The sequence below is a fragment of the Chrysemys picta genome, chromosome 1 (genome assembly GCF_011386835.1).
Source record: "Chrysemys picta bellii isolate R12L10 chromosome 1, ASM1138683v2, whole genome shotgun sequence".
In the NCBI taxonomy this organism is placed as follows: Eukaryota; Metazoa; Chordata; order Testudines; family Emydidae; genus Chrysemys; species Chrysemys picta.
Genome location: NC_088791.1, coordinates 86,915,588 through 87,145,467, shown reverse-complemented (window position 1 = coordinate 87,145,467; position 229,880 = coordinate 86,915,588). Strand labels below are relative to the sequence as shown.

Sequence of the window (229,880 nt, the reverse complement as noted above, 5' to 3'; positions counted from 1 at the left end):
GTTTCCCCTCCTGTCCTACGTCTGTCTCGTCTATTTAGACGGTAAGCTTTTTGGAGCAGGAACTCCCTCTCTCTCTCTCTCTTTGTACAATGACTAGCACAATGGGAACCTGATCTCCATTAAAGCCTCTAGGTGCCAAATAATGACTAAAGACCCATAATCTGAGGCAAGTCATGGAATGCCTCAAAAGCTGCTCTCGTAATTGGTGGAGAAGATGCCTCTTGGAAGACAGAGTCTCACTCAGTTGTTAAAAGGCCAGTCAGCAATTTGAGATGAGCTTTTTTAACCTTCATATTCATATAAGGTATTTGCTTCCTTTGCCATCAATTAGACATCTTTTACCTAAAAAAAATAAAGCCTCGGGAAGAAGAGATTGTTGGCTGAAAGGCTTTTTTGTTGCAGAACTAACTGCTTCACTCTTCCTGGTTATAGTCTCCTTCTGCCCTTTAAATAATTCTTTTCCTGCTTCTAGGGCAATGACAGGAAACCCCAGACTCAGAATAGCATGCAATTAATCAGCCACCAGCAAACATGCAATACAGGAGGGGCCTAGTAGTCAGCCAGCCCCCAGCACATTCCAAATACTTATGCTGTAGGGGATGCAGCAAATCAGCCCCAGAATTGACAAACTACAGGTAGAACCACACAGTAAATGAACATCCACCATAGCTAAAATTCATGGCATAAATCCATGCAGGTCCTTCCAAATTTCAACATTTTCCTGCAGACATTTTTCAAGAATATTTGTAAAACCACAAAATTTGTCACTGGGATTCAGGATCAGGTTTAATACTGAAATTACTTCTAACTCATTTTATAAAATTGATTAGCTTTCAGGATGGTGGGATCCCCTTAAAAATATTGGGCATGAGAATAATAATGAAACACCGCATTGCTGTATACATACTTTGTACCTTGTTTGTAAAGGGAAATCATGCTTCACCAATCTATTAGAATTCTTTGAGAGTGTCAACAAACATATGGACAAGGGTGATCCAGCTGACATAGTGTACTTGGACTTTCAGAAAACCATTAACAAGGTGCCTCATCAAAGGCTCTTAAGCAAAGTAAGCTGTCATGGGATAAAAGGGAAGGTTCTCTCATGGATCAGTAACTGGTTAAAAGATAGGAAACAAAGAGTAGGAATAAATGGTCAATTTTCACAGTGGAGAGAGGTAAATAGCATTTTCCCCAAAGATCTGTGCTGGGACCAGTGCTGTTCACCATATTTATAATGGATCTGAAAAGGGGGTAAACAGTGAGGGGGCAAAATGTGCAGATATACAAAAGTATTTAAGATAGTTAAGTCCAAAGCTGACTGCAATGGGATCTCACAAAACTGGGTGACTGGGCAACATGATTGCATTTATCAACATTGAATTTCAACTGACAAGTAATGCTGTGACATTTCCCAGGGTACAATCTAGACTGATGGACAGCTGTGTTCCCTCAATTTACCAACCTAGGGTGCCTCTCACACTGCTTCGCTGTGAGAGCAACCACTCCTGGTCTGCTCTCACACAGCCTCCAGCATGTAAATAACTCCTAGCTATATTGTATGAGTGCTATGGCCAGCCACTGATGAATTATACTGCAGAGCCACACCAGCAAATTCCCAGGCCCAGACTTCCCCCAGAAATGTGCATCTTGTACTGCCCAGTACTCTCCTGGACAACACAAGCTCATATAAAGTCTGTCATTTCATTAATATGCACAAATCTTCATATCACAAATGGAGTTTTCCAAACACGTCAACCCAACCACATTGGTTTATCTAAACCAATAAAAAGTTTATTAACTACAAAAAGATAGATTTTAAGTGATTACAAGTAATGAGGCATAAAAGTCAGAATTGGTTACAAAGAAATAAAAAGTATAATCCAACTAACAACTAATTTAACAAGCTAAGCAAATTCAAAGCAAAGTTTCTCTCACCACATGGTCTAGTAGTCTTACTGGCTGGAATCCTCTCAGCCAGGATCTTCCTCCAATCTAATGATGCTTCCTTTGTCCTTCACGTGTTGTTGACACAGTGAGTAGAGATGATGTTCCTCATTTTGATCCTTTTCCTCTTCTTTGAGAATCATCTCCAGCTGGGGTTCAGGAGACAAAGTCTGGGGAGATGGGAACTTCCAGCTGCTTTTTTACCAAGATGTAAACAATCACTCACACCCTTTTTCCTGCCAAAGAATGGCCGCTTAATCAGGTGATAGTCCATTGGATTTTGTTGACACCTGGCTGAGGCATCAGTTTGTCTTTTGTCTTTGAGAAAACAGCTTTTCTAAACTTTGGATATGTCTCAGTAATGTCATACAGTAAAATCTTATCACTTTACATACAATGTTGCCACACATTTTATCAGGATAACAAATATTGGCAAATTATTTGTTTTCAAATGATACCTCAAAAGTAGGGCCTACCAAATTCACAGCCATGGAAAATGTGTCACGGACCATGAAATCTGGTCTTTTGTGTGCTTTTACCCTATACTATACAGATTTCACAGGGGAGACCAGCATTTCTCAAATTGAGGGTCCTGACCCAAAAGGGAGTTGCAGGGGGTCACAAGGTTATTTTTTAGGGGGGTAGCAGTATTGCCATCCTTACTTCTGTGCTGCCTTCAGAACTGGGTGGCCAGAGAGCGACAGCTGTTGGCAGGGCGCCCAGATCTGAAGGCAGTGCCCCGCCAGCAGCAGCACAGAAGTAAGGGTGGCAATACCACACCATGCTACCTTTACTTATGGACTGCTGCCTTCAGTGCTGGGTGGCCAAAGAGTGGTGGCTGCTGACTGAGGGCCAGCTCTGCAGGCAGCAGTGCAGAAGTAAGGGTTTCAATACCATACTGTCCTATCCTTACTTCTGCGCTGCTGCTGGCGACGGCTCTGCCTTCAGAGGTGGGCACCTGGCCAACAGCTACCGCTTTCCAGATGCCCAGCTCTGAAGGCAGCGCTGCCGCCAGCAGCAGCACAGAAGCAAGGGTAGCAGTACTGCAACCTCCCCTACAATAACCCTGTGACCACTCCCACAACTCATTTTTTGGTCAAGACCCTTACAATTACAACACCATGAAATTTCAGATTTAAAGAGCTGAAATCATGAAATTTACAATTTTTAAAATCCTATGACAGTGAAATTGCCCAAAATGGACTGTGAATTTGGTAGGGCCCTACTCACAAGACATACTTTGTGCAAAATCCATGATAGTTTTATTAAAAGGGTGAGTATAGGGATACAGACTGTAACAAATGCACATTAGAAAACATAATCCCAACTATACATACAAAATGATGGGGTCTAAATTAGCTGTTACCACTTAGGAAAGAGATTTTGGAGTCATCATGCATAGCTCTCTGAAAACATCTGCCCAACGTGCGATGGCAGTCAAAAAAGTAAACAGAATGTTAGAAACCATTAGGAAAGGAATAGATAAGACAAAAAATCATAATGCCGCTATATAAAGCCATAGTACGCTCACATCTTGACTACAGTACGCAGTTCTGGCTGCCCCATCTCAAAGATATACTAGAATTGGAAAAAGTACAGAGAAGGGCAACAAAATTGATAAGGGGCATGGAACAGCTTCAATTTGAGGAGACATTAAAAAGACAGACTGTTCAGCTTAGAAAAGAGATGACTAAGGGTGGGATAGGATAGAGGTCTATAAAATCATGAATAGTGCAGAGAAAATGAATAAGGAAGTGTTATTTACCCATTCACATAAGACAAGAACCAAGGGTCCCCCAATAAAATTAATAGGCAGCAGGTTTAAAACAACCAGAAGGAAGTACTACTTCACACAATGCATAGTCAACTTTTGGAATTCATCGTCAGGGGATGTTGTGAAGGCGAAAAGTATAACTGGGTTCAAAAAAGAATTAGATAAGTTTGGGAAGATAGGTTCATCAATGGCTATTAGCCAAGACAGTCAGGGTTGTAACCCCATGCTCTGGGTGTCCCTAGCCTCTGACTTACAGAAGCTAGGAGTGGATGACAGGGGATGAATCACTCTATAATTGCCCTGTTCTGTTCATTCCTTCTGAAGCATTTGGCATTGGTGACTATGGGAAGACAGAATACTGGGCTAGATGGACCATTGGTCTGACCCACTATGGCCATTCTTATGCAATACTTACCTAGAGGCTGGCTACTTTGCTATCGTATTTGTTGGGGGTGGGGGGGAGAGAGTGTGTTCATTGAAAGGCCTGGAAAATTCTTCACACTGAGGGCACTAATTTAAAAAAAAAATCCAATCAAATTCAGACCACAGGTGAAATCCTGGCCCCATCGATCTCAATGGGAGTTTTTCCATTAACTTCAGTGGAGCTATGTGTAGGTAGGTGCAATTCCATTGACATCCTTTGTTATTTTCACTTTCTATGTTTGTCTGCTGTAGTTTATATTATCTTGAAGGCAGGTACTTTTTTTTCCTCTGTAAAATATACCAAGTTCTAGCATTTTATAAATACTTAATTGTAATATCAAACCAAGCGCTGACGCCGACTCACAATGAGACTGTGAAAAAGTTACTTTAACTTTTCTGTGCCTCTGTTTCTCCATCAGTAAAATGGAGATAATACTAATCCACTTCAGAGGGTGTGATGAGTCTTTTTAATATATTGGGACAAAGTTCCTCCTCTATCTTGGTGGGTCCTGCGCTTATTGGCAGATTTTCTTGCCTCAGAGATTCACTGTGTGGGTTGGGGAACAGCCCAGAGACCTTCCCCTCTGGGAGAACCCACAGTCCAGGTCAATTGGGAGGTTTGGGGGGAACCCAGGCCTGCCCTCTACTCCGGGTTCCAGCCCAGGACCCTGTGGACTGCAGCTGTCTATAGTGCCTCCTGTAACAACTGCATGACAACTACAACTCCCTGGGCTACTTCCCCATGGCCTCCTCCAAACACCTTCTTTATCCTCACCACAGGACCTTCCTCCTGGTGTCTGATAACGCTTGTGCTCCTCAGTCCTCCAGCGGCACACCCTCTCAGCTCCTTGTGCCTCTTGCTCCCAGTTCCTCACACTCGTACCACAAACGGAAGTGAGCTCCTTTTAAAATCCAGGTGCCCTGATTAGCCTGCCTTAATTGATTCTAGCAGCTTCTTCTTAAATGGCTCCAGGTGTCCTAATTAGCCTGCCTGCCTTAACTGGTTCTAGCAGGTTCCTGATTACTCTAGGGCAGCCCCTGCTCTGGTCACTCAGGGAACAGAAAACTACTCATCCAGTGACCAGTATATTTGCCCTCTACCAGACTCCTGTACCCCACTGGTCTGGGTCTGTCACAATATATAAAAGGTTTTGAGGGCCTCCAATGGAAAGCTCTGTCTGAGTGCTAAGTATTATTCACATTGTAACATGAACATTTAAATTAAGAACAAAATAACTTAACTTTGTTTGATATTTGATTGTTTTTATCTGAATTCTGTGACCAAGCATGTGGTGACATCACTGGTACCTGCAGTGAGATGGCTGCTCGTTGGATCGCTCTGCGGCCCCTTTGAGGGAGTACCGATGGCCTATACACGGTACAGCATACACAGATGCATGAGAATGAGGGAGTTTGCACACACACACAGAGGGAAATGAGTGTCTTGAACCTTAAGCTGAGGTTCTTGCTTGGGAAGTTCCTACATAAAAATAGCACCTTTTGAGTCAGGAGAGCTACTCCTAAGGGATGACGCACCTACACTTTTTGCAGCACACCGTACTGCTACATACTTTACTCAGCCGGAGCACTCGGGAGCACAGCTCCACATCTGCTCAGAAGAGAGGCAGCCCTCAGGGCTCCGTGGAAGGAAAATGTCAAACAGTGGGAAACACAGCAAAATGTGAAAGACTTGAGGGGGAGCAGGCAGAGAAAAGGTAGAAAAAAATGAAAGAATGATAAACAACAGAAGCAAAAATTATTTGGAAAAAAGGAGAAAAAACACGGAAGGAAAAATGAAATAAAAAAACCAACACAGAAAGCAAGAAAATTTCACTGATTCAAATTTCTACATTTATTGTTTTTCCAGTATTGCCAACCAGAAACATTAAAAAATCATGAGTTAGGTCCCAAGGATTCATTAGGTTGGCCTAAAATTCATGAGGGTTTTTTTAACTGTTATTTTGTTTGTCTTTTTGGTTTTTGAGCCTTTGGGGGTATTCAGGGCATATTTTCAAGCTTTTCTCAGTAACCAAGCTGGCCAGAACCCACCCCCTCTTTTTTTTTTTTTTTTTTTTTTTTTAAAACGTGAAAGCTGGGATTCTAATGAAACTGCTTGTTTTACCTAAAGTCCCTGCTTCTGAAGACATCAAACACTGCAAGACTCAAAGTACAATTTTGAGAGTTGGCAACACTGCATTTTCCTGGCAGACTAAGTCAGGGGAAAGGAGGAAATAGTTGATCTTGGGCTTCCAACCAGTTGCATCTGTAAGCATGAATCCTCACCTCTAGGTGCCCCTTTCTGCCTGGATGCACTATTGTGAGGGACTTCATCTCTTCACCCATGGTGGCCAGTTCCTTGGCCTGCAATGATCTCTCTCAGCCTGCGTCCTCTCCCAATTCCTCCTGTGGGTGTTCTATGGTTTGGCCCTCCTCCAATCAAGTCACATAAAAGTCTAAAACCCATCTGGGCATAGCACAAACAAATCCTTAATGAAAGTCCAAGTTAATTGTCAAACTAATAGACCTTCTGCCCTTCTCAGGCTTCACTAAAGTTCCCTTACTGGCTCTACCTCCGCGTTTCCCCTACAGGAGCCTAACTTGCTGCTGTAGTGTTCTTTCTCCATTGTATCCAGCCTATTAAACCCTATTCCAGAGCTTCTCTCTGCGAGAGACATCTGTCTCCTCTGTTATCACCCCCACTTAGCTCCCTCGGTCGACTTATAAGGTTTAACTGCACATCCTCTGGCCAGGAGACAATTGGTTAGTCATCCCCCAGGTGTAGAGCACGACTAAGTGGGTTCTTTCCTTTGCCTTGTAGATGATGGGGAATTAAAACCCACTAGCGCATCCTTTTGGATATGAATGGGAGAGCCTTATTTTTCTTCTCAAACCACGTACTTAAAGGAAATTCTTAGAAATGGCAACCATCAATTCCAAGGGAGAAATCTCACAGCTCAACAGCAGAACTCACTAGTATGCCATCGAGAGAGAGAACAGGAGTAAAGACATTAAATGAAATCCCGAGGGGAGGGGGACATCACATGAGAAAGAGCACATATTCAGACCTACTGCATTAGAAGCTGTTCATAAAGGTAGCATGATGCGAGACACTCATTAGTCAAGTAGCCTGCCCCACTACTTCTGGGTTTTGAAAGTCAAGCCTAAGTGAAAATATTTCTAACGTCACAAACCATAGTCTCTGCCTTTTGGAGCTTGCATCAGCAAAACAGCCATTGTAACACAAGCAAAACAACCAGAAATAATAGTAATATTGTTCTTGGACATTAGAGATTAGGATCACAGTTTGTATCTCAGGCTATGTCTACACTACTGTGGTAAGTCCACCTACGCTACGCAACTCCAGCTACGTGAATAACATAGCTGGAGTCGACGTACCTTAGGTCGAGTTACTGCGGGGTCGACAAAAGAAAATCTCCTGTTGACTTACCTTACTCCTCTCATCGGGGATAGAGTACAGGGGTCAACAGGAGAGCGATCTGCAGTCAATTTGGTGGGTCTTTATTAAACCTGCTAAATAGACCGCTGGTGGATCGATGCGAGCATCAATCCCCGCTGTAGTGTAGATCTGCACTCAGTTTCCCCAGCTATAATATGGAGATAATTCTTCTCTACCTCAGAGGAGTTCTATGAGGGCTAGTTTGTTTGTTTTAGCCTTTTGAAGATGTAAAGCTCTATTTATGTGCTAACTATATTTATTATTACATTGTAAGCTCTTTGGGGCAGGAACAGTTTCTTACTATGTGTCTGTACAGCACCCAATACACTAAGGGCCCCTATCTCAGTTGCGGGCCCTTTATGTGCAATCACAACGTTGATAAATAATCACGTACACAATGGATTCAGAAGTTATTGAGCTTGATGCAAAAATCACTGCGTGAAATTCTAGGATCACTGTTATGCAGCTGAGACAAGGTGATCAAGATGGTTTCTTCTGTCTTCGAAATCTATGAATCTACAAAGTGTTCTCTTGGAACAAATGCTCAATATCTGAAGGTGGATTTTAACTGGGATTCTGATCTCTGGGTTACTCTAGTAACTGAGATCAGAATCTAGATCTTTTATTTTTACAACTTGAGCAACGCTTCCTGCATGGGTTCAACCCAAGTCACAATTTTGGATAAAATCCTCACCCCTAGGCTCTAGCATCTGCTTCCTGACCAGATCACAAATATCAGAGATTCAACCATAGTTATCCAAGGAAAAACAGAAAGTGCCATGATACTAACAATAAATTAATAACTACAAATATATAACAAACAGGATATTGAATATTTAACCTACCCGAAGCTACTAATGTAATGCTAAGTTCCTTGCATCTTATATGCTGATGTGTGAGATGTTTTTAATAAGTATCTCCAAAGGTACTCTTCCAAAGGTATGTGGATGCTATTACATAGAATACTTCAACTTCCTCAAAAATAAAAAAGCTCCCTATCCTGTTTCTAAAGGCAGATAACTTACAATCACATTTACAGATGCTAAACATGTATGCTAGAAAGACATATTCTTTGTTGTTTTATAGCAGTTTTAAGACCTTACAATCAAATATACTGAGCAAATACTGTAAAACAGCTAAAAAGGAGACAAGCAAATTACCTCTACAGTATATGAAGAAACATGGCCTACATTTTCAAGTGATGAGATTCATAGTTCCTCAATTTTTGAGTTGTCCAATCTGAGACACATTAAAAAAGAGAGACTCATTTTCAGAAGGTGGTTACTCAACACTGCTGAAAAATCAAGCCACCTTTAAAGTCTGGCAAGTTCAATATCCAAAATCATTAAATTACTCTTGAAAATTTAGACCCACAGCACACTAGAATCTGAGTGTCTGGTTATGTCTACACTGCACACTAGCAGTGGTGGCAGCATATAGAGTATGTTTAGCTACATGAACCAGTGAAAAGCAAAATGCATCCACACTGGAGCGTGAACTACATAAGTCAGTGAAGGGCTCTGGTAGGGTGAGGCAGCAGGGAAAGCCTTCAATAGCTCTCCCCTCCCAGAGCCTCTCTCTGCTGCTGAAGTCTTTCCCTACAGTGGGAAAAGGCTCCTGGAGCGGGGAGGCAGACGAGACACTGCCCTACTAAAAGTAGCAGTGTAGATGGAGAGGCACTGCTTGGGGGAGTACAAAGCAGTGTACCCACAGGCTTCAGGCATGTCTTTACTATACTCATCTAAACAGTGCTTCACCTTCTAGGCTGCTATTTATAACTATGCTAGGGTGGCTACCCATGCATGTACTCCTCTACATGCTGCCAAAAGTAGTATGCATTGTAGACATATCTTCTGTGTGACTATCTAAGTTATATCTGTTTGGCAGTTCCTCACAAGACACTAGACCTGCATGTTAGGTTAAGGTGAAAAGTGACAAGGTAACATCAAAATAGTTTTCAAATTCAGATTGATATTTTCTGTATAAATAGACACACATTCTTTCTCCTATGACATTTTAAAACATGGCCTTTTTCAGCCACACAAACAAGGCACAGTAGTTGGATAAAATAATTTCTACAAAGTCACTGCACATGATTGAAAATCTATGCTGCATTAAGTTCAGCATCCTCACTTAGTTGTTTAGGTTATAGTGACATCTCATGGTAGTTTTATTGTTCTCTATTGAAGTCACAGAATATTCTGAAACAGAACATGTCATTGTTTCCCAGATTCAATAACTATCATTAAGGAACAGGTCTTTGTGCTTTTGAAAAGCTTTTGTTTTAAGATGACTCAAAATGTGGTCTCATTCTGGTTCCTTCAGAATTGCATACGATTTCTGTTTCACCCTCACCCTGGGGAAATGTTTCAAAGGGAAAATAGTCTTCCATACTGACGTCTGCCCATGATTATTAGAAAATTTATTTTAAGTAATGCAGGTGTAGTCCTCAATTCAAACCTACCCATAGCTGCTATTTGAAAATACAGGAAGTCAATTGAATGATTCACCAACCCCCTGTATGTTAGTTCACTGTGTTCCTCTAATCCCAGATCTGGGTCTTTTTAAGTGTATATCATTGCAACAGGTATTGTAAAGCATCCATGTGCTTTGAATGCTAGAGAAAAGAAAACCGTGATACACTCAAACAAAATCCCCAAACCAGCTATTGCATAAGGAAGTATGGCTAGGCCCAGGGTTAGAAAGTTTTATTGCAGTGAGACATTGTGGTTTGAATCCTGAACTGGCATCAAAACATAGTTTATAATGGAGGATTAAGACTCAATGTTTTGCTAACAAATATGCTCCAGTTCATCCACACATTAAAATGGATACAGCAATCACTGGGTGAAATTCTGTGCCAGGGTTCTGCAGGCAATCAGACTAGATCACCATCATGGTCTCATCTAGCCTTAAAAAAATCTAAGAACCATTGCAGAGTCCTTTGTTTGTGCAGCTCTGAAGCTATTCCTGGGCCAAGTTAGAAGTGACACTGACTCTTCAAAAGGAGTATTAATCTAGTTCTTTTTCATTAAGGGAGTTCATAATGATACGGGCTGAAGGTGGATTTAAAAAATTTTTTTTTTAAATCAGAGATTTTTTTTATTTTTAATTTAAATTAAATACATTTCTCTTTTAAAAATCAGGCTATTGAAAATGAAATTTCAAATTCTGACAACCTATGTTAAGGCCTAAATTTATAATCTATCACAATCATTTAAATTAAACACAAAAAGTGAATATTCATGTGTCACAAAGCCACAGAATCTGTGCTATGCCCCAGCATTGGAACAGTCTTTTGGAGGAACCCTTTTAGTGTGCCAGACTGCCAAGGGATCTCACTCTTACTTCAGGGTAGGCCGCACAGCCTCACTGCCACCTACGTTGAGCTACTGGGCTCAAACGCTTCTGCTTCAAACCATCAGCTCTCCTCAGCAAGTCTGTCTGAGAGAATCTCCCGGTAGAGACTTGTACATTCTTCAGGGACTAATGGTCCCCAGGCAGTATTTGCAGCGACAACCCAAACAGCATTTTCAAAACAGTAGGACTTATTGGTCAAGTGGAACACAGCAGTAGAAGTCCTTAGGTTAGCCTAGAGTAATAAAGGTTAAGCACAGACGGTTCTGGTCAAGCCACAATTCACCAGCCAAGTTGTAATAAACTTATTTTCAGGCTCTAGGCTTCTCTACACTTAAAACGCTGAGGCACAGCTGTAGTGCTTCAGTGAAGGCATTACATATGCCAACAAGAGGCCTCCTGAAGGCGTAGGTACCCCACCTCCTTGAGAGGCAGTAGTTAAGTTGAAGGGAGAATTATCCTGTCATCTTAGTGCTGTCTACACTGGGGGTTGGGTCGGTTTATTAACTGCATTGCTCAGGAGTGTGGATTTTTCACATCCCTGAGCAACGTAGTTATAGTGACCTAATTACCTAGTGTAGACCAGGCCTCTGTCTCTCTATGACTTTCTTCCTTAGGCCATGTCTACACTAACACTTATGTCGGCAAAATTTATGTCACTCAGGAGTGTGAAAAACCCACACCCCGGAGCGACATAGTGACACTGGCATAAGTGGCAGTGTGCACAGCTTCTCCTGCTGACATAGCTACTGCTGCTCATTGGTGGTTGTTTAATAATGTCGACAGGAGAGCTCTTGGCATAAAGCAGCTACATGAGAGATCTTACAGTGGTGCAGCTGCATCATGATAGTTGCGCCACTGTAAGCTCTCTAGTGTAGACGTAGCCTTAGTCTGTTTCCAGGTGAGAGAGCTCCCGGCTTCTTCCAGAGCTCATACTTTTTTATTCACCCACCTTCACACCTCTCAGGCCCTTTTTCTCAAATTGGTGTCCCTGCTCAGCTTCCCTGCTGAGCGTGTCAATCAATGAGTCATTAGAGCCTGCATGGTCTCTCTGGACCCCTTGTTAATCGGTTTCAGCCAGTTTTATTTATTCTATTAATTCCAACCAGACAGGGAAGTGACACACACATCTAGGTCTCTTAGACTTCGTCTACACAATGCACTGTTTAGCGACACAGCTGTGCTGCCAAAAGCCACGCAGTGTAGCCGCTGTTTGTCAGCAGGACAAAGCTCTCCCACCGACAAAAATCTTCCACCCCCCAACTAGCAGCAGTAGCTTTGTTGGCAAGTGAGCACTCCTGCCAACAAAGCGCTGTTTACACCGGCACTTTTCGTTGGCAAAACTTTTGTCTTTCAGGGGGGCAGGGGTGTTTTATTCACACCTCTGGATGACAAAAGTTTTGTCATTCAGTTGCCAGTGTAGACAAAGCCTTAGTCTGCCTTGAGAGCAAACCTCTCCCCCACCCCCCACAACTGGGTAGCAATGCAAAGAGTAGGGGGAAACTGAAGCAAATGTAGGCCTCAAAAATATTAAAAATTCCCCACTTCATCACATCAAATAGCATATGTTTGCTGCCAAAATTTTAAAGAAAGTCAAACCATTAAACTGATGGAAGTCACTAGCTAAGCACCTAGAACCAGAGTTTGTTGAAGTGCTAAACCAGCTTTTGACAGCAGTAGTCTCTTCTGCAAGGGCACAGAATATTTTCTTCATTTCAGTTTATTCAATTAGTTCAGTTCAAAGACTAAAGCCATGTCTACACTACAGAGTTAAATAGACTTAAGTTACATCAACGATCATAAACCACTGTAATCATATCACTTATGCATGTTCACACAACACTCCTTGTGTTGGCGGAGTGCGTCCACAGTTGGTGACCTAGCACTGACAGAGAGAGCAGTGCACCATGGGTAGCTATCCCACCGTGGAAATCGCACCTTCCCCCACTAGGAGTTCTAGGAATGGATCACAGTGCATCATGGGGGCAGGATCACCGCCCCATGATGCAGTTTTATCTGTCCCATAATTCCAAGAGCCTCTGTGTTTTGTGCCATTTTTCAACTGCCCCTGTAAACTTTGTGCCTGCTATCTCTACCCAAAAGCATGGATCTTGCACTGCTCTCCAGTCCTATGATGACTGTTATGAACACAATGCAGCTGATCCTGCAGTATTTCATGAGCTGCGAATCTGAACAGGAATCAACGGTGCCTGCCCTGCTGTATACCATGGAAAGAAACAATGGTTGGCATTCATGGAGCAGCTGCACACGGTGGACCATCACTATTGGGCTCGGGAAACAAGCACTGAGTGGTGGGATCAGATTGTGATGCAGGTATGGGATGATGAGCAGTGGCTGCAGAACTTTTGTATGTGCGAAGCCACCTTCCTTGAACTCTGTGTGGCGCTTGCCCCTGACCGGTGGTGCAAGGACACCAGAATGAGAGTTGGTCTAATGGTGGAGAAGTGAGTCCACCGGGGGAGTTGCGGTGATGCAAGTGTTCAGGGCCATTAATCATTTTCTGCTACAAAGGACTGTGACTCTGGGCTATGTGAGGAAAACAGTGGATGGCTTTGAGGCAATGGGATTCCTTAACTGCAGTGAGGCAATAGATGGGGCACACATCCCAATTCTGGCCCCAGACCATCTTGCAATGGAGCACATCAACAGAAAGGGCTTTACAGCACTGCAGGCACTCGTAAATCACTGGGGTCATTTCACTGACATGAATGCAGGGTAACTAGGGAAGGTGCATGATGCATCTGCAGGAACACTGACCTGTACAGAAAGCTGCATGCAGGGACTTTCTTTCCAGACCAGAAGATTCCAATAGGGAATGTGGAAATGTCCATAGTGATCCAAGGAGACCAGCCTACCCCTTACTCTCCCAGCTCATGAATAAAGCTGTGAGTTTGCCATGGAGATCACCGAAGTCATGCACTGGCAGTGCCCCCGGAGCCCTCCCCACAACACCTCCAGCACCCCCCGGGCCACCCGCTGAGCATTCACCCCACACACACACAGCACCCCCCAGGCCACCCACCCAAACACCCGCAGCACTCCCAAGATTTAGTCAGGGGTATAGTTACAAGCCATGGACAGGTCACAGGCTGTGAATTTTTGTTTACTGCCCGTGACCTGCCCATGACTTTTACTAAAAATACCTGTGACTAAAACATGAAGCCTTACTCTGGAAACCTTGACAGCAGCAAGGAGCGCTTCAACAATAGGCTCAGCAGGTGCAGAATGATCATAGAATGTGTTTGGCAGATTAAAGGGTCACTGGCGCTGCCTTTTTGGCAGGTCAGACCTCAGTGAGGAAAATATTCCCATAGCAATAGCAGCCTGCTGTGCTCTGCACAACATTTGTGAAGCCAAGCAGGGAAAGTTTCTCCAGGGGTGGAGCATTGAGGTCGGTCGCCTGGTGGGAGACTTTGAGCAGCCAGACACCAGTGCTATTAGAGGGGGTCAGTTGGGGGCTTATTCAAATCAGGGAGGCTTTGAAGCAGCATTTTGACAATGAGCCCCAGTAATGTGTTTTTCTGTAATGAATTGAGTCAGGCATTGTTTACTTGCCACATTGAAAGACCACTGTAATGATTCCTGCCTGAGCATTAATTGTAGTCAGCAAATGTGCCGACTGTCACGGTGTATGAATTTCTGTTGCAACCACCCTGTATAGGTCACAAATAAAGATTCACTGTCTTCATAAGACACAATTTTTATTAAAAAGCAATACCCAGATTAACATTTCTTACAAGAGACATGACAGTGAGCAGCACTTGCTGAAGTGAGGCTCTCACAGCTGTGTGTAAGTCCAATTGTTGTTATGGAAAATGTCCCTGGGGTGAGCACAAAGGGTACTGCGATGGGCCAGGAACATGAGAGGAATGTGAGGGGGGGGAGTTTGGGGAGCACAAGAAAGGAAGCTCTGTATGGGCTACAGGGGGAGTCAAGCGTGCATGCATTGCGCCTGCAGTGCAGTCAGGGACCTCAGCATCTCTATTTGGTTTTCCATGAGCTTTATTATCCACTCATGGGCCTGTCTCCTCTCCTGGCTATCCATTTCTTGTTTCTCTCTCTCCATGGTCTATGTTCACTAATTGGCCTGATCTGACGATTACAGTACTTTGCAAAATATGTCCTCCTTACTCCTCCTCATTCACTTCCTTATCTGACGGAGGTGCTCTGCCGGTGTATCGGAGCTGGCCCTCAAGGGCACATTTGCAGAAACCAAAGAAACAATACACAGAGTCAGTATTGTGTGTGCCTTGAATCATGCCTCTTGCGCACTTTTCCCTTGGCAAGCACGCAGCATGGCCAGAGCACTAAACATGGTGAGTTTGGCTTGGAGGGTAGGGGGTGGACAGTGTAAGATAGGACAAAGGGCCTGGGTGGTTTCAAAAGGGGATCAGTACAAGCGCCTAGGGACACTATTCTGAATACTGGCTCCGTTTTCCACAGTTGGGGTAATCAAAACTGAAATCATACTAGTCAGGGTAACTGAAGATGCAAGGGTGCATATCCTGCATGCGTGCGGCTTCAGACCAGGTCCATATGCTGCTCGCTTGGGTGCTGCTTTGGTTCCTGCAGAAGTAATTGCTTATTAGTGGGGCAGTTTCCTACAATGGGGGAAAGAAACAAAGCTGCTCTGCCAAGGAACCTTTGGCAGAGGATTGGAGAGTATCTGCAGGAAAGTTTCCTAGAGATCTCTGCAGGATTCTTGGAAGAGTTCAGTGTGCATTAATAAATTTTTCCGAAGGGCCTCCACTGTGTAGCTGCACGTGAACGTGAAGCAGACGCAAACAGTACCTAATGTTGTTAATTTCAATCTCTTCTCCGACGTGCACCATGCAAACAAAATAAAGGACACTGCTACCTTATGTGCACTATCAAAGCAAAATGAATACTTACCAGAACTCCCCTCTCCTGCTTCAGTTATGCCAGAGACAGACTGCTGGCACTGGCTAGACCCCTCCGGAGTCAAAAAGATGTCCTGGCTTGCCATGCCACCGGACAAGATCGTCGCCGGTCCCACATCCTCCTCCAACTCGACCTCCTCTTTCACCACTTCGTCCTCGGGGTTGACTCTGCTGGCCACTGCCTCCAGATCCCCCCCCCCCCCCGAAGTATCCACAGGGCTCTTGGCAGTGTAGATGGGGGTCATTGCTGAGGATGGCGTGCTGCTCCTTGTAGAAGGGGCATGTTTTCAATGCCACACCAGAGCGACAGTTGGTTTCCTTTGTCTTCTGGTATGCCTGCCTCAGTTCCTTCATCTTAGCATAGTACTGCTGTGTCCCCCTTTCAGGCCCCTTCTCATCCAAGCAATGAGCAATCTGCTCAAAGTTCCTACAGCTAGATTGGCATGGTCAGCTGGGAAGATGTGATGTGAGCTGTCCATGCCAAGCAAACAGGAAGTGGAATTTCAAAAATTCACAGGGCTTTAAAGTGGGAGGGGCACATGCCTGTGTACCTGGCTGCAGGGCAGAGGAGTAGAAACTGCTTACCAGAGCGGTCATGATGGTTATTGTGGGATGCCTCCTGGAGACCACTTAGTAATGTCTACATTGACACTGCATCACTCTGTCGCAAAAAAACTCTATGCTGCTTGTTGATGTGGTTTATTATGTAGACGTAGCAGGAGCGTTAAAGCGGCAGGAGGAGTATTGTGTGTGTATATATCTCCACTGTTTTGTCAATGAACCCTGACTTTTGTCAACAAAACTATGCAGCATAGACAGGCCTAATTCATTTGAAGTTAAGAAACCAATCAGGAAGTTGAAAAGGCAGGAAAGCTTATTTTCCTCTTTCAATCTATGAATAAAAATGAGGTGGAGATGATGAGATCTATTAGTTTTAAAATCTTGAACGTCAGGGTGACCAGAAACCATTCACTTTACTAGAGCTAGGCAATGTTTTTCAGCAAATAGTACTGAAACTATTCACAAATTCAAGTTGAACACAGCAAATAGTTTGGCACAAAGAACAGAAAACAAAAATTTCAGAAAATGTCAAAACGAACAGTTTGTTTTGACATTTTGATTCGGAAATTTTGGAAATTAAATGACTGAATTCACATTTTGAAATGTCAGTTCAAAAATGACGTTCTAAATGTTTTGTTCAACTTGAACAAAGTGTTTTTGTTTTTCAAAACACCCCACACTAAAAAATTCAGTTTTTTAAACTAACCAAATTTTCTCTCAGATTTTTAAAATCAATGATTTGCTTAGCTCTATGAACTATAGTTAATATTTCCTTTGTTTAATAAATCAATTAATTTTGAATGCAAAACATGGTTTAATAAACTTACTTCTCTCCCTTATATAGCCAGTGCATTTAAGATAGTATTTCATAGTTTTATTAAATAAATCTATGAAATACTGTTATGTGCATTTTAATTTTAATCCAATTTCTATCCAAATGCAGTTGGACACAAAACATGCATAAAAAATTACTCATCTAGCAAATAAGAAATGCGTAATTCACCTAACATAATAAATGTAAAAATTAGGAATTTGAATAAATATGTTAAGAAACATAATTGCTTACATAAATAGATCATAGAATCATAGGGTTGGAAGGGACCTCAGGAGGTCATCTAGTTCAACCCCCTGCTCAAAGCAGGACCAATCACCAGACAGATTTTCATCCCAGTTTCCTAAATGGCCTCCTCAAGGATTGAACTCATAACCCTGGGTTTAGCAGGCCAATGCTCAAACCACTGAGCTATTCCTCCGCTATAATGCATCCCTCTGGTGAGCAAAAACTATCAAATTTAGTTTTTATGGTTACCAGTCATTAAGAATCAACCATTCTTTGGAAATCTAACTACAAACAAGATTAAAATTGGTGATTTAAATCAATCCACCTTTCATGGGACATCAATGAAAGAAGTCCTCTATTACTAAGAGCATACAAAACCCAGAAATTGCATTTAATAAGAGTATACTTCAATTATAAAGATTACAAAAAAAAATAAAAAATAAAAAATAAAATCAAGGGAATCATTTTGGCCAGAACATATAGCCCTTTATATGGCCTATGCCTACTATGTATGAGGAGCTTTACTGAATAACCCCATTTACCACCCACTAGTGGTTCCGATTCAGTAGGAATGTCTACACAACAAGCATTACAGCAGCACAGTTGCAACTATGCCACCATAGCGCAGTAGTGTAGACACAACAACCGGGGAAGGGGCCTTTCCATTGTTGTCATACATCCACCTCTGAGATACGTGCTAGTTAGGTCAGTGGAAAAATTCTTCTGTCACCCTAGCTGCACCTACAATGGGGATTAGTTTGACCAAACTCAGTCACACAGGGTGCAAAATTTTTCCACATTCTGAGCAATGTAGCTAGGTCGACAAAACGGTTACCTACCTTTTGTAACTGTTGTTCTTTGAGATGTATTGCTCATGTCCATTTCATTCTAGGTGTGTGTACGCCCATGTGCACAGTCAGAGATTTTTGCCTTAGCAGTATTCATAGGGTCGTCTGTGGCATCCTCGAGTGACGCACTCATGTGTCGATATAATAGGGGCCACTAGTCCTATACTCTCTCAGTTCCTTCTTGCTGGTAATTCTGACAGAGGGGCAGGATGGCAGGTAACCGAATGGACATGAGCAACACATCTCAAAGAACAACAGTTGCAAAAGGTAGGTAACCGTTTTTTCTTTTTCGAGTGCTTGCTCATGTCTATTCCATTGTAGGTGCCTCACAAGCAGTATCCCTCAAGGTGGGCTCAGAGTTCATGGTCACGTGGCTTGTAACTCTGCTGTACTGAAGCCAGCATAGTCTTGGGCCTGCTGGATAAGCGCATAATGAGATGTAATCAAACTATTTACAAGGCTTGAAGACCAGAGAGAAAGAACCGCTAACCCTTGCTAGGCAAGGGAAAAGGTGCTCTGACCAATCACCACTGGTGGTAAGAAGGAACTGAGAAGGTGAAGGGCCGGCGGTGCCTAATATACTAATGCATGAGCGTGGCACTCAAGAGGGTGCCACAGCCAACCATCTGGATACCACAAAGGCAAAAAACTCTTACGACTACACACATGGGTGCACACACACCTAGAATAGAATCGACATGAGCAAGGACTCGAAGAACTAATATTTAGGTGTAGATTCCAAGGCCAGAAGGGGATCATTATGATCATCAATCCATGGGTTCTCAAACTTCATTGCACTGTGACCCCCTTCTGACAATGAAAATTACTATATGACCCCAGGAGAGGGGATCAAAGCCTGAGCCCTGCCACTCAGGGCTGAAGCCCTGGGGTAGTGGGGCTAGGGCTTGAGTCCCTGGCCCCAGCAAGTTTAACACCAGTCTTGGAGACTCCATTAAAATGAAGACACTATCCACAGTTTGAGAACCATTGAGTAGTCTGATTGCCTGCATAACACAGGCCATAGAACTTTTCCGAAATACTTCCTAGAGCATATCCTTTAGAAAAACATCTAATGTCGATTTAAAAACTGAGTGATGGAGAGTCCACCATGATGCTTGGAAAATTGTTGCAATGGTTAATTACCCTCACTTAAAAATTTACAGCTGATTTCCCATCTGAATTTGTCTAGCTTCAACTTCCAGCCATTGGATTGTTATAGATTGAAAACCCCCGTTATCAAGTAGTTTCCCCCATGTAGACACTTATAGCCTGTAATGAAGTCCCCCCTTAAACTTTCTCCTTGTTAAGCTAAATAGATTGAATTTACTGAGTCTCTACAAAGCATGTTTTCTAATCCAATTTATTAACATCCTTCTTGAATTGCGGACATCAGAGTTGAACACAATATACCAGCACTGGTTGCAGCTGTATGTGTAGACAATCCCTAAACAACAGGAGAAGAGAGGTTTTTCCTGAGGGCTGATTGCAAAGCCAGGGATTGTATACATGAGAAGCAGAGAGCCACCAGAAAAAGCCAGGAGACAGCCAGAGAAGCCCTGAGAGGAAGCCACTGAGTGAGATTTTATTGGACAGTGTGCTGGCTGGAAAGAGACTTGGAATTGTAAGCAAGCAAATGGGCTCTTGTTTGCTTCTGCTGTGTTTAGGGAAATAGGACTTTGTTGGTGCAATCCTGTTATTTATAAAGAATATACTCAAATACCTGGACTTTCATTAATTTCTCCTGATAACAGAAAGAACCCCCAAGGACCCAAATACTGGCTACCTGCTTAGATCAAAAGGAGCAACAATATCAATAGAAATTTTGCATTGGGAAGACAGATGACAGAATATGGCTCTTATTAATATGCAGTGATGGCAAGAGGACACACACAAATTAAATGCTAATTTTAAAGTTTTAATATTCGTGAATGTTTTCCAAAGATTGGCTGTGATCCTTCAAACTTCTCTGGCTCTTTGCTGCATCTCATGATGTCCATTCTGTGCATGTGTGCAACATGTGCTCCAAATCCATAGGTGCCTCAGCAGCAACCCCTTGAAGGAAAACTGAATCCAGGACTAATCATCATTCCGGGGTTGTATTATGCCCTTCTAATTGGATCAATTGCAGTGCAAACAGAAGTGTGATAATTAAAGTTTTCCACACAGGTTCGCATTGCTTGCTTTTATGGAATGCTGGGAATAAAAATATTCACTTTTACTTCCAACATGAAAATATGAAAAATTCATTTATTTTAGTAAGCAACCTCGTTCAGATTTCAAAACTACACCATTTTCATTCACAGTACAAAGTGGTATGAATTTCTTTAAACTCATTGTGCATTTTACATTTTTTTAGGATTACCAATCTAAAAGTTGATACAAGAATAAATTTATTGTTGAAGAACTGTGATGACCAATAAACCAAAATACAATGTCATGCTATGACAGTTCTGCTGATCGTGAATTGCAGCTGACACTATAGTAACATCACTTTACACACTTCATGAGAATTTTAATGCTTTACAGTCTAAACATAAAACTGCCACTAAATACAGACTGTACAATTAGACAAGTAAACAAATACTCTATTAAATATCCTGCCCAAGGCCCGAGTTCACTATAATACATTAAAGCAGTTTTGATTTACAACTTCAAGCCTGAAGATCTGTACAGTGGTTAGAACTGCCTGAATTTTAGCACTTATGAGAACAAACCACTTCCAATTCAATATCAGGGACCCATTTATTCTATTGATTTTTGTTGCAAGGACTGGAACGTTAAGGGGACTTGGGGGTACTAATCCTAGTCTCTAATGTCTCCTGTGACTTCCTTGTACATCAGTCAAATCCTATTGGAATGAGAGGTACAAAGCAGAATCTCATTGCAAACCAGATAGTTTGGGAGAATTTACCCGGAAAGCTGTTTCAAAACAGAAATGATCAGTAAATAAAATGAATCTCACACTGCAGAGAACAAACATAAAATGGACACAGGGTTACAAACACACAAACATTTTAACAGGGCATTTCTTTAACCTTGAACTGCACAAGCCAATCAACTCAAAAACACCACAAAGAAGTTACTTCTCAAGTCCAAGATTGAGATCAAGTGTTCATATGCTTATTTTAGGAAGAAACTCTATTCCCTTTCTTCTGCAATTCAGGTAGATATTGGCATATTAAACACATTTACACACACGAATCGTAACGCAGAGAAAGAAAATCATCCTTTTTTTACCTGGAAGATGGGTGAAATTTGACTTCAATCTATACTCTCACATTTCATTTTTGATCTCACTGTGAAATGTAACCAAGACAAGTGGTATCATGGCATCTAAATACACGTACATACAAAGTATGATACAAAATCAGCAGCAAATGAATCTTTCCCTTGCCATATTTTCATTTCTTACAAAGACAAATGCAGTATTTAAGAAAGCTCCAAAATAATGTGTCACAACAGTGTAGGTCCCTAGGAAGACAAGACTTTAAAGAAAAAACAACAACTGTGTTTCAATACAAAAATTGAAATATTTGACACCTATTTGTCCAAAGACCAAGCCTGCTGAGCCTTAGTATAAAGTACCTGTACTGTCAAACCCCTCAAGACCCAAGAACACACCTGTTTCGTTCACATTACCACATCTTCCCTCCCTCACAACAGCCAACTGTGCCCCCCATAGTCAACTGATACCCTACCCACTCCCCCAATTAAATTTGCCCTCCTTTTCAATAATGGATGCTCAGTACCTTTTTGCAAGGCTCCTCGGATGCTACTACCCTTCTACATATGCAAGAGGTCCTTGGTCTTCCACATAGGCAGCTCCACTCCATATCCCCCACCCTTAGGGGAAAAGCAGCAGCAGCTCTGTTCCCCACTTCCACTCTGGGATTCCAGAAAAAGATATCAGCTCAGGAGCTACTCAGCTCCCACCCTCCCAGGAAAGGAGTCGGCAGTTCCATGGCCCCCACTCAGCTCACTTGTCCAGGCAAACTTTCTGCCAGTCCCAGTTGAGCAAGTTCTTCAAGCCGTTAAATACTGTGGCCCCATTTAAAAGGCTAATTTGTTTTACTGATTTTGTTTGTTTTTCACAGAATTCTCCAGAGTACAAAAGGGTCTGAACCAGAAGCCTATGAATAGGTTTATAGTCACTAATTTATACTGCATGGCAGAATAGCAGGACGACAACTAATGCTCACACACAGAGGAAATGCATCTATATTTCCCCAGTGTTTATATTTTGTCTTTTACACTAAAAAAGTGGCAGTGAAGTGGATCAAAAGGAAACTTGCTTCCTCATCCCTTTTTTGCTTTGATATATTCAGTCCAATTTTCAGTTCTAACAAATACGAGTTACGACACATCTGGACTGCAATCCTCAACTAAGAGCCAGACCCATGCAGAACTCTATTGCAGTCAATGGAGGTCTGATCACACAGATTTAAGTGCAGGATTGGGGAGTTACATAAACAAATGTACTTGATGCATGCAATGTTTGCACATATTTTTTAAGTTCATTTCAGTGTGAAGGGCAGAAATGTAAAACCTGGATTATTGTTCAAGGCAACACAACACCAGTGCATGATTATTTTGGTGAAACAAATATGAATATTTTCTACACATTGCCTAGAGCGAATATCAATTTCAAAGCAAATCTCCATTCTATTTGAGGGCTAAATGCATGGAGAGAGAGAGAGAGAAAAAAAACAGATACAGAAAATAAAGAAGGGGCAGTATAGGTGTGACCCATCTTCCCAACTTACCTTTGAACCCATGGAAGTCCCTCCTTCACTAGGAAAATGGCAGGCCTGAGGCATGGCCATCTTCTGTAACATTGTCTCTGTATTTCTCCCCTATCCCTTCCTAATACCTCTGCGGATTCCAGATATATAGGTTATTGCTGATCCAGTAGTATTAACTTAGACTGCATGCTATACTACTGTCTGCAGTTCAACCCTTCATTGTGCTTGGGGGTGAGCAAAAGCAGCTGGAGATAGAGTCAGCTTCGTAAACAATCCCTGTTGTTACAGAGCCCAAGAAGCATTTCGGAGGCATAGAACTCTGGGGATTTTGGAAGCTATGCCTCATTTCACAGGGAAACAAATTTTGCACCAAAGTGTTGCACCAAAAAAATTTCAAATTATTCAAGCCAGACAGAAACATTTATCCAGTATATTACCTCTGGTACAGTCTCTCTCTCTCTCTCTCTCTCTCTCTCTCAAATAAACCCTACAGAGCATAAAAATAGTTTACAAAGAACTACCCTATACTTTGAATTGGAGATTGGCCCAACTAAAACCATGGACCCAAAATTCCAAATTTTGCAACTGTCCCCTCTCTCTAATAGGCTGAATCAAAATCCTAATGCCCCCAAACTCTATGTGTGGGACGGTCACGAGCACAGGAGTGGTCAAAATCCAGATTAGAATTTTTTGGCTTGAGTGCATCTCTACCATGGATATGAGATTTTACAATAAACTGTATTAACAGTGGTAATTTTTTAACACTGTTTTATTTCCCACATAATTCAGGAGAATGCAGACTCAAGTAATTCTTCAAAGTCTTGCCTTAGATTGCCCTAATAAAGTACATCTCTCAGAAATCAGATGTGCAAGTTGATTTATATAAAAAAAGACATTAGGATCACCCACAGTATAGAATGTTATTAACCATATATGTATCAAACATTCAGTAGTCCTAGTAACGCATTTAAATTATGCTGCTAATTCAATGTAACCTACAATATCTACCAAAAATATAACAGCACATACAATGTGCATTTAAAAAAAAAAATTCCCACTGGTCCCAGATATTTTAAAACAAAAGGACTAAGGCAGTAGTTATAATACAGTTTTTTTTTTAAAAAGACACAGTTAACGTTTTTACCGCTTAAAACTGTGGAAATATAATTTAACAAAATACAAGTCACATTTACAGCATAAGGCCCTTTGGTTTCTTAAGCAGCAAATGAAAGAACAATTTCATCAGCAAAAGGCTTTGAAAAATAAAGTACAAGTTTTCTATAAAAAAAAAAAAAAAAAAAGAGTTAACTAGTTCTTTCCTTCTCAAAATAGCCAGTCTTCTAAATATTACACAAGAAGGTTCCTGAATTTCCTAGGAAAGAGTTAAAACCAAACTGTAGTAACTGTCAGACCAGAGATTCTATCATGGGCAAGCTGAACATCTACCTGTTTGGAAGCAGAAGAAACTACTGCTTAATTTTCTGGAGAACTTTATTAAATTTGGAGCAATACATTAAAAGGATTTAAAATAGTTATCTAGTCACCAAATCTAGTGCTTACAGTTTTGCTTGAGAATTCACGTCATATGCATTTGTCCTTCATAAGAGTTTGACAGCAAAAAATCTGAGTAATTGTTTATTTTAAATCAAGGCAATCATGGCAGACTGCTTTTTCACTAGTTTTGAGCAGTCCTCTTCAGTCTCCTCTAATACAGATGGAAAATGTTAAGTGACCCAAAATGTTTCCATGTAACTACGCAAACTATATCCAATTTTGAGGCAGATCGTCTTAGCCACTAAAACACAGAAATATTTCACTTACAACATACATGATTGACTAAGTTACCCGCCATGTTTTAAGCAGGATTTAGAAAGGCTTAACATCAATGGTACATGGCTCTTACTGTGGTGCTGAAAATCGGGAATCAAAAATCATGGAGCAAGTTATAATCTAGCATGACTATTGGAGCAGTGCTTTTCTGTGTCCTAAACTGGATATTGCTTAGGAGTTAATATCACAATTTCACTCCCAAATCTCCATTCTGTTTTAATGAGAATTAGAATGATAACCATTATCACTTTACTCTTGTTGAACACTACTGCTGTATTAATCCTTCTTACTCTCTAACAAGATAAAGTGAAAGCCAAAACATTTCCCTTCAAAACCTTAGTCTCTTATACATGATTAGAGACATTTTCATTCAACATGGCTAAAAGAAGCAGACAATTAGATGCAGTGTAATCCCATGGTGTGTCATAGTACAACTCAGGGTCATGCCAAATTTAGGATATCCAAATCAACACCACATCAGGATTTAGCACACATTGAACAGAGACTTGCATATTGTGGGGGCACTAAACAATATAAATTAGCTTATTACAATTTAACCATTTTTGTTCAATTTATGGAGTAAAACTACACAAATCCAAATCTATTTGGAACAAATCTCTGAACAATTATGAAATATTTAGCTTCTGCTTTGTGCATGGATGTATGCAGATTGATGTAGCCTGACTTAAAACCCTGAAGTTGGGGAAAAAGGGCCAAGATTATTTATCACATAAGACAACTTGACAATTATGAGATTCTATTGCATTACCAGGTCAGCCTGAAAACAAAATCTTTTTCCAGTACAAGTCTTTATTTTGCTAGGTGGAAAGTTTCCCCAAGTCAAATTTTTACCAATCATACAAAGATGTTAATCAGCTTACCCATCATTCAAATTGTATCAATCTTTGAAAAAGAAAGCAAGACATTTTACCCAAAAAGATCTTTTAAGTCATTGCTAGCTGAACTGCTGTTTGTCATGGTGTTTGTTGGCTGTGCAAAGTTCTGAGGGTTAAAGAAAGGATTACCCTGCATACCAAAACCAGGTTGTCCTAGAGTGTTCATCTGTGGTCCCAAAACAGAACTGCTTGCACCCGGGGAACCTTGAGGGGGTACAAATTGAGTAAGCCACTGGTTTGGTTTTTGTTGTGACAATTGGTTCATACTAACTTTGGGTTTTTGAGGACCAAAAAGACTATCTAAAGCAGACAAGTCTGGGGATCTGTTGTGTTGTGTCGGCTGTGAGATTCCAGATGTAGCACTCACAGGGCTGTAGTTTGGCATGTTGGCAGTTGGTACCATGTTCATCTTGGCCATTCCAGTTGCAGTTGGACTACTGAAGAAATTCTGGTTTGTAGTACCTGCCCCAAGGCTGAATCCAGAAGTCTGAAATCCCATATTAGTATTTAGTCCATTTGCTATGTTTCTCTTTGTGCTGTCAACAGGTGATAAAAATCCCATTCCAACACCCATAGATGGGACAGAAGAGAAGCTACTTGAAGAAGCAACTTTAGGTTTGCTGATGGAATGGCTGGTCAAAGACGACATATTATCTATCAAGGTATCTGTCAAGTCCTTTGTCTGCAAAATATACAAGTGTAGTTACATGCTTTTGCTGCTTACAGACACACTAGCAACACTTTATTACATTGCTTTGGAGTCTGGAGTTTCTCTTTGGAGTCCAGACTCCAAAGAGAAACTGCTGAGCTCCAGTTCATTTGCAAATTTGACACCATCAGATCAGGATTAAACAAAGACTGTGAATGGCTATCCAACTACAGAAGCAGTTTCTTCTCCCTTGGTGTTCACACCTCAACTGCTAGCAGAGCACCTCACCCTCCCTGATTGAACTAACCTCGTTATCTCCACACTGATTTATACCTGCCTCTGGAGATTTCCATTACTTGCATCTGAAGAAGTGAGGTTCTTACCCACGAAAGCTTATGCTCCCTATACTTCTGTTAGTCTCAAAGGTGCCACAGGACCCTCTGTTGATTCTTCCAGGAGATACTGTAAGCACCCAGCAACCAGATTTCTGTGCCAGAAGAGGCTTTCACAATCCCTCAGGACATCAGTGATCAGGAGCGGATTTACCATGAAACAAACCGTGTGGTGGCATGGGGCCCCCAACGACAGGGGCCCCCACAAAATGCAGGACAAATATCTGACAACCTGTCCCCAGTTATTTGTCCTGGCAGCGCAGCAGGGCTCAGGCGGGCAGGCTGCTCGCATGCGGTGGCCGGTGGCCCCATGCTGCTCCTAGAAGTGGACGGCTGCTGGCACGTCTCTGCACGCCCCTGGCAGAGGAGGGAAGGGAGCTCTGCCCACGCACAGAGACCCACTGTTCCCCTCCCGCCAAGGGGCACGCAGAGATGTGCCAGCAGCAGGGCTAAGGCAGCTCCCTGCCAGCTCTGCCTCCCTCCCTCCGTGCTGCATCGCTCCCGTAAGCGGCCCGCATGTCCCTGTGGCCCGTGTGTGTGTGTGTGTGTGTGTGTGTCCCCGTCCATCCGTCCCCCGCCCCGAGTGCCAACTCCGCAGCTCCCAGTGGCTGGGAACTGTGGCCCAATGGGAGCTGCGGGGGCGGCACCTGCGGGTAGCAGTGCTCAGAGACCCACTGGCCCCTTCCCTTCCCTCCCCTCTCCCCCCCCCCCCCCCGACCTAGGAGCCGCTGCCGGAGGAGTGCGTGGGCTGGTTGCTTTGGGAGCCACGCCGCCCAAGGTAAGCACCGCTCCCCTCCCGCTTCCCAATCCCCTGTCCCAGCCCAGAGCCTGCACCCCGCACCCAAACTTCCTCCCAGAGCCCACCCCACGCAGCCCCTCCTGCACCCCAACCCCCTGCCCCAGTCAAGGTACCTCACTTTATTTTCATTTACTTCCCATTACTTATAATATAGAATGAGTATGAAGAAAAAAAAATGAAAAAATGGGGGGGGAGGGGAGAGAAGATAAGAGAATGTTCTTTTTCTTGGCTGGGTCCTGAGGGGGAGAAGGGTGCGCCTGAAAATGAAGCTGTGCACAGGGCCCCATGAACTCTAAATCTGCCACTGTCAGTGATATCATCAGGCTTTGCTTTTATAGGCTCATCTACAGGCATTCTTTCCTTTACTGAGTGACTATGTGCTCCAATCTCATCTTCATCAGAATCCCTCTGATGCCAGCCTTGCTCTACCTACCCTCCATGCTCCTTGCCCTTCTGTCCTCCCTCTTTCCTAATCACCTTTTTGATCCTTTATCCTTAAATATCTCCCATCCTTCTATCCAGTCTCCTATTCCTTCACACTTGCTAACTCATTTCCTCCTACCTTACACAGACACGACTAAAAAAAGTGTAATGAACAGCATGCAAACCACCACTCTGCTTTGCTTATGTGATGCATTCCTGTCCTCCTCCCCCCCTTTATCTTTATCTATTTAGGCTGTAAGCTCTTTGGGGCAGAGACTGTCTTCCTGTAAGCTTGTATTGTAACTAGAATAATGGGACTCCAAATCATGACATTGCCTCTGGACACTACTGTGTCATAAATAATAAATATTGTTAATATTGCTGTTGAGGCACTGGGCAGAACATAACACAATTTGTTATTATTTAGCTACATTGACTCTATAGTACTGACACCACTGAAAATGGGGAGTGGGGGATGTCAGTAAATCAAGAAGGTAAGACATAGAAATGATCACTTTTATAAAACATACAGTACTTGCAAGGAGGTAGGGGCAAGGTTACCATGGAAACTGTTCAGTAGAGATCTTTTCTCACCTGTTTGACTGGAGCTATGATTGCATGTGATTGAGGCTTAAGTGGTTGCTGGTTTTTCAATTTTTGTGCCTGTTCTTGCTCTTTTGCTAACTTTTGCTTCTCTTCAAGTGTAAGTGACACCTTTAAAACACAAAGCATTAGCATTAACACTGGATAGTATGTCTCATGACTAGTTACCTAATTTATAATATATTAAATCTAAATGACAGTGCTAGCTGTTTAATGATACAGTACATACTTTTTATTCCAAAAATAAACTTCATTTCAAAACTGGCTAATGTTGCTAAGTGACAAAAACTTATCATAAAAACTTATCACATTTAGAAAACCCAAGTAGTTAAAAAGCAAGGAAATGAATTGTTAAGGGTATCATAAAATTAACACTGCTCACATAATTTCTTATTGACTATGAAGAAATGACTATTTCATCACAACACAGTTGCCTTACCTCTGACCCATAATTTGCTGGGTTTTAAAAAAACTCAACATATTTTATGTAGGTATTCTATTTCAAGGAATAAATGAGAAATATCAGCTAATATAATCTGACAAAAACATTATGAAGTCATTGTAATTGGTGTTTCTTGGAAGAATTGGTGTTCCTTGAGAATAATGTATGTGTAGTTGATAGCAAAATCTAAACTACCAATTTACTGTAAAATTAAGTTTGAATCTGTGGATTGTCATTTGAGTCTCATCAGTGTGTCATTAATATCAGGGCCAGCTTTAGGAAGTGCGGGTCCCGCTTCGAATACCCGGCAGCGGTCCGGGTCTTCAGCGGCACTTCGGCGGTGGGTCCTTCACTCACTCCGGGTCTTCCGTGGCACTGAAGGACGCGCCCCCGAAATGCCTCCGAAGACCTGGAGCAAGTGAAGGACTCGCCGCCGAAGTGCCGCTGCAGATCCAGACCGCTGACGGGTGAGTAAAAATTAAAAAGGCGCCTAAGTTAGGGGCTCTTCTTTAGGGCGCGGGGCTCTCTTAGGCGCAGGGCCAGAATGGGGGAATCGGCCTAAAGCCGGCCCTGATTAATATAACAGAGACAAGGTAGGTAAGGTAATATCTTTTACTGGACCAACTTCTGTTGCTGGAAGGTACAAGTTTTGACCTACACAGAGTTCTTCGGGTCTGATGAAAGAAATCAGAGTGTCTGCGGCTAAGAAATCAGAGCATATGGGCAAAATATAAATTAACAGTTGGCACTCTGACTTCTTTCCCCAGACCTGAAAAAGAACTCTGTAGTTTTTATTTTCTTCCCTACAGTCACTCCTCATTTAAAGTCGTCCCGGTTAACGTTTTGTTGTTACGTTGCTGATCAATTAGGGAACATGCTCGTTTAAGGTTGCGTAATGCTCCCTTCTAAGGTCGTTTGGCAGCTGCCTGCTTTGTCTACTGCTTGCAGGAAGAGCAGCCCATTGCAGCTAGCTGGCGGGGGCTTGGAACCAGGGTAGACTGGCAGCCCCCCCATCAGCTCCCCGCTTCCCTAAGTTCCCTGTGCAGCAGCTGCCTGCAGTTCAGCTGTGTCCCTCCCCCCACTGCCATGTGCTGCTCCTGCCCTCTGCCTTGGAGCTGCTCCCCAAGACTCCTGCTTGCTTTGCCGGGGGGGGGGGGGGGGGGAGTGTAGGGAAGGAAGAGGGGGGCTAATGTCAGGGTGTCTCCCTCCCCCCTGCTCCTGCACCCCGCTTACCCCATCTTCCACAGAGCAGGTGGGACACACCAGGGCTGCAGTCTCAGCAAGCTGATCTAATTAACATGGTAATATACTTAAGGGAAATACGTATATCTCCCTCCATTCCTGCTGCCTTGTAGAGTGAGAATTTTAACCCTTGAGGGCTCAGCCAATTGCTAGTTCATCATTTAGCAGGAACGGAAATATCCCACCCTCTGACTCCTCCACCTCAATCAAGCTTCACAATCATCATCACTGTGTACCAGTATTAAATTGTTTGTTTAAAACTTATACTGTGTGTGTCTAATATATATATTCTTTTGTCCAGTGAAAAAAAATTTCCCTGGAACCTAACCGCCTCATTTACATTAATTCTTATGGGGAAACTGGATTCGCTTAACATCGTTTCGCTTAAAGTTGCATTTTTCAGGAACATAAACTACTATGTTAAGTGAGGAGTTACTGTATCTTGTCTCTCTGTGACCAACATGGCTACTACAACACTACAAACAAATTAACAGAAGGCAGGAACAGCACATGGCAGTGGGGGGAGGGACACAGCTGAACTGCAGGCAGCTGCTGCACAGGGAACTTAGGGGAGCTGATAGGTGAAGCTGATAGGGGGCTGCCAGTCCACCCTGGTTCCAAGCCCCCACCAGCTAGCTGCAACGGGCTGCTCTTCCTGCAAGAGTAGACAAAGCAGGCGGCTGCCAAACGACCTTAGAAGGGAGCATTACACAACTTTAAACAAGCATGTTCCCTAATTGATCAGCAACGTAACAACGAAACAACATTAACTGGGACAACTTTAAGTGAGGAGTTACTGTAATAGAAAATGCAAATCAACTAACTACATTTTGCTATAAAGTTTTGTTGGTGGTGAAGTAGGAAAGAAACTAGTTGACAATATTACTTGCTGCCTATACTGCTTGTGTCACAAACAATATCAGTTATCAACAAAACTGTTTCAAAGAGACTCAGGAACATAATGAAGAATTTAAACATTTTTCAATGCTCCTCACCATGTGGACATTCAGAGTGCAGTGCTGAGCACAACTGGTCAGTTATTCTCTTTAAGCATTAAAATATACAAGTGTTTACCTGCATACTTTTTCGTACAACACAGGCCTTTGGCTTTCAACATATTTGCCTTTTACACAAGGTATTTACATAATAAAACACCTTCAGAAAAAGAGCTTACCTTTTTCTGTTTTGATGACAGCCCATTTTCTTTACTATCTGATCCACTAGTTGGAACGTCATTTCCAGTATTGTTAAACATCTTGTCAATCTGTTTAAATTGAAAAAGATTATCCATGAACAATTTTAATTTTTTTTTTAAATAAGCCATCATGGTGTTCCACTTGAGAAATTTCAAAGATGTTTGATTAAGGAGAGAAAAGAAACACTGTAGTTATCAGCATTCAAAAGGCACGACACAGGCTTAAATATATGCAAAGCCTTGGAGAGACTGAAGAAATTTACTGACTATATTGCAGAAAGCTTCTGACAGGCGCATCGCATCGCATCTTTGAAATTTCTCAAGTGGAACACCATGATGGCTTATTTAAAAATGGAATCCTTTAAATATGGGATTTAAATCTGAATTCTTCAAAAAATTTTAAATTTTGTAATTTATGATTAAGAAACCAAATATTGTAGAGATAATTTCAAATTTGATTCCTGTGGGTAACCAATGCAAAATATTGTCTCTTACCTGATTACCTGTACTATTAGATTTTGTCTCTTCAGATACGTTCATTTGATTAGTTATATCCAAAGATCTGTAGTACAGAGTACAAATATTACAAAAAGATGGCTCCCAGTCAAAGCAATGACCCTAATTCAGCAAAGTTCATAATTCTAAGAGAATTAACACAGAAGAAAACTTTTCTTATCACAACACTGTTGTATTTAGAGTGAGCGCACATGCATGAGAGACAGCTTAGAAAAGCAACAGAGGGTCCTGTGGCACCTTTGAGACTAACAGAAGTACTGGGAGCATAAGCTTTCGTGGGTAAGAACCTCACTTCTTCAGATGCAAGTAATGGAAATCTCCAGAGGCAGGTATATATCAGTGTGGAGATAACGAGGTTAGTTCAATCAGGGAGGGTGAGGTGCTCTGCTAGCAGTTGAGGTGTGAACACCAAGGGAGGAGAAACTGTTTCTGTAGTTGGATAGCCATTCACAGTCTTTGTTTAATCCTGATCTGATGGTGTCAAATTTGCAAATGAACTGGAGCTCAGCAGTTTCTCTTTGGAGTCTGGTCCTGAAGTTTTTTTGCTGTAAGATGGCAACCTTTACATCTGCTATTGTGTGGCCAGGGAGGTTGAAGTGTTCTCCTACAGGTTTTTGTATATTGCCATTCCTGATATCTGACTTGTGTCCATTTATCCTCTTGCGTAGTGACCGTCCAGTTTGGCCAATGTACACAGCAGAGGGGCATTGCTGGCATATGATGGCATATATAACATTGGTGGACGTGCAGGTGAATGAGCCGGTGATGTTGTAGCTGATCTGGTTAGGTCCAGTGATGGTGTTGCTGGTGTAGATATGTGGGCAGAGTTGGCATCGAGGTTTGTTGCATGGGTTGGTTCCTGAGTTAGAGTTGTTATGGTGCGGTGCGTGGTTGCTGGTGAGAATATGCTTAAGGTTGGCAGGTTGTCTGTGGGCAAGGACTGGCAGATATCACAAATACAGACAGATATCATCTTCCTTTCCAAATGCAAACAGATGGACATCATACCAAATGGACTGAAGGTGAAAAATCCTTTGCTATCTACATACTGCACAGACCACAGTGAGAGATTATGCCATACGTTATCAAAGAAACTGAGGAACCACCTGATCAGCATCCTATACAGCAAACAGAAAAACATCAAGAAAGAGCTCTCCAACCTGGAGACTCTCATAAATAACCAACCCTCCACACAAACGGACTTTACTAAAATAAGACAGGAGATCTACATTACACACTTCACCTCTCTACAAAGGAAAAAGGACCGTAAGCTGTCTAAAATCCTACCTGCCACATGGGGCCGCAACAGGGGTACCCCTAACTCACCCAGCAATATCGTCAATTTATCCAGCTACACACTCAACCCAGCAGAAGAGTCTGTCCTATCTCGGGGACTCTCCTTTTGCCCCAGCATCCCCACGAACATGATACAGTTCTGTGGTGATCTGGAAGCCTACTTTCGCCGCCTCCGACTCCAAGAATACTTTCATGATAACACTGAACAGCGCACTGATACACAGATACCCTCCCACCAACAACACAGGAAGAAGAACTCCACATGGACTCCTCCTGAGGGTCAAAATGACAGTCTGGACCTATACATAGAATGCTTCCGCCGACGTGCACAGGCAGAAATTGTGGAAAAACAACATCGCTTGCCTCATAACCTAAGTCGTGCAGAACGCAATGCCATCCACAGCCTCAGAAACCACCCTGACATTATCATCAAAGAGGCTGATAAAGGAGGTGCTGTTGTCATCATGAACAGGTCTGACTACCAGAAGGAGGCTGCCAGACAACTCTCCAATACCCAATTCTACAGGCCGCTTTCCTCAGATCCCACTGAGGAATACACTAAGAAACTACACCATCTACTCAGGACACTCCCTACACTAACACAGGAACAAATCAACATACCCTTAGAGCCCCGACCGGGGTTATTCTATCTACTACCTAAGATCCACAAACCTGGAAATCCTGGACGCCCCATCATCTCGGGCATTGGCACTCTCACTGAAGGACTGTCTGGATATGTGGACTCCCTACTCAGACCCTACGCCACCAGCACTCCCAGCTATCTCCGTGACACCACAGATTTCCTGAGGAAACTACAATGCATTGGTGACCTCCCAGAAAACACCATCCTAGCCACCATGGATGTAGAGGCTCTCTACACAAACATCCCACATACAGATGGAATACAAGCTGTCAGGAACAGCATCCCTGATGATGACACAGCACAACTTATTGCTGAGCTCTGTGACTTTATCCTCACGCACAATTATTTCAAATTTGGTGACAATATATACCTCCAGACCAGTGGCACCGCTATGGGCACCCGCATGGCCCCACAATATGCCAACATTTTTATGGCTGACCTGGAACAACGCTTCCTCAGCTCCCATCCACTCATGCCCCTTCTCTACCTACGCTATATTGATGACATCTTCATCATCTGGACCCTTGGGAAGGAGGCCCTGGAAGAATTCCACCATGCTTTCAACAGCTTCCACCCCACCATCAACCTCAGCCTGGACCAATCTACACGGGAGGTCCACTTCCTGGACACCACCGTACAAATAAGCGATGGCCACATTAACACCACCCTATACCGAAAACCCACCGACCGCTACGCCTACCTTCATGCCTCCAGCTTCCACCCCGGTCACACCACACGATCCATCGTCTACAGCCAAGCACTGAGGTACAATCGCATCTGCTCCAACCCCTCAGACAGAGACCAACACCTACAAGATCTTCACCAAGCATTCTCAAAACTACGATACCCACACAAGGAAATAAAGAAACAAATCAACAGAGCCAGACGTGTACCCAGAAGCCTCCTGCTACAAGACAGGCCCAGAAGAGAAACCAACAGAACTCCACTGGCCATCACCTACAGTCCTCAGCTTAAACCTCTCCAACGCATCATCAGTGATCTACAACCCATCCTGGACAATGATCCCTCACTTTCACAGACCTTGGGAGGCAGGCCAGTCCTTGCCCACAGACAACCTGCCAACCTTAAGCATATTCTCACCAGCAACCACGCACTGCACCATAACAACTCTAACTCAGGAACCAACCCATGCAACAAACCTCGATGCCAACTCTGCCCACATATCTACACCAGCAACACCATCACTGGACCTAACCAGATCAGCTACAACATCACCGGCTCATTCACCTGCACGTCCACCAATGTTATATATGCCATCATATGCCAGCAATGCCCCTCTGCTATGTACATTGGCCAAACTGGACAGTCACTACGCAAGAGGATAAATGGACACAAGTCAGATATCAGGAATGGCAATATACAAAAACCTGTAGGAGAACACTTCAACCTCCCTGGCCACACAATAGCAGATGTAAAGATGCTGTAGCCATCTTACAGCAAAAAAACTTCAGGACCAGACTCCAAAGAGAAACTGCTGAGCTCCAGTTCATTTGCAAATTTGACACCATCAGATCAGGATTAAACAAAGACTGTGAATGGCTATCCAACTACAGAAACAGTTTCTCCTCCCTTGGTGTTCACACCTCAACTGCTAGCAGAGCACCTCACCCTCCCTGATTGAACTAACCTCGTTATCTCCACACTGATATATACCTGCCTCTGGAGATTTCCATTACTTGCATCTGAAGAAGTGAGGTTCTTACCCACGAAAGCTTATGCTCCCAGTACTTCTGTTAGTCTCAAAGGTGCCACAGGACCCTCTGTTGCTTTTTACAGATTCAGACTAACACGGCTACCCCTCTGATAGCTTAGAAAAGGCAGTATTTAAAATTGTAGTGAGTTATTTAATGCCAATTTCAAATACTCTTTGTCTCTCTCCTAAACAGGAGTAGATATGTATAGTTAGTTTAGCTTAATTTGATTTAAACCCATGGTAAATCCCATACAATATCCCTAGAGTCACAGTAAGTTTTGTTTTTGAAAGAACTCAATTTTTCTCCAATGTAATTTTTCAGTCCTCAACAATTACTGAAAACCAACTGTTTAAGTATATTTTCATACTCCAGAACTATACTAAATAATGGAGCTCTATAGTGGATTACCATATTGCATGAATAAGCTAAGAAACAAACAAACAAACAAAAAATCACTGACAAATGTGGTTTATTTTTATTACAAAACTTTGCAGTAAGTGTACAGTATTATATTTTATAAAACGAATTTTTTTTTAGTTATAATACAAGACCTCAATACAGGACTCAAATCTTTGCTGAGAAAGTGGGGGGGGGGGGGGGGGGGGAGGAGAGAAATGGATAAGACTGCCTATTTGTGAGAGTGATCAATGACGAAATTAGGAACTAGCGAGGCTCTACTGCAGGGATCGGCAACCTTTGGCACGCGGCTCGCCAGGGTAAGCACCCTGGCGGACCGGGCCAATTTGTTTACCTGCTGCGTCTGCAGGTTTGGCCGACTGCGACTCCCACTGGCCGCGGTTTGCCGCTCCAGGCCAATGGGGGCTGCGGGAAGCAGTGGCCAGCACATCCCTCGGCCCGTGCCACTTCCCACAGCCCCCATTGGCCTGGAGCAGCGAACCGTGGCCAGTGGGAGCCGGGATCGGCCGAACCTGTGGACGCGGCAAGTAAACAAAGCGGCCCGGCCTGCCAGGGTGCTTACCCTGGAGAGCCACGTGCCAAAGGTTGCCTATCCCTGCTCTACTGCATGTGCTGCTACAGCTAGAGATGTTTCACATTTGCTCATACAGGTGGAACTTACACCTCATTACAACCCACACACTTACTTTTGCTGTTCTTGCATAATATGAAGTTGTTCAAGTTTGGTCTTATGTTCAACCTCCAATCTACTAAGCATATCTTTTATGACAGAAATGAAGGAATTGAACTATAAAGGAAATGGGTGAAAAGTTAAGATTTTGCATTGTGATGGTAAATATATAAAAAAATGCATTGTATTCTAACATTATTTATTGCTAGAAATCCAGTTATAGAATTTTAAACAATTGTTCAGCATGTTTATAAAACCTATATTAGGTATGCACAGATAAAGTAATTTTTCTAAAAGCCTGTTAAGATTATCTGTTTTTGCTACTTTGCATGTAGTATACCCCCACTATGAGCAGAGTAATGTGGTGCTGAAACTGTAGACAGCAAGTAGACAGTGACAGGGTCTCTCAGGCAGCTCCAAGTAAAAGATGGGGTGTTACTTAGCCAATTTACTTTCTAAAAATTTCCTCTTAGGAATTCACGTTTCTTTTTTTGTTTGTTTTGTTTACAGCAATATATTTGCATTGCTACACTACTGGCAGCACTTGCAAACAAAGCTGCGAGTGGAAACATTAAGAATGCATTCTAGCTTTTGATTTGTATTGTATTAAAATTAGGTGGTTAATTACATTACCAGGACATTTAGAAGACATTGCAATATTACTCCATGGCCCTTTTGTTTCTGATGCTTTGATTAAACCCCATTACATTTTGTCCTGAATATTTTTGTGGCATATTTGAATGGTATCATATGTTTGCTAATGTAAAATTTTCCATCAGCCTTATAGAGTTAATCTTGTTTAAATTTTTCCATAGTGTTTATAGTTTACATCAATCATCTGCAAATTCAGACAGGTTTGTAGTCAGTCTCTTGATTAAATCATTGTCTATAGTGTAAAAACAACAGATGAGTAGAAGGAGTATGGGTCAGAGAAGTGACATGCTGACTTCAGTTCCTCTATTTTTAGTCCCATGGTTTGAAATATTTACTTACTTTTTCGAGTGCTGACATTCTGGCTAGAAGACCAGAAATGCTCTAAAATGCCAGAAAGTAAACGTAGGTCTTTTAGCTGTTATTCTGAACTACGTACTCTCTCATGCTTTTATTAACTATAAGTCAAGATTGTCAGCTGACAATTTCTTACATTTGAAGGTAGGTAATTCAGTTACTAAGCTACACTGGATTTTATTGGCAAATATTAGTGAAAATATTCTAGGAGAAAATTGTATTTAAGATAGAGTGAGAGGAAAACTGAAGATCTAGTGATAACTAATGGATGCAACAGGCTTAAAGATGAAAACATCACATTTAGAATCTTAAATTAGAATTACTGACTAGATCCACTATACAAAACACTGCTCTTTAAGCCTATCAATTCTGACAGTATCATGGGACGCCTTTATCATTGATTATAGTCACATTGAAATACACTAACATATAAACTATTTTGTCAGAGAACTATCTCCTTCTAGACCAGCTCATTAGGTAAAAGTGTGCAAAAACAATTAAAACTGAGTTCGTACCTGATTGAAATTAAGATTGTTCTCAATACTAAGAGGAATAAGATGGGGTAATACTTTTCCCGCAAGTTGTTCTTTGGTAATTCCCAACTTCTTATGAGTAAATGTACATTTGTAAATACCTGATATAGAACATTAAAATAGCAAGATCGGTAGTTTAGTGGTTAATATTGTGAATGAGCTCCAAGAAAACTACACATACTGTATGTACTGATAATAAAACTGAACACAGGACTCAAAAATCAGAGTATCAGAGAAAAAACTGTTCATAAAGAAACTAATTCATTTGCAACTAAACACAAAACTAGAAAAAACAAAGGTGAAGGTCTGGGCACAAAAAGACAGGGTTTCCTGTCAGGGGAAGCATTTCAGATTTTGCTGGTGGTGGTGGTGAGGGGAGGGAGCGGGGGAGGAAGAGTAAATGGGGACTTTAACCATGATTCCAGGGGCTATTTAGGCACCTGAAAACTCTAGGATTTGTGCGGGGTTTTGGGCAGATAATAACTTAGAAATTAGTAGATAGTAGCACCGTATCTAAAAAAAGAGAATTAAATAAATATTAGACCCACTCAGCTCTAATACTAACATGTTCTCACACCTTGTGTCAGGTTACTTAAGAGACACTGGTTAGGTTTAAAATTTGAATATATATTCTTACTTTGTTACTAACCTTTGACTCAACAATTGAAACAATCATAGAAAAATCTAGATTACTTTCTATCACTTTTTTGCAGTTCACCAAGCTTAGAATTGATCATTTAACTTTGGAAACAACCTACTAGGCCAAGGCCCTGTGAGTTTATACTGCACCTGCCTGGGGCTCTAGGGGTTCTACTTCCATTTAAAGGCTAGTTACTTTCCAGAAGGCTCTTAAACACAACACTACACAACACTACAGTGATTGAGTTGCAGTTCTCACAGGAGAATATTTAAAACCAAACACCAAGAAAATTCCACATTTTAAAGTTGAGAAAAAAATTGAGACTTCTGAGGTATATCAGGGACACTGCCGGCAGGAAAAGAAAATAAACAGGCACAGGAGCTCTGGGCAACTCTTCCTCTTGAAAGAAAGTTGGAGGGTCAAACCTTCTAGTCCTTAATTCAGTAAAACTTCTATTGCCACCAGTGCCTCCACTCACCGATATTAACGTGTGCTTAATAACTATACACTTCATACTTAAATATCTAAGCAATCTTATCCAGGGCTACACATTTTATACACACTGGCGCAGGGATTACATTTTCTGGCACATTCTGAACACTGCTGAGCACACAGATGGTCCCCAGTGAATAATACAAAATCAACGTCATAACAACAGTCGACTTTTTTGACTCTGTGGATGCAATTTCTGTTCGTTGTTCTGGAATTGGCCTGAATACAGCTGAAACCCTAAGAATTTGAGGCATAAACACATCTGATACTTATATGACACTTTCTGATTCCTTCCTTTTCTTGAACTCAGAACAAAAAATGACAGAACAAAATGGTTTTTCTTTAAAATGTAAAATTTCACAGCAGCCATTGCTCTACAACCCAGCATGGGGCAGAACCTGTCACCCCTTGGGAGTTAAGTGATCTCCTCTCATCTGACTCTCATTCTCCATCCGTCCTGACCTCAGTGCTGCTTTTTATGCTGTCAGCCATGACATCCATCCCAGCCACCTGGGACCATTTGCTGGAGTCTCAGAGAACTGGCCACCTTGGTTTTCCTTCCATCTATCAGAGTCCTCTTTTTTTTGCAGCATGCAGGAGATAGATAGGCTGGTCTGCTGGATAGGGAGCTACCCCTGAAAGACCTGGGTTCTACTTCCCCCATAGACTTCCTGTATGATCTCAGGCCAGTGCCTTAGGGACAAAGTTTCAAAACCTTTTAGGCACCAAAGGTGCAGCTAGGCATCTAGTGGGGTTTACAAAGCACCTAACCTTCTAGGCACTTTTGAGAATCCCACTAGGTGCCTAAATACCTTTGAAAATCTGGCCTTTAGTCTTTGTGTGCCTCAGTGCCCCTTCTGTATAATGCGGATAACAGCACTGCTCTACCTCACCGAAGGGCTGTGTGAGGAGAACTAGGTTAGACAGTGTGAGGCACTCAGATACTATGGTGATGGAACCACATAAGTACCACAGGTAGAGTGGGAACTTCTCTATACCACTGCTATCCCTTCCCTTGGGTTTGGGCCCTTCTTTTCACCTATGCCCCCAAATCTCCCCCCTTTCTGAATGTAACCTTGGCTCAGAGGGCTTGGCTATGTTCTCTCTAAAACAACCTCTTCTCCTTCCTACCCACCCACTTTCCCAGGGACTCCTGTTTTACAGGCTAAACTTCCAGATCCTTAATTTAATCACCAGCCCTTTCTTATCTTTAATCACCCTGCGTCTGTAAACAAAATACTGACTCTCTGCCCCAGCTCTCCTCTGTAGAACTTACTTTACCCCTGAGTTAGTGTGAAATGTAACATAAAAGGTTTACCAGTACAGGGGCCCACCTCTGGGCCCCCAAAGGGGCAGGGCCCCGGGGAGAAGGGGCGGGGCTGGGGGGTCAGCCTCCCCCAGCCAGCCCTTCAGCGCTGCCCGGCCCATGCTGCCTGGGGCTCCGGCGGCAATTTAAAGGGCCCGGGGCTACCGGCCACTGCTGCAGTAGCAGTGGCCGGTAGCCCCGGGCCCTTTTAAATTGCCGGGCTCTGGGGAAGCTGCCGCTTTCGCCCCCACCCTGTTGGTGGCCCTGCTGATAGGGTCCCTATTATCAGGGCCGCTGACAGCAGGGGGCAAAAGAGGCAGCTACGTTAAAGCACTGTCATCGGCTGTGTACGGGCCTGTACCGGTGGCCACTTCTTACCGGTATGCTGTACTGGCCCACTTTCACCTCTGTACTAACTGTAGTTAAGAGCTCCACCTGGGAGCTTGCACACCTACAAAACTCGGGGGGAAGGGCTCCCAGCCCCACTCAAATGGTACCTTGACTTCCTAACATTCAGAACAAAAGAAAGGAGTAACTGGGTGGCTCAAGGTAACTTCTTGTGGCTGTTGAACCCAAGTGACACCCGTATACTGAGAGTTCATGACCTGCCCTTGGCAGTGTCTACTTGTGTTGTGGTCTACTTACTTTCTGGAGGGGTTCCTTCTGGAAGCTTAGGCCTATATTAATCAAGAGGTCTGACTACATAATCCAAGAGGTCTACACAGTTTATTTTTGCACACCATTCCAAAATTAAGGCTTTATTCTCCACGGTGTCTGAGCAGAGCTTGGGCACAGTGCAGATGGGACATCAACTGGGAGAGAATTATGACTCCCTTATTCTCAGCCAGCCGAGATCAGTCATAGCCGAGCCTCATTATATGCCCCTCCAGATATGCCCCTGCTCACCTGCCCCCTCCCCTTGCTGGGGGATACCCATGGCAATGGAGATTCCCCTCTGCAGAGGAGGAATTCTCCTGGAACATTTTCCAGTCAGTTTCAGCTCATTTTGTATAACCTAAGTGTCACACAGTAAACGTGGTGGATCAGAGAACCCAGACTATTAGCATCCAGAAAGAAATTGCTTAAGAGAAATGCAACTGGGCGGTGTAAGGGGATTCTTTGCTGGACAGCAAAGCTATTTGGAAAGTCAGATTTTACAATTTAACTACTGAAGAGGAAACAGGAGGTGACAGTGATTTATAGTGCTCTCAGGCAGATTCAGATAGCCCCTGCAGCTGTGGAGACCAAAGGACCCATAGACGCTCCATAGGTCAACAGCTATTGAGGATACTTGTGACTGAACTGAGCCCATAGACTACAAATACATCTAATAGAGAACAGAGGAGCATTGGGAATACAAAAAGGAAATCTCTGAGAAGTCAGAAACAGCTAATAGGCTTTTACATAAATTGTTAGCTATGGAACACATACAGCACTTCCAATATGCCATATAGAGATTACAACAACAAAACCGTAACAAGAAGGGAAATTAAATATTCATTACCTAAAATTCCCATAAGCACTGCAGGTTCCTTGGATGGAATTTGTTGTAGAAAGGGTAGAATGTCATCAAGTACAAACCACTTATCCAAATATTCCAAAATCTTTCCTAAGCACACTAAGGAGTTCACGCGGACCTATTAAATATGTAATAGAAGTTAAGTAACATCTCTAACCTCTATTTTTGACTAAAAATTAACACTTTAAAAAGACATGAATTTTAAATCTTTATAAAAACAGATTAAATACAAAAATCTTAAATTCTATTTTAACAAAAGTGTTAAGACAAAGACTAAAATAACTGGACAAACTACATTTTTACAAGATTGAAATAGCTAGAACCCAAAGTCCTCTAATACACAGTTATGATTAAACATTATTGTAAAAATGGTATCTTGAACCACAGAAATGCTAGAATGGACCTTGAGAAGTCATCAAGTCCAGCCCCCATACTAAAATAGGACAAAATAAACCTGGACCATCCCTGACAGATGTTTGTCCAACCAGTTCTTAAAAGCCTTCCATAACCTCTCTTGGAAGCTTATTCCACCGCTTAACTACTTTTATAGTTAATATGTTTTCCTAGTACGTATCCTAAATCTCCCTTGCTGCAGATTAAGCCCATCACCTCTTCTCCTCCTTTCAGTGGACATGGAGAACAATTGATCACAATCCTCTTTTATAACAGCCTTTAACATGTCTGAAGACAGTTATTGAGGTTTCCACTTTAGTCTTGAGAAAAGAAGACTGAACATGCCCAGGTTTTTTTTAAACCTTTCCTCATAGGTCAGGTTTTCTAAATCTTTTATCACTTTATTGTTCTTCACTGGACTTTCTCCAATTTGTTCACATCTTTCCTAAAGTGTGGCACCCAGAACTGGATGCTATTCTCCAGCTGAGGCCTCAACAGTGCCGAGCAGAACACAACAGTTACCTCCCATGTCTTACATACAACAGTCCTGTTAATATACCTCAAAATATTAGCTTTCATTCCACAACTGCATCACATTGTTGACTCATGGTCAGTTTGTGCTCCACTATAACCTCCACATCCTTTTCAGCAGTCCTACCACCTCAAGTTATTCCCCATTTTTCAGTTGTGCGTTTGATTTTTCCTTCTTAAGTGAAATACTTTGCACTTGTCTTTATTGAATTTCTTTATTGAATTGTAGATTTCTGACTAATTCTCCAATTTGTCCATGTTGCATTTTGTAAGCACATTTTCTGCTCCATTATCCAAGTCATTAATGAAAATACTGAATAGTACTAGAACCCAGGATTGACTCTCCAGTGGGACTCCACTACATACACCCTCCCAGTTTGACAGGGAATCACTGATAACTACTCTGAATATGATCTTTCAAACAGATGTGCACCCACCTTATAGTAATTTCATCTAGTCACGTTTCCCAAGTTTGCTTATAAGAATGTAATTTGAGACTGTCAAAAACCTTACTAAAAATCAAAATACATCATGTCTACTGCTTCTCTCCTGCACCTCAACCCACCCACTAGGTCAGCTACCCTGTCAAAGAAAGAAAGTAGGTTTTTAGCATGATTTGTTTTTGACAAATCCATTCATCCACCCATTTTATTTTATTCTAGGTGCTTACAAACTGATTGCTTAATAATTTGTTTCAGCATCTTTCCAGGTATCAAGGTTTAGCTGACTGGATTCCCTGTCCTCTTTACTCCCCTTTTTAAAGATAGTTACTCTCTGTTTGCCCTTCTCCAAGTCTTCTAGGACCTCACCCATCCTCCACGAGTCTTCAAAGATAATTACTAATGGGTTCAGAGATTTCTTCAGCTAGTTCCTGAAGTACTCTAAGTTGAATTTTATCAGGCCCTGCTAACTTGAATGCATCTAATTTATCTAAATAGTCTTTAACCTGTTCATTCCCTATTTTGGCTTGCGTTCCTTCCTCCTTGTTGTTAATATTAATTGTGTTGAGTATCCAGTCAGCATTAAGATTGGCTGAGTTGTTTAATGCCTTCTTGATGTCATCAGTTATTAGCTCTCCTTCCCCGCTAAGTAGAGAACTTACACTTTCCTTCATCTTTCTCTTGCTCCTAATGCATTTAAATAAGCTCTTCTTATTGCCTTTTTTGTCCCTTTCTAGGGGAAAACTCATTTTGTGCGGCCTTTCTGATTTTGTTCCTACATCCTTATGCTATTCTTTTGTACTACTCCTTATCAATTCATCCATGTTTCCACTTTTTGTGGAATTCCATTTTGATTTTCAAGTCATCCAAGAGCTTCTGATGGAGCCACATTGCCTCTTACTATTGTTCCTATCTTTCCTTTGCATTGGGATAACTTGCAGTTGTGCCTTTAATAAAGTCTCCTTGAGAAACTGCCAACTCTTCTGAACTTCTGTATCCCTTAGATTTTCTTCCCTTGGGACCTTACCTACCAATTCTCTGAGTTTGTTAAAGTTTACTTTTTTGAAGTTCCATCTTCTTATTCTGTTGCTCTCAACTCCTTCCTTTCCTTAGAATCTTGAAATCGATCATTTCATGATCATTTGCACCAAAATTGCCTTTCACCTTCAGATTCATACCCAATTCCTCCCTGCTGGTCACAATCAAGTCTAATATGGCTGTCTCCCTCATTACTTCTTCCACTTTCTGAAACAAAAACAACTTGTCCCCAATACATTCCAAGAACTTATTGGAAATTCTGTCTTTTGCCTTATTACTTTTCAACAGATGTGTGGGTGAAGTCCCCCATTACTACCAGGTCTTGTGTTTTGAATATTTCCATGTTCCATGCAGTGTATATCCCCCACAACCCATTTGTTTTGCTGAAATGTCAGAAGTTTATTTTAATTTCCAGTACTAAACATAACCTGCTTGGGGAAAAACAGCACATTGAAAACATTCAATTTTGCAAGAGACCGATTCTAATACTAGCTCTTTCATTATCAAAAATTTAGAGTAGGAAAATATAGACTGTACTACTTTTCAGTACAGTTCATCGACTTGTGTTTGATATAGTCCCCCAACAGAAAGTGTATTAGAATTAAACTAATTTTACACTTGATACTATGCACTAGACAAACGAGGATAGAATTTAGTGTTTTGTTGTGACATTGCCTTTGCAGTGATCATGAACAATATACTCTTGCTGTAGTTTACTAAATTAAGCAGATGTCACTTAGAGTGATACAGAACCATAAGTGGTGCAACTCACAATGTAGAAACTGGAGGAACCTGCAGTATCCTGCAGGATTTCTTCCCACACATCACAGCTTATGTCTTGGATTTCCTCAAGGAATAAGGGTACGTCTATACTACCCTCTGGATCAGCAGGTAGCGTTCAATGTATCGGGGATCGATTTATCATGTCTCATCTAGACGCAATAAATCGATCCCCGAATCGACACCCATACTCCACCTCGGCCGGAGGAGTAAGCAGAGTTGACTCGCTGCCATGAGGACGGCCAGGTAAGTCGAACTAAGATACTTCGACTTCAGCTACGCGAATAGCGTAGCTGAAGTTGCGTATCTTAGTTCGAACCCCTCTCCCCCCCACTAGTGTAGCCCAGGCCTAAGACATTTCCCATGGTTGCTAGGATGATTTAAACACTGCTGCTTTGCTTCAAAAACCTTTTCTGAACATAAATAAGGCTCAAGCAAATATTAATAAAGACAGGATTTTTTTTATAATTGGTGTCTAAAAGTTAGGATCCTAAGTCCATATTTAGGTACCTACATTACTTGATGGGTACTTCATTTTGAAAAAATATCTCCATTCTAATCAGAGAATCAAATAAGGCTTAATGCAACTCAGAAAGTACGTGTGAAATCTACTTAACTGAAACGGCATATTACTTTATCAAACAGACTCAACTCTGAATGCAAGAATACCTAATCACTCCAATTATTCACATTTTTGATATGACATATCTAAACTGGGGGGAGAACCCAGAAAACTACTTTGAAAGTTTATAGAATTCATATCAACGAGCACTAGACAATTACTTTTCACATTAGCTAGCATTTTCATATAAACAAAAAGAAGTATACAAAGGGAAAAAATCGAGAACAGTTCTTTTTAAAAAACACAAAAAGAAAGTTTTGCATCACTGAAACACAAGTGATTGCACATTAGTTACTGAACAAACGGCAATACTTTTAGAAAAATCTGAAGTGAATGCACAGTATTATGGTAGGGGTTGCTCTGTTTTCTGTACAAGGCTCTTGCTTTCCTGCAGCATGTTGATAACAATTAAAGCAACAACAGAAAAGCCAAAATTATCTAAGCACTATTTTAATGTTTTGGGAGTAGGGGATGGAGAGATCAAGAACATTAGTTTACTTACAGCAAGAGAGGAAGTTTGCAAACATGCATTTTTAATTCTTGGTATTAATGCATTTTTCATCGATGGGTAGTCTATTAGGTTGGCAAACGTAGGAATTATGTTAAGGCAAAGTTCCTGTAAATAAACAACCATAGGAGTTTTTAAAAACTTCACTTTACAGTAAAATTAGTAATATATATATCAATTAGGTGACCATTAAAACATTCTCAATACAGCCTCTTCAACAAACAATAAACTTGGTCACCTAATTGATCCCTAACTTATTTTTAAAAAGCTAGAACTTCAAATAGTCTGATTTACTAAAAACATATATTTTTATATTATTGATACACCATTCAGTTACTATTACTACATGCTATATTAATGAAAACCACACTGGTACTACTACTATTACTACTACTACTAATAATAAAGCATAATTTGAGGATTCATGCCTGGAAAGCGCTTTGAATGAAAAGAGCTACATTCGTGTCATAACTACAAATTATCTGGATCAAAAAATGTCTTATATTTTCACAAAGCAGCACTTTACAGAGAGCTAGTTTTTAATCACAGAAAATCAAAGAATTAAAATTTATATTTCACTTGATTTGTTACATGAAAATTAAATTCACATCAACAACATATGTGACAGCACCTAAAATGCCACCTGACTACTAAAAAAAGTGTCTCCACAGTAAAGAAGTATCCAATTAGAATAATTACTTAGACTAAATTATGAATAGTAAAACTAACCTAAGATATAGAGACAGGTAAAACCTGGTTAATTTAATTCCAGTTATCCAAAATTCTAGTTAAGCAACAGGTCAGTTACTTTCCCCCATGACTTAAGCTTTGCAGGGCTGAAGCCCCCATTTATCCAAGGATTTTGTGGAGGCTTCTGGATAACTGGTGTTAGGCAGTACATAAAAAGTAAATTCCAAAAAGGCAAAAGACAAAGCAATAAAAGCATTTAATACTTATTTAGGCAACAGGCCTGAGCAGAAAGTGTCACTCTGCTTGACAAAATTTTTCATACACTGGAAAACAGTGAATCAACAACGTTTGGCATGATTAGGTGAACATCCATGTTTTCTTAACTGATCTCTTTCTAGTCAGGTAGGGAGAAAGTCCAACAATATACTCTGGAATTAATGCATAATCCTTCAGGTATGTTGCACAAGTTTTAACTTCCTCTTCTAAGGAGAGAAAAGTTATAGGTATACATAATTTGACAGTATCCCTTCACAGCAAAGAGGAAAGTTTTATACATTATTAAAGAAAAACCATAGTTACTACACCTGAATCTGAATTGAAGGTGCTTCTAAGGCTCTATAAACCATTGGAAGGACACTATTCTTTATTTCATCTGGTGGAGTCTTGGTTAGGAGCAAGTCCATTTTTTGCAAGAAAATCAACAAAATCTATAAAACAAAACAAAATGTTATGAATACCACAGATTTTAATTCTGCAACATTACACTTTCAATTTTAAGTTTATTATAGCAATATAGTTTTGAAAACATTAAAAAAAAGCTCTTATAACAGAGCCAATGGTATTTACACTCACCATGTTGCTAGCCTGAAGGCATGGAAGATAAAAAGACACTTAGACATGTTATAGCATTTTTGAAACAGCAAATAAAAATTAACACAAATATACTGACCTTTTAAAAAAAAATCACAAGGCTTGTGGATTTTTGTCTTACAATTCCAAAATAGTCCATTATTAAACTTTAGCTATAGAAACATACTCTTGACATACATACCATTATGGAAATCACTAGTTTCCAAAGAAACCTGGAGTCAAATTCTGCTCTCAGATGTGTATGTGCAATTCCCAATTACTTCAACTGGAGTTGTACATATGCGTCAGAAGGCAGAATTTGGACCTTACTGAAGGAGCACAGCATTACAGTCAGTCACAGTATTGGCACAAAATAGGTTTATTCCTAAAGTGAAACCACACTTGACATAAAAATGTGTAATTCCCCAAGCAAAATACGGTACTTCACCAAGGTAACATAATTTCTTCTTTTGAAAAGCAACACTAGAACTTGTGATAAAAACCCCAAAACCCAACAGCTTTTCAAGAAGGCAGAAAGGGTTGAGGAAGTGTCTGTTTGGACATTTGACATAGACCATCAGATTGCCAGACACACCGCCACCTAATCATCTGAAAGTTCTTGAGAGAAGGAACAAAGCCCCCCAATCTTTACCATAGATTCCTATGTTCTCTCTTTGGGCTTGTCAATACCAGCAAAAAAGGTGGTAGCAAATTTATCCAGTATTGTTTAGTCCTGCTCAGAACAGGTCTGATGGTAAATTACAGATCTGATTTTTGTTACTCTAGACTCACCATATCAATACAATATTACGCTTAACGAAAGGTCTATTGCCCCTTTAGAGAGGGAATGGCCTGTCATGCTAAAATTGCATTCCGGACCAGTCAAGGGCAGGTGTGCTACAGAGGCAGTGGGCTCAGTGCATTTCAGGTGACAAAATGCCTTGCTTCACTCAAGACTGATCTCTCTGGACAGCTACAGAGCAGAACTGAGGTTTGGAAGTTTGTGTTAGATTGGAACAAGGAAATTAATAGAAGATGGATTAGGATTTTGTCAGGAAAAACCTTGAAGGAAAAAAATGAGATTTACTTTTAAACAACATTAATCTACCTGGATTGGTTCTTGCTGTTTAAAAACAGGGCCAAGATCAGGCAGAATTAGCTTGATGTACTCTTCTTTGGTGCACTCCTCAGCAATCAGCAGAACATTAGGCAAAACAAAGGGTACCATATCAGGGTTCACAAACTCTGAGGTCAAGTAAGGCAAAATTCGCTGCACTATAACACGCTGAGAGAGAAAGACAAAGAGGTGTGGTTGCTTTGCATTGCAATAAAATACTATTTTCTAATTTTATTTCAGCAAAAATTTTTTTTGTAAAAGTCAGGTTTATACAATAGTAGACAAATACATCAGTTCTGAACCTTACTTTAAGAGTAAACTCGAGTTTTATATACCGCTGTGCTTTCTTTTCTGTTTGTATTTAAGACACAGTCTGTCCGAATGGACTCTCAATCATCTTAATTTAATGCCACTTAAAAGCTATTATAACTTAATGAGGCTGTATATAGGATTTAAAATCATGAATCCAAATTAAGGAAGTCACATACGATACTGTTTTTCTAAAGACTAGATAAAGAATTATTAGCATAAAATTCAGCTTTTGCAGGACTCCAAGGTTCACTAGCTTTGAAGCCTGTACTCACAATACAAAAGAAAAGTACTTCCTTCCTACAGCTGAACGCCACCTCCAACCTTTGGTTCTACTTCTGCTTGCAAAAATCCTGCAGACATATCTAGCCTGGACAAGCATATAATAAATGGCCACTGATAGTGATGATTCTAGAAAGCCTACTCATTGAGATGTATTTAACATTGATATACTACCACCAATAGAAATGGGGGGGAAATAAAAACTTAAGGCTTAATAGCTTCCCTGTGTGTTCCTGCCTTCTTTCATAACTCTTGGAAATTTTGTCCAACTCCAAAATGTCACAAAAATAATTAATCAATGGAGAAAATCGATAAGTATAAAAAAAAAAAGACATTACTCAACATTAGATCTTCCTGCAGTAGGATTGTACTTGTATTTGCAAATTGTATTTGTAAATAGTTCAAAAAGAAAGTTTAATTAAAGATGAAGAAATTTAATCACACGGGTCACAAATGTTATTCTATTATGTGGTAAACAAGTATTTTTTCCTTCTTATTTTCTTTGGGACTACAAAAACTAAGATTAACAAAAAGGGGAAGGGGATGGGGCCAGTGTTATCATACCATCTGCCTGCCATACAGGAGAAGAAATTTGGACTGACAGTCTCTAGCTTTCCAGGCTGTCTGAGAGCACGAAAAGCACAATGGGCCAAGTCCTCTTGGGGAAGAAAGCTTTGCATCATTCAGAAATAGAGAAGCACTGACTAGCTCTAAAAAAAAAAAAAGAGTTCAGTCGGTCCAACTGCACTGGAAGGATGGGGACTACTTCACAGAGCCTTGAAAGATGAGGATTGTAAAGCAATGGGAATGGGGAATATAGGGCAGAAGTGGGATGAACCCGGAGGAGGTAAGTGAACTCTTCAAGGAAAATTTCGCTACCATGAGAGTTCAAGGTTGCCATTTTTTCTTATCTCCAGGAGTATCAGCAACTGTAGGGTATTCCCACATAAGACAAGTTTATCATACCTCTTCTTCTTCCTTACTATGTTCTATCAATCTCACTGCAGTCCAGTATAGAATGAAGGTGCACAGACTCCAATACACTTCATTTAAAAATATTAAAAGATAAAGGAAAACAAACCTTAGGCAGTTTCGGTAGAACCTTTGGTAGCCCTTTAAAAAACTGTGATTTCTGAAGATTATCCCTTTGGAATAAAGAATCAAAATATTGGAGTGTCACTGCCCCAACATCATCAAAGAATGGTATCTAAAAATAAAGAATAAAAAAGTGTGATCTTGGAGAGAAACCACCACCAATGCTATTGTAAATGTAGCATATGTAAAATAATCATCTAATTTACTTTCTCAAATGCATTATAAAATCAACATAACTTTTATAGTTAAGTGGCTACATCTAATAAATAGAAAAGTACATTTTTACACAATAAGTAGTATTGTGACCGACAGGTAAACTTCATAATTAAAACAGTTAACTGCTTGAGCCTAGCTTTTTAAAGGAAACAGATAATATTTGAATGGCTGAATATTCAATTTGAATCAATTGAATAATTGATATTATTATATCAATAATAACAAATATTATCTGTTTCCCAGTAATTAGACAATACTACTACTGTCTAACTTGGTTTATTTTATATGGAAGAGAATTATTTTTCGCATTACAAAAGCTCTAAGAATGAATACAAGTTTTAATAAAAGAGCAAGCTTACCAAGAAGTACTGTATACTTATTACTTCTACATTATTAGGCTACTTCCTCAACTACCCAGCCTTTGGTTACCTCCCTGGGAATTTACAGCCTTGCTTCGATACATAAAAGTGAATGTGACAGTTATAAAACAAAAGGAAAAGTAGTACCTTTAAGGACAACTAACAGAAAATTAAACTAAACATTTTAAAATTTCAATTGAAAAGAGCAACAGCTAAGTTCATGTTATTAGCCCTGTTTCTCGCAGCTGCAGTATTTTCTAGGCACTCACCTTTGTCATTTGATCTGCATCTGGTCTGACTGCAGGAGCTACGTTTAATAGTAGTTTTACATGTTCACGTACTTCCTCTGGTATATTCTGAAGTGTAGTGGAGCTTAAGCGACTCAGCTGTACAAATAATTCAAGTACATGATTCATGAATACAGAAAATTCTGCATACTCATTTTAAGACAACTGATTTGATGGCTTTTTAGTTCTACTTTAATTAGGCAAATTTTATAAAATGTAATTTTTATAAATGCGAGAAACTTCAGCTGTGGTCATTCCTATCTCTTTTCTTACAGTGTCACAGCATGCTAGCATTGGTTTAAAACCTGAGTTTACTAAGGCCATGTCTACACATACAGTGCTGCAGCAGCACAGCTGTACTGATACAGCTGTGCCACGGCAGTGCATGTGGTGAAGATGCCCTATGCCGACGGGAGAGAGCTCTCCTGTCGGCATAATGAAACCATCTCTGTGAGCAGCAAAAGCTATGCTGTCGGGAGAAGCTCTCCCACTGATATAGCACTGTGCACACTAGCGCTTATGTCAGTGTAACATGTCACTCATTGGGGTGGAATTTCATACCCCTGAGCAATGTAAGTGGTAGTGTAGACATAGCTTAATTCTGAAGCACTACGGAGCTCAACTATATGGCTGCCTGGCTCTTTAATAGTGCATTGTAAGCTGTATGTCATGATAGAGCATTGAACGTGACTAAGGGCTTGTCTACACTGGCAATTTACAACTCTGCAACTTTCTCGTTCAGGGGTGTGAAAAAACACTCCCCTGAGCACAGCAACTTTCAGTGCTGTAAAGCGCCAGTGTAAATAGTGCACAAGCGCTGGGAGCTACGCCTCTTGTGGAGGTGGGGTTTTTAAAGCTCTCCCAGCGCTCTGCCGAGACTACACAAGCCACATTATAGTGCTGCTGCGGCAGTGCTTTAGTGTCGCCTGTGTAGACAAGCCCTAAGGAACATCAGTATAACTCAGCATCTCTTTTCTTCCTCCAGCAGACAGGAGGTGGAGAAAGAAAAGTTAATCTCTTTCTCGGAAGGTAAGTGAGAGAGGGCATCCTTCCAACTCAACTGTTGGGATGGGAAGGAGGGAGGAGTCACCCACAATTTCTCACCTGTGGGTGATTTCATCACCTTTTATTTAAACTCAGCAATTCCCACATGGCTAACACAGTTGTTCATTGTCCTGTGGTTGATACCCTGTTTGCTCTACTCACAGTCAGAGTGGCACATCATATGTCTATCCCATATTAGCAGCATACGGCGGGGACATAAGAAGCCCCAGGTAGAATGTTAGCACTAGTAGTTTATTCAGGCAATTTTAATTATGCATCTATTTTTATTCCAAGTATTTTGTAAAGACTGATTTAAAGAGGTAGCATGTATGATGTGACCTGTTATTGTAACTACATTTATATTGTAGCTCTCGATGTTGTGTACTACATTGAGATATCCTTTTCTTTTTTAAAATAGCAATTGCTTTTAAACATTGAGACATTTAAACAGTGAAACTCAAATTCAGAACATATTGCTAAGTATAGCAGATACCTGATCCAGCTGTCTACTGAAACTTTTATAAATATCCTTCTTGTTGATCTCAAAAATAGGTTTCCCTTTATTAAATACTGCATACGTGACAGCTCCTAAAGAGTACATGTCACTGGCAGTCTCGCAGCTCACTGAAAGGATGTATTCTGGTGCCAAATACTCAGGATTTGGAAGACACAAGGATGGCACGTTTGGGTCCCATTCTTTACATAGAAACTTCAGCTGTAAGAACAACAGTGAAAGAAAATATAGAGGTTTAAGATTTTAAATTGAAATTACTCAATAAGCAGCAAACAGTCAAATTCCTTCAGATTCACCATGAGTAAAATAACAGGGACAGAGTGAAGCAAAACTGACTAAGTGGCTATATAAGCTAAATGGGTATGCTTTGACTGTTGCAGATATCACACCAAGATGATTTAGAATTATAAAACTTGATGAACATTTCAAAGAATGCTTTACATATTTAGGCACAAATTATTCTTTGGAATAAAGAGCTACAGAAAATATGTTACCTGTTTTACTTTAGGAAATTAAATGTATTTTTGGATAAGAATCGTCAGTAATCCCAGGAACACTGCACTCTGTGGCGGGAGGGTAGCCCTGTCCATTGGGCTGTTGTTGGTTCATCTTGGTGCTAAGACTGGTTGGTGACCTGCTGCCTCAAAAAAGTTGCACTAGGGGAAAAGGTGGCCTCCTCCTGTACTGACCTACCAGTAGATGTATATGCTGTTCTCTGCACAGACAAACTCCACATACTGTTACTAATTCCCTGAACTATTTAGTCCCTGTTAATCCACTCTTAAGTTTCTTTTGAGCAACAACTATCGAGCATGTAGTAGTTCTGTAACAAATGTGCATGGGGCTCAAGGATGAAAACACACTCGTTTTCAAAGTACACGGAATTTTTCACTGACCACTATACTAGGACTAGAACCCAATCCCTAGTCTAAGGAGGCAGCTCAAACTCATTTTCAGTTGTGACCCAAGACAGAATTTGAACTCAGACCTCCAGAAATAAAGGGTTGATGACCTATTATGTCATATAGCCTCCCCACTACTACTAAAAATAAATAAATAAAAAAGAGGTGTAGAGAAATTAGTAGCACTAGATACAGCACTAAAATTAGTAGATCAGGCAGCCTGTTTCAGACACTATCTGCATTTAAAGTAAAAATCAGACAAATCAGACAAAAATAAAGCCTTATTACCTCTTGTTCAGATGGATTTGTTGACTGAATACAAAAATCAAATCCCATAATTTTCCATGCTCCACTTTTATTCAAAATTATATTTTCAGGAGTAAGGTTTCCATGGACCATTTTCACACTGCTGTGCAGAAAGGACAAACCTTCAGAGACCTGTTAACAAGGAAAGATTATTTCAAGTTTTTTGCAAATATTCTTTCAAGACACTTGCAAAATATTTACATCAATTATCACGTGTCATTTGTCACAGCCAAGTCTGACTTCCCATGCTCAACTGGCATATGTTAGTTAAGAAACAGTCAAGCCAATCTACCACAAGGGAAGAAAATATTTCAGACTAAAATCTTTGAAAAAATTAAACATGTATCAAGCAAACCAAATTCAGGTTGAGAACTTGCTCATGGAGTTACTAATGCCAAGTTAACTATCACAGGGCTTGAAAAACCCACTTGCCCAGGATGAGTAGAACGTTCACCAGATGAGTTGGCTGAATGGGGAGCCACTGGCTCCTTCTCTAGAAGAGAAGGAACAAAAAAGATGCAGAGCAGCGTATGTGCTTGTGCTCCTTTAGCAGACGGGAAGGTGGGAACAAAATTGCTTACCCATAGCTAGTTTTTAAGGAGAAGAGGGGACAGAGCAGTTTGCTTTGTTCTTTTCACAGACCTGTGTGGGGAGAGGGAGTGTGAAAGAGCAGAGTGGTTGGAGGCTGCTTTAAAAAAAACAAAACAAAAACAAAAAAACCTAACAAACAGAATGGGAGGATGAAGCAAGGAGTAGTGACCTCTGTGCCAGGGCTCATTTACGACGGGAGAGGGAGATAGCAATAGAGTGCTCACAGACAGAAGGGCTCCTGAGCATCTATAAAGGTAGTAGCACAGGGGTGGGCAAACTTTTTGGCCCGAGGGCCACATTGGCATTGCGAAACTGTATGGAGGGCCAGGTAGGGAAGGCTGTGCCTCCCTAAACAGCCTGGCCTCCACCACCTATCCACCCCCTCCCACTTCCTGCCCCTGACTGCCCCCCTCAGAACACCTGACCCATCCACTCCCCCTGCTCCTTGTCCCCTGACCACCCCCTCCTGGGACTCCCCTGCCCCTAACCACCCCGAGACCCCACCCCCACGCTCCCTGTCCCCTGACTGCCCTGACCCTTATCCACACCCCCACCCCCAGACAGGCCCCCCGGGACTCCCATGCCTATCCAACCCCCTGTTCCCCGACTGCCCCCCCCAACCTCCGCCCCATCCAACCGCCCCCCACGCTCCCTGTCCCAACTGCCCTGACTCCTGTCCACACCTCTGCCCCCTGACAGCCCGCCCAGGACGCCCATGCCTATCCAATGCCCCCTGCTCCCTGACTGCCCCCGGAATCCCGTGCCCCTTATCCAACCCCTGTTACCATGCTGCTCAGAGCAGCAGAAGCTCGCAGCCCCACCACCTGGCCAGAGCCAGCCATGCCACCCCAGGCTGCCTGCAGGAGAGGTGGACCAGAACACTGATGGCACAACACTCAGAGGCTGCAGGGGAGGGAGGACAGCAGGGGAGGGGCCGGGGGCTAGCCTCCCCAGCCTGGAGCTCAGGGGCCAGGCAGGACGGTCCTGCGGGCCGGATGTGGCCCGCGGTCCGTAGTTTGCCCACCTCTGTAGTAGCAGGAGCAGCAACAGGTTGGGGGATAATCTATTCACGTAAAGACAGAGCACTGACTGAATTATGTGGGTGGCAGTGGTATGACTGGGGAAAGAAAAAGGCAAATTAAGTTTGCCAGCCATTTCAAATTTATTTTAAAAAGATAAGAGGCCACAAAGCTAAGACTCACAGGAACTGGCATCACTCTTCATTAAAAAGAAAGGCGGGGGGAGGGGAGGGACTAGAAGGAAAATGGTGAAATGTACAATTCTAAATTCTCTAGTGAGATTGGGCAGAAACAGTAGCAATCCAGAGCATTCCATCAAGCATTCATCCTTTCCGCCACTCTGTTTATAAAAGGGTCTTCAAAGCATTGCGGTCTCTCTCCTCATAATTATTTCATTTACTATATGCTCTTTTGAAGCTGGGACCTGCCATGCAGCAAAATATCCATGACTACTGTTTGCTCCATTTCTTTGATTCATCTCTTACCCTTCTCTCAAATATTAATGCAGATATGGCACGAAAAATTATTGTTTTATGATCACCATCGTTGGTCTTCAGATTACTTGTCAAAAGTTACGGCCCACGGGTGATTTTTTTTTTTTATTTCAAAAGGGTAACTCCAGGCTGAAACCTTGTAGGACAGTATTTAACCTAAAATCAACTATTATAAAAATATACAATCCCCTGAAAAACTGTATGTAATGGAACTGACAGCAAATCCTTGAATACCTCAGTGATAAGCAGCACCACTATAATGAAGTCTGTCTGGAATTAACACAGGGTTCTGTGCCCTCACCTCACCTTTCTCCTCCAAGAGATGGATTTACACTAAACAGTTCTCTCAAGGAGAAGAAAATAGATCAAATTTGCCAAGGATGGCAAGAGGAAAAAACAGTATGTGGTTAAGGCATTGGACAGACCCAGATTCAGGCTATCTATGTTCTATTCTCAGCATCACCACAGACTTCCTGAGCAACCTGGAGCACGTTACTTAACTTCTTCATGCACCAGATCCCTATCTCTTACATAGGGAAAATAATTCCCTACTCAGAGGACTGTTGTAGGGATAGATTCATTTATGTATTTAAGGTGATCAGATACTATGGTGATGGCCATTATAGAAAAACCTATAAGTAAAATAAAAAAAATTAACACTAATACAACTGGGTTTAACACCATAGACTTAAATGGAGTTGAATGCACTTACATCAGCTGTGAAGTTTTTTAAAAATCTTATCAGTCCTGAATGCTGTGATAGAAAGGTCTTGTGCTTTTAGACAAATAATTCCAAAATTCCTAAGCAAACTGTTACACACATGCTTATCTTTACCCACAATTACTCACATAGGTAAACATGTGCATACCTGTTAGCAGGATCAGGGCTTAAGTTTGTAAGGCAATACTAGACATGCAAAAAAAATATAAAGATAAAACCATTAACATACCTGAAGCAAGCCATATTTGGTTTCCACATCATAAAGTTTGTATTCCTTAATATCAGATGGTAAAGGAGAGGGTAGATTGTCCCAGTTGCCAAGAACATTAGCTAAACTTGCAAAGACTGGTTCTGTACAAAATGCCAGGCAATCTCTAAAAAGGGAAGATGTACCCAATATATCCAGTAAATATATTTAATAAGCTCTTGGTCATGATTTTGAATGACAGAAAATAACTTTCACATGATATATCACCACAATAATCAATATTACTTAAACTATGCTGTATGTCAGCTTTTGAAGAATAGATCTCAAATATTTTAATTCTGTAACAAGATGTCTTGGAAGCACACTGGAAGTCAGAAGGTGGTATTGGTCAAAGTAAGACATTTACTACTCTGTATACAGTACTAAAAGTGTGCATAGTGTTTGGTAAAGAATATGAATATTTTCCCTGTACTGAGCCAACACAACAAGGGGAGTAAAGTGGGAATTCATGTACAAGTTGCAGGATCAGGCTTTTAGTTAGGACCAGGATTGATTAGATTCTGAGTAAAGCAGCCTTTGTGTAAACCAGTCAGCCATAAACCAGAACATTAGGGTCAAAGCCCATAAGACCAAAGTCAGCACCAAACTAGAGCCTTGTTCATAGTGGGAGGCAGAGAAAATAACTGAAAATAAAACATTCAGTAGAGCGAAGAGTATATGCTGACCAACAATTAATGAAGCAATTGTTGAATATTTAGTGGCACTACAAAGTATACAATTTGTTTATGGCAAAAGGTGCTTGAGACACTCATCAGAACGACTGCACAATAAACAGTGTAACTGTGTCTTCCTTACTCTCTCCCTTCATCCCTCACCATGTCCCCACCTCCTCTTTCCCTCTGTGGTTTCATTTCTCCTCTAACATTGTGTTGTAATGTTCACGTCCTATCCTCTCAATAAATGAGGTTGCCTCCCTGTGACTATGCTCAAAGTGGCTCTTCATTTCGCCTCTTCCCGGTCTCCTCTCCCTTAGTAGGATACAACTTAATGGACTGTACACATCACAAGCCAACGAAATTGCTCTCTAAAGTACAATAAGGCCAAAGAAACAAAACTGATGAAACATGAAAGATCCTTGCTCAACACCCTCAAAGACGAAGAGTCATAGCTTCAGTTCTCCCTACCACTGCCTTTGTGAAGAAGCAAGAATCCTAAAGCAGAATACAAGCGTCAGAAAACCCAACTGAAGATGCTCAACCTTGGTGTTAGTCAGGCTTCCAATTAAACCAATGTGTAGTGGCTCCTCCTGAACCTGCACTTTTTTTTTTTTTTTAAATATAACAAACAACTACCTCTACAGAAACTCAGTTTTGTACTGACCCACTAGGTAAGACCAGAAATGGGAATAACAAAAAGTCACTCAATCTTTTATTCCTATTCACCAACAAAAAGCAGATTTAAGTGCCTGGTGGTACTTAATACTGTTCCAAAACATCAACTTTAGCAAAACACAAACTTATATAAATCAGGAAATCCAGAGTTAAGGAACATGCCAATGTAACCTTAACTCTACTCTCATTGAGCGAAGACCTATAAGCCCATAGCACGCATTCTTTCATTGTACTGAACAAGAGCTATCTATACCTGCCTTACACTCAAACATCTAGCTTACTCCACAGAAAACACCATATCTGCTAAATTTTACAACCTTTACTCATATGCACAGGATGCCACCTAATACGATCGTTTCCTCTTACCCTTCACTGAAACCACAGACCACACTCATCTCCCACCTAACTGATGACAATTCCCATAGTCAGAAGACATCTGGGCCCTGCTACTGACACAACCTACACAATGCAGTGCTGAAATGAGGCATACCGGATCCCTCAGGGTACATAGGCACCTCTTTCCTTAGATCACAGTCAGGGGTCAGGCAAAGGGATTCACATACTTCCAGAAAGTCACAACTCCCACCCCAGATCTCCTATCATTATCACAGCTCTGCCAAGCTGCGCCAACATTTAATACACCTACACCTACATCTACCCCTACTCTTGTACTCCTAGGCCACCATTTCAAGTTCACCTTCCCCTTTCTGTCCCAGTAAGCCACTAGCACTTGGGAAACCATTAGCATGTAAGACGTTGCTCCCTGCTGTCTGGTGACCTCGGAGGGTGCATATGTATCACAGGCAGCAGCTTACTGGAGGGATGCATGCTTCCTTGAATCATGTACCCTGTGCTGTACACCAAACCAGGCCCCATACTGCCACTATGCGCCACCACCTAGCTGGACTCCCCATCTGCTTCAGCCAGGCTTCCTCAGCCATGCCTTTGACCCACCCAGTCTACTTCCCCTGCAAGTCAGCCTCCCCTCCCCTGCAAGATATGGTATATACCTAAACTTTGTATTTTCTGATTTTCAGAGTTTTAGATTTGTGTTACCTTAAGATCACAGCACAGAAACAGCAGAGAAGGATGTGGGGCTGACAGGTCTGCCTCCCCCCAACACCTTGGCACCCACCACACATATCACCCTTCCCAGTGTTCCATCCCTCATCTCCATCCTCTCCCCTGACCTGAACCTCCCAACCCCTCTTCCCTCACTTACCCCAATTTATCCCCTCCCGCCACAAACCCAAGCCCCTTTCCCCCATTCCTTCTCTTTTTCTCTGCCCCCAGCTCCACCTCTCAGCCAGCATTTGCATACACAATTATTTTCTTTTCAAAAATAGTCTGAGCACCTTCTGAATTTTCTCCTGTACTCAGACGACATTTCCCCAAAACAACAAAAGACCTCTTTGACAAAGGCAAATTGTAGCAACATGACTATTTAATTTCCAGATTTCCACCAAGGATGGGTTCCAGGTTAAAATGTCTAGGTGTTGCTCATATTCAATAGCCATAGCATGTTCCATTCAGCCATCCATATTATGTGAAAACTGGCTGACTAGTAACTAACTTGGGTACCATGCACATACACAAGATAATCAGTTTTGTGCATGAGTGTTAGGTTCAAGCCTGTAGAGATTAATTTTGTTAAACAACATTTTCAATACTGCTTCCCCAAAGGAGGCTATATCTCAGGAACGTTTTGGTGAAACGACCCCAAATTTATATCACTATCCCTACCCCAGCACCCCATGAGGCATACTAACTTTCAAGGGAAAGTGAGTAACTATGCAGATACAAGAGCACTTACAGGAATTGACCTCAAACCGTAAAGTTTTCTCAACCTTAACTATCCGGGAGCTGGCACCTGCCTATAATTTTAACTTTTTTAAAGCTTGGGCGAGGTCTCTTGCTGTAGTTCAGGCAAAGAGAGTGTAAAAGGCCTGGGGAACTGATGGTGGAAAAACACGGCTTCTACTTTGTAAAAATTCAGGAATAATGCTAAAACAAAATAAACCAAAACCAAGAAAAGCTCTTTGCTTCAGCAGTTAGGGAGGGATAGCTCAGTGGTTTGAGCATTGGTCTGCTAAACCCAGGGTTGAGAGTTCAATCCTTGAGGGGGCCACTTGGGGATCTGGGGCAAAATCAGTACTTGGTCCTGCTAGTGAAGGCAGAGGGCTGTACTCAATAACCTTTCAAGGTCCCTTCCAGTTCTAGGAGATGGGATATCTCCATAAATTATTATATTATTATTATTACCGTGACTTCAGCCCTCTTTCAAGTGAAGTATAACTGCGCAAAACAAGGTTTTGTTTTAATGAATATTTTAGCAGTTGAAGTCAGTCACATACTATACCTTCAACATCTCTGTGAATAATATCAGAAAAAGTGACCGTTTGGGCAACAGTGCAACTAGAACATGGTGACATATGACCTACTTTTATTTATTTTCTCTAATTGCCAAGTCCATATCTTTTGTTATTATTTCTGCACGTTTTTCCAAATGCTCCAGACCTCTATGTCCAGCAAAAAAATACTTACAATTTTACTAAAATTTACCTGGATTCCTCTAATGGATGTTGGACGGTAACTAGTCGAGGGTGTCGAAGCCTTGTTAGTTGTTGAACTCCTCGCTTTAAAGAATCAATAATCTGATCCTTTTCAAATTTCTGATATTTGTCTATTAACTTTTTATCAAAGACGAAAACAGCAACTTCCTAAAAATAAGCAACAAAACTCAGTCAGTATTACCTAAGCCACACAGTAAAGTTTATATAATATGATCCATCAAAGCAGAAAGTAGTTCATTATACATCCATAGCCAAATGCTATACTAACTTATTTCAGTTACAATCAACATGATTTTTTAAAATCTCAATTCAATAATATATTTTTCCTGAGCCAATAAACTACTGCTACATACTTTATAAAAAATAATGATTTGACTATTACCACCATGGAATAGGCGCCGACTCCGTGGGTGCTCTGGGGCTGGAGCACCCATGTGTGTGTGTGTGTGTGTGTGTGTGCGCGCGCGCTGAGCACCCACTGGTTGCCCGCCTAGCAGAACCTTCCACTCCGCCCAGCACCTCCTGCCCACCCGTGGCCCCACGGTGCAGCACCTTCCCCTCCCTCCCTGTGCCTCTTGCAGATCAGCTGTTTCATGGCATCAGGAGGCACTGGGGGAGAAGGGGGAAGGAGTGAGGGTGCAGCGCACTCGGGGGTGGAACTGGGCGGGAAGAAGCGTGGTGGGGGCAGGGCAGGGGTGGGGCATTGGCGGAAGGGGTAGAGTGGGGGCACAGCCTAGGCAGAGCCTGGGGGAGCACCGCCTGGCAGATTAGAAACTCGGTGCCTATGGTTAATGGTACCACGCTACTTATGCGATTACTAAGCAGCACATCTGAAGACAGCAGCTGGCCTGATTTTAAATAAATGGGAGTTTTGCATACTCAGCACCTCAAAATCAGCTCAGGTATTGGTAATTTAAATAGTTTGAGAATACACTTATTTTATTTGTTGGAATGATGCTTTGTTATGATTGACATTTGTATTTTTTCTTGAGCATATTGTAGAGAATGGAAAGAATAAATTCTTTTCCTAAACAATATTTTCCTCAGTTTTTTTTTTTTAACTCAACTCTTAAAAAATTACTCAAGAGAAAATGCAAGTTCTACTGAATTCAGAATGTTTTGCTGTCTCTTAAAAATTAATTTGGGGGAGGACTACATAATTTGGTAGGTCATATTCAACAAAAAATTAAGGAGTCTTCCAGCTGTGATGTATTCAGCAATTAAGAGGTGAGGGGGGTAATTAACCCTGAGCCTGTGCTTCCTGACTCCCAATATCCAAAAAGGTGGTCAGTTAATTAATTTTTATTTTATATATGTCTGCTCCTTGTACAGAAGGAAATATGTTCATAAAATATAAACTAATATAAAGCTAGACTTTATATAAATTTATCAATATTAATTTGTATCCAAAAATGCTATGTTTCAGCCCAAAGACAAGACAAGGAGGCAACTGTTGGTGTAAATTTGGGCACAAGTGCTATTTTAATGAATATGCATATTCAGCATGTCAGCCTGCTATGCAGCAGGTCACACATGCAAACAGCACAATGCTAATAATTTTCACCTATATGTATATATATTTGTATATAGACAAAGCAAAAGCAGCAAAATGACCTTTGCAGTAAGTTATGTGAATAAATATTACATTTTATTTGTCCACATGGAAGTTATTTATAATGGATGAAATCCACCCCAGGTCAGAGGGCTCAAAAAAACCAAACCAAAAACAGTTTATGCTTAATTATATACTGCAGTAAAGACTTGTGATGTTGGCCCCCCCCGCCCCAAAAGGCTCAACTTCACTCCAAGGAACTGCAGTGGGCACACAACTAACCTGAGTTTTAGTGATATTACAGTTCAAGCAATATGCCCTATACTTAAAATGGGAAATACTACTAGAATTGCTAATATCTCTAAAACAAGCATGAGCATTTTAAGTGCATCCATTGTTCAGATTATTTCAAGCAATCCATTGGACTAAAGAGCACACAGTGTTGGTTATTTAAGATGAGATAGACTTTTCCATCTTCCTCTTCCATCCAGCAGAATTCTTTGAGATATCTAGTAAATTCATCTCAACATTCTGCCATTCTGAGTGCCTGGAAACTGTTACCATTAAACAAGAAAACGCACTCTATATAGGAGTTCTTTCTACAGAAAATTGAAACATAGTTGTTTGGTCCCATAACAGTTTCTTCTCTTCATGAAAAGTTCTTATTAAAAAAATTAGTCAAGACAAAAATAGTGCTATATTTATTTACAAAACTGAGTGTAACATCTTGCAAAGGATTACATAGGGGTTTAACATTATGGACTACTTGGAGTCCAACTGAAACCATGAAGTCTTAGTTCTTTTAATACTAAAAGAAATTCAAGAATATCCTTGTCACCTGCAAATCTTTGTATGCTAGCCACTTCTCATCTGCTTCAATATAAATTGTTTTTCTGACTTAATATCCTTTCAGTTTACTTCCACTCAATCATGAATGGTATCCCTCATTAGAAAACAGCCCTCAGTGCCACAAATGGCTCAGGATTTAAAGCATTTAAAGTAATTCCCACACCATTTGCCGCCTTCAATTTTTACATAGCAGAAGCCTTATCTAGCATATTAAATCAATACTATTAAATATTGATGCTATGGTACCAGTCAGATTTGCCTAAAACTTCTTTTTAGAAGTTATTTTCTGTTTGCACTAGGATTTCTCATACCTGTAATTCCCTATAAATGGAGATATCCCATCTCCTAGAACTGGAAGGGACCTTGAAAGGTCATCAAGTCAGCCTCCTGCCTTCACTAGCAGGACCAAGTACTGATTTTTGCCCCAGATCCCTAAGTGGCCCCCTCAAGGACTGAACTCACAACCCTGGGTTTAACATGCCAATGCTCAAACCACTGAGCTATCCCTCCCCTGCAACACATACAAGGTCCATCTACAGTAAGGACAGCAGAAACTGCAGTGTACATACAGCTTACAAGGTTCTAATCACTGTCAGAAAGAGCAGTAAACACACCCAAGCTCTGCCTAAACTGCAGATACCACCAGAAGAGTTTGCACACACCTGCTAAGAATTACAGATCTGTAGAAAATACCTTAGTTACTTTCTGACGGTCTCATCTTTTTACCTCATAAAGCAAAGCAGAAAACAACTGGGTTTTTTTCTGGAATAAAGTTAAATAGCTTAGTGTCATCCAGAATGAAGACCAAAGACACCTGAGTTTCTCATAGCTGATCAAAGCAATTAACTCCTTCACAAAAGCGATACAAGACATTCCTCTAAATCAGGGGTTCCCAAACTGCGGCATGCACATGTCTGGAGGTACTTGAGACATCTCCCCGGGGGGGAGGGGAGGGTGTGTTACACAGGAAAAAATGTGTAATGGTGGATTTTATTTTATTTATTACATTTTTATAATAGGCTACTCAGACGAAGTTTTAAACTCGGTGGGAATGTTATATAAAATACAGTAGTTATTTTACTTCAAGATGTATCAATGAGAACACAGATACACAGAGATGCTGACTTATAGAGCCCCCTCACTTCCAATCATCACACAGCACAGGTTCAGTTTACCCAGCAACTGTCCAGTCTAATTGAGCTCAGAACTTAGGGTTTTTTTTTCAGTTGTATATGTCACACTATAACTATCTGTATGTAAAAATAAAATATGGACAGGTTGTATTAAGAAGAACACAATGTATAAGTGATGAGAAGGGCAGGGCTATGTGGGCAGCTGGTAGATCTGGAATTATAATAGCAAGTTATTCATATAGTCCTTTTCGTGGACTCAAAATGAAAAGTTAAAAATCAACAGGTGCCTATCATCTTATATATTTGTAAAGTGCCTAACTTAAAGAATTATATCCTATATACATCAGGGACAATTTCATCCACTACCAACATGCAATAACCATTGGAAAGGCACCATGATTGCTATACAATAGTTTAGGGATAGGAAGTGAATGGTATATTTTATGCAGTTATACAATTAAACAAACATATAGGTAAGCAAAATATAACAGACTTCACTGAAATTTGGTCAGACACTGGGATAACATCAATTAATCACAAAAGAAATTATAAACTGAATTTTATTTAATGGTCAGTCTAGTCCCTAAATAAAAATACAATTCTTTGATATTACTTTCTCTTCCTGTTATAAGAATTTCTGCATTGAGCAAAGGTGAATGGAAGACTTCAATTGGTTATTAAAAATTAAATGAGAAAATATAAGCAACAGGAAATTCAAGTTATGTCAAGTATATGTCTAAATAATAGACACCATGAACAGAGATGATGAATTCCTTAAAAGAAGACTCCTCTCTCTAATATAAATTCACAAAAACTTCAGTCATTATGGCAGAGTTAAAAACCAGTGCCAATCTTCTTTCCAACCAGCAACAAATGAGAGGCCAGAGTGGGGAAAACAAATGGCTTCAGAAGTTTCCAAGGAGTTCAGATACTTAAATGATGGGCCTGGAATAAGTAACTAAGATGTTTATCTAATCTAGAATGCAAGCCATTAGAGAGAATGGTAATCAGTTTAGGTGCTTGGGAAAGGATATTTAAAGAGAGGGAAAAACAAACAAACAAACAAAAAACCCAACAAAGGGGATGATAATCCAGGAAGATGACCAGCTTTTACCAGAGAGCCTTCAGAGAAAAAGAATTAAAGGCATTAAAGAATTTACTGTCAAGCAAAACTGGCAATCTGTCTTTTATTCTTATAACCATATTAGGAAAAGTAATAAAGCAGCCTACAGGCTAGAAGTGATGCAGCAAAGGCAAAAACAACTTACAATAGAAGATGGATACGTTCTAAGTCCCCACAGAAAGACTCTAATGTAGTTGCCAAATATTTTATAAGGGTCATTTTAAGTTAAATCTCCCAGGGTAGTTGCATGATGATTTAATTTTTAAGAGAAGCAGTATACAAGCAGTAAATGGAAAGAAACCCAGTCCAACACATTAAAATAATAATTTCTAAGATTTTTTTTTGGCTGCTGTATAACTGCTTCATAAAAATTCAGCTTCTATGCCAGATACTCTTCTTCTGGAAGATTTCACTGAAATTTGACAAGTAATTGTCTTGAAAATTGTTCAAGGTATTTGTTGAGGACTTCACTTTAACAAACTGTAAATATGAGTGTTAAATATTTGTTTTTTCTTTTCTTGTATGTTGATTTTTACCCAATATTTTTAAATATAAGTAAATACAATAAAATAAATAGATGTGTGACATTTTCCAGCACACAGCCAAATGTGAACATATATAACACGACTAGTGACTGACATCTGGATCTCCACACAAACCAGTACAACATTTCTGGAGGGTTTTTTTTGCCTGTTTAATGATGCCTTTAACATTATCTGAGCATTAATATTTTGAAGTAGTAACAACAAATGTGTTTTAAAAGGTAAAGAAGGAATTGTCCATAATATTTTGGGTATTCTCTGATTGCCAAAATAAGTCAATACTTGTTGCAGTCTTACATAATTTCTTTGCTGAAACTCTATAGAAAACATTTATCTTTATACGACATTTGTTCTTTACAGGAACATAGATTCATAGATTTCTAGGACTGGAAGGGACCTCAAGAGGTCATTGAGTCCAGTCCCCTGCCCTCATGGCAGGACCAAATACTGTCCAGACCATCCCGGATAGACATTTATCTAACCTACTCTTAAATATCTCCAGAGATGGAGATTCCACAACCTCCCTAGGCAGTTTATTCCAGTGTTTAAGCACCCTGACAGTTAGGAACTTTTTCTTAATGTCCAACCTAAACCTCCCTTGCTGCAGTTTAAGCCCATTGCTTCTTGTTCTATCCTTAGAGGCTAAGGTGAACAAGTTTTCTCCCTCCTCCTTATGACACCCTTTTAGATATCATGTCCCCTCTCAGTCTTAAACACATAAAAAAACCCAAATGCACACAGAGGAGTTCTTTCCTAAACCAATAAGGAAGTTTCTTTACAATAATAAAAACTATTACAGTTTTAGATCTGCAACCGTGGTTTCTACCATAGCATGGAGGCAAAGACAATTGTGAATATTTTAAAGATTCGGGGGGAGGGGGGAAAGAGAGGAATAAAAAACCTGAACTTTATGGCATTTTGCTTTCAATCTGCATTTTAATCTAACCCCTTCATTACACAAAGTGGTGTATAATCACATTAATTGCAGACTGCACATGAGCACAGCTTTGTTTATGTTTGGATGCACATTAAAGTGCTAAATTTGTTTTTATTACTTATTTAAAATGAAGCACTCTTTGTCCAGAGTTCTTTAAATTTCATAATAGAAATTGATTTTTGAAGACATAACGTATCATCATTGGCACAATGACTCAAGCAAAGTCAACCCCCAGATAGTCTAGTAGAGAAGAGGAAATATTAGGCAAAAATATTTTGCTGAACCACAGGCCTCTAGAAAACACTTCTCTTCGCACAGACATATTAGTAAACCCATAGGTGACCTGAAAATATTTTGAAAGAAAAAAGAAAATTTAGGATTATGTGCCAAATGCACCAATAACCTGGGTAAGAATACAAGATTCTCCCTGCAATTGTAGCTCTGGGCTGCTGCAGGCCCTGCTGGGTCCAAGTTCAGGTCCAGCACAGGCACCAGAACCGAGAGCAGGAAGCCTCTCTCTCCTGTGCTCTTAAGGAGTCCCCTCCTGGTCTCAGGCAGTTTGGAGGAGGAAGCTGCTTGATTCAGATGCAGAGATTACAAGAGCAGGACCTACTGAGTAGACTGGGATAAGGCGGGGGCGGGGGAATGGAGGGGCACGAGGGGATGGAGATGGTAGATTAAATTCCTCTCAGTAGGGTTCTAGTCTCAAACTGGCTTGGCAAGTAGACTGGGACAAAGACATGAGTGGATAAATGCTGAGAGTGGATGAGGGAGGAGGGATAGCTCAGTGGTTTGAGCATTGGCTTGCTAAACCCAGGGTTGTGAGTTCAATCCTTGAGGGGGCAATTTGGGGATTGGTCCTGCTTTGAGCAGGGGGTTGGACTAGATGACCTCCTGAGGTCCCTTCCAACCCTGATATTCTATGAATGACTAGGAGCCCAGGGTGGAAAACGGACAGGAAGCCAGAGGGGATAGGGAACTTGGGGAGAGAGGAGTTGACTGGGGAGATAGACAATCAGATGGAGACCTGGGAGGAGGGAAAATTAGGACTGGGTGGGCAATGTGCTGGAACTGTGAGGAGTCCAGAGGGGTGAAACTAGGGATTGATAGGGCAAGAAGACTGGAGTGGGGATGAGAAGCCTGTGGAAAGTGGGACTGGCTCAGTGAAGAGAATGAGACCGGAAGAGGAGCCTGGTGTGGGAAAGAGACAGGACTGGGAAATAGATAGGTTGGAAGGGATAGGGCAAAAGAGAGGACACTTGAGGGGAATGGGCAGAAGAATCTGTGCCCACTGGAGCACACACCCCTCCTCCAAAGCCTGGAATGGAACCCAAGTCTCACCATTCTCTTATGCGTGTGAAATCCAATGGCAACGTTTTCTATCCCCCTCTAGAGCAGTGGTTCTCAACCAGGGGCCTGGGGCCCCCTGCGGGGCCGCAAGCAGGTTTCAGGGGGTCTGTCAAGCAAGGCTAGCAGACTCATTGCAGCCCAGAGCAGAAAGCCGAAGCCCCACTGCATGGGCCTGAAGCCCTGAGCCCCACCACCTGGGGCTGAAGCTGAAACCTGACCAACTTAGCTTCATGACGCTCCCTGTGACATGAGGCCCCAAGCAACTGGCCTGTTTGCTACCCCCTAATACTGACCCTGGCTTTTATATGCAACAAATCAATTGTTGTGACACTGGTGGGCCGTAGAGGTTTTATAACATGCGCGGGGGGGGGGGGGGGGGGCTCAGAAAGATAAATGTTGAGAACCCCTGGTCTAGAGGTCATCCACACAGAAGAGAGAACGACTCCTATGGGAATTCTGTGCCATTGCACACGCGCAGAAGTCATGTGCCACACAGAATTTCTTTTCCTTAGCAGATAATAAATTTTGATGAGAAGTGCTGCAGTTACGCCTTTCCCTGACCGGGGCCGCTGTGGTGTCAGGACAGAGAGCAGACGATCCCAGCTGGGAGCAGCCTGAGCTGTAAATAGGGAAGAGAAAAGTCTGTGTTCCTCACAGAGCTCTGCTCATGGGGCCAGGTCAAAAGGCAAGGGATACGTGGGGCTACTGGGGGGGGCGCAGGCGAATGGGAGTGAGGGTGCAGGAACACAATGGGGCCGGGGGAGGAGGTGGCTGAGTGAGGGTGCAGGGCCACATGAGGATTGGGGAAGGGGCTGGCTAAGTGGGGGAGACACATGGGGACAGTGGCAGATGTGCCTACCTCAGAGAGGCTAGGGGTCAGCATGGGGAAGGCACCCTAACAATCGATCCCCTCATTCCCCCCGCTCAAAAAAAAAACCCAAAAAACCCCAAAAAACGAAACGTTCCATACTTCTACCACCCATACATAACAACCCTCCAAGTTCACACCCAGGCTCCTTCCCAGCAATTACTTCCCTCCCCCTCAGCTCCTCCATTACCCCAGACTCCCCCAAGCCTTTGTACTGCTTCTGAGGGGTGCAGGAAATACGTTTCTGTATTGTAGTCTAAAGAATTATTACTCAAAGTTCTTTATTAATATGTCTAGTAAGGAATCTATTTGTCAAAAAACGTTTCCTGAATCTTTTTTGTTGTCTGTATTGCTACAGACATACTTGCTGATGGGTATTTTGAAATAAATTACCAAAATAATTGAAACTGGCATGTTTATTTTGACTAATAAAATATGCAGAATTTTAAAATATTGTGTGCAGAATTTTTAATTTTTTTGGCACAGAATTCTCCGAGCAGTAACCTACTACTGCTATAAATTACTCCTTTTGCTCAAGAGGCAGAGGTCTGTGCTGTGGAGCTAAAGGTCCCAACCCTGCTGATGACCTACATGACTGAATTTGTTCTTTCAGTTCGTTTTTTTAAAAACCTTGGAAATTTCATATAAAACACTAAATTAAGGTTGCTAAGTCAAGCACTCAAAAGTTAGGAAATGCCAGAATTAAGACTGCCCATGAATATAAAGTGCTTCTAATTTGCCCCCACTCCCACACTTATGCATGATAGTCTTTAATTACATGATAACATGCTATTTTTTTCTTCCCCCACAGGACCCCTGCCTCATTCAGTATACAGGATGAACCAGGGCTGTGTAGTGAAGGAGCCTTGACTGTGGGACCCCTGCTTCATTTGTCCTGAAAGTTGGAAGGTACGTAGAGAATGACAAGGGATTGCAGGAAGAGAAAGGATGGTCTCCTTGTTAGGGCAGTTGAATGCTGCCCTAGAGAATGTTATTCTACCACTGACTTTGCCAGGTTTCAGAGTAGCAGCCGTGTTAGTCTGTATCTGCAAAAAGAACAGGACGACTTGTGGCACCTTAGAGACTAACAAATTTATTAGAGCATAAGCTTTCGTGGACTACAGCTCACTTCTTCGGATGCACATAGAGTGGAATATATATTGAGGAGATATATATATATACACACACATACAGAGAGCATGAACAGGTAGGAGTTGTCTTACCAACTCTGAGAGGCCAATTAAGTAATAGAAAAAAACAAACTTTTCACTAGTGGGCACTAATTGCATGTTTCGCACTTTCTCAATGTTTGAGTTGACACCCCAGAATCTAACGGCAGAAGTTTTGAGCACTTGGACACAATTGAAGTTGGTGGGACTGTGCTTTGAACATAACATGCAAGATGCTGGGAAAAAAAAAAAAATCAGATTCTAGGTGCCTCAAATTGGGCGTCCAAAATTAGTGGATACTTTTGACCTTAATCTCACTGTGCCTCAGTTCTCCATCTGTAAATGGCGATAATTATACAGCCTCATCTCAGAGGGGTGTTGTGAAAAACTCCTTACTCTTTATGAAGCACTCAGCTATGACAGTGATGAGGGTCAAAAAAGTCTGAGGAAATTAATATTTCTGTCTTCAGAGAAAGGTTTGAATAGCACGCAGTGAATAAGGGCTAGGGCCACACATTGAACAATGAGGAGAAAAAAAAATATTGATTATCTACTCATTAAGTCTGAACTGTCCATCCTATGCACTGAACGAGGCAGGGGTCTTGTGAGAAAAAATAGTATGTCATAATGTAATTAAAGAATGTATCACAATGCATATGCACATGGTGACCAGATTTCAGTTGTACAGGCAACCTTAATTCTGGCATTTCCTAACTTTTAAGTGCTTGACTTTGCAACTTTACTAATATTCTTTTAATCAATGTACTTTTTTGGGGGGTGTAATAGATATAATTTGGCAAATCATTCCATTCAGTATCTGAACACATACCCAGCATGTGACTACATGATGCGCTACTAAGATTTTCTGGAACCTCAATTAAAGAGAATTCTCTACTTAAGACACAGGTTAGTATTCCAATAGTCATCTGTTCTTTTTCCAAAAGAGATGCCCCATCCTCCCATTCTTTCACAAGTCTTTTTTAAAACTGGAGTCTTTTTTAAATTACATTTCCTTCCAGGTTGTTTTAGTAATAGCCTCATTCAACTGTGATTATTCTGAAACTAATCTCCCTTCCTCACTCGACTAGTTAGTTAAATAAATTTTGATTCCAACAAGACTGTGAGAGTTAATGGATTCTCTGAACGAGAAACAGAAACCAAGTGTAGCAGGGATTCTAGTGCCCAGATGATCATCTCATTACACGTTTTGCTAACCCTTGAGATGGAGGAGGTGGTTTGGTAAGAAAGTTCTCTCAAGTGCCCCCATCCCTATTTGTGCCTTCCTGAATGCATTTTAAGAAGAGGGGAGGGAACTAGTGCTTCCTTAGGCCAGAAAAAACTAGATTAGATTAAATTAGATTAGATTAGCTAGATAGAGAAAGAAAAAGATGTTCAAGGCAATATGGAGTAAGTAAACAACAAAGCCCAAAATGGACTGAACAAAAACAAAAAAATGCTGGGGCCTAAATAATTTTTTTATATGTATATATGTATGTATGTGCTACATAGGACGATTCATAATACATATACACAAATATTCATACATGCATACATATATTATCTCGTACATTTATTTGTGTAAACCAGACACCAAGCAAGCAAAAACCTGATAATCAAATATTAAAATATAAACATCCTTGTAAACCAGGACAGACAGCAGATCCAGGAGGGCAGTAACAAGTTTCCTCCACTTAGAGTGCCACAATACCATTTCTAAAAGCATTCACCTTCCAGACGCCAGTGATGAGATTTTCAAGAGTGCTGAGTGTTAAGAGACAAACTCCCACCGATTTAAACTGAGAGCCGAGGTAGGTCAACACAGTTCAAAGCATAATCCTATCTCACCCACTTCCACAATATACCTTACTTCCACTTATCCAGGGAACAAGAGACTTTCGATCAGTTCTGCTTCTCCCATATGAAAACTCAAGAGTTCTGTGCAAAGGATTTTAAACTATGTAAAATGCTGCAAAGTGAATCTGTAGCCAGATGGCCAAAGAATCTATATTTGAATACTGAATACCTATTTGTGGTGGAAAGAAAGGAATGCTGATACTGCTTACAAAAAAATCGGAGCTATTTGAAACAGGACACTCATGTAACATTTTGGGGAAGTTAGTGATGTCACTGGCACAGATGACAAAGCCACTCACAAGTTGCCAGAAGGGTGGACTGGCAGAACAAAGGAATAAAATAAATTACTAATGAACAGATAGCATGCAATATAATAACCATAATAGATCTTGCACTTCACTGTATATCTTAGCAATGTTTGGAAGGAGTCTACCAAAGAGTATAACTCCTCACAAACATCTGGAAAAAGACATCCTTCAAGAAATTATTCTTATATGAAAATAATTGTTGGAAGCCTTTTCACACACAAAGTACTTGCACTGATTAGTTTTGTTTTGCAGCATCGGATTGAATGTTGACGTGATGACTGGCCAAAATATGAACTACTGATAATCATGTCACTACTAGTCAAATACAACTAATCATCACGCAATAAAATGCTTGTAACATGGAACTGGCCGTGTACTTTTAGCCTTATCAGTGACAAAATAGTTTGCAGAAACAGTCAGGGTTTGCTTTACCACATTTGGAGCCAAATCATGCAGACTCTACTGTGAGAAGACCCAATCAAAACTTGAAAAATGTACCTAAGCTTAATTCCCTGTCTGGAGTGGCTTGTTAACCAGGTGAAAGATACCCATAGTGCCATAGCTCATGCCCCCACAGCCATATCCATATTGTCTTTCCCCATGCCCCCACGGCCACATCCGTTGCAATTTAAAGAAATAAAAATTATTCCATCTATTAAGCACTGTAATTGTATTTTGAGGATTATTGATTGAAGAGTGCTTGGTTGTTTCCGTATTCAAAAGAGTATTAATAACATTGATATTCTTAGTTAAATAATTTTTCTTATGATAGTGATATTGTGCAATAGAAGGAAACTGTTAAATGCTTACAGTTTCCAGTCCATTTTTACATTATTTAAAAAAAAAAATATTGGCTTACAAGGCAGCTGTGGGGGTGGGGCGGGACTTGGACCCATTCTGGGCACCAACAAAAATTATACAAACCTGCCGCTTCTGAGCGAATATAGTGTTTACAGGAATGAGGGGTTAACAGCAATGACCTGAAACAGGCATGGTGAAGGCAGTTAGCATGAGGCCATCCCCCACATACTTTTGGTCAACATAACTCATGCCTAACATTTCTTACTGCTAAATTTCTATTGACCCAGAAACTAAATTGTGACAGTCTGTTGTGATTAAATGAGCAGTGGGAACCTTAAATCAATTAAGGCATTTGGATACCTTTTCTATCTTCGTTTGACTTCACGAGTTGTAACGCTAGCAACAGTTTACTGAATAAAATGTTCTTCTAAACCTTTCCTAACAAAAGATGCAATTGTTATCATTCCTCAAGTATTATTTTAATGCAACCACAGGCCTTCACCTGAGATCTCACCTGTTTTGTTGACTTTTTAGTCCCATTAAAGATCTTCCAAGCAAGCCCACTGCCACCACTGGCAATATGTCGTCCAACATCAAATTCCCTGGTAACAGGATTTCCCATGACCGCACTGGTGACATCAGCTGTTACCTTTGTAACGGTACTTTTCAACTTATTCAGCATGGACTCCATTGTCCCAACTATATGCTATCACGTTAGCCTACAAATGTGAAGGGGGAAAAAAAAAATCACAATTCTTTCCATTTCTGTTAATGGAAGGTACTGAAAATGGTTAGTTTACATTAGTTCATATTATTAAAAATACAGAACACAAAGCCAGCTATGGGAAATCTATATTTTAAAATGGAAGAGTAAAGTTTTATTTTTTTCTTAAAAGAGAAAACCTGCCTAAGATCTCAAATCATCAACAGTATAAAAGTATATTTACACTGAAGACATTTTAAAAAATGAGTTCTCGCTCTCTTACTGTACCTGCCAAAACCCACGCTCAAAATTCAGTGTTTTACCTGAAACAACTGCTGACGTTATTAACACTTTCTGTTCTGATGTGTTAATGAGTTCATCAGCTGCTGCAGGGAAAGTGGAGAAACTGCTTTTTCTATGCTTTGCTTTAGAATTAGTGCTTCTGCATGGTTATTCAATTTAAGAGATGCAAGAGTCTGGTTTCCAATAAATTTCATTTTCACCTGTACTATATATTACTGTACTATAATTTCCTCACTTAACTGAGGTAGTTAATTACAAACACCTGCTGCCAGAGACGCCAAGAAAACACTACCGTCCAGCAACTCAAACCATTAATACGAATATCTTTTTGCTGGTGGGTGTGCTATTGGAGGAATAGGACAAGAAACTTATCCTGAAACAGGGAGAGAGACATACACACATCTTGTTCCCTACCTGCAGTAAGAAATTAGATAAAGATGGAACACAAGGAGAAATTAATTGTTAGTAACAGTTATCATACATAGAACACCCAAAAACAAACTCTAAATTAAGACAGCCTCCAACTTCATCTCAAAGAGAGGGTATGGAGGAATATTCATTTCTCCACCAGACAAAAGTAAAACAAACTTGAAAAATAGTGCACCAGGGAATATTTAAGTGTGCGCAAACATATTGTTTAAATTTATAGCCTTATTGGTCACGTACCTAGGTCACCACAATATTATTCTTACAATAACTAAGTCATCACCTTCTGGCCAACTAGCCTCATGAGGTGGTTTAGTATATTTAGTTCCTACCATCTTTTTTGACATTTTAGACATATTTACATGGATTCGGAGTATCATTTCACCCACCACTCTAAAGAGTACCACTGTGTTTTCCAAACGGAAGAGAGGATGTTTTGGGGGTGATACAGCAGATGTTTTCAAAATTATGGAAAACAAGTGATAGAAATAAGCGAGGGACACAATATCTAAGAATGAGGTAACGAGGATTAAATTGAAAAATTTTAGCTGTTTCATGCAAGTTACATTTCATTTCGATCACCTGCAGGTAAGTAAGTTGAAGTAATTTGTTTTCAGAGGTTAGAATTGTGAGTGAGGGTACTGTGGGAAAAAAAACAAAAACAAAACAAAAAAAAACAAAACCCACACACACCTGGGTGACAATAATCCCTAAATTTATACTTCTTAAAAATTTATTGTTAAATATATTTATTGTTAAAATATATTGTTATATTTGTAATCCCTTTCAGTTTTTTAATTTCTGCTGAATACTTCACCTCACTTGTGCTGGTTGGAAAAAACATGTTGTAGAAAGGAAGGGCGCTGCCTACTTAGGTTCCATTCCTATAAACATTTAGCTTTAAGCTCATGAGTATCGCCTGTGGCTTCAATGGGACTATCCACATGCATGAAGTTAGGCATGTGTGTAAGCATTTGCAGGACCGGGGCCTTAATTATTTAGGTATGAAGAGTTAAGTATTGGTAAATACATTTCATCTGAAGCAACTGAACTTCATGATATGGAACCATGCCAATGAAGCAGAAATTTCCTGTTCAACCAGCTACTGAACAGGAATAGAGAGACCAAGGAATGAGGTAGAGAATTATTTCAGAGTAATTATGTATTAAACTATCGAGTATTCATGCTCTGTTGGAGGGGTTAGTGAAAATAAGCTAGAGAAATTTACTTATTATAAAAATATATATATCTTGTGTATTGAGTTATGGTAATTATACAATTTGTACAAATTATACAAATTGTAGTTGTGTCAGCCAAGATAAAGACTGATTTATTATATCTAAACTCCCCAACCAACGGAAAAGCAGTTGCCTACCTGATAAGTATGGAAAAACACCATGCCTCATAGATCATAGGACAGCCTGAAATAAAGAGATGCTGGTATCTGTAGTCCTTCAGGACCTTATTCTATAGCCATTCTGCATGGGTGCTCCACATGCAAAAGGACTACAGAATCAGGCCCCAAGCAGATACCAAGATAAAAATATATAGTACTGGATTTGATTTCCTGATATTGCTTTTTCTGTAACTGAAGATTTCATTCAGATAGGCAGAAACAATATATTCCAGTTTAATCCCTTCTAAGTGTCTCCACTTCTGAAATGCCTCTTCAAGTAAATTTGGGCCCAAACATGCAAGGTGCTGAGCACACTCTAGCCCCGCTGGGATCAACAGGGTGGCAGTGCTCACTACCCCACAGAACTTGACCCTTTACTAGTACAGCAATATCATAAGAGCTATACTGGTAACTTTTTAGCTGCACCCTGTTGGATTCTCACTGTGGAAGGACAGCATATAGGACTCCATATTTACTGGTATTGGCTCAAAAGCAGAGAAACTGTATCTCCCAAGGATGTGCAACACAGAATCTCAGGGTACAGAATGGGCAGAGGGGGCAAAGGACTAAGGTAAAACAAGTCTGTGACACTGGGATTAAATATTAAACGAATACTTATGTGTTATCTCAAGCTTGTTAAAACTAAAATAATTTAGGTCTAGTTTACTTTTTGCCATTTATATTACTTACTTTTGTATTTCATTCAGCATGGACAATGAAACTAGAACAGTCAGTTTCTTTTTCTGGTATTAACCCACTAGCACTGGATCTTTGTGTTTGAAGTCACAATATGGGAGGGGCATTTTTTAAAAACCTGACTACACTGGAAGTATGAAGTAAACAAGTTCCTGTTCATATTCCCTTTTACATGTTCAAATTCCTTATCTGTGCTTAAGTTTGGAGAAGAGTCTCTCTGTTGAGAGGTGGAAGAATGAATGAAATTGCTTTCAATTAAACTGGAGGAAGCATTCTCTGCTAGAGGTGGCAGTTCCATGTGGTAATTGTATTGAAAAGATTGGAGAAGGCAGTAAGGGAGGATACTAACAAAAAATTATTAAAAAAAAGAGTGAGGATTTACAAACAGGCCTGGTATGCAGGATCAAATCTGCTCCTTCCCAACTTGGCACTGAACAAAGTTAAACCATTGACTAAGTCAGCAGAGAAAAGAGATAGTGAGCCAATTTTCTCTCTCAGCATGCAGATTGTTTTCATAAATTAATGTTTGTTAATACTGCTGGTATATTTTTATAAATCCTTGTGTAGACAATCTGACAAATCTAAAATGGGTTTTGTTCTATAAAAATAGTTTATTACCAATTTCAATTACACCATATTAAATGTCAGTTGAAATAATATATCTAGAGAGAGAATCCACATGGAGCAAGTACATAAGAGATTTTAACTTGGGGAGTGACAATTTCAGTAACACAAATTACAGTCAAAACAGTGGTATATAAAATATGAAAGTTATCAGCTTCTTCAGCAGTATTTTCAAGACTAAAATTGAGCTACTATACATAGAAAAAGTAACAATCACAAGACAATGACGTAATAAAGTCAAGCATCCACAAGGCATAAAGCATTTTACACTTTTAAAATTAAAATGTAGAAGATACAAAAAGCAAGAAAACTCCAGTATCTTAGTAACTGTAATACTCAAGGGAATAAGGAGTGGGAGCTCTAGAAATATTTAAGATAGAACTTTTCTTCTTCCTGTTTGACATTTGAGTACAATATCCATACAAAAACAGGCCCCCGATCCTATAAATTGTTGGGTGTGGGGGAGCCCTTATGCTTGCATGGAAGCCCACTGCAGTCAACAGGGGCTCCGTGCTGGTGTTTGCCTAACAGATCAGCTTGCAGAACTGGAGCTTTACAATTTTGCTAAGGCAACATGTGAATAAGTGGCACAAGATAGGGGAACATTAAGAATACTGAAAATAAGAATAAACCCAAAACAAATAAGCCCCCAACTCCTCCTCAGTTTTCATTTGAGTAATCACTTTGAGCTAGTTTATTCTCTTTTCTATTATGGTAATGTAGGGGGGTGTTGCGTGAAACCAATGCCACCCATCCCCCATGGCTGTATCAGTGCTCTATCTGGTTTGTGACCCCCAGGGCAAGGCTGATACTCCACTTGTGAGCAAGGGGGAAGAGCACTGAAAGACCTATCTCCACCCTATCATAAGTGCCATTCCACAGAGCTGGCTAGATACACACAGTGGTGCACCCTACAAAAAGTAGATTACTCCCCACCAGCTCAACAGTGGAGCACAGGAGAAACTGGGCCTCAGTGAGGTATTTTTGATACCCAGTGGTTCCCAGTATTCTCCTTACAATCAAGCTTTCCTTTACTTGTAAAAACAATTCAAAGCACATTTTCGAAACGTATAAATATTATGGATCATGTAAAGTACCAATGATAACAGGGCAAAACACATCCTGATTTCATCATGAGTTCTGCACCAGAGGGCAAGGCTGAAAACCCCAAACCCTGCAAGCTACCAAGTAGACAAACAACAGACCAAGTTATTTATTATAGGCTCCCAGCAGGGGGTTGGGAGAAAGCGGGGACAACCTGAACTGTCACACGAGCCACATGGGCACAAGAGCCCTTCGGGTGTTGAGAGGGAATAAATTACCCCCTTTAACGGGTCACGTGCTCTTCGCCGCCGTGTCCTGCCAACAAAGCCACGTATCGCTGTCCGCAGGGAGCGTCCCCCCAGGGAGCTCCTGTCAGTCGCCACCTCGCCTGCACCCCCAAGTCCTCCGGCCCCGCTGGGAGAGGCACAGTGAAGGGCAGCTCAGCACCCCCCGCCCCGCCCCCGGGGCCACAGGTTTAGAGTGAGTGACTAGCCGCCCGGCCCGGCGCTCTGGCCCTGCACAAAACACGGCCCGGCTGACGGCCCTGCCCGGGAGCGGCTCCTGGGCGAGCGGGTCCCCGGTGTCGCTAGGCCAGAGGCAGCCGCTGCCCCGCCCTCACCTGCGCCTAAGGGAAGCTGCGGGGGCCTTGTCCCGCCGTGTGTCCGTCCGCGTCGCGCTCTCCAGCCGCGGCTCAGCCCCGTCCCCCCTGCGGCTACTCCATGGCGACCGAACCAGCGCCCGGGCCACCAGCCCCCCCGCCCTGCCTCACTTCCGCCACGGGGCCAGGTTGGGGCCGGAAGTGACGGTGTGGGAGGCGGGACAGGAAGGTGGCTGGCGATGGCGGCGCATTTGACTCCGCGGTTCAGGAGGGTTCACAGCCAGAGCGAGCTGGGCGCGCGGCGGCGGGGCGGAGGTGAGTGTGCTCCGGCCTGGGGCTGGCCGGCTTTCCGCGCCGCCTGAGGGGAGCCCCACAGAGCCCCCGCCAGGGCCTGGGGCGGGTGTTGTGTGTCCCGGGCCGGGGCTCCCCCTGTGAACAGCCCCCGCCCCGCAGCGGGCGGTTTAAACCCGGCTGGGTTTTGCTGTTATCGCCCAGCCCCGGGTCGCGTCCCCGACTAGGGTTGCCAACGTTCTAGTTCCCAACCGAACATCCCAGCCCCGCCCCTTCCCCGAGACCCCGCCCACTACATTCCCCCTCCCCCGGTGCTCGCTCTTCCCCACTCTCACTGGGCTGGGGCAGGGGGTACTGACTGGGGGGTGGGGCCAGGGATGAGGGTGGGGGTTGGGGTGCAGAAGGGGGCTCTGGGTTTGGGGGTGTTCAGGGCTGTAGCATGGGCTTACCTCAGGTGGCTCCCAGTCAGTGGTGCAGCGCAGGGGCTAAGGTGCGCTGCCTGCCTATCCTGGCACCACACTGTGCACAAGAAGTAGCCAGCAGGTCTGGGTCCTGGGCTGGGGATCAGGAGACTCCATGCATTGCTCTCACCTGCAGGTACCAGCTCCCGTTGGCCGGGAACCTCCTGACCAATGGGAGGCAGAACCAGAGCTTGGGGCGGGGGCAGCATGCAGAGCCCCATGGTCCCCCTCCTTAGGAGTCGGACCTGCTGGCCGCTTCTGGGGCGCAGCATGGAGCCAGGACAAGTAAAGACTAGCCTGCCTTAGCGCCACAGTACCGCCGACCGGACTTTTAACAGCCTGGTCAGCAGTGCTGACCCGAGCCGCCAGGGTTCCCTTTCAACTGGGTGTTCCAGTCGAAAACCAGCCACCTGGTCACCCTATCCCCAGCTCACCGTCTGAGATCCTGGACAGCAGAGCCTGCCGGGGGGGGGGGGGGGGGGGCACCTTTGGGTGTGCACGTGGGGGCGTCTGAGCACTGCTCAGGAAAAAGTGCAGGGAGATTCTGTGAATCCTGGTCTTGGTCAGGCCTTTTGGTCTCACTGGGATAAGGAGAGACTCTCAGCAATGGGGTGGGGGAGGAGGGAGGTGAAGGCCGTGTCTTTGGAACTGCCCTCCTGGGGCAAGGGTATTAGAACTAGGGATGCTGGAGGTGCGGCAGCACTCCCTGGTTTTAAGTGGTAATAACAACCAAATACATGGTTTCTGCCTTCAGCACCCCTGTCCTGGGGGAAATGTACCCCTTTCTGAGCTCCCTTTGTAACGCTGGGTGCAGCTGCCTGCTCTTGCAATGTCAGTACCTATACTGGTATTTTGATACTGTCATAGTAGGTGCTGGAACTAGGGGTGCTACTGCACCCCCGGTTTGAAGTGGTTTCCATCATATACAGGGTTTACAGTTTGTTTAAATGGCTCTCAGCACCCCCACTATAAAAATTGTTCCAGGACCCCTGGATACTGTAGGGTATAAAGGGGTAAGATAGTTTAAGAAGAAAAATATTTTTGTAGGCCATATAAGGTGGCTCTGTTAGCAGTTGTGGGAAGGTCTTGGAAGAGTTCATTGCTAATATATGCCTAACCAAGTTGGAGCCAACCAACATGTGTCGAAGCATCCATGGATTTAGTTCTTTCTTGAGTATCTTGATCAAATACTTACGAATGTTTGTTACTGTTTGAATGTAGTAATTGCTTATGATTTAGGCTTTTACACATTTAGAGCAATTGTATAACTCCCCTTGGGCTTTTAGATTTAATAAAGGAATTTATGGTTAAATTAGTATCTGATGGTGCACTGTCTTACTTTTATCTAGAATAATAATTCCAGCAGATACATTGAGATTGTTTGGGTAAAATGAAAAGAAACTGATTTTTTTTATTTAGCATGTTCTTGTTTTCCTTTCCTGGCGTAAGCTTGCCTGTGTATGACTTAGTGTCAAATCACTGCAGGAATTAGTTTGCTATTTTGTTACCACTTACCTCTGGCTGTGCTTTGAAAAGTTAAATTTCACTTCTGGAGAACGCAGCCAACGCACTTTCAATTTTGAAAAGGAAAATGTAAAAATAATACACTTAAATGTTACAGTAAGTGTTTACAGTATGCAAACATAAATAATGTTTTAGTAACATGAATGCTTAAATATTTTTGCAGGAAGCAGTGGTCCTTTTCAAGCAACTCGGTTATGGAATGGTATTATTCATGCTCTTCAAAGCCAGGTGGAAATAAAAAGAAGACGACAACATCTAAGGACGTACAGAAACTGCTTTACTGGCTCCAATGCTGTTGATGTGGTGCTGAGCTATCTTATGCACAGTATGTACCTAAGTAGTAATGATCTTTCTCGACTGAAGGGAGTCCGTCTCTGCCAGACTCTGATGGATCACAAGGTTTTTGAACCAGTTGGACCAAAACTATTCAAGAATGAGAGAGAGCTAGAGTTTGAAGACACAAGTAATAGTCTTTATAGATTTCTGGACAGCCATCTTTCTCCTCTTTTACTGAAACAGAAAGGATATATTGAGAAGTTGTCCCCTGAGGAAATACTTGAACTTAAGATGAAAAAACCTCCACGGTTAGTAATGCAGATGTACACATTTAAACAGTCTTTAAAATGTGGGCCTAATAAATACAACAGAAATGCCATCTTACACAATCACGAATGAGAAGAGGTGCTCCATGAGACACTCTGTTTAGATGTCATCCATCTATGAAAAAATCTGAGACGCAATTCAAAGGCAAAATATTAATTATGGAAGAATAAAAAACATTTCTTGATTGTTACCTTATGAAAATACTAGGTGACTAAAATATTTACATTAGGACTAGAAAGACCCACTTGTTCAGACCCAGATTGGCGGAGCTGTGATTTTTAGGGACCTAAAAATATAAATACGAATTCCAATTTTTATTTTTAATTATGTTTTTAGTGCTTTGTCTTCCAAAGAGATCCTTGAATGTGAATACACCAATTGCTAGTGCCAAACATTCTCTGATGCTTTTTTGTTTCCTAATAAGTTATTAACAATCTCCTCTATAGCCACCCTTGCAATAGACCTTTGAGACCTGTGAAACGTGCTGCGACAAGTTCTTTGACACTGGGGAAACACCACACTTAATTCACAACGATACCACTGAGGATTTTACTGTAATACCAATCACTTCAAGCTCCCACCCTGCTGACTGCCTACTTCAATCTTTTCTTCTGAGCAGCCAATATGCCTTCTGATATTGGGGCAGTTCAGTAATGCAGAAGGGAGTTGGGGTAGTTGGCTAAGCATGTGACCTGGACTCTTGTGTTCTGACACAGGCTCTAACACTGACCTCTGGCTTTAGTCAAATTACAGCCTCTCTTCCTCAGTTTCCGCACTTGAAATGTTAGTTGTTAATGTTCACAATGTGTTGTGATTATTTATATTTATAAAGCATTATGTTGGCAGTAATATTCACCAGGATTCTCCTGCAGCCCCGAGACTCCCATCCCATATACAAAATAATCCCTTGGAAGTGTTTAAAAAAAATAAAAAGTTCACACTGATGCATAGGCTCCAGCACAAGCAGTTGGACTCCTCCCTCTCTTCCAGCAGCCACAAGAGAGCATGGAAAGGGAGTCAGCTTAACTATCCAGAGGCTAATAAAAATGCCCACAAGCAGGATTCAAAGTAGAGCTTGTCAGGAACTTCTTCATCAAGTGTTTTTCATTCAAAAATGCTGAATGGTCAAAACCCAAACTCTTTGCAGAAATGTATTAGTTTTGACTAATTTTCACTAGGAAAGTATTTCAGGTCCAGGGCGGAATGTCTAGAGAGAGACCTAAGAATAGCCAGTAGTCCAGTGGTTAGGGTACAAGCAGGTGCAGGTCCCTATTCTGCCTGAGTCAGACAGGGACTTGACCCTGTGTCTCCCACATCCTAGGGGAGTACCCTAACACTATGGCTATGCTGGGTTGGATTTCTGTGTGTCTGATTTTTTTTACCAGAAATTCTATCCTGGAGAAAAAGTTTTGTCAGAACCAATAGAGGAGTTTTAAAAGGGGTGTACTGACTGATTTGGCACAGGGATTTGAACTTTAGTCTCCTGCATTTCAAGTTAGTATCCTAAAACTGAGCTATTGGCTATTCTGAAGGTAGGGGCAGGGGTATGTCTGCACATGTGTTTCATAAAGCTCTCATTGTTTCATAAAAAAACTTGGAAAGGCCTTGGTTTCAGTCTGCATCAGAACAGAAGCAAATGTCAGAATTTTGCACAAAATGGAATTCTTGTTTTCCAGCCTGTTCTAATCCAGACAGAGCACCGTTGGCTTTTCCTTGTGCTCCTCCGTCTGTCTGTATCCATCTGTTGTCTCTTGTCTTATACTTAGATAATCCCTGTCCCAAAAGGCTTAGAATCTGTGTTCTGTGTTTGTACTGTGCCTAACAAAATGAGCACCTAAGTGCTATGATAATACAAATAATAATTGCCGTTTATCAATGCTTTTTTCATAACAGAGCAAAATGTGAAACAATTTCAAATCCCTTAGCACTAGAAGCTGCTGATAAAAGGATAGAGGAATTTCTACAAACTATAAATGTACATCCATCTTTACCTTTAAAGAACATAGTTGATGAACCAGTCTGTCTACTTTCAAAAAAAGGTGATTATATGTTATTTTATAAATATAATATATTTTGTGCTACTTAATATTACCACAAGGTATTTATGAACATTAAACTATAATTTGTTTATTGAAACAAGCAATGAATAATAGATGTTTTGAAAATTAGAAATATACCCTTTTCCAGCCTCTTAGAAAGAGTACTGGCACATCTTGCAGAAATATCATTTCCTGGCATTATTATTTGAATTTTGTGTATCTTGCTACTTTTGTAGTTGAAACAAATCTTTTAAGTAGTGCCCAGGATGTTGCAGAAAGTGACTCTTGCACCGAAACCAAGATCTTTAAAAATGACTTGCACAGAATTCAGGGCTCGATCCTCGAGCCCTTATTCACACAGTCCTATTGAAATCAGTGTAGCTATTTATGTAACTAGATTACTTCAAAAGAATTTCTGGATTGGGCCCTAGTTTAATAAATTACAAAAGCTTTAAACAGTTTTTGTTTGCTTTAAATTAGAAGCATTTAAAATCCATATCACAAAGGCCCATCAAAGTTCTTGCTATATTAGGAAATAACAAATTACGATAACACCAACTAGATGTTTGTGAAACTCAACTATTCATTTAAAAAAGCAGATACTTAACCTATGTTTATCTGAAGCAACTATAACCACAATGCATGGAGTCTACAAAAGTTATCCCTACCAAGTAGATAGCTTTAGTGTGTTACACAATGTAATCTAGAAACGTTTTCCATTGAGGTCAAATGTTTTTGTTCTTCTTTATGTTTAAACCAGGCTTTCCCTGGTGAATGTGCTTATGCCCAGTTTTTTTCCAGGTTGTGCTTATTTGATCTCTGAGGTTGTAGCCTAGAACATAAAGGAACACTGCCAACCAGAACTTTTTAGTTGACTAATTTGAAAATCAACATCCTTTCAATAACAAGTCTAGATGCTTTTGAAAAAAATCGTTTTTTTTCCCCCCACACTTTTCTGATCACCCTGCTGTTTCTGAAAGATCTTCCATGGTGGATAATGGACAAACTTGAGAGAGACAACAAAAAATGTGATCAGGAGCTGTCCTCGCAACTCCCTGCAATTGATGCTTGTCCAGCCGCCATTTCCCTTTCATTGTCCTTGAAGTTAGCAGTAAGCAACTGTCCTTGCGTGTTCCTAACATGAAGAAAACTGAAGATCCCTGCTGCTTCTCACTGCTCCTAGATTCTCAGTTTCCTCCATGTTAGGAACACTCGAGGACAGGGGAAGCCAGGCCAGTGGATTCCCACAGCTCCTCCCAAACTCAGTGATTCCTATCTCCTGCCTGGACTGCTATTTCCCTCTTGGCCCCGGTTGTTCCTACCTTTGAGGAGAGGGTTACGGACAGAGGATTCTGCTATTTTCCTGGTTCTGCTCCTGTGTAGGTGATCCTCACTATTTCCTAGCCTAAATCCAGACAGAGGGTTTTGTTGGGGAATTTCCTCTGGCTCCTATTCCTACTGTCTCCAGTCTTGGGCGCAAGGGATAAGGTGGGTGCTGTCACTTCCTTCTCCCTGGTCCAGCTGAGGGACCATGTACTCCTGAATCTTGTTGTGTAGTCTGGCTGTAAAAGAGGGTTTCCTGGCCTCCCTGCCTGGCTCCCAGCCCCATCCAGAAGTCTTGGGATTGAGGGGAGACTCACTCTCCTAGTCCCTTCTGCCCTAACAAATGTTGCCTCCATGCACATATCCCAGGCTTCTTTGTGCAGGAGTCCAGGAAGAAAGAGCCCAAGTCACACTCCTAAAGCCACACACCAGCAGTTCTTGCAGAACCTGGGGAAGAACATTCATATGAACTCCTCTCAAAAGTATACAAGACTACAGTGCAACTATCATCAAAACAATGAAACTGATTCTATGCAGAGTAGTCCTGCACACAGCAATCAAACTGAAAAAAACGAAAAAGAATATTCTCTCTAAGCACCTTAGGGGCTCATGTAAAATAGCCTTGTCAAGGCTGCTTCCACACTCTGAACTTTAGGGTACAAATGTGGGGGCCTGCATGAAACCTTTTAAGCTTAACTACCAGCTTAGATCTGGTCCGCTGCCACCATTCCCAAGTGGATTCCCTTCCCTGGGAAGCCTTGAGAAACTCTTCACCAATTCCCTGGTGAATACAGATCCAAACCCCTCGGATCTTAAAACAAGGAGAAATTAACCATTCCCTTCCTTCCTCCCACCAACTCCTGGTGAATACAGATCCAAAGCCCTCGGATCTTAAAACAAGGAGAAATTAACCATTCCCTTCCTTCCTCCCACCAACTCCTGGTGGATCAAGATCCAAACCCCTTGGATCTAAAAACAAGGAAAAATCAATCAGGTTCTTAAAAAGAAGGCTTTTAATTAAAGAAAAAGGTAAAAATTATCTCTGTAAAATCAGTATGGAAAATAACTTTACAGGGTAGTCAAACTTAAAGAGCTCAGAGGACCTCCCTCTAGCCTCAGGTTCAAAGTATAGCAAACAAAGATAAACACTCTAGTAAAAGGTACATTTACAAGTTGAGAAAACAAAGTAAAACTAAGACGCCTTGCCTGGCTATTTACTTACAAGTTTGAAATAGGAGAGACTTGTTTAGAAACATGTGGAGAACCTGGATTGATGTCTGGTCCCTCTCAGTCCCAAGAGCGAACGAACGCCCAAACAAAGAGCACAAACAAAAACCTTCCCCCACCCAAGGTTTGAAAGTATCTTGTCCCCTTATTGGTCCTTTAGGTCAGATGCCAGCCAGGTAACCTGAGCTTCTTAACCCTTTACAGGCAAAAGGATTTTGGAGTCTCTGGCCAGGAGGGATTTTATGGCATGGTACACAGGAGAGCTGTTACCCTTCCCTTTATAGTTATGACAAGCCTATATGAAATTTTCAGATGGATATATGATTTGCAGGCTTACATTGCCCTTCTTAAAAACACAATCTGTTGGGAGATTTTTTTAGTTATAAGGGTCTTTCCTTTTTTTTAATGTATTTATTCTCATGTATTTGTTACTGTATATATTAAATGTTATTAGAGCAGGTAGTTATAAGAAGTAATAACTTAGAAACAAAAATATTTACAAGCTTTTTGCCTAGTTTCCTTAAGACACTCTCCCCCTAAAAAAAACAAAATAACATAATTTACATCTAATGAATATATTGTATATGTAAGATGGGCTGATTTTATTTCAAATCAATCAAAATTCCTCTTTTTGATATTTAAATATATGCTATGTGTACCTACTCTTGTTCCCAGTAACCTTGTTTGTTTGTTTGTTTTTCCATCTTCCTGTTTGTACTCCCAGTTATAGATGATGTCTGGAAACAACAGACTCTGTTACGGCTACTGCAGTTAATTGATCTTCCAGTCCTGGAAAATATTTTGGAGTTTCCAGATAAGAGGAAAAATGATCATCTTGGCAAAGAGGAAGATCTGATTATCTCAAATACTTTCCTTGACAGAGAGGTCACATGCAGCCTAAATTTGCCCGAGTTAGTTATAAAAATATATATTTTATAAAAACTTGAATAATTTAGCATTTCACTGTTTGACCACACATTAATTTTACTCTGGCTTTCAAGACTTCCACTCTACGTGGGCAGGGTAGGCTTTGTGGGTGAGGCAATACCTTTAGATTGGAATAGGATGAGCATGGATTTCTCTCTACTGCCTTTCAGAAGTAGCAAGGGAATTCACTGAGACTTCAGCTCTGAGAGCACTCAGAAGCTAAGAGGTGTTTAAATAAGCAAAAATTACATTTTAACTTGAGAGGATGGGTGAACACTTCCCTCTCTTCTAGACTGGATATTTCACAGCTAAATGCTTCTTTCTTATACAAATATGGGGAGTGAATTATGTGAATTTTGGTCTTATTTTAGGGCTTTCATAACTGAGGTATCCCAAAGGGGTTTATACAGTCCTTTTCTTGGTGGTTTTAAGTGGAGGTGCAGTGAGTGTGTAAAGCAAATGGAGTAGCCATTGTTACAGATAGCAAGGGAAAGCCCCTGCTGTGACAAAAGGGTCATTGTACCACAGAATGAAAGATGTGGCAATTTGGTGCCAGCCTGTTTGCCTTTCCAAACCTACCAGTATTCCTGTTGATGACATCAACCCAGATGTGATGTTTTACCATATGGCAGTACAGCTAAAGAAAAGTTTCATTTTGTAACATGGAATGGTGTGTTGACGTGCAGCCTCTTGCATGTGGGTAGCCTGAGGTCAACTTATAAGAGGAATTACTCTGCCATTATGCTAGCATTTATCCTGAGCCATGTTTTGAAAAGTTAGTGTGGTTTCACTTCAGGAGAATTCATCCAATTTTTGATAAATTTTGGTCAGTCTGTGTACCCGCAAAAAAGCATCTGCATTACAATAGTCTGTTCACATGGAAAATGTTTGAGAATCAAGGCAAAATACATTGAGAGTTAGTTAACCAGTGACGCTCCAGTTGCTGCTAATTGCTAACTGGTATAGCTGTTTGAATTAGTTTTAGGTGGCTGAAGGTGGCCTGAATTGATTCTAAGAAACACCTCTTGTCTTGAAGCCAGTTTTGTAAAAATGTGTGTCTTCAACCATCTAAAACCCATTAAAGCTGTAGCATAGATCCAGTTTTAAAATCAAATTAAGCTGAGCTATTTTTCTCTTTCAGCAACAGTTCCATTTGAGAACTCATGGTATATTCAAACAATTAATTACAGTTCCAGTTTCTATATCCCTGAACCCACTAACCAAGGGTATTTTCCAGATTCATACTGCAATGAAGTGGTGTCTCAGGATATTAGAGAGAATGGACTGAAATCAGGAGCTCAGCTGCGCCTTTTCAATTCTGTGGCTCTCTGGGTTGCATGCTTTCTGGCAGCCCACAGTGAGGTTTACTTTATGCTTGGAAAAAATTACTGGTATTCCCTTTGCTTATGCTGCCATGTGGGATGTGTGTACCCACACTTGGCCATGAACCATCTAGAATGGGTTCTCAAACTTCAGTGCACGGTGACCCCCTTCTAACAACAAAAATTACTACACGACCCCAGGAGCTGGGACTGAAGCCGGAGCCCAAGGGCTTCAGCCCCAGGCAGTGGGGCTTGGGCTTCAGCTCTGGGCCCCAGAAAGTCTAAGCCAGCCCTGGTGACCCCATTAAAATGGGGTCACGACCCACTTTGGGGTCCCAACCCACAGTTTGAGAACTGCTGCTCTAGAAGAATATTTCCTGTTGGAGCCATAAATGTCCCCTTGTGGGACCTAACATTACAAGAAGAGAATTGCTACCATTCTTACCGCAGGAAGTATTGTTGTAGCTGTGTTAGTACCAGGGTATTAAAGAGACAAGGTGGGTTCGGTAATATCTCTTATTTGACCAACTTCTTTTGGTGAGAGAGAGTATTTTGAGCTTACATAGAGCTCTTCAGGTCTGGGCTGCAGAAGAGCTCTGTGTAAGCTCAAAAGCTTGTCTCACCAACAGAAGTTGGTCCAATAAGAGAGATTACCTTGCCTTGCGAGGTAACTCCCTTCTCTCCATGTGTCATTATATAATGCCTGCATCTGTAATTTTCACTCCATGCATCAGAAGTGGTTTTTTACGCACAAAAGCTTATGCCCAAATAAATCTGTTAGTCTTTAAGATGCCACCGGACTCCTTGTTGTTTTTGTGGATACAGACTAACACGGCTACCCCTTGATACTTCGCCCACCTCATCTCTCCTTTTGCCCCAGGCAGTTGACAGTGTTGGATCCATCTGTGTGCAGTGCCTTTGCCTGCAGTAGCAATCTTTAGTGCTTATTTCTTGTTCTTTCCTAGTTAGTTGTTGGCTTCCTTTCATTTGTCAGGGTTTTAAGTGTTTGTTTTTTGTTTTTAAATTGAATGTCTAGTTTCTTTGCTCCTTTAAAGTTTCAGCCCCTGTGTTTGGTTGTGTAGCTGGATATCTATTTTTCCCTTGTGATGGTTGAAACTGATAAGGAAGGACTGTACTGTTACAACTTGCATTTCTGAAGTGTTTGTGACAGACCGCACCATTGTGGCTTCCTTTGTCTGAAGGAAGGCAAACCTCAGCCATATTGTTGTAGTCCAGGGAGGCGAGAGTTAGTTGTTAATTGCAGCAGTAGTTCAGTGGACTTATAGCTACAGCATCCAACTACATTCTTTAATTGCTTATTAAGTAAGTTGTATGATGCTGCTGTTCAAACATGCATGTAGTTGTAGGTGTCTGGTTAATTCTTTCTGAATTTTAGTTAAAATAAAGTGTTTTGCCTAGCATTAAATGTAAGTACTAAAACGAACTTTCTCTCCCCAGGCTTGACAAATGGCTTTGTGCAGCAATTGAATGCTTGGAGTATTTTCCAGACCAGCTAATAGTGATGGTTGGTCAGCAGTTACTTCAAATCAGTAACGAACCAAGTCACTTTAATATGCACAAGAAGATACTTTTTGATGTGATAGCAAAATATTATAATCAAGTGAGAGACCCCCTTTTCAACAATCATGATCTTGATATTCATTCAGGAATTGCTGAACTTATAGGTAAGTGCATAATCTTTATTTACACATTAAGGAAATTAAAACTGTTTTATTAACTTAATACTAATACAGACATCTTATGAGTAGAATCCCCTTATGATACAGTTTCCCTGTCTCCCAAAAGAGGGATTCATAGCTTATGGACTCACATTTCCATTAATAGCAAATAAACTAACAAGGTAAGGAACCAGAAAAGTTCTCCTAATTCTAAGATTCAATTCAGGCTATGATAAGTTCTTCCTGATTCTGCAACCTTTATGGCAAACAATTAAATCTTCCCAAAACAAAATAACAGCAAGGGTTACCTTAAACTTGGATTTAAATGAAACTCCAGCGTGAGTATGTCTTTTCTGTATACCTTAGGTCTTGCAGAATGTATGGAATGTTACCTGAATGCTCCGTTTTCAGAGATGCTTCACAGAGCTTAGTGCCACAGGAGCTCAGTGATGATACTGAAGACATTGAGCATGTTCCTGCCTAGGACTGACACTTGGCAAAGAGACCCTTTTTAATCAAAATAAATAGAGAGCATAAAAAGAAATCTGTGGTAAGACTACAGTAAATTCCCAACCCATGATTACTAATTTGAAATCAATGGTTTACTTAAAAAGGAATTCTACCCTACCATACTTTCACATAAAGGGAGGTGGGGGAAAGGCTCATGACATAAATCACTGAAAGAACTCTATGCTTTCCATTCTGTAGCTCCCTCATTATTCCCCATTTATTTAAAATCTCTTCTTAAGCTGAACTGTATGTTCTGTGAACATGCCACACTCATTTGTGCCAGTCCTGTGTCACTTCCCAAACTTTAGTCAGCTAAAATCTGCCTGGGGAACAGTTTCTAATGTAGGCCCAGCTTAGTTTCAACTTCATTTTGGACAGGTGGTGGTTCTAACTTCATAATTAAATAGAGGTTCACTTCTAAATATATTAAGCATTCCACAGTTCTTTAGGTTTGATTGTCTCCTGCTGCTCATCAGTCTACACAAGAGGCACAGCTCATACATACATTAGGAGGAGGTTATACTTATTTTACCACTGGTTGCAAAGTGCAGGCTATAGAGTTGCCAGTATATTAATCTTTATTCTGCTGGGTGATGCTTTTGAACAAAGGGCCCTGTGCTGTAACTTCAGGACTGCAGGACCTGGCCTAACTTAGTTGTTAGCTATTCCAGATGGCAAAGTTGGTGTGGAGCTGGGGAGGGATTGTTACATGCTCACACAATCACTGTTGCAGCCAATTGAACACAATCTACTCTTGCTGAAACTTGTATCTTCATGAACCCACAGCCAGCTTGATTTCAAAAAAAATTTTGCACTGTCAACACAGAGGTGAAATATATTTTTTTTTAATTAAACTATAACAAACACAAATCAACCCCACCACTACCACTATTACCCCTAAAATAAAAAGGGCACCATGGTTAGTGTGTGCATGCAGGTGCAAGTAGTCAAGTGCGTCAGACTTTTTAAGACCATAGACTTCAATATCACATGTCCCTTACTGCTTTTAACACACACACTCCTTTCACTTCCCTCCAACTCACTTAAGTATCCCAATAAAGCTTTTAAGCTTTTACTACCTTTTTTTTTTTTTAAACAACTCCTCCTGATCTGTGATTAAACCAGCTGGAAACTGTCCTTTATCAGTTATCTAATCTGTCAACTTCTCCATATTTTCCTTCACCTTGGTCTTCTGATGCTCTTCTCTTTTCTACATTTGCTCACTCTCTTCTTTTGGCTTTCTGCCCTCATTCATACTTTCTTCTTTTCCAAGTCTCAGTGCGCTTACATATCCATTCTAGTTGCTTTTATTCTTTCAAAGAAAATAATTGGGCCAGTCTCCTTTTAATTATAGTTTGCATTTTGCTAGACATAATTATCTGGACCAGTGCCTAGAGCAGAGGACTGGGAATCAGAGATTGGTGGCTCTGCTGCTGACCTGCTGTGACTTTAATCTCTCTTCCAGTTTCCCCCTCTGTTAAATGGGGATAAAGATACCTTTATAAATGCTTTGAGATCTACAGATGAAGAATGCTATATAAGAGTTTGATTTCTGCCTTGTCCCTTTACCACACAAAAGATGTAGCTTGGTGGTTTAAAAAGCTCATCAGCAATGGGAATGGTGCTACAGTGAGGCATACTGGTCATATTGCATCACATCATATAAAGGAGCAGTTAAGGATTCGGTCAAAGGTAGGGAAACACAAACTGTATGCAATGGTAAAATGGAGGTTCTGCATCCGGTACATTTAAGACTTCATGATATCCAGAGGATGTTATTTTAAAAATATGTTACTTGCTTAGCTCTAAGACAAAGGCTATATGCTTTTAAGCCTAAAATCAGAAATTGACTCCTATTTAAATACATTTTCTTGATTCTGTTCAAACTAGTAGACTGCACTATATACAATATTTCACTAACATTGCAGAGAATGGAAAAACAGCACAAGCCCTGGAGGCATCGCAGCTTTACTTAAGATTACTAGCGCCGAACATCCGAGAAGAACTGCGTAGGCTACTGATGTTTATGGCTGTTGCGTCAGAACCTGAGGGCTACAAGTTACAAAAACAAGTAAGTATTGCATTGAAACGTAGGGTATAAATTATTACTTCCCCATAGTAACATTAATAGATTTATTTTTTTAACAGACATAGAAACTGACCCGTTACAGCATTTCAATCTGATGCTTTTAAAACTAACTGAAATGGATTTTTTTCAGTGTAGATTTTGTCACCTGTTTATAACGATCATTTAGCTAACACCTAGCAAATCTAATCCAGGTCATTATTCTTCTGTTTTATAGTTTGATAATAGATCAGTGATCATCAAGACTTTTACCAAGGCCATTTTACAAAATAAAGGATTGTCAAAAACACAGACTGAACAGCTAATCCAGTTACTGATGAAGAATCATACTGAACTCTTCAAGGTATTTCCTTCTCATCTGACACACTTTGACCTTGTCATTTTAGATATTCATTGTCAAAAAGCAGCTTTATATGAATATGCTTTTTTGTATATGTCATGGCAACCTGTAAAAGCTACACAGTTTTGTAGGACCAGAAAGTGTTCCAGACTAATTCCGTTTTTCTGGACTACAGGGGAAATCTTCTAAAATCATTGGCCTCTCTACTTCCATTGTCCCCACCCTCAAATTCTCAGGGTCATTGTAGCACTTCTCTCTCTAGCAAAGCAGTGTTGGAAACAGCTCACTGCAGAAGCCAGCTAATGTACTTTGAGTGCTAACTAGAGGGAGTCATTCAAAGGTGAAATTCTGTAGAGGCTGAGTACACACTGGCAGTGTCTCTCAGCCCCAGGAATTAACTTAGTATTTTAAAATCTTTCTTACTTTTGGCAGTTAATATAAACCCAATAGGTAAATCAAATGTTTCCCATTCGTCAATGATAAATCCATTATGAATAAGCAGAAATACTTGTATAGCTTTTTCAGTTACATTCAACTATCTCTTGCATATGAAAAGATGTACTTTTTCTAGCTATTTAAGTTTTTAGCTAACGCACATTAAAACTACAGTATTTGTTTTAGTTATTTTTCCAGTTGCAAAACTAATTAAAAAAGACAAGTAGGAAAATGTCTGGTAGTTCAAACTCCATCTCCGCTGCCTGAAAATGGTGAAAATCAAATGGTAAATATTCTCTGGATAGTGTATATTGGAAAAAAAATCCTCATATTAAACCAACCCCCTGTCTGAGGCGCACAAAAATATTCACGTCCCTTTTTATTTCGTATCAGCTGGGGTCAGAAATGGAAGCATTAAAATAGCATAGGAAAAGCTGCTATTGCACTATTTCTGGTTCAGTTGAAATGATCAAGTATTAGAAATAGGGAAAGACTGTCTGTCTGTTTCTCAGGTAAATAATTAGATAAACATCAGAGGTTTGGGATGTTTACTAGAACTTTCAAACCTTGTGAATTTTGCCAGAAGGGCACAAGCAAGGAATCTTTTCCCCTTGAAGGGAAATGCATGTGGATGATGATGAACAGTACTTATCTCCCAAACCCTCTTTTCTTCCCCCATACATGTAGAATCACTTACTTTGGCACATCCCTTGCTTTTCTAGGACGCTGCAATTATGCGAACTTGGACACCAGTTCTGCAAAGAGCTGCACACAGATGGACCTCTGTACCCACAAAGAGCCCTTTTAAAGTCAAATGGGCCTGCCCCCATACAATTCATTGAAGTATTAAGGCCTTAAGCAGCTGACTCAATGCAATCTTGAAATGTTGCCAAACTGAATTAGTCTATTTTAAAAAAATGAACTTTTTTAGTGTAAGGTTATGTACAGAGAGAGGTTGAAGCAACTTTTCCATGATAAGCTGAGTTAGAAACCACACTTCTCAAGCTTTCGCCAAAAAGAACCAACTTGCTTGTAATTTCACTTGCAGGATCTTAGCCCAGGATAGAATATTTCTGGATACCTTGGGAGAAATTTAAAAAAAACTGCTTGGGAGATAAAATATGTTTCAGTTCTGGGATACTTTCCAGATATTTATTTGGTTTGTCATACCTCCAGAATGGTTTGGCTTTGAAACTTCACCTTTGATTTATTATCTTGGCCTGTGTGGGGCGGAAGGGGATTAGCTAGTTTAGACATTTCCCCATTTCTTAAAGCTACTGAAGCCTAATACAGATGGCCATAATGGAAGTGCTTGTGGCACCTTAGAGACTAACAAATTTATTAGAGCATAAACTTTCCATAAGTAGTCCACGAAAGCTTATGCTCTAAATTTGTTAGTCCCTAAGGTGCCACAAGACCTCCTGTTCTTTTTGCGGATACAGACTAACACGGCTGCTACTCTGAAACCTGTCATAATGGAAGTGTGACACTAGCAGATACGGTTGCTCTGACGTGACAGTTCCCATCCAGCTTGCTATCTCTAAGGGTACTTGTCACCGGACATTTAAATCTTTAATCAAGAAAGATTTTTAGTTTCTCTAACTTAAGTTGTAGATAAGACTGAGCAGATGAACTTTAAGAACAGCTTTCCTTAAAACAATCTTGCAGTTTTATAATCAGTCTGAACTTTTGACAGTCTGGAAATACAAAGTTAATAGTATCTGAACAAAAAAAAAGTCACCCAAACAATTTGTATTTTTATCACCACCCCTAAAACAACCAGAAATGTAATTAGTGCAGTATAGGCTCACTTATTAATGATTCCAACTAACAAGTCATCTTACTAGGAATCCAAACTCTGAAATTGCTGTTAATTTACAGCTTAGGCCCTGATCCTGAAAACATTTTATGCGCATGCTTAACTTTATTATAAAGAGTAGACCTCTTGAAGCCAGTGAGATAGTGAAGTTAAGCATATGAATGTTTGCAGGATCAGAGCCTAATGTTTCATTTAAAACAAAACTACACTGGTCCTTCTGTCACTAATTTTCATGACCTTTACTTTGTTTAAAAGTACAGTAGAACCTCAGAGTTACGAACCACCTCAGGAATGGAGGTTGGTTGTAACTTTGAACAAAATGTTATGGTTGTTCTTTCAAAAATTTACTGCTGAACATTGACTAAATACAGCTTTGAAACTTTTCTATGCAGAAGAAAAATACTGCTTTTAACCATCTTAATTTAAATGAAACAAGCACAGTGTCCTTGCCTTGTCAAATCTTTAAAACTGTCCCTTTATTTTTTAGTAGTATAACACAGGACGATGCTGTATAGCAGGGGTTCTCAGCCTCTCTTTCTGAGGCCCCACAACGTGCTATAAAAACTCCACAGCCCACCTATGCCACAACAACTGATTTTCTGCATATAAAAGCCAGGGCCAGCGTTAGGGGGTAGCAATTAGGGCAATTGCCTTGGGCCCAATACCACAGGGGCCCCTGCAAAGCTCAGGCTTTGGCTTCAGTCCCGGGTGGCAGGGCTCAGGGCCCCAGGCTTCAGCCCCATATGGTGGGGCTTTGGCTTTCTGCCCTGGACCCCAGGGAGTCTAACACTGGCCCTGCTCGAAGGACCCCCTGAAACCTGCTCATGGCCTCTCATGAGGCCCTGGTCAAGAACTACTGCTGTACAGTGTTTGCTCTTTTTTTTTTTTTTTTTTTTTGGTCTGCTGCCTGATTGTGTACTTCCGGTTCCAAATGAGGTGTGTGGGGTTGACCGGTCAGTTCGTAACTCTGGTATTCATAACTCTGAGGTTCTACTGTACATTACTACTTTTTGAATAAAAAAAACCCTAACAAGTTGCTTTGGGTTTTTAAAACACATGTACCAGGAGTGTCCATTTACATACTCAACTTTAACTCCATCTTTAAAGGGTTTTGCCTATTGTGTAAGTATGCATTTTATAACGAACTGTATAAACACCAACTAAATATCTGAAAATTCTGTTCTTGTGCAGACCCCTTTAATTCTGTTGGAACTAATCAGCAAGAAACTTACGAGCTTGCTGGAAGGACAAGATCCTGATGCCAGTTCAGGTAGAAAGTCTGATATTGTGCATTTTTATATGAGTAGTTGCATGCAAATGAGTTTAATGCACTACATATCAAATTATTGTGAAATGCTTTTCCTGATTGCCTCATCCTCTCTGTTATACTGATAATAGGACTTTAAGTGGTTTAATTCATTAACTCATTTAACCCACCTAAAACAAAGCATAAATTAAATAGAATATGGCCTCAGTCTCCATCTAACTTCTCTTCAGTTCTGTAATTGATTATGTAATTTCCTTCACAAAGTTAAATTCAGAAAATAGTGTAAAATATGATTTGGCTAAAGAGACAAACTATTACTTTGGTAGAATGTTTTGTTCTCTTTTCTACTTAGCATACATTATTAAAAGGGAAAATTACTTGCCTGTAATTTGGTTTCTCTGAAGATTTCATTTGGCTGTGTTCCTGTTGTGCTTCTACCATGTGGAATGCACAAATTACCCTAGCACTCAAAGGTTTTGGGGGTTTTGCTGCACCAGTTGATGTCTCATGCAAAGACCAGTCAATTCCTTTTTGCTTGCAAGAACATTGTCCTTCAATTCCTTGATGAGCAGGAAGTAAAGAGTTCCTTAATTTCTAAGCATAATTTAGGCTAGAGTATGTATGAAAAAAATATTTTTATCAATATTTGTCTGGGAATAGATTTTTTTTTTTCCCAGTTAAGTCCTTTGCTTCTGGCCCTGCTTCTAAAAATGTCCTCCTCCAGAATTGTCCTTTAACCACTTTGCTATTTCTATCATCTGGTTATAAGTGGCCCTATCTTGTTCTATACATTTGTTAGACATTTAATAAAACTATTAGATTGTATTAACACTACTAACCAAATCCTCTTAGCCTGTATGAAGCTGCAATTAAATGGACTTTGTATAGGGAGAACAAAAGGAAGTCTTCTTTTCTGTGGGTCTTAGGCCCCTGAGTATCCACCTAGCAGATCCAGACTCGCCTTCCGCCCATAGATTATAACCAGTATCTTGACATAGATGAGCACTGGCCTTATCCTATGCCAGGGTGGGCAAACTATGGTCTGAGGGCCACTTCCGGCCTATTGTACATTTTTATCTTGCCCTTGAGCTCCCATCGGGGGCTTGCCCTGCTCCATCTGCTGCTCCCGCTGGGGAGCGGGGTTGGGGGCTTGCCCTGGTCTGCCCAGCCGGCGCTCCCAGCAGGGAGCGTGTTCGAGGGCTTGCCCTGCTCCAGTGCTCTAGCTGGGGAACGGCGTTGGGGGTTTAACCCTGCTCTGCCCGCCTGGTGCTACCCAGCCCTTGGCTCACAATTCCAGCATCTTCCGGCACATGCAGAGCCACACTGCGCAGGCGCGACTTCACCACGCTGTTTCCAGGATCAGAACCCCGCCCCTATGTGACAACCCTCCTCCCCCCAACGGCAGAGTGCCCAATCCCCTCCCGGTCTCCTACGGCCCCACCCTCGAGAACCTCAGAACCACCCAGGAGCCACATCCGTCCCAGATAGGGGGTGTCTCCGCCCGTGGCAGTGCCTGGTACAGCTGCCTTGGTGTCACTGCCAGTAGGTCCCCAGGCGTCCCTGGTACCGCCCCTGTAGGGTCCCCCACCCCATGAGTCCATCCTCCCCTGACTTCAGTAACATCCCTTATAGAAAGAACAGGCGTACTTGTGGCACCTTAGAGACTAACAAATTTATTAGAGCATAAGCTTTTGTGGACTATAGCCCACTTCCGAAGAAGTGGGCTGTAGTCCACGAAAGCTTATGCTCTAATAAATTTGTTAGTCTCTAAGGTGCCACAAGTACTCCTGTTCTTTTTGCGGATACAGACTAACACGGCTGCTACTCTGAATCCCTTATAGAGCTCCCCCCATGCTACACCCCATAAAGTCCCCCCCCCCCCATCGGGCATTCATGGCCCACCATACAATTTTCATACCCAGATGTGGCCCTCAGGCCAAAAAGTTTGCCTACCCCTGTCCTATGCAAAACTCCTCTGTCCAGGGGTGAGGCCAGAGCTGCACTCTACAGCATGTCAAAGTGAGAAGTTAAGAACTGTCTAGTGTAGCTCTCTTCAGCTTTGTACAAATACAAAATGGGAAATAACTGGCTAAGCAGCAGTGCTGCAGAAAAGGATCTGGGGGTTATAGTGGGTCACAAATTGAATATAAGTCAACAGTGTGGTGCTGCTGCTGCAAAAAAGGCAAATGTCATTCTGGACTGTATTAACAGGAGGGTCAAATGTAAGACACACAAGGTAATTGTTCAGCCCTGCTTGGCACTGGTGAGGCCTCAGGTGGAGTGGTGTGTCCAGTTCGGGGCAGCACACTTTAAGAGAAATGTGAACAAATTGTAAAGAATCCAGAGGAGAGCAACAAAACTAAGAGGAAAATATAAGGAACGTCTGAAAGAATTGGGCATGTTTAGTCTAGAGCAGAGAATACTGGGGGCGGGGTGGGAGACATAGGTCTTCAAATACACAAATGGTTGTTATAAAGAGGGCGCTGATCAATTTCTCCACGTCCACCAAGGGTAGGCCAAGCAGTAATTAGCTTAGTTTGCAGTAATGGAGATTCAGGTTTGATTTTAAGAAATACTTTCTAACCATAATGATTAAGCACTGGAACATACAGGGAGGTTATGGAATTCCTATCACTGGAAGTTTAAGAACTGGTTAGACAAACACCTGTTGGTATACTTAATCCTACCACAGCATCAGGGGTTGGACTAGATGATCTCTTGAGGTCCCTTCTAGCCCTACATTTTATATAAAAGTGTAACATCTGTAAAATAATCCTAACCTTTTTTCCTATTAAGGCTTCACCTTTTGTCAGCGTTTGACTCCTGAAGAATTTGAAGACCAAAAGCAACAAACAAGGCACCATCTTCAAGAGTTGATTCAAGAGATGGACAGTAATCCCACCATTTCTCTTAAGCAGAAAAAGAAGCTATTTAAAGAATTCCAAAAGCATCATTCTGTAGCACTATTGTAGTGATTTTGAAACTGAATGTGGTTTTGCACTGTAGCAGAATGTTTTTAAATGAGCCTTGTCAACTATCATTTTTAGAATGCTGACATGCTTATGAAGAGGACTCCTTTTCATAAGCATTAATTGTTAAAGGGTTGTATTGTTTTTCTACAGTAGATAAGAATGCTGGGCCTCTATTGCTGCTCTAAGTTTAGGGTCTGGTGACATTTCTATTGTGAAAGTTGTCTGGGTTTTATAGTCTGACTGAAATTCTGCATTCAAAGCACTTTTACTCTGACCTAAGTTAGTTACTAAAATTCTAGGTATTTAAAATTTTCTATGTCATAATTTTAGTCTAGTTCTAGGACTTATCTATATGGTGAGTTGGTGTGCATACAGTGCATTAGGTGAGGAGTATGTCAAAGTGGACTATGGAACTTTCAATGCACCATAGCAGCATCCACATGGAAAATTAGTGTGCTGTATGTTCACTTCCTAGCTTGCCACATGAACAAGCCTCCTGGATCTGTAGGCCAGAGATATAACAGTAAGTGTGTGCTACAGAAAACTGTCTTATGCTGGTGTACACTAGAGCCCTGCATGGGACTTTTTTTTTAAATCCTGCTCCCGTCCCACCCTGCAATTCCCACTCCCCCATTGTTTCTTGCATTTTTATCCCACTCCTACCTTAAAACCCACAAGAGAGACAGATTCCTATATTCTACTGGGGAAAAAAACCTGTCAAATATATTATAAAAAAAATATGGAATTCAGCTACAATTTTACCACCAAAGGAATAAAACAATAATTGCTTAAACCATGTAAAAATACTTTAACTCCTGGTATAATAAACATCAAATCTTTCTATCCCTCACTTAAATTTAAGTATTAAAAGTTTTAAAGTGTTTTCTTGCAAATTACCACAGTTGTGTGGCTTTTTGTTTTTTTGCCCACCCAGTCTCACCTACAACAAAGCTATTATGGCAGTGGGACCTGTGGGATCCCAGTCCCAGTGCAGGGCTCTGGTCTACACCATAGATACAGGGATGGGCAGGTTTGTGTAGTAAATGTCTGATACAGAAATATTTGATTCCTGATTATAGCTATTTATGTGATAGTACGTTACCATAATGGTTCTTTGAGTAATTCTTAAATTATATTGTCCTATTAAGACTTAAATAATTGCCTTAACTGATATTTAAAGTATACATGTACTAGTTAAACACTTTAGTATGAGGCAATAACTCTTACCTGTGGAAATGTCTTACACACCCTTAGTGTTAGATTCTTGTTACCTCAGATTTTTCATCAGTTTAACTTTCTTCTGTTATTTTAGATTTGGCTATGGCAGCTGAGTCCTTACTATTTGAGGCTGCAAACATAGCCTGAGTAATACCTTCTATGCACAGTTTGTGCTTTGTAAAATCCTGAGTTAAAAACCTTGCATAATGTTGAGTAAAAGTTGAGGAATGGATTACTTTATCTATGATCACCTGTGTAAAGTCTGGGGGGAGGAGGGAGAGTGTATGTGAGGTATAGCTTCAGTTCTTTATCTTCTCTCTACCTGCTACTATAATGCTGTGAAACATCAATTTTTGGGAAAAAAAATAGGATTTAGACACATCAACTTTGAAATATACATTATAACAATGGCTAAAATTTATGAAGAGACAGCCTAACATTTTGAGCTGCAGAACACATGTTTTTGAGGAAAGTTTTGGAACTTGAGTAGACTGCATATGTGCACTTTTAAAAAAATTTTTATCCTTGAATTGGTCGATATACTGGAATAATCTTGCATTAGGAATTTAAAAATTAAGCGTCAATGTATCACTGTTATAAAGAACTGTATAAGAGGATTGGGAAAAATCTGTTTTATATTATGACTTAAATTTCACATTAAACAAGTTTTAATGATTATCTACTTAATACTAGTACAAATAAGCTTCTGTAGATAATTAACACCTTTCAAGAATAGATGACACATTTTAAGGACAGTGTCAAAACAAAGTTGTGATACTGGAAAAAGCTTACACTGTCAGCTGCCTCAAATCCAAACCAATAAGAAGTGTCTACACAGTTGGAAGAGGAGGTGGCACATCCCACTTATTTAAGGGGCTGACATACTACACAGTGCATTAAACTTTCTACAGCAAAAAAAAATCTAAGAAGAGTTGCCAGAACTGCTCAAGTACATTGTTTCGAAGACACTTCAAACACTGCAAATTCCAAAAGCACATTAAGCTATTTTAGAAAGGGGTTGGAGCATTTAAGTTGCCATTTACTTAAATCGATTATATGAGCAAGATTACTACTGTATACTGAAGTGTCTATAGTTCACTAATTCAGTAAAACAATAACGCCATGAAATAAATCTCTTCCCTTAAACTATTGCAGTGGCTTTCCTTTGCCACTTAATTTCAAAGGAGTCAGCTTTACCGTGGTAGGAACTTACTGTTTCTACCAAGCAGTTGGTTGAACAAATCTTAGTAACATCTTGGCCAATGAGAATGTTATATTAGTGGGGCCTCATTTTTCAGAGGTGTTGAGCTCCTACAGCTCCTGTTTACTCTTTTATAGTACAGTTCTGGTGTTCAGCCTGTGAAACATCTGGCCCTTACCCACTTGGGTACTTTAGCAGAGTCCTACAACATTTGAGTCATGTCCTCTATGAGGGAGGAAAAAGCAGTCTCTCCATGTTAACTGTGAGGCTTTCTTCTAAGTGAAGTATGAAGATGGGTTCTATTAGGGGAAGGGAGCCTGGCAAAAAATAAGTTACTACACTTCCACTTTTTCACAGTCAGTTATAATTTCAACCATACACCAGCATTCAAGGGAAATATATTCAACTTCTAAAAGTGCTTGTTTATCAACTATCTTTACCAATATTTGTGACAGCACTACCTAGTTAAGGAATACTGCCTTTGCATCTCTTTATTGAGAATGTACTCCCACCATGGCAGCTACCAAATATGTAAATTAGAATAAAGTAATTATCCCAGAACCATTTAATCGTCTGCAGTTTTGTGGTGGTGCTAGGGAAAGAATGAGATTGAACTGACCTTCATGCGGAAGAACAGCTTCTCTCGATAGTGATAGATAAGGCTACGATTAGGTCATGGAGGTTATGGAATCCATGACTTCCATTGACCTCTGACATTTTCTGCCCTGGGGCTGGAGCTCCCAGCCAGCCCCGCCCTCGCCCTGAACCTGGTGGGGGGACTCAGTGCAGCTGCAGCGGCCGGCCAGACCCGGCACAGCTGCCCAGTAGCAGGCTGACCCACTGCATCTGCCCAGCCGCAGCTACAGCCAGAGCCAACAGCTGGGGGACCCTGCAGCTACCAGCTGCTCAGGCAAGGGGACCCCCGCAGCAGCCCCGCCCCAGGGGCAGGGGGACTCAAGAGCTCCCACGCACCACATTTGTGGGGGACCTGGGAGTCCCAGCAGCAGTGAGTGCTGAACTCACCTATCCCTTTTGTCAGGGATATTTTTAGTGAACGTCAGGGACAGGTCACAGGGTGCCATGAATTTTTGTTAATTTCTCATGACCGGTCCATAACTTTTACTAAAAATATCCATGACAAAAACTTAGCCTTAGTGATGGATAATGTTCTGCTGCTAGCAAGAGGGCTGCGTACCTATTGCTATGGAAACAGTATCTTTACATTTCCTAATTTTTAAAAGTCTCAGCTAAAACTCATTTCTGCTCCTGACATTATCAGCTTACAAATGCAGATCATACCAGATATCCACAAACTACAAACTTTAAAATTTCAAATATCTAGTGTATGTACCATTTTTAAGATCTTAAGTGAGACTGTGTTCTCTAACTACTTGGTAGAAGAAAGTATTCTCACATGCAGAGTTTAACCTTCACCTTGTAACCAGATTTGTTAATTCAGAACTGAATGAAGTCTTAGGTTGCACACAAAATGGAGCTGTGGAAGAGACTTTAAAATGGAATCTAATGTTCCTGCCTAGATTCCCACTTTCCTTTGGGAAATAGAGGTTTTGCTACTCGTTTTGCCATTGTTTTGTCCCTAAGTGCCTGCTCTTAAATAGCATTAGCTACAACTTCTATAAAGTTGCAATTCTGAATGAAGGCACAATGAAACTCTACGGAGCATGTAGACACCTAACCCAGATCTTCAGCCCCAGCTAGTGGCCCAGGAGTTGCTCTGCTACGTGATTTCCATCTTCTGGGGAGCCCTGCCCCCTCCCTTTAAAGGGTCAAGAGCCAAAAAATATTTTGCCACCCAGAGGCAGTGCATCAAATATGAAATTCTGGCCTTTGTATCAATACTTTAAGACTTTTTAATTTTGATAGGAAATCACTGTCACTTAACCCCTGCTCCTCTCCCTACGTTATAGTTCTTGGCTGACTCTTCTGGACTTTAGGTTTGCTTGCCTTGTCAATCCATCTATTTGCAATTGTCTGTCATTGAGTGGTAGCCACATGCTTCCTTGTAATTGATGTAGTCTAATTTTTTGAATGCTTATATGACCATCTGTGATTCCTACCCATTTGATTTTTTTTGCTAACTGATCTAGCCTCACTGGCTAATCATTCATAGTGCCTTGTCACTTAATTCATTAATCATAGTTGATGCTACTCAGAGCTCTCTTGAATCATTTAGTTACTTCCCTTTTACCTGCCCAGCAGCCGGTACCATGGGTGAGAAACGAACAGCAGCTCCCTGTGCAGCAGATGGAGATGGAATAACCATCCAGGCCTAGCATGGCTGCTGTGGTTCGCACCTTCTGCACCCCACGTGGGTGCTTGGCTGTTTCAAGCCTCGTGAGAAGTAGGGAGAACTGCCCTGGACTTGTTAGTGCTGTGCCTTTCCGGGTTTGTGTCCAGCATTCATGCTGACTGCTGCAGCATTAGATCTGGCTCACAACTGCCTATGCCCTGGCCTTCAACGTCAGTTTATTTCAATGGTAAATATATCTTCAATTCAAAATAAAACTCTACCTTTTCTTCTTCTCACTCTTTCCCCTCCACTCCAGTCTTAAAACTCTGCCACCTCATTTCCACCAACAGCCAGCCAACCCTTTCACCACCTCAAATGGACCATCTCTCTCTGAAGACAGAGTCCAGCTTAGTGACATTTATGTTCTTTACATAGAATTAAATTAGTAGAACTCACTCCAAATTATCTAATTCTACCATTACCAGATTGTTCCATAAATCACTTCTAGAATTTTGTTGTAAAGTCACACACATTTTGTTGAGTAACCAAGGATCCTCTTCCTTTCCGGTACATACAATACTCGAGAGATGGGGCAAGGAAAGAATGCTACCATGCATGCGAAATGCAAAGGTGTAGCCTAGCCCAGGCAGTTTTTCTTTATAAAAAAAAAAAAGGAAACAGGATATACATTTCATATTAATTAAATTATTTATTACATGAGAAAATTAGATTAAGATGTTTTCCAAAGGCCAATTGGAAGTACGTTTAATTTTAATACATATATAACAGATATTAATGGCACTTGACGGGTCTATATCTGAAGGTTTACTATCTAAATTAAGTGCAGCAGCAAAGGAGAACAAAGGGGGAAAGTACGGAAGGACAAGGATTAAAATAGAGACGTGAGATGTTGGTGTACTATATACAACTAACTTTTTTTTTTTTAATCATTTCATATTCAAATGTGAGTCCAGTACTCAAAATAAAGGGCAGAGTTAGAGTCAGTGCTGGAAGGCTAACAAAGAAGTTAATCTGGAGACTTAATTGGGTTTTTTTCAAACTGTGTGTGGGAGCTGTGCAAAGGGGTAATCTCTGTTGTATAGATTTAGCCTAAACTTATAAAAAAGAAAAGTATTCAGAAAGTTGGGATACATTCCACACTGGAATAATTACACTTTGAGTTTAACCACTGTTTAACCATTCATTGAGATAATTACAAGAAGTCAGAGTAAGCCTTTTATAGGATTTTTTTCTCCCAGGACATGTTAAAATGAGCTCCAGGTTAAAGAGTATTTGATGCAAATTATTCTGCATACTATTTCAGTAAAAAGACAATAGCATTCATGTTGGAAGAGAAAATAAAGTTTAGACTAACGCTTAATTTCTATACAATTGTTTTACACTAATCTTCAAATATTTTTTCATGCCATTAATAGGTAATTCACTTTTTTTAAAGTAAAATAACACAATTATTGAAAATTTTTAGTAAGGATGGAATACAATAAGATAAAATGACAAAGACCAATATATAACATATTAGTCTTCAGTGTAGTTTAAAATCTGAAAATAAAGTTATTTACACTAATTCATTGTACATTCCTAATTATAGGAAAGAAAGTTAGAACACAGTTCTAATTTACATAAAATAGTTTGTAGTTCAAATAAGTTCCATTCAAAGTGAAATAGTGGAGTATCACTATGTCTCCAAATGTGCCACTTAAATATCAAATTTCTCTTCACAAATACAGTGTCCATTTTCTTCATAATCTTCTCTAGTTACTACCATATCCTCAAAATCATCGTTTTCAGAAATCAACTTTCCACCTTCCCAAGAATAAGTAATAGGGCTGGGGGGGGGGAGAAAAAAAAAGTTACCACACAAGTTAGTTTTAAATACTTCCAATTATGTAGTAATTTGAAAAAGTGAGACCATCATTTTAGGGTTTTTGTTTAGAAATTAGCCACAGCCATTAATAAAATATAAAACAAGACATTATGCCTATACATTAGGACAATCTGCTGAAAAACGGCATCCACTAGAAAGATGCAAGGGGGGCCTGGCTCAGAGTATTCCAGATCTTTTTAGTGGGTTTATGAAAATTTTAAATTGGTAACCATGTATTTTTTAGGAATGGTAAGTGAGTCCTGCATTGAGCTTCAGCAACAAATATTTGATGAAAACTTTTACAAGTTCATCATTTGTGCTATACCTCACCCAAGTTATATTTTCAAAATGACAGTGTCCATTTAAGGAAATCAGAACAACTTAATTGGGCCAAAGAATGGTGGTGAATTGGTATCAGAACTTATGAGATGACAGCAAGAGCAGGATTTCTATTAAACAGAAGAAACTTTATATAGCTAGATCACAGATCTATATAGAAGAGTGATCATAGGTTTAGCAGAAATACAGAGGCTTCAGTTTAAAACTGTTTTATTACATGAGGCATGTACCAGTTATTTGATTATCATGTTTTGAGGTTCCTCAAAGAGGCCATATTGTGTATATATATACATATATATTGATAGATAGATATATATCAATCACGCTTCACATTTACAAGGCTAACTAAAAAAAAAAAAATCTGATTAAGTTATTCTTCAAAGGTGAATGGCTTGTACTAACAAAACTGGTTTGGAGCCAGCGGGTATGATACAGTGGTCTAAGCATTTGGTTCAAATTTGAGCTGGACTGTCCAGTCTTCCATCCTTCCACAGTAGATAAAATTCCCATACAACGTATTTATTTGGTGGGGGAGTCTTTAGGATTAGACTTTGAACCTACATTCTCGCTACTCTGCATAGACATTAATGATTCCATAATAATTTTAAGAAAGGTGAATATCTGTCCTGGCACTCCTGACACTGTCAGTGATCCACCCCGCTGCTACTCTCCAAATCCCAGAAGTGCTGCAGGTATCAGTGATATGGTATGTATAATGTTTATAATACTCAGGAATTCTTCAGAATAAGAGATGTGAAAATAATCCCTCTGATCTCGCAAACACATATGCAACAACTGGTTAACTTTGCTGCTGTGAATGGTTTCATTAATTTCAATGGAACTGCTCACAGAAGTAAACTTAAGCACACGTGTAAGTGTCTGCAGGATTGCAGCAAGCACAATATAGCTCTGCAAATGCACTTTAAGTACTGAGTTACAACATCCTTCCGGTCCAGTTTTGGGCCACTTGAACAGATTAAGTTAAATGATGGAATATAAAGATGACACAGACAAGCATATTTAATTGGCAGAAGGAATCCTACTTTACAATTTCTATTCTGTTAGGAGAACCAAACAGTAAAATAGATGCATTTTTATTTATATTGTTTAGGACTTACTTTTCTGGCAGAACAACAGAAACGTCATAATCAGTTGGAGTGAGGCATCGAACTTCAGAGTAGACTCGATCCCTGAAGCCTGGGAAAAGGGTATTTCCCCCAGTCAGAACAATATTCTTGAAGAAGTGAGGCTGCATTTCTTTAAACAAAACCAAAATAGATGTATTTAGCTTAAGATTCTCCAATTTCTTCATGAACAGTAAGTTAAAGTGGACAAGAATTAAAACTAATGTTTTTAAATACTTTAGATAATGTTTTAAATATATTAAATACATACTGGTTATATTTAGATAAAGGGTATTTCATGGATAACTGTAAGCCATAGGATGTGCACATACCAAGAGGCTCCACTAATTAACTGATAATCACAAGTGTGAAACTGGTTTTCTTGTGTGACAGGTGAATTTGATGAACGGCACCCTTTTTAAATAAGAAAACTTTCATTAGTGTCCCTCCAGTTTGTGTGGCTTTCAAAATTTGTCTTTTAGAAAGTTATTTAAAAATGTTGGATTTCATGAATGCTCTCAAACAGCCCTATTTAGGGGAAAGCAATAGTATCAACGTACAAGAGATTTTAATTTTCATATTTTTAGAATGAATGTAGTTTTGTGGCTCTGATGCTACAGCTGTGAAGTGACACCACATAGTCATGAAAATTTTCCCCTGCGGAAGTTTGGCCATATTCATTAGAAATGTATCTACATACCTAGTAATAGGACAATGCACATGTTATAATTGTTACTTCCACAGAATACAACACAGCCAGAAGGGTGATTAGTTTTCATTTTTAAGATTCAGTGGCCTCATTTGCCAGCATATTGTGGCCAGCATGAATTCCCTCCTCTCCCAACACTAAAAGACATTTTAAAATAAAAATGAAATTAAGTTCAAGTGCAGTCATGAGGATTCCATCCTCAGAGGAAAGAATTCAATGTGGTTGTGTTTTGTACTGGAAAATGAACTCATGAGGTTTCCATCCATACTGTTATACTTTATCTGAAGCACAAATAGAAACCAATCAGTTTACCAGAGTAAGCAAGCATTTCCACAACAGGAAATATTAAAGGAAACTGCAAAAGACCTCTGGAGTAACTGACATTCACAAGGAGTTAAAACTGTTGCACTTTTAATCAATTTTAGTTCCTTAATGCCTGGCACATAAAGTATGCTAGGCTTCTGATACACTTTGGATTCTAACAAAAATATTCAGACTTCAAGAATACATTTCAAAACATTGCTACCACTATACCTTCAGGCAAGTTCTGAATTGAATAAACAATGGCTTCAGGAATTCCCATTTCTTGAATGCCAATATCTGAAGGATGGAAGATAATTTCTGGAACAGCAAATCTCTCGTTTGCTAGACGAAGTATTTGTTCCCCAGTCTTGTATTTTCCACTTAACACCATTTCTTCCCTTGGCTAAATTAGGCAGACATGAATGATAACTACGTCTTAAAAAGGGAAGAACACACACAAGAGTAACAAGTTTATCTGATCTCATTGTTTACATATTATTTACCTGTTATGGATGTTTTGAAGGAAGTATCTTCTATATATTAAGTCACGTATCATGCACAAGTCTTAGGGAGCTGACATCTGTTCCAGAATGCTTTGTAATCCCTTACTCTATAGTCTTTAAGCATGAGAATTGTGTCCAATGTTTACTTTTTACTGCCATACTGAGTAGACAGTGGTGTCAACTTGAATAGCATATGAAAACATTTTGGTGCTGCATTTTTGAAGGAGCCCCATTCCAGCCTCTGCACTGACACCTGCAGTTTTGCCTATGCAAGATTAGTGCACACTTAAGTACTTTTGAAAATTTTACCCTACTTCTCTAAATGACACTTTTACCAATAAGCAATTTTTAGAAGTCTGAGTATTGGATTTGTGTTATTCTAGCAGGAGAATATTTTTTTACCCTTGTAACTCAAAAAAGATATTTGATCCTTGCAAAAAATATATTGCCTTAGGATGGAATACAGGCATGGAAAATTTCAGCTCCAAAAGGTGAGTTATTAACAAAAGAAACAGGAAACTATAATGGAAGACAGTATCCCATTCTTAATTATCGCAATTTCTATTGGTAACCATGCTAATAAAATTTATCCACAACACTTATTGACTATAACGTAAGTGTCTGAGTTCCAGGAAGTAGCAAAACTTCTCAGGATAGCATGTGAAAACAGCTGAAAGATTCCAGAATCAGAATTGTGCCTTATGACTACACTTTGATATAGAGCTATTAAATATAACTTCCTTTGCTGTAATTTAACTAGGCTTGGCAGCATTCGATTTTAAAATTGATAACTATCAGCAAACATCATTTCAACTGATACACTGAAATCAACAAAAAAAATAGTCACTAATAGTTGAGGTGCCTGCAAAGATCAGTTGTCACTAGCCATGAGGAGAGCCTTTTGCAGCCCTGCTGTAATAGGAGTGAGTGAGTGGGTTCCCTGTGCTGTCTCAAGGCTGGTGACACCTGATTCCTGCAGGCACAACGTGCAATGGTGAGGCTGCAGTCCTGGCTAGGCAGAGCAGAGGCTCCTAGCCACAACGACCGCAAGGAGGAGGAGGCCAAGCCCCCAGCTGTGTGGGAGGCCACACAGCTGCTGAATGGCTTCTGGGGCAGTGAAGGGACCCCTCTCACTTACAAACTGGGAGTCTGCTCTGCCCTGCCAGGACTACAGTCTTCCCCACACTGGACCCACGATCATGCAGGGAGTCCTCTGCAGCTCCACTATCATGGGAGTGAGGGAGGAGGGCCATGACAGCAGAACTGCAGAGGGTTCCCTGCACAGCAGTGGGGCCGGTGAGACCCGATCCCGGCATGCTCAAGGTGCGTGGGAGGGTGCAGTTGTCCTGGCTTAATGGAGCAGAGACCCCTGGCTAGGGCTGCAAGGAGTATGATGAGCTGGCGGCTGCTGGGGAGCAGTTCCTGCCTGGTGAGTGAGTGGGGCCAGTGACACGGGATCCTTGCAGGCACAAGGTTCAGGGAAAACTGTGGTCCTGGCTCCACATAGCAGAGATGCCCAGCCAGGACTGCAAGGAGGAGGAAGGGGGAGGAGTTGTTGTCATCCCCAGCCACAGGGGAGGTCACCCTGATGCTGAATGGCTCCGTCCCCAGGAAGGAGCCATTCAATAGCAGATGGCCTCCGCTGCGGCCAGGGACATGTCCTCCTCCTTGAAGCCCTGTGCAAGGGTGTCCGCTATGCCCCACCAGGAGCCTTCCCTACACCATGTGCCTGCAGGGATCCAATGTCACTGGCTCCACAGCTGTGCAGCAAGCCCTCTGCAGCTCCACTGTCATAGCCCCACTTGCTCACTCACCAGCCAGGAGTGTGGGCAGGAACTACAGAGCAGTGGGGCGGTCTCCCACACAGCCAGAGCCTCATCCTCCTGCTTATAGTTCTGGGCAGGAGTCCCTGCTCCATCAGGCCAGGCCGACCACAGCTTCCCCCGCACCTTGCGCTCTGGTGTCTTGGGCCCTTTGGCTGCACAGGGAGCCCTGTGCAGCCCTCCTGTCAGCACTGCCTTAACCCCAACTGCAAAAATAAAAAGTTAAAAATTGAAAAGTATTATTAAAAATCATATCAGAAAAAAAATGAAAATCAAATTCTGCCACGCCTAATTATAGCTAAGGCTGCAAGTCTTTCAGGGAGGTCACGGAGGTACTGGAAAAATCACGTAATCTGTGACCTCTGTGACTTCTGCAGTGGCCGGCGTGGCTGACCCCAGGGCCACCTGAGCAGCTGAGGCAGCCCTGAGACCAGCCATACCGGCCACTGGTCAGCTGGCCCCGAGCAGCTGGTCCGGGGCCAGGCCCCAGGGCGCCCCGTCCCCTGGAGAAGCAGCGGTGGGAGTCCCTGCCCCAAGCACCTAAATTTTAATTAGCAGTATTTATATAGTGCAAGTCATGGACAAGTCAGGAGCTGTAACTTTTTGTTTATTGCTCGTGACCTCTCCATGACTTTTACTAAAATACCTGTGACTAAATCATAGCCTTAATTATAACCATATAACAAGCAACAGGTAAGAGAGTTTTGAGAAGGTGATCAAAATTAGGACATAACATACTTCATATTTTACACTGGAATGAGAAATACAGGGCTAGATTGAGATACTGAGCCTATGGTATTATAGCTGATTTTCAGATGTTGGATAAAATATCTCGGAATACCTATGTGACTTTGAAAATTAGTTAAACTTGAACCCTTATGTCACAAAATTTTTTTTTTTGAAAATTTTACCAATTAATTCCTAACGCAGAAAATATTACCAGTCAGTATCAAAAAAAAAAAAAAAATCCACTCACTACCAAGGAAGATCAAGAAAAGAGAGTATTCCAGAAAAGGCTGTCAGCAATAATTACCTTACAAAACCCTTTTTTGATTGTGCTGAAGTCTGGCAAAACATAGTCTATCATTACTGTATTTTCTTCCCCTTTCAACCTGGAAAAGACAACAAACTTAGAATAGAACATAGCTAAAATATGCCAAATCCTGGAGGCCGTACTCAGGTAAGAGTCTCTTTCACTTAAGGGGGAGTTTTGCCTGAATAAGGATGGTAGTATTTGGCTCTACACAATTAGATTATTTGGAACTACCTCCTTTCAAATTTGGCAAGATAGTAAACTTACTTAGCAATCTCCATATCTTTGTAAAAATCCTGAGATACATAACATACATCTTCTTTCACTTGATTAATTACATGAGTTTCATCCATAACGTGTAGCTGCCTATAAAAAAATAAAAAAGTTAGAAAACAGATCATCCTGAACATACATTTATAATTATTCTTTTTCACTATTGATCAGTTCTTACAGTTTTCAAATTGCAAGAAGTTGACATTTTAATATGTCGAGGTTTACATTAACTTATATATAAGCAGTTTTGACATCTAAAAATTAGAGAGTATTTTTACTCTTTAATTCAAACAACGTAAAGCCGTCAACACTAAGAACTGTGGCCACAATCTTGCATCCGGTTCTGCTAGCAAAGATGCCTGCACAGGGTCAATTATAGGGGATCCCAATACAGGATGCGAGCCTTAGTGCAGGGGTTCCCAAACTTTTTACTAAGGTGACTCACCAACCGCCTTTTGTCTTTTTTTGTGACTCACCATTATATATAAACATCTCCACCTCATCACCATAACCCTAATCCCTACCCAGTGCGGAAGAGAGACGCCAAAAGAGGAGAGGTTAGAGAATGAGCCTGCCACACACACTCTGCAGCATCAGCTCCTGCCTTGTGGGACTGTGCTACACTCCGGATTGCCAGGCCAATTGGTATTTGAGCGAGTGTTATGGATGAGGGACAGCTGAGCCAGACCTGAGTGGCACTGCAACCCCATGCGCCTGGTCGCAACACCCAGAATGGGGAGTCAGGCCCAGCCCAGTGGGACAAAAGCCACCGCTATGGGGTGACTGCAAAGTAGGCTCACTCACTGACTGCACCCCTTCCTCCCAGGGCATCTCCTCCACACTGGGCTGGGGAAGTGTATGTTTACGTAGGGCCCCACGACCCAGCTAGAACCTTCCTGCAAACACTGCCTTAGTGAGTTCTACTCACTGTTCAGGTGGAATTAAACTGTCAATTTCTCAGAGCTGTGCCATCTTATCGGTCAAGTGGAAATCTGGCTACAGCTTTATTACTATAATGACATTTCAAAAAAAATGTCATAGGGCCTGATTCTGTAAGGTACTTAAGCATATGTGTAACTTGAAGCACACAAGAAATCCCAGTGAATGGGACTACTGACATTCTTAATATTATGCAACTGCTTTAAGTACTTTACTAAACTAGAGTCTTAAGGTGTTAAAATGGTAGCTGAAGCTCAAGATGTCATTTTACAGGCTTTCCTCTTCCTCAAAGAGGGCTTAATCCTAAACTTAATTTAATTAAAAGACGTCCGTTAACTTTAATTGGCTTCTAACCAGGCCTCAAGTGTCTACAGTTAGCACAATTTTACCTGTAAGAGATTATCTCCTTTAGATGATTGGTTAAGAGCTTTCCTCCAACATTAATCCTAAAAAGAAATAAATATTTTCTGTCATTATTCGCTTCAGACATATCAAAAAAGCCACCTGTAAAGAAATAAGGCAATTTACCTAATAATTGCCTCTTTCTTCTTTTTACTTCTGCAGTAAGGTACAATATGTGTAAAGGAGTAGCCACTGTCCACAATGATACAACATAGCTCGGATGGATTGTCCCGGAAATATCTATGTGCACTGAGAGCCCCAGCTGAAACACAAAAATGCCAACCCATATTTATATAAATCTAAAATATATCTAAATAGATATAGTACCTATCCCATATTTTAGGTGCCTTTGGCAGATCTTCGGTAACTCAATACAGAATAGCTCCAGCAGCATAATTTCACCCACAGCCAAAATTAATCAAACATAATACCCCACCTTCTCTCAAGAGAACAGACTTTATTCAGCTCTGTCCTTCCCCAAAGCCCAAGTAGATGGATTTTGCAGTGTGCCCAGGTGATTCATAGATTCCAAGGCCAAAAGGGACCGTTTTGATCATCTAGTCTGACCTCCTGTCAGAACTTCCCCAAAATAATTCTTAGAGCATATCTTTTAGAAAAAGATCAAACCTTGATAGAAAGGTTGTCCGTGATGGAGAATCCACCACCACATTTGGTAAATTGTTCTAATGGTTAATTACCTCACTGTTAAAAATGTATGTCATTTTTCTAGTCTCAATTTGTCTAGCTAGTCAATTTTCAGGTTATTTTTGACCAATTATATAACCTCTTTCATTCCCACAGTACTATATATAAAAGAGTAACTTAATCAGGCATTGAAATACAGTCACTGCTGGAGTGGAATGTGACAACAATTCTAATAGAAACACTACACAAACTCAAGGGGGGGATGTTGGAAGGGAAGCATACCTTTTAAAATGCTTGTTGTACAACAGTTATACAGCTTTCCACACATACTCCTCGACCAAGAAGCTACATTTTCAGTTAGAGCTAGTATTTGAACATTATAATTATTTACTTCATTAATCTAAAAAAATTCTGAAAAAGTGAGATTACAAATGCTCTTCACTATGTATACAAAAAGATTCTTCTTTGCATTTATTTAAACTAAAAAACATCAAGATAAGGAAATACATCTCTATGTCATCTTTTAATTGTGGTATTCCATTTGGCATTTTAAGATCTTGTTTAAAGCTCTTAACAGTTCCACTGCATTCCCTTGTTAAAGTACATGTAAAGAAATCCATTTGAGAGCATGCAAAACAAAATAATATTTTTCCCACTTGAAAGAACTGACAATCTCAAGATGACATTTTCAAAAAAAAGAGGAATTAAAAGTGGTTTGAGGAACCACGCTGCCCGTCCCCTAAGTCTCCATTGGGTATTTGTGATTTGACAGTCTCAGAGGAATTTAAATACTGGGTAAAACAAACTGGAAAAAGGGAAATAGTTCTCCTTCTCCACCAGCTTTCTAGTTACACTCGTGTGAATATTAACTTTGTGCCCCTTTAATTATAAATTATAGCTGCACTGATTTCTTAGTTTTGGCTATAAACATCACAAACAGACACAATATCCCTGAAAAGAAAGAGAATCCACTCTAATTCTAATTATGCTGGGTATTCTGTAGAACTATAGGAGCAAGAAACTTTACAAACTCACAAATGGATTAAAGAAGCTTTTAAAAAAAGACAACGGAGTGCATCATAACCTGAAGTTATCTTTATGAGAAAGACTGTCTTTTGAACCATAATTTTCCTTAGTATATATACACCTTAAAAAGTACAGTAGAACCTCAGAGTTACGAACACCAGAGTTACGAACTGACCAGTCCACCACACAACTTATTTGGAACCGGAAGTATGCAATCAGGCAGCAAAGACCCTACCCCCCCAAATAAAGGCAAATACAGTACAGTATTGTGTTAAACATAAACGACTAAAAAAAAAGTGGCAAGTTTAAAAAAAATTTGATAAGGTAAGAAAACTGTTTCTGTGTTTGTTTCATTTAAATTAAAGGCAGCATTTTTCTTCTGTATAGTAAGTTTCAAAGCTGTATTAAGTCAATGTTCAGTTGTACACTTTTGAAAGAACACCCATAACATTTTGTTCAGAGTTACAAACATTTCAGAATTATGAACAACTTTCATTCCCAAGATGTTCATAATTCTGAGGTTCTACTGTACTTCCAAAGAGGAAACATACAAACACAGGGCCCATTTATATATTCTGCTCCCATTTATATCAATAAAAGCATGATCAGGCCCACTGTGTCCAATGTGTAATAAAAAATTCACATGAATAGTTTATATTAAGTCTATGTTCAGTGACTTGAATTTTTGAAATATTTTTCAAAAACAAAGAAAATTGCGACTATAAAACATTCCCCAGAAAAAGGTAAAAAAATTATTTTATATGTTTAAATCTAAGATAGATGATGACTATTATTTCAAGGCCAGTTTTAAAAAAAGAAACCAACACATCTTTCCTGTAATTTCAGCATAACACTACCACTACTGAAATTTGTTTAGAGTTCATCTAAAACGTGACTGAAGAGCTTGCAAAGACCCTCCCCACATGCACTGAAAAGTCATCCCTCCCCTACTTTTATATCATCATCAGAAAGGGCACTGTATGATGATTCATGTCACTAATTCCATGTGTTCTGCAGAATAGGATGTATTATATAGGATGTATTGTAGCACTATATTTTATGGGCCACTTCAAAAAGTGAATGAGAACTGTCAGAAACTCCATACAAATATAGCCAAGAAACAAGTAGTAGTGCAGTCTCTTTCACATACTACCTCATTTCAAGAAGTCTCAAACATTCCTGTCATCAGAAGCCAACTTAAAAACAGAACCTTGACAGAAAGGAGCTTCAAGACAAAAGTGACTTTCTGCCTACACTGATTTCCCCCCATTTCACTTTGTGTTTCTTGCGGTTACATATCAGAATCCTCACACTAAATTATTATAAATATAGAGAAATACAGAAGAAACATTAGATGTGTATGCACAATTGAATATAGGTTAGAGAAATAAAAAGTTACATACTACTCTATAGAGTCAGGGAAAGAAATGAAGTAATTTCCTTGGCACATTATTTTTAAATTGGGAAGTTAGCCTGGAGCACATTAATGCAGAGCAACAAAATATATACTCACCATTTACTCTAAGAACTGCTTGAAATTGATATTCTTCAAATAAAATTTCATTCATAGAGTCTTGTATTGAACTGAAGTTAAAATAAGGTTCAGTAATAATAATATTTGTATCTACAAAGTCCACCTAGGAGAAAAAATAAAGTTCTGTTCCCAAACAACATTTTAGTAACCACTATCCATATTACTTACATTTTTTGGTATGTAACAACCACCATGCTGTATAAAATTGCCCCCAGGCCTATTATAGATATCAGTGCTACCAGCTACTTGTGGCACATGGGTTATGGGGAAAAAAAATTAACAAGCAACAGTATGTGCACCGTCACTGCTACACCACACAATGTGTTAACATTTTTCAGGACAGAATAGAATTCCTTCATTTCCCTGACCTATGCCCCTATTTTTAATGTTGTGGCTCTTAAGAACAACCTATCCCTTTATCTTTCCTCTACACTTCAATGGGTAATAATAAAAGAATATTTAACGTGTATACAAGAAACTTTACCCTAGTCCTACTAACTACAGAAGAGAATTTCTCTTCAGAACTCTGCCACTTGTATAGAAGCTTGGCTCTTCTAGTAACCTGGGTAATATCCTGGCCCCAGTGAAGTCAACGGCAAAACTCACACTGACTTCAGTAAGGCCAGGATTTCATCCCTGCTCTTTTTGCACGTACTCAGTTGTCAGACTTTCTAAAACAGGCCTTCACTAAGGTGTTTTCACCATAATGGGACTCAATGGGAACTAGAACACACAGGTCAACAGTTCCTTTCTTTGGTGCTCATTCTGCAAACCAGTACCAAAACCACGGCAATAACGAGTTTCTTTAATGAACCCAATAGTTTAAAATCTTAAACCAGCCCAATTTCCCCACCCAAATCTATACAAAGAGATATTTTGAGGAGTTATTTTGGCTCCCAACATGTTCCCTTTAAATTATTGTAAAGACCAGCTTTATAAGTTAACACCATCATATTTATTTCTTATGAAAAAAATTTAAGGCTAAAGCCGCCAACGCTCTTTTCATGCTAAACCATATTGGTGAGGTAAGCAAAATAATATTCTATTAATACACTTTATAAATTCAACTTATTCATTATAAAAATGAGAAATTTATGCAGAAAATGACTACTTGATCCCACAAGACTGTCACAATGTAAATCTCAGCCCTTCTTCCACTTCTGTAACTGTCTCCTTCATGCAATAAAACCTGGTTCTTCAAATAAGTTATACTAATTAAGTCTATGAAAACAATTATTAAGTAACTTTTACTATCTGAAGCGCCAATCTTGCAAACACATGTTTATCTTTACTCAGGTGACTAGTCCTACTCAAGTCACCAAAACTACTTGTGTGAATAAAGTTAAACATGGGCTCTAGTTTGCAAAGTCATGGCCTGAGTGAACAGAGTTGAAAATCATAGGTAACGCAATTTCCTAAATTTTAGATGCCAGTCTTTGTTGAATACTCCTGCAAAATTCATAAATTGGTGAATTCACCATTATATCCATGATTTGGAGTATTTTTGTATTACTTCTAGTAATTGTTTTAAATCTGTATTCATAGATTTTTGTTTCTTAAGTGTTTTAGTTACCTGATACATTTCCTTTCCAAAAAGGTAATCCCAAACCTGTCTCTGAACATCCCAGTTCACCAAGTAACCCTATGGAAGTTTGGGGGGAAAAAAGACATTATTTATAAGACAACATTGCATATTTATTAACTACTCCACATCTGCAGAATTTCAGGCTTCCATCAGTAATTGTTAGATGGACTGATAACCTAACAAAATTCAGAAATAAGAGCTTCTTCTTTAAGATTATGGAAGCCCTTCCAAACCTATTTAAATGGGTAAATGTTGTGCAGCTACAAGCAAGAAGATCCAAAGATAAGTGATATTGTACCTCTGTTGTTCCCTATCATTTAGTTTAAATTATTGCATAGTAAGTTTACCATAATATGAATCATGCTTCCTAAATCAGTATCTGGTTGTAGGTTATGGAAGCCACACTTCAGACTTGATACTGAAGTTACACTGCTGTATCTGAAGTTTGTTTTAAATATTGTTTATGCCTCTACAGTTGTAGCATATTGCATATATTAAACAAACATTCATAGAATATTAGGGTTGGAAGAGACCTCAGGAGGTCATCTAGTCCAATCCCCAGCTCAAAGCAGGACCAACACCAACTAAACCATCCTAGCCAAGGCTTTGTCAAGCCGGGCCATTTGAGCATTGGCCTGCTAAACCCAGGGTTGTGAGTTCAATCCTTGAGGGGGCCATTTAGGGATCTGTGGCAAAAATCTGTCTGGGGATTGGTCCTGCTTCGAGCAGGGGGTTGGACGAGATGACCTCCTAAGGTTCCTTCCAACTCTGATATTCGATGATTGAGATTCGACCACCTCTCTAGGTAACCCATTCCAGTGTTTCACTACCCTCCTAGTGAAATAGTGTTTCCTAATATTCAACCTAGACCTCCCCCATTGTAACTTGAGACCATTGCTTCTTGTTCTGTCATCTGCCACCATTGAGAACAGCCTAGCTCCATCCTCTTCGGAACCCCCCTTCACGTAGTTGAAGGCTGCTATCAAATCCCCCCTCACTCTTCTCTTCTGCAGACTAAATAACCCCAGTTCCCTCAGCCTTTCTTCATAACTCATGTGACTCAGCCCTCTAATAATTTTTGTTGCCCTCCGCTGGACTCTCTCTAATTTGTCCACATCCCTTCTGTAGTGGGGGGACCAAAACTGGACGCAATAATCCAGGTGTGGCCTCATCAGTGCCGAATAGAGGGGAATAATCACTTCCCTCGATCTGCTGGCAATGCTCCTGCTAATACAGCCCAATATGTCGTTGGCCTTCTTGGTAACAAGGGCGCACTGCTGACTCATATCCAGCTTCTCGTCCACTGTAACCCCTAGGTCCTTTTCTGTAGAACTGCTGCCTAGCCATTCGGTCCCTAGTCTGTAGCAGTGCATGGGATTCTTCCGTCCTAAGTACAGGACTCTGCACTTGTCTTTGTTGAACCTCATCAGATTTCTTTTGGCCCAATCCTCCAATTTGTCTAGGTCAATCTGGACCCTGTCCCTACCCTCCAGCATATCTACCTCTCCCCACAAGCTTAGTGTCATCTGCGAACTTGCTGAGGGTACAATTAATCGCATCATCCAGGCCATTAATAAAGATGTTGAACAAAACCAGCCCCAGGACCAACCCACCACCTGTAATAGACTATAATAGACCCTTAACCCACAGCCTGTAATAGACTGCATTGCTAAATCTATAAAGCATCTTAATTACCTTTTGAAAAGGGAGAATGTAAAAGAGTCCGGAGGGATCTTTAATTTCATCCAGTTGATTGGCTGTAAAAGTTTTCAAACGTGCTGTTTTTGATCTAAACTGGCAGTTGGGAATAACACTGAAAAAAAGTTAAGAATGTTTTCCTGTACATCATATCATATATGAAATTAAAAAAAATCATATTATGCATTTTCACATCAATTCCATAAATACTTCCTTTTCCATAATATTCTGTGACCGTATTTTTTAGAAAGTAGCGGTTACCCTGGTTACTGCAAAACCAGAAGATTGTTTTATTGTCTTGCCAATGACTCAACATTCAGAATCAAACAGTAAAGTGCTAAAAGAAATTACAGAAACTTCCAACCACAGGTTAAGAACATTTTCCTTAACAATCACATTTTTTTGGTTGCAAACTGGCCTGAGACAGTTGCCCAACACTAAATGGTCTGGGCCTAGGATACATGAAAAGATCACTTAAGGCTATAAGATAAGGACCATAATCAATAACATGAAGTTAAAGCAAGAAAGAAATCAAATTAGAAATAAAAATTCCCCCCACTTTTTTTTTTTTTTTTTTTTTTTTTAAAACAGCGTGGGTGATTAACCATTGGAACAAACTGCCAAGGAAATGGTGGAATGTCCATCTCCTGATGTCTTCAAAGCAGGATGCCTTTTTCTGGAAGATATGTTTTAGTTGGCAAGGTTCAGGGTTAACTAACTGAAGCTTTGCCGGTGCAGCTCTCTGGTACCGGGATGAGAATACTGTTGCTACACTTTGTGTAAAATCTAAGCAGAAGGGAGCCCCCCCACTTTGAAAATTACCTCAGCCTTCCCTAGGGTTGCCAACTTCCTATTGGCTCAAAACCGAACACCCTAGCCCCACCTCTTCCCCAAGGCCCCGCCCCCCATTCACTACATCCCCCCCCCCGACTCAGTGGCTCACTCTCCCCCTCACTCACTTTCACTGGGCTGGGGCAGGGGGTTGGGGTGTGGGAGGGGATGAGGGCGCTAAATGGGGGTGCAGGCTGTGGGGTGGGGCCAGAAATGAGGGGTTCAGAGTTTGGGTGGGGGCTCCGGGCTGGGGCAGGGAATTGGGGCGTGGAGGGGGTGAGGGCTCCAGCTGGGGGTGTGGGCTCTGGGGTGCAAGAGGAGGCTCCAGGCTGGGGGGTGGGGCCGAGCGATTCGGAGTGTGTGGGGGGGAGCTCTGGGCTGGGGGGCAAGGGGGTGAGGGCTCTGGGGTGTGGGCTCTGGGGTGGGGCCAGGGATGAGGGTTTTGGGGTATAGGAGGGGCTCTGGGTTTGGGGCAGGGCTCAGAGTTGGGGCACAGGTTTACCTCCGGTGGCTCCTGGTCAGCAGCGCAGCAGGGCTAAGGCAGGCTGCCTGCCTGTCCTGGGGCACCGCGCTGCGCCCTGGAAGTGGCCAGCAGGTCCGGCTCCTAAGTGGGGGAAGGGGGAGGCAGGAGGCTCCACAGTGTGCGCTGCACTTCCCAGCAGGGACCGCCCCCCAGTTCCCACTGACCGATCTGGTGCTCGGGGCGGGTGCAGCGAGTGGAGCCCTGTGCGCCCCCCCTCCCCAGGAGCCGGACCTGCTGGCCGCTTCTGGGGCACAACGCGGTGCCCCAGGACAGGTAGGGACGAGCCTGCCTTAGCTCTACAGCACTACCAACCAGATTTTTAGCAGCGTGGTTGGCTGTGCTGACCAGAGCTGCCAGGGTCCCTTTTCAACCACGTGTTCCGCTCAAAAACCGGACACCTGGTCACCCTAGCCTTCCTGCTCCTGGGCTGCCCCACCCGCAGCACTTGTTCCCCTTGCAATGCAGGCAGCAGCAGTATTGCCAACTTCACAAGATCAAAAATCATGAGTTGAACCCTCAAAAATAATGAGATTAGCCTGAAAATCATGAGGGTTTTTTTTTTTAAGTTTACATTATGTTTTTAGGTGAGTCTCTTGATTTTTGAACTCCCCCTACCCATCCCCAGGGTGTGTGCAGGTGACAATTAGTAGTGTTACCCACTCTCCCACATGTATTGGATAAAGTGATTTTGGCCCCTGCTGCAGGAGCTCTCACCCCCACATATCCCTCTCCTGCCCAGCAATTAATCCTGTCCCCACCCAACCCACCTCACTTCAATTCAACCTCCCAGCCCCCATCACCACCACCCCATTAGATCAGCCCCCCTAACCAATCAACCCTCACTGCCCTCAGTTCACCTTCCCATCACTCACCCCACCTGTTCAGAACCACCATTAATACAGCCCTCCAACCTCATCAGCCCATACCCATCTCACTTCAGCACCCCTGAAGCCACCAGGTCATAATTCAACCCTCCCAGCCTGACCCCTGCTCCTCTTTGGGTTCTTTTCCCTCCCCAGGCCTGGGGAGGCTACAGTGGGGTCCTCTCTCTCACTTCCCAGGCTGACATTGGGGAGCTTCAATCAACCAGGGCTGGTTGACAGCGGGAGCCCCGGGTGGCTGTAGCTCCTGCTGTCATCCCTGGTTGGCTGACAACGGGAGCACCAATCAGGGCAGGCTGACAGCGGGAGCCTCACCACATGGTGGACGGAGCTCCTGCTGTCAGTCCGCCCTGTCCCGGGGCAGGCTGACGGCAGGCGCCTCACCTCACAGGGACTCCCCCAACCAAGTGGCTGTGGCTCCTGTTGTCACGCTGACAGCAGGCGGTCCGGGCACCAGAGGTAGACTAAGGACCGGCTGACAGCAGGAGCCCCAACGGTCACAGCACTTTCTAGGTAAAATTAGTCCTGACACAGCACTGGCTCAGCACCCACCAGCCACAGCTATTTGGGGGCAGGGTCTCCGATCAGCTGTTTGGCAGCTGGGGAAGGGCAAAGAGCAGGGAGCGGGGAGTCTCGAGGGAGGGGGCAGGGCTTTGGGGAAGGCGGGCGGGGTGGGGCCACCGGGAAACACAAATCTCAGCGGCTGGGATGTGGGGAGCCTGGGGACTGTTCCCCGACCGTGAGTCAGGCTCAGTTTTACTCCAAAATCGCACCTATCGCGCTTAACTCCGGGGAGGCGGCATGTCCGCAGCCACCAGCGCAGCGGCAGGACCGGGGCGGGGCTGGATGTAACGGGCTCACAGACTCCCCATGCGGGGCCGGGCCTGCAGCAGGAGCCGCCTCGCCACCTTTCGGAGCTAGAGCCGATAAACCAACGGAGCCTGAGCGGCGCGGGCCGCCTCACGGGCTCTCGCGGGAGCAGGGACCCGGCGGCGGCGGCTCTCTACCGTGCGTGGCGCCGAGCACCGCAGGGAAGCCGCACAGGGACCGGGCTCTCGGCGGGTGCGGGGGCCTCACCTGACGTGCGCGTGGCTGTAGCCGATCTTGGCATTATAGGCGCCGTTATCCAGCACCAGCGTCGCCATCTTCCTTCCGGCCCTAGCCCCGCCTCCACCTCCTCGGCGAGCAACTCATCTGTGCTTACCATAGAGTCTGAGCGGCGGGACGTGTGCGCGCTGCATGATGGGGAGGGGGAGGACTCCGGGCGAGTCCCGGGGACGCAGCGCGCACGGCGCGAGAGGGCTGATCACACGTAGTGTTCAGTCCCGCCCTCGGCTTTCAGCCATGACACTGGAGGCAAAGGCCTGAGAGGACCGGTGTAGCCCCACAAAATGCTCTGCTCCCGTTTTGCTATTTTGGGTGTACTGAGCATGCTCAGTCCAACTGAGCATGCTCAGTAACCTTCGTTGTAGCCACTGCCCTCTCTCTGCCCTCTCTCTGCCCTTACTTCTGCTAACGATTTGCTCCCTCCTCTTTGGGGGGGTTTAAAAGTATTAAGGGGGCAAATCGCAGCGGGGGGGCTGTCAGGGTCTGAGCAGGGGGCAGAATTTTACTGGCCTGGGGGGTTCAAGCTACTGTAGCTAGCGGCAGAAGAGGGGCTGAAGGGCAAAAATCGGTGGTGGGGGGTGAGAGCCGGGGTTAAGCGGGGGAGGGGTGACACTGCCAGACCCCGTGCGGGTACAAAACCCCCGTTTAGGGAGGGGGAGGGGGGGGGAACAGTGACCCCGTGGGATGAGCCACACACTGTGCTCGCTAATCTAGGGGTGTGGGGGGGGCAGAGGCTGTTTTTGTTGTTCTCACAGGGACGCTGCATGTCAGCCTCGGAGCAGGGGGCGGGTTCCTGGGGCTGGGGTCTTAAAGGCACAGGCCTCCAATTCCTAGCCTGTCAAAGATTAATCAACGCAGCTCCTCTCTATCCTATACAAGTGTTGCAGGGCCAGGGCCGCCCAGACGGGGGGGGCCAAGTGGGGCAATTTTCTGCAGGGGCCCCCACGAATATGTCGGAGGCTGCCCCCGCCTCCGTCTTCCCCCGGTGTCTCAGCGTGCCGCGTCCGGGAGCGGCCCTGGCGCACTGCAGCGCGGTGGCTCCAACGCGGTCCGGGGCCGCTCCTGGTCGCAGCACACTGAGGCTCCAGGAGAGGGGGTAAGCGCCATGGTAAGGTGTGGGCCCCCCCCCCGACCCCATCCTAACCATCACCATCACCCAGCAACAGCCCATTATGTAATTGCAAATGTATACATCCCATTAAAGCATTGAATGTTTTTAAATAATGTATTTCGTGTATTTTCAAATTATTACAAATTAATTTTTGAATGTATGTCACTGGTTATTTTTTACATTTCAAAATACATGTTACTATAGTATTGCAACTGTTTTTATGGAAGGGGCCCCCAAAATTGCTTTGACCCAGGCCCCCTGAATCCTCTGGGCAGCCCTGTACACGGCTACGTTACTGATCCAGCCAGGAGACTGAATGCGGTGAAATATTGTACAGACACCCCCTCCCTCCAACTCTGCCTCTCACATTTTGAATATGTAAAAGTGTCTTCTATCAGTTTCTATGCCTATATGAAATCACTGCAGTTCATTTCTCTTATATAACGTGCTGAGTTGCTAACTCCCTCCCAGAGCCCACATGTCTGCACCCCCTCCTGTACCCCAATCCCATGCCCCAGGTCAGAGCCTGCACCCCTCACTCAAACTACCCAAACTACCTATAGCCTGCAACCCTCCTGCACCCCAACTCCATCCCAGAGCCTGCACCCCAAAAAGGGATGGATTAACTTTTTGTGGGCCTGGTGCTAAACATATTTGTGGTCCCCCAGGGGGGAAATGGGGACATGGGGCATGGGGGGCAGAGTCCTCAGAGCGACGGGCTGGCCGGGGGCAATGGGAGATGGGTCATGGCACGGCAGGAACAATCCTGCTCCACCTAGCCCAGTACAATGGCACTGTTTACAAACCGGGAGCTGCCAGACGCACACTGGCCATCCCGGCCCTGTGCTCCCATCATGCTTCTTCCCCTTCGGGGCGGGCCCATGACCCCAAGGGTGATACCAGAGTGGCCCCTTTGGTCGATCTGCTTCCTCCTGGCTAATGTGACAAATTGATCTATTGTACGATTGAGGCGCGCTGTTTCACGTATTTGTGTGTGAGTCCGTGAAAAGGGAGGTAAGCTTTGGGGGTACGGAGCATGCCCCTGAGCCCAAGGTGAGACCAGAGTGGCCCCTTTCATCGATCTGCTTCCTCCTGGCTAGCATGCCCCTGAGCCCAAGGTCATACCAGAGTGGCCCCTTCCATTTTTTCCACTGGCTTCCGCCTTCCTTATTTCCAATGACTTGTCTGCTCATGCACCTGTCACTGGTCCATGGGGTTGCGAATTAGGAGGGATGGGGTTTGTGGTCAAAAACACTCACGGTCTGCTTCCTCCTGGCTAATGTGCCAAATTGATCTCTATTGGTCAATTGAGGCGCACTGTTTCACGTTTTTGTGTGTGAATACGTGAAAAGACCCCCACAAACCCCCATGCCCAGTGCCCTCCCACAGACCACTCTGAACCCCCCCAGATCCTCTCACTGCCCAGTGCCCCCTAGCTGTAGACCCCCCACAGACCTCCGACAACTGCACAGTGCCCTGCCCCTCCCCGCCCAGAGCCCCCCTGCAGATTCCCTCACTGCCCAGTGCCCCCCACCGCCCCACTGCCACAACTGCACAGTGCCCCACCCAGATCCCTGCACACTTCCCAGTGCCCCAACACACACAGATCTTCCCACCCCTCACTGCACAGCACCCCCCCAGACCCACCTACTCTCCCACACCCTAACCCCCAGCCACAATACCCGGCCCTGATGGGAGGTGACTGTGTCTGCCAGGCTGAGCCGGCAGCGCAGCCACAGCTTGTCCTGGGGCAGGATAACTCCGGCCCTTGGGGGTGCAATCAGCCAGGCTGGCAGTCACGACTGGAACACAGGTATGGAGGGGTATGCGCTGTTTAGGAAAGACCGGGACAAAGGTAAAGGTGGGGGGGGCATTGTATGTCAATAGTGAAATAAGCTGTAAAGAAATAATAGTCGATGGAATAGATAACACAGAGTCCGTCTGGGCAATACTCACACTGGGTAAAAGGACTACTAGAGCCTCTCCGGGGATAGTGCTTGGGGTGTGCTATAGACCGCCGGGATCGACCCAGGATATGGATAAGGAACTATTTAATGTGTTTAGAGAAGTAAATACTAATAGAAACTGTATAATTATGGGGGACTTTAACTTCCCGGATATAGATTGGGGAACAAACGCTAGTAGCAATAATAGGGCTCAGATGTTCCTAGATGTGCTTGCTGATCAATTCCTTCATCAAGTGGTAGCTGAACCCACGAGGGGGGGGGGGGCATTTTAGATTTGATTCTGGTAAGTAGTGAGGACCTCGTTGAGGAAGTGGTAGTAGGGGACAATTTGGGCTCCAGTGATCATGAGCTAATTCGGTTTAAACTAAATGGAAGGAGTAACAGAATTAAGTCAAAGACTAGGGTTTATAATTTTAAAAAGGCCAATTTTAACAAATTAAGGGGACTGGTAAGGGAAGTGGATTGGGCAAACATATTAATGGATCTAAAGGCAGAAGAAGCCTGGGATTACTTCAAGTTAAAGATGCATGAGCTGTCAGAGGCCTGTATCCCAAAAAAGGGAAAAAGATTACTAAGCAAGAGATTTAGACTGAGCTGGATGAGCGACCGACTCAAAGGGGCGATTAGGAAAAAACAGAAAGCGTACAAAGACTGGAAGAGGGGAGTGATCAGCAAGGAAACTTACCTTAGTGAAGTCAGAGAATGTAGACATAGAGTGAGAAAGGCCAAAGGCCGTGTAGAGTTGGACCTAGCGAGGGGAATTAAAAGCAATAGTAAGAGGTTTTACAGCCATATAAATAGGAAGAAAGCAAAGAAAGAAGAAGTGGAACCACTGAAGACTATTGCCAGGGAGGATATTAAAGATAATCTAGGCATGGCGCAATATCTCAATGAATATTTTGCATTGGTGTTTAATGAGGCCAATGAAGGTATTAGGGTTACTAGCACCATTACAGAGGGGCATTCAGGATGGGGGATTACCGTATCCGAGGTAGAAACAAAACTCGAACACCTTAATGGGGCTAAGTCGGGAGGACCGGACGATCTTCATCCGAGAATATTCAAGTAATTGGCGCGGGAAATAGCAGGCCCATTAGCGATAATATTTAATGAATCTGTAAACTCGGGGGTGGTCCCGTTAGACTGGAGAATCGCTAATGTGGTTCCTATTTTCAAGAAAGGGAAAAAAAGTGATACGGGTAACTATAGGCCTGTTAGTTTAACATCTGTAGTGTGCAAGGTGCTAGAGAAAATTCTGAAAGAGAAACTAGTTGAGGACCTGGAGGTTAATGGCAATTGTGATAAATTACAACATGGTTTTACGAAGGGCAGATCGTGCCAAACGAATCTGATCTCCTTCTTTGAGAAAGTAACGGACTTATTAGATAAGGGAAATGCGGTGGACCTAATATACCTGGATTTCAGTAAAGCGTTTTATTCTGTACCCCATGAGGAATTATTGGTTAAACTGAAAAACATGGTGATTGATATGAAAATCCAGAGGTGGATAAGGAATTGGTTAATGGGGAGACTGCAGCGGGTCGTATTGAAGGGTGAACTGTCAGGTTGGAGGGAGGTTACTAGTGGAGTGCCTCAAGGTTCAGTTTTGGGACCCATTTTATTCAATCTACTTATAACTGACCTCGGAACCGATTGCAGGGGTGGGCTGATAAAGTTTGCGGATGATACGAAGGTGGGAGGCGTTGTAAATTCGGAGGAGGATAGGGATATTCTGCAGGGAGACATGAATGAGCTTGTGAATTGGAGTGTCAGAAATAAGATGAAATTTAATAGTGAAAAGTGTAAGGTGATGCATTTGGGGATGACTAACAACAATGTTAGTTACAAGATGGGGACGCATTGGTTAGAAGTAACGGAAGAGGAGAAGGACCTAGGGGTCCTTGTAGACCACCCCCAGGCAGCGACAGCCCTTTTGCACCAACCATCACCATCACCCAGTGAGAGCCCATTATGTAACTGCAAATGTCTACATCCCATTAAAGCATTTAATGTTTTCAAATGTTGGATTTAGTGTATTTTCAAATTATTACAAATTAATTTTTGAATGTATTTCACTGGTTATTTTTTACATTTCCAAATACATGTTACTAGAGTATTGCAACTTTTTTTTAATGGAAGTGGCCCCCAAAATTGCTTTGTATATGATGCAAATTGGAAGAGTAAAGTAAAAAAAATCCCTTTTCACGGATTCACACAAAAAAAAGTGAAACAGCATGCCTCAATCATGCAATAGATCAATTTGGCACATTAGCCAGGAGGAAGCAGACGGTGAGTGTTTTCAACCACAAACCCCATCCCTCCCGTTTCGCAACCATCCTCCCAGAGGAAGCAGACCGGGAGTGTTTTCCACCACAACCCCATCCCTCCCGTTTTGCAACCATCCCCCCCAGAGGAAGCAGACCGGGAGTGTTTTCCACCACAACCCCATCCCTCCCGTTTCGCAACCATCCTCCCAGAGGAAGCAGACCGGGAGTGTTTTCCACCACAACCCCATCACTCCCGTTTCACAACCATCCCCCAGAGGAAGCAGACCGGGAGTGTTTTCCACCACAACCCCATCCCTCCCGTTTTGCAACCATCCCTGGACCAGTGACAGGTGCATGAGCAGCCCAGTCATTGGAATTAAGCAAGGAGAAGCCAGTGGAAAAAATGAAAAGGGGCCACTGTGGTCTCACCTTGGGCTCAGGGGCATGCTCCGTTCCCCCAAACCTTACCTCCCTTTTCACGGATTCACACACAAAAAAGTAAAACAGTATGCCTCAATCATGCAACAGATCAATTTGGCACATTAGCCAGGAGGAAGCAGACTGGGAGTGTTTTCCACCACAACCCCATCCCTCCCGTTTCGCAACCATCCCCCAGAGGAAGCAGACCGGGAGTGTTTTCCACCACAACCCCATCCCTCCCGTTTCGCAACCATCCTCCCAGAGGAAGCAGACCGGGAGTGTTTTCCACCACAACCCCATCCCTCCCGTTTCGCAACCATCCTCCCAGAGGAAGCAGACCGGGAGTGTTTTCCACCACAACCCCATCCCTCCCGTTTCGCAACCATCCTCCCAGAGGAAGCAGACCGGGAGTGTTTTCCACCACAACCCCATCCCTCCCGTTTCACAACCATCCCCCAGAGGAAGCAGACCGGGAGTGTTTTCCACCACAACCCCATCCCTCCCGTTTTGCAACCATCCCTGGACCAGTGACAGGTGCATGAGCAGCCCAGTCATTGGAATTAAGCAAGGAGAAGCCAGTGGAAAAAATGAAAAGGGGCCACTGTGGTCTCACCTTGGGCTCAGGGGCATGCTCCGTTCCCCCAAACCTTACCTCCCTTTTCACGGATTCACACACAAAAAAGTAAAACAGTATGCCTCAATCATGCAACAGATCAATTTGGCACATTAGCCAGGAGGAAGCAGACTGGGAGTGTTTTCCACCACAACCCCATCCCTCCCGTTTCGCAACCATCCCCCAGAGGAAGCAGACCGGGAGTGTTTTCCACCACAACCCCATCCCTTCCGTTTCGCAACCATCCTCCCAGAGGAAGCAGACCGGGAGTGTTTTCCACCACAACCCCATCCCTCCCGTTTCGCAACCATCCTTCCAGAGGAAGCAGACCGGGAGTGTTTTCCACCACAACCCCATCCCTCCCGTTTCGCAACCATCCTCCCAGAGGAAGCAGACCGGGAGTGTTTTCCACCACAACCCCATCACTCCCGTTTCACAACCATCCCCCAGAGGAAGCAGACCGGGAGTGTTTTCCACCACAACCCCATCCCTCCCGTTTTGCAACCATCCCTGGACCAGTGACAGGTGCATGAGCAGCCCAGTCATTGGAATTAAGCAAGGAGAAGCCAGTGGAAAAAATGAAAAGGGGCCACTGTGGTCTCACCTTGGGCTCAGGGGCATGCTCCGTTCCCCCAAACCTTACCTCCCTTTTCACGGATTCACACACAAAAAAGTAAAACAGTATGCCTCAATCATGCAACAGATCAATTTGGCACATTAGCCAGGAGGAAGCAGACTGGGAGTGTTTTCCACCACAACCCCATCCCTCCCGTTTCGCAACCATCCCCCAGAGGAAGCAGACCGGGAGTGTTTTCCACCACAACCCCATCCCTTCCGTTTCGCAACCATCCTCCCAGAGGAAGCAGACCGGGAGTGTTTTCCACCACAACCCCATCCCTCCCGTTTCGCAACCATCCTCCCAGAGGAAGCAGACCGGGAGTGTTTTCCACCACAACCCCATCCCTCCCGTTTCGCAACCATCCTCCCAGAGGAAGCAGACCGGGAGTGTTTTCCACCACAACCCCATCACTCCCGTTTCACAACCATCCCCCAGAGGAAGCAGACCGGGAGTGTTTTCCACCACAACCCCATCCCTCCCGTTTTGCAACCATCCCTGGACCAGTGACAGGTGCATGAGCAGCCCAGTCATTGGAATTAAGCAAGGAGAAGCCAGTGGAAAAAATGAAAAGGGGCCACTGTGGTCTCACCTTGGGCTCAGGGGCATGCTCTGTTCCCCCAAACCTTACCTCCCTTTTCACGGATTCACACACAAAAAAGTAAAACAGTATGCCTCAATCATGCAACAGATCAATTTGGCACATTAGCCAGGAGGAAGCAGACTGGGAGTGTTTTCCACCACAACCCCATCCCTCCCGTTTCGCAACCATCCTCCCAGAGGAAGCAGACCGGGAGTGTTTTCCACCACAACCCCATCCCTCCCGTTTCGCAACCATCCTCCCAGAGGAAGCAGACCGGGAGTATTTTCCACCACAACCCCATCCCTCCCGTTTTGCAACCATCCCCCCCCCCCCAGAGGAAGCAGACCGGGAGCGTTTACCAAACTGCTACGCTGCGTGGCAGAAACCGCTCCCAGTAGCAAAACGGGAGGGGAGCATTTTGTGGGGCTACACCGGCCTGCGGGGAGGAGGGAAGAGTCGCCCCCTCCGGTTCTGATGCGTCTTACGCGAGGCCGCAGCTCTGCACCTGCTGGAGCTTGCCCTGGGGGATGAGGCGCTACGTCCCCAGGGCGGGGAGGCACAACGGGGTCAGGGATGCAGAGCATAGGCGTGCGCAGCACATTTCATTAGGGTGTGCACCCAGGGGATTTTTTTTTAAAGGCGATCATAAAGGATGGGATGTGGGAGGGGGTGCTGTGTGCAGGAAGGGGCTCAGGGCAAGGGATTGGGGCAGAGGAGGGGTGTATGGGGGGCTCAGGGAAGGGGGTTGGGTGCAGGAGGGGGCTCAGGGCAGGGGATTGGGGTGCAGGGTGTGGCAGGGGCTCAGGGCAGGGAGTTGTAGGGCAGAGGGTTGGGGTGTGAGGTGCAGGCAGGGGGCTCAGGGCAGGGAGTTGGGGGGCAGGAAGGGGGCTCAGGGCAGGGAGTTGGGGTGAGAGGTGCAGGCAGGGGACTCAGGATAGGGACTTGGGGTGCAGGAGGGTAGACTGGTTGCAGGCAGGCCCCGGGGCTGGGGATCTGGGCTCCCCCGTCCCTGCAGGCGGGCAGAGGGGGCCGGGCTGGGCGCTTGGGGCCAGGCTGGGCAGAGGCAGTCAGCGCGGATTGCAGCGGGGCTGGGCTGCTCCCAGGGCTGGAGGGTGTCAGGCGGAGCCCCCGAACAGGGCCGGCGAGTTGAGTTCGCAGCCGGGCTGCAGGAGGGCCTGTGGGCCGGGCTTGCTCCCGGGCCCCACTTAAGGTGGGCTGGGCTCAGGGGCGGCCTGACCCCCCCCCTGGTGGTGCCTGTCCCCCGGCCAGCGCGGGGGGCCTTGGGCGCTTGAGGGGGAGCAGCTGCCTGGGGGGCAGGGGGTTGTGGCAGCCTTAAGGTCACCAACCCGCGGGCCACCTTAAGCGGCTGTGTTGAGGCTGCCAGGGAGCACATGGGGCTGTTAAAGCAGCCAGCCCGGCCCTGGGGAAGGGGAGCCCAGCTCAACAGGGCTCAGGGCGGTGGGGGGGGATGTAGGAGGGGTTCGGGCTCCGGGCCGGCCTGGGGCCGCTTACCCGCAGGCACACTCCCTGCCTGCCAGTGCCCCATGCCGCGCCGCTCACCCCGTCCCCGTGCAGCCCCGGGGGAGGGGAGAGGCGGTGCAGCACAGGGGTCTGCACCCTGCCCTTGCCACACCTCCAGGTACCTCCCCTGAAGCTCCCATTGGCTGCGGTTCTCCGTTCCTGGCCAATGGGAGCTTCAGGAGGTGGTGCCTGGAGCAACCCCCTGGCCCCAGAGACATGGTGCCCTGTTGGCTGCTTCTGAAAGCAGCGCGGGGCCTGCAGCACCATGGGGGGCAAATCCCGCGGACCGGATCCAAAGCCCTGAGGGGCCAGATCCGGATCTGGCCCATGGGCATTAGGGTGTGCCCGGGCCCACCCCGTGCGCACGCCTATGATGCAGAGTCTCTCCACCCGAGCCCAGGTCTTGCCGCTCAGCCCCTGCTAGTGCAGCTGGGACGCACCTGGCAGGTCAGCCCCGCAAGCTGTGCCACCACTGCCTGCTGCTTGTGGGCTCTGGTGGGACTTAATTCTGGGATTTCTAGTGGCAACAAGAGCAGCACCGGGTCGCCCCTCTGCCTGCTCCCTTTTTCCCTGGGGGTCCTTGATATAAACATGTCTGTGGTGAAAGCTCTGTGCTATGCTTCAGGCGTGCTCAGGTGGGAGAGGCAAATCCCTCTCCACAGCCGCGAAGAGGAAATTATTGGTTCAGCCACAAAGCAGCCTAGGGAAACCCAACCAAGTAACCACATCCTTTGCATTAAGGAGAAAACAATTGAGAATCGCTGCTCTGTGGTATAGCATCAAAGATACTAGAGTAACTCAGCCAAGGGTCAGGGTGAGTAAGGTAGCAGGCACTTGAGAAATTCTGAAAATAAGATTTTAAAAAATTGCTTCTGCAGCAGTTTAGATACAGGACAGGTGATAGAATTTAATATCTTAAATGAAACTACTGTTATCACAAATTACAAGGTAAGAAATACGTAGTTAAACTTACAAACTAGAATAGCTTTAAAGGAGAGCTGTAAAGGGTAAAGTGAGTTTAAGCTATTATTGCTTTGCTTTTTTTAATGGAAAAAAGAATGATTGAAAGGTTTCTGTTAATTCTCCCCCCCCCCATTTTGCTTTTTTTTTTTTTAAACAAGAGAAATTCAAGTCTTGTTTATCCTGGCAGATTTTGGCTAGTGGAGTGCTACTGACATTGACATATCGAGACAAGGATCAGAGCTGTGAAAAGAGAAAGGAACTTTGAGTCAGATTGTTAAAGCAAATATGAAGCAAAATTTTAAATACCTATTTAACTCGTATTCTGAAGTAACTCATGGGGGAAAAGGATTCAATATCAATATGCTTTCAATTAAGATCTGATTGCTCATAATATACATCTCCTTTGACAACAGCAAGAAAACTAGGAAAGATCAGTCTTGCCTTTGAGTTTTATTTTTTTTTATTTTTATTTTTTTTTAAAAGGAGGAACATACCCAACTACATGCATCCGAAGAAGTGGGTATTCACCCATGAAAGCTCATGCTCCTATACATCTGCTAGTCTATAAGGTGCCACAGGACTCTTTGCTGCTTTTACAGATCCAGAGCAACACGGCTACCCCTCTGATACTTGATACTCAACTTTAAAATCCCTTATAGGTTTTCTTTCACTTGAGTGGAAACCTTACTATTGCTATTTTTTGCACTTCTTTTTTCGGTCCGTCTGCTATTAAAGTCAGTGAGAATTTTGCCATTTATCACATACAGTGGGGTCAAGATTGATCCCTCTGTCTTCCCACAGAGAGACAAGGTGCGTGAGGTAATTGGACCAGAAGTTGGTCCAGTAAAATATATTATCTCACCCACCTTGTTGTTCTAGTATCCTGGGACCAACAAGGCTACAACAATACTGCAAACAACATTGATTTTAATGGAAGTTAGGAGCCTAAATATCTTTGAGGATCTGTGTTTTAAAGCCATCTAGGCTATCAAGCTGTTCTGCAGTAGCTCAAGAGCATGGATTCCAACCTCAGGGCAGACTTAAGCAACAGGACACAGACCCCAAATGGGTTGTGAGTTCTATACTTAGACTTCACCAACAAATTATCAAGTGTAAACTCTTTAAGTACTATAACAGCCTTAACATGGAGTCATGGATAGTTTCCCCTTGGGTACTCTGATCTATTTTGCCGCCCAGGTAAGTTTGTCTTTGTGGTAGATGGTCTCTTACACCAAAAATCACAAAAATATTCAGGTTACTCCCAGTCCCAAAGGACCAGTTACTTACCCCATGTCAACTGCACCTGAGATCTCGCACCAAAAACAGTGCTTGTAGTTTATTATAGGATTGGCTATCTAAAGCTTTATTAAACTAGGAAAAGAAAATAAGAGAATTTATTTACAAGGTTAAAGACGGTAAACATGTATAAACACAAAAAGTAATAGATGCTTCTCTAATAAGCAAACTCTATATGTCCTTTAGGGTTATTCCAGGCCCAGCATTGGGGATCTTTTGCTTATGCTTAGTAATCCTGGCTCCCCAGAGTTCAAGGAGCATACAAGATAGTTGCTGCTTGTTAGGGCCTTTTATTCCTTCCCTTCTTCTGCTTCACATTGCAAGCTCAGTTACTGGGAGGAATTCAGTTGATCCGTCCTTACCTCTTCATTGGGTGGTGAGGGAAATGAGGCAGGGGTGGGGGAAACAATCAGCAAAGTCTTTTGTCCTCATGTTCCACAATGGTTCATCTGCCGTTGATGGGTCTTTTTTTGTTGAATAAGAGATAATGCCTCCTTTGGCAAACTAGTATTTCATGCTTGATAATGCTTCCCTTCTAACTGGTGATTTGCTGTTATGGAGCAACAGTCATGGAACAAACATTATTACCTTACAACATCGGATTCAGATGATATAAGTGAGATAAATACATGCAGCAATTTACAAGTATTCCATAAAGTCTAAACACTAAGCAAATTTGTGTAACTCTAATACTTATTTTAACAATACTAACACAGAAGTATGCCATACTGGTTCCAGTTATGTATTTTCAGTGTTCAGCTGAGGCCTAGGGGCCTTGACATGAGCTGGCACCTGGTCTGCCAGCATTACACAGGCTTTACTTTATCAGGGCTGGATATGTACAGTTGTTTTCTTTGGCCTCTGCTGCTCTGGAACAATCCTTCAACTTGGTTAACGTTTAGCCCAGAGCAGCAAAATTAAGATAGCATCAAAGGGGTAAACACTGTGCAGTAATTCAATCCTTGGCACACAGTGTAAATCAGGGGTTCTCAAACTGGGGGTTGGGACCCTTCAGGGGGTCCTGAGGTTATTACATGGGGGGGTTGCAAGCTGTCAACCTCCATCCCAAACCCTGCTTTGCCTCCAGCCTTTAAAATGGCGTTAAATATAAAAAAAAGTGTTTTTAATTTATAAGGAGGGGTCGCACTCAGAGGCTTGCTATGTGAAAGGGGTCACCAGTAAAAAAGTTTGAGAGCCGCTGGTGTAAATGAATTTACGTGAGTTGCAGCTTGCAAAAGGATGACAACTTTAGATGGAAGCAAAATATATTTTATATGTACATTTTGTGTTCAATATGCTTATGTATGTGAAACTAATAATTAGTTTCTTGTCTTGAATTTATATTTCTAAAAGTGGTAACCCCAAGAAAACCACTGAGTGTGATGCCATGTTATGGTGCAGGTAGGAGCCAGGAGCACAAAAAGGAAAGTGGTTTCAACAGAGGGAATTAGTATGATAAGGATAACAGAAGTGGCACAAAAGTCAGCACTGTTTCTGGGTGCAGTCAGATCTGCAATATTAACTCCTTCTAGCACAAGATGGTATGTCTACGCAGCACATTTTACTGAGTGGGAGCTAGCCTACCAGCTGGGGTCAACAGACAGGCTAGTGAGACTTCTGCTAGTGCTCTAAAAATAGCTGCATAAACAGTGCTTTGAAGTTGCACCTTGGGCTCTGAAATCTAGAGAGGGGAGGTGTGCTTCAGAGCTCAAGCTCCAGCCAGAGTCACAACATCAAAGCACTGTCTACGCAGCTATTTTTAGATGGTTAGCAACAGCCCAGTTAGCCCAAATCTGTTTACCTGGGCTGGGAGGCTCTCTCCCACTTGCTCCAAAATACCATGTAAGACATACCCTGACAGTCTCCATGGCCAGGGCTGCACTAGAAACTGTTGCCAGTACACTAATGAGAGTCAGGGTTAGGACTTGTTTTTACATTTCTATGTCTGCAAAAACCCCTAATGTAGATGCAATTATATTTGTCAATATACCATATTTCATTTGAGGAACCAGTATAAGTTTGTCTACACTAGGAGGTTTTGCCAGTATAGCTATAGTGTAGACTAGGCCACAAACAGAGTTTATATCCCATAAATTTCAATTGCCTGGCACATTTAAATTTTCCATCACTGAAAGAAACAATAATGAGGAATAGATAATGTATGGCACCTATGCATTCCTTATAGCACTTTGCTTTCTATAGTTTATATCTGAAGCTCATCAAGATCTTTATATAGTCTTTTTTTTTCTAAATAAATTTTCTCATCAACAGTAGTGTTCAGTAACCACCTTAAAAATCATGCATCTCCTGTAATATTTAGAAAGCACTAACTAGAGAGAACTATCAAACAATGAGTGATTAGGCTATGCAAATAGTAACCAAACAGAGTCTTGTTTTGGAGTTGGAGTGTGAAGATGAATGCTTTAGACCTTTTGGTTATACAATTATTACCACAGACACGAGGAGATAGGTCCCTTACTGCATAGGCAAACTAAATCCCTCAATCAGGCCCCAATGGGATTCATAAAACCCCAACTTAGCTGCCATTGAACCCTGTAGATGCCTAAACTTGCTCAGCACCCAAGGTTTTGCAGCAAAAAGTTCCCTAGGCACCTATGGTTATGCCCCTGTACATGTGCATTGCAGGCCCACTGTGGGTGTCCAGATGCCCAAGACCCAGAGCGATGCATGAACCAAGGGAAGATAGGGGTTTCTCCATCTAACTCATCTGCAGGGCCCAATATGGTAAGCATGCTCATAGCTCGTCTACCAGATCAGTCCCAGACATGAACTTGCACAAAACAGGTGGAGTGGGAAGGGAGGAGGAGGAGGACTCACCTCAACAGTGTTTAGAGCATTAATCTGGGATGAGGGAGACCCCCAGTTGAAGTCCCCACTTGGGAGAAGGGATTTGAACAGTGTTCTGTCACCCCTCAGGTGAGTGTTCTAACCTTTGGGCTATAAGATATTCTCATGTGAGGCTTCCTCAGTCTCCTCTGTTGAAGCCGTTCCACTAAAAATTAACCACTAAAAAGCCATTGGAGCAGGGGAACTAGATCGTGAGTCTCCTATGTGAGTGCTCTAACCACCAGGTTACAGAGTCATTCTCCTGCTTGCAGTTTCTCACGCTCTCTCTGGGCCAGTGACTTTTTAAATTATTTATTCACAGTGGAACAGCTTCCACAGAAGAGATAGAGGGAGCCCCCCATCAGAATATCCTATAGGCCAGTGGTTAGAGCACTCATATGTGACACATCCCTTCTCCCCCTCAGGTGGAGGGGGGACATGAACTGGGGGGTCTCCCACACTCCAGGTGAGTGTCCTAACCACTGGACTAAGAGTTACAAGGGTGGTGGTCTACCTTCTTCCAGACTTCACTTCAAAAACAGCATAGGCGCCTAACTCCAAGAGCTCAGGAGAAGACACTTTCCTGGAGCCTGGACTTAGGCCTGATCTGCACTCCACAGTTAGGTCAACATAAGTTGCTTTGCATTGATCTATTTGTGCATGTGCCTATGCTCAAATTTGTCTCCAGTCAATGTAAGTGCCCTGTTATGGCAACCCAGTAAAACCAACTCCCTGAATGGCATGGAGCCATGATTGACACTGAGGTGAAGACAGTGCAAGCGTAGATACTGTGACCTGTTTTGACCCTAAAAGTCCTCCATCACCAGTCCCACAATGTCCAAAAGTGACCGACGTGCTCACAATTGTGAACTCTACTCCCTAGCGGTCACAGAGACCAGAAGTGACGTACACCCCGTGCATATTGTTTAAAGCCTTTTCCTGGTTGCCCAGCTTGGCGAGCACACCTAGGAGCTTGTCCTTGTGTGCAACTGCGCAACCCAACATGCCAGCTCAATGCACTAGATGCGCTCCTACCTGAAGTGTACAGGAGGCATTGGATCTCCTGGGCCTGTGGGGGAAAGAGGTTGTGCAAGCACAGCTATGTAATGTATGGACTAGCTGTAAAAACGTGAACGTCAACAAAGAGATTGCACGGGATTTAGGCAAAGGGGTACGACAGGGATCAGCAACAGCGCCACGTGAAAGTGAAGGAACTTCACTAGGCATACCATAAGGCCAGGGCGGCCAACAATAGATCTAGTGCTGAGCTGTAGACCTGCCACTTTTACAATAAGCTGCAGCCATACTTGGCAGAGAGCCCACCAGCACCCCCAAAATCACTGTGGGTACCTAGGAGAAGCCCAAGATAGAAACCCCAGCTGGGAACAGTGAGAAGGAGAAGATGGGAGACACAGAGGTCCAGCCATATCAAGGCTCTGGTGGAGCCAGGACCTGTTCTAGACTCCACCAGAGTCTAGCCAGTCCCACCAGCCAAGTATGGACAAGCCTGATGAAGGGGAAAGGGCCTCAGGTAAGGGTGTGCATGCAGTTTTCTTTACAATGTTTACATTTAAAGATGGAGCCCAGCTCAGCCTCAAGTTAACAAGACACGGGTACTGACTTTTCATTGTTTTATGAGAAGAGATAGCAGTACAACAAAAAGAGGTAGAGTTATCTGTTTTTCGTTCCCCTGTTGGGGGCTAGCTGGATGGGAGGGGGCATGCAGATGACTTTGTTTATATACATAGGGAGGTCCCTTTTATCCTGCCGAGAGATCTCAATGAAACTTTCATGGAGATACTCTGCAGTCCTCTCCCAAAGGTTTCTAGGGATGGCTGCCTTATTTCTTCCTCTGCATAGGATGCTTTCCCACATCATTCCGTGATCACTTTGGCAGTCACCATTGCCATAAACAGGCTAGTGGTATACTGGCCTGGGCTGCTTCAAAACGCCAATAGCAGCTGTGGTCTCTGTAAATTTGTTACGCTCAGAAGTGAGAGAGATCAGCAAAAATCACCACCACCTGTGGAAAACAGTGCCAATATCCAGGGCCATTGCCCTGTACTCTTATCCATGGAATAGGGAATGAAATTTTGTTGCTGCATGCAATAGAAAATCATTTCGCATTCCTCACCCCCGGTGGGCCATACTCACCATGGTTGGGGTTAGAGAGTGGTGCTGTGCCGAGGTGCTCCAAGGCTGAAGTGTTAATAAACATTTCCTGTTAAACATGTTCATGGGAATAAGGGACTGGAGTTTTGAAACTTATCTTTCTCATTCTGTTGTGATTATAAATCTAGTGGTACATCTGTCTGTTTTTACCAGCAGTTTCTGGCATGGTGGCTTTGAAGGGTGCTCCTTCCACACCTGCAGAAAATCTGACCGTGATGAGGAGAAGAAAGAAGTAGAAAGAGTAGGGAGGACATGTTCAGCAAGATCCTGCAAGGCAGTGCTGCATTGGACCATGAACGAAGGGCCTAGAGGGTGAATATGTCAAGAACATGAAAAAGGAAAGAGCAGACAGGAGAAAGGCCCAGGAGTCCCAATAAAACAAGGAGAGGACATGCATTAGGACACAATGGGTCTTCTCATGCAGCAAACCCCAAAGCTGCAAGTCCTGGCTGACCTGCAGGTCCAAAAATGCCAGACTCCCCCGCTTTGCAGTCCTTGGAGAATTCCATGGTCACTTCTTCCTCCCCACCCCCAACATACCATGTGGCATCAAGGGCTGCATCCTTACCCCTACCACTCCATGCTGGGGGACAGCAAGGAAAATCACAACTTCATATACACTGACCTGTGAAAACCATGGCGGGTGTATGTGTAGCCATAATGGACTACATTTATGCACTGAAATGTCCTCTACCTAGTTCCTAGGGCTCAAGGTGTAACCCAGTTAATCTAGGCACCCCCACCCTTTCCCAGTTCCTAGGACTCCAGGTGAAAGGCACCTCACTTTACCCAAAGAACTTCCTTTTGGACCCCAGTTTATATACCTTAACAAAGCTAAAACTATAAAGAAATGAGGATTTCACAACCACAACTGTGATAAGTGATTTTTTTGCCAGACAGAAAGCTATCAAACTAAGTTTTCTTTAAACATCTTAAGTTCTGTTTCTTTATCTGGTGATAGTGGGTGCTATTAGAACAGGACCGTCTTCTTAGCAGCCTGAGATTACATTGTTTTAATGTATTTTAGATGGAATGTGAGGATGTGACTTCCTGCTTCTTAGCTAATGGCTGCTGCTCTCTTAATATGGCTACAGGAAAAGGCCTTATCCTTACAGCACCACATAATTCATAGCTTCAGGAAAACACAGGATAGTCCCAGCCATAGGCGTGCGCAGCACATTTCTTTAGGGTGTGAACCCAGGGAATTTTTTTTTTTTTAAAGGCGAACATCATAAAGGTTGGGGTGTGGGAGGGAGTGTGGTGTGCAGGAAGGGGCTCAGGGCAAGGGATTGGGGCAAAGGAGGGGTGCGGGGTGTATGAGGGGGCTCAGGGAAGGGGGTTGGGGTGCAGCATGGGGCTCAGGGAAGGGGGTTGGGGTGCAGGAGGGGTGTGGAGTGCGGGAGGGGGCTCAGGGCAGGAGGTTGGTGGGCAAAGTGCAGGCAGGGGGCTCATGGCAGGGGGTTGGGGGGCAGGAGGGATGCTCAGGGCAGGGGGTTGGAGGACAGGAGGCAGGAGGGGGCTCAGGGCAGGAGCTTGGGGGGCCAGGGGGCAAGGAGTTGGGGTGCAGGAGGGTAGGCTGTTTGCAGGCGGGCCCCGGGCTGGGGATCTGGGCTCCCCCGTCCTGGCGGGCAGGCTCGGGGCCCGGGCCGAGGGGGCCGTGATGGGCGCTTGGGGCCAGGCTGGGCAGAGACAGCCGGGGCGGATCGCAACGGGGTCGGGCTGCTCCCGGAGCTGGACTCAAGGCCGAGGGAGTCGGGCTGGAGCCCCCAAACTGTGCCGGGGAGCTGAGCTCGCAGCCGGGCTCTAGGGGCCTGTGGGCTGGGCTTGCCCCCTGCTCCAGGCCTGCTGGCTCCCGGGCCCCACTTAAGGTGGGCTGGGCTCGGGGGTGGCCTGACTCTCCCCGGGCAGTGCCCGGGCCCACGGCCAGCGCTGGGAGCGCAGGCGGGTTTGGGGCCCCGGGCACTGGAGGGGGGCAGCTGCCTTGGGAGCGAGGGGGCTGTGGCAGCGCCCCCACGAGCTCCCTTAAGCGGCTGTGTTGGTGCTGCCGGGTGGGAGGCTGCCAGCGAGCACATGGGGCTGTTAAAGCAGCCGGGCCCGGCCCTGGGGAAGGGGAGCCCGGTTCAACAGGGGGAAGGGGGGGGCAGGGTGTAGGAGGGGTTCGGACTCCCCTGGCGCTGTTTACCCACAGCCGCACACTCCCTGCCTGCCTGCCCTGGCCCCACGCCGCACCGCTCACCATCTCCCAGCTCAGTCCCAGGGGAGGGTGGGGCAGCATAGGGCTCTGCACACTACCCTTGCCACACCTCCAGGTACCTCCCCCGAAGCTCCCATTGGCCGCAGTTCCCCGTTCCCGGCTAACGGGAGCTGCGGGGGGCGGTGCCTGGAGCAACCCCCTTCCTCCCCCCACAGGGACATGGTGCCCTGCCGGCCGCTTCTGAGAGGGCATTAGGGTGTGCCCAGGCACAGCCGGCACACCCCGTGTGCACGCCTATGATCCCAGCCTATATTGATATCAGAGAAGTGTCCCCGGTGATCTACCAAGGTTTACACAACCACAGAGAAGTAGCCCTTTCTACTGATGTACTCTGCGGTGAGGTGGACTCATACCAAATTAGACATATGCGTGCCCCACTGCAATTTGGGAACCCCACTGCTACAAATCCATCCACTATATCCTTCACATTGCCAAGAGACACAGTCCTGTGCAGCCTGTCATTGTATGCCAATGGCCCCCAGTTTGGATTTTCCAACTTCAAAATGATTTCCAACTGATCCAGAATGTGATTGCCACTTCCTTGTACACTGTCAATATAGCTCTCATTCTGTTGTCCCTACACTGGAAGGCTGGGGCGAGCTTGGCACACAGATCCAGGAATTTGGCCTTTTGCATCTGAAAATCTGGCAGCCACTCCTTGTCGTCCCAAACCTGCATTATGATGCGATCCCACCAGTCACTACTCATTTCTCAGGCCCAGAAGTGGGGCTCCACCGTCTGCAGCTGTGCCACGAATGCCACAATTCAACAACCTTGAATTGTTCCTGCCGCAAACTGTCTTTAAACAAATTGCCATATCCCACATTGTTGCAGTACTTCCTAAAATCTGCAAATACAGGAGAATCATGTGTTCCATATTTGCAATGTTCATGAGAATAGTGCAGAGATCTGCAGCCTCCATGCTTCTGTCAGAGATGCCCGATACCAAAAAATGCTGCAAGGATTGGTGGGATTTAAAGAAAAGGCATAAAAATTGAAGGATATGGATAGCATTATAGAATGGAGAAAGTCGCATGCTGGGAATTTGACTCCTAGCTCCCAGAGATCCCTGAGCAAGTCATTTCTATTAAACACCACATTGCAAAAAGTTCCCAAAAGGCATTGTGTCGGATGGCAGTGCGTGGCACCTTGGGATATCTACACTGCACTTTGCATTGAAACAAACAATTCTGGTGAGTACACACAGAGCCAATGCAAGCAGCAGAGTATTCACAAGCACGAGAGATATATAAACTTCAGTATCTGTACGCAGACATAACTTGCATTGACCAAAGTTTGTAGTGTAGACGTGGCCTTAGATGCTGAACTGTGAGATGGCTGGGGCTTAGGACATGCTCCAGCACCTTGGCATCTCCCTTTGACTAGCTTAGGTTAGGCCTAGCATGCTGGTTTCTGTGAATCCCATTCTGAGGGACTTATCTTTCCCCATTCATTGTATAGGGATCCTAGTTGCCTAATCTAGACATTGTGGATCCCAGTGATTTTCTAGGTGCCTCAGTTTATTTGTGAGTGTGACTGGAGTCCTAAGGGGCCACACTGAGATTGCTCAATTAGGGCAAACTGAAAAGAATGGATCAGCTGATCCCCAAAACTGGTAGTTATTCTAATACTTACATTCACCAAGCCAGCAACAAAACATCTTCTACAATACTTTACTGATTACACAGAAGCCAAAACACAGTGCCCTTAAAGCAACCCAGTCTATGGACTTCCTCCCAGACAGCCAAGTCAAATATGATGAAGATTACTGAAAATCTTGTTCACTCATATAAAAAAGTTCTACCAGTTCCCAAAGATTGCACACATTACCTCCTCATGAATATTTCAGATCTTACCCAAATACACGCTTACAGCCAATTCTTATTAACCAAACTAAGATTTATTAAAAGAGAGAGAGAGAGAGACTATCGGTTAAAAGATCATTATTCATTCAGACTTGAATATAATTCTTAGAGCATCTCTACTATGAAACTGATCTAATAAATTTGTTAGTCTCTAAGGTGCCACAAGTACTCCTGTTCTTTTTGCGGATACAGACTAACACGGTTGCTACTCTGAAACCTGTCATAGTAGAGATGGACTTCAGAGTTGCATAGAGTTCTTTCAGAATTAGTCCATAGAATATAGTCCAATGTCCAAGTATTAAATATCAGGGGCGTCCAGGGTGTAACTGGAGACCACAGTCTTGGGGCTCAAACTTCCCCTGACTAAGCTTAAGCAGATCTGAGATAAAAAGGATCAAGTCCCAAGTGTTTTTATAGAGATTTTTGCAGTCTCTTGACAGCACGCAGTCCTTGGGTGAACAATAGGCTTTTGAAGTAACCTTCTATTTCCTAAGCGTCACCAGTAATTAGTTGCATTCATTAGTAGAAGGTAATTATTCATTAAGCAGTTTATATACAGTTTACTACAAAAAGAAGAACAGGAGGACTTGTGGCACCTTAGAGACTAACAAATTTATTAGAGCATAAGCTTTCGTGGACTACAGCCCACTTCTTCGGATGCATATAGAATGGAACATATATTGAGGAGATATATATACACACACAGACAGAGAGCATAAACAGGTGGGAGTTGTCTTACCACCTCTGAGAGGCCAATTAATTAAGAGAAAACAAACTTTTGAAGTGATAATCAAGCTAGCTCAGTACAGACAGTTAGATAACAAGTGTGAGAATACTTACAAGGCGAGATAGATTCAATGTTTGTAATGGCTCAGCCATTCCCAGTCTTTATTCAAACCGGAGTTGATTGTGTCTAGTTTGCATATCAATTCTAGCTCAGCAGTTTCTCGTTGGAGTCTGTTTTTGAAGTTTTTCTGTTGTAATATAGCCACCCGCAGGTCTGTCACTGAATGACCAGACAGGTTAAAGTGTTCTCCCACTGGTTTTTGAGTATTTTGATTCCTGATGTCAGATTTGTGTCCATTAATTCTTTTGCGTAGAGACTGTCCGGTTTGGCCAATGTACATGGCAGAGGGGCATTGCTGGCACATGATGGCATATATCACATTGGTAGATGTGCAGGTGAACGAGCCCCTGATGGTATGGCTGATGTGATTAGGTCCTATGATGATGTCACTGGAATAGATATGTGGACAGAGTTGGCATCGGGGTTTGTTACAAGGATAGGTTCCTGGGTTAGTGGTTTTGTTCAGTGATGTGTGGTTGCTGGTGAGTATTTGCTTTAGGTTCGGGGGTTGTCTGTAAGCGAGGACAGGTCTGTCTCCCAAGATCTGTGAGAGTAAAGGATCATCTTTCAGGATAGGTTGTAGATCTCTGATGATGCGCTGGAGAGGTTTTAGTTGGGGGCTGAAGGTGACAGCTAGTGGTGTTCTGTTATTTTCTTTGTTGGGCCTGTCTTGTAGGAGGTGACTTCTGGGTACTCGTCTGGCTCTGTCAATCTGTTTTTTCACTTCAGCAGGTGGGTATTGTAGTTTTAAGAATGCTTGATAGAGATCTTGTAGGTGCTTGTCTCTATCCAAGGGATTGGAGCAAATGCGGTTATATCTTAGGGCTGAGCTAGAATTGATATGCAAACTAGACACAATCAACTCCGGTTTGAATAAAGACTGGGAATGGCTGAGCCATTACAAACATTGAATCTATCTCGCCTTGTAAGTATTCTCACACTTGTTATCTAACTGTCTGTACTGAGCTAGCTTGATTATCACTTCAAAAGTTTGTTTTCTCTTAATTAATTGGCCTCTCAGAGGTGGTAAGACAACTCCCACCTGTTTATGCTCTCTGTCTGTGTGTGTATATATATCTCCTCAATATATGTTCCATTCTATATGCATCCGAAGAAGTGGGCTGTAGTCCACGAAAGCTTATGCTCTAATAAATTTGTTAGTCTCTAAGGTGCCACAAGTCCTCCTGTTCTTCTTTTTGCGGATACAGACTAACACGGCTGCTACTCTGAAACAGTTTACTACATACTTCAAAGAGAAGTATAGACAATGAAATTATTACACTCAAGTTTCATCTAAATGTTAATATTTCCTTTTGATCTTTGAATTAAGAGATATAGTAACAAACAGGAACCATCTGTTTACATGGTTAACATCTAACAAGATATAAGTAAACACATACAATTAGTATTACCTTTAGTTCTCTAACAATACAGGTTTGCATTTCAAAGCTCTAGTCTATTTAACAAGGCTATGTTAACTATTGATAAGAAATAGCCCTAATTACCATTTGTATACTTCTCTAACATGTCTTTAAAGGTTGAATTTGGGTCATTTAGCCTGCAAGGTGCTTAACCACTTCTGACGCGGCCCGGGACCCAGCTCAGGATCCGCGCCAGCAGCTCATCTGTCAGCAGGGTCAGGTCCAGCAGGACCGGGAGAGCCCGGCTTGCCAGCTGCCAAATGGCCTCGGGTGACAGGCTCTCTGACTGCCCCATGTGTCACAGTGGGTCTAGCCTGAGGTGTCTAACTGTAATTGTAAATTTGGAATTTTGAAAGAAAGTTAGACATTCTAGAGAAGTCATAGGTGAGATGCATTTTTATAGTTTTGAATCAGCAATACTATATTAGAAATAAATACTTAGAGAATGATAAAAACAAATTCCATTTTTAATTCTCTGTCTTTTCCTTTTTGTTCTGCTGTGCAGATGTGAGAAGGGCAGAGAGAGGTATATCTAGTTCTAACAGAGGTAAGTTCTTTGTTCTCGGTAACTGACGTTGCACTCCATATGCTTTATGGAAGTATGCTTATGAATGACGTAACTGGAATATGCTTTACGCTAAATACCCCTTGAATGGTGTCATTAGAAAGCTTGTAATCTACTAAGTGTGTTCATCCTATTTGTTTGCATGTATTATTTCTATGTTTGGAGTTAGGAGAATAAGATATAAATTTGTATCACTGATGTAAACATATTAAGTGGAGGGCATTAAGGGTGCCCCAGAAAAAATCAGTTATAAATGGCCTTAGTTACCTGAAAGCCTTCCTGTGTACGTGTGGGGCCAGCCCATGAGGAATGGAGACTAGGGGTCTTACAGTGACATGTCACCTGGTAATGAAATCCATCTTAAATCTGGTACTTTTCCATTTAGAAGGAGGGTTGGGAACCCAGAGAGACAAAAGATTCCTGTCTTGTGCCAAAGCTACAAAAGGGTGTGGAGCAGGACAAAGGGTGACTGCCAGTCATTAGAAAACCCCTGCTTACCACCTGAGATATCTGCTGGAACTAACAAGGACTGTACCAGGGGAAAGGATTGGGCCCAGACTAGGAAGGAGTCTAGTCTGTGAAAGAAGCTTATTGGAACATCTCCGAGGGTGACATATTACCTGTAATCAGTTTCTTAATGTATTAGGCTTAGACTTGTGTGTTTTTGCTTTATTTTGCTTGGTTAGTACTTGAAACCACTTAAATCCCACTTTTTATACTTAATAAAATTTGTTTATTAATAAACCCAGAGTAAGTGATTAATACCAGGGGGAGCAAACAGCTGTGCATATCTCTCTATCAGTGTTACAGAAGGTGAACAATTTATGAATTTACCCTGTATAAGCTTTCTACAAAGTAAAACGGATTTATTTGGGGTTTGGAGCATATTGGGAACTGGGTGTCTGGGTGCTGGAGACGGGTAATCTGCTGAGCTGTTTTCAGTTAAATCTGCAGCTTTGGGGGCGTGAACCAGACCCTGGATCTGTGTTGCAGCAGGCTAGCGTTTCTGGCTCAAGCAGGCAGGGTTCTGGAAGTCCCAAGCTGGCAGAGAAAACGGGCTCAGAGGTAATTTCAGCACATCAGGTGACAGTCCCAAGGTGATCTCTGTGACCGAACCCATCACAGTAACCCAAAAGTGACACTGAGAGACACAGAGCAACAATATTAACCCTTTCATTGCCTCCAAGCAGACTATTTACTCCAAATACTGTAAGAACAATGCTAATGCCATTTCTTGTGGTTGGCAATTGACCAGATCTTGTTTCACTGAAGTCCATGTCAAACTCCCAGTGAGTACAATCCCAGTATGATGGATTATATATATATTTTTCTAGTTTAACATAGTTTGCATTTTTGTTGTTATCCAGTAATGTAAGAACAGCATTATAATATTCTCATCCCTCTTTAATATAATTGATTTTCTTGCAAATACTGGCCTTAGAAAATGATTGATATAAAATGTTTCCATATGATTCACAAATGGAGCTCTCTTCTCTCAAGCCAGGATTGGCAGCAGAGTGCAAGACATTCTGGTTTTAGACCAATCCTCTTTATGTGCTCCAGGTCAGTGACTTAATGACAGCATACTTAATCCTTGCTCTAACAGATCTACTTTTTGGTTCTTGAAGGGAGGTCACTGGAATTATCAGAAGTCTATTTTCCAGTTCAGCAGTTTCTGGTTTCCTTTTAACATTAAATGAAGGGCACTTTAAAATGTGGGTTGATTTCTTAACATGCCTCTCAACTGCCAAAGTAGTATGTTCTATCAAAAATAATTAATTAAAAAAATCCAGAAAACAGAAACACACAAATGTTTTTTAAAATTATAATTGTGACATATTTTAGGTCTTTAGCATTCTTATACTACAGTCTAAACTTTCAGCTACCCATTGGAGTTCTGACTATACAACAGATACACGTTATCATTTCCCAGCTTTGTCATTATTATATCTTATTGACAATATACATGTTACTCTATCTAGATTTCCTAAATTTCTAGGAACTAAAAGAATGTGATATATTTATTATTACTAATTAAAGACTATATACATTACATGACACATATGATAACCTAGCAATTTTAGTTAATAGAGTACCTACTAGAGACAAAGTAGTCTAGCAAGAATAAATACATCGAGAAAATAAATATAACTCTCAAATGGCTGCACCAGAACAATCACTTATATAGCTACTTTGCCCACCAATGTTACCATAACCAGCAGAAACCACTGAGCAAACATCAGTCTCTAATTGAGAAAGTATGAGTAGAGATGTATGAGCAACACACAATTCATCCCCACCTTAAAGACCGGTTAGCCTGCAATGTGGTATTCATTACATGAAATCATAACTGACCAATCCCTATATGCTTGGGAAAAATCAACTGAAACCTTCTGTTTCCATGGCCTGTTTATTAAAAAAAGCCGTATTTATCTACTGCTGCACTCCTGGAACTTCTCTCTAAAAATGTAACATGTTGTAGAGTCTTTTCAAGTACACTAGTAATTTATTATGTGTAGTAACAGTAAATAGAGTAAAATGTCTCCAATAATTCAGGAATTTGAGATTCCTGAACACTGTACTATGATGTGTGATAAAACTGATCTCTGCATTCCTAGAATATATTCTAGAAGTGCCATCAACCATTGCTGTGGTACTGTGGTTGCACTTCTAAAACTTGCCAGTTTTGCCATAGACAACTTTTGTACTGAAAAAACAACAAGAAGTGCTTGTGGCACCTTAGAGACTAACAAATTTATTTGGGCATAAGCTTTTGTGGGCTAAAACCCACTTCATCAGATGCCTTGAGTGGAAAATACAGTAGAGAGGTATAAATACACAGCACATGAAAAGATGGGAGTTGCCTTACCAAGTGTGGGGGGTCAGTGCTAACGAGCCAATTCAATTAAGGTGGAAGTGGACTATTCTCAACAGTTGACAAGAAGGGGTGGAAATCACTTTAGTAGTGCTAATGAGGCCAATGTAATCAAGGTGGACCATTTCAAACAATTAACAAGAAGGTGTGAGTAGCCCACTTCCACCTTAATTGAATTGGCTCATTAGCACTGACCGCCACTTAGTAAGGCAACTCCCATCTTTTCATATGCTGTGTATTTATACCTCTACTGTATTTTCCATTCCATGCACCTGATGAAGTGGGTTTTAGCTCATGAAAGCGTATGCCCAAATAAATTTGTTAATCTCTAAAGTGCCACAAGGACTCCTTGTTGTTTTTGCTGATTCAGAATAACACAGCTACCCAGGAGTGAAAGTAGAAATAGGGACTTTCCGGTACGGGGCTGGGTTGGAGCCAGCTCTGGCCCCCAGAAGGCGCGGGGATGGGGGGGTCAGAGCCAGTCCCGGCCCGCCCTATACCAGTAAGTGCCTTTCCCCTCCCCGGCTGGGGTAGCAGCAGCAGCAGCAGCCGCCGGGGGCTCCAGCAGCAGTTTAAAGGGTCCAGGGCTTGGCCACCACTACCGCCCCGGGCCCTTTAAACCGCTGCCGGAGCCCCCAGCTGCCGCTGCTACCCCAGGGCTCCGGCAGCAGGGCTCCGGCGGCTATTTAAAGGGCCCAGGCTTCTCCTGCCTGTACCGCCCCGGGCCCTTTAAATAGCAGCTGGACCTGCCAGAGTGGCGGCGGGGCTCCAGCAGCTATTTAAAGAGCCAAGGCCATAGAGGCAGCGGGAGCCCCAGGCCCTTTAAATAGCCCCTGGAGCCCCGCTGCCGCTAACCCAGGGCTCCAGCAGTGGGGCTCTAGTGGCAATTTAAAGGGCCTGGGGCTCCAGCTGGGAGCCCCAGGCCCTTTAAATTGCCACCTGGGGGAGGCCGGGTCACCTGGGTACGGTGCACCAACTCTTGCCGGTATGCCGTACCGGGGTGTACCGGCTTACTTTCACCTCTGCAGCTACCACTCTGAAACCTTTTGTACTGAGGTACTCTCATTTAGTTAACTAAGGTGTTTCCCAAGGTCATCAGAATGTCTTTTTGTATATTTTTGAGTGGGGAAGCTCTGGAATGAAAAGATGGGTTGTTAGAGAGACAAGGTAGGTGAAATAATATATTTTATTGCACCAACTTCTGTTGGTGAAAGCTACAAGCTTTGAAGCTTACAAGAGCTCTTCTTCAGGTCATATGGATTGTAGACAGATGGCTTGTTGACAGAGTAAATAAAGCCATTAGAGATCACCTAGAGATTAACTATAATTTTAGGTGAATTGGCCTCCAAAGAAAGGAAGTAATCTATCTGTGTATTTAATCTTGCTGTGTAGAGCCTCAGTAAGATTAAGAGAAGATCTTTTTTTAAAAGTCTGGCACTTGAGTAATTGTTGGGAAATTCAAGTTATCCGAGGCACAAGTATCTATAAGTGTTGAAGTAGTGAAAAAGTTTCTCCTTTAGTAGTTCTTATTAGGGCAAAGTTTACAGGTTTATATATTAAAAAAATTTCTTTGAGCCTTGTATATATTTCTTTTTCTTTTGGCATGGTGTTCCTTGTATAGATTTTTTTTTTTATTTGTATGTTTCCAGTTGAAAAGGAGTACTGTTTGTAAATAAAGGGTCTAAAAGCTTCATTTTGGTCCATTACTGAGATAAGCTGTATTAAAAACAGAACTGAAGGAGTATGAGGAAATTCCATTTTGCCTTGAAATATAACAAAACTGTGTATTACTACTGTGAATGAAATAAAAGAAAGTTTTCCAGCTCCACCCATATATATAATCCTGGGCATAGACCAGGGGTCGGCAACCTCTGGCACGTGGCTCGTCAGGGTAAGCACCCTGGTAGGCCGGGCCAGTTTGTTTACCTGCCGACGCAGCAGGTTTGGCCGATCACGGCCCCCACTGGCCGCGGTTCGCCGTCCCAGGCCAATGGGGGCGGTGGGAAGTGGCGCGGGCGAGGGATGTGCCCCATTGGCTTGGGATGGTGAACCGCGGCCAGTGGGGGCTGTGATCAGCCGAACCTGCCGCGTCGGCAGGTAAACAAATTGGCCCGGCCCGCCAGGGTGCTTACCCTGGCGAGCCATGTGCCAGAGGTTGCCGACCCCTGGCATAGACAATTAGAGGCTGGAGAGGGGAGGTTAAAGCCCCATCCCCAAATTAGGAATTGCAGTAATAAAAAAAGAAAACACTGAGCTTGGAACAGAAGTTAATTTCTCATTATTAAAAGTGGACAAATGTAGTCATGGTACAAAACTACTCATTGAAGGGATAGGCAACAGCTATTATATCTTTTAACTCTAGGCCTCCCCCCAAATAAAATACAGTTGCCTACATTCAATAAATTTTTTTTTAATCAAGACAAAACTCGGTTATGTTTGAAAACAGTAGAATCCTAGCTCCCTTGTGATGTCTCTCGTATATTGCATCTGCATTAATCTATTGTTTGTATTTCTTATTTTCAACAGAAGTAACAGGAAAAAATGGATCAGGATTGATAATCACCCCCCTCAAAGTAGAGTGATGGAAATATGGGTGGGGAAAGGGCCTTCGGGGACTAGCTGACACAGTGAAGGAGGGACTGGGAATACAGGTGAAGAAGGGGGCCAGGCAGGATGCAGGTCTGGGGAGAGAGTGAGGGAGCTGCAGGCTGGGGTGATCCCCCAAGCGCCTGCCTCATGCAGCGAGGTGCGGGCGGGGTTTTGCCTCTGACAGCCCGGGGGAGGTGGCTCTGCCCAGCACCGCCCCCTCTCTCTGTCACTAGGTGATGGTGCAGCCATTAGGTTCCCTCCTCCTCCTCCTCACCCCAGGAGAGGGTCGTGTCCCCCCCCCCTGACTCCTGCCCCATCCAACCCGCCACATTCCTTGACACACACCCCCACCCCTGCCCCATCCACCCCCCCTTCCCTGTCCCCTGACTGCCCCCTGCTACCCCATCAAACCCCTCCTTATTCCTGATGGCACCCTGAGACCCCTGCCCCATCCAACCACCCCCTCTCTCTGTCCCCAACTGCCCCTGGAACCCCTGGCCCTGACTGCCCCCCATCACCCCATCCAACCCCTGCTCCTTCCTGACTGCCCCCCCGGGACCCTTGCCCCCATTCAATCCCCCTGTTCCCTGCCCTCTGACTGCCCCGACTCCCCCACAGTCCCCCGAATTCCCCAGCCCTCTTCCAACATCCCCTCCCTTACCGCGCTGCCTGGAGCCGCTCGGCCAGGGCCAGGGCCGGGTCCGGGTCCGCTGAGCTGGAGCCCGGACTAGCGCCCGAGCCAGCGCCGCGGGGCCCGAGCCAGGCCAGAGCCACTCGTCCGGGACCGGCGTGGCGGGGCCCGAGCAGGGCCAGGGCGCTCGGCCGGGACTAGGCCCAGCACCGCCGGAGCCGGGGGCGCTCGGCCAGGCTGGAGGGAGCGGAGCCGCGCTGCGCCTCCCACCCCAGCTTACCTGCTGCAGCTTGTTTTCAGGCTTCCCGCACTCGCGGGAAGCAAGGAAAGGGGAGGGGTTGAGGGGAGGGGGAGGGGGAAGGGAGCTGGGGGCGGGGCGACAGCTGCCGGAGCTTTTGTTTAATTTAAAAGCCCGTTTAGAACCGGTTGAGAACAACCGGTTCTAAAAGGGGTTTCTAAATTTAACAACCGGTTCCTGCGAACCGCTGGGAACGGCTCCAGCTCACCCCTGCCAAGATGGCGGCGGGAGTGTGAGCGGAGGCGGCTCCGCTCCCTGACCCCGGGAGGAGGCAGCGCAGGGATGAGCCGCGTTCCCGGCCCCGTTTGGTTCCCGTGAGGCTCGCAGGGAGCGGCCGGCGCCCGGGCCATGGCGGGGATTATCAAGAAGCAGATCCTCAAGCACCTCTCCAGGTGAGTGCGGGGCCGGGGTGTGCGAGGCCCGCCGGGTTCCCCCTCTACGCTCGCCTCGCTGGGACCGGGCTTCGCTCTGCTCCTGATGGCGATGGGGTCCCATGAACGCCCCCCTCCGTGGGAGGGGCTGGGACCCTGGGGGCGCTGGCAGCTGTTTTGTAGGATGGGTTTGAAGTTCTAGCGTAAGAAAAAAATCTCCTTGCTGGGTGCCCAGGTGCGGGCTCCTTGCGAGAGAGAACAGCCCTGAGGGGGGAGAGGGATTCGCGTTGGCTGGTGGGAGAGTCAGGGGATGAGTCACACTGGTGGGGTTGGTTCCCCTCCATCCACCCCCAGATCCCTGAAGCATCCCCGTCCCCTCTCCTGAGTGCTGCAGGATACAAGGCGGCCTCGCAACCAGCCTGGCCAGTTGTCGCAGAGGACAAAGTGCCCCTCTGCTCTAGCATCAGTGTGTAGTTGGAAAAGCAGAAAGACACAGTGGGTGAGGTATTATCCTTAATTGGACCAACTTCTGTAGGTCGGGTGACCAGACAGCAAGGGTGAAAAATCGGGACAGGGTGGGGGGTAATAGGCACCAATATACGACAAAGCCCTAAATATCTGGACTGTCCCTATAAAATCAGGACATCTGGTCACCCTATCTGTAGGTGAGACAAGCTGTTGAGTTTACACAGAGCTCTTCTGCAGGTCTGGGAAATGTCCTTAGAGTGTCACAGCTAAATACAAGGTGGGGTAGATTGTTTGGCATAAATAGTTATTATGGATTTCAAGGGAAGTAGTTAGGAAGGTGACTAACTGAGGGATGTGAGAGAGACAGTTGAGCTAGTCACTGGCCAGAAGAAGAGGGAGCAGCCCGGTGGGTTGTAAATTGTACTTGACACGTTGTATGTGGGTGGAGCAAGCAACAGCATGGCTGATGTCATGGAGTCCAGTGCGCACAGTCTTTGCTGCCTATTCCAGACAGCTGCACAGACACACCACATTTGTCTCAGATGACAAGGAATCCAGAACAGTGGTGAAATTTTAGTAGGTGCCTCAGCTCATGGGGCAAGTGAGTAATCTGGGATAAGAAAGTCCCTGACATAGAGAAGGATGACTATACTAGGGAGCTGGTTGAGTGAAAAAAAGAGCATTTTGAAATCCAATGTTGATAAGATGCAAAACACCTTTGCAGGTCTCTTGAACCCTTGACTTATCACAATCAAAACAATACATGTGTAGCCCCACATGGGTGTGACATCAAATTCTTTTGCACATTTGCACAGCGCAGGAAGATGCTGTGTAACAATTCATACCCTCTATGCCAGGCAGTCAAAAGGTTACAATTTTTGTACTGTCTCTGTGATTGTTGTTTAATTCACTTCATGGGAAAGACCAACTCTGTTGTAAAATATTCACTCAGTCCTGGGTGTGTACATGCATATGTACACAAACTTGTGTGTGAAAGATAAAAACTGTAACCAGAGGTGCCAGCTGTTTTAGAATGTAGTGAGATGATCTGATTAATGGGAGGGTTTTTTAAAATTCAGTTGAATAATTTGGTTTCACTGTTTTAAAAGGGGGAACCAAAAAGTTTCACTATGTAGTCAGAATCTGTGGTGACACACAACATTGGCAGCCCTTCAGAGTGTGTGTTTATGATAGCCTTTATTACTCTTTAGTTGCTCCTTATGTGTCTTTCAAGTCATATATGATTTACAGAATATGCGTTTACTGCTGCCAATAGTAATAAATAGCAAATAAAAAAAGAAAGAAAGAAAGAAAAACAAACATAGCTGTGGATGACAGCTGAATTCTCTTGTGCCATATGCATCAACAACAGATTTGTTAGCTCAACTCTGATGCAAAGCTTGGCTCTGTCTACTCCTTAAAGATTAGTACTTGTGATGTACGAAGCAGAAATGATACTTTATTTTTTCTGATTTTTATAATTGCATTGATGATTGAGATATCTTGTTATGACGTGAACATAACAGAATACTTTGAGAATGGAAATGGAATACCAAGATATCATTTGTACAGAATCAGCTCATTAACCATGAGCATACATGATATTGCAGGCCTTCATTTAGGGCCTGAGCCTCTGTGGTGCTTGGCTTCTTCAACTTCAACTGAAGTCAGTAGGAGTTGATGGAGTTCAACACATTGTAAGACCAATCCCATCATTTTCCTCAAGAAGCTGTTGTTCCATATGTAAAGATCAAGAAGTTTGTTGTTCAAAAGCTCTAAGTTCCTGTATACAGTAGAGGTATTTTCTTTTCATAATACGATATTATATCTCCTGTTAGTGATGTGTTAATAAATTGTATGCACCATGAAAGGAGAAATAGAACCACAATCTTTGTATTTTACATTAAGGTCTTGTTTGTATTTGATTCATGGGCATGCCTAAAATAAGCTGTGTGCACAGTAGTTGGTTTTATAATATAAATCCACATCCACATGTTAGGTCAGAATTGAGCCCCTAGATGATTATTTTTTTTACTGTTTTATAACTTGCTGTCAGTTTCTAGTGGTTTGTAAAGATACTTATTGGAACACAACAGATCATTCAAACCTTAAAAGTTTGGGGATTTTTTTAAACTCTCTGATAAGGTATAGCTAACCATTTTAAATCTGTACAGATATGGGTTTTTTATTGCCCACCTTACACTTACAATATAGTAGACATATTGTTTCACAAAATCTGGACCCCATTCTCTCACTTGTACTAATTTGGAAATCAATAGGACTACTTGTGGAGGAAGGCTTTGTTCAGCATGTGTAAAAGGAGCAGGATTAGGCTTCTACTTAGTTGATACAGTTAAATATAGAGATCTATCATGTCAATAAAATGGCTGATTTGAAATGTCAATAAAATGCTCAATGGAGAATAAATAAAAATTTCCATTAATATCAGAAATGTTTTCCCTAGGAAATTAAAATTTGTATATAGTGGGGTATGTATATATGATAGGCTTTATAGCAAAAGTGGAACACATTGTCTTATGAATAGTGATTTGCAAAGCAAATGCTAATTATCTGTCAGTCTCTAACTCTTAACTGTTTTCTGAGTGTGTTCTGTTTGTGGTTTTGGGGTTAATTAGATATGTTCTAGCACTAGCAGTTAGGTGCACTAAACTTCAGGCTTCTTTCTCATAGCAGTTCTCAGTACTTCAGAGTTCTTTCTCACATATAACATACTAATTTGTTTGCTTTAACCGTAGGAAAAGATTTGCAAGTTACAAATCAGTATTTCTTAACCATTTTCTTAATGTTTTACAATAAAAAATTATTGGCTTACAGAGCTGTTAGGGTTGTCAAATCAGTTTTCCAAACCGGACACAAATAAGAGTAGGGACAATGGGGCCCTTCTCTTGGCTGGAGCCCCTAGTCACTACCATAATTGCAATAAGGGAAAAGGAATCAGAATAGGTGCTCCTTCCTCAGTTCTAGATGAGATGAAATCGCTCCTTCCTCTCTCTCAAGGTATCAATTCCAGAAGAAACAGAGATCTTGTCAGCTCATAAAGTATCCCAAATTGTCCTGTCGGGCTTAAGGAATAATGTGATTTGAGGTTCAGTAAGATTTATGCTCATTCAACCACTAACTTAGAGTGGAAAGTAAAGAAAAGTAAAAACCAAAACCAAATTTAAACTGGGTAAATAAAACCAACCTGACAAAAACAACCCCTCCCTTTCCAGATTATTTTGAGTTTTATACAGTCTTAGCATAACTTTGGTAAATGATTTTAGGCCTTTTTCTTCAGAGTCCTCAGATAACAGTACCCTCATAAATAGGTTGTTACGGTCTCCTTTTTTTTTTTTTTTTTTTGTAAATAGGCTGGGCTTGTTCATTCCATTGTTGTGACTGTTTTCATTGTTTCATGTATTATAGGGGAAGCTGGTAGTGACTTCTATCTATATTTAGCTTGCTTAACACTTTCCATTATTACAAAAGGTTATGTTATTATTTTCTTTGAAAAGCTTTTGCAGCAGATCTTTGATATTTTGTAGGAGAATAACCCTCAGGCTACACAAATGCCTTTTCTTTGACCCATAAAATTCTATTCAGCTTTTACTATGATGTAAATTTAAAGATTGCCATTTCCCTTCTCTCATTTGTGTTCCTCAGGAAAATGTTGGCAGAATGTAACAATAAAAACTGAATGAGCACTCTAAGGCTGGACCATGATCCTGCAACCTAGCAACATACGCTATTGGGAATGCCTGAAAGGTGCTAGAGAACCTATAGAGGAGGAGGGCTGGGAGAAAGAGATCTGGGCACCACATGGGGCTGGAGCTCCCTCAGCCCTCCATGTTGGGCGGAGAGCTGATCTGGACCTTCTCTCACCCACCTTTTCTCCCAGGCCACACTCCAGACCCAGCATATAGACGCAATAGTCCATGCCTCTTCTGGTGTTACCATATGGATCAGGAACTCCTCCCACTCCTAGGGGTGGTGAGAGAGCTGGGCTTACCCCATCCCCGTCTCAGAACGCACACACCGTCTCCCTCTAGTTGGTAGCAGGAGAAGGCTGTTATCCCAATGTAATGAGTCTCGTAGAAGTGGTAGAAGTTTGTGCTGCAGTTTTGTGGACTAAGCTGCTTTAATTATGCCCCCTGCTCCATATGCATCCTTAATTACGTGTTCACATGCTGTGGTGTTTGCAGGACCCGTGTCTCATTCAATGCATAGGATGGATGCACAAGATGACAGAATTAAGATGACATAGGAAATACCAGATTGACAGTTGCCCAACTTTTGAGTGCTTGATTTTGCAACCTAAAATAATATTAATTTAACATTAGGGGGTTTTATAAGAATATATTATGAAGATAACTGACCTAAATAGGTTGAAATAAAATGGTGAATGGAGACCTGAAATCAAACATGCAAGAGAAGTCTGATGTGGTTGAGGAAAATGAAAGAAGGATTGCCTTTGGGTTGTGGCTGTATTATTATAATATTATACCTTCTCTCTGCATTCAGATTGCTTCTGAACTGTAGAAATGTAGAGCTGGAAGGGACCTTGGGAGTATTAGTTCATTGCCCACCACCCCGCTCTCCCCGGTGCAGAGGCAGGATCAAATATACCAAGAAGACTCATTTCTACTATGACACCCTTAAGAAATTAGCTGACTAATAACAGCAAGGTTGGAGACTCACTAGGGATAGCCTATATCTGATAAGGGGACAGTGTGGGGAAAATATCAACACTTAGCCAATCATAATCTTGACTACTTATATATTTTTCTCTTTTCTCATGTCCTTTGTCTGTTGATCATGTATTTGTTTTATATTTATACAATGTCTACCACATTATGGGCGCTACAAGGAATAAACAGTAAATAACTTAAATTCTCAGTTTTAATTATAAGGAAGTAATTTCCCTTATTATAGTACTACAGAATCACCATTGAATTCACAATATTTTCCTATGAAAAGTGTCGGAATTACCCAGAATATCCATCTGTGTCTTAGGTGTAGTTAATTTGTCTATCATTGTTATCTAGATGCATAAATTGGAAAGCATAAATTCTCTCTGCAAGTACCTTAATTTCTTTGTTTATACTATTATTTTCATTGAGGTGGGATGTGCTTTAGCTCAATGAAGGAAACTCTTGGCCATTCTATAGCCACCCTTACTGAGGTAAATGAGATGAGTCTTCTGGTACAGTCCGAAGATAGTAAAATTTTGGACCAAATGCAGCTTCTGTATAGCTTTCACCATTGTTTCAATTGCTTTTCTCCAGCATGGAAGCAATGAAGATGAAGATGTTTACTAGGTCAGCCTATGAAAGGGCTGCCATCTTCAGGCTAGCTAAAAACGATAAAAAATATTTCTGGCTACACCTGTGATTTTCATATAATGGATTAGTGATACTCTTTGACTTAGCTTTCTCACAGTCACTTTATTGCTTTTAATATAAAACAAACTCCATTTATGCAGGGTGAGTTACTCTTCCCAATGGGGAAGGAAGAAAGTGGGAGAGAGGGAAGGAAAGACACACAGAGAGAATAAGAGAGACTGCTCTTTTTGTTTTTCTAATACTTATGAAGTCCTCCAATCCTATGGTGATAGGTATGGTATAAGAATCTAGCTACATAAAGTCCAGTAAGATTCAGACTGCACACCACCTTGATCATGAGAGCGCAGATACGCTCAGTAGTTTAGGTTGCTGCTAATTTTTCAGTGTTGGTCTCTTCCTACCGGTATCACTTCTCTTTTACTTGCATAGAACCATCTGCTTGACCGAACTCATTTTCTTTAATGTACTTACCCTATTAGATCACTGAGACATCTGAGTAATGCCATTATCTACCCTTGATAATGAGGTGGAGAGCTGGCTGTCACCTACATACTGCTGGCATCAAAGACCATATAATCTTAAAGTCTCCTCTGTTGGTTTGAAATATATGTTGAATATATGAGGAAAATCTTGATCTTTGTGTGATTCCACAAGTAACAGAGCTCTCAGGGAAGAAAAATAGTTAATCAGGATCTTCTGGGGACCAGTCTAGAGGAATGAGTAAAATATACTTACCGTAGTGCTCCCTCCCCTTCTGTGTGAGTCCACAGGTCAGTGGGATCAAACACTGCCAATAGGTCTAAGACCATCAGTGTGGATATTTGTTCTGCTTATGGCTATAAGGAGATGCTACATCAGTAGATCTCCTTAACAGATCTGGGTCTGAAGCTTGAGTCAGATGTGTCCAAAAAACTGACAAGGGTGAGGTGTTGCTGAAGTTGGTTTTCTACCAGGTTCTCTATAACTTTTCCTAGAAAGGAAAGTTTTGGTCATAGGGTGTGGTCTAACCCAGGCCCCCATCTTCTGTTGTTATGTGACCATATTAGTGCCTGCAAGATCCAAATCCTTTTGTGGAATAAGCTTTCATTTAAAATAAAAAGTTCTAGCATTTTGAAGTATGAAGAAAACCTTCCAAATTTGAATCAATGCTGTATTGTCTAAAGCAGTGGTTCCCAAACTTGTCCCGCCGCTTGTGCAGGGAAAGCCCCTGGTGGGCCAGGCCGGTTTGTTTACCTGCCGTGTCCGCAGGTTCGGCCGATTGCGACTCCCAGTGGCCGCGGTTCGCTGCTCCAGGCCAATGGGGGCTGCAGAGGGCAACAAAAATGATTAGGTGACTGGAGCACATGATTTATGAGGAGAGGCTGAGGGAACTGGGATTGTTTAGTCTGCAGAAGAGAAGACTGAGGAGGGATTTGATAGCTGCTTTCAACTACCTGAAAGGGGGTTCCAAAGAGGATGGATCTAGACTGTTCTCAGTAGTAGCAGATGACAGAACAAGGAGTAATGGTCTCAAGTTGCAGTGGGGGAGGTTTAGGTTGGATATTAGGAAAATCTTTTTCACAAGGAGGATGGGAAGCACTGGAATGGGTTACCTAGGGAGGTGGTGGAATCTTCTTCCTTAGAGGTTTTTAAGGTCAGGCTTGACAAAGCCTGGCTGGGATGATTTAGTTGGGGATTGGTCCTGCTTTGAGCAGGGGGTTGGACTAGATGACCTCCTGAGGTCCCTTCCAACCCTGATATTCTATGATTCAAAACAAAACTAAAAAGAAAAGGTATTAGCACACATTAAAGTGTGCTAAAATGCCTTTTACCCTATCTGGGATATGCAACATATAATTTTACACTTCTTAGATTTAAAAATATGTTTGCACGGTACCTTTAAAATCTTGAAAATATTAACTAATTATATTAGTAAATACATAGTGTGACAGTCTGTATGTCTATGTTCACCCTTTCTACAAGACTATGATAAATTTGGTACAAAGTATGCCTTGTGAGGTATCAATTGAAAACTCGTAATCTGCTGATCATTATTGTCCTGGTAAAATATGTGTGGCAATATTGTATTCAAAGATACTGTCGAATATTGTAAGACATATGTTCAAAGTTTAGAAAAGCAAGCACAAACTAGTTCCTCAGAGACAAAAGGCAAACTGACACCTCAGCCAGGTGTCAACAAAATCAAATGGACTATCACTGGTTAAGTGGTTTTGGCAGGAAGAAGGGAGTGAACGAGAAATTAACATGTTGACAAAGAAACAACTGGAAGTTCCTGTCCCACAGACTTCCTGTCGCCTGAACCCCAGCTGGAGATGATTCTCAAAGAAGAGAAATACTATAAGAAAGGGGAGCAAATACCTCAGATTACCTCTCTCCTCTCATCTCTACTCACGGCATCAACAACACTTGAAAGAAAAAAGGAGGCGTCATTGAACTGGGGAAAGGGTTTTGGCTGAAGGAATCTAGCCAGATTGCTATAAGCATGTGGCGAGATAAATCTTTTTGCTTTAAATTCATTTGGTTTGTTAAGCTAGGTATTTGAGTTTTACCTTTTATTTCTTTGTAACCAATTCTGACTTTTATGACTCTTTCCTGTAATAATTTAAAATCTATCTTTCTGTAGTTAATAAACTTGTTTTATTGTTTTATCTTAACCAGCGTGTGTTTGGATTGAAATGTTTGGGAAACTTCTCTTGAGATAACGAGATTTGTGCACATCATTTTCTATTAATGTAATGACGGACTTTCTATGAGCTTGTATCGTCAAGGAGGGTACTGGTCAGTACAAGACTCATGTTTCTGGGGACAAGTCTGGGACTGGAAATTTGTTGGTATCACTCTTCAATATAATTCATGGGTGCCTGGCTGGCTAGCTATAGCACTCATACAGTATAGCGGGGGGTGATTTACATGCTGAGGCTGTGTTAGACAGACCAGGAGTGGTTGTTTTCCCAGTGAAGCAGTGTAAAAGGCATCCCAGGTTAGAGAATTGAGAGGACACAGCTGATCAACCATCCACATTGTACCCTGGGTAATGTCACACATAGTGTGCCTGCATTTTTTAAATTCTACATCAGCTATTTGTTTAAATGTAGTTGCAACTGTGTAGTATCAGGACAGTGATGGATCTTCTCATGACCGTCCTCCCTTTACACTTTATACAAATTTGTCAGTTCGTTTTACTAAATGTCAAAATGTGTAACGCCATAAGTATAGTTCTCTTTATTTAAAATTATCTCATTATTGTATCATTCCTCTTCCCCTTTAAACTTGCTCCCTTGTGTGTCCCCTGTGTCCCATTCCCTACAGCGATCCCTGCTTGCTGTGGTGGAGATTGATTTGCTGTGAATATCCTTACTACCAAAATGAGTGCCAGAAGCTCCTAAGAAACCATGGGAATTGACCACTTGCTTTCACCTGGAATAGGGGCCTTTTGCCTGACTTTCTTGTCCTCAGGTAATACCCCCTTCCCCACCTTTTTTAAAAGAAATGTTAGAGGTGGTTATACATTTTTTTTTTTTATAGTCTGTTTTGGGGAGAAAACTGTAAGTTACTAGTTGGATGCCTTTTGTGTGCCATCTATAATTCTGTGAAAAGCAGTAGTTCGTTATGCGTCTAGGTTTCAAAGAAAGATCCAAGGGTAAATCTGCAAAACCTGTTTGTGAACTAAACATACAAAACCACATAGCAAATAGGTTTTATATGCCTACTTTCTGAATATAATTTTTTTCAGCTGTTCCCCACACTTTAATGGTATTTTGGATTACTTTCTAATGTAGACTTTCACCTACTTGTGTCCTTTGTATTACTTAATGCTCATAGACTTCCTGTAGTTGGTAGCAGGGATGCATTTAGCTATATTGAAAGAGGAATTGACACTGGATCTCGTTTATATTGGTGGAGATTTGATAGGGTAATTTAATTTTGTTAAAGAAATTAAAGTTAACTCTTAATGGAACAGTGTAGATATAATGGTCTGTTCAAGAGAATTCTTTCATTAATAAGCAAGATTTGGTGCCTATACCTCCAGTTAGCATGAATTAGCTATCTGTGTAATACAGGGGCAGGCAAACTTTTTGGCCTGAGGGCCGCATTGGGTTTCGTAAATTGTATGGAGGGCCGGTTAGGGGAGGGGGTCATGCCCGGCCCCCACCTCCTATCTTCCCCTCCCCTGCCCCAGACTCCTGCCCCATCCAATCCCCCCTGTTCCCCGATGGCTCCTCTGGGACCCCTGCTCCATCCACACACACCCCGCTCCCTGTCCCCTGACCACCCCATGGACCCCTGCCGCCCCATCCAACTCCTCCTCTAATTCCTGACGGCTCCCACGGGACTCCTGCCCCATCCAACCACCCGTTATCCCTGTCCCCTGACTGCCCCCCCCATCCAAACCCCCTCTCCTTCTTGACTGCCCCCCCAGGACCCCTGCCCCCATTCAACCCCTGTTCCCTGCCCTCTGACTGCCCTGACCCCTATCCACACCCCTGCCCCCGACCACCATCACGAACTCCCCTGCCCTCTTTCCAACCCCCCCTGCTCCCTGCCCCCTTACCGCGCTGCCTGGAGCACCGATGGCTGGTGGTGCTAAAGCCGCGCTGCCCGGTTGGAGCCGGGCTATACCACCGCTACCATGCAGCACACAGCACCTGGTCAGGCCAGGCTCTGCAGCTGTCCTGCCCCAGGAGCTCACAGCCCCACTGCCCAGAGCATTGCGCCGGCAGCGAAGCGAGCCAGCTGAGGCTGCGGGGGAGGAGGGACAGCAGGGGAGGGGCCGGGGGTAGCCTCCCGGACCAGGAGTTTAGGGGCCGGGCAGGACGGTCCCACGGGCTGTAGTTTGCCCACCTCTGGTGTAATGCCATATATGGGGAGACTGCCTCCCCACTTCCTCCAAAAGTGAACTTATTTGAAACTGTCATGCTTTAAGGACCTGAAGAGAATGTATAATGGAAACCATAGTGAAACAGATAGTCCTAGTTGCTTTATTACAGTGAAAGAATGGCAGCAGTTTAGAGGGAACACATGCACATGCTCACACTCAAACGCATGCCTTTTATTTTTCAGTGTAGAAACACAAGAAGCTAGAATTTTTCATCAGTGAAAGAGAAGAAGAGATGTATCTGGAATACGGCTGGGCAAATTTTTTTAGCCAAATAGTTCATTCATCAAAAAATGCAGTATTGGATCCACCAAAACTATTTGTGAATTTGACACACATTTGCTTAATAATTTTAGCACACCTCTCTTACCCCTCCCGTCCCCTGCCCCCCAAAAATTCAGACTAGATTCACAAGGGTACTTAGGTGCCCTCCTAAAAATTGGAGGAGGTGGTGGTGTCCCCTTACACTCTGTAGCCCAAAGGTTATATACTCGGGATGTGGAAGACATGGGTTCAAGTCCATAACATGCCTGATTTAGAGAAGGAATTTGAGCATGTTGTGAGTGCACTAACCACTGAGCTTTGGGGTATTCTGGGTTAGGGCTCTCTGTCTGTTCTGTTGAAGCTGTTTCACGTTGTATAAATTAAATATGCATGGCAGCAGGGACTGGAGCCCAGGTGAGTGTGCTAACCACCAGGCTATGGGCCAGACAGAAAAAATGACCCTAATGAATATTTAATTATTTATACAGAATGGAACAGTTTCAACTGGAGAGCTTGAGAGAGCCTCTACTCTGAATACCCTATAGCCTAGTAGTTAGGGCATTGACCTGCAACATGGAAGACTGTAACAGTTGGCCCACCTCTCAAGCACCACCTCTGTTTCCCATCTTCAGGGCTCCATAAATAGACTCCACTGTTCTTGAATCCTTAAAATAATACTTTTGTTCGTCTAATTTCTTTATATATAATTCAAAAATAACACTCAGTCCTGGGGCTTCTCTCAAAAGAGAATGCTCGTCTCTCCTCAGCCACTCCCAGGCCTTCCCACTTGGAGTCTTTTGTCCCTAGTACCTCAGTCAGTCAGTCCTGGGGCTCTTCCTCTTTTCCCTGGAGGTGATCCGAGCCTTCCAGCTTCACTTTGGTTTTCCCCTGCTTTTTGCAGGCCAGTCCTAGCCCAACCTGGCTGGAGTCTTATTCCTCTGGTGTCTCAAACTCTCCTGCATCCTTCTGCTTTGCTGTAGCTTCATTCTGGCTATGTCTACACTTGTGAGGGTGTGTAGAGTACAGGCACTGCACATGTAGCTTCATGCTACAGTGAAAGGCTGGCTGTATCCAGACTAGACACTGTAATGTGTAGCTAAAGGCCACAGTGAAAACACCTCCAGCAATGCAGGGAGGCAGTGGAACACTACTCTGCTAAAAATAGCAGTGTAAACGTGGGAGGTACTGTGTGGGTCTGTAGAGAGCCATGTAGGTATATATCATGGGGATTCAGGAATATAGGGCACTCTGCTGTACTTGCCTAAACTGCATCTCATTGTCTACACAGCTATTTATACCAGGCTTAGCTGGGCATGCAGCATCTGAACTGTACACGCTGTTATAAGTGTAGGTGTACCGTAAGCCACAGCTTCCTCTCATGTTTCGTGCTGCTGTCTCCCCATTTATAAGGCCCAGATGCCTTCCCTTAAGCCCATTTGGGCGGCAGGTAATAAATTACAGGTGCTTTGGACCCTGTTCACTCTGTTCTGTGACAGACAGCCAAGCTGAAATCCCTACTGGCAAAGTGGGAACTTGAATCTGGGTCTTCCGCATCTCAGGGCTATAGGATGTAGGGGCAGCAGCAGCAGCACCACCACCACTACTGTTTCTTCCTTCCCGTTTGGTTTTGTGTCTGGCATTTCCATATTTCCCTTGCTTTTAATAAATAAATAATAATAATAAAAAAAACTTAAAATGCCTTAAAGCAAAATGAAGCATTTAGGGTCAAACGAAGCATTTCAATACAAGATGATTTTTGTCTGTTTTTTGTTTAGTCAGCGAACCAAAAAATTCATTATTTACACAGCTATAGTCCAGAATCTATACACAGCCCATCTTCCTCAGATACTTCTGTATCCATCTGAATCACTTCAGCATTGTCTTCATCATGATAGGCAGAGAAGGGGAGAGGTAGTGTTGCCAACTCTTAGGATTTTATTGTGGGTCTCACAGTATTTGTTGGGGTGCTTTTAAAGCCCCAGCTCTTGGAGTCTTCTGGTTACATGAGAATCTTGGCTTTCATTTAAAAAAAAAAAAGTTCCTGGTCTTCATAGCTATGGAAAAAAGCCTGAAAGTGGAAACCATAAAGCAGTGGCTCTCATCCTTTCCAGACTATTGTACCTCTTTCAGAAGTCTGATTTGTCTTGCATACTCGAAGTTGCACCTCACTTAAAAACTACTTGCTTACAAAATCAGACATAAAAATACGAAAGTGTCACAGCCACACTATTACTGACAAATTGCTTATTTTCTCATTTTTACCATATACACCTCTTCCCCGCTATAATGTGGTCCTATATAACGTGAATTCGGCTATAACACGGTAAAGCAGCGCTCCGGGGGACGGGGCTGCTTTACCTCGTTATATCCGAATTCGTGTTACCGCAAGCGGTTCCTCTGTGCCCACCTGTTACTTGCTGCAGCCCTCCCCGGGCCCCCACTCAGCTCACCTCTGCCTCCTCCCACGAGCACGCCGCAGCTCCGCCTCTGCCTCCTCCCACGAGCGTGCCGCAGCTCTGCTTCTCCCCCCTCCTTCCCAGGCTTGCCGCACCAATCATCTGTTTGGCGCGGCAAGCCTGGGAGAGAGGAGAAGCGGAGCTGTGGCGCGCTCGTGGGAGGAGGCGGAGTGGAGGTGAGCTGGGGGGGGGCACAGAGGAACCGCTCCCCGCCCCAGCTCACCTCCGGTCCGCCGCCACCTCCTCCTCCCACGAGCATGCCGCTCAGCTCCCCTTCTCCTCCCTCCCAGGCTTGCTGCGCCAAACAGCTGATTGGTGTGGCAAGCCTGGGAGGGAAGTGGGAGAAGCGGAGCTGCGCAGTAGCGTAGCTAGGGGGATGCAGAGGAAGCAGCCGCTTCCGTTGAGCACATTTTCTAAAAGCGGTGCCTTTCCGCGCAGCCAGCACTGGTCTCCGGACTCGGAGTCTGGAGCTGGGTTTTGCATACAGCCGCCAACTGGCTCTGGGCTCCGCACTGCCCCCCTGCATCCCCAGCCCGGCTCGCTTGCGCCGGGGCTGCAGGCGGCGTCAGCTGGTTGCCTGGCTCCCCAGGGAGGAGGAGGAGGCTCCCCCACCCCCACCCGCAGCTTGCTAAGCTGAGCCCCCTGTGGTACACGCCACCCAGGTAGGGGTGGGCTCTGCTGGGAGGGGAAGGGGTGGCAGCGCGGTGGGGGCGGGGGCTGAGGAGCAGCAGCCCCGTTGGCCCCCAGCCCCAGCAGCTCCATGCAGAGAGAGGCAGCCGTGCGGTGGGGAAGGCAAACACCTCCAGAACCGTTCTGGGTCTGGGTGAGCTCTTGCTCCTGGGCTGGTGATGCAGGAAGCCGAGACCTTCCCTCAGAGTCAGTATTGAATTAGCGCCGAAGCATGGTGCTCAGGGGACACTGTGCCACCATCTCTCAGAGGAAGCTTAAAACCAACGTCCTGACCATGTGTGATCACTAGAGTCCCCTTCCTCACTGCTTAACCCTCCTGTCCTGGCCAGTGTGGGCGATTGCATCCTGCTGATCCATCTTGCCCCTGCAGTTGTGACAGGAGGAGACATTTTTTCACTTTGTTGCCTCTGTCACACCGTTGTGGTGCAAATTGGCTGCCAAGTTCCACCCCAGAAGCAGCTGCATTTCAGGCTGGGATGAATGGTCTCTCTGTCTGTACGTATGTATTCAATAAAGCACAACACATGAAGTGCATCAATGGCAAGTACTGGTATCCTGCTGGCATGATAGCCAGGGCACCATGATACTGTGTTGCACTGTTTGCATCTTTAGTTGTGATGATGCCTCACTGCAGGGCACTATTGTGTTTCCTGGGGCACTGTCATTATGTGACACCATCACAATGCACTACATTAACATGCAGCTCTTTAATGGCTCATGCTCATGGGACACAGGACATTTACAACAGTAGAATCATAGGACTGGAAGGGACCTCAGGAGGTCTTCTAGTCCAGTCCCCTGCACTCGTGGCAGGACTAAGTATTATCTAGACCATCCCTGACAGGTGTTTGTCTAACCTTTATTAAAAATCTCCAGTGATGATGATTCCATAACCTCCCTGGGCAATTTATTCCAGTGCTTACCCACCCTGACAGTTAGGAACTTTTTCCTAATATCCATCCTAAACCTCACTTGATGCAATGTAAGCCCATTGCTTCTTGTCCTATCCTCAGAGGTTAAGGAGAACAATTTTTATTTCTCCTCCTTGTAACAACCTTTTATGTACTTGAAAACTGTTCTCATGTCCTCTCTGTCTTCTCTTTTCCAGACTAAACAAACCCAATGTTTTCAATCTTGAATCATTTTTGTTGCTCTTCTCTGGACTTTCTCCAATTTGTCCACATCCTTCCTGAAATGTGGTGCCCAGACCTGGACACAATACTCCGGCTGAGGCCTAATCAGCCTATTACTGTCCTGAGACCTCCAGGTGAAGCGGCAATTGAACTGTATGGAAGCAGGAGACATGCGTTCAATTCCCAGCTCTGCCAGTGACTCCCTGGGTGACTTTGAACAAGTCACTTAGTCTGACTGTGCCTCTGTTCTCCATCTGTAGGTATGTCTACGTTGGAGCTGGAGGAGACATACTGGTGCTAGCTTGGATCAAACTAGAGTGCTAAAAATAGAAGTGTAACGGCATGAGCACCAGGAGGGGCTAGTCACCTGAGTGCTTATCAAGGGTCTCAGGTGGGATCACACTCAGGATGGCTAGCTCCTTGCACCACTGTGGCTCCATTTCTATTTTTAGCACACTAGCTTGATCAGAGCTAGCACGGGAATGTCTACACAAGCCGGAAATTACACCTCCCTTTTCCAGTGTAAACATACCCCAAATCATGGGGATACTTCCTTTTGTCCACCCTCTGTAAACTCTTTGTACTCTATATGTACATCTTCTAGCATAGCGGGGCCCTGACTTCACATGAGGCTTCTAGGCCCTACTGGACTTGTTATTAATAATAATTAATATGCCACCAAGAAATAAGGGAACCATTGGCTGGAAACCAAGCGTGCAGCACTACAATAGGCTCCTGTCACTTGGAAGTTAACACGGCTTCCAAGCTTTCAGTTTTCTCACATCAGGACATCCAAGGAGACCTCGACAGAACAGTACAAAAGCCAGAATCTGGTGGGCAGAGCTCCTGGTGGCTCTGAAGCCCAGCTGGTGCCAGCGGAGGAGGTGGAGAAGGAAGGAAAAGGGGGGAGGCGGGGAATGTTTTTTTCTCGTGGTCTCTCTTCAGCGGCATCTTTTCTCCATGAGCAGCGGCAGCCCGGGGAATGACTCTGCCACAGCCGAGCCGCCGCTCTGCTCTGGGGGCGAGGGGTGACAATTACAAACTACTGTATTCTGTGACTTACTTTCTAGAATCTAAAGTATATCTAAGTATAATCTAAAGTTCTCCTGTGAAATGCCGGCTGTGCAACCCTTCCATGGCTGGATCATTCTTGTGTTTTTATTTTAAGTACAACGAAATATGTATAACGAATTTAAAAGTATGTAATTAGTAATTTGATATGTTGGGTGGCACCTTTTTTTACGTGTTCGCTCCCCCTGATGTTAGAACCTGGTTACGCCACTGGAGCTGCGGCGCGCTTGTGGGAGGAGGCGGAGGCCGGAGCGGAGGTGAGCTGGGGCGGGGGGGCCCCGGGGAGGGCCACAGCAAGTAACAGGGTGCGCAGAAGAACCTTTCCCTGCTCCAGCTCATCTCCGCCTCTTCCCCTGAGCGCGCCGCCGCTGCTCTGCTTCTCCCACCCCTCCCCCCAGGCCAAACAGCTGATTGGCGCAGCAAGCCTGGATGGAAGGGAAAAGCGGAGCGGCGGCGGCACGCTCAGGGAGGAGGCGGAGGCAGAGCAGAGGTGAGCTGGGGCGGGGAGCGGTGCTTCTCCGTACCCCGATATAACGCGGTCTCACCTATAACACGGTGAGATTTTTTGGTTCCCGAGGACCGCGTTATATCGGGGTACAGGTGTAATTATAAAATAAATCAATTGGAATATAAATATTATACTTACATGTTAGCATATAGTATATAGAGTAGTATAGACAATAACTTGTTTATGTGAAATTTTAGTTTGTACTGATTTTGCTCATGCTTTTTATGTAGCCTGTTGTAAAACTAGGCAAATATCTAGATGAGTTGATGTACCCCCTGGAAGACCTTTGCATACCCCCAGGGGTATGTGTATCCCAGATTGAGACCCACTGTCCTAAAAGTTCAAAATCCAGTAGGTAAACAACCGCCCCCCCCCCACACACACACATTTACTATTTCTTAATAACTTGTGATTTGGGGGAGGGAGGGCTGATGCATTATTTTTTTAATACTTAGGGTTGGCAATAATGCAACTTGGACACATGGTGTGGGAGCCAGGAAGGAGGAGAAAAGAAATAAGGGGGAAAAAAACCCAAACCCACCGCATACACAAGAGAAAAGAGAGTCAGGGAAGAAAAACATCCATCCTGCCAGAGGCATATTTATGTAATAAGATTCTAGGCATGTCACTATGAAGCATATTATGTCTGTAAAGTCAGTGTGAAGAGATGGAAAAATATGCAAGTGTTGGTGAGAGCTCTTTGTTTAGAATATCACCAGATTCAATGATCACTTGCATTTGTTACCATCCAATTTTTAAGTTCTCTGCCATTTTCAAGTTTTTATACACATGATTTTAGGAATTACACCTGTACAACTGCACAGGCTTTCAGCTACTACTTCTCCAGTAAGTCATAGACAAGCTTGCTATCTGCAGAAAAAGCCAGTTCTTCACCGTTATCTTATTAATTATTTCATAATTTTAAATTCTTCAGACTTTCCCCACTATCAGTCCTTTTCTGTGTGAAATTATGTCTCTTAGCTTTAGTTCAGGAATGTTATATTTTGAGCAGAAGTTAATAAGCCTTCAAGTACAGTCCAATTGTCAAAATGTGATCAGCTTATTATTTTTACAGTGCCCAAAGGTGCTAGCTGTATTACCTTACCAAACTTATATAATTTATGTATCTGTTTTTGTATATAGGAGAAACTTAATGTTCATAGTGTCCTGTAGTCATTGTGTTTATTAAGTTCCTTATCTATAGGACTACTATATTTGTAACAGCCCAGCTGGATTTGATAACATCTCTAACAATTTCCAGGCTTTCATAAGTGAGCTGTGAAAAGACTATTGTGGGATAGGAAGGACAATTAATATGCTTGTGTGAGGACTTCACATTAAACGAAACAGAAAAAGAAGTAGATTGAACAGTGTTTTATATTTTAAAAAAGTGATTCCCATTCTTGTAGTGTAAGTGCCTCATTCATGTGTAGGCATTGGCTGGTATCTTGGAGATCTGCAATGTGACCATTAGATTATAGCCATTGGTAACAGCAGCTGTTTCTGTTCCATCTATTTGTATCTGAAGAAGAACCAATATAGTTTTTCATATACAAACCATTCTACAAATATTACATGGAGAAGTGGGGTTTGTTGTAATGTGGGAATTGATATTTGCACTGAAGCCAAAAGATGTGGGAGGGAAGTCAGAATATATTAAGCATGGGGACAGGACTCCTTATGCTAGGTTGTAAATCTGAGGGCAGTTTGGATTAGTTAAGTCTCCAGAAAGTAAGTTGAAGCAGCAATCTACATGGAGGCCTGCTGTGTGGTAATTAAAATGGAAGTGATTATTTGAAAGGGGTCAGTTTCTTTGAATGTAGAAACAAAGGATGAAACTATGGTCCCATTGACATCAGTGTTTTGCAACTGACTTCAGTGGGGACAGGCTTCATCCAATGTGTGCAAAATTGAAGCACAAGTTATTTTAAAGGAAAATCATGGAGGTGTAACCCACTGGCTGGCATATGTTACGTATCCACCTGAGCACCTGATTCAGAGCGGATATGGTTCTCTTATGGCTCTGGGATGGAGGGACACATACTTTTAGCTTTGGAGGTGCCCAGTTCAATCTCTGACATGTTAGGATGGCAGCCATCATAAGTGAGACTCAACTTGAATTCAAACTGTTGTGGGCATTAAACTCTTGAGACAAGCTACCTCCTGTCCAGTGTAACCCACTGGTGAGTGTGTTTTACTTCTGTGTCTCTGTACCCAGTTCCCAGAGAATGTGTCTCCGTTACAGCTCATGGCTACAGAGCTTGGCCCTTAGGAGTTTCAACATCTTGAGTTAGCTTTCAGTTCTAGAGGTTTCCTGTTCAATCCTTGGCAGTTGGCCAAGACGGTGGCCATCTCAAAGGCATTTACCCTTACTGACATTCATGTCATACATTTATATTGCATGACAATGTGATACATTTATTAATAAATTGGCCTCCAAAGACCTGCCAACATTTGAACTTTATCAATCCCTGTTCCTCTGGGGAATGGAATTTTCTTTCCATTGCCTGTAGACGTTCCCAACTGTACATGAACATAATGAGAACCAGGAAGTCTTACTATACCCAGAGCACGTAAGCGTGCCATGGTGTACCAAGTACCCTGACACACATGTCCATTCCTGCCACTCTTCCTGATCAGTTTTCTGTAGGGTGGATTTTTTAAATGTAAATTAGATTTTTCAATTAAATTAAATAACTTTTTCTTTTTTTTTAAAAAATATGCCTATTTAAAATTAAATATGAAATTATGACAACCAATGCTAAGGCCTAAACTAAGTATACTTAGGCTTGGTGGAATTAATTTTTTTTTCTTTCTAATTTCAACAACTTCATTTTAAAGATTTTTTTTTTGGATAAAGCTGTGAAGGATAGGATTGGGGTTAGGGTCAGGGCAGTGCTGACAGCAGGTCTGAAGGGGGCTCCTTGTGCAGCTGAGATACCCAGGACACCGGGGCGCAAAATGCAGGGGTTTCCATTGTATAGAAGGTTTTACAATTTGGTTCAATTGCTCTCAGCACTCCCACTGTACAAATTGTTCCACCACCCCTGGACCTCTCTCTGTGGAGTTTCAGTGCACAGTCACAAGGGAAGAAGAAAAAGGTGTGGCACATCTTTGATTTGATATGGACCCTTAAGATTCGGTTAGACAGCACTGAACATTTGTGTAGAGTGGACTTGTCATTTGTTCTATCTGAGGGATGTCTTGATCTATCTGGCCAAATGGATCAGATCATGTATTCAGCAGGTCTTCAGAGTAGATGAGACTCAGATGTCCAGATGTGATCCAGGCTCACTCCACTTGGGCAGTCTCCTTATTCAGTCTGGAAAGTGAAGTTTAAATTGATGAATTATGCAAAGCACCTGGCATTCTCTCCAGACCTTCACTAACCAGCAAAATCCACAACTCTCTACATCTAAACATCAATTTTGATGAGTTGGTTGAGGGCTTAAGTTACCACCCCCATTCTTACCTGTTGTAACAGACCGCATGTCTCCTTTGCTTTGGCGACTATCTTGCTCTTTTTCGTCAAAACTGGGAACACGTAATTACGGACAAGTGAGTGTTGGAGCTCATTCTAAAGGATATTCTATCCATTTTACCTCCCTTTCCACCCCGCTCCCTATCCCACTTCAGGGACCATCTCACAAGCACCTTCTATGACAGGAAAACAATTCTATACTGAAGCTGGGTTCTATACAACCTGTTCCCACACAGCACAGAGGGGATTCTACTCCAAGTATTTCATAGTACTGAAAAAGAACAGCAGTTGGAGACCCATTCTAGATCTAAGATCACTGAACAAATTTGTAAAGGTTCAGCAATTCAAATTGGTAACTCACGTAGCAATAATTCCATCTCTGTACCCAGGGGACTGGTTCTGGGCCCTAGATCTACAGCAGCGGTGGGCAACCTGCGCGCCACGTGTGGCCCATCAGGGTAATCTGAATGCGAGCCACAAGACATTTCGCTGACGTTGACCGTCTGCAGGCACAGCTCTCAGTGGCCGCGGTTCGCCATTCCCAGCCAATGGGAGCTGCAGGAAGCAGCGGCCAGTACGTCCCTGCGGCTTACCACTGATGTGTAGGATGCTTACTTCAATATTGTGATCCACCCAACCTGCAGAAGGTTACTATTCATTCTGGGTCAGGATTGCTTTCAATACAAGGCGCTCCCATTCGGTCTATCATCCATTCCCAGAGAGCATTCTCAAAGGTCCTTTCTGTGGTAGTGGCACATCTTCGCAAACAAGGAATGAATGATGCTCTTCCCATACTTAGCCAATTGCCTGCTTAAAGCATACTCCTTCAGTGAGGGTTTGATGGGCACACAAAAGGCCATGGACCTATTCCTCCGACTGGGATACAATTGAATGTCCACATTAACTCCAAAGCATTCCTCCCCTCACATAGGTTCAACACTATGGTAAATTTGACCTGGGCTGTCAAGATCAGCCCCCTCATGTCGGCCAGAAACTGTCTCCAGCTACTGGGACACGTGACTGTGAGCACCTTTGTAATAAATAACATGAGACTTCACATGCACTGCAGAGTGGCTCAGAACAGTCTACTTATCAAGCAAACCCAGCTTAAATAAACTTCTCTCGATGCCCTCAACAGTCAAAAAGTCCCTCAACTGGTGAAAAGACCCTCACAATGATGGTTCAGGGGTTCCTTTTGCTAATCCCCTCCCCAACATTGGTATTAACATTGGGTGCATTCTTATTGGGATGGGGAGCCCACCTGAGCATCCACGCTATTCAAGGCAGGTGATCTCCACTCGAGTCCACTCTACATATCAATTTGCTGGAACCAGAGCAGTCAGAAATGATTGCACACATTTCCTCCCACTGACCAGGGGCAAGCATATAAAGAACATGATGGATAACATCTCATCTATATATTATATAAACCACCAGGGAGGAGAGAGATCACCTTCCTTCTGTGCCGAAGCAGTGAAATTTTGGAATTGGTGCATTCGTCACCACATCAACATCTCAGCAGTTTTACCTTCTGGGTATACAAAACACCATGGCAGATACTCTCTGCAAACACTTCTCCCAGGTTCATGAATGGGAAATAAACCTCTTCATTCTCCATCACACATTTCTATGCTGGAGCATCCCAAAGAGATTTATTTGCCACAGTCAAAAACAAGAAATGCTCCCAGTTCTGCTCCAGAGCCAGTTAGAGTCACCACTCTCCTGGAGATATCTTTCTCCTGCAATGCAACAGAAGTCTCTTGTATGCATTTCCACCAATTCCTCTAATACCCAAGGTCCTGATCAAGATAGAGGGAGAAAAAGCCAGGGTTATACTTGTAGTTCCCACGTGGTCAAGACAAACATGGTTCTCCTACCATACTTAGCTGGCTGTTTGCCAGCCAATCACTCTGCAACCTGTTCCTCATCTCCTCTTTTAGGGTGCTGGCCAGGTCAGGTCCATAATCCCAATCTCCAGGTTTTCCAGCTCAAGACATGGCTTGTCAATGGTTTGAGGGGTTAGAAATGAGGATGTAAAGGTGGTGCTTTTACATAGCAGGAAACACACTACTTGTGACACACATACATATCCAAAAGTGGAAGAGATCCAAATTCTGGAGTGACTCGAGGCACATTCCTCCAACATCCTTTCCATTGTCATTTGTGCTAGATTACATCCTAGAACTAAAAAGGTCAGGATTGTTTCTGAACTCCGTAAAGGCGCACCTTGCAGCTGTCATGGCCTTCCATCATAAGATAGAGGGTTATTCTGTTTTTGCTCATCGCACAACAAGAAGTTTTCTCAAAGGTCTGGGTAGCCTTTTCTCAAAATCAGCTGCCCCACATTGGCAGGGGATCACAACTTTATCCTCAGGTATCTTACAAGACCTCCCTTTGAACTCATGGCCACCTGCTCCCTTCCACACCGCATTTCTAGCAGCAATTACTTCTGCTCAAAGAGTGGAAGAGATAAGGGCTCTAATGGTGTACCTCCCTTTTCCAATCTTTTTAAAGACAAGATCACACTATGACCACCCCCCAAATTCCTACCAAAAATATCTTTTGGATTTCCACATAAACCAATTAATCCACCTCCCAGTTGTCTTTCCGAAGTCACGAGACAAAAGAGATGCGACATTTCACACACTTGATGTCAGGAGCGCATTAGCCTTTTATTTAGATAGGGCTAAGCCCTTCAGGAAATCTCCCAGACAATTTCTCTCCATTGCGGACAAATCTAAGGGATCCTCAATTTCCAAAGAGACTCTAGATGGATATTGAGCTGCATTTCCTACCACTATTGGTCTCACAGGGATATTAGAGGAATTTTCAACCTTATTCTAGAGTATGAACTCACTCCACGAGATTCCTTGTCACTTACATAACCTTACGTAGCCTTCCTCCAGAATGTTCCAGTCACAGAAATATGTAGAGCCACATTTGCTCATACATTTGCTGAACATTATGCAGTTACTCACGATTCAGCATCCAATACCATATTTGTCTCTAATGTCTTATCCTCAATTCTTAACTTAATTCTGAAGCCCCACCCCTTCATTGGGGTACTGCTTCAGAGTCGTGTAGAGTGGAGCATCTATAGGGACACTACTCGAAGAAGAGGAGAAGGTTACTGGCTCTGTACAGTAACGGTGGTTGTTCGAGGTGTGTCCCCGTGGGTGCTCCACTACTCGTTCTCCTCTCCTCCTCTTCCGAGCTCATTCCAATGGGTTTTGTGGCAGGAAAGGAACTGAGGGTGGTTCGCCCGTTACAGCGCTATATAACCCTGGTGCAGGGCATGAGATGGGGACAGCACATGTGCAAGCCGAACGGACACTGCTACCTAAAATCTCTATGCTGAGGCACAGGGGATGCAAGCATGCCTAGAGTGGAGCACCCATAAGGACACATCTCAAAGAACCACAGTTACTGCACAGGGTGAGTAAGCTTCTCTTCATAACCTTGAAAATAATTGTGGTCACCTTTACAGTTGCTCCAGGTTTTGTTTCTGAATAATAGTTATTAAATAACTAAGAAATAAAATTATAATTCAACCAGAAGCAATTTGTCTAGGTTTATCTACATTTAAAAAAAAATGAAGTTGCTAGGTAATCACAAACTTGACATATTCAGAAAAGAAATCTCTTTAAAAAAATCTTTAAGGAATGAACAATCTCTCTCTTTAAAAAACAAAACACATCTCTAACTAAATGGGTTTCAGTTGGAGCACTGGGGAAGTTCCAGAAGACTAGAAAAAACGAATGTGCCGATTTTTAAAAAGTGTAAATGGGATGACCTGTGTAATTAGAAGCCTGTCAGCTTGATATCTATCCCAGGCAAGATAATGGAGTGGCTGATATGGGACTCAGTTAATAAAGAATTAAAGGAAGCTAACGTAATTAATTCAAATCAACATGGGTTTATAGAAAATGAATGCTGTCAAACTAACTTGAGATTTTTTTGGGGTTGAGATTACAGGGTTGGTTGATAAAGGTATTAGCATTGATGTAATATACATAGACATCTGTAAGGCATTTGACTTGGTAACACGACATTTTGATTAAAAAATTAGAATGATATAAAATTAACATAACACACATTAAATGGAATAAAACCTAGCTAACTGATAGTTCTCAAAATGTAATTGCAAATCTGGAATCATCATCAAGGTGTGTTTCCAGTGGGGTCCCACAGGGATTGGTTCTTGGCCCTACGCTGTTTAACACTTTTATCAATGACCTGGAAGACAACATAAAATCATCAGTAATAAAGTTTGAAAATTACACAAAAATGGGGGAGTGGAAAATAACAAAGAGGACAAGTCACTGCTACAAAGCAATCTGGATTGCTTGATAAACTGGGTGCAAGGAAACTGTGTTTCTATATGGCTAAATGTAAAAGTATACATCTAGGAACAAAGAATGTAGGCCATATTTACGGGATGGAGAACCCTCACAGGGAGCAGTGACTATGAAAAAGATTTGAGGGTCCTGGTGGATAATCAGCTGAACATGAACTCCCAGTGTGATGCTATGGCCAAAGGAGCTAATGTGATCCTGGGATGTATAAACAAGGGAATCTTGAGTAGAAATACAGAGGTTATTTTATCTCTGCATTGGCACTGGTGTGACTGCTGCTGGAATACTACGTTCAGTTCTGGTGTCCACAATTCAAGAAAGATGTTGATAAACTGGGGTGGAGGGTTCAGAGAAGAGCCATGAGAATGATTAAATGATAGAAAATATGCCTAATAGTGGTATATTCAAGGAGCTTGATCTGTTTAGCTTTACGAAGAGAAGGTTCAGGGGTGACTTGATTATGGTCTAGAAGTCTGTACTTGTGTAACAAATGTTCAACAATGAGCTCTTCAATCTAGCAGAGAAAGGTGTAATTTGATCCAATAGCTGGAAGTTGAAGCTAGACAAATTCAGACTGAAAATAAGGTGTACATTTTTAACAGTTAGAGTAATTAACCACTGGAATAATATAGCAAATGTCAGGCTGGATTCTCCATCACTGACAATGTTTAAATCAAGATTCGCTGTTTTTCTAAAAGATGTACTCTAGGAATTATTTTGGGGAAGTTCTACAGAAGGTCAGATTAGATTATCACAATGGTCCCCTCTGGCCTTGGAATCAGTGCATCTAAAACTGTTTCTTGCATTCTTCTTAGTCTTGAAAATATAAAGTTGTGCTTAAACTGGTGGGATTCTATGTGGTTATGATGTCTGGTTGAGTGACATGACTGGTTCTTGGCCCTACGCTGTTTAATACTTTTATCAATGACCTGGAAGACAACATAAAATCATCAGTAATGATGATTTGCAAATTACACAAAAATGGGAGTGTGGAAAATAACAAAGAGGACAAGGATTCCTCAAGGAATCAATTCTGAAGCACTTAGAGGAGAGGAAAGTGATCAGGAACAGTCAGCATGGATTCACCAAGGGCAAGTCATGCCTGATTAACCTAATTGTCTTCTATGATGAGATAACTGGCTCTGTGGTTGAGGGGAAAACAGTGGACGTGTTATTCCTTGACTTTAGCAAAGCTTTTGATACGGTCTCCCACGGTATTCTTGCCAGCAAGTTAAAGAAGTATGGGCAAGATGAATGGACTATAAGGTGGATAGAAAGCTGACTAAATCGTCGGGCTCAACGGGTAGCGATCAATGGCTCCATGTCTAGTTGGCAGCTGGTATCAAGCGGAGTGCCCCAAGGGTCGGTCCTGGGGCCAGTTTTATTCAATATCTTCATTAATGATCTAGAGGATGGTGTGAACTGCACCCTCAGCAAGTTTGCAGATGACACTAAACTGGGAGGAGTGGTAGATACGCTGGAGGGTAGGGATAGGATACAGAGGGACCTAGACAAATTAGATGATTGGTCCAAAAGAAATCTGATGAGGTTCAACAAGGACAAGTGCAGAGTCCTGCACTTAGGACGGAAGAATCCCATGCACTACTACAGACTAGGGACCGAATGGCTAGGCAGCAGTTCTGCAGAAAAGGACCTGGGGGTTACAATGGACGAGAAGCTGAATATTAGTCAACAGTGTGCCCTTGTTGCCAAGAAGGCGAACGGCATTTTGGGCTGTATAAGTAGGGACATTGCCAGTAGATCGAGGGACGTGATCATTCCCCTCTATTTGACATTGGTGAGGCCTCATCTGGAGTACTGTGTCCAGTTTTGGGCCCCACACTACAAGAAGGATGTGGAAAAATTGGAAAGAGTCCAGCGGAGGGCAACAAAAATGATTAGGTGGCTAGAGCACATGACTTATGAGGAGAGGCTGGGATTGTTTAGTCTGCAGAAGAGAAGAATGAGGGGGGATTTGATAGCTGCTTTTAACTAACTGAAAGGGGGTTCCAAAGAGGATGGATCTAGACTGTTCTCAGTGGTAGCAGATGACAGAGCAAGGAGTAATGGTCTCAAGTTGCAGTGGGGGAGGTTTAGGTTGGATATTAGGAAAATCTTTTTCACAAGGAGGGTGGTGAAGCACTGAAATGGGTTACCTAGGGAGGTGGTGGAATCTCCTTCCTTAGAGGTTTTTAAGGTCAGGCTTGACAAAGTCCTGGCTGAGATGATTTAGTTGGGGATTGGTCCTGCTTTGAGCAGGGGGTTGGACTAGATGACCTCCTGAGGTCCCTTCCAACCCTGATATTCTATGATATCCCATGTCCCTAACAGGAAACTTAAACTGTTGACTGTGTGTTGGGCATTTTGGTTTTTGTTAAGCAGGGTAATGTGCTTATAAATTTTGATACCCCCAGAACATGATGTAACAATCAAACAGGGAAAGTGACTGCCAGGTATTTTCAGCAGGAATTGGAGATTGGTGGGAAAAAAGCATGAAAAGAAAAAAACAAACAAACAAAACCCTAGCTTAACAGAGAACCTGACAGTTTTCTTAGGAATCAGTCTCTCCCTGTTCAGAGAAAACATATGAGCTGTACCTGGCATGGACACAGCAGCAAAGTGGTGATTCCTAGAATGTTTTCCCCATCCTTCTGGCAAAGACCGACAAGTGACAATCTGCTACTGAAAGGACCCAAAACACATTCAGTGGATGTGGTGATGTACTATCTGAAGCTGTAAAATGAGAGTCCAGATTGTGAATCAAAAATAAACTTCTGTGGCAGCAAGTTAGGCACTCAGGCCCTGATCCAGCAAAGCAGATAAAACGTGATACGTGTGATATAAGAACTTAGGTAGATAGGTAAGTTTTGCCAAGCACCCCTCGGTTTTGCCATACATCACTAGGCTATGCGCTGATTGGCACAATCACATGGGCTGTTATGCTGATTTAAGTAAATTATTATGCCTTTTAATAAAATAGTAATATGTACAGTATGTGTGTCATCTTTGAGATTTCTCAGTTTTAAAAATATACAGAAGATCTTGCAGTGTAGTCGGATCATGACACTTCAAAGTATACTCTGACAAAAAAGCACTTATGGTAGGATTTATAATCCTGTCTTTGAATTGCTACATTGTAAATACACCAGAATCCTATGCAAAAAAACAGTTTCTACCATGTGTTTTTGATAAATTCTGAAATTAAACCCTAATGAATATTTTAAGAATAATTTATACAAGATTTTTGTCAAGCTTAAAGTGCAAATAAAGTCAGAAAAGTGACTTTGTAAAAATAAAACCTTCTTACTCTAAAGATCTGCCACCTGAGTTTATTCATAGTCATATCTGCTTATTTAAGGAAAAAATACATTTTCACTAGTGTTTCTCCTGTTAGCCCTACAGAGCCAAAACAGTTCAAAGGAGAATGAGCTGGATTTTGTTCTGGCTCATACAACGTCAAAAGAATTGTTAGCTAACTTCTAGGTACAGAATCTTTATTCCTGATGACATACAAGCCAGAAAGAACACATCTTAATTGTTGAGTTTACTTGTAAATGAGCAGATTTGATATGGAAGTCATTGAGGGACAAATAACAGTGAAACCCTCCGGGCCATTTTTACCATGTCAATTTTAAGGTCAAACTGTACTTTGAAGCCTGTTCTTTTCAGTTTATTACTTTGCTGATTTATATAAATTGTGACCTGTGACATGGATAACTAATTGTTTTATGTGACATTAACTTACGCTTTAATGCGTATTCTCTTTTAGGTTCACCAAAAACCTGTCACCTGACAAGATCAATCTGAGCACACTAAAGGGGGAAGGTCAGCTGACCAATTTAGAGTTGGATGAAGAGGTGCTTCAGAACATGCTGGATCTTCCAACATGGCTTGCTATAAACAAGGTCTTTTGCAATAAAGCAGCTATTAGGGTGAGCATTTTATTATGTTGAAACAGTAATTAAGGAAGACTTTCTCCCTTTTTCGTCTTTTCTGCCTTCTTAAAACTTATTTTCAAGAAGTCTGAAAATTGCTAATTCTGAATTTCATAATGTTAAAAATTTGTTGTAGGTGTTTAACAGTTTCATAAAAAGAAGATGGAGGCATTAGATAGTAGAAAATTTTCTTAATTGTTATCCCTCATAAGACTATGACCGAAGCAATGAAAATGAGCAGTGATTTAATTTATTTTTCTTTATCCAAGTGGAATTTTCCTCATACGCACTTTGAAATGGAGCAAGGGAGTATATATTTTTGCAGAGAAAGCTACTGGAGTTTCCTTTGGCTACGTCATACCATCTGTTTTAATTGTTCTTTGTTCTTGTGTGTTACAGTAGAACCTCAGTTACGAACACTTCGGGAATGGATGTTGTTCATAATTCTGAAATGTTTGTAACTCTGAACAAAACGTTATGGTTGTTCTTTCAAAAGTTTACAACTGAACGTTGACTTAATACAGCTTTGAAACTTTTCTATGCAGAAGAAAAATGCTGCTTTTAACCATCTTAATTTAAATGAAACAAGCACAAACAGTTTGTCAAATCTTTTTTTTTTAAACTTTCCCTTTATTTTTTAATAGTTTAACACAGTGCTGTGCTGTATAGTATTTGCTTTTTATTGCATACTTCTGGTTTCCAATAAGGTGTGTGATTGACCGGTCAGTTCGTAACTCTTGTATTTGTAACTCTGATGTTCTGTATTTTTTCTGCCACTTTCTTTCATCTGGTATCACTTTTTTTTTTTTTTTTTTTTTTTAATCCTTTCCCATCCATCAGAGGCCATATGTTATGGTGACATACTCTGGCTGAAAACTGGACATAACTCTCTGGAGCCAGTGGACAATGCTCCTTCAGTCTTTCTTGCTAGGAAGTGATGTGATACACAACCCTACTACTATCCTCTCTCCCAAACCATGCTAGAATGGGAATTGAGAAAGCAAGCTATCGTGATTTATATCGTAACATAGCAAATTGGGGTTTTGTTTTGTTTTTAAGGAAGGAATGTGAAAAACGGTTGGACTTTCTTGTGTCTGGCAACACAGAATTAAAGAGACAGATTAATTTTTTTGGTCCTTTTTCCTTTCTGCCACCAGTAGCTCCTAAGCTACCTTTCCTTGTGGCCACACGACTTTGTGTGTTATATGATGTATATTTCTCACATAAAATTATTTATTATTTGTACTAGCTTCAAAAGATCACATGCAAGTCAAGCAGTTCAGTGTAAATTTTATGTTTATATCTAGAAAATAAAAATGATAAACAGATATCTTGATTACTATGTATTTTCTTCAACGTTTGTTTGATTTGCTTTAGCATAATGTTTTATCTTTCAGATACCATGGACAAAATTGAAAACACATCCAATCAGTCTGGTAAGTTCTGAAATCAACCCAAAAAGTATATATAAGTTTCCAGGAATCACATTCTGTATGTCACTCTGAAGCCTAAAATGTCTGAGTCATTGTGAAGTGATGGAAACAGCTACAATCATAGTTGAGAACTTCTTTTGTTCAGCACAGCACCAGGTTGAATCATCACTGGGTTTTGTGGTCTTTTACTGTCCAATTTTTAAGTTCTCAGCCACACACCTCTCCCACCATAACACAAATCATATACAAAAAACCACAGCCACCTACAGAACAACACAACCAGCATGCACAATAACCTCAGACATCACTCTGAAGACTAGAATGTCTGTTGAGTCAGTATGAAGTGATGGAAACAGCTACAAGTGTGGTTAAGAACTCCTTTTGTTTAGAATATCACTGGAATTTGTGGTCTGTTACAATCCAATTTTTAAGTTTTCTGCCATTTTCAGCTTTTTGTACACATGACTTTGCAAATAATACCTGTCATGCAGTACATGTATCCCACGCGGGCTCAGCAATCAAAGGTTTAATAGTGGTACTGTTGGCCAGTGCTAATTGGTAGCCTCACAGCATCTGGGAGAATAAAAGGTCTGGGAAGCAGAAGGGCACGGGGGCCACGGGAGGAGTGAGCAGGCTGGAGAAAGAAACTCCTGTCAGCAAACTGCTAAAGAGCTGCCCAGAGACAACACTCCAACAAGGCATGAACAGACCAACATGAAGAGCCTGCAGAGGCCCCGGGGAAGGTAGGAAGGAGCTCAGGCGACTGTCAGAGTCTGTGAACCCTGGTCCTGCTTTTCCGGCTTGAGGGCTTTGAGCTGGAACCCAGTGGAGTGGCTGAGTTCTCCTGATGGACCTGAGATCAGAGAGGATTTTCCAGATTCTGGGATAGCCAGAATAGACTGACAGCCCCACTGAGCTGAGTGAGCTGGGGCTATGCCCTGGTTGGCCTAGAGGGGCACTGTTGCACTGACAATACCGACTCACAATACCTTTTTTGATAGTGGGCTTTCAGATAGTAGTTGTAAATACGTTCCTTTTTAAAAAATGTTTTACACTTTCCCTGAGGTTATTTAGAAATAATTTAAACCTTAGCTGGTGTGTACAGTGTGTCCTTTGATTACCAGCAGATGGAGATGGCAAAACATTCTGGCGAATGTATCCCTATCCTATAAAAGATGAGGGTCTCTAGGTTGTTGCTTGATTCCCATTAGAAAAACTGTTTTTTCTATAATTTCTTTTATTTCAGCTTTACCTGAAATATGGATATTTGTCTTTTAGTCTCATTGCAAGTTCCTGCCTTCTTCTTGTCTGACTTTATTCTCTAAGGACCTTTCCACACTACGACTGTAACCTAGCCCTGGGACCCAGTGACAGCATGGTTGTCCCCTGATCCAGTTGCAACACAGTTAAAACATGTCTAAGGCTTTAGCCTGGTTTTTAGTTGTAGTCAGAACCCAACAAAATTAGGAGATGCATAGAACTGGATTGCTGCCATTTGTCAGTTCTCCATCTCTTTTCTTACAAACCTCTCAGGAGAGGTTGGAGAAGCCAGAACTAGACTAGCTGACAGTCACTGGTTCTCATTATTTGGTTTCCATCTGAGTTTATTAATAGAGGTACTTCTTCAGTATTTGTATAAGTTGCCTGCAAACAGATTTCATGAATGGGAATTGGTAGGAAAAGTTAATAATTCAATGATAGAATGTACCAGGAACTCACTGGTTCTTCTAGAAAGCAATGTATTCACCAGGATGGGACACTTCAGGCTATTGGCCGAATTCTGCCCTCAATTACATCACCACAACCTCATTATTTTTGGTGCATGTGTGTAATTGAGGGCGAGTGTCACTGGGCAAGGCTCCTCTCTTGCTTTCTCCCCTCAGAAACTGCACAGACTCCTGTGGTTGTGCCTTCACCATGTCCTTTTATTTTAAGTTCCCGCCATTCTTTTCACAATGATCCCCGTGCAACAGTCTATTTACAATGTTAACCTAGCTTTTGGCCCTCTCGCCAGGGCCTACGGGAAACAGAGGTATCCCTATTTTGAGCCTCTGTGTGGCTAGGCTTGGCTAGCTCTGTTCCTCCCTCTCCCCTCTTGCACTTCCTTCTTGTGCCTCTTCTGGTCAGCCATGGGCTTATGAGGTAATTGACTCAGCCAGCCAGCCTGATTGACTAATTACCCCTTCAGCTTTTTCCAGGGGAACTAATTAATCTCTAAGTGATCAGAGTGCAGGCTCACTTGTTTGCACCCTGCCCTCTGTCACAGCAAGGTTGAGCTTAAGTAGCCTTCATTTAGTTGGCATACTCTGTATACATGATTTAGGTAGCTCGAGTAGTTAGTGGTGCGCTTGCCAGAATTCAATTGTCTTTTGTTAAAAACAAAGGCTTTCAGGAAATCAATCTTTTAATATGGTAGCAAATGTTTTAAGTGCCTTTGCTCACAATTAAATTGCCCTTTCTATTTGTACTTGTTAAACAAAATAATTTCAAGGAGGACTCTTGCACAGACTCTGTGTAGCAGTTTTCTGTTCTAAAATAAAAATGATTACTAGCCCTTTTAGTGGAGAATGGGGAGGAGGCATCAGGCATCTATTTGAGAAATCCCATAGTCAAGCTCTATTGTTTATTTGTATTGTAGTAGCCCAATCAAGTCGGGGCTCCATTGGGCTGTGTACTATACAGACATATAGTAAAATGCAGTCCCTGTTTCAAAGATCTTGTTACCTTATTTTAAGAAAAGGCCTAAGAGATTAGTGAAACAAACAGAAGGGGCAGGGAGGCTGAGTTAGATAATTATATTTTTACTTTTGTCATAAAACGATTGTGTGTGCATTAGGAGTTTCTTTTGTTTTTATGGGGTTTGTTTGTTGTTCATTGAGCTAGGTGAACAATTAGCTGTAGTTTCAGCTCACCATATCAACTAGCAGCACACTGTAGGCATCGTAGTAAATGAGTCTTAAGGAGGAATCGGGTAATGAATTTTTGGGGAGGAGGAAAGGCATTCCATGTATAATGGGCAGCATGGAAGAAAAGTGCAAAGGCGTTTATGGGAGAACTGGACAAGTGGGAGATAAAAGCTGATGTAAGTGTGAAGGCAATGGCTGATTGAGATAATTGAGCCATTAGGTACAACAACGCAAAATTGTTGTACCGAAGGTAAGGGCAAGATGTTTATATTTGTGGTGGAAATGGCGAGCAAGTGGAGAGACTTATAATGGGTGTGGTGATGTCAGAACGATGGGCCAAGAAGATAATCTTAACAGCAAAGTTTTGAATGGATTTAAGAGGAACCAAAGTTACAGTAGCCAAGGCCAGAGGGAAAGAGGTTGCAGGAACTGAGTTTTAAAAATAGGGGTTCTCCTTAGCCGTTATTATAAATTTAAACCATGACCGTTTTTATTATCAGGGGGCAAAGAGACTGCTTCTGCATTTAGATGATCTCTTCCTGGGAATAACTCATTGTGGGTTTGTTTTTTTATCATTTGTTAAATTATTTGGCAAGGTGCAATTGTGCAATTTTATTATATCCTTCAATATCAATGGGATTTGAGTGCCTCACTCCTTTAGTCTTCTTTTTGAGAAGTCCAGCCTCAATAATGAAAAATAATGGCAAAGATGACCATTAATCTTAAATATTTTATTCTCAAAAACTACCCATTATAGCAAATTTATTGACAATTCATCTCTGTCAATTTTATTATAGATACAAAATGTTTTAAAGATATCAACAAAATGTCTAGCGGCCACTGATACATTTCAACAATAGACCAGCTTCAAACGCTTTCCAATAAAAATGTCTGAAAAGAAAAACACACTATAGAGAAAATTCAAAGGGCATAAAAGCTAATATTATGTGAACCTTCACACTGAAAGACTGACTGTATAGAGAAAATCAAATGTCTTCCTCATTTTATACTCATTCAGAATTCAGCCTTTGAGAAATATACTACAGTGTGATGAATAGACTATTTCCCTGACTATAAGTCAAGAAGTATACAAAGTTTTTATATATGACTGCAAAAGTTTAGGAGAGTTGGAAAAAAATGATATCTGATATAAGCACTGTATAAACAAAAGTCCAAAAATTTAAATGGTTATGCATTCTATTAAAGGTTTTCTACAAAAATGTTATGGACAGAGAATATATATGAAAGATTTTTACTTAATGTTCTTACTACTTTTTAATTATGAGGTATCTAAATTATCTATTAATCTACTGCAGTAAATTGAAATTTGTACCAAATTTCTTTGTGTTTTTTTTCAAGTCTCTGGATAAAGTAATAATGGAAATGAGTACTTGTGAAGAACCACGTGCCCCTAATGGACCATCACCTATAGCAACTGCATCAGGACAGAGGTAAGTTGTAGTTTTTAAATATTGACATGCACTTGATACAAAACATTTAAAATTATTGGATCTGTTCTCGTGAACCAGCGCAGGTTGGAGGATGTATGTGCATCCGAAAGCAGGTTAGATCCATTCGTCTAAAGGTAAAGTATAATAACCTTTAAAAATATAGAGTCATGGCCTGCTTGCTCGGCACCCCTAAAATCAGGCCACTTATTTAGGTGATTTAATGTAGATTTAGATGTATAATGTTAGGCACCTAAGCTTGAAAATTTATCCTAAATATATATTGCATGTTCTATTTCACAGGATTGTTTAATCCGCGTAATGCATTTTAGGATGGAGGGATAAATCTCAAGCTCCATAAGAACAACATACTTTTGGATAGGCCCAAGGCAAAATAGCTTTAATTATTTGGAAAACAGATATGCTGCTTTCAAAATATTAACTTTTGTCTAATAGATAGCATTAAAGACCAGATTCTCAGCTGGTGTGATTGTTCATAGTTCTGTTTTCTTCAGTGACTACATCAGCTGAATCTGGCCGAAGAGATTTGATGTATAACACAGTCTGACTAAAATATCAGATATGAGACTTGTGGTCTCATAATTTCTAAATCTGCCTAAAAGTGGAGACTGTAGTAGAGTTCATGGAAGTATTCCTTGAGTCTTCATGTTAATATGGCACCATTAGAAGGTAAAATAGAGAGTAATGTTGTGGTTACTAAGTTGCATAGGCAGTTATATTGAGCAGAAAATGTCTTGACTACACAAGGGGGTAGTACAGGGTCTAATCTGAAAATGTTCTGACTGCTGAACATAATTTGAAAATTTCATCAACAGGGTGAAAGTGTTAGAAACTCAATTAAGAGCTAGAACTAGTTAGATCCTCGGAGTACATTCAAATAAAGAAAAATTGAATAACAGTCTATGAACTCAGCCTATTTGATTTTGACATTGAAGATTCAATCCATGCAAAAAAGAAGGAATGACTAATAATGGCTGTGAAGGGAACTTAATTAGGACTCTTCAACATCTGTGACAGAATTATTGCAACTGGCAGGAAAAGAGGCCTACGTTTTGAGAGCAACAGAATAGATTTTAAGGCCAGAAGGAACCATGACGATTGTGACGGGTTCCCCCCAGAGTGCCACCTGAAACTGGGGAACTGCTGAGCCCTCTGACCCGCCAGCCTGGGCTCCCTTTCACACTGTGCTGCTGTGACAAGCTGCAGACCTGCTCCTGGTCCTACACTTCCATCAGCATTCCCACAGGCAGGGACATGCAGGCTTCCTGACCAGCCACTGCATGAACCAACAACAGAGAGGTTACAGCCAGGATAACCACCAGCTTCCCAGGCATGCACTCCCTTCTGGAGTATAAACCCAAAATTATACCATCTTGCTCTGCACAGGGAACTGTACAGCGTAAGCTCTCAGAGTTCATCTCTCCCTCAATGTGGAGAGGAGATGCAGCAGCTCCTTGAGCTAAGATTCCCAAGCACTTCACTCCAAACTTACTGGTTTAGGTTAAAGCATAAAATAAGTTGATTAATTACAAAAGATAAATTTTAAGTGATAGCAAACAGATCAAAGCAGATTACCTAGTAAATAAACAAAAACACAAACTAAGCTTAAGATATTAGAAAGAGAGGATATGAATTAGCAAATTCTCATCCTGGCTGATGATACAAGCAGGCTGGCAGATTCTCAAGGTACAAACTGCTCTTGCTTTGCAGCTTGAAATCCCCAGTTTTTTCATACACAGGCTAGAAATCCCTTTAGCCTGGGTCCAACTTCCCCCAGTTCAGTCTTTTTACTTAGGAGCTTCTCTGAGGTGTTCTGTTGTGGGCAAATGAAGAATAATGGATGATGTCACTCCCTGCCTTATATAGCTTTAGCGTATGGCGGGAACCCTTTGTCCCAAACTCAGTTTGTGGAAAAACACTGACATCCCAAGATGGAGTCCACAGTCATGTGGCCTGGTCACATGCCCTGGCATAACTTGCTGAGTCATAGCAGCCATTACTTATAGGTTGTCTGGGGAGGTTTACAGGAAGGCTAAGTTCTTCAAGGAGCCATTGTCTTTGCTGTTGGCCCATCAGCACTGTCTGGCTTCTTCATTGTTGTACCAGAAAGGCTAGTTGTGGGTGTCACCCAAAGTAAGCACATTTGAAATACAGTTACATAGTCAGTATTCCTAACTTTAGATACAAAAAATATGCATGCATACAAATAGGATAATCATATTCAGCAAATTATAACTTTTCCAATGACATCTCACGTGACCTGTCTTGTGCAAAATGCATCATAATTATGCCATAATAATATCACTGTGAAGAATATGGGATACAGTGTCACAATGATCATCTACTCTGACCTCCTATATCCCACAAGCCATAAAATGTCATAATTAGGAAGAATCTGGGAAAGATAAAATCGTCCTTCATATATGAAAACGTGGAAGCCATAGTTTTGTATCTTAGCAACTTCATGTGATGCCAAAAAGGGAAACATCTCTGTTTTGGGACATACTATCTGCTTCCCATTTGCTCAGTAAATAGAATATCATTGTCAGGAATCAGGGTCTGTAGCAGAGTCAGTCTTTCGGCAAGCAAATGAAAGCACCTGGGCTATAGTAGTCTGTCTAACTGACTACACTACGTGATTGGTTGGAAGAGTCAGCAAACCGGCTCTTAAGCCCAACAGTAGCAGCAGTTCAGCAGCTGTTCAAAGCATTCGCCCATGGCTGAGATAGTTCCTGCTCCTGCCTTGGACCCAGCCTTGCCTCATTCCAGGTAACCCGGTACTGATCTTCGGCTCCAATCCTGACCTCTAACTTCAGTTCTGACTCTGCTTCTGATCCTGAGCTCCTGACTCCAGCTCTGACCCTGGACTCTGATGCCTGCGGTAACCACTAGGTCCAATGCCTGTGTCAGGGTTCCTTTCCCACTCTGAACTCTGGAGTACAGATGTGGGGACCTGGATGAAAGACCCCCTATGCCTATTTTTACCAGCTTAGGTTAAAACTTCCCCAAAGTACAAATTCCTTCCTTACCTTAGTATCACTGCCACCACCAAGTGATTTAACCAAACATTCAGGGAGGGCCACTTGAAGCTCTACCTTCCCCAAATATCCCCCAAGCCCCTATACCCCCTTTCCTGGGGAGGATTGAGAATAATATTCTCACCAATTGGTACAGGTGAACACAGACCCAAACCCTTGGATCTTAAGAATAATGAAAAATCAATCGGGTTCTTAAAAGAAGAATTTTAATTTAAAGAAAAGATAAAAGAATCATCTCTGTAAAATCAGGATGGTAAGTACTTTACAGAATAACAAAAGACTCAAAAATACAGAGGATTCCCCCTCTAGGCAAAACTTTAAAGTTACAAAAACAGGGATAAACCTCCCTCTTAGCACAGGGAAAATTCACAGGCTAAAACAAAAGGTAATCTAATGCATTTCTTTTCTGCTATTACTTACTATTTCTGCAAGACTAGATGCTTAGTTCAGCTATAGCTAGGGAGATGTATTTTCCCCTGCCCTGTTTCCTGGCTGGCTCCGAGAGAGAGACACAAAACCTTCCCCCACAGATTTGAAAGAATCTTCTCCCCTTATTGATCAGGTGTCACGCAGGTTCATAGAATCATAGAATATCAGAATTGGAAGGGACCTCAGGAGGTCATGTAGTCCAACCCCCTGCTCAAAGCAGGACCAATCCCCAGACAGATTTTTGCCTCAGATCCCTAAACAGCCCCCTCAAGGATTGAGCTCACAACCCTGGGTTTAGCAGTCCAATGCTCAAACCACTGAGCTATCCCTCCCCTTTACAGGTAAAAGAGGAATTAACCCTTTACAGGGTAAAGAGGAATTTTATGCTACCCTTAGCTGTATGTTTATGACAGCCTACTCTAACCACTAGGCACGACCACCCATGTCCTGGTTACTGACAGTTTGAGCAGCCCCAACACTGACAATAAGAGAACTAGAGCTTATAGCAGGGTGGGCAAACTTTTTGGCCTGAGGGCCACATCTGGGTATGGAAATTGTATGGCAGGCCATGAATGCTCACAAAATTGAGGTGCGGGAGGGGGTGAGGGCTCCAGCTGGGGGTACGGGCTCTGTGGTGGATCCATAAATGAGAAGTTCAGTGTGCGGGAGGGGGCTCTGGGCTGGGACCAAGGGGTTCGGAGGGCAGGAGGGGATCAGGGCTGGGGCATGGGAGGGGGTCGGGTGCAGGCTCTGGGTGGCGCTTACCTCAAACAGCTCCTAGAAGCAGCGGCATGTCCCCCCTCCACACAGGTGCAGCCAGGCAGCTCTGCATGCTGCCCCGTCCGCAGGCACCGCCCCTGCAGCTCCTATTGGCCATGGTTCCTGTCCAATGAGAGCTGTGGGGGCAGCGCTTGGGGCGAGGGCAGTGTGCCGAGCCCCTTGGCTGCCCCTATGTGTAGGAGCCAGAGCGGGGACACACCGCTGCTTCCGGGAGCTGCGCGGAGCAGGGCAAGCCCCCAACCCCGCTCCCTGACTGGAGCGCCAGAGCGGGGCAAGCCCCGGACTCTGCTCCCTGGCAGGATCTTGAGGGCTAGATTAAAATGTCTGAAGGGCTTGATGTGGCCCTCAGGCCATAATCTGCCCACCCCTGGTTTATACAGTGTATGTGGATTCTTCAAAAGTCAATATCTCTATGGTGGACATAGTGGGAGCCCTATAGACATTGCTGGCCTACAGGCATAGAATGCAGTCCTGCAAGCTCAAGCCGTGGAGCCTTCAGCTCTTACCCCTGCTCCCCACAAGGCCAAAGTCCCCCTACTTGACAAGTTTAAGGGTGATTGCAACAAATTTTTGGGGTTCCTAAATCAGTGTCAGCTCCTATTTCTGCTATGCCCGTAGTCCTACACCACTGACCATGACGGAGTGACGTTATCAGCTTTCTTACCGGGGAGGCCCTCCTTGGGCATCTCCACTCCTGGAAAAATCATGTCCACTTCTGGGACAATTTGAGTCTTCATTCAAGCTATGGCAGTGGTTTTTGATGACCCAAGTGGCAAGCTCCACAGCTCCCATTGGCCAGGAGCTACGGACAATGGGAGCTGTGGGGCGGTGCCTGTGGGCAGAGGCAGCGCGCAGGGCCGTCTAGCTGCGGCTCCGCCTAGGAGCAGCAGGGACATATCGCTGCTTGCGGGGAGCCGCCCGAGGTGAGCACTGTCCGGATCCGGCACCCCAAGCCCCCTCCCAGAGCCTACACCCCCTCCCGTGCCCCAACCCCCAGCCCTGAACCCCTTCCCATACCCAACTCCATCCCTCTTAGTTAATCAGAATGTTTTACTTACCGAAACCCCCATTCCCGCAAAGATAAAGCTTTTATTAGAGGGGTAGCTGTGTTAGTCTAGATCTGTAAAAGCAGCAGAGAGTCCAGTGGCACCTTATATATGGGTATAATTGTGGTCCCAGTCATTTAATTGGATCTGTTTATGTCAACTCCTTTAGGGTGTGGCTACACTGCACCTTGGAATGGGCCTCCCAGCTTGGGTTGACAGACTTGTTTGAACATAACTCACCTTAGGGTGCTAACACAAGTCGGTGGACCCAGCTTGGGAGGGTCACTCCCAGAAGCATTAGACATATCCTTAGTGAGCCAGCTTACTTTAACAGAGGATTTGCCTGCATCAATCTGGTTGCAGGGCTGGGACCTACATTAATAACCCTTATAGGTTCTATTTACTATTTAGAGCACTGTAAAAAAATAAAAGCCTGCAAACTACTTTCATTGTCTAAGCTGACTGAAAGCTTTTGTATTTAAAAGGAAAAATAGTGAAAAGTAAATTGGATTTTTAAAATTCTTTAACTTTTAGTAATGCAAGGCATTATTCGTAACACAAATAAGAAAACTTCCTTTAAAAACAAGTTTTAACCAAAGTGTCCCTTTAATCCTGAAATTCAGCTGCTTGAATATATGCACTTAACCATTTATATATAATATATATATATATATATTTTAAGCATAATTTGCCTATATTATGCCTTCCCATCCTCACCTCACTCAAAAAAGCATAATATATAAAAGTAATTATACCTTTAATAAGCTTTGTTGTACAGATAAATATTAGCAAGGCTAATATGCTATTGTGGTGGAATAATGTTAATTCATTTGACATTAATTTTTCCTTAAATATACATAAATAGATGCTAGGTTGGTGAATAATCTGAAGACTACTGTAATATTTAAAATGGAAACTTGCATGTGTTATATTTGATTGAAATTCAACTTCATGAAAAATTGTTTAGTCGTTAATTTTAGATTAGGACTATATAATAGAGATTATACTATATTACACATTTTTCAGAGTTAAATATTTTTACTGAACATTTATGAATGGGATGGGGTGCACTACAAGTTTTGTATTATATGGTATGTTTCATGTCTTGTTGCTTAATAAATATCACTTTATGCACTAACATTAAATCTGTAATTTAAATCTTGGCATTTCACTTTCCAGCGAATATGGCTTTGCTGAAAAAGTGGTAGAAGGAATTTCTGTTTCTGTGAACTCCATTATAATCCGGATTGGAGCGAAAGCTTTTAATGCTTCATTTGAACTTTCACAGTTGAGAATATATAGTGTAAATGCAAACTGGGAACATGGTGATCTAAAAGTTACTCGAATACAAGAATCTCAGCGTGGAGAGGTAAAGAATACCTTTTGCTATTTGCTTCTGTCAACTTTGTAGTAAGGAAGGTAATTAAATTGTGACTTTATGATTTTAAACAATCAAAGGAATGTGCCCTGGGTGTGGCTGGAGCGCTTGTGCACTCCAGCTAGTCTCAGCTGCTCCCAGTGACCCACAGTCCTGGGGCCAACCAATTGTAAACTAGGGCAGCCTCTAGTTTATAGGTTGTTTATAGAAGAGTGGAATCTATCCGTGAAGGTAGTGAATATGAGATATGGGGGTGTGCTAAAGAAAGATCTCTTAATTGGACATTTCCTTGCTTTTAAGGATTTGCATGGGTGAATGTTCTCCTTAAGCAACCTTAACTCATTTCTAACCAAGTTATTTCTTTGTAGGAATTTACTAGTATACTGTACTCTTAATAGTCAAATTAAACCATTCCAATATCTCCTAATTGCTAGTTCAAGTAACAAGGTATTATAATTTTTAAAAATTATTTGAGTACTAGATTAATGGATACCCTTCTTGTTTTCTGCCCAGTACCCAAAATAATAATGTGCAATTGAGCTCAAAGTTAGACTAAGGCCTGGTCCCCACTAAGCCCCCACTTCAGACTAAGTTATTAACTACGTTATATAACGTAGCTGAATTCAAAGTACAAATTCAGCTACGTTAATAACGTAGCTGAATTCAAAGTACCTTAGTCCGAACTTACCGCGGGTCCAGACGTGGCAGGGAGGCTCCCCCGTCGATGCCGCGTACTCCTCTCGCCGAGCTGGAGTACTGGCGTCGACGGCGAGCACTTCCGGGATCGATTTATCGCGTCTTAACCAGACGTGATAAATCGATCCCAGAACATCGATTGCCTGCTGCCGGACCCTCCGGTAAGTGAAGACGTACCCTAAGAGTAGCAAGTTTATATTGAAAGATGATTGTTTCTGTAACATATGTTTGGTTATAAGTCAAGTGGACCTAATATTTTGAACTTTGACCATATTGTTTTATTTAGAGTTGGTTATTCCCAGCTAAAAAACTTTCAGTCAGAGTTAACGTGAATGATGTCTATCATTTACCTAAGAGCAGAAACCCAAAGTGAACATAGTAATGATCTTAAAAACCCAACACATGTTATCTGAGACGATCAAAATTAGTCATCCAGACAAATCTTAACTCCCCTTTTTTACTCTTTACCCAGTGTACCTCTTGTAGCTTATATGTAAATTATTTACCTGTTAATGAGAGTTTGTATCTATATGTGTGGATGTTTGAAATCCACATTATTTGCTTAAAATGTATGTTGAGCTGAGGAATTCTTTAGTACATGGCTTTTGTTGTATATGAACCTTATATACACATGTACACTACTTTATAATCCTAGCTTATAGACTACCTAATTTTTAGTCCAGGCATTAAGAGGTTCATAACATTGAATAGGGGTTTTGAATGTATCATTCCTAAGTCTCTCCGTATGACAACAAACACTTTTACATTTAAAATCCTTTATACTTATGGGGAATTGTCCTGAACAAAATCACTTGTATGTAAGCAATGAAAATGCCTGTCTATTCCATTTGCTCTAAGTGTTGTTAAAGAAGGTAAGAGTAGTTTTTTGCATCTTCATCTGATTCCTTGCCTGCTGTATCCCTCATCAACTCAGAGTTATACACTCAGTGGGATCCGTAATGTATGTAGTAATTCTCTTTAATTAAAAAAAAATTCTGCCATCAAACCTCTCCCCTTCCCCAAACTAATCAACAGCATTAGAATTGAACCTTTTGAGACCACTTGAGGAGTCCAATCCACAGAAGAAACCAGCATAAGGTCTTTAAAAACTATATGCTATAGAAGTGAATGAACAGACTTTTTATAATTAAATTCACTATGAAAAATATAAAAATAATCCCTGATCTTCGGAGTGACTGTGTTGGTGGGTGCAAGGGAGGGATAGTTCAGTGGTTTGAGCATTGGTCTGCTAAACCTAGGGTTGCGAGTTCAATCCTTGAAGGGGCCATTTAGGGATCTGGGGCAAAAAAAAAAAAAAAACTGTCAGGGATAGTACTTGGTCCTGCTAGTGAAGGCAGGGGACTGGACTCAATGACCTTTCAATGTCCCTTCCAGTTCTATGAGATGGGTATATCTTTTTTTTTTTTTTTTACTTGAAGGGTCAGAGCTTTAATTACCAACAGTTTTAGTCAGAAAATGGAACATGTCTTTTCTGTTGCTACTAAAACTCCATAAAATGTTCTTCTTCTTACTGGTAAATAAATTGGCATATTAAATTAACAGGCTTTGTTTTGTTTTAGGTATTAACTTTTAAAGAGATCAACTGGCAAATGATCAGAATAGAAGCAGATGCAATCCAGAGTTCTCAGCATGAAATAATGAGTGCTCCAGTTCGACTGATTACTAACCAATCAAAAATCAGGGTTACACTTAAAAGAAGGGTAAATTTGAAAACTTGTGAATCTGTCATATGTTTATAAATTCTTTCATTTATTTTTGTATTTGACATTTATTTTTACAAAACACTCTGTATGGGTAGGCACACAGCAGAGATTCTGCTCTTGGACTACATAAAATATGGCACTCTATAAATTTCAGATATTTCATCTTATTTTTCTGAGGAAGCATCATCAACAGAATAGTTTACCAAGCTCTGATTACACTAGTTAGACCTATGCAATGGACAAGAAATAGAGCAGGCAAAATGCGAAGACCATGGGGTGATATAGGTTTAGCTAATGGTCTAATTTGCTCTGCATTGCCTTTAATTGTGTTGATGCATAATGAGGAAAGAATTCAGCTTTACTTCTCAGGGTTTAGGTTGAGTATGCAGAGTAGGCAGTTAGAAAACAGCATCTTTTTATTTGTAAATTGAGCATATTTGATATGAAAATCCTTGAGAGACAAACATAGAACTTCATAATACTATTTTACAGTCATTTTTACTTAGTAGGCAAATCACACTTAAAATGAAATATTAATGTAATCTTATGGAAAAGTGTCACATTTCTTCTGTACCACGTCCTTTGCATTTTAACTTATTTCTTTTCAAATATTCATTTCTTGCATCAAATGCAATATTCCCATTTAATTTTTAAAATTCATTTTCATTTATTCAACAGTTAAAGGATTGCAATGTAGTGGCATCAAAACTGGTTCTAATACTAGATGATTTGCTATGGGTTTTAACTGATTCCCAGTTGAAAGCTATGGTACAATATGCCAAATCTCTTAGCGAAGCAATAGAGAAATCAACTGAACAAAGAAAAAGCTTGGCTTCTGAACCCACACAGGTAAGCTAATTGGTTGACATAGTAAAGTTTTTTAGTAAATACAGATACTCTAAAACACCATAATAAACAACTTGTTGGTTTAATTTATTTTGGAGAGCTCTTAAGTTATTCATTTTTGATCAAGAGTATCAGATTTTGCATCTTAAATCATGCTAAAAGTTATCATAAGATCTGTCAATTCTGAGTATCATGACAAGGAAGTAAATTCTATTTATTAAATCATGTATATGGAATATTTAGACTTCTGTATTTATTTCAACGGTTGATTAAATGTGGTGTATAGTGTTGTGTTTACAATGGGAACCATTTTCTGCTTTTGAATTCCAAACTATGTTTAAAGAGAGACTTACACACTAGAGCAAATTTTGAGAGAAAGGAGGATACTTACACAAAATTGAAAAGTACTGGTACCATTTTATTTCCCTTTAGTGTTACTGAAAAATTATGTTTTAATACGAGCTTTTCCTCTAGCAACCTAGCCTCTCTTGTTTGAACTTGGAGTGAAATCATAAGTCTATACTTGATATCGTAATCTGTTACCATGGAAGTGATAATGATGTCACAAATAGAATATCGTATTATGCTGAAAACCTTCACATCCTATAACATACATAGCAAGACAGACTAGCTGGGCTTTGGAATCTTTTTCCCTTCTTTTGCTGTTCATGAAGAAGCAGAGAGACTTCTCTAACACCACTACTGTGGTCTGAGGTTGAAGTAGCCAAAGTGTCCCTCAATGAAGAATAATGGTCAGTAAATCTGCATACTGACAAATCCAATTTCACGCTCTTCCATCCAACCTTATTGCATGGACATGTAGCAGGCTGGCACAGGGATGAGTTGGGGAACACACTCTGTACACCAGCTGCATAAATCATTTATCGCCCTCTCTCACCATCATACAGCAGAAATCCTGCTGAGTTGGGGGCCTTCTCAAACAGAGTAAGATTTGGCCAATCAGATGTGACTGCAAAATCAGGTAGTAGTAGATGTGCTGTAAGAGAGCAAGCTCTCAAGCATAAGTAGCACTGATAAGTGGTAGACGTGATAAGAAAAAAAAAACATTAAAAGATGTTACTATGAAGGCTGTTTAAATGAAGTTGCCGGCATTGAGTATTTGCAGGAAATGCAGTGCCTTAATCAGTAATTAGGGGTGAGATTTTCCAGGGCACATACAACAGTTGGGCATCTATCTCCCATTGACTTTCAAAGGGAGTTGGGAACCTAACTGCTACTTGTGCCAGTGAAAATCTCCCCCTAGAATTGTTTTTACATTTCAGTCTTAAAATGTTTCAAGTTCATGCTTTAAGGAAAAGTTTCTCTAAAGTTATGTGACTTAATTTTTTCAGAGTTCCACCCCTGCACCCACCTCTCAGCAAGTGAAAACACACCAGGCTTCAGCAGCAGCTGATCAGAATGATGCAATTGTAAAACTGTTCAATGATTTTGATGTTAAGGAAACTTCTCATCACTTAGTAATTTCTCATTTGGACCTGCATATATGTGATGATATTCACTCTAAAGAAAAAGGTAACAAAAATTTCCTTTCCCAAAATTGTTTATATCCTCAAACTTATTGTAAATTAGAAGACAGATTGAGAAGTCTATTAATGTTTGTATAGTCTCTCTTAAGTAACCAGAATAAAACTATATACAAATGTACATCCAAAGAGCCACATAGTCATTTTTTCTATTGTATAGCAGGCTGCTTTATATTTAATGGACATAGAAGAGATTAATAGTAATTAAAGAATCAGGATTTTTCAAAAGTATTTCCTTGATAGTAGCACCAGAGTTTCCAGCTACAAATTTATTGGCCTTATCTTAGGCATTGGGAGCCCATCCTGGCCAGTTAAGCCAGGATACGCTACTGCAAAGTTATTTTTGTGATACCTTATTTTTTTGATCCAATAGTTTTGGCCATGGTGATTCACTGTAATGAAAAAGTGAAAACTTACTGATGTAGGTCAGGCATCTACATTGCTAAATATTGCCGTCTTTTACAGAATCAAACAGAAGTATTACAGGAGGAGCTATGCAGATTTCCTTTAGCCATTTAACTGTGGACTACTATCCTTTTCACAAAGCAGGTATGTGATATATTTATTAGTATATTTATTAATTGTATTTTGGTTTTAAAGATAAAGATTAGTCAAATGTACAGAAGACATGGGCAATAATATTTCTATATACAAGTATTTGAAATACATACTTTTAAGGTCGGTTCAGTACATTCATATCCATTACATATGGAATAAAAATACTGAGAACTGAACCAAAATTTTATACACTAGCTATTTAAATCATAACTCTTTTGTATAGTTAACAAAATACTTTGGACATAAATACAGTTGTGTTGGAACACTGTAATCCATTTCATGTGAAGAAAGATGACACCAGGATTTGAATGTATTAATTTGAAATTTAAGGGAGAACAAGGTACAATCTACTAGATGAGCAGTTCTCAAACTTTTTGTTGTTGATTCTGCACTTGATTCTACAAATGTGGTACAGAGATTCCCCAGAATTTCTTTAGTGCACTTAATTTTGTTAGTGCGCTCCTATGGAAATGCAATGAGCTTGCCATACAGCCATCATATTAAGTCATGGAAGAATTGATTGACTGGCACCAGAATTGAAGCTTGACTTGCTAGTAGTAAATTCCAGACTAGGATTTGTTGCAAATCATTTTTGGCTAATAGATTTTTCCAGAAATCTAAACATTAAAAAATCATTTTTCTTTAATATCTATTGTTAAATTTTGGTTAAAAGTTACCTTTAAATTTGGGATTAGCTACAGCTTGATATAGTGGACCTTCTTACACGAACTAGGGCAAGCCGTTCTTTTCTATTGTTTGTCTTGGAGGAGAAGAAATTGAAAAATTTCTGTCTGAGCTACAGTTATATTAAAACAGAAATTCAGTATAAGTTGCTGGATAAGTAACTGATACTGTTGTGTTGGAAGGTGTTAATGGCCGCCATCAGTCACAGACCTGGTTAAAGTCGATGGATACAGGAAGCATCATTCGTTCAGGCTAGATGAAAGAGGAATTAAATGCCCCTCTTGAAACACAGCAAGCAGGAGGATCCTGGGAGCAGCTGGCCAGAGGGCTCCAAAGCAGAGGGCAGGAGCAGCGCAGCAGTGGGGGGAGGACACCTGAAGTGTACGGCACTTGATAGCCTGTTGGGCGGCTGTGCAGATTAGAGGGAATTTAGCTGGAAATTGTGATCAAGGAAACAGCACTTTGTGTACATTCTTTGTAGATGGCACTAAAAAAATGTCTGCCTCATAAATCTCTTCTCTTAATGGATACAGTCTAGCTAGGCCCTAAATATTGCCTAACCGCTCAAGTCAAGGAGCAATTCTGTTCTTGAGGTCAGTGAGGAGTTTGTCAATTAGTGCTATTACTTGCCATTTACATTACCGAATAGTCACAAGATTTAGTGTGATCACAGTTTGGAGAAAATCTGAAAAGTTTTCAAATGTTTTTTCAGTTAGAAATATATTTCAAATGGAAACTTTGTATTAGTTTTGGGCCACATATGTCTCTCTCTTGTAGAAGACAACTGCAGTCACTGGATGCATTTTAGTGATGCCACCAAAACCAGAAGTGGATGGGCCCAGGAATTATTACATGAATTCAAAAGCAATGTTGAATTGCTTAAACAGGCTGTGAAGGATCATAATATAGATACTTCTACTAAATCCCCACCTCATGGTTCTCCTCCAAACATACAAACAGGTACTTTGTCTCTGTTCACAAGTTTTATTGCTTACGTTTAATGTTCACTGGAGACACAGTGTATCCTAAATTAGGTTGTTATTTTAAATGACTTTGCCATTCTTGTTTCCTACAGGCAAGGAACACCAGATACCTAAAGGAACTTCTAGGGCTTCTTCTGTATCTCCCCAACAACCGAAGGATAAACTCATGTCCAGTCCTGTTGTTGTCAGGCTTGCAGATTTCAATATATACCAGGTATGGTTCCCCCCCCCCCCCCCCCCCCCCCCCCCCCCCCCCCGTTGGTGAATTTGGGGTCGCTTTGTCCCTTGACTGCTTTACATCTGATGTATATTAGCCATAATTTTTAAGGGCCTGATCCAAAGTCCATTGATGTCAAAAGGACTCTCTCCATTGACTATATCGGTTATTGAACTAGACTCTTATGGCTTGCTCTTGTTTGATATTAAAATATGAATATCAATGGAATTTTTGTCATTGATTTAATGAGAGTAAGACTTTGGATCTGTGAGGGATCTGCTGTAATATAAAGACATCATCTACAGATGCTGTAGTTTAGAATCTTATCCTTTCATTGTGTCATTCGGAGTATTCAAGGGATTCACTGTTTTAGCATGTAGTTTTAGATTTCTCATTTTTAGGGTTCATATTCTCTGTTTAAATATATGCTGAATTGATTTTTCAGTGTAATGTTTAAACTGATTTAACATTTCATTATTAATATTTTACTTCAAGTGATATATTTTTTTAATGAACTTCTTGACATTCATTTTTTTTGTTATTTGCTGCTGTTTTAATTACTCTCTGAGGTCCAGATTCACTCTCACAGGCATAGGAAGGGGGCAGCTGCACCAGAAGAGTACTTATCTCCAGGAGGCAATGGTATTGGGGCGGTGCTCTGCTTGGGAAGGCAGCTTTAAATTTCAGCTGAAGTCCCATAGTAATCCTGCCAGCAGAGGATGCCTGAGATGTGTGCTTCATGAATGCATCTTCCAGCCACTCTAACCTTGCCCCTTTCCAGGCTTTGGGTGCTGTACCCGCTCTAGTCTCCCTGTTAGAGTGGAGGTTGCAGCTTGCTACCAGAATCTCACATTTGGATTTTAAATTATTTATACACTTCAGTAATTGCATAATTTTATGAAATGTTTGTTTCTTAGTTTGATAGAAGTTTTAAATTTAATTTGCTTCTTTTCAGTTGCTTTACTCTCTCTTTTTTTGCCCTCTCTCTATTATTACTTCACATTGGTTTTGTAGGACAGCTAGGAAGCTACTTATTTTAAGTTGATGTATTTGTGACAGTTAAGTTTTGTATTTGTGAAATTGTATTTTGCCATGGTATTATTTAGAATTATTATAGGTATTAATACAGATGTTTATGAAATTTAAGTATCAGAGGGGTAGCCGTGTTAGTCTGAATCTGTAAAAAGCAACAGAGGGTCCTGTGGCACCTTTAAGACTAACAGAAGTATTGGGAGCATAAGCTTTCGTGGGTAATAACTTCACTTCTTCAGATGCAAGATATCTGAACTGGGTGAGAGAGGTTTATACAATTTTACTTGTGTATAATTTCCAACTATACTTCTGCGAAATCAATAAAACAGAAACCAATCAGGATTCTATATTTAAACACTTATTTTGAAGCTATTTTGAAGGCAGGAAGCTGACATATATAAGCACTGGATGCAAGCGGTTTTGGTTTGGCAGACATTTCCTAAGTTAGTCCACACCCAAATCTTAAGTGATCAGAAGAGCCAGATAAATTATGTACCAAAAGTAACACTTTTTTATTGTTGCATAATTTACTTTGGAGGCAATTAATGTAAAGTTTGTGTAACATTTATATTGTTAAAAGCACAAGTGGAGAGATATCGTTCTACTAGGACTTGATTCTGCTACTAAGGACTTGTGTGGACCTCGGGGTGTTGCTGAGCCCAAAGAATCCTGCAGTAGCTTGCTGAGCAGCATGTGATCCAAAGCTTGTCCTGGAGAGATGGTGCACAAGCTGCAGTGCACATGGCTCCAGAACAGTGCAGAGAGAGGGGAATTTTGTCTGTAGTCGCCTCTCCAGCTGGCTGAGCTGGGAACACCATGGGCTGGCCATCTTTCAGGCAAACCCCTTCTCCGGCAGACCTGCCTGTATTTTGGTCCATGGTGTTCTTGGTGAAGCTGCTGGGTCCCTACAGGTCCTTGCCTGATTCTTGTCTGTGTGGATATCCCCTTGTCTGCTGCATGCACCTGCTGCTTCCCATACACACATGCAGAGGGACTATAGTGCCATGCCCTGACTCCATCCATCACCATGCCACTTCTGGCCTCTGTGTACTCTCTTGGAGATGAGTGTATGCAGACTGCCTCTATTACATGACAGTCATGTATGCATTGCTCTCTGCGATGGGTGCAGTTGGGAATGTACATCAGTGGGGTTACCATGCCAGTGCTCAGTGTGTTGCAGATCCCATCTGTGAGGTTGCACTATCCCTTGAACCACTGGCAGAATCAAGCATTTTTAATGACTCACAAAAATAGTTACATATTGAAAAAACTGAACATTTGTCATTTGTCTTTTGCAGGTCTCTACAGCAGACCAATGTCGTTCTTCCCCAAAACTCTGATTTCTTGCAATAAAAAGTCACTTTATCTTCCACCAGAAATGTCAGCTATTCATATTGAATTCACTGAATACTACTATCCAGATGGAAAAGACTATCCTAGTAAGGTTTTTGTTCTGAAAAATAAATCTCTTGCATTATTTTCCCTTTTGCGAAGCCTAATGGTAGCTTGAGACCTAATGGAAATATTGATTCAACTTTGACATTCAAAAATGGTGAAAAGCCTTTTGCACTGAATTAATTGTAAAATTACTTTCGTGAACATAACACTTCACCATTTTACTGATGTTTGCATTGATTTTTGTAAATACTACGTTTTAAGTACAAAAATGTGCATGACATTTTTACCAAGAAATAAAATACTGATTCTACAATATATATACATTTTTGAATGTTTGCACTCCTCTGCTGTACAAAAGAAATCAAGCTATTGCAGACCTACCAAAGATGTAACAAAAGGTCTGCTAGAGTTATTTTAGTAACATGTGACAAGGTTCAACGTTCTCTCATGTAAGGAAATCCCAGCAGGCTTCCTGGGGATGATGTTTGGGACAGAGGCTCTTCTGTGGCCCTGCCATTTTCTTTTAACTGTGGTGCCCACCTCCTTTTTATTCTATTTTTAGTCAAGTTTTTACATTCAGTGATTGGGACATCAGAGAGAGTTAGGAGTGATACACTTAGGCTCCTTCAGTCTACCCTTTCCCATGGCCAAAGGAGTGGGTTTTCCATTTCTTCCATGGCAGAAAGTAGAGGAGATGATATCGCTCTGCATTATTAAGCTAAAATAAATGTTGTTTGCTGTAATTCTGTTTTGTCTCTTCCTTAGTTCCATGTCCGAACCTTTATGTGCAACTGAATGCTCTGCAGTTCACTCTGGATGAAAGAAGTATTCTTTGGCTAAATCAATTTGCGTTGGATGTGAAACAAAGTCTCAATCAGTTCATGGCCATGTATAAATTAAATGATAATTCAAAATCTGATGAGCATGTTGATGTTAGAATGGATGGACTTATGTTAAAGGTACTGTATGGAAAGAGTATTTGGGGATTTTTTGGAGCAAAATACGTTCTCTTTATCTCTGAAAAGAGTTATTAGCCAAGTAATGAAAAAAGGAGAATATGCTTACAGAGTATAATGGTCTAAGGAAAGATGTGTGAGGCAGAACAGAGGACATGGTGTAGCAGACCACCATCTCTTCTGGACATAGCCCCTCGATGCAAAGTAGTCAGTAGGTTTGGCTAAAAGTCTCATTGGCAACAGGCCATCCTGGCATTGTTGAGAGTGGAAAGTATGCCTGGATCACATACTTACGGTTCAGATCTGTGTGTGCGCAATTGTACCTCTAATATGCAGAGAACAGTAGTAACTTGCCATCATTTTTTAGTTGTGAGATCTACAGCTTTTTGAGGGATGTCCTATGTTATAAGAGTGTCTTCTTGACACGTGTCTGATCATGCCTTTCTTCTGCTCTTTGTAGAAGTGCAGCTGTTTGGCAGTGATCCTTTAGCATTGTGGCTCTTGAGGGGAGAGTGCAGGTTAAGCAGTTTTGTTATGCACAGTGAGAATTTTTCCTTTTTTGTAGTAAGATACTACAGACTGTACTCCCCTCCACATCATGAAGCTGTAAAGGCCTTATGAAATTGATGTACTAGAAAGATGAACTCCTGAGATATAAAGATATGATCAGTTATCAGTTTGACTGTGCACTTTTGAAATTCATTTTAGTTGGCTTTCAGCTGAGAAACAAACAAGATTTCAAAATGCAATTAAATTGTCATAAATGGCACCGCATAATAAGTTTATCCCTGTGAATGGCAAGGAAAACTCAAAGAAAAGGGGAAACAGACTCCATAACTGCCATTTTTACAGATATTGCAATATTTAAGACTTATCCGAATGGGGAGGTAATGCGCTTTACCACGGTGTGATTTCTAAAGCATGCTAATGTGTTGCACTTTAAATTGTTCTGTGTAGACCCTGCTAATGCACTTTAACATACTGCTATTTCAAACAATATTCCATTAAAGTGCACTAGGGAACCTTTAGTGCACACTAGCAGGGTCTACCCGGACCAATTAATGTGCAATACCTTAGTGCACTTTAGAAATCACACTCCTGTAAAGTACATAACCCCACCATGTAGACAAGCTCTTAGTATGAAAATGTGATGTTTTAAATGAAACTTCCTAAATATGCATTTGATATGTATCTGTAATAATAGATATTGTAAGTTACACAAATACTGATTATGAAAATGTACTTGTGGTGTAATGAATACTTACAAATTTGGGATCTAACCCAGCATCCAGTTAATTACATGAGTAACTTTACTCACATGAGTAATTTCATTTAAGATAATAGGACAAAGTTACTTATGTGCTCCACTGTATGATTCCCTAAGCCCTAACATTGCAAATGGATCCATATACAATAAAAGCTGTGTTATCTGGCACTTTACCAGCCGGAAAGCTCCATAAACCGCCATTTCTGCTCTTCATTGAAAGTTTGGTTTATAGTCTGGGTGGCGCCAGGCTGGCAGGTTCCCTACCTGCCTCCACGTGGCTCCCCAGAAGCAGCAACATGTCCCTGCTGCTCCTAGGTGGAGGAACAGCCATGGGGGGTTTGGAATGTGGGAGGGGATGCAGGGCTCAGGCTCTGGGAGGGAATTTGGGTGGGGGGGGGCTAGGGGCAGGGGGTTGGGCTGGATCTGGGCAGCGCTCACCTCGGGCAGCTCCCCCGCAAGCGGCAACATGTCCCTGCTGCTCCTAGGCAGAAGCTTGGCTAAGTGGCTCTGCACGCTGCCTCCGCCTGTAGGTGCTGCCCCCACAGTTCTCATTGGCCACCATTCCTGACCAATGGGATCTGCGGAGCCAGGGCTCAGGTTGGAGGCAGCATGCAGAGCTGCCTAGCCACATCTCTGCCTAGGGCAGTGACTCTCAACCACGGGTCTGGGGGGGGGGGGGCCGCCAAGCAGAGCCAGTGTTAGACTTCCTGGGATCCAGAGCTGAAAACTGAAGCCCCACCACATGGGGCTGAAGCCCAGGGCCCTGAGCCCCAACACCCAAGGCTGAAGCCAAAGCCTGAGCAATGTAGCTTTGTGGGGCCCCTGTGGTATGGGGCCCCAGGCAGTTGCCCTGCTTGCTACCCCCTAACACTGGCCCTGGCTTTTATATGTAGAAAACTAGTTATTGTGGCACAGGTGCGCCATGGTTTTTTTATAGCATGTTGAGGGGCCTCAGAAAGAAAAAGGTTGAGAACCCCTGGCCTAGAGGACATGTCATCGCTTGTGGGGAGCCACCCGAGGTGAGCACCACCCGGGTATGGCACCCCGTGCCCCAACCCCCTGTCCTGAGCCCCCTCCTGCACCCAAACTTCCTTCCCCCTTACTTAACCGGAATTTTTCACTTACTGGCACTCCCCACTACCCCAACAGGCCAGATAACAAAGCTTTTACTGTACCTGGGTGGTGTCCCATTGATCCCACTGGGATTATGTGTGGTGTCAGGGATCTGTGTTAGCAGATCCTGATACAAGATCAGGGTCTAAAATATTATTTCCTTTTTTACACGTGGACTGTAAAGATGTGCAATACGAGATTATTCTAGCACCCTGTGGAATACTTCAAGGTTTAAGAGTTCTAATAAATTTACTTTTATAATAGCAAAAAAAATTGTTAATGCAACATTAAGGCTGAGATGTTCAGCTAACTTTAAAACAATTGAACAGATTTTTCATTAAACTGTCTAGGTTAGCTCAGAGGTGATTTTGTAAAGCATTAGAAACTTCAGCCCAGTGTAACCATCCTGCATATTTCAAAAAAGAAAAGCTAGAGGCCCTGTCATGGACATTGCATGGACATTGAGATTCATGGCAATTTTCTTATGAACAGATTTGTGTGTCATGGCCTTGGTCGAAATTTGGGAAACCCAGATGAAAAACTGAAGAACTAGGAGCCTGGCCTCTCTTGTTCTCTATTAGTGTACCTGTCATCCTACAAAACTTTAACTTCATTCATTTATTTTACCTCACATAAGTATTGTTTTCTTTAAAACTGTGTGTACCTTTTATAATCTACTTTGTAACTAGATGAATATATTTTCTATTGCAGTTTATCATTCCCTCTGAAAAGAAACCTGAAATCCATAAAGATCAGCCACGTGCAATTTCTATTCAGAGTTCTGAAATGATTGCTACAAACACAAGGCACTCGCCAAACTGTAGGCACTCTGACCTGGAAGCCTTGTTCCAGAACTTCAAAGATTGTGAATTTTTCAGTAGAACTTTCACCAACTTTCCCAAATCTCATGACAGTTTTAATCTTCTGCACCCAATCTTCCAGAGACATGCTCATGAACAAGATACTAAGTTGCATGATGTTTATAAAGGTTATATCACCCCAAAGCTAAATAAATATGCACTAAAAACATCTGCTGCAACTGATGTCTGGGCTGTGCATTTTTCCCAATTTTGGATAGATTATGAAGGAATGAAAAGTGGGAAAGGCCGACCAATAAGCTTTGTGGATTCATTCCCACTCTCCCTTTGGGTTTGCCAGCCAACGAGATTTGCACAGTCACAAAAGGAACTCTTTTCTTATTATCAGACACCTTTTAACATTCAAAGAAGTGACTCTAGTGACCTAGCTAATAGACTTCAGCGCAAAAAACTTTTGAGGGAATATTATAGCACTGAGACAGAGCCCTTGACCAATGGCATTCAAAAGCTTCATCCTTCAGACAGCACTTCGGGAGTTCTGTCTGCAAGTTCTTCCTCTGATGCAGATGTACATGTCCTTGTTCATATTCAAAAACATGTGAGCATGCAAATCAATCATTACCAGTTCCATTTCTTATTGTTGCTCCATGACTCCCTTGTATTGCTCCTGGAAAACCTAAGGAAAGATGTAGAAGCAGTGACAGGCAAACCTGCCCAGCAAACAGATGTCTGCATTGGGATCTTACTTGAAAGTGCAGAAATAGCTCTATTGCTCCATCCAGTGGCTCAAGCAAAACCCTGCAAGTCTCCAGTTTTGGAAGAAGAAAGTCTCATGACAGAAGATCTTTCACCTTTGGAAAATGAGGAAACTCTTGTATCAGAGAGTAAACTAATAACTAATGATATAACACAGACTGATAGTGTGGATATTAATTATGAAACTGAGTCCGTGAGCACTGAGGTTAACAAAGTCATTTTGATGGACCCCCTTCTTTTTAAATCAGATAGGGATATGGATTTTCAGAAGGGAATATCATTTTCAGATGATGCATTGGATACGTGTTTGGGGAAAACAAATGAAGATGATTGTAGTGGACTTTTTAGTAGGAGTGATTCAGAAGAAGTTTGTGTTGCATTAAGTGACAAAAGTAACTTGTATTCTAGGGATTTGGTGAATGTTTTAAATAACAGAGAAGATTCTATTGAGTTATTCACTGATAAAGAGGATGATAAAAATATTTTTTCAAATAAGTTAACTGATCAGAAAAGTGGAACTGAAGGCTCTCCTGTTAAAGTGGCAGATTTAGAACCAGAAACAGCCTTACAATCTGAAGAGCTTGCAATCAACAAAGAAAAAGTGTCCACAGTTAGAATGCTTGCAACCCAGTCTACATTAAGGTATAAAAGATTTTATATTTTAATTAGTGGAAAAGTTAGTTGATAGTACAAGTCAAATAAAATTAATAATTGTCAGAGATCAGGGATCAGCAACCTTTGGCACGCAGCCCGTCAGGAAAAGCCGCTGGCAGGCCAGGATGGTTTGTTTACCTGCGATGTCCACAGATTCAGCCGATTGCAGCTTCCACTGGCCGAAGTTCGCCGCTCCAGGCCAATGGGGGCTGCGGGAAGCGGTGCGGGCCGAGGGATGTGCTGGCCGCTGCTTCCCGCAGCCCCCATTGGCCTGGAGCAGTGAAGCGTGGCCAGTGGGAGCTGTGATCAGCTGAACCTGCGGATGCTGCAGGTAAACAAACTGGCCCGGCCCGCCAATGGCTTTCCCTGATGGGCTGTGTGCCAAAGGTTGCCGATCCTTGCCATAGATAATAGAGCTGAGAATTTAGTAGTTCAAAACAGATATCATTTTAAGCATTAATAAATTCTGTAGATATGCAGTGACAGTAGAATCCCCCAATAAATTAGGGTTAAAAATTGAACATTCTGTTTAACTAAACATTTAATTGTTTACAGAATACTGTATTTTCATATTCTTGAATAAATAGTTGTGAAAAATATAAATAATTGACGCATGTCTACAACGTAATTTACAGACCACGGTGAATGAATGCTCTACTTTGTTTACCTCTATTTTTTTTCCCCCTAAGGCAGTGTTTCCCAAATGTGGAATGCTGCTTGTGTAGGGAAAGCCCCTGGCGGGCCGGGCTGGTTTGTTTACCTGCCCCGTCCGCAGGTTCCGCCGATCGCGGCTCCCACTGGCCGCAGTTCGCTGCTCCAGGCCAATAGGGCTCCAGGCCAGTGGGAGCCGCGATCAGCGGAACCTGCGGACAGGGCAGGTAAACAAACCGGCCCAGCCCTACAGGGGCTTTCCCTACACAAGAGGCGTCCCAAGTTTGGGAAAGACTGCCCTAAGGATTACAGAATTATTTTGTATTACATACCAATGTTTCTTTAATTTTGTTCCTGTGTTGGAGGATTTTGATTTCTTTTCTAGAATTCTTTTCATTTTAAGTAATAATTTCCTAATATCTTTATATTAAAAAGTGGAAAGCCTAAGGAACGCTGCCAGTCCAACCTCCCTGCATTCTCTGTTTCTTATAAGAACATGAAGAGAAGTCCATCACAAGTCTCTTTGGATACCATTTCTATTGATAGTATGCTGTTAGAAGAACATTTGCTAGAGAGTGATGGAAGTGACAGCCAAAGCTTTATGGAGAAAGGTAAACAAATTTAATAAAATAATTACATACAATACATGAAAGTATTATCTAATAGTGTGCTAACAGGATATAGTGGGCTAAATCCTGTTTGGTTTACTCAAGCAGTTCTATTTACTGTACCAGTTGGTGGCACCAAATATTTTCCTACTTAAATGAAAGATATAATTTAAAAATAAACTGACAATTGACTCAGTTATTACCTCTTTCAAGGGTGGTGGTTGTGGTGGTTTTTGTTTTGTTTTGGTTGTTTTGGAGGAGGGAACCAAATTATAGTGCTATTGTAGGACCAGGAATTCCTTGGAATTACTCCTATTAGTGGACTGTAGGCCAGCAGTAGATGTTTGCAGGATTGGACTCTAAATTATGGTGGTGTTTTACCATTGCAAATGTGTATCAAGATTTTTGGTTTTAAAAATGTGGGGATGGGTAAGTGGTTTTCTTTGGCATTAACACTAGCAATGCTAATAACCGAACAGACAGATTTGACTCTCTCCTCATGGTGCAGTTTGTATTTATTGGCTGAATTCTGCTATCAGGTGGATGTCCAACTTCTGATTATTTCAGTGGGAGTCATTTGTGGGTATCTGAGGGAGAAATTTGGCCTGATGTTGAATATCTGTTAGTTTTAGATAATCTGTAGTACTGTGGGGTTATGTAAATTATGATGAGCTTCTAAGAGAAGGCCGATGAAATAATTTAGTTAAAAAGTAACATATACACTAGCAAGACTCTAAAAAGGTCAGTTTCCTCTGTACTCCTATCTTCCATCTGAATAGAAAAGTATTCTCAGCCCATATGTTCTTAACAAAATAAAGCTTTAACAAAAGAAAATAATATAGCCTGACTGAGTATTTCTATAAACAGAAGAACTGTAGCCACTTACACTAAAGGCTTTGAAAATGTATCTATACATATCAGTAACTTTTGGAGGACTTTAACAAACTTCCCACAGGGTGAAATTCACTTCTGTTGTGGAAGACCAGAGCAGAGCCCTTCTCCCCTCTCTAAGGTCTGGCCTACACTAGAGGGGGGGATCGATCTAAGATACGCAACTTCAGCTACGAGAATAGCGTAGCTGAAGTTAACTTATCTTAGTTCGACTTACCTCGTGTCCTCACGGCGCAGGGTCGATTGCCGTGGCTCCCCCGTCGACTTTGCTTCCGCCTCACGCCAAGCTGGAGTTCAGCAATCGACGGGAGAGCAATCAGGGATCGATTTATTGCGTCTACACTACACGCAATAAATCGATCCCCGATAGATTGATCGCTACCTGCAATCCGGCGGGTAGTGTAGACATACCCTAAAAGTACATGAAATGGCCATATAGGGGGCTTGTACATCCCCTCTGCACTGTGAAAGATCTCTGTGCCAGCCCATGTATACTGGCATGGAAGCCACAATGAATTGGCTGCGTTGGGCAGGAAAGGGGTCATATGTTCATGTGGATCCAGTATCCTGTGTAAAAGACATGGAAGAGCTATAGGTGCTATTCCACCCTACAAGCTGGAATAGCAAGCAGTCCACACCATGGCTGCATGGGTTGAAAGGGTGGATTTCATCTCCCTAATTGCTCCACCGTCATACAGTCTGAATACTTGGATTCTGTGTAGATGGAGTGGATTTCACCCAGAGAATATTTTGTGAGAGAGAGATTAGGTGTATAGATAGATAGATCAATAAGAACATAGACAAATTAAGAAATTTCCTTTTGTATTGCCAGTGCTAACTAACAATCAGTTTGCCACATGAGCTTAGTGACATGACAAAAATCAGTATACCTATTATTTGATTAATTTATTTATTTATTATAGTTTTGTTTATTAATAATTATCCAAATAAAAGCTTTTATAAAAGGTTTAAATATTATTATACATATCTTAATATTAATGCATGAACAATTCAGATTACATTATATTGACCTTTCATATTTTTCTGATGATATGCATATGGAAGCTATCACAGGCATGAATTACCAAAGGCCAGCAGAAAGCGTGCAAGACGAAGTCACAGGAGTTGACAATTATGGTGGGTCATCTCCAGATGCCATCAGTGCAGCTTCAGAGAGTGCTCAAGAGACTAATGAAGAAATGGTAATGTTATTGAAATTCATTAAAGGAGCAAGTTTAGTAAATTAAACAGTAACTGACATGAAAGTGGTGCTGAAATATTTGTTTTTTCTTTTAAAGGTGACTTGAAAATCGTTTTTAAAATTCATTAGCTATGTAGATTTATATTCTGAATGCTCCAATAACAAGTAAGGGTGAATGTAAACACATAATTGATTTTAGATTTTTCTTCTTTTTAGGGTCTCTGAAATTGAAGATTAACTACTTCTGTTCCAAGTAATGCCCAGTATGTACTATGCTGGTGGCATTACACCCACTTTGGAGACCTGGAGTATGGAGATGTCCTCTTGAAAGGTCAGTTAAGTGGCTTTTTTCTTTTTTAATATATGGCATGGTTTTGTGAATTTTTTTAATATGAATATATATATAACCCAAAGTGTAGAACATATTTATTGTAATCTTTGTGTCACCATGCCCTGTAGTTTAATCATAATAATAATAAAAAAAAAAAAAGCCACTTTTCTAACCATCTCCCCTCCCAAGGCAATCTCCATGCACTGATAGAGTTCCATGGTGGTTGCATCTCCTCTTTCTATTTAGCTGTCCATTTATACCATGCTCATCACTGTGGTTATCTGAGGTTCTTGCATAGTAAATTATTATCATAATTCAGAGTAGTAATCTGAGGGTACAGGACACCTAAAAAAGAGAAACATGCTTTTGAAATCAGTTTTGTGCAGACTTCCCTCCTACACTCCCTTTGGAAACATTCAGCATATAACTCTACAGTTGCTGAGTTTTTAAAAAACATTTGCAAATTATCTTTTTAAAGAAAACCTTACTTAACAAATGATTAGATATATACACTTCTGAGTAAGTATCTTTTTGGGTCAGTTTTCAATAATAGTCTTGACATTTGTGTATGTAAATAATAAAGAATGTGTGAAAACAGAATCTGTGTGTGCAAATTAAGTGTGTGCAAATTCCATTTTAACTTGTAGTTTTCTATTTGTAGAAGATGAGTTGAGGCCCCTTAGAAAACTTGGCCCGTAATAATAAAAATAATTAGCATATATTTCAAAAAGTGGCACCAAGACTTGACGTTTTGAAGCTGTTGACTACATTTGTTGCCTGACAACAAGGTATTAAAATTTAATAAAATAAGAGGAAAGGGCAGACTAGTAGAAGAGCACAGTGCATTACCGTGCAGTATCAGAGTTTGGGACTCGAGCTAGGGTTCCTCTCTCTGGCTTTGATTCAGCATTTGAATGGTGTCAGCTACTCACATGCTTAATATAAGGCACATGCTTAAGGTACTATAGGTATGACTAAAGCAGCATATTCAGTGTCTTGGGGGAACCATCTCATGTTGTTGTGACCCTTCTGGCTATTTCCAAATCAGTATCGATGGGCTGCAGGGGGGAATAGCATCTGCTTTTCATTGTGCATCAACTAGTTTATTATAGGGTGGAAGGTGAGGAAATAAAAAGCGAAAAATAACTGTTCTTTGTGTCTCTGAGTACCTCTCTGGTGAGTGGGGGGAAAAGTGGGTGGATAAGGAGCCTGAATTCCAAAATGTTTGTTTGAATTGCTTTGATACGAGTTTCCTTTTGTAATATTTGAATGTTGTAATTTTAAAAAATTTAATTTATAATCTCAGTTGTATCTTAACTTGTTGATAGATGTCTGTTGTGGTTTTTAAAATCTTTGGCGTTAATGGTGAAATTGACATCAAAGGTGAAGACACAGAAGTATGCCTTCAGGTGAATCAGGTGATACCAAGCCAGTTGGGCAATATCAGTGTTCGACATTATCTTTGCAACAGAACTGTGGGTAAGAATTAACAAGAGATTTCAGTTCCACTCTCACTATTGAATTTGAGTTGAAAAAACATTTGTTTTTACTATGAAAGAGTTATTGGAAGTTTTATGGTTGTCTTCCCTCTAATACATAATCATATAAAAATATCTGTATTAGTCTCAAACTTAAAATACCAAAAAAGCCTTGTGATTCTATTCCAATTACCTTCTTTCTTAATTATCAAGCAGTGAGTGGTAGGGGAATAAAAATAGAACTGCTCAGGATGGTGTGAGTAAAAAAACAAAACAAAAACCAAATGAATTACATTGAATTCTGCTGATTCACTTTTTATCAAATATCCTGCATTAGATTGTTGATATTTTATAAAGCTGGAACTTCATTATTATCACTCTCTAACTTTTTTTAATTTGAGTATTTCTTGGTCTGGTGAGCCTTCAATGAGAGCAGATCATTCTTTACTTCAAAATAACTTCAAAAATTCTAGTCTATGGAAATACATCTCAACACGCACACTTCATGTTAATTTTAAATTTCTTATTTAAGGAAAGTTACTATCTAGCCCTGTACCTGGAGGGATGAGGTGCAATTATATATATATTTTTTAAAAGCTTGATAAGATTCTGATGCTTAAATGCTGCAGCTGTGAAAGATTATTATAGTATTGCATTGCCATTTAATAGCACATTAATCATGCTTTTGCAATGAATATGTCTACCTAGTCCAGAATTACTTTTGCAGTAGGTCCAAATATGTCTCTATTTCTGGAGCTCTACACATCAAAATAAATAGAACTCTGTAGTGGTATGTATCTCTTGAATGTATCATGTGATCATCATTGGTACCTTATTTCAATTGAATTAATTGCCTCTGTCCATAAATCAGATGTACAATTCCATAGAGATCACTAGTTCTGTGGAGCATGGCTTTGCTTCTTTAGAGATATCCCCAGGTACATTGCAATGAAGGAAAATCCTGTGGAGCTCGGGATATGTATGAGGGTGTAAACCTTGATAAAAGCAATGTAGCAGAATGAGCTGGAAGACACTTAAAAAGTTACTTTTTTGGCAAATGCATAGTCAAGTATAGTTGGGGAGAATAAGGGATAGCATAGGGAAAGGAAATTAAAATAGAAATAGGAAAATAATTATGATCCAAAATTTGGTTCCTGGTTAGTCGTACTTGAATGACTTTAAATTAAATCCACCTGTAACTGTTTCCGATTTCCCAGTTTGAAATTGTTGGAATGTACCTAGAGAACTGGGGAGGTTTAATTGAAAACATCTAAATTAATATTTAAAATTAATCCCTCTGTTGTGAAAAGGATAAATTTGAAGTAAGGGCCAGAATCTCCGCATAGTTCAATTGACTTCACTTGAGTTATATCAGTAAGCATATTTCAATTGACTACCATCTGAGCATCTGGCCCAGTAAGTCTCCTCTTTTGTCATGATACTCAATGTGAATAGTATAGTACAGCTTAAAAATATTTGAATGCAAGCCTTACAAGTTATAGCTACATAACAATCAGCCAGTAAACTGATTCAAAAGGATTTTAACTATTCTTTTTGGTACTAGTTATTTTTAGTATGTTAAACCTGAAGAGATAATAAGTAAGGAAAAGATCTATTTCTTTTGCATAGCAAATGGATAAATATTGAAATTTTATCTAATATTTCTGACCATCTTCCTTTTATAGAAATGCCCAATTCAGAGTGTCAGTTGCCCTCTAGTAGGTAGAGATATTGAGACTAATAATCAGAAACTGCTGCTCTATTTTATTAGTACGCACTCCTGTTCCCATTGAAGTAATGGGAGCAGCATCTGGCCCTTTATTCTAGCTATTAAATTGTTACCGTTTTCTCAGTACCAGTTACTTTCTTTTTTACACATTAAGGCTTCGATTCAGAAAAATATCCCTTCTTCAAGTGGTTGCATACTTGTATTCCACTCAGGTTTATTTATGCCCAGCACACCAGAGCCAGAGAGTTTTCTGTAGCAGTACCTGTTGGGGTGGCGCACACGCCTGGCACATCCTTGTGGCCTCTCCTGAGGCTATATAAGGGCTCTACTGCCCCAACCTCCCTCAGTTCCTTCTCACCATCTGTGGCCTGAGTCAGAGCTACCTGTGAGGTTTACCTCACATTTTTTTTCTTTTGATGCCTCATAAGCTTGTGGTGGCGGTACAGCAATAATGCTGGTGCTGGAACTGTGTCAGCAAATTCAGCTTTCTGCTTTTCCTGTAAATAGTTAGAACCCAGTAGTTAGGTTTCCTTCATTGTTTTAACTAGTTATGAATTAGTTTTTGGTGTGATGCACCGATGGCATGCAGTGCTCACCGAGCTTTAAGCACTGCTTGTCTTGAGAGGTGTCTATTCGCAATAGCGACCCCTCATGCTCTGCCTTTTGTGCCTCAGTAAGGAACATATTAAAGAGAGGTGCAGTATCTGCCATTCTTTTCAAAAACAGAACACAGATATCCAAAAATGTAGGCCTCAAGCAACACTTTATGAAGCAAGCACTGAAACCTGCCTCGGAGTCAGGGCCTTCAACTGCACATCCTGCCTCTTGCATGTAATCTGTTATGGAGGCTGCAGTGATCTCTGACAGATCCCTGGACTCAGACTCTTTTCCTTGGAGAAAGAGAGGTCAGTTGTCTTCAGGGCTTCCCGGAAAGAGGACCCATAAAACATATTGGAGCCCCTCCAGGCTGAAGAAATATGGTGGTGGTTCTTCTTTGAAGGAGGACTGGAAACATTGTCGGGACTCCTTGGGTACTCATGTACAACTGGGCTGTCAACCTGTCTCTCCCCAGCACTGCAGCGGGAAGGTATTGGTACTGTACCATCAACTCTGGTACTGGCTATGGGATAGCTGTTGAGTCCAGTACAAGAGAGACAGTTCCAGCACCAGCATTATTGGTGGTACCACCATCACAAGTTTGTGGCATCAAAAGTCTCTCTATGTCTTTCTCTCATGGATTCTTCCTGTGGTACAGGAGTCCTTTGAAGTGAAGGCATCTCCTGCGGCTCCCAGCCCATTTGGATCTTTGGCTCCAGTACAGAGATTTAGTGGTATCAGTGCCAGTATCAGCCAAGAAACATGACAAAGACTAAATCCTGGCATCTTCGGCACCGATGCATATCGTGTACCAGTGTGATCTTCGGCTTTGGCATCTGCCTTCAATCAACAAGTCACCTACTTCCATGTGTAAGTGTTGACAAGTGACAAGATTCTGAGATTAGTAGTGGCAGGTCAACATTATCAATACACAGTACTTCCTTTTGTCCTGTCCTCAGCCCCACACATATTTATCAAGTATATGGCAATGGTAGTGGCCTACTGAAGGAGAAAGGGGATTTGTGTCTTCCCTTACCTAGATGATGTGTTAGTGCAAGGCAGATCCAAGCACCAGGTTCTCTCCCATGTCCAGCTTATCTATCTTTTCCATCGTCTATGACTCATGCTGAACAAGAGAGAGTCCACATTAATTCCCATACAAAAAATCAAATTAATTAGGCCCTACTCAATTCTACATATTCGATGGCTTTTCTCCCACAGGACAGGTTTCAGACTATTTACCAGTTATGCGCCTCTCTCAAGTTATACCCCACCACCACAGTCCAAGAATGTCTAGCGTTATTAGGCCACATGGCCTCATATATTTAAGTGACCCTGCATGCCAGGCTATGCGTGTGCATCCTTCAGGGGTGGCTGAAGTTAGTCCATTGACTGACCAGACACCGGTTGTACAAGTTGATCCAGGTTCCTCCTGGGTTCCCAATAATGGTGGATGGATAAGAAAAACATATGCAGAGGTGTGGTATTTGCTTGCCGCCACCTGATCAAGACAATCATTACTAATGCCTCTCTGATAGGGTGAGGTGCTTTCAGAGGTGGGTGTAGAATCCAAGTTTTATGGATAGAGCAAGTTGCAGCTCTTCATTTCAATATCCTCGAGCTTCGATCATTCATAGTGCTTGCTGTGCTTTTCTCCCTCACATCAAGGGCTCACCGACAATACAACTGCAATGTACTCTCTGCACAGACAGGGAGGGGCATGATCTGAACAGCTTTGTCAAGAAGCGATGAAATTCTGGCACTTTTGCATCAGGGAAGACATTGCTCCCATTGCTGCTCACTTACCTGGCTCCCAGAATCAATTGGGTGACCATCTCAGCAGGACAGTCTCCTGGAATCACAAATGATCCCTCAAGAACAGTGGGCTGAGGACCATCTTCAAAGCTTGGGATATTCATCAGTTGACCTATTCACAATGAAAGACAATAAGGAGTGCCGTCAATTTTTTCCTCAAGTGTGGGAGCTTCAGGCTCTAATGGCAGGACCTCCATGTGTGTTGTTTTCCAAGATAAAGAGCCTTGAGGCCTCAGTCTACATTTTTAACCAAAGTAGTTCCAGTGTTCCATCTCAGCAAACTATACTTACCTGTTTTTTCCCCCCCTGAAGCTGCACTCAAGTAGTGATAAAGAGCGACTTCATACTTTGGATAAGGTGAGCCACTGGCCTATTATCTGGACAGAACCAATCCTTTTAGGTTATCTCCTTGGCTTTGTGTCTCATTTGCTGACAATAAGAAAGGTAAGGTAGTTTCAGCACAGACAGTTTCCACGTGTATTACTTCCATGACGGCATTAAACACCCCTTTCTGGAGAGACTGTTAGCCTGAACCCTCATTGAATGGGCCATCTCAGCAGCCCTGCAAATGTCTAGCATTGGGATGGCCCTAAGAAATATTACCATTTGGTCCTTCTGTGCATGTTTTCATGCATCGTTATGCCATCATGACTGCTTCAAGAGCTGATGCAAATTTGGGAGAGCAATTCTGCCATCACTATTTAAGTAGATTCCAAGCCCCATCTCCTAATAGCACTGCTTGTGAGTCATCTGAGTGAAATACATATCTGCAACCACTTGAAGAAGAAAAAACGGTTACTTATCTTTATTGTGACTGTTCTTTAAGATGTGGTTTGCATGTGTATTCCACAACTGCCCATCTCAAAGAACAAGAGTTACGATACAGGTAAGTAATCATTTTGTTCAGGAGAGCACTTAGTTAAATGTGTTAAATATTCTCCTGAACATGGATAGACTTAAGTGCTTTCCTGAATCATAGTCTTAAGTAATTTATTCAAAACAAAACAAAACAAAACAAAAAGCTTGCGATGGGCTTGGTTTTGTATTTACTGTGCATACAGATCTCCCACTGAAGACAACACAAGTTTTGCATGCAGAAAGAATGCAGGATCCTTATATATACTGTTATGTCTATTACAAGCTACTTGTATGTACCGTTTATTGCTCCTTGTACTACTTTTAAATTATAAATTAAGAGATGAGGGGAAAAAAGGTGATAGAAAATTGCTCACAATAAATTATGCGTATGCACTATTATAATTCTGATTTATCTCAAGTATGGCGTTTTCTGAATAAAAAAATGAAATTGGTTAATTTGTTGGAAAACTAGTTATGTTTCTATTCCTCTTGTGATTATGTAACTACAATGCAGGTAGAAATGATTGCATAATGATTGCTTATTGGAGTGCCTTTTGTGTGCTCTAAAGTTTTAATCTTAATTTTGTTTTCTTCTACACTAGGTTCAGATCATAAATCTGTGGCTGGACCAATTAAGTCATCACCTGAAATTAATTTGAGATGGGAAAATGGGCCAAGTGCTGTAGTACACTCTCTACTGGCTGTAAAAAATGGCTTTCTACAGTGTCACGTGGAGAATTTTAGTGCTGAATTCCTAACATCTTCCCTCATGAACATTCAGCATTTTCTAGAAGATGAAACTGTTGCAGCAGTAATGCCTATGAAGATTAAAGTTTCTAATACAAGGATTAATTTAAAAGTATGTTAACTAGGAGCCATTTTGCTTCTCTTAACTGTTTAGACTGTATGTTCTTGTTTCTTTGCTGATAAGTTAGTAATCTGGATATAGTTAACTTCAAAGAAATTCATATCTTATTCTTTAAAGTCTTAATTGGATATTTACGATTAGATAACACTAAAGCAATTTTAAAAATCCATGAACTGGGTTAGCTCAATGGCTTGCCTAGAGGTAAATTTGGTGCATGACCAAACTGGTTATAGGAATTAATGTTTTATACTTTGTGTCTTTTTTTTCTTTACCATGTCATGGTCCCCAGAATAGCAGCAGCTGGGAATGTAACAGATAAGGTGTTCCAATTTCCCAAGGGTAGAGTGAGCCTTTTGTTGCTTTGCAGTAACACCTGCTTTCCAATCAAAATCAGCATTAACAGAGAAGTACGCTATAGGCTCATCAGCCCTCCTTCGAGGACAGTTGTGGTAATGAGAGCTTAGCATAGAAGGAGGAAAGAGGTTATGAGGACTCAAGTTCAATCCAGTTTACCTACTAACTAGAGCCCAGATTTCATGTTTTACCCTACCTAGAAATATTTACTAAATAATACAAGCCTTTCGCACTAGTGTGGCTTAAAATAGCAACATTAAGAGAACACCGCAGTGCAGTCTCCTAGTTTTTCCCCTAAAACACTTAAAGCAGACAATGATTTCACTGAGGGGCAGCCAGAAAGGCTGTTATAAGTGTAAGGAAGTTTGTTGTTGTTGGGTGTGGGGTTTTGTTTTGTTTGTTTTTTGGTTTGTGTTTTTTTTTTTTTTTTTTTTTTTTTTTTTTTAGAGATTTAGGGTTATAGTGTCACTGCTGCCAAAAATAAAAAAAAACCCTCAGACACAAATAGCCTTGGAAATTTTCAAAACAGTGAGAGATGCAAGGGACTCAATTCCCAAATTTGGGACCCAAGATAGGGGGTGCCTAATTCTACATTTGGGGCTCAAACCTAAACTGTGCCACAGTCGGGCTTAAATTTAAGCGCTGCTTTAAGTTGCACCAGTTAGGGCAGTTTCCATTCTGCCAGCTCAAGGGTGCAGCAAAGTTCTGATTCCCTCCCTGTTCCAACAGCTCCTTGTATGGTGGCCTCACACCATCTGAGGAATGTCTGTGCTAGGGAAATTTTCAACTGCTTGCTTAGGCAATTTTTAAGTGCCATTTGTGCCATTGGAGCAGCACAAAGGGCACTTAGTGAAGGCTTTTGCAGCTCAAATTGTCACTTAAGCACCAAGTTGAGTGCCCAGATTCAGGAATGACTGCTTTAACATATATTCCCCTCATTTTGAAAACTGGGCTTCTGTATTTTCCTGGGAGGGAGGGCAGGCTCAGGCAAAGTTTTTGACAAAATAGTCAATTTTGTAGGTAAAGACTGTACATTAAGCTGTTATTAATAAGAGGTTATGGGCAGTGAAGAATTCACTGTGCAACCCTCACCAAGTCACCATGAAGTCAATCAGTTCTTCACTTTATGGCTGGATTGCCCATTTAGTGGGATATTTTCTTTGCATTGAAGTTGGCACACTGTTTCCTGAGTGAGTTTTGAGGGTTGTTTTTTCATACTGCAGTCTTCACTCTTTGAAAGAGCTGTCACACTTTAACAATTTGTTTTTGTTATTTATCTGCTGATGCTGATAATGCTGTTGATATGTTTTCTTTCTGCTGGCATTAGACAAGTTACTCTGCTTGACAGGAACAGTGAGCCGTAATTGAGGAGAAACCACCACAAGCAGTTCGAGGTTTCTTTTGTTTTTTGGCTGCAGTGGTATTGCTGAACTATGACAGCTTTCATCCCAATTTAAATTCTTTAAAAAAAAAAAAAATCTTTCCCCAAAGTATGGTAGATGCAGCCCTACTGTCTTTAAAGAGTTCAAGGGACAATCAGATGAGAGATTATATAGCACTGGTTTGTTAACTCCATTTCTGGTGAGGGCTCCTGTACTAAAGAATGTCTTGCTTTGCTTTGTTCTCATTGAGATATTCTAGTCAAACTATATATGCTGACTTCAGTGGGCTTTCATCAGACATACATTTGTCTCTTTGTGTTTCTGTAGTAATTTTAATGGTACTGACGTTTTGTAGATATCTGATTAGAAAATTCTGTCTGAATGCACTTCTAATGAGAGGGGTTTGGGGGTTTCATTAAGTCCGTTCAAATATGTTTAATTGCAGTTTTTAATTAGCTGGTTTGATTTCCTACCATTGATAAAGAGATACAACATTAAAAATCCTATTTTTATTACTTTTATTCTGTAGGATGACAGCCCACGTGATAATCTCTCAGCTCCTGAACCAGCCCCTGTAACACTGCATATTGACCTACTTTTGTTAGAGAGGAATGACGATGGCTCTTTTTGCATCAGAGGTGTGTATTGATACATTCTCCCCAAAATCTAACATATTAACAATTGAAAGTACATGCTGCTATATTTATGTAATGTTTCTACTTTGCGTGAACATTGTTTTGAACATGTAGCTAGTAATTAAAAGTGAGTTACCCCACAGAATTGCTAATAGCACTGTGGCTATGTCTACGCTGTGAGCTAGGGGTGTGATTCCTAGTTTGTGTACATGTACTGGTACTAGCTCAGAGCTAGTGTGAATATAAGAGGAATCACACCCCTCGCTCATAGCTTAGATGTAGCCACAGTGTACATTGTACATTAAAAATGAAACTTAATACAGTCTAGCCAGGGAAAACAATCCCTAATAGCAGTGTTTTGACTGTGGCCCTGGTCCTGCAAGTCAAACCAATGGATGCATAGTGGTTCATATCACTTCATAGTACATGTATTCAATTCCAGATTCATTCAGAGATGACTAAACACAATTTAACTGTCTAAATGTTGCAGAGAAGTGGTGACTTGTTATCTCAGCTATTTCTTATACATATATATTACAGGTAACTACATAATGAACAGCTAAGTACTGTTATTTATTACTACTTATTTGCATTGCAGTAGCACCTAGAATCCACAGCCCCATTGTGCCAGATTCTGTATGTATAATAAGGAAATAAGTTAAAGCATTGTATGACAGAATGCTGAACCAGCACTCTCATCACTGATTAACCTGTTACCTCACTGGGAGGGGGCTGATTAAGGAGAGGAGTCCCTGATTACCAGATCAGTTTGGAGCTCACAAACTAATTAGTCCATTAACAAGGAGAGTGGATAAAAGAGCACAGGAAGAAAGTGGGAGACAGAGAGAGGCAGAAGAGAGAGGGAGGCTGGGCCTGACAAAATGGAGTTCTCTGGGAGGAGGAGACACTTTTTCTCCCCCCTCCCTTTTGGAGAAAGGACAGTAAAACTGGATGAAATTGTAACTGCTGTGACTAACTGAATGTGGAAGGTGGTAGAGTAAAACACTAAATAAACTTAATGGTGGTATCTACATGAGGGAAGACCTCTGAACGATCTGTGTGAAGCAAAGAGGACAGGAACAATAGATACCTTATCAGATGTAGTTTAAAACAAAAAAAATTCTCTGTCTAGAACAAGTATCTGCTTGTGATTCTGTGTATTATGGAGGTACCATAGCAGATCCATAGGAAGGATTGCATTGAGATTTGCATCTAAAACTGGGATTTAACCTCTGTTACATATGAAAAACATACCTGTGTGCATACACTCATTTGTGTGCAAACATGTAGTTTGTCTGGGTGTGTGGACATACACTATATACACACAAATCATACTGCATAACAACATGCAATAAAGACTTATATTTAGAAGATGGGTCTTCACCACTTACCTTGCACAGCTACTTAATGAATCCACCTACACAAAGTGAGGATAGCGTGCATATTTTTTTGTTATACATCATCTGGTACATTAGAATTATGCTTCTTAGTCATCTTAGATGCTTCAAAACTGAAAACTGTGAGTGTTTATTATTGTATGTGCAAATATACAATTCTAAGGTCTCTTTCAATCATTTGTATTCTCCCAATTCGGTAAAATGTATTTAAGTTATAAAGTTCTCTCATGTTTCCCTATTCCTTTGGTATAGACGCCTCAGGTGTAGTGGATGCCAATGTGGAGGTCAAGTACCTTCAGCAATGAAGAGATGTGTGTATCTGTATACATAGTCATGAATCCTGAAGTATGTTTTTTTTTTTTTTTTTAATACAATGGCAAATTCATGTTGTTTAGAGAGAAATGTTTATGAAGATTTAGATTACTAAAAAACTGCACCTCTCATTTTGCCCTGCCTGCAAGTACGTTAAACACATGAGTGTATCTTTAATCATATTAAATAGAAGAAAGTTTCTTTAATGTTAAACTTGGAAATATTTAAAATTGTCTTGTGTTAAGGCCTGGTCCAGAAGGCTTTTCACACCATGTCTTCATATGTAAGTACAGGCCCCATCCTGACTGGAACCCTTGGGGTATGTCTACACTTCAGTTAAACACCCACGGATGACTTGGGTTCATGGGGCTTGGGCTGCGGGGCTGTACAATTGCAATGTAGACACTCAGGCTGGAGCCCAAGCTCTGGGACACCATGAGACAGGAAGATCTCAGTCTAGGCTCCAGCCTGAGCCTGAATGTTAACACCACAACTTTATAGCCCCGAAGCCCAAGCCCCAGGAACCCAAGTCAGCTGACATGGACCAGCTGTGGTTGTTTAACTGCAGCCTAGACATACCCTTAGGCACTATTGTAATACTGTTATTATTAATAAATGTGTAACAGACAAAACTCCCATTGACTTGAGTGCAAGTTACATGCATGTGACAATCCCAGTCTAAAATATTATTTAGATATACTTTTTGAATAGTTAGTTTCCTTATGTTTAGTTAACTAATCATTTAAAATATTTTTTCCATTATGATGATTTTTGACATTGTTCATATTTACTATTTCTTTCTTTAAGCTGCTGTGTGTGTGTGTGTGTGTACACTGGTACCAATGTGTGTGAGTATTATATATAACACACACACCTTTTTTCTCCCTTCTAAAATATATATCTTTTATTTTAATGTGATATTGACAAGAAGACGGAGGTATAATTTTAATGTTAAAATTGTACTTGTTGGCCATTTTAATTCAATATTAACAAGATTCAATAAAAACTAAACATTTCAAACTTCCTGCTGTGTTTCTATGAAACAGGTAATCAACCACTAAGCAATGATGTGTTGAATTACAAGAAATCGAGTGCTACAGTGCAGCAAGTGAGTGGCGTTACCAGAAACAAAACGCAGGATTATGTGTCTCAAGCCACACAGACTTCTCCAGAAATCCCCAGACCTTCTACATCAAGATGGACTACAGCTGATTTCCTCAAAGAGGAGGTAATGATAAACCTAAGTTAATTTTATTTTAATTTTATTAAATTGCATTGTAGTAATAAGCAATTAAAACTGTTTAATTGTTACAGATTATATATTTTGACTGTTAGAATATCATTTTGCTTGAGAAACTTGTTTTTGTGTGAACTTAGAAACAACAAGGCATAGACACCATACTATGGTTAAATGCAGAGGATGCAACTTTATTTAAAACTATTGTCTAATTGGGTTACCCATCCCAAAATAGCCGGCAGAGTTGTTCCAGTGTGGATCTCAACTGGTACCAATGTCCCGGGTATACCACAAACCTTAGGGGGAGTGTGAAGGCCATTGCCCCCTCTATACTCTCAAGCCTGCCCAGAGAGTCATCCTCCACACCAGAGGTAGGAGGGTTAAAATGAGATTGAGCTTCACCATGCAATATGTGTGCCCAGGACTCATGCCCAAACAGCTCAGTCACACCTTTCCTAATCCAGCCACACCAGAACCTGCCAAAGTTGAAATTGTGATTTAAACTTCCCAAACCAGACCTCTTGGATGCTGGGTGGCAGGTGAGAACCCACTCAGCAGTTTGCCATATCGTAAAAATCCCTTCTTAGACCCCAAAACTGGCAATCAGCCTAGCCCATGGCATCACCAGAGATCCAGCTACTAGATTAAGGGTGGGACTGACACAAGGAGCCCACAGTGGCAACCTTTCCTTGGCAGCAAACTGTTGCATCAACCCCCCTCCTGCTGCACTATCAGCAAATGTGAGCCAATCTTCTAGGTCCAGAACATGTCTCCACTGCATCCTACACCATCACAGCTGCACCTCAGCTAGCAGGGTGAGCATCTGCACCCAGCATTTGTAAATGTTACTCTGACAGGAGAAAGTTGCCAGTACACAGAAATACTAATGCCTTTCTTTTTCAATTTAATCATTTCAGCTTATTGAAGAAAACGAATGTCTTAAACAGGAACTAGCCAAGGCTAAAATGGCTCTGGCTGAGGTCCACATGGAAAAAGACACTCTGCTTCATCGTATAAAGAGGATGACTATTGAACATCAACAGTAGTGGATAATGTATTCCAAAAATTGCACTGGAGTAAGAAGGGCTGTATTTAAATACTGTTTGTGAATTAGTGGAAGAGTCTTTTGACATGAGCATAGAACAACGTATTTATGGAATAAATACTATTCTGAGAATTTACGAAGGATTAGGATTAGACACTGCAATTGTGTTTTTCTGTTTAGCCTTGTTTAAACTGCAGTGATGCAGGAAAAATCAGTTTATACTGTACTTTACTAATTTTCCTAACAACAAGGATATGATTCTCTTAATTTTAATAATATCGGAGGAAATGTTATCTGGGGAACAGATCTGATAATGAGATTGTTCAATGGGCAAGGGAAGATGTTTACATAAGTAATTGAGTAAAATGTGTGCCAGCATCCTTGATATATGGTATCTTTATTCGCTACGATAAAATGATTTTTACTGTTAACAAATATTTTAAAGGCGATTACATTTGCACTATAAACTGAATGGATCCCACTCTCTGGCCATTAAAACTTAATATAATTGGCCTCAAACTGGCCTAAAGTCAGTGTAACTGGCCCAGGCAGGATCACCAAGTTTAAGAGTAATCTTCCTGTAGCATAGATACTTACACTGCTCTCTTCCACTGCTGGTATACCTGAGTAAAGGATTGGGACCTTAGGACAAGGATCGTAGTATTGGATACCCCTGCCAGGCAAGTCCTTGGCTTTATTGTGGATATTGCAGTCTGGTGTAATTCAGATCATCACTTAAACTGTTCTCCCCCACGCAGAAGGACTTGTCATGCACAGAGACAGCAACGGACCAGGAGTCTGTGCAAGATGAGCTTTAGCCATCTTTACATACACCCCTGACCCATGTGCTGCATGGATCAGCCACGCCCAATGTATTTAAATATGTAACTGTTCATTTGTTAAAACAAAAACTTACTAGGATTAATAAATTGTATATTACTGTGTTTGAAAAAAACTTTAGAGAATCATTAATTACCCTGTTGAACTTGTGAAGTTACATGAAAGTGTAATTATGCAGTTTAAACTGTGGGTGATTTGTACAAATTGAACTATAATTTTCTGCTAAAAGAACTGATACAAATGTATAAATAAAAAAGCACAGAATACAGACTTTGAGTGTGCTTCTATCAGTTTTAGCAACAACAAACAAAAACAAGTACATTCCTTTGAGTCTTTGTTTTTGCTAGATGTAATTCACTGAATAATGTAACTAGTGACCTTGTTGCATCTGGCAACTGAAGACCTTTTAATTGATACTACACTTGTTGTTTCTGCACCATAGGTTATTTGAGGGAAGTTTTGTTTGCATATCTGCAAACAAATCTATCACAGTCTTTAATATCCTATGGTTTGACTTTGCATATTCAGACTATTGAACTGTTTTTAACTAAAGTTTAATGTAAGACATCTTGGAGTCACTGGAAACATCTGTTCAGTGTGCAGTGGCAGTCAAAAAAGCTAGCAGAATGTTCGGAACCATTAGGAAAGGGATAGATAATAAGAAAGCAAATATCATAATGCCACTATATAAATCCATGGTACGCCCACACTTGAATACTGCGTGCAGA

At 42.1% G+C, this 229,880-nt stretch overlaps 4 protein-coding genes and 1 long non-coding RNA gene across 7 annotated transcripts; 2 read left to right on the top strand and 3 right to left on the bottom strand.

The window, feature by feature from the left end:
• Positions 1–23,948: 23,948 nt before the first annotated feature.
• On the bottom strand, positions 23,949–80,031 carry SCYL2 (SCY1 like pseudokinase 2). Of its 3 annotated transcripts, XM_005305250.4 has the most exons (18): positions 79,891–80,031; positions 74,594–74,798; positions 61,583–61,740; positions 57,651–57,795; positions 54,579–54,728; positions 53,368–53,589; positions 51,813–51,929; positions 50,955–51,080; positions 49,274–49,450; positions 47,901–48,023; positions 46,621–46,734; positions 42,300–42,432; positions 38,340–38,458; positions 36,833–36,933; positions 32,055–32,121; positions 31,539–31,628; positions 28,672–28,791; positions 23,949–26,496 (listed from the first exon to the last, which is right to left on the bottom strand). In XM_005305250.4, the coding sequence occupies exons 2-18, from the start codon at positions 74,768–74,770 to the stop codon at positions 25,846–25,848; spliced, it is 2,790 nt and encodes a 929-aa protein (XP_005305307.1). In that variant the 5' UTR covers positions 74,771–74,798; positions 79,891–80,031; the 3' UTR covers positions 23,949–25,845. The 3 variants fall into 3 exon arrangements, with proteins under 3 accessions (XP_005305307.1, XP_065417334.1, XP_065417336.1); XM_065561262.1 differs by lacking the exon at positions 61,583–61,740; XM_065561264.1 differs by lacking the exons at positions 23,949–26,496; positions 32,055–32,121 and having other exon boundaries at positions 28,753–28,791.
• A 5-nt stretch (positions 80,032–80,036) lies between these two features.
• DEPDC4 (DEP domain containing 4) lies at positions 80,037–102,599 on the top strand. Its single transcript, XM_005305248.4, has 9 exons — positions 80,037–80,184; positions 82,309–82,729; positions 84,642–84,787; positions 88,062–88,248; positions 91,045–91,271; positions 93,704–93,846; positions 94,079–94,204; positions 97,647–97,725; positions 100,519–102,599. Exons 1-9 carry the CDS (start codon positions 80,109–80,111, stop codon positions 100,692–100,694), a joined length of 1,581 nt encoding a protein of 526 aa, XP_005305305.2. The 5' UTR covers positions 80,037–80,108; the 3' UTR covers positions 100,695–102,599.
• Positions 102,600–106,049: 3,450 nt separating this feature from the next.
• On the bottom strand, positions 106,050–124,792 carry ACTR6 (actin related protein 6). Its single transcript, XM_005305247.5, has 11 exons — positions 124,498–124,792; positions 121,183–121,300; positions 119,476–119,544; positions 117,882–118,005; positions 114,824–114,959; positions 114,685–114,741; positions 113,351–113,449; positions 113,084–113,162; positions 109,956–110,127; positions 108,707–108,845; positions 106,050–107,211 (listed from the first exon to the last, which is right to left on the bottom strand). Exons 1-11 carry the CDS (start codon positions 124,563–124,565, stop codon positions 107,082–107,084), a joined length of 1,191 nt encoding a protein of 396 aa, XP_005305304.1. The 5' UTR covers positions 124,566–124,792; the 3' UTR covers positions 106,050–107,081.
• Positions 124,793–128,212: 3,420 nt separating this feature from the next.
• LOC135974257 (uncharacterized) lies at positions 128,213–132,547 on the bottom strand. The gene is made up of 3 exons (XR_010591476.1): positions 132,464–132,547; positions 129,248–129,337; positions 128,213–128,353 (listed from the first exon to the last, which is right to left on the bottom strand). It is a non-coding gene; the product is annotated as an uncharacterized LOC135974257 (long non-coding RNA).
• A 21,757-nt stretch (positions 132,548–154,304) lies between these two features.
• BLTP3B (bridge-like lipid transfer protein family member 3B) lies at positions 154,305–229,420 on the top strand. Its single transcript, XM_005305243.5, is given in 22 exon segments — positions 154,305–154,640; positions 183,033–183,195; positions 184,596–184,634; positions 188,897–188,988; positions 195,479–195,668; positions 197,954–198,094; positions 198,776–198,946; positions 200,296–200,476; positions 200,953–201,036; positions 202,507–202,689; positions 202,805–202,926; positions 205,260–205,293; positions 205,296–205,400; positions 206,125–206,318; positions 209,407–210,911; positions 212,010–212,185; positions 214,139–214,275; positions 215,934–216,084; positions 221,685–221,941; positions 224,216–224,324; positions 227,077–227,258; positions 228,185–229,420. Coding segments are annotated over 22 exon segments (4,389 nt in total). The 5' UTR covers positions 154,305–154,596; the 3' UTR covers positions 228,314–229,420.
• The last annotated feature ends 460 nt before the right edge of the window (positions 229,421–229,880 follow it).

What these genes read in the sequence shown, in the direction of transcription:
- SCYL2 (XM_005305250.4), bottom strand. Translation starts at nt 74,770, where the DNA reads ATGGAGTCCATGCTGAATAAGTTGAAAAGTACCGTTACAAAGGTAACA. An exon ending in CTAAAAAGTCAACAAAACAG is followed by an intron (nt 61,741 to 74,593) that starts GTGAGATCTCAG and finishes GCTTATTTTTAG; the next exon opens with GAAGTTGCTGTTTTCGTCTT. An exon ending in TTCTACCGAAACTGCCTAAG is followed by an intron (nt 49,451 to 50,954) that starts GTTTGTTTTCCT and finishes TTTCTCTCTCAG; the next exon opens with CGTGTTATAGTGCAGCGAAT.
- DEPDC4 (XM_005305248.4), top strand. Translation starts at nt 80,109, where the DNA reads ATGGCGGCGCATTTGACTCCGCGGTTCAGGAGGGTTCACAGCCAGAGC. An exon ending in AAGATGAAAAAACCTCCACG is followed by an intron (nt 82,730 to 84,641) that starts GTTAGTAATGCA and finishes TTTTCATAACAG; the next exon opens with AGCAAAATGTGAAACAATTT. An exon ending in GCTACAAGTTACAAAAACAA is followed by an intron (nt 93,847 to 94,078) that starts GTAAGTATTGCA and finishes TCTGTTTTATAG; the next exon opens with TTTGATAATAGATCAGTGAT.
- ACTR6 (XM_005305247.5), bottom strand. Translation starts at nt 124,565, where the DNA reads ATGGCGACGCTGGTGCTGGATAACGGCGCCTATAATGCCAAGATCGGC. An exon ending in AAGGAGATAATCTCTTACAG is followed by an intron (nt 113,450 to 114,684) that starts GTAAAATTGTGC and finishes ATTTTTTTATAG; the next exon opens with GCAGCTACACGTTATGGATG. An exon ending in TCTGTTGTTCTGCCAGAAAA is followed by an intron (nt 107,212 to 108,706) that starts GTAAGTCCTAAA and finishes CCCCCCCCCCAG; the next exon opens with CCCTATTACTTATTCTTGGG.